Source organism: Bufo gargarizans, chromosome 1, assembly GCF_014858855.1.
Source record: "Bufo gargarizans isolate SCDJY-AF-19 chromosome 1, ASM1485885v1, whole genome shotgun sequence".
NCBI lineage: Eukaryota > Metazoa > Chordata > Amphibia > Anura > Bufonidae > Bufo > Bufo gargarizans.
The window spans coordinates 364,649,826-364,938,183 of NC_058080.1; the positions used below are offsets into that span (position 1 = coordinate 364,649,826).

Sequence of the window (288,358 nt, forward strand, 5' to 3'; positions counted from 1 at the left end):
GCAATGAGAGACTCATCAACAGCGACCTCCCTTCCAGGTACATAGGCCTCCAAAAATTTGGCCCCGAAGTGATCGATGACCGGCCTGATTTTGTACAGGCGGTCATAGGCACGAGCATAATGCAGGCATTTCCGAATGGCCTCAAAACGGGAACGTGTCATGGCCATACAGTAGAGTGGGGTCTGGTAGAGGACGTCCCCACTCCAGTACTGCCTGTTTTTTTTTTACTAGGCCCATGTGCAGCACGAGGCCCCAAAACGTCCTCATCTCAGCTGCACTGACCGGAGACCAGCCACCAGACCTAGCCAAAAAGGAGCCCGGGTGTTGAGCAATGAACTGTTGAGCGAACAAGTTTGTTTGCTCCACCATCAGATTCACAAAGTGGTCACTGAAAAACAAACAAAAAAAAGTCATATTCAGTGAAGCCTACTGTGGGAATCTGGATTCCTGGTTGTCAGGAATCACAGGCTCAAAATCCTCTGGGGTACACCAGACAAGTTCACCGGCAGGGGGCTCAGGTGGACTTATCTGTTGGGCCGGAAAACTAGTACGAGCCCCAGGGCGGTTCATACTAGTGTGGCATGTATGTGGGTCCCCTTGCTCTGCCTGGCGGCATCTCCGCCGCCTTGGGGCTCATCATCATCACTAGATGATGAGAAGGACGCGGACGACAAGAGGAGAGAGGGGTCATCCTCACTGGGGCTCTCGGAATCGGAGGCAAGTAGGGCGTATGCCTCCTCAGCCGAGAACGTCTGGTGTGCCATAGGGGAGTGTGTGTGTGCATGTAATACTTTATTTAGTGTGCGTGTGTGTGGGGGGACGGGTGTTCACGTTCACTACCCTAACAGAAAAAAAAAAAACACTAAATGAAAAAAAAATTCAAGCCTCAAAAATTTGAACCCCCCCCAACAAAAAAGATTCAAACTAGCTTAGCAGCAGTCCGAAGCTGACCAGCGGTGGGGTGGGCGATGCGCTAACAGTGGACGGGCGCTAAGAGTGAGCGCACGCACAAAAAAAAAAAAAAGCGCCACCAAAAAATGTGTGTGGGGTCTGGGGGGTCTAGGGTCGCACAGCTGAGTGTGCTGTGGACCCCAGACACCCAATCAGGGTGAAGCCGAAAAAATAAAACATTTTTTTCCTTAAAGTCTCCCTGCCTAATCTAATGTTTCCCTAAAACCTGTCCCTGAGAATTTTGGTGGCTCACGTGCGGGTGATGGGGGTGCTGGGCTCACTAATGGACGACGGGCTCCTCTCTCCTCTCTTCATGGAAGCAGTGTGGAGGAGGAGAGCAGAGATGTTAACTCCCTCCCGCCCGTCCAGCCAATAGGAAGCGATCCTGAGAGGTGATGTCACCGCCACCTCTCAGGATCTAAGGATGGTGATTGGTGGTGTATTATCACACCACTGATCACGATCCTATTCTGGAGACCCGAATGACCCGGAAACGCAGCAAACCACAGGTCTGCCGAGGGGGGTCACAGGACCCCCTTCGGCATTGTCACAGAGTGTCTGCTGAATGATTTCAGCAGGCACTCTGTTCCGATCACCGCCGCGCATCAGGACTCGAAAATCAGGGCGCACAGGTAAGCCCTGTGTCTGTAAGAGGTTTAAAGACACTAAAAATGGGAAAGCTTACCAAGGAGAGATCCAAAGTAATCTCGACAGATTTGTTAACCTGGAACCTGAACCTGGACAAGATGACGCCATGCTCAGAAACTACCCAACCTCCTGAAGCCACAGACTCAGATAAGGAAGCGGGAAGTGAAGCCGCAGTGCCAGCCTCTCAAGAACAACAACCTGTTTCAAGACAAGAGTATTTATGTGCTAGCTACTAGCTAAAGCGCTGGACCCCTTAATGCAAGAGATTAAAGATTTTAAACAAGACCTAAAGCATCTGGGAGAGGGCTCGATGGAAGCCTCCCAGACAGCTATAGTGGCGTTTGAGACGGCGGTCACACACAATAAGGACCATACGTAGGCACACTTGAATTATCTGTACAATCAGCTGGAGGATCTAGATAACCGAGGTAGGCGGAATAACCTAAGGCTAAAAGGCTTTCCAGAATCTATACAAGCAGACGCCATTATCCACGTGCTACAGGAATTCTTTACTGAGCTATTAGACGTGGATATGGCAGATGAAATAAAGCTGGAAAGAGCTCATCGCACCTTACGACCACCGAGGGACATTATATGTAAGCTTATCAGCTTCCAAACTAAAGAAAAGATACTAAAAGCTGCCAGAACATCAGCGCCGATAAAATACGCAAATACAGTAATCTCAATTTATCTCGCCGATGATGTTAAAGAAACGTAGGTCGCTTAAACCTTTACTGGACACGCTACAAGGCCGCAAGATAATGTACAGGTGGTTATACCCATTTGGCCTACTCGCTAACACTCCAGAGAGAAAAATGGTGGTGAGAGCAGATGCTGACCTCAAAAGGCTGTATGATTGCCTTGATATTGCCGATCTTCAAATTACAGATTGGAACCAGGTTCAAGAACTGACAGCACTACCCTCCCCATGATCCCATCCTGGATCCAAGTGGGAACAGGGAGACTCTACAGGCAAAACAAAAAGATAGGGATTCTAACGCCATGGAATGTTCTTCCTGAAAAGGAATGAGACTCTCTCTTTACTACTAAAATATACCTACCTCCAGAGTCACTGGGAAGGGTGAGCTGTTAATTACTTGCTGGTAGTCCAGTTCTAATCAGTAATCACTTTACCTTCTACTCACTCTCTGGTATTTCATAACAATTTTTTTTCTTCTAAGTATTTCCCTCTAAATCTCTTCTTTTCTTTACTCTTCTTGTTTCCTCTTATTTTCCTAATGAGGTTTGCCCATGTAACAGTAGCTGCCCGTTCCTCCGATAAGATCCTCTAGGTGGCAGTCTGCGCCCATAACCCTTGCCACATGTATGTGGTCTGATTACAACTCTGAATTGGAGATGTATTAAGTTTAGTAATTGTTTACTATATGGTTTATGCTGCGACATGTGCTAGGCAGCTCCATGCGAATGTTGATACCAATCACTCGCTACATAACAGCGGCGCCGGTCGACAATTTTTTATTGTTTTATGATGCAGTTGTGGGAGGAGTTGGATTTAAATGATGTGAGGAACTGTATGCAGGCTACCCAAATGACGATGATTCAAATATGCTAGTTCAATGCCCGAAGCATGACTGCGCCAGCAAAAAGGAGTCAGATCTGTAACATGTTCAATAAGCAAAATGTGGAGGTCCTGCTCTTACAGGAAACCCACTTTCGGACAAATCATATCCTAAGGCTGGGACACCTTATATACAGCCACTGGTACCAAAGCACATCACCTAACTCTGCATCTAAAGGAGTCAGTATTGCTTTTCATAAACGGCTCCCCTGGTCGGTGCACTCTACACTTGCACATAGCGAGGGCAGATACATGCTTGTCAAAGGGCCCCTTGGTTCCCAATTATACACATTCGGATGTATGTATGCACCTAACATATCTCAGGCACCCTGACTGAAAACAATACTAGAAGTGTTTCCTAAGTTTTCAGAGGGACTGAGTACTGGCAGGGGACCTTAATGTCGCACTTTCACCTGATATTGACACATCTAATGGTACTTCCTCCCAGTGGGATTGGTAGATGGTTGGAGATTTCACATATTATTCGCCAGCTCATGCTACATACCAAAGGCTAGACTATGTTCTGGTGTCAACTTCACTCCTACCATACTGCGAAAATGCCTCAATTGGCTCGATTGTGTTATCTGACCATGCCCCTGTTTTCCTGCAGTTTTCTCTAACACCCCAAGAAGGGAAATAATATGGAGATTGAAAAAAATGTTTTTGAATAACCCTGACAATGTGAAGCATGTGGCGGGGAAAATTGAGGAGTATTTCCAATTGAATGAGTCTCCAAACGTCTCCCCAAGTGTGATCTGGGAAGCCCATAATGCAGTGGTGAGGGGACATTTTTTTTCCCCCTGGGCACATATATCAAAAAGAAAACGGAGACAAAGCTTCTAAATTTATGCTCTCCCAACTGAAAAAGAGGAAAGTACAGTCCTATATATATAGGATCAACTCAACAGCAGCTCAGACACTTCAACAAACAGACCAGATAGCCAAAAGGTTCACAAAATACTACTCCCAATTGTATAATATTAGGTCACAAGTAACTGAGAGTGAGGAAGAAGCAAGCATTTGGGAAATGACAGATTGGCTCAACTCCCTTAACCTACCTAAGCTCAACAAAGAGCAATCAGACTTGTTAGGTAGACCATTTACACTACAAGAGCTTAAGAAGGCACTTAAATCCTCCCCATTACACAAAAGCCCAGACGGCCTATCCATGAAATATTACGAATCCTTTTGGGACCTCCTACTTCACAGGCTGCTTCTCGTGTGTAATTCAACCTGGGAGGGATAACCGCTACACCCTCACATGCTGGCAGCCCAAATTACTATTATCCCAAAAGAGGGTAAGGACCCGGCTTCTTGCTCAAGCTATCAACCAATTTCACTACTTAACAATGACTTAAAGCTGCTGGCAAAGATGTTAGCCCTGAGGCTCCAATCTCTCCTTCCTGGGCTGATTCATGTGGAACAGGTGGGGTTTATCAGCGGTCGGGAAGGTAGGATGAACACAACTCGGATCATCAACTTAAAGGGAACCTCTCACCGGGATTTTGTGTATAGAGCTGAGAACATGGGTTGCTAGATGGCCGCTAGCACATCCGCAATACCCAGTCCCCATAGCTCTGTGTGCTTTTATTGTGGGAAAAAAAACGATTTGATACATATGCAAATTAACCTGAGATGAGTCCTGTATCTGAGATGACTCGGGGACAGGACTGATCTCAGGTTAATTTTCATATGTATCAAATCTTTTTTTTTCCCACAATAAAAGCACACAGAGCTATGGGGACTGGGTATTACAGATGTGCTAGCGGCCATCTAGCAACCCATGTCCTCAGCTCTATACACAAAATCCCGGTAACAGGTTCCCTTTAATCCATTACGCACATCACACCTCTACGCCCATGGTCTTTCTCGGCAATGATGCCGAAAAGGCTTTTGATAGGGTCGACTGGGCATATATGGAGAAAGCCATGCTTAACTTTTAAATACCTGAAAGTTTCATAAAGGTAGTAATGGCAATGTATGAAGGCCCCAGTTAATAACACGTTGTCACCACTTTTTAAAATAGGCAACGGAACTAGACAGAGGTGCCCGTTGTCCCCGCTCCTGTTCGTTCTCTCTATGGAACCACTTCTCCAGGCCTTTCGGTTAGATCGCAGAATACAGGGAATAGAGATACAGGGGGAGACCCATACACAGGCTGCATTCGCAGATGATCTTCTACTGCTTGTTTCTAATCCAATTGAGGCATTTCCTGCAATTCATGCAATGTTGGAGCAATTTGGTATTTATTGTAACTCTAAAGTGAATCTCTCAAAACCGCAAGTTTTAAATATCACATTAGACTCACTAACCCAGGCAACGTTGGAAAGGTGTTTACCATTTAAATGGGCAACGCAAGTCTATCCCTTCATTCCCATTTTTCTGTCTTGTCCCCCCTTTTCCTTTTATCACTTATTTTTTGATTGTTTTATTGATCTCTATTTGTATGAAAATATTGTATATGAGAAACACAAACCTCTTATGTTTCACTGCATTTCCTGCATATTTGGGGTTTCAATAAAACTATAAAAAACCTTCCTCAGATTGTTGGCAACATCATAAAATCATGGGATATTTCATTCGTCATTTGTTTTGGGCGCAGATCGTTACTTAAATCAATCATTCTCCTGAAAATCTTATATTATTTGCAGGTCTTACCAATACCTCTCCCGAAGGTCTTCACACAACTGACAACACTTACCCACTTCCTCTGGAATGGGCATAGACCTAGACTTTCCCACTCCCAAATAACTAAATTAATCAGAGAAGGTGGTATGGGTGTACCAGATTTATTCTAGTACTATAGGGCCATACAGGGTCTACGAGTTTTAGAATAGCAGTGTAACACTCCGGGGGGGCTAGCTATATCCCTTAAACAAGCTATGTCAAAGATACCCCTTCGCTCCCTAACTTTAGCCACAACCTACAAACATGAAACTCTCAAAACTGTTTCAAACCCATTGACACGAAATACGGTTAAACTATGGCACGCCGGGTTGGCAGACTGCCTGCTTATAAACCCGTTAACACCTTTACTTCAAGTTAGAGATGTCCTATGAGACTTCACTTCAGAATTTAGGTCCACAATAACAGCGGCCTGCAAAAACAACACTGGTACAATTTGGGACGTGCTAAAAGACAACACTTACACGGTTGATTCTAACATGGAAGACTTCTCAACCCCAAATCTCACTAGCTTTCAAAAGAAAGATCTCCCTCTTGCACTCAGAAATATGCAGACACTTACTGATAAGGAACCTATGAGCTTTGAACAGATGGTTTTGGGGAATAGAGAACCTCTTAAGAAAATATGTAAAATATATGGATCCCTCCTCCCCAAAGACACTTAAAAAAGGCCCCTATTTATCTCTAGCTGGGAGAGGGACTTAAAAAAAAACTTTACCGAAGATGAAATAAGGGCAAACAACCCCAAACATTTCTAGGTGTGTGCGTCTTCAGAATTATTATAAAATCCTTACAAGGTGGTATTACACTCCAGAAAAACTACACAAGCTGTTTTCATTAACACCATCTGTCTGTTGGAGATGCTTCCAAGATACTTTTATGCACATCTGGTGGACATGCTCTCTGATAGCCCTCTTTTGGTCCAGTGTCTGTGAGACGTTGGTCAAAATATGCCGATAAGTCAAACACCACAGCTATGCCTTCTAGGGATACTCCCTCTTACTACATTCTCCAAACAGGAGGAACGCCTGTGCCAACACCCGCTGGCGACAGCACAAATACTAATTGCAACAAACTGGAAAGACACTTCTTCTCCAGCAATTACACATTGGCCTAATAGATGTGATCAGGTTTATAGATTGGAGCAATTAGCTCATTGGTAGTCCAATGCGTCCTACCGGTTTGAACGCATTTGGGGTATTTGCAAGAAATTCAGGAATCTCATCTAACTACTTAGCATACGATTGTTTATAGACCCACTGGACCCCCCATTTACCCAGCTGCAACTGTTCACTTTATTGTAATGTTATGTTATATGCAATGAAGAAATTATTCATGTTCAAGGAATGGTTGAAAATAAATGTCTTTATTAAAGGTGTACAACACACTGACAAAGCTGTGCAACTACCATATGACACAAATATGCATTGTAAGATATCATCTTTTCAAGATTGTACAGTTTTCATGGTTTTATGTACTTCTGTGATGCCAACATATACAGTGTTTTTATTTTTGCTTCGCTAATAAATTTTTTTTAAAACAAAGCAATCTGACTAAGCTTGAGCTATTTTGCGAAGAATGGGCAAACATTTTAGTCTCTAGATGTGCATAGCTATTAGAGGCATACCCCAAAAGACTTGCAAAAGGTGGTCTTACATAGTATTGACTCAGGGGGGCTGAATACAAATGCACATCACGCTTTCCAGATTTTTATTTATTAATAAAAACATGTACCATTTTCTTTTCACTTCACATATACTTGCTACTTTGTGTTGGTCTATACATAAAATCCCAATAAAATACATTTCAGTTTTTGGTTGTGGTGTGTAAAAATTTGGAAAAGTTCAAGGGGTATGAATATTTTTTCAATGCACTATGTTTTTGATTATCTAAATTCGGAAAAAGAGAATCCCGAGAATAAAGCTAGAAATACTACACAGGCCTGAAGCACAAGGAGGGGTAACTGCGCCAAACCCGTGGATCTACTACTTAGCTGCGTAGATGCAACTTTTGAGGGTTTGGGGAGAAAGAAAGGCTACTTTCACACTTGTGTTCGGAGCGGATCCGTCTGGTATCTGTACAGACGGATCCGCTCCTATAATGCAAACATTCAGAACGGAACCGTTTGCATTATATTTCAGAAAAAAGTCTAAGTGTAATTTGTATTCAGACGGATCCGTCCAGACTTTACATGTCAATGGGGGGCAGATCCGTTTGAAAATTGCACCATATTGTGTCTCCTTCAAACGGATCAGTCCCCATTGGCTTCCATTGTAACTCTGGATGGATCCGCTTGCCTCCGCACGGCCTGCTGAGAGGAGCGGAAGCCAAGCGGAGCCATACTGATGCATTCTGAGCGGATCCGCATCCACTCAGAATGCATTAGGGCAGTACGGATGCATTCGGGCCGCTTGTGAGAGCCTTCAAACGGAACTCACAAGCGGAGCCCCAAAAGCTAGTGTGTAAGTAGCCTAAGGCTAAGTTCACACGGGCGAGATTTCCGCGCGGGTGCAATGCAGTAGGTGAACGCATTGCACCTGCACTGAATCCTGACCCATTCATTTCAATGGGGCTGTGTACATGAGCGTTTTTTTTCATGCATCACTTCTGCAATGCTTTAAAATCGCAGCATGTTCTATATTCTGCGTTTTTCACGCAGCCCTGGCCCCATAGAAGTGAATGGGGCTGCGTTAATAACGCATTGCATCTGCAAGCAAGTGCGGATGCAATGCGTTTTTCACTGATGGTTGCTAGGAGATGTTGTTTGTAAACCTTCAGTTTTTTATCACGCGCGTGAAAAACGCATCAAAATGCATTGCACCCGCGCGGAAAAAACTGAACAACTAAACGCAATTGCAGACAAAACTGACTGAACTTGCTTGCAAAATGGTGCGAGTTTAACTGAACGCACCCTGAACGCATCCGGACCAAATCTGTCACGCTCGTGTGAACTCAGCCTAAGGCCCCATGCACACGGCCGTTGTTCACAGCCGTGTGCGGGCCGTGGAACCGCGGCCTGGATCCCTCCTGAGAGCAGGAGCGCACGGCGTCACTGGTTGCTATGACGCCGTGCGCTCCCTGCTGCCGGCACAGTACAGTAATACACTGGTACGATCTATACCAGTGTATTACTGTACTGTGCCGGCAGCAGGGGGCGCACGGCGTCATAGGAACCAGTGACGCCGTGCGCTCCTTCTCTCAGGAGGGATCCAGGCCGCGGTTCCACGGCCCGCACACGGCTGTGAACAACGGCCGTGTGCATGGGGCCTAAGTTGTCTACATCAGGGAGAATTGTGCAACACCTTGTCCACAATACCTGTCTTGTGTCAGCTCTGGAGGATGGGACCTTTCAAGCTATGGATAGAACATACCCTCTGCTCCAGACAATACATGAGATATGGTGGAAAGTTAGGAATCTTGCTGGTATTACTAGATATACTGACTTATCCCAATTTGGCCAAATCTTATATACCTTGAGTTGCAGAAACTTTCTAAGTTCCTGGTTCTGGGAGTTTCATGGTATTACCCACATCAAACATCTGTATACTGAAGGTATTCTTAAATCCTTTGTGCAATTGCAGCAAGAATTTAACCCCTTAAAGGGATTCTGTCACCAAGTTTTGGGCTATAGAGATGCGGACATGCACGGCTAGATCGCCGCTAGCATGTCTGCAATATACCTGTCCTGTAGGGCTGTGTGTTTTTATTTTCTTTAAAAAAGGATTTTAGAGTGTTCCTTCCCTGTGCTGGCATCAGCCTCAGGGAAAGAACTGCGCATTGCGAGATTACGGCAATCTATCGGTGATGAAAGGAGGAGATTCGGAGGACATAGGCGGTGCTGGGCTCCTTCACAGGCGGGCGTGGCTGGGCACCAGGAAGGTTCGTATAGCCCCTTGGGCACCTACAAGACTAATTTACATATCTCGAAAATCATTTTTTAAAGAAAATAAAAGCACACAGCCTTATAGGACAGGTATATTGCGGACGTTCTAGCGGCGATCTAGTCGTGCATGTCCGCATCTCTATAGCCCAAAACTTGGTGACAGAATCCCTTTAAGGACCAGGCCATTTTTTTATTTTGCGTTTTTGTTTTTCACTCCACGCTTTCCTATAGTCCTAACTTTTTTATTTTTTTCGTTCACATAGCCTTATGCTGGCTTATTTTTTGCAGGACAAGTTGTACTAATGGCGCTATTTATGGTTGCATACCATGTAGTGGAAAGCGGAAAAATATTTCAAATGGGGTAGAATTGGGAAAAAAAGAAATTCTGATAAAAGTTTTATTTTATTTTATTTATTACACTATACACTAAAATTTCCCTGTTAAATTAATTCTCCAGGTCAGTATGGTTCCAACGATACCACACTTGTATAATTTTTGTTTTAATACTGAAAAAAAAACTAAAACCTTTGAGGAACCATATTCTGACCCCTATAACTTTTATGTAGTTATGTGTACAGGGCTGTGTGAAGGCTCATTTTTTGCAGGACGATCTGTTCTTTTTCAGTGATACCAATTTGAAGTGTGTGTGACTTTTTATAAAAAATTATTGGGTAGTTAAAGTGACAAAAAATGGTAAATTGGCTGTTTTTACTTTTTTCCCGTTACGCCATTATTATTATATTATTTTAATAGTATGGGCATTTTCGCACTCGGCGATACCCATGATGTTTTTATTGGTTAAGTATTTTTATTTTAAGAAAAGAGGGGTGAGTTGAACTTTTATGTTATTTTTTCATATTTGTAATAACTTTTGGTTCCTTTTTTTTTTAAGTCACCTTGGGTGACAATAACTGGCAATCATTAGATTGCCCATTGTAATCACTGATGGCGGAATAGCCATCATAGAAGACTTCATTTAGAATATCACAATACAATGCTGCCACCTAAATGGCATATAGGCTAGATGACCTGTGTCCTAGATGTGGATCTTAAAGGGAGTCTGTCAGCTACTTTGAACGTTGTAGACCGCTCCTATCACATTATAGCACAGTTGCCCAACATAAGAACGGTAACTTTTATTGTGTCTTTCCCACGTCCTTGTACAGCTCCATACCCCATGATAGGGGGTGTGGAGTTGTGGCCTCGTTCCTTAGTCAACGTGGCACCCATTGCTGGCAGCATAACGAATTTATTCTTGAACTAATGAAATTTATCCTTGAGCACAACTGTTTTATCTTTGATCATCGCATGTACCACCAGCTCAGGGGAGTGGCGATGGGGAGCCCCTGTGCCCCGACCTTCGCCAATCTCTACCTGGGCTGGTGGGAACGTGAAGTTGTGTTCGCGGATAATCAGAGATGGGCTGACCACATTAATTTGTGGTTACGCTTCATCGATGATGTATTGATTTTATGGTCTGGGAGTGTTGAGGACTTCAATCGGTTTGTTTCAGACCTGAACATAAACACTATGGGATTATTTTTTACATCAGAGATCCAGGAATCTCAAATCAACTTTCTGGATTTAACCATCTTCAGGGACAGGATGGGCAATATTGGCACACGGCTGTTCCGCAAGGAGACTGCAACAAACAGCCTCCTTAGTTGGGACAGTTGCCACCCCCTGCCCCTGAAGAGGGGAATTCCAAAAGGGCAATACCTTCGGGTAAGGCGTAACTGCTCCAGTATGTCGGATTTCAGAACGGCATCCAGTGATCTACGAACCAGATTTAGGAGTAGGGGGTACCCACAACATGTACTAACTAAAGCGTACCAGCATTCACTGGCACAAAACCGGGATGCCCTCCTTACCCCTAGGTCGGGATCGGCTGGAATGGACCAGTTGCGCATCATAGCCACATATGATGAAGCACACAACACAGTGCGTGACTTGCTGACGACCTACTGGGGTATTCTTAAATCAGACCCAGATATTGGGGATATGATAGGCGATGTACCTCTAATCACGTACAGACGTGGACGTAGTTTGAGAGATCGCCTGGTGCACAGCTTTTTTCAGGGCCCGACTACATCCACATGGCTGAGTACCAACCTCAAAGGGACCTTCCGCTGTGGCAGCTGCGTGGCTTGCCCTGCAATCCAGACTGGCGCTACATTTATCTGTAGCGTCACTGAACAGAGATTTACTATCAGATCATTTGTCAATTGCAAAACAAGAGGCCTGGTATATTTGGCCACTTGTGTTTGCGGAAAGCAATATGTGGGTAAAACCACAAGAGAATTCCGTAGAAGAATAGCAGAACATCTAAATGACATCCGCAAAGGGGCGGATACCCCGATTGCTAGACACATATCGACCATGCACAACGGTGATGTGGATGTCATCAAATTTCAGGCTGTGGAGGTGGTCAGAAGAGCGCCAAGAGGAGGCGACTTTGATAGGCGGTTATTGCAAAAAGAGACACAGTGGATTTACCGCCTATGTGCGCTCCAGCCCCAGGGACTAAATGAGTATAATTCCTTTGTGTGTTTTCTCTAGATCCCTGGAGCTGAGGTGCAACGGGGGAACATTAGGGGTGATGACATACTGCCCACGATCCGTGTGTCTCAGCGGCATGGACTACTAATGACTCTATGTCATTAGATCACCTAGGCAATTGAGGGGGCTAGGAGATACCAGGGGTGTGATAGTGTAATTATTGGTTGTGGATTACTTATACCACATTATACCATACACTGCCCCTTTAAATCAGCCTGATCACAGTATTGCCGTCTAGTAAAAATGCTGCTGGGTCCTTCCTGACCCTCCTGTATTGTCTCCACCACCACCGATTGATGTCCTCAATTAATTAAATAAAAAAAAAAAAAAAAAAAAAAAAAAATAAATACAATGTAGTTCATACCACTTCATGATCCCTGTCCCGATCGGAGCTATACAAACGTTGCCAGGGTAGTAAGTCGTATATATTTACTCTAACTTTAATGTAGAATGTTATTACATTCATCTGGGCCGGTCTCATCGAGGGGGCGGCACAATGGGGGCGGGATGGATGATGCGGCGATGCCGTGCCTCCTGCGTCCTCATTGGCCGTTCTGCAGGCGGGGCTCAGTTGAGGGGAGGAGGACTCTCCTCATATTCTGTGCACCTGAGCGGCCGCGTTCGGCCACCTCGTACTTACAGCTGCAGCCTCTGTAATGGAGGCTCAGCAGCTTTGAATATTTATCCTGCGAACCACAGATACACGCTCCTGACGAGCCTTATGGCGAAACGCGTTGAGTGTGGTGTGGGGATGAATCAATGTTCATTTGTATCTGCTTTGCGCTCACACTGCAGTTGAGGTCTGCGGTTCTCAGCCCTCTGCAGTTAGATGAGCAACAGCAATCCAGATCTGCCTGTTTCACCCAGCTTAGCTTAGATCCAGTGATTCGTGTCTGCAGGGCCGATTCTTAGACATCCGTTTCACATGAACGGATGGATTCAATTGAGATCGGCTTCTGCAGGCAGATGTTTATCACTGGATTAGTCTATCCATAACTTTAGTCGAGGGATCCATGAGCTGGTAGTGATTCAGAGCACACTGACCGCACCTTAGTGCTTACTTCTGTGGAATCAATTAGCATGGCCCCATGGCCCTCTGCTTTCACTTGCAGTATAGCACTAGCCTGCGGCATTTCTAGTGACCCCATCCGCAGCTGCAATTACCGTGTATGCGGCTTATAGGTCCTCATATCGACCCTATACTGAATGGATGGTGTCCTAGAATTTTAATATAGGTTAGTCCCCCTTCCCTTTTGTTTTTCTGATTAATAAAGTAACAGTTTTAACAGAAATGTAGCGTTCCAAACGACAGTGATTTGATTTTGATAGGTGGAACGTATACCATATATCAGTTATACCAGTGAAACTTTCCCACGTCCTCCAGCTGAAAAAAACGGGCTTAGTTCCCCTGCAAGTGCCACCGCCACTGCTCATGTGCGCTGTTAAGATAAGCGTCTCTGCCCATAGTGGGCAGAGCAGTACGCATGTGCGGACCCAGCAGTGACCGGTGCTCGTACGAGATCTAAACCAGAGAAGGAGGATGAATTAGGAGAGGAGGGAGGGGCAGAGGACTCCAAGGGGACCGATTATTCTGGCACGTCAGAGAGGGGCCTGGGCACTTGCGGTACCTAATATGCATATCTGTTTTTTTTAGCTTGTAGATGTGGGAGACACAATAAAAAGGTACTGTTCTTATGTTGGGCAACTGTGCTATAACGTGATCTGAGCGGTCTACAAAGCTCAAAGTAACTGACAGACTCCCTTTAATCCTTTGCTTTCTATACTAGGATATGTAGCTGAGCTCTGTGATGGGGAAGGGGATGTCATTGGCTGTCTATTCTACATCTTCTCTATCAGAACAGAATAGTGTTATTAGTTTCACATGCAAATTTATAATAACTGCACCTAATAACTACATTTTCAGTTTATGATTGTAGTCACATTGTTACAGAAAAACACTTCATATAAGAGCATGTGAAAAGATGAATAACCACAACGGCAGATAATAAAATGGATTTTGGTCTGTGGAAACAGCAATAGAGAGTTCTGTAGAGTTTGCCTTCCAACCTAAGCCAGCCCTTTGGGCAAAGCAGGACGTCTGTGAGGTACAACTTCAGCCAATAGCTGAAAAGCATCGAGTGAAGTTAGAGAAAGGGATCTCATTTTGGTAACTTCTGCACAGGCCCATAGCATGCTGCATTTTTGTATTTGTCTACGAGATTAAGGTCTGAGCAACTTGAAAACCTGCATTTGAGGCATCAGTGAAAACAATAGCATCCCTGGCTGGTCCATCTTATGAAAACCTATGGATTTCTTTAAGGTGCCAGAATATAAAAAATATATTCAGGGCATGTGTGTATATATATTTAATATATTTTTTTTTCTGTTGTTGTGATATAACTTCAGCCATGGAGATACTGCGGCAGATTTATTAAAGTATTTATAAAAAATTATGGTGCACATCATATTTTAGGCATAATTTGTATATTTTTAAGATCAGCTTTGAGATCACTGATTGATAGCATTCTCAGTATACATAGATAGCTGTCAGTCACTGATAGTTGTACACAGAGGCCTTGTTATCAGTGATAACATTCTCTGTCAGTGTGTATACATACATAGCTGTCAGTCACTGATAGTTGTACACGGAGGCCTTGTTATCAGTGATAACATTCTCTGTCAGTGTGCATACATAGATAGCTGTCAGTCACTGATAGTTGTACACAGAGGCCTTGTTATCAGTGATAACATTCTCTGTCAGTGTGTATACATACATAGCTGTCAGTCACTGATAGTTGTACACGGAGGCCTTGTTATCAGTGATAACATTCTCTGTCAGTGTGCATACATAGATAGCTGTCAGTCACTGATAGTTGTACACGGAGGCCTTGTTATCAGTGATAACATTCTCTGTCAGTGTGCATACATACATAGCTGTCAGTCACTGATAGTTGTACACAGGGGGGGCGTTATCAGTGATAACATTCTCTGTCAGTGTGTATACATAGATAGCTGTCAGTCACTGATAGTTGTACACGGAGGCCTTGTTATCAGTGATAACATTCTCTGTCAGTGTGCATACATACATAGCTGTCAGTCACTGATAGTTGTACACGGAGGCCTTGTTATCAGTGATAACATTCTCTGTCAGTGTGCATACATACATAGCTGTCAGTCACTGATAGTTGTACACGGAGGCCTTGTTATCAGTGATAACATTCTCTGTCAGTGTGCATACATACATAGCTGTCAGTCACTGATAGTTGTACACAGAGGCCTTGTTATCAGTGATAACATTCTCTGTCAGTGTGTATACATAGATAGCTGTCAGTCACTGATAGTTGTACACGGAGGCCTTGTTATCAGTGATAACATTCTCTGTCAGTGTGCATACATAGATAGCTGTCAGTCACTGATAGTTGTACACGGAGGCCTTGTTATCAGTGATAACATTCTCTGTCAGTGTGTATACATACATAGCTGTCAGTCACTGATAGTTGTACACGGAGGCCTTGTTATCAGTGATAACATTCTCTGTCAGTGTGCATACATAGATAGCTGTCAGTCACTGATAGTTGTACACGGAGGCCTTGTTATCAGTGATAACATTCTCTGTCAGTGTGCATACATACATAGCTGTCAGTCACTGATAGTTGTACACAGGGGGGGCGTTATCAGTGATAACATTCTCTGTCAGTGTGTATACATAGATAGCTGTCAGTCACTGATAGTTGTACACGGAGGCCTTGTTATCAGTGATAACATTCTCTGTCAGTGTGCATACATACATAGCTGTCAGTCACTGATAGTTGTACACAGGGGGGGCGTTATCAGTGATAACATTCTCTGTCAGTGTGTATACATAGATAGCTGTCAGTCACTGATAGTTGTACACGGAGGCCTTGTTATCAGTGATAACATTCTCTGTCAGTGTGCATACATACATAGCTGTCATTTACTGATAGTTGTACACGGAGGCCTTGTTATTAGTGATAACATTCTCTGTCAGTGTGTATACATAGATAGCTGTCAGTCACTGATAGTTGTACACGGAGGCCTTGTTATCAGTGATAACATTCTCTGTCAGTGTGCATACATGCATAGCTGTCAGTCACTGATAGTTGTACACGGAGGCCTTGTTATCAGTGATAACATTCTCTGTCAGTGTGCATACATACATAGCTGTCAGTCACTGATAGTTGTACACGGAGGCCTTGTTATCAGTGATAACATTCTCTGTCAGTGTGCATACATACATAGCTGTCAGTCACTGATAGTTGTACACGGGGGAGGTGTTATCAGTGATTGATAACATTCTCTGTGTAAGTGTGTATACATAGATAGCTGTCAGTCACTGATAGTTGTACACGGAGGCCTTGTTATCAGTGATAACATTCTCTGTCAGTGTGTATACATACATAGCTGTCAGTCACTGATAGTTGTACACGGAGGCCTTGTTATCAGTGATAACATTCTCTGTCAGTGTGCATACATGCATAGCTGTCAGTCACTGAGGGAGGTGATATCAGTGATTGATAACATTCTCTGTCAGTGTGTATACATAGATAGCTGTCAGTCACTGATAGTTGTACACGGAGGCCTTGTTATCAGTGATAACATTCTCTGTCAGTGTGCATACATGCATAGCTGTCAGTCACTGATAGTTGTACACGGAGGCCTTGTTATCAGTGATAACATTCTCTGTCAGTGTGCATACATACATAGCTGTCAGTCACTGATAGTTGTACACGGAGGCCTTGTTATCAGTGATAACATTCTCTGTCAGTGTGCATACATACATAGCTGTCAGTCACTGATAGTTGTACACGGGGGAGGTGTTATCAGTGATTGATAACATTCTCTGTGTAAGTGTGTATACATAGATAGCTGTCAGTCACTGATAGTTGTACACGGAGGCCTTGTTATCAGTGATAACATTCTCTGTCAGTGTGTATACATACATAGCTGTCAGTCACTGATAGTTGTACACGGAGGCCTTGTTATCAGTGATAACATTCTCTGTCAGTGTGCATACATGCATAGCTGTCAGTCACTGAGGGAGGTGATATCAGTGATTGATAACATTCTCTGTCAGTGTGTATACATACATAGCTGTCAGTCACTGATAGTTGTACACGGAGGCCTTGTTATCAGTGATAACATTCTCTGTCAGTGTGCATACATGCATAGCTGTCAGTCACTGATAGTTGTACACGGAGGCCTTGTTATCAGTGATAACATTCTCTGTCAGTGTGTATACATACATAGCTGTCAGTCACTGAGGGAGGTGATATCAGTGATTGATAACATTCTCTGTCAGTGTGTATACATACATAGCTGTCAGTCACTGATAGTTGTACACGGAGGCCTTGTTATCAGTGATAACATTCTCTGTCAGTGTGCATACATGCATAGCTGTCAGTCACTGATAGTTGTACACGGAGGCCTTGTTATCAGTGATAACATTCTCTGTCAGTGTGTATACATACATAGCTGTCAGTCACTGAGGGAGGTGATATCAGTGATTGATAACATTCTCTGTCAGTGTGTATACATACATAGCTGTCAGTCACTGATAGTTGTACACGGAGGCCTTGTTATCAGTGATAACATTCTCTGTCAGTGTGTATACATGCATAGCTGTCAGTCACTGATAGTTGTACACGGAGGCCTTGTTATCAGTGATAACATTCTCTGTCAGTGTGCATACATGCATAGCTGTCAGTCACTGATAGTTGTACACGGAGGCCTTGTTATCAGTGATAACATTCTCTGTCAGTGTGCATACATACATAGCTGTCAGTCACTGATAGTTGTACACGGAGGCCTTGTTATCAGTGATAACATTCTCTGTCAGTGTGCATACATGCATAGCTGTCAGTCACTGATAGTTGTACACAGAGGCCTTGTTATCAGTGATAACATTCTCTGTCAGTGTGTATACATACATAGCTGTCAGTCACTGATAGTTGTACACGGAGGCCTTGTTATCAGTGATAACATTCTCTGTCAGTGTGTATACATGCATAGCTGTCAGTCACTGAGGGAGGTGATATCAGTGATTGATAACATTCTCTGTCAGTGTGTATACATACATAGCTGTCAGTCACTGATAGTTGTACACGGAGGCCTTGTTATCAGTGATAACATTCTCTGTCAGTGTGCATACATGCATAGCTGTCAGTCACTGATAGTTGTACACGGAGGCCTTGTTATCAGTGATAACATTCTCTGTCAGTGTGTATACATACATAGCTGTCAGTCACTGATAGTTGTACACGGAGGCCTTGTTATCAGTGATAACATTCTCTGTCAGTGTGCATACATGCATAGCTGTCAGTCACTGATAGTTGTACACGGAGGCCTTGTTATCAGTGATAACATTCTCTGTCAGTGTGCATACATGCATAGCTGTCAGTCACTGATAGTTGTACACGGAGGCCTTGTTATCAGTGATAACATTCTCTGTCAGTGTGCATACATGCATAGCTGTCAGTCACTGATAGTTGTACACGGAGGCCTTGTTATCAGTGATAACATTCTCTGTCAGTGTGTATACATACATAGCTGTCAGTCACTGATAGTTGTACACAGAGGCCTTGTTATCAGTGATAACATTCTCTGTCAGTGTGCATACATACATAGCTGTCAGTCACTGATAGTTGTACACGGAGGCCTTGTTATCAGTGATAACATTCTCTGTCAGTGTGTATACATACATAGCTGTCAGTCACTGATAGTTGTACACGGAGGCCTTGTTATCAGTGATAACATTCTCTGTCAGTGTGCATACATACATAGCTGTCAGTCACTGATAGTTGTACACGGAGGCCTTGTTATCAGTGATAACATTCTCTGTCAGTGTGCATACATGCATAGCTGTCAGTCACTGAGGGAGGTGATATCAGTGATTGATAACATTCTCTGTCAGTGTGTATACATGCATAGCTGTCAGTCACTGATAGTTGTACACGGAGGCCTTGTTATCAGTGATAACATTCTCTGTCAGTGTGTATACATGCATAGCTGTCAGTCACTGATAGTTGTACACGGAGGCCTTGTTATCAGTGATAACATTCTCTGTCAGTGTGTATACATGCATAGCTGTCAGTCACTGATAGTTGTACACGGAGGCCTTGTTATCAGTGATAACATTCTCTGTCAGTGTGTATACATGCATAGCTGTCAGTCACTGAGGGAGGTGATATCAGTGATTGATAGCATTCTCTGTGTAAGTGTGTATACATACATAGCTGTCAGTCACTGATAGCTGTAGGCAGGGGAGGTGATATCAGTGATTGATAGTATTCTCTGTGTAAGTACGTATACATAGATAGCTGTCAGTCACTGATAGTTGTACACGGAGGCCTTGTTATCAGTGATAGCTATCTATGTATACACACTGACAGAGAATGTTATCACTGATAACAAGGCCTCCGTGTACAACTATCAGTGACTGACAACATTCTCTGTCAGTGTGTATACATAGATAGCTGTCAGTCACTGATAGTTGTACACGGAGGCCTTGTTATCAGTGATAACATTCTCTGTCAGTGTGTATACATAGATAGCTGTCAGTCACTGGGGGAGGTGTTATCAGTGATTGATAGCATTCTCTGTGTAAGTGTGTATACATAGATAGCTGTCAGTCACTGATAGTTGTACACAGGGGAGGTGATATCAGTGATTGATAGCATTCTCTGTGTAAGTGTGTATACATAGATAGCTGTCAGTCACTGATAGTTGTACACGGAGGCCTTGTTATCAGTGATAACATTCTCTGTCAGTGTGTATACGTAGATAGCTGTCAGTCACTGGGGGAGGTGTTATCAGTGATTGATAGCATTCTCTGTGTAAGTGTGTATACATACATAGCTGTCAGTCACTGATAGTTGTACACGGAGGCCTTGTTATCAGTGATAACATTCTCTCTTTCAGTGTGCATACATACATAGCTGTCAGTCACTGATAGTTGTACACAGGGGAGGTGATATCAGTGATTGATAGCATTCTCTGTGTAAGTGTGTATACATAGATAGCTGTCAGTCACTGATAGTTGTACACGGAGGCCTTGTTATCAGTGATAACATTCTCTGTCAGTGTGCATACATGCATAGCTGTCAGTCACTGATAGTTGTACACGGAGGCCTTGTTATCAGTGATAACATTCTCTGTCAGTGTGTATACATAGATAGCTGTCAGTCACTGATAGTTGTACACGGAGGCCTTGTTATCAGTGATAACATTCTGTCAGTGTGTATACATGCATAGCTGTCAGTCACTGGGGGAGGTGTTATCAGTGATTGATAGCATTCTCTGTGTAAGGCCTATTGCACACGAACGTAGGTGTCCCGTTGCCGTATTGCGGATTAGTTGGCTATGGACGCTGGTGCATGCACAATCTGTTAGCCTAGCTTGTAGGCACAGTAAAATTTTCAGTTCAGCTATTATATAACTCACCCAGTGGCTAACAGATGCTTTAGGTTTTAAATGGACAGTTTATGTATTTATTATGTACAAATTAATGTCTTTTTCCCCCAAAATTTTAAGGGATTCTGTCACCAGCATTTCACTTACTGAGCTGTTCATATGACCACATCAGTCTCCATGATTTATATTACAATATACAGACGTGGACAAAATTGTTGGTACCCTTTGGTCAATGAAAGAAAAAGTCACAATGGTCACAGAAATAACTTTAATCTGACAAAAGTAATAATAAATTAAAATTCTATAAATGTTAACCAATGAAAGTCAGACATTGTTTTTCAACCATGCTTCAACAGAATTATGTAAAAAAATAAACTCATGAAACAGGCATGGACAAAAATGATGGTACCCCTAACTTAATATTTTGTTGCGCAACCTTTTGAGGCAATCACTGCAATCAAACGCTTCCTGTAACTGTCAATGAGACATCTGCACCTCTCAGCAGGTATTTTGGCCCACTCCTCATGAGCAAACTGCTCCAGTTGTGTCCGGTTTGAAGGGTGCCTTTTCCAGACTGCATGTTTCAGCTCCTTCCAAAGATGCTCAATAGGATTGAGGTCAGGGCTCATAGAAGGCCACTTTAGAATAGTCCAATTTTTTCCTCTTAGCCATTCTTGGGTGTTTTTAGCGGTGTGTTTTGGGTCATTGTCCTGTTGCAAGACCCATGACCTGCGACTGAGACCAAGCTTTCTGACACTGGCTAGTACATTTCTCTCTAGAATTCCTTGATAGTCTTGAGATTTCATTGTACCCTGCACAGATTCAAGACACCCTGTGCCAGACGCAGCAAAGCAGCCCCAGAACATAACAGAGCCTCCTCCATGTTTCACAGTAGGGACAGTGTTCTTTTCTTGATATGCTTCATTTTTTCGTCTGTGAACATACAGCTGATGTGCCTTGGCAAAAACTTCGATTTTTGTCTCATCTGTCCACAGGACATTCTCCCAGAAGCTTTGTGGCTTGTCAACATGTAGTTTGGCATATTCCAGTCTTGCTTTTTTATGATTCGTTTTCAACAATGGTGTCCTCCTTGGTCGTCTCCCATGTAGTCCACTTTGGCTCAAACAACGACGGATGGTGCGATCTGACACTGATGTTCCTTGAGCATGAAGTTCACCTTGAATCTCTTTAGAAGTCTTTCTAGGCTCTTTTGTTACCATTCGGATTATCCGTCTCTTAGATTTGTCATCAATTTTCCTCCTGCGGCCACGTCCAGGGAGGTTGGCTACAGTCCCATGGATCTTAAACTTATGAATAATATGTGCAACTGTACTCACAGGAACATCTAGTTGCTTGGAGATGGTCTTATAGCCTTTACCTTTAACATGCTTGTCTATAATTTTCTTTCTGATCTCTTGAGACAGCTCTTTCCTTTGCTTCCTCTGGTCCATGTCGAGTGTGGTACACACCATATCACCAAACAACACAGTGATTACCTGGAGCCATATATATAGGCCCAATGGCTGATTACAAGGTTGTAGACACCTGTGATGCTAATTAGTGGACACACCTTGAATTAACATGTCCCTTTGGTCACATTATGTTCTGTGTTTTCTAGGGGTACCATCATTTTTGTCCATGCCTGTTTCATGAGTTTATTTTTTTACATAATTCTGTTGAAGCATGGTTGAAAAACAATGTCTGACTTTCATTGGTTAACATTTATAGAATTTTAATTTATTATTACTTTTGTCAGATTAAAGTTATTTCTGTGACCATTGTGACTTTTTCTTTCATTGACCAAAGGGTACCAACAATTTTGTCCACGTCTGTACTAGTATTACTGCCCTGTGTCTTGTAATTTGTCTATAAAATCGCTTTTTATTAATATGCAAATTGCCTAAATAAGGAGCCCAAGGGGCTGTCCCTCTGGCCGTTGAAGCCTCGCCACACCCCTTCTCCTTGAGCCCAGCACCGCCCCACTGCTAATTTATTCACTCATCGCCGACCTCATATGCCTGGTGCACTGTAATCTCGCGCATGCGCCGTGAAAAGACCAGTCAGCGCATGCGCAATGTGTTTTGGGAGGCCGACGTCAGAACACCGTGCGGGCGCTGACAGGTCTATACACAACGCATGCGCGAGATTACAGCGCACCAGGCATATGAGGTCGGCGATGAGGAGTGAATAAATTAGCCGTGGGGCGGTGCTGGGCTCAAGGAGAAGGGGTGCGGCGAGGCTTTAACGGCCAGAGGGACAGCCCCTTGGGCTCCTTATTTAGGTAATTTGCATATTAATAAAAGCGATTTTATAGACAAATTACAAGACACAGGGCAGTAATACTAGTGTATTGTAATATAAATCATGGAGACTGATGTGGTCATATGAACAGCTCAGTAAGTGAAATCCTGGTGACAGAATCCCTTTAAAGAAAAAAATTTGTGAAAATACTGGTCCCACCTTTTATGCCCTATCGTTTAAGCAGCTAAGGGTAAGTTCACATATGCATTCTGAAATCTGGTAGCCTCATCCAGGCGCCTCCAGCATTAGCCAGATACTGCCGTGCCCCATTGACTATAATGGGATCCAGCGATGATCTGACTGCTCTCTACCATAAATACCGCTCCATGTTTTTTGTCCTGCCGACAGCTGGCATTTATGCTGAAACAGGCTGCTGCCTGATGCTAGTGTGAACCTACCGTAATTGACAATCACATTATTGCTTTATTCTGCAGTTAGCACATATGTATTATGCAAGCATTACAGATTCACAGAGGCAAGGACTATACAAGTCATTCGAAATCACAGTGTTGCCAGTCTTTGCACTAGATGTTGCTTTTGGACAGAGGTGAGCAGCAGCCGGCAGAATAAAGATAGCACATTTACAGTTGTTTCATATTTCTATTTGACATTGTTTTCTGTTAAAGCCCCGAAAACGGCTTCAGCTCTATTGTCCAGATGGGAAGGAGCATTGCACAGGTTAGCTAGACAAGTAGTCTACAATCATTCTACACCTTCCTGGCAATGGACGTGGTGGGGTTTTTCCAGGTGAGTAATACGGCTGTGCACGAGGCCCAAAATTGAAAGCAAGATACCCCTTAGATTGAAAGAACAAAAAATATTCTTCTAAAAAAGGCCAATTGAAAAAATCATTTTAGGCCAAAATGTGTAAAATGCAATCATAACAAAAATTGCCCCCAAAGGTGCTCTTCTCCTGGGAATGATTTAAAATAGCTGCCAGCAACCTGTTCTAGAATGTGAGCAGAACTAGTTGCCTCTACTCACAGTGCTGGTGAGGAGCTTGGGAGTCAGGGCCTCACTGCACTGATCTAAAATAGATGGTAATGATATGATCCTGCCTACGATATGCCATCATGGCTGAGAAGTCTGACAGGTAAACTCACCAATATGCAGTATATGCAAGTGCTGGAGTATAATTGAGTGCCCCCTCACACGCAGAGGCGTATCTATCACGAGGCAAACAAGGCATTTGCCTAGGGCGGCACTTGCCGATGGGGCGGCAAAATGCCTTATTTGCTTAGTGATAGTTACCCTGGCAGAGCCCCAAAAGCTCTTCTTTCTCCATTAGTATACATCCAGCCATGGAGCCTTCTCCCTGGTACAGGACAGCAGCCATGTGTGCCCGGCAGCCGCCCCGGGGAGGGGTGAGCACGGGTTGTCATGGAGAGTGGGAGGGGAGACATGACTGTCAGGGAGGGAAGAGGAAGTGTGCGGCACAAACACCCCCTCCCCCGCCTGTCCCAGCACTGACACCGGGGCTGCCCGCACGTGATGGCTCCTCTCTAGCTCCAGCCGCCTCTACAAGGAGACACCAGAGACGGGTGACAGGATGAGCTGACCATGGACGCCTCATCCACCGGTGAGTGGGGCCGCCAGGGGACCTGTCACATGTGATTTCCTCACCCCAGGGTGATGCGTGTTGACAAACAGCCCTGCAGCTCATCATGGCCGCACGTGGGTCCCCAGTGTAAGCCCTGGAGATGACATTGTGTAGGCAGCCTGTGCCCTGTCCATGGTGGCCTGCCCAGGACTGTGGGGTTACTTTGCTGCTGCTGCCTCCTCTTCCATCTGCAGCCTAAACTATGGAGCCTCTGAAGGTCACACACAGGGGGGCACATGAGGGGAGATGCCCCCAGGAAGAGCCCTAACCTTCTACCCTGGCATGTAGATGCTGGGCTGCATGGTAGAGTCTGATGCTAGAAAGTCTGGTTGTGCCCACCTGCAGTAATATAGGAGAGCAATGAAATCAGTGCCCATCCCCGGGCACCTCAGGAAGTGCCCAGCGCCCATCACTTTACACAAAGCTCCTGGTCTGGCCTCTGGTCCGGCTAGGAGACACCATTGCTGAGTCCTCATTGCTTTCTTCTGATGGGACGTGGTCATTGGGCATGGTAAATGTAGAACTGGATGGCTTTTTAGGTATCTTGGAAAGTAGGGCGATCAGTCTTTTTAGCGAAGGAACACAATTATCCTCAAAATGCTTATTGAGGAACGGAAGTGACAATCGTGTGTCGTCTGGTTATTAGGACCAGGTAAGTGTAGACTTGGGGGGGGAGGGGGGGGGCAGTATTACACAATCTTTATATATTTTTTTTATACATATACAGATTGTGTAATACCGCCCCTCACCCCCATCCAACCAACACAGAAATTAGCACCAATGTATTAAATAAAATTGCTGCCTGTATCATTATTCTAAAAATTAAAAAAAAGCTCAACTTCTGACACACATACTTAGTATTTTACAATTTTTATGGCCTTGACAGAAAGGGGTGGGTCCAATTTATATTAGGGGGGTGCCCGAGTTTAGTCTTGCCTAGGGCAGCATAAAACCAAGATACACCACTGCTCACACGCCTAGGCAGCTCTGCAAGTGGAGACAACCAGTCCTGCTCATATTCTAGGACAGGTTTGCTGGTGGATATTTTAAAGGTGTTTTCCTGCCATATATACTGATGACCTATCGTTAGGATAGAAAAAGGGGGTCAGTCAGCACATCCCAGTGCGTAGGTGCACGCTGCAATGGCTAGAAACACAAAGAAAAAAACACAATGCAACAGTACTCTGCAAACACAAATTACATACAATAATGCCATAGGTTACACGTGGATGCTGGGTACACACTGCACACAAAAAATGGTAAAATGCAGAGTGGACCCAGCATGCATATGGAACCGAACCTGTATTACCTGAACTTTATGGCGGCCAGTGTGGCATATAACAGGTAGTATTTAGTGTTAGGTTCCCGTCTTACAGAGATCGACTTGACACCGGCAGGCGGGCCCAAATAATTTTGTAGAAAATGTATTTGCCAAGAATCTCAAATTGACAAAATAAGTTTGGCATTAACACCAGAATATTTTCTATAACTATGGCATTATTATACATAATTTGTGTTTGCAGAGTGCTGTGGAATTGTGTGTTTTTTCTATCCTCAGGATAGGTCATTAATATCTGATTGGCGGGGGTCCGACACCCCCGCAGATCAGCTGTTCAAAGAGGAGGCGGCGCTCCATGTGAGCGCTGCTTCCTCTTCATTACACTGCACCTTGTATCGAAGTGCAACGTAATGACAAGTACTAGCTCCATTCACTTGAATGGAGTGAGTACTTGTCAATATACTACGCCACCGCTACAGGGGAGATGATGTGTAGTATACTGATCAGGAATCAGCGCTCGCATAGAGCGCCAGCTCCTCTTCAAACCGGTGATCAGCGGGGTTGCCGGGTGTTGGATCCCCGTTGATCAGATATTAATGACCTATCCTGACGATAGGTCACCAATATATATGGCAGAACAACCCCTTTAAATATTTCTTGGAGAACACCTTTAAATAGAAGTTAATGGCAAAACCATCTTTTTCTGTGACTAGTTTTTTAATGGCCCAAGGACTGGGGCTGTTACCATGAAAGAGCACTCATACAAATGCTCGTTCCGAAGAATTACCTCGTGTAAATTTTCTGCTGATCATCAACATACAAGCAGGTTGCGTCACCAATCACCTGACGAACAAGCTCATTAGTCGGCTGAACACATTTTTATGCAGCCTATGAAGTGACTGCTTGCCAGAAGCAGATCAGTGTGTGAAAAGGAATGTGCTGCTGGCAATGACTCTGAATTCTATTCACAGAGATGATCCACCATTGCGGCATGGAAATACAGTTCTCTTCTAGGGTTACCATTAAAGTTTTGTTCCCAATAATTGCCTGCTCATCGGTCCATGTAAAAGGTCCTTAACAGTAAAAGCCAATTCAGATCGCCGTAATGTCGGCACATTTTAGAGTCTGCATTACGCCGCAATTACCGACCTTACCATGGGTTTATTGAAATGAACCTACAGCATGATATATGCCTATGATGCCGTAAGTTCAGGTCATAAGACCGGCAGTCAGGCTGGAAATAGCGGCAATAATACCAATAAGAAAATAAATACATTACGGCTGTCTGACTTGTAGCAAAGCCTTTCCTTACTCTTTAAAAGTACATGGTTTAGAAAAGCTCCAGTAGTATAAAAACGACCCTCCAGATGTCATGTCTGGTGAAGCTGAGCTCTACTGTTCCTTAACTGTGTGATTCTTTCAGATAACTTTTTTATGGTGTGCCTCTGTCTCTGAATCTGTCGTTGCAAGGTCCTCACTTTCTTTTTAAGTTTCACAGCATCAGGGTTGAAATGAGGGACGACTACTTCATTGTGCACGGCTGAATACGTGTGATCACAAGGTCTGTGTGTTTCTGTTTCTTGGAATCCATCTACCATGGACCTACAGTGTTCCAAGTTTTGGTGTGTCGCCGTTATCGGTTTTCTTCTCCTTTTCCTTGCTTTGAAGACAGAAGGCACAGCACTTGAGCGCAGTCGAGGTAGCAGTGTCCCTGGTTGAAAAATGTAATCTTTCTCTTTGAAATGGTCACTGCAGATTCTGCTGGATGCTGACTGTTTCCAGTCAGAACACTGAAGAGCTTTAACCCATTTGGAAAGACGCTCAGGACTTTTCACAGGAAATCTGTAAAATAGGAAAGGATGGTTATTAAGGTCATTATTTCCATTAAACACACACCAAATACACCTCTATCAACGTTTAGAGTTACCCAACATTCTAGGAGGTTATTATGTGGACACTAAAATCCCGATTGGCAGTGAGCGAGAATGATTTTTGCTGGCCAGATATGCGAGGCTATCCTGGCAGTGAGGGCAAGGTGTCAGCTTTAGGACATACCTGGCATCCGCATGAAATGGTGAAGGCCCAGCTCCTAATCCCATGCCATCACCCCAACGTACTATTGTGGAACTGAGAGTTAACTCATTGCACTCAATCACGTAATGACACATAATTGACTGGGAAGGGTAAGTTTGGACAATTTGCACCTCTGGCATTTAGGACAATTTCTGCAGTTTTGACATGTACAAATGAAATCTAAAATTATGAAAAGAAAAAAAATAAAAGAAAAAATAATCATACTAACCCCCCCCCCCATACCCATGTACCGTATTTCCTGAAAGTAGACACCGACACATTGCCAAATGTCAGTCAGCCCTTTATACACACAGACATCTTAATGCAAGTAAAAATGTAATTTTTCAGAAAAATTACATTAAAAGTTAATATTAGTGGGTAAAAGTGTGACTAAGGCCCCATTGACACGACAGTAGTGCCACCATGGCCGTGTAACTTTTTTTTCAAAGTTCCAGCTTAAAACCAGATTTTGCATATGTAAATTTAGGCAGAAGTAGTATGCATGAACTCTGCACATGTTGAACTTTTATTTTAAAGAGGTGTGGTTCATATAGCTTTTAGCTTAACCCCTTAAGGACTCAGCCCTATTTCACCTTAAAGGGATTCTGTCACCAGTTTTTGACCCCCACATTCAAAAATATGGTTATGTGCATGGTGCCCTTGTGATTCCTTATGTGGTCTTATAAGCTAAATCTGTAGGCTCATTTAGTGTAAAAAACGTTTTATCTAACCTGTCATTCATCAGATTAAGGTGCCCAGGAGGACGCTCATGTCTCCAAGATGCCACCGGCCGCCGCCGCCGTTCGTGCCCAGCTCCTCCTTTGCTTTCTGAAGCGATGTGCCCAGCTCCTCCTTTGCAGTCCTGCTCCAACGGTCTTCAATCTGTCCAAGGGGCGGCGTTTCACCTCTCTTGCGCCCAGCCAGCCTCCCCCAACTGCCGCTTTAAAGCGCCGCCCAGCTCATGAATATTCAGTTTGCTGGGCGGCTTCTGCGGTCCCCGCTCTGAAGCGCTGAACAGTGCCCTGCGCATGCGCCGGATCTTGTGAAGTCGGGGACAGTAAGCGCCGCCCAGCGAAGTGAATATTGATGAGCTGGGCGGCGCTTACTGTACCGGACTTCACAAGATCCGGCGCATGCGCCGGGCACTGTTAAGCGCAGCGCTTCAGAGCGGGGACCGCAGAAGCCGCCCAGCAAACTGAATATTCATGAGCTGGGCGGCGCTTCAAAGCGGCAGTTGGGGGAGGCTGGCTGGGCGCAAGAGAGGTGAAACGCCGCCCCTTGGGCAGATTGAAGACCGTTGGAGCAGGACTGCAAAGGAGGAGCTGGGCACATCGCTTCAGAAAGCAAAGGAGGAGCTGGGCACATCACTTCAGAAAGCAAAGGAGGAGCTGGGCACGAACGGCGGCGGCAGGCGGCCGGTGGCATCTTGGAGACATGAGCGTCCTCCTGGGCACCTTAATCTGATGAATGACAGGTTAGATAAAACGTTTTTTACACTAAATGAGCCTACAGATTTAGCTTATAAGACCACATTAGGAATCACAAGGGCACCATGCACATAACCATATTTTTGAATGTGGGGGTCAAAAACTGGTGACAGAATCCCTTTAAGGACTTGGCCATTTTTTGCAAATCTGACCAGTGTCACTTTAAGTGCTGATGACTTTAAAACACTTTGACTTCCAGGCCATTCCGAGATAGTTTTTTCGTCACATATTGTACTTCATGACACTGGTAAAATGAAGTCAAAAAAATAAAAAAATTTGCATAATAAAATACCTAATTTACCAAAAATTTGGAAAAAATTTGCAGATTTCAAAGTTTCAGTTTCTCTACTTCTGTAATACATAGTAATACCTCCAAAAATTGTGATGACTTAACATTCCCCATATGTCTACTTCATGTTTGAATTATTTTGGGAATGATATTTTATTTTTTGGGGATGTTACAAGGCTTAGGCTACTTTCACACTAGCGTTCGTCGGTCCGCTCGTGAGCTCCGTTTGAAGGAGCTCACGAGCGGACCCGAACGCAGCCGTCCAGCCCTGATGCAGTCTGAATGGAGCGGATCCGCTCAGACTGCATCAGTCTGGCGGCGTTCAGCCTCCGCTCCGCTCGCCTCCGCACGGACAGGCGGACAGCTGAACGCTGCTTGCAGCGTTCGGGTGTCCGCCTGGCCGTGCGGAGGCGTGCGGATCCGTCCAGACTTACAATGTAAGTCAATGGGGACGGATCCGTTTGAAGATGCCACAATATGGCTCAATCTTCAGGCGGATCCGTCCCCCATTGACTTTACATTGAAAGTCTGGACGGATCCGTACGAGGCTATTTTCACACTTAGCTGTTATATGCTAAAAATAATGCAGACGGATCCGTTCTGAACGGAGCCTCCGTCTGCATTATTATGATCGGATCCGTTCAGAACGGATCCGATCGAACGCTAGTGTGAAAGTAGCCTTAGAAGTAAATCTTGAAATTTTTCTGAAATTTACATATAACCCAATTTTTAGGGACCACTACAGGTCTGAAGTCACTTTGCGAGGCTTACATAATAGAAACCGCCCAAAAATGACCCCGATCTATAAACTACACCCCTCAAGGTATTCAAAACAGATTTTACAAACTTTGTTAACCCTTTAGGTGTTGCACAAGAGTTATTGGCAAATGGGGATGAATTTGAGAATTTCATTTTTTTGCCTAATTTTCCATTTTAACCCATTTTTTCCACTAACAAAGCAAGGGTTAACAGCCAAACAAGACTGTATCTTTATTGCCCTGACTCTGCCGTTTACAGAAACACCCCATATGTGGCCGTAAACTACTGTACAGCGGGGCGTAGAGTGAAAGGTGCGCCGTATGGTTTTTGGAAGCCAGATTTTGCTGGACTGTTTTTTTGACACCATGTCCCATTTGAAGCCCCCTGATGCACCCCTAGAGTAGAAACTCCATGAAAGTGACCCCATCTAAGAAACTACACCCCTCAAGGTATTCAAAACTGATTTTATAAACTTTGTTAACCCTTTAGGTGTTGCACAATATTTAATGGAAAATAGAGATACAATTTCAAAATTTCACATTTTTGGCAGATTTTCCATTTTAATATTTTTTTTCCAGTTACAAAGCAAGGGTTAACAGCCAAGCAAAACTCATTATTTATGGCCCTGATTCTGTAGTTTACAGAAACACCCCATATGTGGTCGTAAACTGCTGTACGGGCACACGGCAGGGCGCAGAAGGAAAGGAATGCCATACGGTTTTTGGAAGGCAGATTTTGCTGGACTGGTTTTTTGACACCATGTCCCATTTGAAGCCCCCCTGTTGCACCCCTAGAGTAAAAACTCCCAAAAAGTGACCCCATTTTAGAAAGTACGGAATAGGGTGGCAGCTTTGTTGGTACTAGTTTAGGGTACATATGATTTTCGGTTGCTCTATATTACACTTTTTGTGCGGCAAGGTAACAAGAAAGAGCTTTTTTGGCACTTTTTTGTTGTTGTTATTTACAACATTCATCTGACAGGTTAGATCATGTGATAATTTTATAGAGCAGGTTGTCACGGACGCAGCGATACCTAATATGTATACAATTTTTTTTATTTATGTAAGTTTTATACAATAACTTCATTTTTAAAACCAAAAAAATGTTTTAGTGTCTCCATAGTCTAAGAGCCATAGTTTTTTCAGTTTTTGGGCGATTATCTTGAGTAGGGTCTCATTTTTTGCGGGATGAGATGACGGTTTGATTGGCACTATTTTGGGGTGCATATGACTTTTTGATCGCTTGCTATTACACTTTTTGTGACGTAAGATGACAAAAAATGGCTTTTTTTTACACGGTTTTTATTTTTTATTTTTTACGGTGGTCACCTGAGGGGTTAGGTCATGTGATATTTTTATAGAGCCGGTCGATACGGACGCGGCGATACCCAATATGTATACTTTATTTTTATTTATGTAAGTTTTACACAATGATTTCATTTTTGAAACAAAAAAAAAATCATGTTTTAGTGTTTCCATAGTCTAAGAGCCATAGTTTTTTTCAGTTTTTGGGCGATTATCTTAGGTAGGGTCTCATTTTTTGCGGGAGGAGATGACGGTTTGATTGGTACTATTTTGGCGTACATGCGACTTTTTTGATCACTTTTATTACCTTTTTTGGGAAGTAAGGTGGGCAAAATTTCAATTTTCTCATAGTTTTTATTTTTTTATTTTTATGGCGTTCACCGTGCGGGGAAAGTAACATGACTGTTTTATAGATCAGGTGGTTACGGACGTGGCGATACCTAATATGTGTAGTGTATTTTATTTTTTTTATTTTTATTCAGTGATAAATGATTTTTTTTTATCTTAACTTTTTTCACTTTTTTTTACATTTTTTTTTGACCCAGACCCACTTGGTTCTTGAAGATTCAGTGGGTCTGATGTCTGTATAATACAGTACAATACAATATATATTGTACTGTATTTTACTTACACTGAACAGATCTATGCTTTTAGCATAGATCTGTTCAGCACCATGGACAGCAGGACGCCTGAGCAGGCGTCCTGTTGCCATGGGAACCTTCCCCGTCTGCCACAACTTCGCAGACAGGGAAGGGTAAGCACAGGGCTGAGGGGGGCTGTCGGGGGGCTCTCTCCCTCTCCATCGGGGGGCTGCAAAGGCACAGCAGCCCCCCGATCCGATGACAGTTAACCTTTTCCATACAGCGGTCCGTACGGACCGCGGTATAGAAAGTGTTAAACGGCTGACATCTGCGCAGATGTCAGCCGTTTATACCAGGGTGTCAGCAATGTGCTGGCACCCTGGTATAACCCACTAGAAGCCAAACGAATTTTCAAGGGGGATGCCACACATCCCGCAACGCCCCCACCGCCTGCGACACCCCCCCCCTGCACCACCCGCCGGCATAAAATCGTGCAGGGGGGGAATCTCTATTTTAGGCACTCAAAAGTTTCTGATCAGAAAGAGCGCAGAAAACCGCAGGTCTGAATTGACCTGCGGTTTGCTGAGATCGCCGACACGGGGGGGGGGGGGGCATCCTGTTCAGATTAACCCCTGGGGCGCCGGAATCCCGATTTAAAGTTAGGACGTACTGGTACGCCCTGCGTCCTTAAGGGGTTGAAGGGAACCGGTCATGTGGATATTTGATTATAATCTAACTAATTATATACAATCATTAACTACTAAAAAGTGCCTTAGATGTATTCACTTACTGGTGTGACAGATGGTTACCTCATAATATACACACAAAGATGCCACATGATAATGAGCTGATTTGATTCCAGTGTGATGTCAGTGAGTCAAGCGGTTTTTAATTCAGAGCTATAGCCACTCCCCTGCCCACCTGCTGCTGATTCATATTGAAAATAACTGTCAATCAGCAGCAGGTAGGCGGGGAGAGTCAGGAGCTCATGAATATTCAGGAGTCATCATTATGAGCTGGAGCTTTTCAATACAAGATGTTGGCAGATTGACTGGGTCAATTAAAGGAAGTGACCCAGCATTTTTCTAAGAGAATCAGTCACTTATTTATGTTGCCTTTAGTTAGGACACCATAAAACTGGTGACAGGTTCCCTTTAAGGTCCCATTCACTTGACCTTGCTGGTTTTGTTGGACCACAAACCATAGGCGCTGGCCGTGTGAACTCCGCATTGTGGTGTGAACCCACTGATTTTAATGTGTCTGCAATCTTCAAGATGCGGCAAAAGACAGGACATGTTCTATCCTTTCGCTGTGCGCAGGTATGGACCCAGAATCCCACGGAAACCCTTCCATGAGCTTCCGGTTTCGTGCCTCCGCTCCACAAAAGATAGAATATGTTCTATCTTTCTCCACATCTTGGGGACTGTGGACCAATTGAAGTCAATGGGTCTGCACCATGATGCGGAGTTCACACGGGCGGCACCGGTGTTTTGCGCAATCAGCAAAGTCAGGTGAATGGGGCCTTGAGCTGAAAGTTATATGGACCACACCTCTTAAAAATAAAAGTTCTACATGTGCACAGTTAATGCAAACTAATTAGGCTTAAATTTACATACACAAAATCTGGTTTTAAGCTGGAAATGTTAAAAAAAATTTAACAACCTATAATACAAGGATTACAGCCCATGAAAAAGTGCATCCCCAAAACCTATACATTTCTTGAAAGCAGATAAATTGATTGCAGTTGCCTTGATGGACTGCTGACAACCGTATCCAGCTTCATGAAACTTTGTGACAAACAGTATTTAAAAAAATAGATAAAAAATAGTAGCATCAAAACAGAGGGAAAGAGAGAGAGAGACCAGGACAGAGCCTTCACCGCTTCATGGTCCTCCGGTACTAATGAGCGCTTCCATAATGGAAGCGCTCATTGGTATTCGCCCCATAAGACACAGGGGCATTGTTCCCCCAGTTTTGGGGGGAGGGGGGAAGTGCATCTTATGGGGCAAAAAATATGGTATATCTTAGTACCCGAAAAAAAATAATAATAATCTGTACAGTAAACTGAGCAGATCGATCCGAAAAATTTATATTTCTGATCAGCACTCAGCAGGTGCAGGACGCACGCATGTACACATATTATGTGTGTGCAAAAATCTACACTAACACTACCTAAAATTGATTTCTATTTAACACTAAATGTATTTTTTACCCCAAGACAAAAAAAAGAAAAAAAAAAAAGAAGAAAACCGAGCACAAAAGCTGACGTTTGGTGCGTCCGTGCAAGCACTGCAGTATAAAAATTTACTGCAGATACAAAAAAAAAAACTGTATCTAAAAATCCACATATATAAATATACATACACTCACCTAAAGAATTATTAGGAACACCATTATTAGGACCCCCTTTTGCCTTCAGAACTGCCTTAACTCTACGTGGCATTGATTAAACAAGGTGCTGATAGCATTCTTTAGAAATGTTGGCCCATATTGATAGGATAGCATCTTGCAGTTGATGGAGATTTGAGGGATGCACATCCAGGGCACGAAGATCCTGTTCCACCACATCCCAAAGATGCTCTATTGGGTTGAGATCTGGTGACTGTGGGGGCCATTTTAGTACAGTGAACTCATTGTCATGTTCAAGAAACCAATTTGAAATGATTCGAGCTTTGTGACATGGTGCATTATCCTGCTGGAAGTAGCCATCAGAGGATGGGTACATGGTGGTCATGAAGGGATGGACATGGTCAGAAAAAATGCTCAGGTAGCCTATGGCATTTAAACGATGGCCAATTGGCACTAAGGGACCTAAAGTGTGCCCAGAAAACATCCCCCACACCATTACACCACCACCACCACCAGCCTGCACAGTGGTAACAAGGCATGATGGATACATGTTCTCATTCTGTTTACGCCAAATTCGGACTCTACCATTTGAATGTCTCAACAGAAATCGAGACTCATCAGACCAGGCAACATTTTTCCAGTCTTCAACAGTCCAATTTTGGTGAGCTCGTGCAAATTGTAGCCTCTTTTTCCTATTTGTAGTGGAGATGAGTGGTACCCGGTGGGGTCTTCTGCTGTTGTAGCCCATCCACCTCAAGGTTGTGGCTTCACAAATGCTTTGCTGCATACCTCGGTTGTAACGAGTGGTTATTTCAGTCAACGTTGCTCTTCTATCAGCTTGAATCAGTCGGCCCATTCTCCTCTGACCTCTAGCATCAACAAGGCATTTTCACCCACAGGACTGCCGCATACTGGATGTTTTTCCCTTTTCACACCATTCTTTGTAAACCCTAGAAATGGTTGTGCGTGAAAATCCCAGTAACTGAGCAGATTGTGAAATACTCAGACCGGCCCGTCTGGCACCAACAACCATGCCACACTCAAAATTGCTTAAATCACCTTTCTTTCCCATTCTGACATTCAGTTTGGAGTTCAGGAGATTGTCTTGACCAGGACCACAACCCTACATGCATTGAAGAAACTGCCATGTGATTGGTTGACTAGATAATCGCATTAATGAGAAATAGAACAGGTGTTCCTAATAATTAAAAAAATAAATAATAAAATATCTGCACCAAAAAAAGAGCCCGGGTGCTTAACAGTGGTTTACAGACTGATTAGCGATCGGCGGTCACAGCTCGCACGCAGAAAAAGTGATGGAAAATTTAAAAAAAAATAAATAAAAAATGCGCACGGACCAAATGGTGTCCGGAAAAAGGAAGGAACAGGGATGGAGGGAGGGTGGTTTAGGGATCTAGAACAGCTACAAATGAAAAAAATTATAAATCAGAGCAGCAATTCTAGATGATGTTCTTCTTTCAGCAGGAAAAGCTCAAATTGCAGTGGTGGTGCACAACAAGCCCCAGCAAGCCAATAAGCAGCACAGAACCTCAGTGCATGTAGTTACCAGCTAGAATGGCTGCCTGAAGAGAGGTTCAGCCCTTTTCTGTGCTGCAATACTGCTGCCATTGGCTGGAGTGTTGTTCCAGCCAATTGCAGCGCTGGCAGGGGATGTCAAAAACTGGAGTCCCCTGCCTGAACTCGGAGGAGACCGGTGCTGACTAGTTCAGCTCTGGTCACCTCCCTATGACCCCCCCAACTTCCTTCTGCGATTCTGCTTCTGGCGCTGCGTCTTCATTGTCCGGCCAATTGCAGCTCTTGGAGCTGCAGGGTGGCTAAAAGACACCATGCTGCCCTTACCTGGCATGGATACCTGCCGGTAAGAGCAGCCATGGTGTCCCGATTCCCACATGACCCTGCCCCAGCACCCGGGGGACCTTGTGCTGGTCATTAAGTCACATCCAGCTGAGCCGTACATGTATGCCGCGGGTCCTTAAGGGGTTAAAACTGTACTAACAATGGTATGTAATCAAAATGAATAACTATAAAACCAATTGTATATTTATAAAAATAAACTGTATGGAGGACGACCGTTTGAGATTACATAGATCTGTGTGTGTACACGTACTGAGATGGAAGCCATAGCATATGGATGCAATACATTTGGAGTTACATGTGGATATAGTGTGAGCACGTACTTAAATGAGAGCCATAGCAGTACAACTATTTGGAATTACACGTGGATCCAGTGTGAACACGTACTTAGATGAGAGCCATAACATTTGGACAGATCATAACTGATTTAGGGGCATGTATGTAAAAAAGCCCAGTAAAGCTCTCCTAAGTTGAACACATGCCGTGAAGACACACACTAATCGTGTATCAAGCAAAATATCTTATAGCGCTATATAGAAATAAGGTGCATACAAGATGATATTAAAGGATAACTGTCACACTTAGACCCTAATTTCAATTTTCATATATGTAGTTACTAATAACATGATATTTCAGAATCAGTTACTTTTATACTGACTTACCCCATATTTAATAAGATTCAGCCCTTAGCAACCAGTCTGCATAAAACTGCAATTTCACTATTCAGTTAAGATGGCCACACTGCCCTCCCCCTGAGGCTAATCCCGCCTGCCCTCACTAGCCAGTAACAATAGCCCCCCAAAAGTGTCAGTAACCAGAACCCTCCACCTAAAGGGTTAATCTCCTGCAGCACAAAGGGGTCCTCTTACCACATGTTGCTTTCATTTATACACTGAGCAGATGGCAGATCTCCCTTCCCTGGTCTGCGCTGCTCCAACTCTGCATTCTCCAGCTCTGCTGAGTGAGGGAACGTCTGCCAAGTGCAGGGACAGGGAAAAGTGCACACAGCCCAGGCACTGTTATCAGCTGCTGGGGAGGACCTGGCTTTAATCATTTACTTACAGTAATGTGAGCCTGCACGCTGCGTGCTCCATCTATTAACAGATAGACAGACCATGCCTAGCACAGGTAAAAATAGGCAGTACAGGGAACAAGAATGTGGAATTAAAGAGGACCTTTCACCAATTATTACAATGTGAACTAAGTATACAGACATGGAGAGCGGCGCCTGGGGATCTCACTGCACTTACTATTATCCCCGAGCACCGCTCTGTTCTCCCGCTATGCCCTCCGGTATCTCCGGCCACTAAGTTATAGTAGGCAGAGATTTCAGTCACTAAGTTATGGTAGGCGGAGTCTGCCCTTGTTCTGCTCTAGCGCTGGCCAATCGCAGTGCAGAGCTCACAGCCTGGTAGGTTATTTTCTCCCAGGCTGTGAGCTCTGTAATGCGATTGGCCAGCGCTACAGAAGAACAAGGGCAGATTCCGCCTACCATAACTTTGTGAGCGGAGATACCGGAGGGCATAGCAGGAGAACGGAGCGGCGCCCAGGAATAATAGTAAGTGCAGTGAGATCCCCGGGTGCCACTCTACATGTCTGTATTCTTAGTTCACAGTGTAATAATCGGTGAAAGGTCCTCTTTAAGGGGTAATTGAGTACACAGTGAAAAGTTGAAATAGTGCCACCAAGGTGATATTAATCACCACAATCCAAAAAAATACTACAGTTATCCTTTAAAACCCATATTTATAATAATATGTATACAAAACCAATTGATGTAGAACCAATTGTCTTTTTATAGACAGGAGAATAAGTTCCAATGTACCCCCAAAAAAATTTGTACCAGAAAAATCTATACTAATTCCTAATGTGAATACCAGCCAAAGTAGACCATATTAGTGTAGGGTACTTCAGATCTCATGAGATAGGGACAAGGAGAAAAATACAGTATTTTTCGACATATAAGATGCACCTAGGTTTTTGGAGGAGGAAAATAAGAAAAAAAATATTTTTAACCAAAAGGTGTGCTTTTGGTGGGTGTTGGGGTCTGTGGATGGCGCTGTTATGGGGGGGGGGGGGAATCTGTGGATGGCGCTGTTATGGGGGGGGGTCTGTGGATGGCGCTGTTATGGGGGGGGGATCTGTGGATGGCGCTGGTATGGGGGGGGGGATCTGTGGATGGCGCTGGTATGGGGGGGGGATCTGTGGATGGCGCTGGTATGGGGGGGGGGATCTGTGGATGGCGCTGTTATGGAGGGGGGGATCTGTGGATGGCGCTGTTATGGGGGGGGATCTGTGGATGGCGCTGTTATGGGGGGGGATCTGTGGATGGCGCTGTTATGGGGGAGGGATCTGTGGATGGCGCTGTTATGGGGGAGGGATCTGTGGATGGCGCTGTTATGGGGGGGGGGGATCTGTGGATGGCGCTGTTATGGGGGATCTGTGGATGGCGCTGTTATGGGGGATCTGTGGATGGCGCTGTTATGGGGGATCTGTGGATGGCGCTGTTATGGGGGATCTGTGGATGGCGCTGTTATGGGGGATCTGTGGATGGCGCTGTTATGGGGGATCTGTGGATGGCGCTATTATGGGGAATCTGTGGATGGCGCTGTTATGGGGGATCTGTGGATGGCGCTGTTATGGGGGATCTGTGGATGGCGCTTACGAACAAGCTTCCATAGCAGGCAGAGCAGACGGCAGCAGTAACGTCACTAACTGACGTCGCGCGCCTGCTCCGCCTGCTTCATTCATAAAGTGGGCGGAGCAGGCGCTCAACATCAGTGAGTGACGTTACTGCTGCCGTCCGCTCTGCCTGCTATTGAAGCTTGTTCGTAAGTGCTGTGGGGATACAGGTGAACATGGGAGAGCGGAGCGTTAGTTAAACTTAATAACAGGATAAGGATTCATGTTTATAATACTTCGGTGAGCGGCGGGGCCCGGTGTAAGAGTACAGTGACTGCACCGGGCCCTGCCCCTAGTTCCGGACTCCAGACCCTCCTCTCTCCCGACTCATACATCGCAGTCCGCAGTCCAGCTGTTGTAAAACTACAACCCCCAGCATGCATACTTGCTTTGCCCTTCTAAGAAATATCATACCAATGAATGGAGTTTCACAACAGCTGGAGTGCAGAAGGTTGCTGACCCCTGCACTAGGGTCACGTTGTGAACTGTGCAATGCTGTAGAGCAGGCATGCCTAACCTGCGGCCCTCCAGCTGTTGCAAAACTTCAACTCCCAGGATGCCTGAGTAGCCTACAACTATTAAGGCATGCTGGGAGTTGTAGTTTTGCAACAGCTGGAGGGCCGCAGGTTGAGCATCCCTGCCATAGAGTATGTAGAGTTCACAGCTGATACAGATCAAGCATAGGAGGTAGGGCCGGCTGCTGTCCATGCCGTAGAGCATCGGTGTGTGTTGTGCATGAGAGACACTACACATATGCTATTACAAATGGCAGGCCCCAGTGGCACAAACAACTATTATGCCTTTTATGTAGATCAGGCATGCGCAACCTGTGGCCCTCCAGCTGTTGCAAAACTACAACTCCTATCATTCCCTGACAGCCTACAGCTATCATCGTGGGAGTTGTAGTTTTACAACATCTGGAGGGCCGCAGGTTGAGCATCCCTGATGTAGACTAATGGGCTGAATATACAAAGCATACATTCTTTCCCAGGAGAATGAGATTTCTTATTGTAAATGACATAATGCCCTCTATACAAGGCCCTATTTGTGCTTACAAGAAAGCTAAAAAGTAATCACATTGGGTACCTGAAAAATCTTTTCCCACATCCTTTCACAAAGACACTATTGCAACCATGTACCACACATTTCACTGCATGGCTCCTCTCCAAAGATCCATGTTTTACCTAGAAGACAATGAATATTATGGTATATATATATATATATAAATGTATGCCATATTATGAAGGTGATTTGTGGGAAAATGTGCACTCTCTACCGCTACATAAAGAACGGATATGATGTCCCCTTGACCATTCTCACTACTAGCACTTTGCCCTTGTCCTCCTAGCAGGAAATGGAATTTGTTTCTACCGTAGCCGCTTGCTCACTGGAAACAAAAGAGAGGTCACGATAACCCCTTTTCAAATGTCCTATTAAAGGTGTTGTTCAGCTGCTTGAAATGTAAAAAAAAATCCCCACTCAGAACAGTGTAATGGTGTAAAATAATAATAGACGTAATAACTTACAAATGCCCTGCCGCTCTTCAGGTCCCCGGACTGTATACTACTTAGGCTACTTTCACACTAGCGTTCGATCGGATCCGTTCTGAACGGATCCGATCATATTAATGCAGACGGAGGCTCCGTTCAGTACGGATCCGTCTGCATTAATAACTTAGAAATATTTCTAAGTGTGAAAGTAGCCTGAGCGGATCCGTTCAGACTTTCAATGTAAAGTCAATGGGGGACGGATCCGCTTGAAGATTGAGCCATATGGTGACATCTTCAAGCGGATCCGTTCCCATTGACTTACATTGTAAGTCTGGGAGGATCCGCTCGCCTCCGCACGGCCAGGCGGACAGCTGAACGCCGCCAGACTGATGCAGTCTGAGCGGATCCGCATCCATTCAGACTGCATAAGGGCTGGACGGAGGCGTTCGGGTCCACTCGTGAGCTCCTTCAAACGGAGCTCACGAGCGGACCGACGAACGCTAGTGTGAAAGGAGCCTTAGTCCCTCTTGATATGGACATATAACCTGGGCCCAGGAGGTATAGAAACCAGCAAGGAACAATTCCCTAAAGGTTTTTTTCCTGAGATTTTTGAACTGATGACCTATCCTCCAGATAGGTCATCAGTATATGATCAGTGGGGGTTTCACACCCAGAACCACCATTGATCAGCTGTTTGAGAAGGCACTGGGGCTCACAGTAGCGCCGCGGCCTTCTCTCAGCTCACCAAACACAGCGATGTACACTGTATAACGGCTGTACTTGGTATCGCAACTCAGCCCCATTCACTTCAATGTGACCAAATGGCCTAGGGATAACTGTGGTGCAACTGCGAGTGCGTTCTCAAACAGTTGATCGGTCCCAGATGTCAGATCCCCACTGATCAGATACTGATGAGCTATCCGGAGGATAGTTTAATCGGTTCAAAAATTTCGGAAAACCCATTTAGGATATTCAAATTAGTAGGGGAGGAAAACCATATAGGACCCTTCTAAAAGCTACAGCTAACATGCATAAAGGGTGGCCTTTTCCATTGGGGGACCTGAATGGGCACAGTGTAATACTTTTATGTTACTTACAGCAGGAGAAATAGAGGCTCAACGGCCCCTCCTCGCAGCAATAACACCAATTTTTAATTGAAAGGGGTTGTCCAAACCAGACAACCTCTAGAAGGCATTTCTGTTTTACAGAATGGTCAAAAGTAAAGTTTCTCTCATTTACCAAAACAGTATATTAAGAAGGTTTCAGTAAAACGTAACTTGGTAAACATGAGCATGCTTCCAGTGCATACAAGCTACACAAGTAGTGCAAAACCACTAAATTAGGGTACTTTCACACTAGCGTTATTCTTCTCTGGCATTGAGTTCAGTCCTAGGGGCTCAATGCCAGAAAAGAACCGATTAGTTTTATCCTAATGCATTCTGAATGGAGAGCTATCCGTTCAGGATGTCTTCAGTTCAGTCTTTTTGACTTTTCAGGACAGAGATAATACCGCAGCATGCTGCAGTTTTATCTCCGTCCAAAATTCCAGAACACTTGCCGGCATTTTTTCCTATTGACATGCATTAATGCCGATCGAGTGTTCTGGCAAAACTGATCCGGATCCATTTTTCCGGATGATACCGGAGAGACGGAACCAGCATTTCAATGCATTTGTCATACGGATCAGGATCCTGATCCGTCTGACAAATGCCATGAGTTTGCATGCGTTTTGACAGATCCGGCAAGCAGTTCCGGTAACAGGTAATTTGTGTTTGTTTTCCAGAACCCATGACAGCATTACAGCTGGACAGGAAGGTTTAGAGCAGGCATGTCCAAACTGCAGCCCTCCAGCTGTTGCCAAACTACAACTCCCAGCATGCCTGGATAGCTTACAGCTATTAGGGCATGCTGGGAGTTGTAGTTTTGCAACAGCTGGAGGGCCGCAGTTTGGACATGCCTGGCTTAGAGCAATTTAAAAAATAGGGAACACTCAGTTTCTTTTTCAGTGTTGAAGCCTCCTTTGCTGGCTTGATTCATTTTTCCATCAGATTATACACTGCTCATTTCCATGGTTACGACCACTTTGAAATCCAGCAGCGGTGGCCGTGCTTGCACACTATAGAAAAAAATTGCTGGACTATAAGCACTCCCATGGTTCCAGCTACAAGCAAGGCCTGCACTTTTTCCTTGTGCAAGCACATCCGATGCTGCTGGATTACAGGGTGGTCGTAACCATGGAAACAAGCAATGTATAATGTGATGGAAAAATGAATCTAGCCAGAAAAGGAAGCAATATAGACAATCACGGGGGGGGGCGTGGCTAACTGCCGACATGAGCGGTCGCATCTGATCTGAGCTCCGGCTCCCGCTAAGCATCCTGACTAATCCTGAGCATTGACACAGTCTGCATACTCACAGAATTGTTGGGTGACACGACGAGACCCCACAGAGACCCTGCAAAACTTCATTATGGGTCCCAGCAAAGCTCAAGCGGCGGCTGACCGCCTGAAAGAATATGCGCGCCAAGACTCCCAGCATGGCACGCCCCGCACTCAACACACTCGCGGCCAGGCGGCACAGCAGGCGATTGATGAGGAGCATGATACCCCAGAGCTCTCGCCGAAGGAGGCACATGAACAGCTTTTGACAGCGATTCTGGCCTGTCAGACCTCCCTCACCACCAAGATTGACGAGGTGCGTGTGGATGTGGGCCTTCTTAGACAAGATGTCCAGCAGCTCAGGGAGCGTGTGAAGGGAGCGGAGGAGAGGATCTCTGACTTGGAGGATCTCACCCGCCCCATGCCAGCCAAGATTCATGCCCTGGAAGACTCGGTCTCCTTGTGGAGGCAAAGGTGTGATGACCTGGAGAACCGGGCCAGGAGAAATAATGTGCGCATCTTGGGCCTGCCGGAGCGCTCGGAAGGGCCTGATCCTGCCACTTTCCTAGAAGCCTGGTTTAAATCTACCTTCCCGGAGGCTGCCTTCTCCATGGCGTACGCAGTAGAGAGGGCCCACAGGGTTCCGGCTCGCCCGCCGCCACCTGGAGCTCCACCTAGACCGCTATTGGCACGTATGCTGAATTGGAAGGATCGCGACCTTATCCTTACGCAAGCGAGGAAGAAGCAGACCATCATGTATGAGAACACCAAAGTGTCCTTGTTTCCAGATTTCTCCGCGGAGCTTCAGAAAAGGCGTGCGACCTTTGTCTCTGTCAAGAGAAGGCTTCGGGACATGAACTTACCTTACTCCATGGCGTACCCAGCCAGGCTGAGAGTGGTGGATGGGGAGAAATCGTTTTTCTTTACTGACCCTAGAGAAGCGGATGATTGGGTCGCAAGGAAATCGCACAGAGTGGCGCCATCTTGAGGTGCAGTATGGCTCTGACACCTCTACTCTCTGTTTCCCGCTTTTTCCCTGTTCCGGGACTTTATCAGCGGATCCTGTTGCTCTCTGAGGGTGGTGTGTGGATACTTACGTTTGTGGACATGTTCTAGTCCTGGACTTTGCAGCGCTCGTGACACCCATCCCGGAGTGAGTTTTGCTTTTGCCTGATTTTGTCACTTGTCATGTGTCATTATGCTATACAATATTAGGGGGGCTGGTCAGATACCTGCATGGTTTTACTACCATCTTGTACTATGCGGGTCCCTGACTTTGCTGCCACGGGGACAACAAGTTCCCATTCTGGGCGAAATGTATGTTACTGCACTATTTGTTCTTGGCATGTCTTGTTTTGCCTTATGTTTGTATACTTAGTTTGGGCATTAAGTGGTACACCATTTAGTACAATTAGTAGAGGAGGTGCGATTGGTGAAGTGGTGGGTGGAGACTATTCGACTTTGCAGCGGGAGGGTGGATCCGTGTTGATATGTGATGTGCGGATGCTATGGCCGCCCTGACCTTAATGTCCTGGAACGTGCGAGGGCTTGGGGATGCGGGTAAGAGGTTGTCTGTTTTTACACATGTCCGTCGATATGCTCCTCACATACTTAGTCTTCAGGAGACCCACTTGACACCTGATACTGACGCTAGGCTGCGGAAACCGTGGGTTCAATGTGCTTATCATTCATATGGTTCCTCTCACTCCAGGGGCGTGTCTTTATTAATCAACCGTTCTGTTAGATGGGAGCTACACACAACTGTGAGCGACACGGAGGGTAGATATGTGTTTGCTTATGCGCATGTGAATGGCGCTCCGTTTGTGATCCTGAGCGTTTACTGTCCCCCTCCAGCTGACCTAACCATTCTACAGACTGCACTCCTGTTTGCAGCTCAATTTCCGCATGCCAGGCTTTTGTGTGTGGGGGACATTAATATGGTCATGGATTCACGGAAGGACCGCTTCCATGCTTCCCCGGCCTCGCCGGCTCGTAGCCCCCCTACTTTGCTGGCGGCTTGGGCTGGAGAGGTGGGCTGGCTGGACTTATGGAGGGAGAAGCATCCAGACCTGATAGAATACTCCTGTTTTACTCCTTCCCAGGGAGCCTTGTCCAGAATAGACTACATGTTCGGTTCCCCTGATGCTTACTTGGAGTTATCTGACGTTTTTTATGGCCCTCAAAATGTGTCTGACCATGCGCCCCTGATTGCGCAGTTTAATGCTGCACAGGGAACGATCTCCCGTTTGAAAATGAGAATTCACCCATTTTGGTTGACCCTATTGAAGGAACAGGATAGGATACCGGACCAATTGCAGGTCTTCCTGGGAGTGCATGATGCTGAGACGAATGCTCTCCTTCTTTGGGAAACAATGAAGGCATATTTGAGGGGATGTCTTAAATCTTCGATTTCATTTATCAAGAGGGATACTAGGAAACAAGAGGACTCCCTCAATGCTTGCGTTAGGGAAGCTGAAGCTAGGTTCCTGTCAGACCCTTCGGAGACACATAGGCAGGATTGGCTGTTGAAAGGCAGGATGTACTTAGTCCATCTGCATGAAAAGAGTAGTCGCAGGCTATTCTTTTATAGGCAGCAGGCCTTTGAGGTAGGAAATAAGGCGGGAAGACTTCTGGCTCAAATAGTGCATAGAAACACCTCTGCACCACCGGTTTTGCGTATTCAGGCTCTGGATGGAGTGATTAAAGACTCTGTGTCAGACATAGTGGCGTGTTTTGCTGACTTCTATCGTGAGTTATATCAATCACGAGTGTCCTACTCTGAGACTGAACTTGAGCATTACCTGGATGAGATTTCTTGTCCGTCACTCTCAATGGAAGACAGCAACCTATTGGAGGAGGACATAACTCTGGAGGAGATTCAAGCCGCAATTGCTGGTTTGGCAAATGGGAAGTCTCCTGGTCCTGACGGGCTGCCTCTGGAGGTATACTCCAGGTATGTTGACATCCTTGGTCCTCAACTGAGAGAGATGTTAAAGGAAGCGTGGCGTCTTGGTACACTTCCAGACTCCCTATATGAAGCATCCATAGTAGTGATTCTCAAACCAGATAAGGAGCCGACGGACTGCGCTTCCTATCGGCCGATATCTTTGCTGAATCTGGATTACAAAATTCTGACAAAGATCTTGGCCAATAGGTTGAACAAAGTGGTATCTAGCATAATACACTGCGATCAGACTGGGTTCATACCCGGGAGGTCCACTTCTAGTAACATCCGCAGAGCGCAAATCATAGCCCAACTTGGAGCCTGCCAGGGGAGACAATGGGCGATGGCCTCGCTAGATACAGCCAAGGCCTTCGATTCGCTGGAGTGGCCGTACCTGCTGAGGGTGTTGGGGAGATTTGGCTTCGGTCCTAAGTTCTTACAATGGATTCGGATACTATACAATAATCCGAGAGCTAGTATTTTGGTCAATGGCACGGCCTCCCCTTGCTTCCCATTGCAGAGGGGTACGAGGCAGGGTTGTCCTCTTTCTCCCCTCTTATTTGCAATTGCCATTGAACACCTGGCCTTACGTATCCGCCTTGACTCATCATTCAAGGGGGTTGGTTTGGGGGGGAGAGAGGACAGAGTGGGTCTGTATGCAGACGACCTCATACTATACATGAGTGACATGGATACCTCCTTACCTCGAGCTATCACGATTATAGAGCAATTCAGCCATTTCTCTGGGTTGCACATTAATTGGGCTAAGTCGGCCCTGATGCCTTTATGGCGTTCCGATTGGCCTGCAGTTCACCATAACCTGAGGGTGGTGGACCACTTTAAATATCTGGGGATTATCATTACCAGAGTACCAGGTGACTCTTACTCCAGGAATGTTGCCCCACTGGAGGCCATATTCACTGAGAAGTTCAAGGTGTGGAAAACCCTCCCGCTGTCTGTTATGGGCAGGATCAATCTGATCAAAATGGTCTTGTTGCCTAAAGGGCTGTACATTCTGGGACACGCGTGCACCCCTATACCACGGAATCTATTGGACCGGCTCCACTCCTCAATGACTCAGTTCCTATGGGGCAGAGCCAGGCACAAACTTGCCTTGAACACATTACAGCGGCCCAGGACACAGGGGGGGGGGCGTCGCTGCCGAACTTCCATTTGTATTTTTTGGCAGGACAGCTAAAGTTTTTGGCTGGGTGGGTCAATGGGAAGCCCTTGCAAAATATGGATTATTATCTGCAGCAGCACTTGGACATATCTAACTTGTGGCCAGTGCTGGAGAAGGCTAGCCCCTTGTTGAGACGGTTACTACCGGTACACAGGTTGGCACAACAAGTCTGGAGGGATGCTAAATTGAGGCAGTATCAAGACTGGGCCGACACCATACCTCTGTGGGATAACTCCTTATTCCCCCATTTGCAAGGGATTGCAGGTACGCATGCTTGGGCAGAAGCTGGTGTTGTAGCTTTGCGGGATTTGTACAGTGGAGGCGTCCTACGCTCATTCTCTCAAATCCAGGAGCAATATGGTTTGGCACGCACCCACTTCTTTAAATATCTGCAGATTAGGCATGCTCTGCAGGAGCAATTTAGAGATAGAAACAGGGCCATATCTTCTTACCCCCTCATAGGAGTTATTAAATCTCAGGGACCCCGGGGCGTAGTATCTGTGCTCTACACCCATCTCCTAGAGAATCACATGTCCGCGCAACCTATACTTGCTGAGGCACGGTGGAAAGGGAATATCCCGCTTCTTTCGGCGGAGGATTGGTCGGAGGCGTTAGAGGCGGTAACTAGGGTATCTCCCTCAATCAATAATAGGTTGATCCAGTTATTTATGCTACACCGCAGCTATTTGACCCCCACTAGATTGCATAGGATGGGGAGACTTCCCCACTCCAACTGTTTGAGGTGCTCTCACAATAACGCGGATTTTTGGCATATGATGTGGGAATGCATTCACATTAAGTCATATTGGCAGGCAGTACTGGGTGTGCTCTCATCTTTGGGCCTAGGTCCTGTCCCGCTATGCCCTAAGGTGTGTCTGTTGGGTATCCTAGACAATGATGGCTGGACTCATTATAACAAGATATTCCTGAGTGAATCTCTGTTCTTGGCCCGTAAGGTTATTGCCCTCAAATGGATGGCGGATGATTTCCCGACTTTGGGGATATGGAAAAGGTTGGTTAATCAGGTGATCCCCTTTGAGAAAGTGATATTTGTCAATAGAAAGTGTCCAGATAAGTTCCAGAAAGTGTGGGGACTGTGGTGTGACTCGCACTTAACAACCTCAATGGGGTCTGCGGTCTCAGTTGGTCCTGGACAGGATCGGTTTTGAAAAAATTTTCCTTTTTTTTTTTTTCTGTTCTGCCCTATTCGATCTATGGTATCTCTGCTGTGTAAGCCCTGAAATGATGTACCCTCTCTGCGTTTGATTAATTGTGGATGTATAATCACTGTCTTTACATGTGACCAGACCTGTACTATGTTTTGGTATCCTCTATGCAATTGTACCACTGATGTGCCTTGTTACTCTTGTTTCAATAAAACGAGTTTAAAAAAAAAATATAGACAATCACAATACATTAGAAAGTGCCTTGTAATAACTTTCTCTACATTAGAAATGCCATTTACTGAAGTGAGACAACCCCTTTAACTGCAAGTGAGGAAATTAGAGGGGTGCTGTCATGGGTTCTGGAAAATCAATTTACCGTTAACTATTATCATAATTTTTCCCTTCACACATGACAGCACCATGATGGAAAAATGAATCAAGCCAGCAAATGAGGCTCCAACACTGAAAGAGGAACTGAGTGTTCCCTTTTTGCTCTAAGGAGTGTTCCCTTTTTGCTCTAAGGATTCCTGCCCTGCTGTGGGGGCGGATTCATCTCTCTATGGTGCTGTCATGGGTGAAGAGAAAATAATATTCTTTAATCCTTATAACCACTACAGAAAAATAAGTAATAAGAAATGCTTGACAGAACATTTTGACATTATAATCATTTAGGGGGTTTCCTTTTTAAGGTTAATAATGCTTAAAGAGGACCTTTCACTCGTATACAAACTAAAAACTAACTCTATCTGTGGGCAGAGCGGCGCCCAGGGGTCCCCCTGCACTTACTAGTATGCCTGGGCGCCGCTCCGTTCGCCCGGTATAGGCTCCGGTGTCTCAGCTCCGTCTGTTGTGTTGGACTGATTTTTTTGTAGGAGGCGTGTCCCTTGCTGCAGTGCTGGCCAATCGCAGCACACAGCTCATAGACTGGCTATGAGCTGTGCGCTGCGATTGGCCAGTGCTGCAGCAAGGGACACGCCTCCTACAAAAAATCAGTCCAGTACAACAGACGGAGCTAAGACACCGGAGCCTATACCGGGCGAACGGAGCGGCGCCCAGGCATACTAGTAAGTGCAGGGGGACCCCTGGGGGCCGCTCTGCCCACAGATAGAGTTAGTTTTTAGTTTGTATACGAGTGAAAGGTCCTCTTTAAAGGGGTTTATCCATCTTAGACACTTATGGCGTATTCACAGGATATGCTATAGGGGGTGACCTGTCCTGCCTGATGAAGTGGTGAAAAATGAATGGAGTGGTGGCAGTATGTGTGTGCGGCTCTGCCTAGTCACTTCCATAAGTTCACACTACGTTTTTTCACCACAAAATTTTGGTGCGGACAGCCTCTCCGAAATTCCGCTGAAAACCTGCCGGTGGCCACGTCCTCTCTACCTCCCGTAAATCTTATATCTGCCCACCAATTATGTTTTTCATCTTACTCGTATTGCATTTTGAATCACTCAATTAGTGATTGGCACAAGGTATATTTCGGGCCGTGGTGGTGGAACCAATCAAGTACAGGTTCATCTTTCTGGTTGGTTTAAACGTTATGCAGTCTCTCTACTTACCATTTGGACATTACTTGATGCACTGAATTTTCCAACTTAGTACATGTTTCATCGCGTGTATGCTTTATGGCTACATCACAACAATTATGTTACTACCATCAGGCCATATACTACTGTGATTATATTTCCTGTTCCCTGTCCACCACCATCAATTAGGAGTTGTTTTTAACAGTATTTTATCATGAATTGTGTTTTGCCTCTGATATTGTTTTCTATGCTTAATAAAATGAATTACAGTATAAATCATATTTATTTTTGGTCTATACGCAGTATTATTGGGGTTTTATGTAATTTGGCCAATACCATTAGACACTTTGGGGATCATTTACAAAAGAAATATATGCCAATTTTTGGCAAATTTTAGAGCCAGTATTTGTCACAAAGGGGTTTTGCAGCAAAATCTGTGCCTTTTCCCTGCTCATGCCACTTTTCTGAGGTGGTGGAAAAAGGGGGGGGTGGCGTGGGCAGGGAAAAGGGTGGGCCCGTCTCATTTACTTTATGGCGTGGAAAATGGTCTTAAACTATGCCAGCAAGATGTCGCACGGCCGGCGGAACCAAGCGCCAAAGTCATTTAGAGGCTTGTGCCAGCACAGGGGTATTAAGACTGCTGTATAAATCGACTTTATAAATGACCCCCTTTGTACTTATTTTTTGGGACATTTTTGCTTTGGTGTCTTCGCTCCAAATTAGACCCAATTTAAAAAAACTTGAATTTTAACCTATTTGGTACTAAGCACCCAAACTTGTATTCCATGTATAACTGTGCGCCTGGAGTGGTGAGCAGATCACTACTGGTTCCTTTTGTCTGCCGTACAATACCTGCTGCTTTTGCTCCGATAAACTCTCCTTGTTACTGACTACATGTAGGTTAGTTTTGATGATTTTAGATGGCATTAGTATTTGATCTTTCGCTGGTTCTGATGGGACGCCATTCTTGTTTGGGTCTGCCTACAATAAAAATAAACATAATTAGCCAAGAAATTATAACACAATGTATTGAGTACAGTAAGAAACAAATGTATTAAAAGATTTTAATTCTAGCTACCGTATATACTAGCCTTCAATTATATAAATATACCACTATTATACAGATGAAGAAAACAAAGCGGCCTTTCTATCATCTTCAGGAAGTATCCTGCGTGCACTGATTTTAAAGGAAACCTGTCATGTTAAAAATGCAGTCTGATCTGCCAGCAGCAGGTCACAGAGCAGGAGGCACTGAGCAGACTGATGTATTGAATCTTTCTCCATATAACTATACAATTTATTTTTTATTCATTTATATCCCTGCTCCTTTCTGTCTACTCATAAGTGGGATTACCCATATGACCACTAAAGCACAGATGGAGCAGGGGTGCATATGAATAAATCCCCCCCCCATAACTAAATATCAGCCTGCTCAGCTCCTCCTGCTCTATAACATACTGCCTCCATATTGCACTGCAGTAATGCAGGACGATTACGGCAATACCAAATTAGTACAGTTTTTCTTGCGTTTTAATACTTTGAAAAAAAAAATGCATTTTCTTTTCATCGTCATATTCTGACCCTTATGATTTTTTTTTTTTTGTTATGTCTATATTCGGGGAATCACAATAGCATATATTTTATGGAGTTCTGTGTTTGAGATCCTGGATAATGTACACAGACCACCACAACATACGTTTAAGAGTTGTCTCCGGTTCCATGCATCTAGGACATTGGCCATCAGATCTAATCCCCATCTTAAAAAGTAGTTAAGGAGTTTTATATAAACAATTGTGAGCGATGCTGCGCAGCGCTATTAGATAGATGACGAATGTCACAATTGCAAATAGGCGTAAGAAAACTGATCTTTGCAACCAAAACTGTCTGTAATTGGTAATTGCTGAAAACATTTAAACACAGCATTAACATATAACCTTCCAACTTATATATTTCCCATATATTTTTTGGATGAGGTGAAAAGTAGGTAAGCTAGGAGAATATAGTTTAAATGCATGCGTCTCAATGCCAAGAGTGTGCAAAACAGTAATCAAAGCAAAAGGTGGCTACTTTGAAGAACCTAGAATATGACATATTTTCAGTTGTTTCACACTTTTTTGTTATGTATATAATTCCACATGTGTTAATTCATAGTTTTGATGCTTTCAGTGTGAATGTACAAATTTCATAGTCATGAAAATAAAGAAAAAACTCTTTGAATGAGAAGGTGTGTCCAAACCTTTGGTCTGTACTGTGTATATATATATATATATATATATATATATATATATATATATATATATATATATATATATATATATATATATATAATGTGTGTGTGTGTAAAGAGGCCAATCGCCATTTTTTTGTCATCTTGTCCCCCCCCAAAGAAATTTTATAACAGTGATCAAAAAAATCGTGCATACCACAAAAATGGTACAAATAATAAAAAAATAAAAAACACAGTTCGTTACACAAACAAATAAGCCCTCATACAGCTCTGTAGACCGAAATATCAAAAAAAAAAAAGTTATAGCTTTCAGAATATGGCAATGCAAAAAATTTCATTTTTAAGTAATTAAACAAAATAAAAACTATACAAGTTTGGTATCGCTGCAATTGTATTGAGCCGCAGAATAAGGATGTCATGTAATTTTTAGCTCGCAAAAACCTTGGTGGAATTGTGTTTTTTTTTTCCAATTTTACCCCAAAAAGATTTTTTTTCCTGGTTTCCATTAAAAAAACACAGTAAATTAAATGGTGGCATTAAAAAAAATGCATCTTGTCCTGAAAAAAAAATAAGCCCTCACATGTGAACAGAAAAATAAAAAAAAGTTATGGCTATTGGAACGTGGGAAGGAAAAATAAAAAAATTTCAGTAGGCTCGGTCTTTAAGCGGTTTAGATAATTTTAATCAAGTTGGATCTGCGCACCACTGACAACGGCATCTTATGTTTCATTCTGTCCAGTAACGGAATTAAGTTGAGCCCTATGTAAACCAAATCATCCGCAGTGATCCACAATTCACATCCAATAATCTTAATAGAGTGTCTATAATCTGTGGAAAGTCTGCTATTTTAGGCGAATTCCGCAAGAGTGGCTAATGGTTCTACAGCCACGGCAAATAACGGGGGGATAACGGACACCCCTGTCTAGCTTTCAGTTGGAATGAGGCACTATTCAACATTCCATTGTTGACTCTTCTTCTGGCCCTTGTAGTAACATAATGAAATTGGATCCAAGCAAGATATTCCGGAGCAAAACCCATTTTCTTCAGGCCCACAGGTACCCCCACTCTACACTATCAAATGCCTTAGCAGCATCTAGCGAAAGAACCGCTTTATGAGCGGAGCCACCAGGACAGTAAGGAACAGTCTACAGAGATTTGCTACTGTAGACTTTGTAGGTATAAAGCCTGATCGATCGGGATGTATTACAGAAGTAATTACCGTGGCCAAGCTTATCGCAATTCCTACCCCCAGGCCACCTTAATGTACAACATACAATAATTCTCTCATCTCTGAAGAGAGGTGGGGCTGCAAAAAGGCACCAGCACGAGAGTAGCGATTGCATAAACAGAAGCGAATCGGCCATTTAGATTTTTTTTTCTGTTTTGCTGTTTGCTGCATGGGATAAATATTTTTTATTAGTACTTAGGTTTAGTTTATTTTGATTTGGGGGAACGGGGGTGATTTAATTTTTTTTTTACACTTTTTAAAAGTTCCCTTAGGGAACTTGCACATGCAATCATTAGATTGCTTTTGTCATAGACTCCACAGGCAGGGTACCCATATAGGAACAAACCTGCAGAAGCCTCGGATCATTCAGGAGGACTGAGGAAGCAGCACACAGTATCTGGCTCCCCCTACTGCTGCTAGGGAAAGCCACTGCAGGCCCAGGAGCACGCACTCCCGGGTTTTTTAGCTCCCAGATGACGTGGTCACATCTGACCAAGGCATCTGAGGGGGCAAAATGTCTGCAATCAACGTTATACTTTAAAACAGTAGGCACCGGGCGGCCATAGCGCCTGATGCGCTCACTAGCGGGTGCCATCTTTAAAGACCCGGAGAGTGCCGTACATGCCTCCAGCTTTAGGCTTCATGAACACGACCGTATTTTTCATCCATGTGGCATCTTCACATTGATCCATTCATTTCTATGGGATCATAAACACATCTGTGTTTTTTGCAGACCCGTTTATAGGTTTCACAAATTAGAGAATATATCCTATTCTTGTCCATACTATGGATGAGTAAGTGAAAAATATACGGAATTCACAAGGAAGTTATCTGTATTTTGCAGACTGAAATATGGACGCAGCTGTCAGCTCTCCACTAAAGAATGTATCATAATTGGTGGCACGTCATTGTGCTATGTTGTTACCTGTTGTGTATCGTGAGATTTCACCTGTGTAGGTAATTCAATGAAACGAGAAGGCACGGCATCTGGTCCTAGCTTAGGAACTAATGCTCCTGGATAAAAGATGTAGTCTTTTTCAGTAAAATGATCACTACAAACACCACTGGATGCTGAAGCTTTTTCACGGTGCATTGCCTCAAGCCACTTTGACAACAGTTCAGGATCATTAGATGGAAACCTGTAGACAGTTTATAATATATCACATTTTATTACCACGGAATAACATGTAAACCAGGGGAAATGCAATTAGATAATGGAGTCTGCAAACTTTCAATCCATATGACAAGCTCAGATGATACCAGCAAACAAAGGAAAATAAAATATACAGTGCCTTGCAAAAGTATTCACCCACCTTGACTTTTTTCGTATTTTGTTACACTACAGCCTTAAGTTCAATGTTTTTTTAATCTGAAGTTTATGTGATGGATCAGAACACAATAGTCTAAATTGGTGAAGTGAAATAAGAAAAATATATAAATAAAACTATTGTTTAGAAATAGAAAACTGGCATGCGTATGTATTCACTCCCTTTGTTAGGAAGCCCATAAACTCTGGTGCAACCAATTACCTTCAGAAGTCACATAATTAGTGAAATGATGTCCACCTGTGTGCAATCTAAGTGTCACATGATCTGTCATTACATATACACACCTTTTTTGAAAGGCCCCAAAGGCTGCAACACCTAAGCAAAAGGCATCACTAACCAAACACTGCCATGAAGACAAAGGAACTCTCCAAACAAGTAAAGGACAATGTTGTTGAGAAGTCAGGGTTAGGTTATAAAAAAAAAAAATCCAAATTTTTGATGATGCCCAGGAGCACCATCAAATCTATCATAACCAAATGGAAAGAACATGGCACAACAGCAAACCTGCCAAGAGACTGCCGCCCACCAAAACTAATGGACCGGGCAAGGAGGGCATTAATCAGAGAGGCAGCACAAAGACTTAAGGTAACCCTGGAGGAGCTGCAGAGTTCCACAGCAGAGACTGGAGTATCTGTACATAGGATGACAATAAGCCGTACGCTGCATAGAGTTGGGCTTTATGGCAGAGTGGCCAGAAGAAAGTCATTACTATCAGCTAAAAACAAAAAAAACACATTGTGAGTTTCCGAAAAGACAGGTGGGAGACTCCCAAAATGTATGGAGGAAGGCGTGCTCTGGTCTGATGAGACTAATTGAACTTTTCAGCCAAAGAAAACGCTATGTCTGGCGCAAACCCAACACATCACATCACCCAAAGAACACCATCCCCACAGTGAAACCTGGTGGTGGCAGCATCATGCTGTGGGGATGTTTTTCAGCAGTCGGGACTGGGAAACTGGTCAGAGTTGAGGGAAAGATGGATGGTGCTAAATACAGGGATATTCTTGAGCAAAACCTGTACCACTCAGTGAGTGATTTGAGTCTAGGACGGAGGTTCACCTTCCAGCAGGACAATGCCCCCAAACACACTGCAACACTTGAGTTGTTTAAGGGGAAACATGTAAATATGTTGGAATGGCCTAGTCCAAGCCCAGATCTCAATCCAATAGAAAATCTGTGGTCAGACTTAAAGATTGCTGTTCACAAGCGCAAACCATCCAACTTGAAGGAGCTGGAGCAGTTTTGCAAGGAGGAATGGGCACATATCTCAGTGGTAAGATGTGGCAACTGCTCATAGAGACTTATCCAAAGGGACTTGGAGCTGTGATTGCTGCAAAAGGTGGCTCTACAAAGTATTGACTTTAGGGGGGGTGAATAGTTATGCACATTGACCTTTTCTGTTATTTTGTCCTATTTGTTGTTTGCTTCACAATAAAAAAAAAAAAAAAACTTCTTCAAAGTTGTGGGCATGTTATGTAAATTAAATGATGCAAATCCTTAAACAATCCATATTAATTCCAGGTTGTGAGGCACCAAAATACGAAAAAAGTCAACGGGGTGAATACTTTTGCAAGGCACTGTACATATCAGGGGTCAAAACAAATGCTGTTTTCTGGGGTACTGCTAAATCATTTCACCACTAATATTGAAGGTATAATGTTAACATCAATAGTCTGACATTAAAGGGAATCTGTCACCAGGATCTTAGCCTATTAATTGCAGTAATACATGAGTAGTACTGCAGATATAGTGCAGATCACTATTTTATATTTTACGACTAACCCCATTCCTCCACTGTCAGTGCTCAGCTGTGTTAAAATACAGTCAGGACTGCTGTGCACGAGTCCTCATCATTATGTTAGTACAGCAGTCCTGACTGTGTATTTCAGTGCAGCTTTGAGAGCCGACAGCAGGGGAACAGGGGGCAGTAGTAAAAAAAAAAAAAAAAAAAAAAAAAAAAAGCCGATGTGAAGTCCCTAACTCGTGTATTACTGCTGATAATGGTCCAAAAATCTTGGCGACAGATTCCCTTTAAGGGGGTTTCTGTAAATATAGTTTAATACTTACCATAACTGAACATTTGTTACATTTATATATAGCTTAGACCAGGCATCCTCAAACTGCGGCCCTCCAGCTGTTGCAAAACTACAACTCCCAGCATGCCCGAACAGTGTACAGCAGGGCATTGTGGGAGCTGTAGTTTTACAACAACTGGAGGGCCGCAGTTTGAGGATGCCTGGCTTAGACAGTCATGCAGCTATTGGAAGAGCAGAGATAACAGCTGCATCCAGGCCCTGGTGCCTGAGGGGGCCCAAAGGCCCCTCTGCCACATAAGAAGACAGCAATATTACAATCAGCACATGCTGCAGATTTTGAATCGGGCCTAGGAGCTTCCAGTTATGTATCTGTTAATGCATTTTTTGGGTGATCTGGATACCAACTAAATACAATGCTGAAGATCAGATGTTAACCAAGATAGTTAATATTAGTATTTACCTAAAGAATAGCTGCTGGCATCCTTCACAACAGGTATTATGGCACCCATAGACTGCACAAATCTTTACCTTGTCCAGCTCATTCTAGAAAGAAGGTATTAAGAGGGTAGAGTAGGACTGTGATTCTCACTGATAATTTCAAGCAGCCACTGATGGGAGCCCCCCTGACCGCTTACTTTCATCACCTTTTGCTCTTGGCATACTTCGGCCTCTTCTTTCGCTTCTGGTGGTGAGAATATTAGTCTTTCTGAATTTTGACATGTATCCTTTGGTTCTTCAGAGTCAAATGATACCTACAATACACACACGTACATATACAAAGGTTAACACAGCACAAGGCTAGGAGTCTGCAGAGGAGGGAACACTGTAAGAACTAAATAAGACATTTATACCTTTGTAGAAGTAAAGTAGTACTATGAAGTTTTGGCTTTGTGCCTGTTTAGTTTTGCTTCTTCCTGGCACGAGCACTGACCAAAGTACATCCCAATTATTAGCAGATGTAAAAAGATGACAGCTAGAACTGGACTGGCTGCTTTGGACCACTGTTTCCTATATTTGTTGGCTAAATGCCTTATAGATGGGAGCCTTACCTATGGTATTCTATCCCAGCGGGAGAACAGGGGCCTGCCGTTGCCACTACACGTGTGAACAGCTCTTCCCAGCCTCTCACCTGCTGACTTGTGGGCATCCCTGTTGTTGTAATGTCTGCCTTTAATACATGGTGAGTAAAAAAAAGTCTCAGGACACCCTTTTATTTTGATTGCCACAAAACTTGATCCACTATAGCAGCTTTCAAGATGGCGGCCATGTTCCAGATATAGCCTAAAAGATAGGCTCCCTAACCTATTACTTGCCGGGGTAGTCAGATATTTCATTTTCCCTTTCTTTTCTTTTTACTCACCCTGTACTTATGGCTGGAATACCCTTTAATATCTTTATTTCCATAGCTTATATAACCATAACACCTTCAAAGACATTTATTAGAATTATCTTACAGACATCTAGCTGCCATGATAACAAGGACTATATATCCGTTACCTGAACATCGACTTCAGTTGCAAGCTCATTATCAATTACAATAATTTCTTCAGCTATGTCCTCTTTCTGTGTTTTTTTCCTTTCAAGTCGCTCTTTTAAGTGGCTTGGGAACCCATCAAAAATCGAAGGCACTGCATCTAGTCGTAGTCTAGGGACCAATACATTTGGACGTAGCATGTAGTCATTTTTGGCAAAATGATCACTGCAGATCCTGCTTGATGCAGAAGGCTTCCAGTTTTTACGTCGTATAGCTATAACCCATTTGGATAAACGTTCAGGATCCTTCAGTGGAAACCTATGGGAGATTGTTACTTTTACATTAAAAAAAATAACATATTTAAGTTACAATTAATGGCAAATTTGACATCTACAGTGTTCCTCCAATTCACACTGACCCACACGGTTACCATACGACGCCTGGAATAAGCGGTATACACAGATCTCATAGGGCCAACCTGCACCCACCCCTTCAACCCAAGTTTCGTCAAAGAATCCCAGACAACGAGAAACATAATGTGTGACTCCCAAGATTTCAGATGAATTTTCTTAAGTGAAAGATATATATATATATTTTTTTTTTGTTTTTGTTTTAATGTTTTTAATAATAAAATAAAGTCTTACATACAAGACTATGCATTGTGTTTTCTTATTTTTTCAAACATCAATCTAATCTTGCATGACCCTTATAGTCCCGTTAAAAGGGAGACTCAAGGAAAAAGGAAAAAAACATTACAATATAATGAACTTGGTCAAACTAAATAACAAAGGGAAAAAAGTATATATAAATAAAAAGGTGACAAGCAGTAGTATGCTCGACATTACATCACAAAGGTAATGAAACTTTGTTGTATTGAGAGTGAAGTCAGTTATGCCATTTAGTCCTTGACTAATTTATCGGAGACTAAGGCGTTAATCATCTCATAGAGACAATTGTCGTTAACAGAGTTCACTATTTCCGTTAACGGAGGTGGGTTTGGGTTTTTCCAGTAGTGGGCAATCTTCACTCTAGTTGCTATGATCATATGAATTAAGACTGTTCGGAAAGAATCTGGAAAGGAATCCAAATTGATAGAAAGTAAGCTTTGTGCCATTGATAGGTATATGAGGGATTTGCATATTTGAGTTAGAATTATATTACCGTAATTAAGTTCACAACGGGTTTGATTTCCCTACATTCCCACCATATGTGCTCCATATCCACTTCTGCTAATGAACATTTCCAGCAGACATGGGAAGATGAAGGGTACATTTTAGATAATCTGTGAGGAGTAGAATACCATCTGTAGAGAATTTCCTGGAATTTTCCAGATGGTTAACGCATTTGGAGGAGGCACACATGATGGAGAACGCAGATTCCCATTGCTCTGAGGATACACTAAAGTTTAAAGAGGACCTTTAATGTTTTTTTTATTAATTTAAATACCTTTACTTGGGGGTACCCTCCGCTGATGCTGCCACCCTGCCTGATTTTTTTTAAAATATCACTCCTACGCCCCGCTGTGCCCCCTGTAGCTTTCCCGCTTAGTATGGTACTACTGAGCATCAGTACAGGGAGGAGGAGACGCCAGGGTTTCTCAGTGGGCGTCTCCTTCTCCCTGGCTGTGCCATGATCCAATCACAGTGGAGAGCGCCACAGCCAGGGAGAAGGAGAGGTTTTTTTTCTCCCTGGCTGTGACGCTCTCCGCTGTGATTGGATCATGGCACAGCCAGGGAAAAGGAGACGCCCATTTAGAAACCCTGGCGTCTCCTCCTTCCTGTACTGATGCTCAGTATTAGCATACTGAGTGGGAAAGCTACAGGGGGGGGGGGGGGGGCGTATGAGTAATATTTATGGTTCAATCTTTGTTTTATTAAGGCAAAAAAGTATAAAAGATTCAACGAAGCATATCAAGAACAAAGACATATGTAAGGTCCAATTATTGGCTACAGATAGGACTTAAACGTACTAAAATACACAGTAACCATATAGAGTATGACACTACAGGAAATAGACTGTTGGAACCAGTCAAGGGGGTATAGATAGGGCACGTACCCTCCATTAATTGGCCAAACAATTACACTGACAGGGGGGATAGGACAATGCGATACAGAGACAAGTAAGACACAACATGTACATGAGGTAAGGGAAGGGGAGGATTAAGGAATGGACTTAATATATCAGAATCAGTACATTAAGAGCAACTAACGGGAATGGTGCCAGTGGTCAACCAACCTGAGAAGGAGGTAGAGGTGCGGAATTGGTTCCATGGGTCCCAGGTCCCCCAGAATGCCGAAGTAGCATCTCGCTCAGAGGCACCCAATTCCTCCATATGAACTAGAACGTCCATAGAATTGAACCAGGTTACTCTTAAAAGACTCTCTGTTGATCACGATTGACGGGGAATTATCTGCCTCATGGCTAACATAAATAACCGTAAGGCCCCTTTCTTAACCTGAGAGATCCGACCTAGGAATATGGATAGGAGAGCTAGAGAAGGATCTGGAGTAATAGCAGTTTTGTATAAATGGTTGTATAAAGCAAAAACATCCCGCCACAGGGGAGCCACTCCCGGGCAATCCCACCAGATATGTGTCATTGTACCCGTTGCTGCGAGACACCTCCAGCAGACATCCGTTACCGAGGGGTAGAACTGATGTAATGGAACTGGGGTCCTATACCATCTGGTGAGGATTTTTATAGTTGAGCTCCTGTAAATTACAGGACACAGACAATTTGTGTGTAAAGATAGTAGAAGCAATATTTTAAAAAAATAAAATAATCAGGCAGGGTGGCAGCAACACCGGGGGGGGGGGGGGGGAGGGGGGGGGGGGGTACCCCGCAAGTAAAAAAGGTATTTATCTTAATTAATAAAAAACAATGAAAGGTCCTCTTTAATGTTAATAAAGGTCAATTTAGTTGACAGTAAGGTCCAGATTTCAAATGTAGCTTGGATTGAAGGAGGAGCCTCAAGAACACAGGTGTTCTTCTGTAAGGACTTGTGAGTAGAAAAATACCTGAGGGTCTGTCACATACATTAGGTAGTTCTCAATAGAGATCCAGTGTTTGTTGGGACTGTTTAAACACAGAAATCTCAATGTCCAAAAATACAAGTCCTATAGTATCTAATGATGGATGGGCAACCCAAGCCCCCATTTGAAATCGGCAAATAGAGTGTTTCTGCTTCGGACTCTCAGTCTTTTATCCTGCCATATGTATTAAGTAATCTTTGGATTTCTTTCAAATGTGCTATGGGGAAGGTAATTGGCAAGTTGCGGAATAAATAAAGGATTTGTGGGATAATAAAAAATTTTAGGGCCGAGATCCTCCCCATCTACGAGATTTCATGCTTTTTCATTTTATTCAGGTCATTTTTAAATTTGTTTCTTTAGAGTTTTTAGGTTTGCTGATAGGAGATTGGCAGTTGTTGGTGTTAGTTGGAATCCTAGTTATGTAATATATTCAGAGTTCTATTCAAAGGGGAAATTGGCCTTCAATGAAGTGAGGTCTGAATCTATCAGGCCAAGATTAAGGACTTGGCATTTGACTACATTAAGTTACTTAAAAATTTGCATCACAATGGATAGGGACACTGTTGGATTACTAAGTGCCAGTATAATATTTTTTCTATTGGCTGCTTGATCGAAGGAGACGCATGCGCATTGGAGATTCCGGGACGCCGAACGAAATTCGTCTTGGAGACGATTCGGAATGGAGGTGGACCCTAAGGACATTCCCTGTAGGAAAGGTAATAGATCTTAAGATTGATTTCACAAGATGTCACTAATTAATGACTACGTATATGCACCAATGTGATTAATGGCTGTACCTGGGGGAGGGCCCAGATAATTGATTAGGCACTATATAAGACACATGTTATTGTAACCACTTTATTGCTTGAGAAAGACCGGGAGCGGTCGAAACGTCGCACTTCCTTGCTGCTGTATGGAATAAATCAATTTTATTCACCATCACCTGAAGAGTGCTGCGGATTTCTTTATATATTGCTATTTGACTGTGGATCATCGGCCAGGATCCCGATCTGCTGGCACCAACATTACCGTGATATAAGGTATAATATATGGACTTTCCAAATTGGCCTTTTCTTTGGACATAGTAGTGCTGCCGGACCCATCTTTGTTGTTGCTATGGCCTTTTTCCGAGCGTGCACACTTTGACATGGATCTTTTCTTCACATCTTAAAAGAAGATAAAAGTATTTTGCTAAAAATGGCGACAGCAAGGAGTTCAGTCTACACGGAGGAGGAGGTGACCAGGATTCTGGGGGAGAGTTCTGGAGAGGAATCCTTTTTGAACAAACCAACAACAGATGTTATCAAACGTAAATTGGAACAAGAGAAAAAAATACGGATCTCACATGAACTTCATCAATCGACGTTAAAAGAATATTACAGAGCAGGGAGGATCCCAAGAGGTCTTCGGTCTCATCTGAGACCAATCTTACTTCCAAACAACAAGGAATTTTGCGCAAAATTTGAATTAATATCAAACCGTTATTCTATGGACATTATGCTTCTCAATATAGAATACTTGCAATTGGAATTGGACTTAAACCAGATACGTATTGACACATTGGAAAACCAATTAAGTACTCTATTATCAATAACTGAGATAACAACGATTAAAAACAAACTGGACGTGGATTTAGATCGATATCGAAATAATATTGAAATCACCAAGAGAAAAAAATGGCATCGAGATCTTGAAGACTACACCCGGGGTGAAGTATATCGTAAACAGATAACGGGACAACAAAAGAATTTGAATAAACAGTTTAAAGGGAAACCACGACGCAGAACCTATGATGGAAGAAAAGAGAGAGATATGACCACTACCCCTGAATCGTCCGAGGACTGTAGCGATGATCCTCTTTTTTTAGGCCAGGGACTGGACCAAAGAAAACGAGACCACAGAGGAGGGGAGGAGCGAGACATAGACGATGGAAGAAACATTGTAATAACCAGGTCCAAAAAACCACCAATGGACCAGAACCAGAAGGGACAGACGGACAAAATGAAAAATCTAACTATGAACAGACTGAAATAGGCAATTTAGTGGTAAATATCTCATCATCTTCTTTCACAGAACAAGAACTGACATTGCTAAACAAGGGTTTATCCTATTGCCCCACTATGTTTATCGACTGGTTCGAGTATGAGGTAGATCTGTACCGTTTTTTTAGACGCTTAAGGTTGAAAGGCTTCTTTTCAGGGAAGGAAAGTGACACCATGAGAAGTGAAGGGGAAAATATGATGACCCTAAAAAAATATAATCTTTCCCTGAAAAGTAAGTTTCAGCCACCGCCCAATATCAATGTGATTGAGGCGTATATATCGCTTGTCCAAAGAGACATACAGCAGTTGAGAGAACGGTTACAGACTAAATTTAGATCTAACCTAACAAAAATGGAAAGGGATATTTTAACAAAGTTGAGTAATAGAGATGAAATCACCATCAAGCCGGCTGACAAGGGCGGAGCAATTGTCATCATGGATACTGAGAAATACGAATGTGAGATAAAAAGACAACTCGATGATACCTCAGTTTACCGTATGATTGACTATGATCCAAGGTTTGAAATATCTAGAAAGATCAAACTTCTGGTAGACGACGCGTACGCTGAGGATATCATCGATAGTCCACTGCATGACTATTTGGTTGTGACACATCCAGTCACCCCGGTTCTGTACACCCTACCCAAGATTCATAAGAGCAGAGATGATCCGCCCGGACGCCCGATTGTGTCCGGCATCAACTCTGTTCTATCACGGCCAGCTATATTCTTGGATGGGGTGTTACAACCTTATGTAATGAGAGCATCGTCTTATGTTAAGGACACCACCCACTTTCTATGTAGGCTGAAAGAATTGGAAATAAAATCTGGAGATAGACTGGTCTCATTTGATGTGGTCAGTCTATATACCAGTATTGAACATAATAAAGGTTTGGAGGCAGTCAGATATGCCCTAAGTGATTCGGAATATACAGTAGAGATGACAAATTTTATATTGGCACTGCTTGAAATTATATTAACCTGTAATTATTTTAGGTTTAAAGATCAATTTTTTGTACAAACGAGGGACGGCGATGGGGTCCAACGCCGCACCTGTATATGCTAATATCTACATGTCATATGTAGAGGAGATGTTCGTGTATCCATCCAGCTCCTTCAGATTCGTGAGGGGCTGGATGAGATACATCGACGATATCTTCTGCATATGGACGGGTACCGAACTGGAACTAGACACATTTAATGAATATCTCAACAACATTCACCCCGCTTTAAAATTTACGAGGGTTAGCTCCATGACCGAGCTACAATTCCTGGACACACTGGTGTATGTCCAGGATGGAAAACTGGGCACGGATATACATATAAAAAACACGGACAAAAATAATATCCTGCAATATGATAGCTCACATCCCCGAGATATGGTAAAATCACTGCCATACAGTCAGTTTCTACGGGTCCGCAGGATAGTTAGTAATGAAAAAGTAGTGGGAAAGAGGTTAGAAGAGATGAATAAAAAATTTACGAGCAGAGGATACCCTAAACAGTTGACGGATAAACATCAAAATAGGGCATTAAAAATAAAAAGGGAGGAATTACTTGAAAAAAATGTGGATAGGTTAAATACTCAAAATAGGATCCCCTTTGTTTCCAGATACACGATGATTAGCAGACAGGTGGCGGGTGTAATTAGAAAGAACTGGACGCTACTTACACAAGCGTTTCCAGATACCCCAGAATTTGCAAATCCTCCGCTGTTCTCATATAGGAGAGGACCCAATGTGAGGGATAAGTTAGTGCATGCAGATAAACCTTCTAAAAAACCAGTGCATAAACAAACAGGATGCTACCCCTGTTTGGGGTGTTGTCACTGTAATAGTATGACAAAAGGGAGGACATTTGTACATCCGTATACTGGTAAGAAATATAAAATCAAACAGTTTTATACGTGCAATTCTACTTTTGTTATATATACTCTCCAATGCCCGTGTGGACTCCTATATGTAGGAGAGACCACACAGGAAATAAAAAAGAGGATCACACAGCACAAATCTAAGATTCGAAAAAAAGTATTAGATCTTCCGGTTCCAGACCATTTTGAAAAAATGGGACATAATTTGTCACAACTCCGATTTCAGATCATAGATGGAGTTTCACCATTACGGAGAGGGGGGGATCGAGAGACCCTCCTTAAACAATTGGAGTTGAAATGGATTTACGAATTAGATACACGTGAACCAAGGGGACTCAATAGGGATTTCAATTTGGGAGTCTTCCTCTAGGAATTTCTGTGCATCACCTCTAAAATGTAGACTGGACTCATATTTATTATTTTATGTAACCTAAGATTGTGCCCAACTTAGTTGTGATGATTTTTTATGTTCACTAACACGAAAATTCTATATTCTTTCTTTTATCTCTCTCTGCAGGATGGTCTAATATTGGGGTCCGCTTCCATCCCGTTCTCCCTAAGGCTGATGTCCCATAGATCATGCAGCAGTTCGTCCAATGTATATAGCCAAAGGACATGACCAATATATGGGGGGTGAGTCCTTCCTATGCTCTGTTACCTCTGTTTGTCAATAGAAAAATATGACTGATGAATGTATGTGTTCGTGGTACTAGGGGAGTCGTTGTCATTGAACTTGACTGGCATCCCAAATACCTACGAGATTTTAATAAAAATATATTCCTGGTGGAGGGCATCTGCCCCGTTAAGTGGCGCTGATGGGACAGTATGGCCTCTATAGAGGAATGTGAGTTTGGGATATGATGACCTCAGAAGGGTATATTGCTGAGGAGATGCGGCAATTGCTCTGGAGGAATCATGTCGAGAAAAATGGGAATGTGGAGAATTTTTGAATTATATGGAGTGGAGAAATCCCCATAGATTGAATGGTGGAGGTATTTTGGAGCGGTGGGACGAACCCTTACCTATAAGAGACATGTCCGGAGACTCATGAAATAGTGACGGGGGAGGAGTCGAGTGACGCGGGTTTCAGGTAAACTAATCGCGTCTCCATGACGACACCTATGTCATTACCAAGGGACGGAAAGGACGCTTTTCAATGACGTGGAGCAAAGGTTGCCTCCGCATCATTGACAACTAGTGACGTCGGTTGAGGATATTTTTTCTATTGGCTGCTTGATCGAAGGAGACGCATGCGCATTGGAGATTCCGGGACGCCGAACGAAATTCGTCTTGGAGACGATTCGGAATGGAGGTGGACCCCAAGGACATTCCCTGTAGGAAAGGTAATAGATCTTAAGATTGATTTCACAAGATGTCACTAATTAATGACTACGTATATGCACCAATGTGATTAATGGCTGTACCTGGGGGAGGGCCCAGATAATTGATTAGGCACTATATAAGACACATGTTATTGTAACCACTTTATTGCTTGAGAAAGACTGGGAGCGGTCGAAACGTCGCACTTCCTTGCTGCTGTATGGAATAAATCCATTTTATTCACCATCACCTGAAGAGTGCTGCGGATTTCTTTATATATTGCTATTTGACTGTGGATCATCGGCCAGGATCCCGATCTGCTGGCACCAACATTACCGTGATATAAGGTATAATATATGGACTTTCCAAATTGGCCTTTTCTTTGGACATAGTAGTGCTGCCGGACCCATCTTTGTTAGTATAATATCGTTGGCATATAGTCCTATCTTATGATTTGTATCTCCAATTTTTACACCCGTAACCTGTGGATGAGCCCTTATACATTCCGCTAAAGGTTCAACTATTAGTGCAAAAATAATAGGAGAGAGGGGGCATCCTTGTCTTGTTCCGTTATTAATTGGGAACCGGTTGGAAAACATTCCATTAATAAAGACTTTAGCTGAGGGTTTCGAGTAGAGTGCACATATAGCTTGGGCAAATCGTCCCAGTATTCCAAACTTTGAATATCCCCAATGTACTTGATCGAACGCCTTCTCCGCATCCAGAGATGGGAGGAGAGAAGGCGCTCGTCTTGCCCCTTTGCAGTGGGAAGCTTTTTAAAAAACGGCAGGCTCTGGAGCTAGCATGTCTTGCGTCCGCTCAGCTCCTAAAATGTCACAGAGTTTTTTTTACCCTCCCCCCAGCCACTAACTTTAACAAACATTTATGGAAAAAGTAGAATAGGTGCTTCACAAATATGGCGCTGATTCTGCACACTATATTTCCAAATGTATTACACAAGACCGATATGAGCACTGATGAATCTCCCGATTCCCTTCATATAGTGTATTATAAAACTGCCTGCCTGCAGCCACCACTAGGGGGAGCTCAGTGCATAGGAATTTATGTAATGACTACTAAATGCTATAAACAAGCTATATGTATAATCTTGCACTGTGCTTCTGCTAGTAACAGCTGTTGCAAAATTTTGTGAATCTATGTTGGGAACAGGAGACACTGTTCATCTCTTGCCCTATAGCAGTTGCGTGGTGTGCATCCATGGTTTATATGCAACAACCTGGAACATATTGTGCAGGGGTCCAATTCTTACAAATAGGGCCCATGCATGATACACTCCGGGCATAGTAAAGCTCGCTGACATAGTGTGCGCTAGCCTGTCTTCACGCCTGATGTCAGAACGGACAGGACAATGGAACTGGAGTGACACTTTCAAGAACACCTGGGATTCATGGATTTTCTGCCAGCTTAATAATAATGGCTCTTTATGTTTGTGATGACCACAAAGCAGGAGGGATTTGTCACAGCTAAGGATATTATATATCATGCAATACCAAGTAGAACTATTGTTGTAGTTCTTTACATATAGGCTGAGAAGACTCTTCTTTCTGTGTCTACTAACTCTACAGTGACCAAATTAAAGGGGTATTTCATCTTGGTCTTTTATGGCATGTCCATACCATCCAGGTGTGGCTGCACCTCCGGGACCCTCCGGGTTCTTGTCCATGTCCACACAGGTACAGGACTGATTACAGTTACAATACAATTATCAGAGTGGTGTTTGTAATAAGCAGTGATCATCATAAGTCCAGGCCAGATTTTTCTGCCTAGGAAGTAAAGTAAGCTCCTATTGAATGAAACCAAGCAGAGACCGATCCTAAACAACCATGGACATTTGATACAGAAAGTATAATTAAATATTTTATAACTTTTCAATAGACCAAAAATAATTAGCTGAAACCTGAATACCCCTATTGAGGTGATAACTCTGGTGAAGCTGTAGGGCTCAATACCGCTCCCACAACTTGTCATTACTGTTCAGCTACCTGTCCTTGAGAAGAAACAAGTGGGCTTTAACTCCAGGTGCCCCTGCACTGGGTCCTGACATTGACCAGTGTCATGATGTAGTAGAGCAGCAATGCACATAGTGTCCTAATACTGAACAGTGTCAGAGCCCAGTATGGCAACACTTGGAGCTAAAGAGGGGCAAGGAAGGTAAGTATACGCAGGATTCTAGTCTGGGGTTGGATTATTTTTGTCTGGGATTTAATTATTTAAAGGGGTTGTGATAATCCAGGCCAGAATCCCCATCTAAATAAACAGGTCACAGGATGAACGACAGAAAAGTTGGAGTTGGATCTAGGAATGGGGTGAAGATGAATAATGTCCTCCACCCATCCAGCACGGGTGAAATACTAACCATGTCCAGCTGCTAAGGTTCTTAGAGGCTGGTAATTAAGAACAAGAGAGGGGTTTGTGATAGTAATCCAGGCCAGAAAGTGTTCCTAATGTACCAGGAAATGGTTATTCGAGTGCATCCCATCTGTAACAGAGAGTTTATTTGGGTACATTCTGTCTCGCAAAAGGATGGATTAGGCCCAAAAATGCCAGTCTATGCTGGTATTTAGCAGTGGAAGCTCGAGCAGTAGATTAGCCGAATTAGGATCCATTCACATGTCCGTATGTGATTTGCAGATTCGCAAAACACGGACACCGGCAATGTGCGTTCCGTATTTTGGCACTCTAATAGAAAATGCCTTTTCTTATCCGCAATTGTGGACAAGAATAGGACATGTTTTTTTTTTTTTTGCAGAACGGAATTGCGGATCGGCAAATGCCCCATTGAAAATGAATGGGTCCGCACCTGTTCCACAAAATTGCTGAACGAATGCGGACCCATTTTGCGGACGTGTCAATGGACCCTAAAGGAGTAATTTCCAATTTGTCCACATAGTTAATTTATTCACGGGTCTGTAAAATATGTGCATACAGTATTAACTATTTCATAGTGATTGCCAAGGATTTGCCACAATATGTGTATAATGATGATTGGCTGCTTTTTGTATAAAGTTTTCATAAACTAAATGGGTCACAAGCTGTTTGGTAGAGAAGCTTACTGTGCGCAGACCCCATCATACCTGTGTTGCGTCTGCTTCCCTCCATGCAGTGATCACTGCATACTTTTATGAATCTGAAACACCGAACGAAAGCAGGACTGTAGTCTCTACAGATTTAAAGTGGAACAGTGTCTAGTATGAATTAATTCAGAGGTCTGGTGTCTAATCAATATAGGGGGCCTGGTGTTCTGAAGTTATTTAGGGTTTTCATCTACTGTCTAATATGGGGTATCAATCAATTTGGGGGTCTGTGGTTTGATTAAATTGAGTGGCCTGGTCAAGGGTCTGAATTAGTGTTGCTGTTTAAGGTGGGGTTGAGCTGCAGGGTCAAAAATATCTGGGCAGCAAACTCTGCAGTTTACAGGAGAAGTTGTCATGGTGGTCTGGGACAGACGGGGGAAGAAAATGAGTCATTGGATGAAATTTTTATACATTCTGCTTATGAATCTGCATCTAAATTGGTATCACATCATTTTATAGTAGTGTATTACAGTATTATTGAGTATAATTTGCATGTGAATGCGTCTTTACCTGATGGTTGGGGAGGAGATATGTTTGTCCCGTCAGAGAAATTCCATGGAAAATACTCCAATATACAAGAATATAAATAACAGTGGTTACCTGAAGAACTGTTTCCCACATCCTTTGACAAAATAGTTATGGCAACCGTATGCCACACAGGTCATCGGCATACTGATCTTAACTGCGAACCTAGAAAGGATTAAAGAAAATAATTCCATGTAACACAGTAAGGAATCAAAAATATGGCATTATTTTCATATGTACCTCCAGGCTCCAGCCATGAAAACATGGCCTTATGTGCATTCTGGGACAGAACATAGCAAACAGCGTCTTATGTCAGTCCTATAAGAGTCTATTCAGACACTGCAATCATACTGGGGTAGATTTATCAAATCTGGTGTAAAGAAAAACTGACTTAGCTGCTCATAGCCGCTCAACCAATCAGATTCAACTTTTCATTTTCCAAAGGAGCTCTGAAAAATAAAAGGTGAAATCTGCTAGCATTATGTCAGTGTAGTTCAGTAGATTCCAGGGTCACACAGCCGTATAAATCAGTATAATGCTGGGCGATCCTATAAGAGGAGGGGAGGTCAGAACGGGACCTCTCACTGACACACGCTGCCAGTTTCTCGCATTGAACTCACTTGTAGGTGTCTGGCCTTGGCTCTGGTGTTGCTGCTTTTTCTGTCTCTATGGTTACAGACTACCAACACTATGTAGTCAGATTCTGCAGTCACGTTTTACTCCCCTCCATATGCCTATAGGCTAGCAAGGTGCAGAAACATTGCCTTACACGTTCAGGGTAGGTTCACACAGAGTTTTTTGCAGGACGTTTAGAGAGATTTTCCTGCAGGATTTTCAGCCAAATCCAGAAGAGAAGGACAGAAAAATAGAAGTCCTTCCTTTATATTTCTAATTCCTTTCAAATCCACTTCTGGCTTTGGCTGAAAAACCTGCAGAAAAATCTCTCACAAAAACGTACCCTCACAGTGAACCGACGCAGCAGTTTTCTGTGTGGGTGCCCCTTCATGTCTGGAAGGTAGTATTTATCACCTACACACAGTACAGGTGATAAGTATGAGAATGTGGGGGTCTGATCGCTGCGATCCCCAGCATTCCTGAGAACGAGGGGTCTCTAGGATCCCTCTCAATGGAGCAGTAGTGCTCATGTTGGTCCTTTACTTCTATGGGGCTAACAGATAGACACTGGAGCAGGCACCTGTCCTGTCACTGAGATATTTCACTATTGGTGAGCACTAGGGCTGCAGCTATCGATTATTTTTGTAATTAATCCGGACGCAAACGGATGCATTTGTGAGACGGATCCGTCTGACAAATGCATGGCAATACCAGATCCGTCTTTCCGGTTGTCATCCGGTATTTATTTTATTCTCATTTTTAAAGGTCCGTTTTGCTGGAACACTTAGGGCCGGATCCGGCATTAATACATTTCAATGGCATTCTGGCAAGTGTTCAGGATTTTTGGCCAGAGAAAAAACTGCAGCATGCTGCAGTATTTTCTCCAGCCAAAAAACGTAAGCGTGACTGAACTGATGTATCCTGAACGGATTGCTCTCCATTCAGAATGCATTAGAATAAAACTGATCAGTTCTTTTCCGGTATAGAGCCCCTAGGATGGAACTCAATACCGGAAAACAAAAACGTTAGTGTGAAAGTACCCTTCGGCCTCTTGCACACGGCCGTAGTTATGGTCCGCATCAGAGCTGCAGTTTTTGCGGCTCGGATGCGGACCCATTCATTTCAATGGGGCCGCAAAAGATGCAGACTGCACTCCATGTGCTGTCCGCATCTGTTGCTCCGTTCCGAGGCCCCGCAAAAAAAATATAGCATGTCCTATTCTTGGCCGTTTTGTGGACAAGAATAGGCATGTCTACAATGGGCCGCCCGTTCCGTAAATTACGGAAGGCACGCAGACGGCTTCCGTTTTTTGGCGGATCCGCGGTTTGCGGACCGCAAAAAACGGCATGGTCGGGTGCATGAGGCCTAATTCTACTGATTTTTTTATTCAATCGGAGTACTCTAATAAGTAAAAACTACAGTAATTAAAAGTAAATTTTCTATAAAAACTCATCAGCCCTCTGCCATCAGTCCCCCCAGTGCCATCAGCTCCCCCTCCCTTGCCATCTGCTCCCCACCAGTGTCATCAGTTGCCCCCCAGTTCCCCCTCCAATACAATTAGTTCCTCCAGCAGTGCCACCAGTTCCCCCTCTAATGCCACCAGCTCCTCCCCAATTCCCCAGCTCCACCCCCAATGCCACCAGCTCCTCTACTCCCCCTCCTAGCCATCAGTGCCCAGCCACAGCGCCAGTGAACTAAAATACTGCCGACATTCCAGAGATGTTCTATCTTCCTCTTTGTGCATTGCACTGTCCTCCTGACGTCATACAGGATCAGGTCATAGTGCATGTAAGCGCGCACTATGTCCTGACGATGTGTCAGGATCCAGTGCAGCGCTGTGCAGGCCAGCAGGTGACCACGGAGCGTGAGTTATAGCAAGCTCTTCACTCAGACTCAGTGGTCACATGGCACAAACGAATCATCGATGCAAAAAATTTGCATCGAGGATTTTTTTGTGTAGAGTTAATCGATTAATTTGAGCAATCGTTTCAGCCCTAGTGAGCACTATTAACCCCTTCAGGACCCTGGGATTTTCCATTTTTGCGTTTTTGTTTTTCACTCCCCGCCTTCCCATAGTGCTAACTTTTTTATTTTCCCATTCACATAGCCTTAGGAGGGCTTATTTGTTGCAGGACAGGTTGTACTTTCTAAAGGCACCATTTACGGTTGCATACCATGTGGTAGGGAGCGGGAAAAAAATTCCAAATGGGGTAGAATTGCGAAAAATACGCAATTCTGATAAAGGTTTTTTATATATTTTTTTTTACACTGTACACGATGCAGTAAAATTGACTTGTTATCGTCATTCTCCAGGTCAGTATGGTTCCAACGATACCACACTTGAATAATTTTTGTTGTGTTTTAATACTGGAAATTTTTTAGAATTTTTTTTCCATAAACATTTTCTGACCCCTATAACTTTTTTTGTAGTTATGTGTACAGAGCTGTGTGGGGGCTCACTTTTTGCGGGATAATCTGTTCTTTTCAGTGATACCAATTTTAAGTGTGTTTTTTTGATCACTTTTTATAAAAAAATTATTGGGTAGTTGAAGTGGCAAAAAAATGACAAATTGGCTGTTTTTATTTTTTCCCGCTATGCCATTTGCCATTAATATTGTTACATTTTAATAGTATGGGCATTTTCGCACGCGGCGATGCCCATGATGTGTATTTTTTTTCATTGGTTAAGCATTTTTATTTTAAGGAAAGGTGGGTGCGATTTGAACTTTTAGGTTTTTTTTATTAAAAAAGTTCTAGGGGTTATTGGAAAAAAGAAAAAAAAAGGTTTTACAAATATAAAAAAAATTTGTAAAAACTTTTTTTTTTTTCTTTTTTCCAGTCACCTTGGGTGACAACCACTGACAATCATTCAATTGCCTATAGTATTCAGCGATGGCTAAATAGCAATCATTGAAGACTTCAATTGCACTATATCAATACAAGGCTGCCACCTAGTGGCCTGTATTGATAAATACAGTTGCAAGAAAAAGTATGTGAACCCTTTGGAATGATATGGATTTCTGCACAAATTGGTCATAAAATGTGATCTGATCTTCATCTAAGTCACAACAATAGACAATCACAGTCTGCTTAAACTAATAACACACAAATAATTAAATGTTACCATGTTTTTATTGAACACACCATTCACAGTGCAGGTGGAAAAAGTATGTGAACCCTTGGATTTAACCACTACAGGACCGCCGCATGCAGGGATGCGTCCCGGCGGCGGCCCTGTTATTCCTCCTGGACGCGCCATCTCGCGTGTCGCGAGATTGCGGGCCCGGCAAAAGTTAAAGTATTTCGTCACCAGCCTGCCAGCCAATGATCAGCGCTGGCAGGCTGGTGATTTTCAAAAAAACGAATCAGAAGCCATTTAACACCTTATATTTAATGGCTTCTGTGCTCCTCTGCTGGTCCTTTTCGTCGGTTGGTCCCAGCAGAGGAGCACAGTTCACAGTGAGTACACCAAACAGCACACTTAGACCCCCGATCACCCCAATTAACCCCTTGATCGCCCCTGTCAATCACCTAGTTAAAGGGGAAAAAGTGATCAGTGTAAACTGTCTTTTTTTTTTTTCACTAGTATTGACGGTTAGGTTTAGGATAGTGTAGGCCCCTTTGTTAGGCAGTTAGCGTCGGTTAGAGCCCAGCCCCCCGCACTCACTGATTAGCTGATTAGCGTATCGCTAATCAGCATTTGTACCGATACATTAGTATCTGTAAGTGATCAGAACTGATCACAGTCAGATCTATAATAGTATTAGTGTCACCTTAGCTCACCCTCCACCCAAAACGCAGTGTTTGCTGGATCAGGCCTGATCGGTCGCCCACACGTGCGTTCACCCACGCCCCAGTGACAAAAAAAATTATTATTTTTTTGATCACTGCACAATCACTTTACAAGCGCTGCGGCGATAAAAAATAAATAAATCAGTTTTGATATTTTTTATCAATCGCAGCGGCCTCCGGTACTTCGCTAGCCTCCCATTTGTAAGACAGGCTTGCTTTTTTCCTTGGGTAGTCTCAGGGAATAGCCCCTAAATTAAGTTGTCCAAATGGCAAATAAGGGGTATTCTTCTGAAGAGGCCTACAGGCTTCTGACCCAGTCGGATGAGGAATGGGAACCCTAATCTGACGAATCCAGCAGGTCAAAATACGAACCTGTAGAAAGCAGTGGCAGTCTGACCCAAAGTTCGGACAAGGAGGTTGAGGTCCCTGATACCACCAGGCGTACCCGGCCCCGTGTTGCTAGACCACAGGTTGCGCAGGATCCGCTTCAAGGGCAGCAGAGTGGGGCTGGCGCTGTCGGATTACGTGGTGAGGCATCCACCAGCAGCGCAGCCCATCCTGGACCTAGTACCAGCACTGCCGTACAACATGGTGAAGTGGCGAGCACCAGAAGGGCAGTTGAAGCTGGTACGGTGGCACGTGCATTAGTTCCCCCGTCGCAGCCACCGCACAGACAGGTCCGTAGAGCCCCTAGAGTCCCTGAGGTGCCGGCAAACCTCGATTGGCAGCCCCCAACTTCAGCCGCACCAGTAGTTCCCCCTTTCACCGCCCAGTCTGGAGTTCGGGTTGAGACAGCTCAGATCGGATCGGCACAGTTTTTTTTTTAGCTGTTCTTGACTGCAGAGCTGTTGGACTTAGTCGTGGCAGAAACAAATCGATATGCCACTCAATTTATAGCCGCCAACCCGGGAAGCTTTTATGCCCAGTCTTTCCGGTGGAAACCCATCCAAGTTTCCGAAATTAAAACTTTTTTGGGCCTTCTCCTCAACAAGGGCCTAACAAAAAAAGCATGAATTGCGGTCATATTGGTCCACGAACCCAATTCATCACATGCCCATGTTCTCTGCTGCCATGTCCACGATTTGAGACCATCCTGCGTTTCCTGCACTTTAGTGACAACAGCACCTCTCGTCCCAGAGGCCACCCAGCTTTTGACCGGCTCCACAAAATTCGGCCCCTCATAGACCACTTTAACACCAAATTTGCAGATTTGTATACCCCTGAGCAAAACATCTGCGTAGAAGAGTCCCTTATACATTTTACCGGGCGCCTTGGCTTCAAACAATACATCCCAAGCAAGCGCGCCCGGTATGGGGTCAAATTGTATAAGCTCTGTGAAAGGGCCACAGGCTATATGCACAAATTTCGTGTCTATGAGGGTAAAGATCAGACCCTGGAGCCGGTCGGTTGCCCTGACTACCTGGGGAGCAGTGGGAAGACAGTCTGGAAATTGGTGTCACCCTTATTTGGCAAGGGGTACCATCTTTATGTGGACAATTTTTACACAAGTGTGCCCCTCTTCAGGCATTTGTTTTTAGAACAGATTGGCTGCTGTGGCACCGCGCGACCTAGTCGCCGGGGCTTTCCCCAATGGCTCGTTACCACCCGTCTTGCAAGGAAGGAGAGGGCTGCCTTGTGTAACGAAGAACTGCTTGCGGTGAAATGGAGAGACAAGCGTGACGTTTACATGCTCTCCTCCATTCACGCAGACACGACAATCCAAATTGAACGAGCAACCAGTGTCATTGAAAAGCCCCTCTGTGTCCACGACTATAATTCGCTCATGGGAAGGGTGGACTTCAATGACCAGATGTTGGCTCCCTATTTACTTTCCCGCAGAACCAGACGCTGGTATAAGAAGGTGTCTGTATATTTGATTCAATTGGCTGTATATAATAGTTTTGTTCTCTACAGTAAGGCTGGGAGAACAGGATCCTTCCTCAAATTTCAAGAAGAGATCATCGAGAACCTCCTATATCCAGGAGGTTCCGTGGCCCCATCCACCAGTGTAGTGAGCCGTCTACACGATCGACATTTCCCCAATGTCGTTTCTGGTACCTCAACCCAAGCGTCACCCCGAAAAAGATGTTGTGTCTGTAGCAGGAGTGGAATAAGGCGTGACACCCGCTATTTCTGTCCTGACTGCCCTGACCACCCTGCCCTATGCTTAGGGGAGTGTTTCCGGAAGTACCACACACAGGTACACTTAGCATAGGGATTGCATCTCACAGGACAGGCACACAGGGCTATTAGGGCCCATTCACACAAAGCTGCTGCAAACCTCTCCTTTCACCAGGGACAAAGTGCATAATGTACTTCACCACATATCTGGGCGATTTGCGCTTAGCACATTGTCCCATGGGGAAGGAGAGGTTTGTCTTAGGCTACTTTCACACTTGCGCTTGATCGGATCCGTTCTGAACGGATCCGATCATATTAATGCAGACGGAGGCTCCGTTCAGTACGGATCCGTCTGCATTAATAACTTTAAAAAAATTTGCAAGTGCGCAAGTAGCCTGCGCGGATCCGTTCAGACTTTCAACGTAAAGTCAATGGGGGACGGATCCGCTTGAAGATTGAGCCATATGGTGACATCTTCAAGCGGATCCGTTCCCATTGACTTACATTGTAAGTCTGAACGGATCCGCACGCCTCCGCACGGCCAGGCGGACAGCTGAACGCTGCAAGCAGCGTTCAGCTGTCCGCCTGTCCGTGCGGAGGCGAGCGGAGCGGAGGCTGAACGCCGCCAGACTGATGCAGTCTGAGCGGATCCGCATCCATTCAGACTGCATCAGGGCTGGACGGAGGCGTTCGGGTCCGCTCGTGAGCTCCTTCAAACGGAGCTCACGAACGGACCTATGAACGCTAGTGTGAAAGTAGCCTTATAAAAAGGGGAAAAAAAAGCAAAAATAAATCACCGGTAAGCAAAAAAGTTAATGTTCTGTTTCCAAAGTTCATAAAAGTTTATGTTCTGTTCAAATGTTATTATAAAGTTCGTGTTAATAAATAAATTTATTGCGGCCTGGTTTTTTCTTTTTTGTTTAGTTTTTTTTACCTTCTAGGTGGACCAACCGATCGACTAGCTGCAGCACTGATGTGCATTCTGACAGAAGCATTGCGCTGCTGTCAGATTACACAAAAGTCGGTGTATGCGGCGCTGCAAAAGATATGTTTGCCGAGGCTTATGAGCTGAGGGGCGGTGTTCATATGCTTTGGCAAACACTTTGTATATAAAAATGGAGAAATCGGGTTTGCCAGGGCATACGAGCTAAGTGGGTGTGGATGTTGGGCGGAGCTCCTATGTCCTGGCAGACATCTTTCCCCTCCTTTTTTTTTTTTTTTTTTTTTTTGGCACAGATTTTTTTCATCCACATTGATCGATGCAAATGAAGAAATCTGTGCCGTTCATTTTTTCTTTCAGCCCAGAGGCTCAACGAAAAAAAAATAATAATCTCATTACCTGTATGCTCAATATAAGGAGCAGGGCTGTGGAGTCGGTAGATAAATGCTCCGACTCCTCAGTTTTTTGTACTTCCGACTCCCCGACTCCGATGTATTTAATATGCAAATGTATTTTATACATTCCTTGAAGGAAAGAAAGAAGTTCTTCTAAGCTCGTCTAGCACAGAGAGGTAGTTGGGCAGAAGCTGCTGCCTTCTCCTTTGTGTGCTGATCTTCTGCTGAAGATAGGATCCAGGAAGGGACATTTATTTTAAAACATGTTTTTCCTAGAAGAATCCCATAGTCATGTTTGAAGTTTAAGATAACATTCTGAGTTTACACGTTTTATAGCCTTAGCTGAATGACGGCAGTTTTTCCAATGGTTTCCAGCTTCAGTCTTGAACTATTGACCCTCCATTCCCTTCACTTATACAAGTGTCTCTAGTCCTGCAAAACACATATTTACTTAATCCCTTATCAGTGAGAGGCTAGGTAAACCATGGGCATTGTGTTCCCTGTAACATCAGAACACAATACAATGGAAAGTATATGTATTGCCACTCCTAATTGTGCATTGCGTGCCATATAGTGAAGCATATGAAAAGCATGCTTCTTCACATCACTGAACGCGTTTGTTTTGCGGTTACGTGAGGCACTGCATGCATTGGCCTTTATTCTTACAGTAGAGAAGTCATTAATTATAACTGTTTATGAATTCGGACATTTAAACTTGCTTTTATTTATTTTTTATTCCAATTTAAATTTAGTAGGAGTCGGAGTCGGTTCATTTTTTACCGACTCCGACTCCAGGTACCCAAAATTGACTCCGACTCCTCGACTCCGACTCCACAGCCCTGATAAGGAGAATAGCAGAAACTCCTAATGCTGGCCATACATGTAATGATTGCGGAGACCCTCAAATGCCATGGCAGTACAAACACCCCAAGGTATTCGATGATGGGCATAGTGAGTTCATAGAAGTTTTTATTTTTTGTCACAAGGTAGCAGAAAATAAAGATTTTTTATTTTTTTCTTACAAAGTCTTGTCATATTCCACTAACTTGTGACAAAAAAATAAAAACTTCCATGAACTCACTATGCCCATCACGAAATACCTTAGGGTGTCTTCTTTCCAAAATGGGGTCACTTGTGGGGTATTTATACTGCCCTGGCATTTTAGGTGCCCTAATGCGTGTGAAGTAGTTTGAAATCCAAATGTGCAAAAAATGCCCTGTGAAATCCTAAAGGTGCTCTTTAGAATTTGGGCCCCTTTGCCCACCTAGGCTGCAAAAAAATTTCACACATGTGGTATCGCCGTACTAAGGAGAAGTTGGGCAATGTGTTTTGGGGTGTCTTTTTACATATACCCATGCTGGGTGAGAGAAATATCTCTCTAAAATGACAACTTTGTATTAAAAAAAATGGGAAAAGTTGACTTTAGAGAGATATTTCTCTCACCCAGCATGGGTATATGTAAAAATACACCCCAAAACACATTGTCCTACTTCTCCTGAGTACGGCGATACCACATGTGTGACACTTTTTTGCAGCCTAGGTGGGCAGAGGGGCCCAAATTCTAAAGAGCACCTTTCGGATTTCACAGGGCATTTTTTACACATTTGGATTTCAAACTACTTCTCACGCATTAGGGCACCTAAAATGCCAGGGCAGTATAAATACCCCACAAGTGACCCCATTTTGGAAAGAAGACACCCTAAGGTATTGCGTGATGGGCATAGTGAGTTCATAGAAGTTTTTATTTTTTGTCACAAGGTAGCAGAAAATAAAGATTTTTTATTTTTTTCTTACAAAGTCTTGTCATATTCCACTAACTTGTGACAAAAAAATAAAAACTTCCATGAACTCACTATGCCCATCACGAAATACCTTAGGGTGTCTTCTTTCCAAAATGGGGTCACTTGTGGGGTATTTATACTGCCCTGGCATTTTAGGTGCCCTAATGCGTGTGAAGTAGTTTGAAATCCAAATGTGCAAAAAATGCCCTGTGAAATCCTAAAGGTGCTCTTTAGAATTTGGGCCCCTTTGCCCACCTAGGCTGCAAAAAAATTTCACACATGTGGTATCGCCGTACTAAGGAGAAGTTGGGCAATGTGTTTTGGGGTGTCTTTTTACATATACCCATGCTGGGTGAGAGAAATATCTCTCTAAAATGACAACTTTGTATTAAAAAAAATGGGAAAAGTTGACTTTAGAGAGATATTTCTCTCACCCAGCATGGGTATATGTAAAAATACACCCCAAAACACATTGTCCTACTTCTCCTGAGTACGGCGATACCACATGTGTGACACTTTTTTGCAGCCTAGGTGGGCAGAGGGGCCCAAATTCTAAAGAGCACCTTTCGGATTTCACAGGGCATTTTTTACACATTTGGATTTCAAACTACTTCTCACGCATTAGGGCACCTAAAATGCCAGGGCAGTATAAATACCCCACAAGTGACCCCATTTTGGAAAGAAGACACCCTAAGGTATTGCGTGATGGGCATAGTGAGTTCATGGAAGTTTTTATTTTTTTGTCACAAGTTAGTGGAATATGAGACTTTGTAAGAAAAAAAATAAAAATAAAAGAAAATCATCATTTTCCGCTAACTTGTGACAAAAAATAAAAACTTCTATGAACTCATTATGCCCATCAGCGAATACGTCACTTTTATGGAGTTTCTACTCTAGGGGTGCATCGGGGGGCTTCAAATGGAACATGGTGTAAAAAAAGAAAAAAACAGTCCAGCAAAATCTGCCTTCCAAAAACTGTATGGCATTCCTTTCCTTCAGCGCCCTGCGTGTGCCCGTACAGCAGTTTACGACCACATATGGGGTGTTTCTGTAAACTACAAAATCAGGGCCACAAATATTGAGTTTGGTTTGGCTGTTAACCCTTGCTTTGTAACTGGAAAAAAATTATTAAAATGGAAAATCTGCCAAAAAAGGGAAATTTAGAAATTGTATCTCTATTTTCCATTAATTATTGTGGAACACCTAAAGGGTAACAAAGTTTGTAAAATCAGTTTGAGGGGTGTAGTTTCTAGAATAGGGTCATTTTTGGGTGGTTATTATGTAAGCCTCGCAAAGGGACGTCAGACCTGAACTGGTCCCTAAAAATTGGGTTTTTAAAAATTTCTGAAACATTTCAAGATTTGCTTCTAAACTTCTAAGCCTTGTAACATCCCCAAAAAATAAAATATCATTCCAAAATGATCCAAACATGAAGTAGACATATGGGGAATGTAAAGTAATAACTATTTTTGGAGGTATTACTATGTATTATAGAAGTAGAGAAATTGAAACCTGAAAATTTGCAATTTTTTTACACATTTTTGGTAAATTTGGTATTTTTTTTATAAATAAAAATTATTTTTTTAACTTCATTTTACCAGTGTCATGAAGTACAATATGTGACGAAAGAAAACAATCTCAGAATGGCCTGGATAAGTCAAAGCGTTTTAAAGTCATCAGCACTTAAAGTGACACTGGTCAGATTTGCAAAAAATGGCCAAGTCCGTAAGGTGAAATAGGGCCGAGTCCTTAAGGGGTTAAGAGTTTAATAAATAGATGTTACTTAGAGCAGTGTTTCCCAACCAGTGTGCCTCCAGTTGTTGCAAAACTACAACTCCCAGCCAAAGGCTGTCCGGGCATGCTGGGAGTTGTAGTTTTACAACAGCTGGAGGCACACTGGTTGGGAAACACTGACTTAGAGAACATACTTGGTGACTGGTTGCTGATTTATGGTGGAACCAACTTAAATTGAACCGGCAACTCCCCAACCACGCCAACATTTTTACCTAATCCCTTCCCTCCAGCCAGAGGTGTAACTTAAAGGGAACCTGTCACCCAAAAATCGCCTATTAAGCTGTTTACAGTACCTTATAGTGCTGTATAGTCGTTTCCTGATGCACTTTTTGTTAGTTTTGCAGCATGTATGCTCAGTCAGAAATCGATGTTATATTCAGCTGCTGCCCCGTGCTTCAAGTCAGGCTTGAAGTCACGGGGGCAGCGGCCTCGGCGTCTTACATGGCCCTCTCCCCGCCCCCTGCCTCTGTGACTGACAGCCGAAATCCGATTCCGGGACCGCGCTCAACGGCCGCATGCGCAGTAAAGGGCGGCAGGAGCGCGGTCCCGGCTGCCGCGCGTACTACGCGCCGTCTTACTTTCGCCGCACTGCGCATGCGCCCGACATCCTGTATCAAACGCGCCCGCGCCCAGATGCCGGGCGCGGGCGCGTTTGATACAGGATGTCGGGCGCATGCGCAGTGCGGCGAAAGTAAGACGGCGCGTAGTACGCGCGGCAGCCGGGACCGCGCTCCTGCCGCCCTTTACTGCGCATGCGGCCGTTGAGCGCGGTCCCGGAATCGGATTTCGGCTGTCAGTCACAGAGGCAGGGGGCGGGGAGAGGGCCATGTAAGACGCCAAGGCCGCTGCCCCCGTGACTTCAAGCCTGACTTGAAGCACGGGGCAGCAGCTGAATATAACATCGATTTCTGACTGAGCATACATGCTGCAAAACTAACAAAAAGTGCATCAGGAAACGACTATACAGCACTATAAGGTACTGTAAACAGCTTAATAGGCGATTTTTGGGTGACAGGTTCCCTTTAACCAGCATGTACTTTCTATAATACCGGTGTCTTCTTATGCACCACAAGGGCCCCCTCAGGATCCTGGGCCGGTAGCGACTGCTACCTCAACGCCCCTGTCTAATCATTTCAGTGCAAGTGTCAAGACATTGGGGCACATTTCTCAAGCTCGCCTGTTTTTAGGCTATTAATTATACAGGCGGATTTCCCTCCCCGTCTGTCTTTTGCTGATTATTTATCAAGCGCTTCAAAAATTAGACTAGGCGTATTGGCATTAGTCTGACCTCTAGTGGATCTTTATCAGAACAACAGGAGACTGGTGTAAATCGTACGCGCATGAAAATGTGGCGTAAGCGAGCTGAAATTAGGCGCACATCTTCATGAAAGTAGGCAAATTGTGGCCACCACTTAAACCAGAGGCAAGTAAGTTCACCAGCCCTGGAGTGGATTGGAAATTAGACTAATTTTTACGACTAATGGTACGGCTACACAACGACAATAAGTCACATGACAAAAGGGGCTCAACTACACTGCGACATGTGTTGCGTGACATTTATTGCAATGATAGTCTACGTATGGTGTCGCACTGTGAAATGCAACCTAACACAACAGGCGCACATCCAACTTGGACAGATTCTTGCGCGACTGTCATGTCGCAGTGCGACACCATAGACTATCATTACAAAAAAATGTAGTCATTTAGTCCTAGCCCTAAATCAGGCGCAAAATCATGGGCACTTACATAAATAGGCCACAAAATAGGCGCAAAAGTTAGACAAATAGGCGAAGGAGGCACAAGTGGGCGTTTTCAGTAGTAAGTGCTACTAACAAAATTAGTCTAAAACAGAATTTTTACGCCTAAAAAGTCAGAGGCAGGCGCTATAGTAAACGTGCCCCATTGTTTGTGGGCAGTGTCAGTAAACTCCAGTCATGGAGCAGCCGCAGGTGAGCCGCATGCGTTTATACAACACGGACGTGCCTACCAGGAAGATGGCAGACGAGCACCATTACTGGCGACATGTTCTAGAAAGTCAGTGGCAGCCATACTCACCCCAGTCACAAGTGTAATGTGACGAGAGGAGCCAGCTATGCTGGGACCCCTTCCTATTGGAGGTCGGCTCGTCTGTAGTAGAAGCGCATCCTACACAGGCAATGGCTGGGGCAGCTATCCTCCCCGTATGGGGCCTTCCCGGCAGACAGGCAGTAAGGCGGACACCTAAGGACAGGAAAGGCCTCGTGCTGTGAGAGGAGACGAGGCTATTGGCGCTGGCGCTCGTGTCCGGTTGCAGCCATGGATGATGATGAGGAGACTTACCGGCTGTGGAAGATTCGGAAGACCATTATGCAGGTGAAGGAGCAGGTGGTGACACTCAGCATGGCCCCTGCCATGGCCGGCCAGTGTGTGTGGGGAGATGCACTCACACACGTGTCTATGGACGAGTATGTCCCAGTAGTCCCACTATGAGTGGCATGGCTGATAGCAGGAAACAATAGACTGTGCTGTGGATGTGACATTTTCCTGGGGTACGGCATACATATTAGGACATCGTCAGACATCATCCACAACTCCATCCTCCGTCAGGCAAAACTCCATCAGCCCTCAGACATCAGACAAAACTCCGTCCTCCGTCAGGCAAAACTCCATCAGACATCAGACAAAACTCCGTCCTCCGTCACCCAAAACTCCATCAGACCTCAGACATCAGACAAAACTCCGTCCTCCGTCACCCAAAACTCCATCAGACCTCAGACATCAGACAAAACTCCGTCCTCCGTCACCCAAAACTCCATCAGACCTCAGACATCAGACAAAACTCCGTCCTCCGTCACCCAAAACTCCATCAGACCTCAGACATCAGACAAAACTCCGTCCTCCATCAGGCAAAACTCCATCAGACCTCAGACATCAGCCAAAACTCCGTCCTCCGTCAGGCAAAACTCCATCAGACCTCAGACATCAGACAATACTCCGTCCTCCATCAGGCAAAACTCCATCAGACCTCAGACATCAGACAATACTCCGTCCTCCGTCACCCAAAACCCCATCAGACCTCAGACATCAGACAAAACTCCGTCCTCTGTCAGGCAAAACTCCATCAGACATCAGACAAAACTCCGTCCTCCATCAGGCAAAACTCCATCAGACCTCAGACATCAGACAAAACTCTGTCCTCCCTCAGACATCAGCCAAAACTCCGTCCTCCCTAACTCAAAATACGCCCTACTACACACACTCTTCACCTGACGGAGCTGCTAGCTGCTGGAGAGGCAAAGGACCTGTGATGATGTCATGACCATGTGACGAGTCACGTGTGTGGGAGGGGCCAGATGTGCACAGCAGCTGGAAGAGTGTACAGAACAGTAGCCATCAAATAGAGCTCTATACTAGAGATGTGTGTGTAACCTCCATGTAGCAGAGCTGTGTACTGTTACAGAGATGTATGTGTAACCTGCAGGTAGCAGATCTGTATGTGTAACCTGCATGTAGCAGAGCTGTGTACTGTGTTACAGAGATGTATGTGTAACCTGCATGTAGCAGAGCTGTGTACTGTGTTACAGAGATGTATGTGTAACCTGCAGGTAGCAGATCTGTATGTGTAACCTGCAGGTAGCAGAGCTGTGTACTGTGTAGCAGATCTGTATGTGTAACCTGCAGGTAGCAGAGCTGTGTACTGTGTTACAGAGATGTATGTGTAACCTGCATGTAGCAGAGCTGTGTACTGTGTTACAGAGATGTATGTGTAACCTGCAGGTAGCAGATCTGTATGTGTAACCTGCAGGTAGCAGAGCTGTGTACTGTGTAGCAGATCTGTATGTGTAACCTGCATGTAGCAGAGCTGTGTACTGTGTAGCAGAGCTGTATGTGTAACCTGCATGTAGCAGAGCTGTGTACTGTGTAGCAGAGCTGTATGTGTAACCTGCATGTAGCAGTGCTGTGTACTGTGTAGCAGAGCTGTATGTGTAACCTGCATGTAGCAGTGCTGTGTACTGTGTAGCAGAGCTGTATGTGTAACCTGCATGTAGCAGAGCTTTGTACTGTGTTACAGAGATGTATGTGTAACCTGCAGGTAGCAGAGCTGTATGTGTAACCTGCATGTAGCAGAGCTGTGTACTGTGTTACAGAGATGTATGTGTAACCTGCATGTAGCAAAGCTGTGTACTGTGTTACAGAGATGTATGTGTAACCTGCAGGTAGCAGAATCGTATGTGTAACCTGCAGGTAGCAGAGCTGTGTACTGTGTAGCAGATCTGTATGTGTAACCTGCAGGTAGCAGAGCTGTGTACTGTGTTACAGAGATGTATGTGTAACCTGCAGGTAGCAGATCTGTATGTATAACCTGCAGGTAGCAGAGCTGTGTACTGTGTAGCAGATCTGTATGTGTAACCTGCATGTAGCAGAGCTGTGTACTGTGTAGCAGAGCTGTATGTGTAACCTGCATGTAGCAGAGCTGTGTACTGTGTAGCAGAGCTGTATGTGTAACCTGCATGTAGCAGTGCTGTGTACTGTGTAGCAGAGCTGTATGTGTAACCTGCATGTAGCAGTGCTGTGTACTGTGTAGCAGAGCTGTATGTGTAACCTGCATGTAGCAGAGCTTTGTACTGTGTTACAGAGATGTATGTGTAACCTGCAGGTAGCAGAGCTGTGTACTGTGTAGCAGATCTGTATGTGTAACCTGCATGTAGCAGAGCTGTGTACTGTGTTACAGAGATGTATGTGTAACCTGCATGTAGCAGAGCTGTGTACTGTGTTACAGAGATGTATGTGTAACCTGCAGGTAGCAGAGCTGTGTACTGTGTAGTAGATCTGTATGTGTAACCTGCATGTAGCAGAGCTGTGTACTGTGTTACAGAGATGTATGTGTAACCTGCAGGTAGCAGAGCTGTGTACTGTGTAGCAGATCTGTATGTGTAACCTGCAGGTAGCAGAGCTGTGTACTGTGTAGCAGATCTGTATGTGTAACCTGCAGGTAGCAGAGCTGTGTACTGTGTAGCAGATCTGTATGTGTAACCTGCATGTAGCAGAGCTGTGTACTGTGTAGCAGTGCTGTATGTGTAACCTGCATGTAGCAGAGCTGTGTACTGTGTAGCAGTGCTGTATGTGTAACCTGCATGTAGCAGTGCTGTGTACTGTGTAGCAGAGCTGTATGTGTAACCTGCATGTAGCAGTGCTGTGTACTGTGTAGCAGAGCTGTATGTGTAACCTGCATGTAGCAGAGCTGTGTACTGTGTAGCAGAGCTGTATGTGTAACCTGCATGTAGCAGAGCTGTGTACTGTGTTACAGAGATGTATGTGTAACCTGCATGTAGCAGAGCTGTGTACTGTGTTACAGAGATGTATGTGTAACCTGCAGGTAGCAGATCTGTATGTGTAACCTGCAGGTAGCAGAGCTGTGTACTGTGTAGCAGATCTGTATGTGTAACCTGCATGTAGCAGAGCTTTGTACTGTGTTACAGAGATGTATGTGTAACCTGCAGGTAGCAGAGCTGTGTACTGTGTAGCAGATCTGTATGTGTAACCTGCATGTAGCAGAGCTGTGTACTGTGTTACAGAGATGTATGTGTAACCTGCATGTAGCAGAGCTGTGTACTGTGTTACAGAGATGTATGTGTAACCTGCAGGTAGCAGATCTGTATGTGTAACCTGCAGGTAGCAGAGCTGTGTACTGTGTAGCAGATCTGTATGTGTAACCTGCAGGTAGCAGAGCTGTGTACTGTGTAGTAGATCTGTATGTGTAACCTGCATGTAGCAGAGCTGTGTACTGTGTTACAGAGATGTATGTGTAACCTGCAGGTAGCAGAGCTGTGTACTGTGTAGCAGATCTGTATGTGTAACCTGCAGGTAGCAGAGCTGTGTACTGTGTAGCAGACCTGTATGTGTAACCTGCAGGTAGCAGAGCTGTGTACTGTGTAGCAGTGCTGTATGTGTAACCTGCATGTAGCAGAGCTGTGTACTGTGTAGCAGTGCTGTATGTGTAACCTGCATGTAGCAGTGCTGTGTACTGTGTAGCAGAGCTGTATGTGTAACCTGCAGGTAGCAGTGCTGTGTACTGTGTAGCAGAGCTGTATGTGTAACCTGCATGTAGCAGAGCTGTGTACTGTGTTACAGAGATGTACGTGTAACCTGCAGGTAGCAGAGCTGTGTACTGTGTAGCAGAGATGTATGTGTAACCTGCATGTAGCAGAGCTGTGTACTGTGTTACAGAGATGTATGTGTAACCTGCATGTAGCAGAGCTGTGTACTGTGTTACAGAGATGTATGTGTAACCTGCAGGTAGCAGATCTGTATGTGTAACCTGCAGGTAGCAGAGCTGTTTACTGTGTAGCAGATCTGTATGTGTAACCTGCATGTAGCAGAGCTGTGTACTGTGTTACAGGGATGTATGTGCAACCTGCAGGTAGCAGAGCTGTGTACTGTGTATATAGAGCAGTTTGTCTAACCGCATGTAGCAGAGCTGTGTACTGTGTTACAGAGATGTGTGTGTAACCTGGGAACTATAAAAAAGTGTAAAAAAAACCCATAAATATTCAGATCACCCCCCTGTTCCCAAAATTAAAATAAAAGACACATCATGGGTTTCGCAATGTGTAAAAACGCCCATTGTATAAAAATATATTCCCCATACGGCAAACAGCAAAACAGAAAAAAAAGAGTCCAAATGTCCGATTCGCCGTTTTTGGTCACTTCATTTGCTACAAAAATGTAAATAAAAAGTGATCAAAAAGTCTTAAACACCCCAGAATGGTATCAGTAAAAAGTTTAGATTGCCCCGCAAAAAATGAGCCCCCACCCAGCTCCGTACACATAATTACAAAAAAGTTATGGGGCTCAAAATATGGCGACAAAAAAAATAGGATATTTTTATTTTTTTATCACTATTAAAACGCAAGAAAAACTATACATATAAGGTATTGCTGGATTCGATCTGACCTGTAGAATAAAAGTAACCAGTCAGTTTTATCGCACATCGAATGTCGTAAATAAAAATCACGTAAAACTGTGGTGGAATTGCTTTTTTTTTTCAACAGGAAGAATGGGCAGTTTTACCATCTGAGAAAATAAAGACCCTCCTCCATAACTACCACAAAAGACTTCAAGCTGTCATTGATGCTAAAGGGGGCAATACATGGTATTAATAACTGGGGTGTGTAAGCTTCTGATCAGGGTCATTTGGGGAGTTTGTGTTGTGATTATGATTTATAAAGAGTAAACACAGTTGTTTGACATAAATGGCTACAGCCGACCACTAACCATGAGCGAGAGAGAAGTGTCTGTGGTATCAATCATATTCTCTGCACAATGGTTAAAGGGGTATTCTCATCCTAATGATCACTGGTAAATCTGTTAATGATTTGACAGTGATAATTTTTCTAAATACATTTTATTACCCAATTCCCATCCTTTTTTAGAAAATAAGTCACCTCTTACCTGATGTTGTCTTTGGTCTCCCCTGGTCACGGCCACCTCTCCTGTCGAATCCAGCCGGGCCACGCTTGCGCAGAAGACGGAAAATTCTCTCCCGGCTGGGCCGTGCAATGTCCTGAACGCGCATGCCGCCGCGCATGCGCCATGATGACTTCTTCCTGGCCAGTATAGTACAGAGCCGCGAATGCGCACGCCGACTCTGTACTATACAGGCCAGGAATAAGTCACCATGGCACATGCGCGGCGCTGTGCGCGTTCAGGACATTGCGCGGCCCGGCCGGGAGACCTGTGTGAAGTTGGCACCCCATGTTCTTAAATTTCAAAAAGAAATACGCCATTCGTTTGTGCTGCGTTTGTGCTGGTTTGTGCCGCAAAAATTAACGTTTGTGCCGGTTCGGTTCCTGAGATATTGCGCGTTAGATTTTTATGAAGCCCCGCCCATTTTCCACCCCACGTTCTTAAATTTCTAAAATAAATACACCATTCGTTTGTGCTGCGTTTGTGCTGGTTTGTGCTGCAAAAATGAATGTTTGCGCCGCTTTGGTTTCCGAGATATTGCGCACTTGATTTTCTGAAACCCCGCCCATTTTCCACCCCATGTTCTTAAATTTCAAAAATAAATACATCATTCATTTGTGCTGCGTTTGTGCTGGTTTGTGCTGCAAAAATGAACGTTTGCGCCGCTTTGGTTTCCGAGATATTGCGCGTTTGATTTGCTGAAACCCGCCCACTTTCCACCCCATGTTTTTAAATTTCAAAAAGAAATACACCATTCGTTTGTGCTGCGTTTGTGCTGCAAAAATGAACGTTTGCGCCGCTTTGGTTTCCGAGATATTGCGCGTTTGATTTGCTGAAACCCGCCCACTTTCCACCCCATGTTTTTAAATTTCAAAAAGAAATACACCATTCGTTTGTGCTGCGTTTGTGCTGGTTTGTGCCGCAAAAATGAACGTTTGTGCCGGTTCGGTTCCTGAGATATTGCGCGTTAGATTTTTATGAAGCCCCGTCCATTTTCCACCCCATGTTCTTAAATTTCAAAAAGAAATACACCATTCGTTTGTGCTGCGTTTGTGCTGGTTTGTGCTGCAAAAATGAACGTTTGCGCCGCTTTGGTTTCCGAGATATTGCGTGCTTGATTTGATGAAACCCCTCCCACTTTCCACCCCATGTTTTTAACCCTGACTCTAGACCCCCCAGGTGTCCTGCAGCTTGCCCCCCTCCTGCCCCCTTTCACAACTTTTTTTGGGGCACAAGCATATTATATATTTTTTTCTGCGTACGCTGACTGTGGCCGGGACTCTTAGCGTCACTGTTAGCGCATCGCACGCCCCACCGCTGATCAACTTCGGACGGTTGATCAGCGAGTTTGAATTTAAAAAAAAAATCACATTTTTGGGCCTTTTTTTAATTTTTTTGTCTGTAAGGTTTAGGGTAAGTTCCCGAACACCCGTCCCCCCACACACACGCACACCAAATAAAGTTTATCACACACACTCCCCTATGGCCTGCCGGATGTTCTAGGCGGCATATGCCCAGCTTGCCTCCGAGTCCGAGAGCCCCAGTGAGGACGAGGATAACCCCTCTTTCCTTTTGTCATCCGCATCCTCCTCATCATCTAGCAATGATGATGAGACCCCAAGGCGGCGGAGACGCCGCCAAGTGGAGCAAGGAGACGCCATGCTAGGGACCCTGTGGCCCACACTAGTACGAGAAGCTCTGGGGCTCGTACTAGTTTTCCGGCCCACCAGTTAAGACCACCGGAGCCCCCTACCGGTGAACTTGTCTGGTATACCCCAGAGCGTTTTGAGCCCGTGATTCCTGATTTTGTAGGCCAACCAGGAATCCAGATTTCCACAGTGGGCTTCACTGAATGCGACTACTTTAGTCTTTTTTTGTGAATCTGATGTTGGAGCAGACGAACCTTTACGCCCCACAGTTCATTGCTCAACATCCGGGCTCCTTTTTGGCTAGGCCCGGTGGCTGGACTCCGGTCTGTGCAGCCAAGATGAGGACGTTTTGGGGCCTCGTGCTGCATATGGGCCTAGTCAAGAAACCTAGTGTCAGGCATTACTGGAGTGGGGACGTCCTCTACCAGACCCCACTTTACAATTATGCAGATAATGCAGCATGTCCCCTCCCCAAGGTGATCCTGCCTATGACCGCCTGTACAAAATCAGGCCGGTCATCGATCACTTTGGGGCCAAATTTGTGCAGGTCTATGTACCTGGAAGGGAAGTCGCGGTTGATGAGTCTCTCATTGCTTTCAAGGGGAGACTCATTATCCGCCAGTATGTTCCCTCTAAGCGGGCGAGGTATGGCGTGAAGCTGTACAAACTTTGTGAGAATACCTCAGGGTGCACTTACAAGTTTTGTGTGTACGAGGGGCGAGATTCCCGTATTTAAACCCCAGAAGGTTCCCACACTCTGGGTGTTAGCGGGAAACTTGTGTGGGACCTTATGCACCCACTGCTAGATAAGGGATACCACCTGCACGTGGATAACTTTTATACTAGTATCCCCATAGTTTTATATCCGATTGTCAGTGGCTAAAATGGGGAAGGGGAACATAAATTTAGTACTCCATGGAAGTGTGGTACTCCTTGAAGCAACCAATAATGCAGAGGCCCAGATGATCGGGTCACGTGTCAGATTGAGTAGTGGTGTCCTTCCGTATCCCCCTCTTGTGACACACTCTGCACCTTTTTTGGGTCCGCCCTTCCTTCCAGTATGGAGGACCACACCTGGAAAGTGTTGGCCAGGGACGATCTGGGCGCCTCCAGTTCCCGAGGTACTCTGGCCTGCTCTTTCCCGGTCAGAAAAGATCAGGTCCTTGAGGACTGCCTCATAGAACTGAAGGAATGTCCCTGTGTTGTCAGCGCTCCGGGACAGCACAAAAGAGTTGTACAAGGCAACCTGCACCAAGCAGACCGCAACTTTTTTATACCATGCCCGGGTTTTGCGCATGGCGTTATATGGCTTGAGGACTTGATCAGGGAGATCAACTCCTCCCATATATCGATTGTAGTCGACGATGCAATCAGGCTTGAGGACCGTTGCCGCGGTACCTCGCACAGGGACAGGGGTGATGCCGTTACCGTGAATTGTGGACAGTACAAGGACATCCCTCTTGTCCTTATGCCTGACCAGCAACAGGTTTCCACTGGTAAGTGCACGGGTCGCCCCCCTAGGGATAGGTACCTGGAGGGGGTGGGCAGGGAGGCCGCGTTGATTTTTCCGCAGTCCCACAAGCGAACGTGGATCTGGCGGCGAGAGACTGGAACAAGGGGATACTAGTATAAAAGTTATCCACACAAAGGTGGTAACCCTTATCTAGCAGTGGGTGCATAAGGTCCCACACAAGTTTCCCGCTAACACCCAGAGTGGGGGAACCTTCTGGGGGTTAAATACGGGAATCTCGCCCCTCGTACACACAAAACTTGTAAGTGCACCCTGAGGTACTCTCACAAAGTTTGTACAGCTTCACGCCATACCTCGCCCGCTTAGAGGGAACATACTGGCGGATAATGAGTCTCCCCTTGAAAGCAATGAGAGACTCATCAACCGCGACTTCCCTTCCAGGTACATAAACCTGCACAAATTTGGCCCCAAAGTGATCGATGACCGACCTGATTTGGTACAGGCGGTCATAGGCAGGATCACCTTGGGGAGGGGACATGCTGCATTATCTGCATAATTGTAAAGTGGGGTCTGGTAGAGGACGTCCCCACTCCAGTAATGCCTGACACTAGGTTTCTTGACTAGGCCCATATGCAGCACGAGGCCCCAAAACGTCCTCATCTTGGCTACACAGACCGGAGTCCAGCCACCGGGCCTAGCCAAAAAGGAGCCCGGATGTTGAGCAATGAACTGTGGGGCGTACAGGTTCGTCTGCTCCAACATCAGATTCACAAAAAAAGACTAAAGTAGTCGCATTCAGTGAAGCCCACTGTGGAAATCTGGATTCCTGGTTGGCCTACAAAATCAGGAATCACGGGCTCAAAACGCTCTGGGGTATACCAGACAAGTTCACCGGTAGGGGGCTCCGGTGGTCTTAACTGGTGGGCCGGAAAACTAGTACGAGCCCCAGAGCTTCTCGTACTAGTGTGGGCCACAGGGTCCCTAGCATGGCGTCTCCTTGCTCCACCTGGCGGCGTCTCCGCCGCCTTGGGGTCTCATCATCATTGCTAGATGATGAGGAGGATGCGGATGACAAAAGGAAAGAGGGGTTATCCTCGTCCTCACTGGGGCTCTCGGAGGCAAGCTGGGCATATGCCGCCTAGAACATCCGGCGGGCCATAGGGGAGTGTGTGTGATAAACTTTATTTGGTGTGCGTGTGTGTGGGGGGACGGGTGTTCGGGAACTTACCCTAAACCTTACAGACAAAAAAATTAAAAAAAGGCCCAAAAATGTGATTTTTTTTTTAAAATTCAAACTCGCTGATCAACCGTCCGAAGTTGATCAGCGGTGGGGCGTGCGATGCGCTAACAGTGACGCTAAGAGTCCCGGCCACAGTCAGCGTACGCAGAAAAAAATATATAATATGCTTGTGCCCCAAAAAAAGTTGTGAAAGGGGGCGGGAGGGGGGCAAGCTGCAGGACACCTGGGGGGTCTAGAGTCAGGGTTAAAAACATGGGGTGGAAAGTGGGAGGGGTTTCATCAAATCAAGCACGCAATATCTCGGAAACCAAAGCGGCGCAAACGTTCATTTTTGCAGCACAAACCAGCACAAACGCAGCACAAACGAATGGTGTATTTCTTTTTGAAATTTAAAAACATGGGGTGGAAAGTGGGCGGGTTTCAGCAAATCAAACGCTCAATATCTCGGAAACCAAAGCGGCGCAAACGTTCATTTTTGCAGCACAAACGCAGCACAAACGAATGGTGTATTTCTTTTTGAAATTTAAAAACATGGGGTGGAAAGTGGGCGGGTTTCAGAAAATCAAGTGCGCAATATCTCAGAAACCAAAGCGGCGCAAACATTCATTTTTGCAGCACAAACCAGCACAAACGCAGCACAAATGAATGATGTATTTATTTTTGAAATTTAAGAACATGGGGTGGAAAATGGGCGGGGTTTCAGAAAATCAAGTGCGCAATATCTCGGAAACCAAAGCGGCGCAAACATTCATTTTTGCAGCACAAACCAGCACAAACGCAGCACAAACGAATGGTGTATTTATTTTAGAAATTTAAGAACGTGGGGTGGAAAATGGGCGGGGCTTCATAAAAATCTAACGCGCAATATCTCAGGAACCGAACCGGCACAAACGTTAATTTTTGCGGCACAAACCAGCACAAACGCAGCACAAACGAATGGCGTATTTCTTTTTGAAATTTAAAAACATGGGGTGCCAACTTCACACAGGTCTCCCGGCCGGGCCGCGCAATGTCCTGAACGCGCACAGCGCCGCGCATGTGCCATGGTGACTTATTCCTGGCCTGTATAGTACAGAGTCGGCGTGCACATTCGCGGCTCTGTACTATACTGGCCAGGAAGAAGTCATCATGGCGCATGCGCGGCGGCATGCGCGTTCAGGACATTGCACGGCCCAGCCGGGAGAGAATTTTCCGTCTTCTGCGCAAGCGTGGCCCGGCTGGATTCGACAGGAGAGGTGGCCGTGACCAGGGGAGACCAAAGACAACATCAGGTAAGAGGTGACTTATTTTCTAAAAAAGGATGGGAATTGGGTAATAAAATGTATTTAGAAAAATTATCACTGTCAAATCATTAACAGATTTACCAGTGATCATTAGGATGAGAATACCCCTTTAACCATTGTGCAGAGAATATGATTGATACCACAGACACTTCTCTCTCGCTCATGGTTAGTGGTCGGCTGTAGCCATTTATGTCAAACAACGGTGTTTACTCTTTATAAATCATAATCACAACACAAACTCCCCAAATGACCCTGATCAGAAGCTTACACACCCCAGTTATTAATACCATGTATTGCCCCCTTTAGCATCAATGACAGCTTGAAGTCTTTTGTGGTAGTTATGGAGGAGGGTCTTTATTTTCTCAGATGGTAAAACTGCCCATTCTTCCTGTTGAAAAAAAAAAGCAATTCCACCACAGTTTTACGTGATTTTTATTTACGACATTCGATGTGCGATAAAACTGACTGGTTACTTTTATTCTACAGGTCAGATCGAATCCGGCAATACCTTATATGTATAGTTTTTCTTGCGTTTTAATAGTGATAAAAAAATAAAAATATCCTATTTTTTTTTGTCGCCATATTTTGAGCCCCATAACTTTTTTGTAATTATGTGTACGGAGCTGGGTGGGGGCTCATTTTTTGCGGGGCAATCTAAACTTTTTACTGATACCATTCTGGGGTGTTTAAGACTTTTTGATCACTTTTTATTTACATTTTTGTAGCAAATGAAGTGACCAAAAACGGCGAATCGGACATTTGGACTCTTTTTTTTCTGTTTTGCTGTTTGCCGTATGGGGAATATATTTTTATACAATGGGCGTTTTTACACATTGCGAAACCCATGATGTGTCTTTTATTTTAATTTTGGGAACAGGGGGGTGATCTGAATATTTATGGGGTTTTTTTACACTTTTTTATAGTTCCCAGGTTACACACACATCTCTGTAACACAGTACACAGCTCTTCTACATGCGGTTAGACAAACTGCTCTATATACACAGTACACAGCTCTGCTACCTGCAGGTTGCACATACATCCCTGTAACACAGTACACAGCTCTGCTACATGCAGGTTACACACACAGCTCTTTAACACAGTAAACAGCTCTGCTACATGCTGTTACACACACTGCTCTATATACACAGTACACAGCTCTGCTACATGCAGGTTACACACACATCTCTGTAACACAGTACACATCTCTGCTACACAGTACACAGCACTGCTACCTGCAGGTTGCACATACATCCCTGTAACACAGTACACAGCTCTGCTACATGCAGGTTACACATACAGATCTGCTACACAGTACACAGCTCTGCTACCTGCAGGTTACACATACAGATCTGCTACCTGCAGGTTACACATACATCTCTGTAACACAGTACACAGCTCTGCTACATGCAGGTTACACATACATCTCTGTAACACAGTACACAGCTCTGCTACATGCAGGTTACACATACAGCTCTGCTACACAGTACACAGCTCTGCTACCTGCAGGTTACACGTACATCTCTGTAACACAGTACACAGCTCTGCTACCTGCAGGTTACACGTACATCTCTGTAACACAGTACACAGCTCTGCTACATGCAGGTTACACATACATCACTGTAACAGTACACAGCTCTGCTACATGCAGGTTACACATACAGCTCTGCTACACAGTACACAGCACTGCTACATGCAGGTTACACATACAGCTCTGCTACACAGTACACAGCACTGCTACATGCAGGTTACACATACGGATCTGCTACACAGTACACAGCTCTGCTACCTGCAGGTTACACATACATACATACATCTCTGTAACACAGTACACAGCTCTGCTACATGCAGGTTACACATACAGATCTACTACACAGTACACAGCTCTGCTACCTGCAGGTTACACATACAGATCTGCTACACAGTACACAGCTCTGCTACCTGCAGGTTACACATACAGATCTGCTACCTGCAGGTTACACATACAGCTCTGCTACACAGTACACAGCACTGCTACATGCAGGTTACACATACAGCACTGCTACACAGTACACAGCTCTGCTACCTGCAGGTTACACATACAGATCTGCTACACAGTACACAGCTCTGCTACCTGCAGGTTACACATACAGATCTGCTACCTGCAGGTTACACATACATCTCTGTAACACAGTACACAGCTCTGCTACATGCAGGTTACACATACATCTCTGTAACACAGTACACAGCTCTGCTACATGCAGGTTACACACACATCTCTTTAACACAGTACACAGCTCTGCTACATGCTGTTACACACACTGCTCTATATACACAGTACACAGCTCTGCTACATGCAGGTTACACACACATCTCTGTAACACAGTACACATCTCTGCTACACAGTACACAGCACTGCTACCTGCAGGTTGCACATACATCCCTGTAACACAGTACACAGCTCTGCTACATGCAGGTTACACACACATCTCTTTAACACAGTACACAGCTCTGCTACATGCTGTTACACACACTGCTCTATATACACAGTACACAGCTCTGCTACATGCAGGTTACACACACATCTCTGTAACACAGTACACATCTCTGCTACACAGTACACAGCACTGCTACCTGCAGGTTGCACATACATCCCTGTAACACAGTACACAGCTCTGCTACATGCAGGTTACACATACAGCTCTGCTACACAGTACACAGCTCTGCTACCTGCAGGTTACACATACAGATCTGCTACCTGCAGGTTACACATACATCTCTGTAACACAGTACACAGCTCTGCTACATGCAGGTTACACATACATCTCTGTAACACAGTACACAGCTCTGCTACATGCAGGTTACACATACAGCTCTGCTACACAGTACACAGCTCTGCTACCTGCAGGTTACACGTACATCTCTGTAACACAGTACACAGCTCTGCTACATGCAGGTTACACATACATCACTGTAACAGTACACAGCTCTGCTACATGCAGGTTACACATACAGCTCTGCTACACAGTACACAGCACTGCTACATGCAGGTTACACATACAGCTCTGCTACACAGTACACAGCACTGCTACATGCAGGTTACACATACGGATCTGCTACACAGTACACAGCTCTGCTACCTGCAGGTTACACATACATCTCTGTAACACAGTACACAGCTCTGCTACATGCAGGTTACACATACAGAACTACTACACAGTACACAGCTCTGCTACCTGCAGGTTACACATACAGATCTGCTACACAGTACACAGCTCTGCTACCTGCAGGTTACACATACAGATCTGCTACCTGCAGGTTACACATACAGCTCTGCTACACAGTACACAGCACTGCTACATGCAGGTTACACATACAGCACTGCTACACAGTACACAGCTCTGCTACATGCAGGTTACACATACAGCTCTGCTACACAGTACACAGCTCTGCTACATGCAGGTTACACATACAGATCTGCTACAGAGTACACAGCTCTGCTACCTGCAGGTTACACATACAGATCTGCTACACAGTACACAGCTCTGCTACCTGCAGGTTACACATACATCTCTGTAACACAGTACACAGCTCTGCTACATGCAGGTTACACATACAGATCTACTACACAGTACACAGCTCTGCTACCTGCAGGTTACACATACAGATCTGCTACCTGCAGGTTACACATACATCTCTGTAACACAGTACACAGCTCTGCTACATGCAGGTTACACATACATCTCTGTAACACAGTACACAGCTCTGCTACCTGCAGGTTACACATACAGATCTGCTACACAGTACACAGCTCTGCTACCTGCAGGTTACACATACAGATCTGCTACCTGCAGGTTACACATACATCTCTGTAACACAGTACACAGCTCTGCTACATGCAGGTTACACATACATCTCTGTAACACAGTACACAGCTCTGCTACATGCAGGTTACACACACATCTCTAGTATAGAGCTCTATTTGATGGCTACTGTTCTGTACACTCTACCAGCTGCTGTGCACATCTGGACCCTCCCACACACGTGACTCGTCACATGGTCATGACGTCATCACAGGTCCTTTGCCTCTCCAGCAGCTAGCAGCTCCGTCAGGTGAAGAGTGTGTGTAGTAGGGCGTATTTTGAGTTAGGGAGGACGGAGTTTTGGCTGATGTCTGAGGGAGGACGGAGTTTTGTCTGAGGTCTGATGGAGTTTTGCCTGATGGAGGACGGAGTATTGTCTGATGTCTGAGGTCTGATGGAGTTTTGCCTGACGGAGGACGGAGTTTTGTCTGATGTCTGAGGTCTGATGGAGTTTTGGGTGACGGAGGACGGAGTTTTGTCTGATGTCTGAGGTCTGATGGAGTTTTGGGTGACGGAGGACGGAGTTTTGTCTGATGTCTGAGGTCTGATGGAGTTTTGGGTGACGGAGGACGGAGTTTTGTCTGATGTCTGAGGTCTGATGGAGTTTTGGGTGACGGAGGACGGAGTTTTGTCTGATGTCTGAGGTCTGATGGAGTTTTGGGTGACGGAGGACGGAGTTTTGTCTGATGTCTGAGGTCTGATGGAGTTTTGTCTGACGGAGGACGGAGGACGGAGTTTTGTCAGATGTCTGATGGAGTTTTGCCTGACGGAGGACGGAGTTTTGTCTGATGTCTGAGGGCTGATGGAGTTTTGCCTGACGGAGGATGGAGTTGTGGATGATGTCTGACGATGTCCTAATATGTATGCCGTACTGGGGGACCCTGCACCCCGTGTATGATGACATACGTCAGGCATCCTCAAACTGCGGCCCTCCAGCTGTTGCAAAACTACAACTCCCAGCATGCCCGAACAGCCTACAGCAGGGCAATGTGGGAGTTGTAGTTTTACAACAGCTGGAGAGCCGCAGTTTGAGGATGCCTGACTTATTACATGATGGCGTGTGTGATTGACAGCCAGCCGCAGAGATGGGCGATCCATATGGGCTGTCCAGTGTTGCGTTCAGTCATGTCTGATGAGCACAGTCACTGTGGAAAGCCCTAACCATCATCCATAGGTCTCCATTACCCCAGCGGAGACCAAAAGGAGCCCTTGTTGTCCCCATCAGGCTGATATACACTGGTCTGGTACAGGGATCAGCGGCCTCCGGTACCGCCGCTGTTCTGGAACTACAACTACATGCTCCGATGCTCTCCTTTGCCCTGCGCTAAATTGCGCAAGGCAAAGGCATTTTCAGGAGTTCCGGTGACGTATGGGGCTGCCAGGAAGCCCTGTGATGTCACCGTCACTGATGGGCAGGCATAAGCGCTGCCCTAGCCAGTAAACCGGCTAGGGCGGTGCTAAAGCACGCTCATCAGAGCCGGCTACGTCACCGAACACATTGCCGGGCGGAAGCTTCTGCCTGGCAATGTGTTATTGTAAACAAAAGAGCCCCTGCCCTGTGCAATCTAGCGCAGGGCAAGGGAGCGCATCGGAGCATAAGATGCTCCGATGCTAATATCAGGGGGGCTGTCTGGGTGAAAATAACGGACAACTTAAGCATCTGATCACTAGGGGTCAGATCTGTGTCCCTTTTATGAATATAATTATGCACTGCCAAAAGATAGCAGAGTAAAAAATGTTGAGTGCTGAATGCTCAATCGCCACTCGTTTGAATAGGACACAGACCCCCATTACTGTAATCAGTGGGGATCCCAGTAGTCAGACCACCATCAGACATACATTTATTACCTAAGGACTCTGCTTCGCTCAGGTATATTTAGGGCTCTTTCACACCTGCGTTATTCTCTTCCAGCATACAGTTCCGTCGTCGGGGCTCTATGCCGGAAGAATCCTGATCAGGATTATCCCCATGCATTCTGAATGGAGAGAAATCCGTTCAGGATGCATCAGGATGTCTTCAGTTCAGGACCGGAACGTTTTTTGGCCGGAGAAAATACCGCAGCATGCTGCGCTTTTTGCTCCGGCCCAAAAAACTGAAGACTTGCCACAAGGCCGGATCCGAAATGAATGCCCATTGAAAGGCATTGATCCAGATCCGGCCTTAAGCTAAACGTCGTTTCGCCGCATTGCCGGATACAACGTTTAGCTTTTTTAGAGTGGTTACCATGGCTCCCGGGACGCTAAAGTCCTGGCAGCCATGCTAAAGTGTAGTGGGGAGCAGCATACTTACCATCCGTGCGGCTCCCGGGGGCGCTCCAGAGTGACGTCAGGGCGCCCCAGGCGCATGGATGACGTGATCGCATGGCACATCATCCATGCGCATGGGGCGCTCTGACGTCATTCTGGAGCGCCCCGGGAGCCGCACGGACTGTAAGTATACCGCTCCCCGCTCCTACTATGGCAACCAGGACTTTAATAGCGTCCTGGCTGCCATAGTAACACTGAAAGCATTTTGAAAACGGATCCGTCTTCAAATGCTTTCAGTTCACTTGCGTTGTCCGGATCCGGCGTGAACTCCACTTCCCGGGAATTACACGCCGGATCCGGACAACGCAAGTGTGAAAGAGGGCTTAATCTATTTAATTTATTCTTTGTGTGTGTCGTTAAAAGACATCGACAGTATCCCCCCATAAGTCGCCTACAGCACCCTGCCCCTTAACAGTGAACTCCACAGCCTCTCACCCCTTAACACTGACCCCCACTCACCCCCCACAGAGCCCTGTCTCCTTAAAATGGGACCTCCACAGCATCCCACCCCCTTTACTTTGACCTTTAAAGCAGCCTGCCCCTTTAACAGTGAGTTCCACAGCACCCGCCCCTTAACACTGACCATAGGTTACAGTCCTCTTAGCTGACCCCCACCATTCACAGCCCCTTAACAGAGACCTCCGCAGCACCTGCCCCTTTAAAAGGGACTGCCACAGTATCCCATTCCCTTAACCGTGACCTCTGCTGTAAAGTGTTTTTAACAATAAAAAAAATTTAAGTTTCAATAAAAAAGCCCCTTTCCCATAAAGAGACATATAAAATTGTAAAAAATAAAAAACTGACATATTGGGTATCACCGCGTGTGTAACAACCTGCTCTCTAAAAAATATCACATGTTCCACCCAGTCTGGTCAACACCGTAAATAAAAACTGTGCTAATAAAAGGCATTTTTCCAGGATGTCCCTCCATAACTGCACCCACTGGAAGATGTCCTATTGGTCTCTGTAGGGACAGGAAGCGAGAGAGATTAAAAGGCCCCTCCCCACCCCCACTCTCCAGTGTCCTTCTTGTCCCTACGGGGATAGGAGCAGAGAGGAGTCCCTGCTAAGGGAGGAAGAAAGAAGATATGTTAGGAAAAGGCTGAGGCTGGGTCGGGGGGGTTTATGCCTCTCCTCTCAGCCTCTGGTAGTCTAAGCTAGCACCCCTCCGGGAAGGGGTCCCCTAGGTACTCCGCCATACCTGGTGTCTGGGACCATTCCTGGACACCGTCTTCAACCCCGACTGGGCATGTAAGCCTCAAATAAATCGCCGTAGTATCGTGGACGCCGATGCCGCTTCTCCTGTGTGGGAGCTCTGGGCTCGTCTGCGCCTCCTACGCTCCTCTAGGCGCACAGTGGTGGAGGATTGCTGAGCCGGACCACGTGATCGGAAGTGCGCGTTCCGGCGCACATCGCATTCTGGATGCCTTGATAATGCAAGACCTTGCATGGGGGTTGACTCTTCATTGGAATGAGCGGAGGGGACGCACCAAAATAGGGTAAGTCCATTTAAGTGATGATGGCTGAGTGTTCAGTTGTGCATCATGGAGGTCCAGATGTCTGGAAAGCAGGAGGCTGGTACAGACTCCCCCGTCCAGGGTCATGTAAGTAAGTTACACTCCCTGCCCTGTTTTTGTCCAGTGTTATAGAGAGTTCTATATGAATGAATCTCTCCCTCTCCCCTCGTGCACACGACCGTTCCGTTTTTAGCGGATCCACAAAACTCTAAAGCCTTCCGTAATTTAAGGAACAGGCGGCCCATTGTAGAAATGCCTATTCTTGTCCGCAAAACGGACAAGAATAGGACATGTTATATATATATATATATATATATATATTTTTTTTTTTTTTTTTGCGGGGCTACGGAACGGAGCAAGGATGCGGACTGCACACGGAGTGCTGTTTGCATCTTTTGCGGCCCCATTGAAGTGAATGGTCCGCACCCGAGCTGCAAAAACTGCGGCTTGGATGCGTACCAGAACAAGGGTTGTGTGCATGAGGCCTTAGGCTGAGAAAGAGACAGGACACAAGTCTCATTGGGATTCAAAAACGAAAGCTAAAAAATGTGCAACATGTCCCAAAAAACCATTGGAGTCGTATTTGAAACCTCTATGTCCAGACTGCTTATCTAAAATTCTTAAAGAGGAACAACCTTCCTTTATGTCAGAATTAAGAGCTATAATAAGGGAAAAAGTCCAGGCTGCATGATTAAACAAACTCCTTACTCCAGTCCCCTCTCCACCACCCTTTAAACGACTCAGGGTTCAGATGGACTCTGATTCTGAGGATGATGGCTTATACTATTCAGGAGAGATGGAAGAAGAACATCCCCCTTCCTCTCTCTTGGATGAACCAGGAAGATACTTCTTTTCTGGAGAAGACTTAAATTTCCTCCTAACAGCAATAAGACAGACGATGGCAATCAAGGAGTAGGAGCAGGCCCGAACCATTCAAGATGAAATGTTTGGGGGCCTGAGAGCAAAAAAGAAGCATCTTTTTCCAGTAAACTCAAATCTAAAGGAATTAATAAAAGACGAATGGAAGGAAGCAGAAAAGAAACTATGTTCCACGGGAATTCAAAAACAGACTGCTATTTGACCCGGAAGAGACAAAATTATGGGAAGAAATCCCTAAAGTCGATATTCAAGTGGCAAAGAAAACCACAATTCCGTTTGAAGATTCATCCCAGTTGAAGGATCCGATGGATCGAAAAGTAGACAGCTTATCAAAAAAAAAAGCATGGGAATCTTCTGCTGTGTCCATTAACACAAATATTGCGGCCACATCTGTGGCCAGGGCGATGTTTCTGTGGCTCGAACAACTGGAAAATCATCTCAAGCTAAAAACATCCAGGGAATTTTTGGAGTCACTACCATTTTTAAAGATGGCTACTTCTTTCATGGCAGATGCCTCAGCAGAATCCATCCGGTTTTCTGCAAGGAATGGGTCACTAACAAATACGCAAGAAGGGCACTCTGGCTTAAATCATGGTCAGGGGATATTGCTACCAAGAATAGATTATGTGCAATCCCCTTCACTGGCTCCTTCCTATTTGGACCAGTCCTGGATTCTATTCTGGAGAGCACGTCACATGTGAAAAAAGGCTTTCCAGAGGAGAAATCAAAGAAACCGCAGTCCTTTCGTAAGCCCTCTGAGTCTAGACAATTCCAAAACACAACGGCTATAGGGAAGGGTAAGACGGGTAGATGAAGCTACCCTAAGGGAGGAAGGGGATTTCTCTGCAATACAAATACAGGAAAACAATGATTTAGAATAGAGTTCCGTTGTCCTCCTCCCCAGATTTTTCAGATCAGAGTTTCAGACAGATTCTCTGCAGAGTCAACTTCAAGGCAGACGTACAAAAACTGCTAAGTCTGGGACTGATAATTCAGGTGCCTCACTCAAAATAAATCAAAGGACACTTCTCAACGTTATTCTTCATAAAGAAACTAGAGGGGTCAATCAGGACCAGGACATGCAGTTTCGGGCGCCGGGCAGGTAGTTTGTTCAGTAGCTTAGCCCTGCTGTGGGCATGTAGCAGGGCTGAGATGGCTTTGTTTACCGGAGCAGTGGATCAGTGACTAGCTGGGGGCGTGGAGCAGCGGTGACCGAGCAGTGGGCGTAGAGCAGTGACGCAGCCGTGGTGACAGAGCCTCTCCGGTTCGGGGGGAGGAGCAGTGACAGGGCCAGGGGCATTGATAGAACTCAACTCTGCCAGCATCCCTCAGAGGACCCCGTTTATGCAGGTGTTGTCAAACTGGGAAGGTGAGGGGGGGGGGGGGGTCCTTTCCATGCCACATCAGCAGCTAATTTGCCTAAACCACCTAGAGGTACGGGTAGTAATGTGCTAAGAGCAAGAGTGTGCAGTAAACTAATTGCTGTGATCACATTAGGGTCTCGTTCACACCAGGCAGTGCGTTCCGGCCTGATTCTGTCCAGAATGCACTGCACCGCATTGCGGCCGGCTAACTATATTTTGGGGCAGGAGGGGGCGTAGTGGTCTGTTGAAGTGATTGGCACCATAACCTTGCCCAACGGCTGCAATGCGATCGGCTGCACAGAATCGCAAGGCAAATTATGCCTGCGGTCCAGTCCAAACAAAATGGACCTTGCCTGTCCCATGCCTGCTGCTTTTACCCTCCATCATGTCTCATGGTATGCTTTAACTCTCTATCTGTTACCCACAGATGAGCTCCTTGATATTCTTTACAATAAGGCTTGGTGTGTGTTGTCTCACTTATGTGAGGGCTCGATATATTTTTTTAAAGACTCTTTCTGCTCACTGTTCATACCCTTTTCTTGCTATCTCTAATATTTTAGTAATCATATGTTTATTATAATGAAATAAAAGTATATATTTTTTTGAATACACTGGGCATTCTTTTGTTTGTTCAACAACATTATAGGTTTAGATGGTTATTCATTCCTTGCCCTAACTTACGGTTTTACATTGAGGCTTTCTTGTTTGGCTCCATAATTGTGCTAGGGTTGCGGGTATCGAAATTTCGATACCCAATTGATACTTTTATCCTGGTATCGATACGATACCGGGATTTCCATTTTTTTTTTTCGATACTGGGCTGCTCTGCTGCGCAGTCTAGTATCGCAGAACATGAGCGCGCTGCTGTCAGCGCACTCATGTTCCCTCAGCAGCACAGGGGAGAAGGAAGCAGTCTCTCCCCCCCTGTGCCGCTGCCACCAATGAGGAGAGAGGGGCGGGCACACTGCGCCACCAATGGTAGAAGGACCTTTTTTATGTGTTCGGACTTAGTTAGCAGGACATGTAGAACGGCGCCCAGGGATCTCCCTGCACCTATTATTATTCCTGGGCGCCGCTCCGTTCGCCCGCTGTGCCCCAGTTACAGTCTCTTGCTCCGTATGCTAATTACTACTATCAGAGCGATGGGGAGGATCAGCTTCTCTAATGGGCCTTCCTTCTCCCTGGCTGTAGCGCGGTCTAATCGCAGCTAAGGGAGAAGGAACGCCCACTAGAGAACCTGAACGCGCAACTCTACATGTCTAGCTAACTTCACTAAGTCCGAACCCGCGAAAGGTAGTCTTTAACTTTTAATACAGGAGACAGGTGCCGGCAGCAGAATCGCATTGCCGACACCCTGCCTCTGACAGGGAGCTGCGATCAGTGGCAGTTAATCCCTCAGGTGCGCCACAGGCTCCCCTCACCTCCTCTCATTGATGGTGCATTGGCAGCTTCTGATCGCATCCTCGGCTGTGTAATCCTGGGGCTCCATAGTCTGCTCCCTGCTACTGTGTGCACTATGCACAGGGCAGCAGGGACAGTGTGAGGTCCTATTCACCCTGATAGAGCTCTATCAGGGTGAATAGGACAAGGGATGATAGTTATTAAATAAATTACATATAAAATATATAAACAATAAATAAACATATCGCAACGTCTGAAAACTCCAAACTATTAAAATAGAAAAAATCTATGCGGTAAACGCTAGAACAGAGAAAGATAAATAAAAACTGCGCGATTTGCCAATTTTTTAAAATGCGGAAAGCACGTGGCTTTTTTTTTTTTTTTTCGCGTGGTACCGAGTATCACTATACTTTTTTATGGTATCGAAATCAAATCAAAAATTTGGTATCGCGACAACTCTAAATTGTGCATCCGATCGCCTGCGGCGATTTCACACCACAAAGACTGGAACGCAAGCCAGCCACCTCCCTGCATAAGAAAGTGTGGCGGTGCATTGAAATATGGTTTTGATTTAAAATAATTTTTTGTATCAGGACAAGTAGATTGTCATGAGGGACAAGTAGATCGAGCCCCCGCTTTATTCCTTTGACAAGTAGTTATTTTTATTTTTTTTCCACATCCCTGCTTAAAGGATGCTTACTACCAGATCTCTATACATCAGCAGCACCAACAATATCTAAGATTTGCAATCAAATACAAGGAAAGAATTTTCTATTACCAGTTTCAATGCCTGTCATTCGGGATATCCTCAGCCCCGCGCATATTCACAAAAGTGATCACAGAAATTATGGCCAATTTACGGCAAAACCGGATATTGATAGTACCTTACCTAGACTTTTTTTTTTTTTTTTACTCACAGCACAATTAAAACTGTGTCTGGAGGATCACATTCAACATGCTCTATCTCTACTAAAAGAGTTGGGATGGATTATAAATTACAAGAAATCGGACCTGCATCTGGACACCAGGAAAAATTTCCTGGGAACTCTTCTAGATTTAGTTAAACAGCATTTCTATCTCCCGGATATAAAACAAGAAAGGATAAGAAAAAGAATAGTATCCTTCAAAATAAAATAAAATCATACCTTAAGAGAGTGTATGCAGTCCCTGGGCCTAATGACCTCTTGCATCTTAATTATACCTTGGGCACGGTACCACTCAAGAACATTACAAGATGCAGTGCTCCAGAGACCACTGCTCCCTCAACTCCAGGACAATCCTCTCAGAGAAGGTAAAATACTCCCTATCCTTGTTGGTGGGTGAACCCGGAAAATCTAAAGAAAGGAGTTCCCTGGAACACGTCTCCAGCAATAGTGATTACCCAGGACACGAGTCAGAGAGGCTGGGGCGCCAATGTGAGAGATTGCTTCTTTCAGGGAAAGTGGTCCTTACAGGACAGTCGGAGGTCATCAAATTTGGTGGTACTGGAGACGCGAACAGCAGCAGAGCATCTACTTCAAGGACAAAATATTAAAATACTTTGACAATATGACCACAGTCTATCTGAAGCGTCAGGGAGGAACAAGAAACCTTCTCCTTCAGAATCTGACAAACCAAATATTTACATGGGCAGAAAGGAGAATCCTTTCCATCTCAGCTATTCACCTAAAGGGAGCATTCAACTCCACAGCTGATTTCCTGAGCCGACACAAATTCAACCCAGGAGAATGGATGCTCAACAGGGAAGTATTCCAATCGATTTGTCACAAGTGGAGCTGTCCACAAATAGACCTTTTTGTGTTATATTCCCTGTTGTAGTATCTGGGCCTGAGACAGAGACTTCCATTTGTCCATCTGGGGAGGAATGGGTTGTCTCTGGTCCTATACGTATTCCAGGGACTTATAGGGAAATCAGGGCCTAGGTATCCTGCTTATAAATATTCCTACCTTCAAAGTCTATTCATATTGATAGGTAGTCAGGGCCCGGAGTATGGTTGTCTAGGAGGTGACCTGTTTCTTCCCCAGTTTCCACGCCCGGTTACTGTTCCCCTTCTCTCCTGTGTTCAGTGTGGAGTCAAACCCCCACTGATCGTGACATTAAAGCTTCCTTCATTTTGTACCTCCCCGAAAAATGTACAGGAGGAATGATTCCATTGTCTGGATGTTAGAAGAACAAATCTGGCTTGCCTTCAAAGGGCAAAATCCGGGAGTAGATCGACTAATCTTTTCGTCCAGTTCGGTGGAAGAAACAAAGGCAACAAGGCTTCAAAACAGACCTTAGCAAGATGGATAAGAGACTAGCAGAGTATCCTACAGACTTCAGAATATACTCTGCCCTTTAACTATGAAAGCCCACTGAACCAGAGCCATGGAAGCAACGTGGGCAGAGAAAGCCGAGGCCTTGGTTGATCAGATTTGCAAGGCCGCAACATGGTCTAGTTTCCTGATTTTTGCTAAACACCATAGGCTACATGCTCTAGCCAACCAAGACCTGGCATTTGGATGGAAAGTCCTTCAGGCGGTGTAGTATGTTGGAAAACACTGGAGAGTGGGGGTGGGGAGGGGCCTTTTTAATCTCTCTCGCTTCCTGTCCCTATAAAGACCAATAGGACATCATCCAGTGGGTGCTGTCATGTCAGACTCCTGGAAAACCATTTACCGGTAAAACTAAATCTTAGTTTTGTCACCTTACATCACAAAAAGTGTAATACCAAGCGATCAAAAAGTTATACGCACCCCAAAATTATACCAGTCATCTCGTCCTGCAAAAAATGAGACCCCACCTAAGACAATCGCCTAAACAAAACTATGGCTCTCAAAATATGGAGATACTAAAACACATTTTTTTAAAAAAAATTAAAACTGTGTCCAAAAAGCCTTTTTTTTTTTTTTTTTTTTTTTTTTTTTTTAACCTTACATCACAAAAAGTGTAATACCAAGCAATCAAAAAGTCATATGCACCCCAAGATAGTGCCAATAAAACCGTCCTTTCATCCTGCAAAAAAATTTCTAGTACCTAAGACAATCGGCTAAAAATAAACTGACTCAGACTATGGAGAAACTAAACTGTTATCCTTTTTAAAAAAAAAAAAAAAAAATTATAGTGTAAAACCTAAATAAATTTAAAAAAGTAGACCTATTTCGGTATTGCCGCGTCCGTAAGAATCTGCTCTATAAAAATCTCATACCGAACAAAATGAGCCCCTACATAAGACGGTCTCCCAAAAAATAAAAAATATATGGCTTTCAGAATATGGAGACACTAAAAAATATTTTTTTTTTTTCAAAAATGCTTTATTATGTAAAACTGAAACAAACAACCCAAAAAAGATTGATATAGTTTTAGGGGGAATTATTCAGTATAACCTCTCCATTTAATTCTCTGTTACTAGCAGGGATTTCCATGAATGAAATACAGGGTTTACCGAATTGTGTTTCCATAAAACGATATCAATCTGCTCAGCTTCTCCTGCTCTTTAACATGCTGCCTGCCGATCGCACTGCATTTCGTGTTCACAGGTTCCCTTTATAGTTGAGACATGAAGGTATACATAAATGAATGATACAAAGCTGGAGTCAGTCACACACTTTTTGATGTACAAACCCATGATACTTCAATTGGGTGCAGAACCAGATATTATGAAGGGTTTTTATAGCTGGTGGTGGAACAGGGTTAAACTTATATAGAGCATTGAGTCAGCCATTTACACACTGCCTCATGGTTTATTGTAGTGTTAGGAATCGGTTTTGGACAGTTTCAGTTTAACCAATGTTTCTTTCATTTGTTCCTTCAGCTATGCCATGACAGAGGATACCTTGTGACCCAAGATGAATTGGACCAGACATTGGATGAATTCAAGGCACAGTTTGGTGACAAGCCAAGCGAGGGCCGACCTCGGCGAACTGATCTTACAGTGTTGGTGGCTCACAATGATGATCCCACAGATCAGATGTTTGTGTTTTTCCCTGGTAGGTGCTAGTGTCTTGGCGTTGTGTGTGATAAGATGATAAATTGAGGTTATTTTTGTGACTCACTTTCCTGCCAATTTTCAGAGGAACCAAAGGTTGGAATAAAGACCATCAAAATGTACTGTCAGCGGATGCAGGAAGAAAACATCACCAGGGCCATCATTGTGGTGCAGCAAGGAATGACACCATCTGCCAAGCAGGTATTTACGGCTATTTCTTGGTTTAGGAGGTTTGACGTTAAGAATTATAAAAACAGTCCACACTGGTGTCCATTGGTGTTCCACTTATGTTGACTTTTTAATTTTCTGTTCATTTAGTCACTGGTAGATATGGCTCCCAAATATATTCTCGAGCAGTTTCTGCAGCAGGAGCTTCTGATAAACATCACAGAACATGAGGTAAGTCAGACAGCTGTCGAGAAGATTGATATCAGAGATATGTATGACCTCATAGTAATGGTTCACCCATAATGAGGTACTGTTGTTACTCAGCCCCAGTTTCATACTATATATACAGTGGTCCCTCAAGTTACAATATTAATTGGTTCCAGGACGACCATTGTATGTTGAAACCATTCTAAGTTGAGTAATTGATTCTAAAGCCCCAAAATGTCATCCAAGATAAGAGAAAATGAAGATTTAAGAAAAATAGGCAGATAATTAAAGGGGTTGTCAGTTATTTTTTTTGTTCTTTGTATGTTTATAACTAGTCAAATGAAAGGACTTTACAATTGACTTACTTTATCTCTAGTTGCTGGTTTATCAGATTTCACTGAGGGTCACATGACCTGTGATGTCAGCTTCTCTCCCTGCTCTGATGATGATTCGTGCGCAAAGCCTAAGCGATCAGATATGAGTCTGTACACGGAGATCACTGGGCTGGCCACGCCCCTTGCTCTGCTGCTGCTCTCTGCCCTGTGTCTCCCTCCTATTGGATACTTCAGGAAAGATTAACCCCTTCAGCTGCACAGACTCAGGGCTGAAGGCTTTACTGAGTAGCTGCAGGCAGTGAGAAGACAAATGCTGGGCACAGGAGCTCACAGACTAGAGGAGTTCTACACAAGAACAGGTAGGGAGAAGATCCTGTGTGTATTGGCAGTGTCATTGTACATCTGGGACTTGTAGTCCTACACATACAACATGCTGCTGAGTATCCCAGTAGGCAGACATGTCACTCAGGGCAGCACTTTTATTCACTCCCTTAGCAAAGCAGAAGGAGGGGCAGAGATTGTTGTTATTGTAGGTTAACAAAGGGCCAGAAGAGAACCAGGGAAATTAGGAAATATAATAGTTTTTACCTAAAACTTGCTTAGCTCTGTTATATATTGCTGTCTATCGGATTTACAGTGCTAAATATTATTTTATTTTTTTTCATATTTCATAACTCTGACAACCCCTTTAACCACCTCAGCTCTCCTAGCTTAAACACCCTTAATGACCAGACCACTTTTTACAATTCTGCACTACACTACTTTCACGGTTTATTGCTCGGTCATGCAACTTACTACCCAAATTAATTTTTACCTCCTTTTCTTCTCACTTTTTGTGGTATTTTATTGCTGCTGACCTTTTAACTTTTTTTGTTATTAATCAAAATTTAGCAAAATTTTTAAAAAAAATGACATTTTTCACTTTCAGTTGTAAATAAAAAAAAAAAAAAATACATTTCTATATAAATTTTTCTCTAAATGTATTGTTCTACATGTCTTTTGATAAAAAAAAAGTTTGGGTGAAAGTTATAGCGTTTACAAACTATGGTACAAAAATGTGAATTTCCGCTTTTTGAAGCAGCTCTAACTTTCTGAGCACCTGTCATGTTTCCTGAGGTTCTACAATGTCCAGACAGTAGAAAAACCCCACAAATGACCCCCTTTCGGAAAGTAGACACCCTAAGGTATTCGCTGATGGGCATAGTGAGTTCATAGAACTTTTTTATTTTTTGTCACAAGTTAGTAGAAAATGATATATTTTTTTTAATTATATTTTTCTTTTTCCTTACAAAGTCTCATATTCCACTAATTTGTGACAAAAAATAAAAACTTCCATGAACTTACTATGCCCATCACGAAATACCTTGGGGTGTCTTCTTTGCAAAATGGGGTCACTTGTGGGGTAGTTATACTGCCCTGGCATTTTAGGGGCCCTAATGCGTGAGAAGTAGTTTGAAATCAAAATGTGTAAAAAATGCCCTGTGAAATCCTAAAGGTGCTCTTTAGAATGTGGGCCCCTTTGCCCACCTAGGCTGCAAAAAAGTGTCACATATGTGGTATCGCTGTACTCAGGAGAAGTTGGGCAATGTGTTTTAGGGTGTCTTTTTACACATGCCCATGCTGGGTGAGATAAATATCTCTGTCAAATGACAACTTTGTATAAAAAAATTGGAAAAGTTGTCTTTTGACGAGATATTTCTCTCACCCAGCATGGGTATATGTAAAAAAAACACCCCAAAACACATTGCCCAACTTCTCCTTAGTACGGCGATACCACATGTGTGACACTTTTTTGCAGCCTAGGTGGGCAACAGGGCCCACATTCCAAAGAGCACCTTTCGGATTTCACAGGGCATTTTTTGCACATTTTGATTTCAAACTACTTCTCACGCATTAGGGCCCCTAAAATGCCAGGGCAGTATAACTACCCCACAAGTGACCCCATTTTGGAAAGAAGACACCCCAAGGTATTTCGTGATTGGCATAGTGAGTTTGTGGAAGTTTTTCTTTTTTGTCACAAGTTAGTGGAATATGAGACTTTGTAAGAAAAAAAAATAATCATCATTTTCCGCTAACTTGTGACAAAAGATTCTATGAACTCGCCATGCCCCTCACAGAATACCTTGGGGTGTCTTCTTTCCAAAATGGGGTCACTTGTGGGGTCGTTATACTGCCCTGGCATTTTAGGGGGCCTAATGCGTGAGAAGTAGTTTGAAATCCAAATGTGTTAAAAATGCCCTGTGAAATCCTAAAGGTGCTCTTTAGAATGTGGGCCCCTTTGCCCACCTAGGCTGCAAAAAAGTGTCACACATGTGGTATCGCCGTACTAAGGAGAAGTAGGGCAATGTGTTTTGGGGTGTATTTTTACATATACCCATGCTGGGTGAGAGAAATATCTATCTAAAAGTCAACTTTTCCCTTTTTTTATACAAAGTTGTCATTATAGAGAGCTATTTCTCTCACCCAGCATGGGTATATGTAAAAAGACACCCCAAAACACATTGCCCTACTTCTCCTGAGTACGGCGATACCACATGTGTGACTTTTTTTGCAGCCTAGTTGCGCAAAGGGGCCCAAATTCCTTTTAGGAGGGGATTTTTAGACATTTGGATCCCAGACTTCTCACGCTTTAGGGCCTCTAAAATGCCAGGGCAGTATAAATACCCCACATGTGACCCTATTTTGGAAAGGAGACGCCCCAAGGTATTCCGTGAGGGGCATGGCGAGTTCATAGAAGGTTTTTTTTGGCACAAGTTAGCGGAAATTTTTTATTTATTTTTTTGTTCAAACTTTCATGGACTTCTTTCTGAAATGGGGTCACATGTGGGGTATTTATACTGCCCTGGCATTTTAGGGGCCCTAAAGCGTGAAAAGAAGTCTGGAATATAAATGTCTAAAAAATACCCCTCACGCATTTGGATTCCGTGAGGGGTATGGTGAGTTCATGTGAGATTTTATTTTTTGTCACAAGTTAGTGGAATATGAGACTTTGTAAGAAAAAAAAAAATAAAATTCTCGCCCATTTTCCTTGGGGGACACAGACCTTGGGTATAGCTCAGCTCCCTAGGAGGCGTGACACTAAGTAAAACTGTTAAGCCCCTCCTCCATCAGCTATACCCTCAGCCTGGAGATAGAGGCTACCAGTTTTAGCTTAGTGTCCAAGGAGGCAAGACACTCCCTGCTACTGCAGGGCTGTTTTCTCCTTGTTATTTTTACTTTTTCTTCTAATTTTGTTATTTTATTTTTTCCTAGGGATACCAGAGACGCATTTGACCTCTCTGCTCTCCCGGGGTTGAGCTGCGCCAGTGCCAACTTATCTGCACTGCTGCCTCCCCCACAGAAGCAATAGGAGGATCTGGGCAGCAATGGCTCCCCTACATCCCGCCAGCTAGGGGGTCGCCCGCACGCCAAGCCCCTCTTCCAGCTTCCTGCCACTGCGGTGCCAGTGGCTGAAGGGGCGACCCTGCTGGAAAGGACTGAGGGTGAAGACGTCGCACGGTGAGATGGCTATTCCAGCCCATACCCCGTCCCTATCTGCAGCATCTACCCCTCTGGGTAAGAGGGGCACCCGTGGTCGCTCATTCTGAGCGCTCATCTGCAGGACAATGCAGCACAGCAGCATCCTCAGCACCCCCACGCTTTTCCCCCCCACGCTGCTATCTTTCTCCCCCCCCCCCCCCCCTCCCCCTCATTCGGGGCTGACTCCATTTTTCTCTTCTCTCTCTCTCCCCCTTCCCGCCGAGAACGGGGGGCGGGGCTTAGCGGTCCCGGCAGGGGGCGGGGCTTCCGCGCGTCATTTTGGGGGCGGAGCTACGTTCTCCTTCACAGGAGACATTTCAAGCGCTGGAGGGGGCGGAGCTTGTTCCCCGCGCTTTCTGCTGAGGTTTCCCGCGCTTCCTCACTCCTGACAGGAAGCTGGGACACGGTGGGGGACTCTAACCTCCTGTGTACATCGCTCGGCTTCTGTGGGCGCTCTCTGCTGCTCTCTGCTGCTCACTGCTGTTCACTGCTTCTCTGCTGCTGCTGATCTGGGCCATCTCCTGACGTTCTTCTGAGGCACTGGTAGGACAGTTAACCCTCTCCTAACCCTCCTGGTCATAGCTGCTATAACCCTTTGTGGTCTCTATATTAGAGTACAACCACACTTCAGCATGTCAGATCCCACAGGTGCCCCCAAACCCTGGTACCATGCCTGTACCGCCTGTAAGGAACTTTTTCCGCGTGGGCAATCTGAGCCGCATTGCCTTGCATGTCAGGCCCCGGTGCAGGGCCCGCTTCCCGCTGCGCCCCCCGGTGCCTCTGAACCCCCTGACTGGGCTAGGTCTCTGTCTCAGGCGGTGGAAAGCCTTACACACGTAGTGGGCCGTCTCGTGGATAGACCGCCTCTCCCGCAGGCTGCCACAATCCCTGTCGCACCCGCTGGGACTACCGTTTCTGCCGCCCCCACTGGTTCCCTGCCTCCCAGCGAATCTTCCAGGGCCCGGCATACTCAGAAACGTTCAAGGGTTGAGCGCACATCTTCTCCAGATGCTTCGCTCTCTCCGCCATGCGTTTGAGCTCAGTCAAGTCTATCCTCTCAAAGGGATACGCTTTCTGAGGGAGAACTGGCGGATTCGGACGTGGACATGGACTCAGAGCTTCCGTCCAAATTGGCGTCCGCGGTGGGGCATCTTGTCACTAGCATCCGTGATACCTTTCAGCTACACGATGACCCCCCCCAGCTCTGAACAGGCCGGCGTGTCCTTTCTCCGCCCCAAACAGGCCTCCAAGGTTTTTCCCATACACGCTGATTTTTCTTCTGTGGTATCCAAGGCTTGGACTCGGCCTAACGTCCGCTTTATTACACCCAAAAAGCTGGACATTTGTTATCCCTTTCCAGCGGATTCTGTGACCACGTGGACATCCCCGCCTAAGGTTGATCCTCCCGTGGCTCGCCTGTCCAAAAGCACTACTATTCCTGTACAGGACGGATCTTCCCTCCAGTCTGTTGAGGACCGTCGTACGGAATCCCTCTCCAAGGCCATATTTACTGCCTCTGGTTCGGCCCTTAGACCGGTCTTTGCCTCCGCCTGGGTTGGCAAAGCGGTCTCTGAATGGGGTTTGCAACTGGAACGGGAGTTAGGGTCGGACGTCCCTGTTCAGGACCTCCGTTCCTTAGCCCAACTAATTGTTCAGGCCGGAAAATTCGTCTGTGAGGCCTCCCTTGATGCGGGTGCCCTCATTGCCCGTTCCTCTGCCCTGGCAGTTTCTGTCAGGAGGGAACTCTGGCTGAAGGTTTGGGCGGCGGACGCCGCTTCCAAACGCTCTTTGGCCGGCCTACCATTCACGGGTTCCCGCCTGTTCGGAACCCGTCTGGACGAACTTATATCAGAGGCCACGGGTGGGAAGAGTACTCACCTCCCCCAGTCCAGGCCAATGGGCGCCCCCCGTGGTCGCGCTGGTTCGTCCCGTTTTCGGTCCTTTCGCAAGCCCACCGGGTCTAGACCCGCGGCCAGTTCTTCTTCCTCTGGCCCAGCCCAGGATAGACGCAAGAAGCCGTTTTTTCGGACGCAACCTACCTGGCGCAAGTCCCAGCCTGCACGGGCTCCCACAGGCCAGCAGCCCTCTGCCTGAAGGTGCGCCCCCACCCACCCGGGTGGGGGGCCGCCTTCTCCTATTCAGGAACGTATGGCGGGCCCACATCTCAGACGCATGGGCGCTCGAGATTGTATCTTGCGGATACAAAATCGAATTTGCGTCCATTCCGCCAGACCGTTTCTTCCGATCCCGTCCTCCGCGAGATCCCGTACGAGTGGCCGCCTTCTTCGCGGCCATTCACTCTCTAATGGACAAGGGTGTCGTCGCCCCCGTGCCTCCGACGGAAAGGTTCAGGGGGTTCTACTCGAACCTCTTTGTGGTTCCCAAGAAGGAAGGCTCAGTGCGTCCGATCTTGGACCTAAAACGCCTGAACCGTTTTCTCCGACTGCAGAGATTCCGGATGGAGTCTCTCAGGTCCGCAGTGTCCTCCCTGGAAAGAGGGGATTTCATGGCCTCAATCGACATTCAGGATGCATACCTCCACGTTCCGGTTGCTCCATGTCATCACCGCTTCCTGCGCTTTGCGGTGGGGGACGATCACTTCCAATTCGTCGCCCTTCCCTTTGGTCTGGCGACTGCTCCTCGAGTGTTCACCAAGGTCCTGGCCCCTGTCTGGGCCCTTCTACGTTCAAGAAGTGTTTTTCTTCTCCCATACTTGGACGACATCCTGGTCAAGGCACCCTCCTTCTCTCAGACATCCCGCAGTGTGGAACTCACTCTGGAGACCCTGACGCGGTTCGGTTGGATTATCAACCACCCCAAATCTTCCCTTACCCCCTCCAGACGGCTGATCTTCCTGGGGATGCTCCTGGATACAGAGTTGGCGGAGGTCCGCCTTCCGTCGGACAAGCGTCTGGCCCTTCGCGGGTCGGTTCGCAGTCTCCTCCGTCATCACCGCCCTTCCCTCAGATCCAGCATGCGGTTGTTGGGAAAGATGGTTGCCTGTTTCGAAGCGGTGCCGTTCGCACAATTCCGATCCCGCACCTTTCAGAGGGCAATTCTGTCGGCCTGGGACAAATCACTGAGGAGTCTGGACAGGACCTTTCTTCTGCCTCCCCTGGCTCGAGCTTCCCTCGGCTGGTGGTTGCATATCCCTCTAAGGGGGAAGTCCTTCCTTCCACTGAACTGGCTGGTGATTACCACAGATGCCAGCTTACGGGGGTGGGGGGGGGTTTTCCCTCCCCGGTCCGTCCAGGGCGTTTGGTCTCTATCGGAGTCCAGACTTCCAATCAATATTCTGGAACTGAGGGCGATTCTTCTGTCCCTCAGACACTGGACCCATCTGCTGAGGGGCCACCCTGTTCGGATCCAATCGGACAATGCCACGGCTGTGGCATACATAAACCATCAGGGAGGCACTCGCAGCGCTGCAGCGATGCAAGAGGTGACCCTCATTCTCCTCTGGGCGGAGACGCACGTGCCGGCCTTATCTGCGATTTACATCCCGGGGGTGGACAACTGGGCGGCGGATTTCCTCAGCCGGTCCACCATCGACCCGGGAGAATGGTCCCTGCACCCAGAGGTGTTCGAAGCCCTTTGTCTTCGCTGGGGTCGCCCCGACGTGGACCTCATGGCCTCCAAATTCAACCACAAGGTCCCCCTATACCTGGCCAGGGCACGGGACCCGAAGGCATACGGCGCCGACGCGCTCGTCCTTCCGTGGCGCGAATTCTCCCTTCTGTACGTCTTTCCTCCTTTTCCCCTCCTGCCACGGGTTCTTCGGAGGATCGCGGCAGAGGGCGTCCCCGCGATTCTAATCGCCCCGGATTGGCCCCGCCGGTCTTGGTACGCCGACCTAATGTTGCTGTTGGCAGACGCACCGTGGCCACTGCCCTCCAGGGAAGACCTTCTCTCTCAGGGACCGATCTTCCACGAGCATTTAGGCTCGCTACGTTTGACGGCGTGGCTATTGAGACCGCCGTCTTAACGCGACGGGGTTTCTCCGCGGACGTAGTCCGCACCATGATCCGGGCTCGTAAGCCCGTATCCTCTAGGATCTACTATCGGGTTTGGAGGTCCTATCTGGGGTTCTGTGAGTCCCGGAGCATCCCACCTCTCCGGTTTTCTCTTCCCACAATCCTGTCCTTCCTCCAGTCGGGTCTGGACCTGGGGCTGTGCCTCAGTTCTCTGAAGGGTCAGATTTCGGCGCTGTCTATTCTTCTCCAGCGTCCCCTGGCCCCTCTAGGGCCAATTAAGACCTTTTTACAAGGGGTGGCTCACTCTGTTCCGCCGTACCGCCCTCCAGTTCCTTCCTGGGACCTGAATGTGGTGCTCTCGGCGCTCCAATCAGCCCCCTTCGAGCCTTTACGGGAGGTCTCCCTTCGCCTTCTGTCCTGCAAGGTCATCTTTCTTGTGGCCGTCACGTCTCTCCGACGGGTGTCGGAGTTAGCGGCTCTTTCTTGCTCCGAACCTTTCCTGATCTTCCACCAGGATAAGGTTGTGCTTCGGCCTGTCCCGACTTTCCTGCCAAAGGTGGTCTCCGCCTTTCACATCAATGAGGACATCGTCCTTCCGTCGCTCTGTCCCTCTCCTTCCCACCCCAGAGAACGGGAACTGCACCGTCTGGATGTGGTCAGGGCGTTGAGGATTTACTTGGAGGTCACCGGGTCCTTTCGGCGCACGGACTCCCTGTTTGTGGTTCCGGAGGGTTCGCGCAAAGGGTTGGCGGTCTCCAAGGTGGCTATTGCCCGTTTCATTAAACTGGCGGTGTCTGAGGCTTATCGAGCCAAGGGCAGACCTCCGCCTTTTGGCGTCACTGCTCATTCCACCAGAGCAGTCGGAGCTTCCTGGGCGCAGAGGCATCGGGCCTCGGCTGAACAGTTGTGCAAAGCAGCCACTTGGTCCTCTCTGCACACTTTCACAAAGTTCTATAGGGTGCATACGCATGCATCAGCGGATGCTGCGTTGGGCCGCCTGGTTTTGCAGGCAGCGGTTTCCTGATGCTCTGGTGGTGTTCCGCCTTGGGTTTGTGGTCCCTCCCTTCTTGGACTGCTCTTGAACGTCCCAAGGTCTGTGTCCCCCAAGGAAAATGGGCGAGAAAAGGAGATTTTTGTATAACTTACCAGTTAAATCTCTTTCTCGCTCTTCCTTGGGGGACACAGCACCCACCCTTCTGTGTTTGGTTACAGGGTTATGGTCTGGCGCCCCGTTGGGTTGCTGGCTGGTTGTTTCCGTTATTGGTTGTTATCCTTTCACTACTTTGACACGCAACTGGTAGCCTCTATCTCCAGGCTGAGGGTATAGCTGATGGAGGAGGGGCTTAACAGTTTTACTTAGTGTCACGCCTCCTAGGGAGCTGAGCTATACCCAAGGTCTGTGTCCCCCAAGGAAGAGCGAGAAAGAGATTTAACTGGTAAGTTATACAAAAATCTCCTTTTCCGCTAACTTGTGCCAAAAAAATGTCTGAATGGAGCCTTACAGGGGGGTGATCAGGGAGTCTATATTGGGTGATCACCACCCTGTCATTGATCACCCCCCTGTAAGGCTTCATTCCGACGTCCGTATGTTTTTTTGCGGATCCGCAAAACACATACGGACGTCTGAATGGAGCCATACAGGGGGGTGATCGCCCAATATAGACTCCCTGATCACCCCCCTGTAAGGCTCCATTCAGAGGTCCGTATGTGTTTTGCAGATCCGATCCGTGGATCCGTAAAACGCATACGGACGTCTGAATGGAGCCTTACAGGGGGGTGATCAATGAAGGGGGGCGGGGTGGGGGTGATCAGGGGTTAATGAGGGGTTAATAAGTGACGGGGGGGGGGTGTAAGTGTAGTGTGGTGCTTGGTGCTACTTATTAAAATCACATCTACAGCCTGCCAGCGAATAATCGCCGCTGGCAGGCTGTAGATCCACTCGCTTACCTGCAGTTCCTGTGTGCACGCGTTCACAGGAAATCTTGCGTTTCGTGAGATGACGCGCCAATGCATGAGTGAGCCGCCTCCGGAACGCGATCCTGCGTTAGGCGGTTAAGACAGATAAAACAAGTCCTTACATATAACAGTCAGGGATAGCTGCTAACTAGTAACTAATACAGCATTTTTACCAGAGAAGTGTCCCTGATTGGTTGGATCTGAGTGTGAGGCATTGCATGTTGAGTCTAGCTTCAACTTACGATATATCACAAAAGACCATTGTATGTAATATCTTATCCTGAGATCATTGTATCTTGAGGGATCACTGTAAAGTGACATTTACAGTCCCCTTATTACCCATTGCTTTCAGGGCCATTGAGCACAACAGTTCTGCCGTGTTTCATTTCACCATCATTTATGCTGTACCTTTCTTCTTTTCAGTTGGTTCCTGAACATGTGGTCATGACAAAGGATGAAGTCACAGAGCTGCTAGCAAGATAGTATCCTTTCTCGATGGGATTGCATTCAGTGACATTTAGTTAAAACCATATATATTAGAAGGTTTTGCCGCTAGTGATTAAAGGGGTTGTCACGTTTTTGTATTTTTTTTTTTTTAAGAAAGACAACAGAGAACCTATTGGGATACTAGAAAAACATTTTTTTTTCTTGCCATCCCAAGCTTCCTCTTTTGCGTTGGGCTCTTTGTCATGAGTACAGCGGTGACGTGCATGGTACCATACTTGACCTGTGCAGCCAGTCAGTGGTCTTGTTCTGTATGCTGCTTAGGCCACTGATTGGCTGTAGTGGTCACATACAGTATACTCGCTTGTTATGGCTGCTGCAGCTGGGATGATGGTGGTGGCAGCACAGGAGCGAAGGGGGTTTGGGGCGGTGAGTATAATTTTATAGAGTCCCCTGCAGTTAAAAAATAAAAAAAATAAAAATAAAAAATAAAATAGGACATTTCATTTAAGAACCAAATATGTTCAACAAAATTTAGAGGCACATTTATCAAACTATTTATTTGTGCCCTAATTTGCAACATTTTGAGCTTTTTACAGCTTAAAAAAAGTGGCTAGAAAAGGGGCAGGACTTAGTGGAAAGGGATGGAGCCTTTTGTGGCCTCTGGTTTTACTATAACTTGCTCCAGAAACTGGCGTAACTTTTAGCTCAAGTGTAGGCATCTGCCTTTTGAAAAATAGGCGCATCTTGCACACAGGGGATCAGGAGTGCTGTATTGGAACGCCAACGTCTTGATAAATCTTCCCCTTAGGGTTTGTTTTTTGTTTCAGAACAAGCCTTAACCATTTATTCAGTAAACTCAGAGAATCACAGCTTCCTCGTATACAAGCTGGAGATCCAGTTGCAAGATATTTTGGGCTAAAAAGGGGTCAGGTGAGAAAAAAATTGCAGTTTATATATCTTTCCATAATGTACACTTAGAAATTTCTTGTGTATTAGAATATACTACTGTATGGTGTCTTCACTTGGTTGGAAGCCCTTTCACTATGCAAAACAGCATTTGTGATAATTCAGCATCAAAGTCCACGTGTTACGTAAAATTCAGCTGGATTTGCAGTTGGTGTTTTCTGCGGTAGCTGGGGCATGTTACCTGGGTTCCATTGCAATTTTTTTTTATTCTGTATGTAAAAAGGGATTTGCCAAATTATTGGAAAAAAATTATTATTATTTTTTCAATGTCACATGGAAGATAGACAGACAGAGTATATACCTCCTTTTACCTGTCACCAGTAGGAATAATATTAGCAGGAAAAAAAATAAAGATTTGACACATGATGGCCTGTGTAGTAAACTGTATCACACATGATGGGTTTAGGCTACTTTCACATTAGTGTTTTTTGTGGATCAGTCATGAATCTGCAAAAATGCTTCCGTTACCATAATACAACCGCATGCATCCGCCATGAACGGATCCGGTTGTATTATGTCTTCTATAGCCAGGACGGATCTGTCATGAACACCATTAAAAGTCAAGGGGGGACGGATCCGTTTTTCTATTGTGGCAGAGAAAACCGAACTGTCCCCATTGACTTACATTGTGTGTTAGGACAGATCCGTCTTGCTCCGCACCACATCGTGGACAGAAAAACTCTGCTTGCAGCGTTACTTTGTCTGCGAAGGGAGCGCAACGGAATGGAATGCATTATGGTACGTTTCGTTCAGTTCAGCGTTGTCCCAGTTGACAAAGAATGGGGACAAAACTAAAGCGTTTTCTTCTGCTATTGAGAACCAATGACTGATCTCAATAGCGGAATTGAAAACGCAGATGTGAAAGTAGCCTTAGATACACACTTCGGCAGACAGTATCAAAGAAGATGAGTATGGAACACAGCTCAGAAGGTAGTATTGCACATGATAGTATTACATATGTGCTTGCTGATTCAAGCTGTTTAGTGCAGTATGGAAAAGGTGGGGGAAGTTCCTATGACTTTGGTGATGTGATCCAGCAGTCTAATAAGAAATGGACCATCAGGATTCATGGATGGGTGTACGAACATGGCCAGAGGAGGTGTAGGGGGCATGGCTACTGTAGACTGAACAGTGTGGCAGACTCATCATGCTGCAAAGCTTGATTGGTTTGGTTAGGAAAAAAAGAGCAGGAAACTGAGGAAAGGGAAGTGCTGGATATAAACACTCCTGCAAAGATGCCGTGATGGCCAGAGAACGTGAAGCACATACAGGAAAAACAGGTATTGGGGCATAAATATGCAGTGTTTGGTGTGTTAGGAGCAGGTAACAAAAGGGATGTGAACCGTGGAACCCTTGTCTTTAAAGGGGTATTCCCATCTCAGACAATAGGGGCATATTGTTAGGATATGCCCCTGTTGTCTGATATGTGTGGGTCCCAGAGGTTGGACTCACACCTATCTCTAAAACAAAGCCTAACACGAGGCCGGCAAAGTGGTGGCCAGCGTTGTCAGGTCTGGCCACCCCCAAGCTTTCCTATTGGCCTGCCGAAAATAGCTGAGCAGCACGATCGGCTATTTTCATTATCCCCATAGGAATTAATGGGAGCGCAATGTGCCCTTTTGTGACTTTGCCGGCTCAGTTTACCAGAAGTGGGACCCGCACCTATCAGACAATGGGGGTATATCCTAGCGATATGTCCCAATTATCTGAGATGACACAACCCTTTTAAACGTTATTTATGTAGCAACTAATCATAGGATTTTCTATGTAAGTTGTTCCAGGAACAGGTATGCTGTTTAAAGCAAAATTTTATATACTCGTTTATTTTTTCTCTAAATATCTAGCATCACCCCTTTTAAAGTGAAGTAAAATTAGCATATACTTGTTTGCTTCTTAGTTAATAAGAGAAAACTCTTACTATCTTGCAGGTGGTAAAGATCATTCGTCCTAGTGAGACTGCTGGCCGCTACATCACGTATCGCCTGGTGCAGTGACGTGTCCTCAAGACAATTCAACATATTTTTTTATTTTTTATTATTAAAAGCTACATGTGTTAAGATTCGGAGTATATTTTGTTATGGGTTCCTTGTACATGCATTTCTTTATGTGGCACGGGTGCAGTATATTTAGCTTTTATAAAGTGATTTTGTTTCGCCCAGTACCTTAAGTAAATAAATGCATTTTGACAAAACTGTTTTAGTTTATTTCTTTAAGGAAAAAAGTGACGACTTCTCAGCAATTACACACGTTAATAGATTTATAATCTTCACACACAAATGCACAATCCCTTTCAGTCTCTGCCCAGCTGCTGTTAGAAAGCAGTCCGTTCGCTTGTACCATTGCTATTCAGGATGCATAGCCTGATGCCTATTTCCAGTACACACAAAGCTGAAAGCTCCTGCTTTTATTAAGAATCACTTTGATCTCTACCACTTTATGAATATTCGCTTTGCAAGGCACTTTGAATGGAAAATTCCAAAGGAGGTTGTAGTCGCTTATACAAACCGTGGGCAACGGTCAGTAGAAGTGCTCAATGCAATTCTTCCTTGCAGCACACGGACCACAGGAAGAGGACGATAGCATTGCAGAGGGGTCCTCAGAAATTGAGCGGTTGATAGTACATTGTTAGACTGATTTGTGTTATTTTCAGCTAGATTTCCTTGACTTGGAGCGTTATCTTCCTCAGACTCAGATTGTGCATCTACTCCAATGTAAGGGATGTCATCGGTGCTGGCCTCAATAGGCTGTTTCGAAAATGGAACACGCGGGTCTATGGTTTCCCATGTGCTAGGGAGGTCTTCTCCACCATCTGACTCAGATTCGGAATCAACAGATGATCCAACTGATGCTGAAAATAATGAAAAAGCGGTTAATAACTGAAAAAGAACCCAGTATATGACCTCTCTTGGATATGCAGATAGCATCTCAAGTAAAGTAGATACAGATCATTAGCAATAGTAGATCTGTGAAGCCTGAGCTCTACTTCCTGACAGTGTAGAACATAACGGTTACTATGGAGGAACATACAGGATTCCATCTCTGGAATAGGCTCCCTGAATTGAAGGACAGCAGAAGCCTGGCCACTCCCCCGTTCTGGAAGTCCTAGTCCTATAGCGGTGAACGTAGAGGTGGCATCACATGCGGCACGCTCACTCAGCCGTTTTTGGAATTCCCATAGCAGTGAATGGAGAGCAAGTCGCACATGTGAGGTGTGCTCTCCACTTCAGGGGCCCACCTCTGGGATGTACACCTATATGACATTGATGGCATATGCTAGCAGTGTCTGAGATGGGCCAACCCTTTAAGTTGTATGTATCAGTAATGTGGGGACTGTCCCCAGTGTAGAATGGACAGCCCACAGACTAAATACTGATATAGTCCAGCGGAAATTGCAGCATGTGCTACGTGTTCTGCGCAAGCCCTGCAACACATGGGCTCAATCTGTGTTTAGCACCTGGAACATCAACAAGCTTTACATCTCTTGTTTGAATAAGCCTGTTATACTTAATCCTGGGCCCCTCCACCACTCCAAGGCGTAATATGCTCAAGCTTTGTTCTTGATTGAGTTTTTCAATCTTAACCCTTAGGTTCTAATGCCACCATTTAATATGGCATACAATGTAGTGGGAAGCAGGATAAAATTCCAAATGGGGTGGAATAAAAAACAAAACACAATTCCTCCACAGTTTTATGGGTTTTGTCCCTACGGCGTTCTCTATGCTTCAAAACTGCCCTGTGCCCTTCATTCTCTTGGTATGTACGATTACAAAGATATAACATATGTATAGGTTTTATGTGTTTTAATACTGAAACAATAAATTAAAACTTAAAAAAAAAAATACATTTATTGTGTTTTTTTAACTTCACCATATTCTGACCCCCCAAACTTTTTTTTTTAGTACTATCTACTGAGCTGTGTGAGGGCTTACTTTTTGTGGGATGATCTGTAGTTTTTGTCTTTTTGATCACATTTGATTAAAAAAAAATTGGGGTAAGAGAAGCGACGAATAAATAGTGAATTGGTCATTTCGATACTTTTTTTTTTTGTTACGCCATTCGCCAAAAATATTTTTATATTTTAATAGCACAGGCATTTTCAGACGCGGTAATGCCCATGATGTTTATATTTTAATAATTTTTGTATTCTAAGCGAAGAGGGGGAATTAAAATTTGTATATATTAGGAGGCTACAATCTCCACTAGCCTGTTTAATATTGTTAATATACTCCCATAGGAGTATAGTAAAATCTCTAATTGCTCATGTCCTATGTTGGCCTGCAACTGCAGCTCTAATACGCTGGGTCTCTCCAGAGAGACTCAGTGTATTTATAATTAAGGAACGGCATCCCTGATCGTTGGTCTTAACCCATAAGCACGCGCTTCCAGGTTTTTCGTTATTTAGATGCCGTGATCACACTTGAACACGGCATCTAAAGGCTAGAATGACCGCAATCGACATTATTGCCGGTCGCGGACATTAGCCACGGACCTCTGCTGTTTAAACAGCAGAGACCTGCCGGCTGTGGTGCCTGTTGCACGCGTAAGCAGGTGCCATGTTTAAAGACCCTACCAGTGCCGTTAAGGTGGATTTAGACTTGCCGAGCTAAAGTCAATTGTCAGGAAAGAAGGGTTCCTTTCCAACAGTCGGCTGCTCGTTAAGTGGAGGTGAAGTTCTGCATTTACATGCAGTGATCACCTCCACAGTATGGGGACGAGCCTCATACAGCTGAATTATTTTCTGGGCAGCAGACTGCTGTTTAGAAAGCATCATCTGCTGCCCAGAAACTATAATTTAGGTGCCTGCACTAACGATTATTGCACCTTTTAGATGGGCAGATTGTCGGGAACAAGCTTTTAGTCCCTGCTTGTCTTACACAGGCCGATTGAGAAAGCGATTGCTAGCTAGTGGAGGAGACCGCTGCTATGCAGTGATCTTCTCCCCAGTATGGGGATCAGCAATCGTTATGCCATTGCTGGTCCCCATGCAGTTTAGTGGTAGATCGTAATTAGACAGCACAATCTGCCTCTGGCAACCAATGATTTTTAAGTGTGCTTAAAAATCACAATTGCCCAATGAACGAGATTGTTTGCTCGTTCATCAGGTAATCAGCAGCAGTATTACACTGCAATATGATCACTAACGAGCGTTCATACTATCGCTCGTCAGCGATCATCTTCTGAAAAATCGGCAGGTGTAATATAGCCTTAGGCCTCATGCACACGAACGTATTTTCTTTCCGTTTATTTCAATGGGTCCGCAAAAAAAACTGAAGTTACTCCGTGTGCATTCCATTTCCGTACCGCAAAAAAATAGAACATGCCCTATCATTGTCTGCATTATGGACAAGTATAGAACTGTTCTATTAGAGGCCAGCTGTTCCATTCCACAAAATACGGAATGCACACGGACGCTATCCATATTTGAGGACCGGAAAATACATAAGTCGTGTGCATGAGGCCTTAAGGGTGAGTTCACACGTCAAGTATTTCACAAAGGTCTTCTGCAACTTCCAAGTTTGACTACACTGAGCCAATACATTTTAATGCTGTACAGAAAGAGAATTTAAAAACTATGGGGCACGTTTATTAAGACTTGTGTTTTAGACGTCGGTCTTGATAAACCCCTAAGCTGACAGTGGTTTCTTCATAACTTCAGCGGACCCCTCCCACTTTTTTAGACCTGGCATGAGCGGGGAGAAGTAGCAGATTTTGGCACAACTAGCTGTTGTGCCGCAATCTGCGTCTGAACTACACGTAATATAGCAGTATTTCAGCTTAATAGGTGACCCCCTAAGTTTTTGAACGAATTGACTTCGGATCTATGATCCGAAGCTCTATTTGCTCAAGCCTACATAGATCCAGTAAAACAGATTAATCTGTTTTGATACAATACATTTTTAGCACAGACTGAGTCCATAAAAAAATCTTATTTATATGAAATTACAAATACACTGTGTCCCTTCAAAGAGCAAGGGTACAATAATGAAATTCCTGTAGCTGCTACTAGGGAAAGTGTACTAGATACGTGTCTAAGGAAGCTGTCAACAGCTTTACCCATGCTAAACTGCCGACAACACTAGATAGGAGGTTGGAGAGAGGAGTACAAACATACCTTTTGTGGACCTTTTTATCAGGAGTAGTGAGAATATGAACTTTTACTCTGCCATATTCTGCTCCTTAAAGGGGTTCTACTGGAATTAATAGAATTATTGAAAATACTTAAATATTACTTTATTACACATTCCCAAATACCTCTTATTAGCTATAATGTTTTGTCTGCAGAGCAATCATCAGGGGAAATAAAATGGCTGCCGTCCTATTAGTACACACAAAACCTGTCCTAATCGCACAGCAGGACAAGTTACACTGAGCTAAAGAGCTGCCTCATCCTCCTTTCTGCTCTACATGTCAGGGCTCCTGAATACAGTTTAATATGAACTTTAGCTGAATCTCTGTGGGAATGGAGTTCATGAGATATGAAGTACAGAGTGGAGGTGGGGGTGTGGATAATGAGCAGCATTTGTATGCATTCTCCATTACCACAGTCTGTCCTCTCTGTGCTTTATGTCTCTTCATGAACTCCATTTCCACAGTGCTTTAGCTAAAGTTCTTCTCAGCTGTCTTCAGGATCATAATACCTGACAAGCAGGAGAGGAAGATGATCCAGCTCTTTAGCTCAGTATTGTGAAGTAACTTGTCCGCCTGTGTTTTGTGTGAACTAATAGGACGGTGGCCATTTTATTTCTCCTACTGATTGCTCCCCAGACAAAACACGCCATTCTAACTAATAAAAGGTATTTGGGAATATATTTATAATAAAGCAATATTTAAGAATTTTAAGTTTCTTAATTCCGAGAGAACCACTTTAAGTGCAATGGAGGCAGAACTTCACCCTTAGGCCTCCTGCACACAAATGTGGGCATACCTAAATAATATTATTTACAGAAGATCCACTGGACCCAGGAAATCAATATTTTATTATCCAATGGTCAAATGACCAGTAATACCTGTTTTAGGTCAAATTTTAAAATATAACTTTTAATATTATTTATTTAGAATAATTTTCCCCACATGTAATACAATACAAAACAAAACAAAACAAGAAACAACTCTATTGAGAGTCTTTTAAAATGTATCTGTCAGGGATAGTCTCCTCAGGGTATTTGTGGTATTGTGTCAATACCTATTTACCGCATAAATATCCTTCCGAGAATGATAGGTATCTCAAATGGATGCACTTCAAAGGGTTAACTTCACCCTTGATAGTGCCCTGGTGTTATGTACCACCAGGTTTCTCTATCATTCGGCGATGTGAGCGGTCTGCTGTTACTAACACTCAGTGTTTATTAAAGCCATATGTCTGCTTGTTTCTACTTTGTATTTATTTTCAGCACGACTCGCTACATCTATACCCTCAGGTCATAACCCAGAGCATACTGCGTCTGCAGACCGCAGTGCTGTGGATAAACTACCCTAACATGTAGTTAAAATTTATCACGACGAAGCTCCCCCAACATGTTTCACCGCTCGCGCGGCTTCTTCAGGGGGATGGAGCTACATGCAACACGAGCGCTTGTAATCCGTAATACTTTATAGTCCCAAGGCGGGTCATCATAAAGGAAGGCCAATCAGAGCCTTCCTGCTCGTGTTGTAGGCGTCTATAGACGCCTACAACACGAGCAGGAAGGCTCTGATTGGCCTTCCTTTATGATGACCCGCCTTGGGACTATAAAGTATTACGGATTACAAGCGCTCGTGTTGCATGTAGCTCCATCCCCCTGAAGAAGCCGCGCGAGCGGTGAAACATGTTGGGGGAGCTTCGTCGTGATAAATTTTAACTACATGTTAGGGTAGTTTATCCACAGCACTGCGGTCTGCAGACGCAGTATGCTCTGGGTTATGACCTGAGGGTATAGATGTAGCGAGTCGTGCTGAAAATAAATACAAAGTAGAAACAAGCAGACATATGGCTTTAATAAACACTGAGTGTTAGTAACAGCAGACCGCTCACATCGCCGAATGATAGAGAAACCTGGTGGTACATAACACCAGGGCACTATCAAGGGTGAAGTTAACCCTTTGAAGTGCATCCATTTGAGATACCTATCATTCTCGGAAGGATATTTATGCGGTAAATAGGTATTGACACAATACCACAAATACCCTGAGGAGACTATCCCTGACAGATACATTTTAAAAGACTCTCAATAGAGTTGTTTCTTGTTTTGTTTTGTTTTGTATTGTATTACATGTGGGGAAAATTATTCTAAATAAATAATATTAAAAGTTATATTTTAAAATTTGACCTAAAACAGGCATACCTAAATAAGATCCACATGCATTCAGTACAGATTTATGTGCATTTCTGCATCATATCCACACCAGAAACTGCAATTTCTAATTGTGGATTTTGGTGCGGATTTAATGTGGTTTTGCCAGCATCCCCCTTTAAATGTTCTCTGAATTGAGCGGTTTCACAGCCCCTCCCCTCTGCTTTGAGTGACAGCTGTAGCATGCAACCAGGGGCCCACTACAGCTGTCACTCAGAGGGGAGGGGCTGTGAAGCTCCACCTCTAGTGCATTTAAAGAAAGTCATATCACTGCTGTGCAACCAGCTCATCTGACTTCAGTTGTGCCATTCTTATAGTGATCTGTGTCTTCCTTGCAGATAAAATGCTAATTTTGCATTTAGTGCAATGATGGCGGTGCAGATGCTCTCATTACACAGAAGCTCAGCTCCATTCTCTGCACAGCCCTTCCCTTGGACCATTGATTGACAGGACTAAGCAGTAGGTATATCTACATAGTTGCCAACTGCTTTGATCTTGCAGGGACTGTCCCTCATTTTCAGACAGTCCTGGCATATTCAGGCTGTTCTGAGCTGAAAATGAGTGAGGTTGATATAAACCCTGCCTCTAAGTGGGCGTCCCCATCTTGTTTGGGCCTTCCTAGGGTGGGGCTTACATGTATGTACATTTATTTGTACTGCTCTCCCCAGTTCCTATCCAGTGCTGTAAGCAGTTTAGCATGCTCAAAATTACAGAAATATGTCCTTTAAAGGGAACCTGTCACCGGGATTCTGTGTATAGAGCTGAGGACATGGGTTGCTAGATGGCCGCTAGCACATCCACAATACCCAGTCCCCATAGCTCTGTGTGCTTTTATTGTGTAAAAAAAAAAAACTATTTGATACATATGCAAATTAACCTGAGATGAGTTTTTTTTTAGCATCTGTCACCATAGGGTTCCATTAAAAAAAAAAAAAGGATCTGTGTAACCTATAGATTTTCTACTGGACTCTGCAGGGTGGAAAAGCGTATTATGCTTTAGCATCCTTTCCCCCCCCCAACATATACGGTATGTCTTTTGACTTGTAAATAACTAAAGTATGTTAACACCCTTTATTGCCATGTTATTGCCATGTTAACAACCTTTATTGCCATGAGAAGGCAGCTGTTACAACTTATTGCATGCTATTTGGGAACACAACTTTTTAACCTCTGCAATTTCTGACAAAATAAGGTGTAAACCGAGCAATACATTTTGGTCTCTTTAAATGGGTTTTCCAAGACGTTTATACTGATGACCTATGCAATGATCAGTGGGGGTCCAACACCCAGGACCCCCATCTAACAGCTGTTTCAGAAGGCACCGGCGCTCCTGCAAACACCATAACTTTCTCAACCAATTACAGCGCCATAGATAAGCCATAGTGGCTGTGACTTCACATGGCCTAGGCTAAGATGCGAGAAGGCCACGGTGCCTTCTCAAACAGCTGATCGGTGGTGGTCCCAAGTGGGAGGATACAGTAGGTTATCAGTATAAAAGTATTTGAAAACCCCTTTAATTTTTAGTACGTACTGATTTTGTATTCACTAGGGCTAGCTTTTCAACTTGCAGTCATCACAGATGTGGCTACCAAAGACACATAATAAATGTGGAAAATCATTGGAAATGATTGTGAAATGGGACTCTTTTCCTAATTACCTCTGACTGGACCTGATCCTGGGCAGAGGTGTTCAGCATGTGGCGGATGCTGTGATGTAATTACACCGGCACAGACTGGTACAGCATTGATGTAACTCACCTCTAAACACTGTAGACTGGAATTCAGTTACAACTTCAGGTACCTCTTCTTCCACAGTGACTTGAAGTTTGGGAACACTTCCTTGTGAAGAGTCATCCTGCACAGAGCACATGCAAAGACCCACATCAGTATCAAAACATATAGTTTACCCTTGTAGAGATGTGTTCACATTTGTATTGAGGTATCTGTCCTGATTCGTCAGAAAAACGATATCTATGAACACATGGTCTATGGCGACATCCACCACCTTGTGGAATGTAAAGAATCGATTAGATCTTACCGTCTCTTGTTGGTATTTATTCGGTACTCCCCGGTCTATGGCGACTGGCTCGTTTGTAATGTCTAATGGTTAAAGCGATATGTGCAGACCCTAATATGCCTTGTTGGGGGGACTGCGTTAACCCCTTCCTGACACAGTGATTTTCAGTTTTTGCGTTTCTATTGTCTACTCCCTGCCTTTTATTTTTCCGTTCACATAGCCATATGAGGGCTTGTCTTTTGCGGAACAAATTGTACTTTCTAATGATACCATTTAATGTTGCACAGAATGTAGTGGGAAGCTGGAAAAAAATTCCAAATAGGGTGGAATTGGAAAAAAAACTAAAAACATAATTCCACAGTTTTATGGTTTTCATTTTATGGCGTTCCCTATGCAGTAAAACTGACTGGTGCTCTTCATTCTCCATGTCAGTACGATTACAGTGACACCAGATATGTGCTTTTTAATACTTAATTTTTTTTTTTTTAACTTCCTTGAAAAAAATGACATTTTCTTTTCATAACCATATTATGACCACCATAACTTTTTTTTATTGTCTATGGAGATGAGTGAGGGTTAATTTTTTTTTGGGAATAATATTTGTTATTTTTGTTAATACTATTTTTGCATGTGTATGACTTTTTAATCACTTTTTTATTCCATTTTTTTGGAGGTAATATGATGAAAAAACTGTGAATCGTCCATAATTTATTTTTTCCCGTTTCGGTATTCACCGTATGGGATACGTTTTTATTTTATTTTAATAGTAAGGGTGTTGTCGCATGGGGCGATGCCCATGATGTTCATTTTTTTATTGTTTAAGTAGTTTTATTTTGGGGAAGTTTCTAAACCTTTTTTTTTTTTACTTTTTTTTAGGTCCCCAAGTGGACCACAACATGCAATCATCAGATTGTAATTTGTATAGAATAATGGAATTTTCTCCATTATCCTATACAGATAGTATATTACAATTTAGTGCTGTCACTTGCTGGCCTGAATTGTAATATACAAGCAATGAGCCTGGAACCCTAGTACAGGCTCAGGCTCATTACTTACAAGGAACCCTCTCCTCCTCCTCCGCCCGGAGGAGGTGTTCCTGCCCGTGAAGCGTGCGCTTCCAGGTTTCCGGCCTTTCAGATGCTGTGGTTACATGTGAGGGGTTAAATGTCCGTGATTGGCATTACCGACGATTGCGGACATTCGCCGTATGTGTACGGCAGATGTCCAGAGGGGGTTAAATTGAATGGATCTAAATCACAGAGTCACCATTCTGATAAGGCCACCCCAGGCTGCTAACCAGCCCTAGGCTGAACCTATACTTGGGTCCCAACATGCCAAGTTTCTGTCTTCAGGCTACTACAACTAGCAAAGATGGAGGCTACATATGGCAGACCCTGTATCTTTTGGATATTACAACCAAGCCAGTCGTTATTGACCTGAGGACATCAAACCAACACCAACAGGAGACAGTAAAATCAAAATGTTTTTGTTTGTTTTTTACATTCTGCAAGATGGAGGATATCACTGTACACTATGGCCCTGATTTATCATGCCTTTACTTCAGAATTCTGTCTTTAAAAAGTTGCAAAAATTGGGCTTTTGTGACCTTTTGGGTTAATTTGCGCCCAAATTTTGCAACTTTTAGCATTTTTACAACACTCACTCCAGTTTGAAGAATGGGTGGGAAAGTGGGAGTGGTTAGCTGTGTTAATAGAGTTTCATTCCAGATTTATCAATGCAATGCGACTTTAAATTTTTTATTTTTTTTAAATACACAAAAGAAGTTGCAATCTCGCTCTGGTAGGAGGGAGAAGTAGGAAAACTGCAGTAGCTTTTGTAGGTAAAAGTGTTAGGTTTAAAGGGGTTTTCCGAGACTTTTTTTTTTATTAAGGTCATCAGTATCTGATCGGTGCGGGTCCAACACCCGGGACCCCCACCAATCAGCTGTTTCAGAAGGCAGCGGTGCTCCTGTCAGTGCCACAGCCTTCTCTGCTTTTCATAGGCTAAGTGATGTCACGTTCATCAATCACGTGGTCTAGGAGCAGCTCAGCCCCATTTAAGTGAATGGGGCTAGCTGAGCTGCAATACCTTCTCAAACAGCTGATCGATGAGGGTCCAGGGTGTCGGACCCCCACCGATCAGATACTGAAGACCGATTGGTCATTAGTAAAAAAAAATCTTGGAAAACCCTTTTAAGGATAAGACAAATAAGACAAGACAAACAACATTTGATGAATGTGGCTTAAAGGAAATCTGTCACCAGTTTTATGCTGCTAGTCCCCATATTGATATCCTCATGCCTCTGATTGACAGTTTTTTTCTCCATATGAATTAGCAGCAGATTAGCAGCAGGTGGATGGATAAAGCAGGAGCTCATGAATATGGGGATGCGTTTGGGATGCTCTGGAGCTGTTTAGCATAAGATTTTAGTGAAACGGCTGGGTCAATTAAACTGTTACCAAGCATTTTGCTAAGGGGATCTGTAACTAGTTTATGTTGCCCTTTAGTGTTGAGGTAATCGAGCTTCGGATCCTAGATTCGACGTCGATTCGCTCCAAACTTAGTTTTACTGCTGTATGGAGATGGGTCTTCGTACAGCATTCAAATGTATTGCCTCTGAAATTCGTTATTCCCAAAGTCTGGCGGTACTTCGGTGAATAATTTCGGCCATCGATTTTTAAACTTTAAAACTATTTTAAAACGACGATACTAAATGATTGGTATCTCTGTACCGAGGCCGACTTCGGATCCATGTTTTCATATGGTTTTAAAGTTAAAAAATCTAATCCCAAAGTTATTCACCGAAGTACCGCCAGACTTTGGGAATAACGAATTTCCCTCACTGGAGCCCATACATTTGAAGGAGGCGGGTCTCCGTACAGCATTCAAACAAAGTTTTGAACGAACCGACTTTGGATGTAGGATCCAAAGCTCGATTCGCTCAACACTATTGCCCTTAGTTAGGACTCCATAAAACTGTTGACGGATTCTCTTTAAAGTACCCCAACAAAGACTCACCGCTATGTGTTTGTCTTATTTGCTTGTATCACCCCCCCCCCACCCCCACCGTACTATGGTAGTGGTGAGGGTAGGTCATCAATACAGGAAACGGGACACACCCCTTAAAGAGAGCTCTGTATAAACAAATGCCCACAATTGTCAATAAACTGAAGCAATGTCGTACAGAATTCCTGAACGATATGAGAGGCTGATAAAGATGTACAGAGAATGATAACTTTAAGCTATTGCTACTAAAGGTAGTTGTACAAGCTATTGATTCATGGGGTGTACCTAGTTTATTACACGTGGCTTTTTTATTTTGGCTTCATTGGTATCATATGTGGCTTTTCATTTTGGCTTTATTGGGATCACATGTGGCTTTTCATTTTGGCTTCATTGGGATCTGGTATGTTGCTGTTCATCTGAGGTTACATTTACCTAATATTAAGACCTTCTAAGGACCTTTTGTTTTTTATGTCCTGATACATAAAACCATAGAATTCAAAGAATTCATCAAGAATGGAGCAACATTTTAAGGCAATAAATCTGACAGTTTTATGTATATGTATTATGCTTACATCATTAGTCCTCAATAGCTTATCCATGGATAAAGGAGACTCCTGGAAGATCTTGTCAAAGAAGACAATAAGTGCTTCCACAATTCGTGCTTGGTGAGGATAATCCACAAGAGATGACAGAGAAACGGTAGCATCTGTAGGACGTGGTCGCATCAGTGCAGGCCCAAAAACGATGCCTAGGTTGCTAGGGCTCATTTTATTGATTTGTTCTTGTTCTGAAACTCTGCAGGAAAAACAGAATCAACATGCCCATCATAACTGCACATCATCATCTCCTGTATTACATAAAATCAGCCACAACACATCCTTTTTAGGTTACCTGCGCACGTTGCAGATTACACCAGAATCCGCATGTGTTATGTACTTTTTTTAGTACGGAAATGCAGAAAAAGGCCTCATGCAGACGACAGTATTTTTTGGCGGTCCGCAAAAAGGGGTTCCGTTGTTCTGTGATCCGTGTCCGTTTTTGTTTCCGTGTGTCTTCCTTTATTTTTGGAGGATCTCCAAACATGAAGGAAAGTAAAAAAAAATTCTAAGTTTAGTTTGCCATGCAAATGATAGGAAGAAAATGGACGCGGATGACAATCTTGTGTGCATCCGTGTTTTTTCACGGACCCATTGACTTGAATGGGTTCGCGAACCGTTGTCCGTGAAAAAAATAGGACCTGTCCTATTTTTTTCACAGACTGGAAACACGGATCACGGACGACAAACGGTGTATCAGCCGAGTTTTCCACGGACCCATTGAAAGTCAATGGGTCCGCAGAAAATCACTGAAAACGGAACAACGGACACGGGACACAACAATGGTCGTGTGCATGAGGCCAAATCCACATGAAAATCAGCGCAGAATTTGTTTTTTTAAACCCGCATCTGTGTGCAGGTACCCTAAAGGAGTATTCTCATCTCAGGCATTTATAGCATATCCACAGGATCTTCCAGAATATCTGATAGATGCAGGTCCCACCTCTGAGACTCACTGCTATCTCTCGAATGGGATCCTGCTGGTTTACAGAAACATTCGAGAGCGCCATGCTACACTGTTTCTGTAACTCCTGTTAACGTCTATGGGTGTTAGAGACACAGTGTGGCACAGTGAGCTCGGCTGTTTCCATAAACCCAGCCATGTCTCTCAGCCTGGATGTGATGGCCAGCAGGACTGGGTTAAGGGACTCCCATTCTAGAGACAGGTGAGAGTTGCAGAGGTGGGATCTGCATCTATAAGTTATGAGATGAGAATACCACATAGTTTTTTAGTGGCACTTTCTTTGTCTGATATAAAAAAAAAAAAACACAATGAAATGCATGCGTTTTTTTACAAGCATTTTTGGGTGCTTTGTTCCATACATTTTTTTCATGCATTTTTTAAATAAACACATAAAAAAAACTCCACAGACCTAAAAAAAGCCACCAAAAGAACACTGTTTGTAGTGCATTTTATATTTATATTGACTTACAGCTAACATCTGGCCACAGCTTAAAGGAAAAAAGGCCACAAAAACCTTCATTTTTAACAAAAAACACAATATCTCAAACCACCCTGCGGCCACCTTTGCATGGTCAGTATTTAGTCAGCGTTTAAATCAGGGATGTCAAACTCATGGCCCTCCAGCTGTTGCAAAACTACAACTCCCATCATGCCTGGGCATACTACAGCTATCAGGGAATGATGGGAGTTGTAGTTTTGCAACATCTGGAGGGCCATGAGTTTGACATCCATGGTTTAAATGAACAAGAAAACCAAAAAAGTTGGACAACTTCTTTAAAGGGAACCTGTCAACATCATTATGCTGCAGAGTAGAGTAGGGACAGGTGAGTTGATTTCAGCGGTCTGTCATTTATAAGCTAAAAGTAAGTGGTTGCCGATAACCAACATCACAATCATTGCAGACTGGGCCTGGAAAAGAGTCCCGGTCACCTGAGAAGAGTCATGGTTATTCATGAATTCCTGCTCTCCCCGGGGGTGATTGGCTGACAGTCTTCTACCTAGTTTTCTCCCTTTCTCTCTAGAAGAGAACTGCCAACCATCAGCAGATGGGCAGGAGAGCAGGAGATTAGGAATAACCAGGACTCTTCTCAGATAGATCTGACTCTTCTCAAGGCCTGGGCTGCAATGGTTAAGATGCTGGTTCTCAGCAACCACTTACTTTTAGCTGATGAGTGACACATCGCTGAAATCAGCATTTCTGCCACTACTTTATACTGCCCTCAGTACGGTCAGCATAAAGTTAATGACAGGTTCCCTTTAAAGGGGTTGTCTCACTTCAGCAAATGGCATTTATTATGTGGAGAAAGTTAATACAAGACACTTACTAATGTATTATGATTATCCATATTGCTTCCTCTGCTGGCTGTTTCATTTTTTCATCACATTATACACTGCTCGTTTCCATGGCTATGACCGCCCTGTAATCCAGCAGCTGTGGCTGTGCTTGTATACTATAGGAAAAAGCGTCAGCCAATGTGAGCTCCCACGGTCCCGGCCACCAGAAATGCCAGCACTTTTTTCTATAGTGTGCAAACACGACCACCACTGATGGATTACAGGGTGATTGTAACCATGGAAACAAGCAGTGTATAATGTGATGGAAAAATGAATCAAACTAGTAAAGGAGACAATATAACAATCACAATACATTAGTAAGTGCTTTGTATTAACTTTCTCTACATGATAAATGGCATTTGCAGAAGTGAGACAACCCCTTTAAGTCATATGCTGCTTAGCCTTCACGTCTTTAAGCTTTTGATCTTGTGAACTTGTTGTTTGATGAAACTGTTTTTAAAAAATGTGAAGAGAAAATTGTCTAACAATTCCCCCAATCATAAAGAGACAAATTAGGCTAAGTTCACTCTTCAGTTATAACTTGGGGTCCATTCACACGTCTGCAATTTCATTCCGCATTTTGCGGAACGGAATTGCGGACCCATTCGTTTCTATGGGGCAGCAATTTGCTGTTGGCAGAATTTGCTTCTGCAAACCTATGAATTACACTGAAAAGAAGGTAATGTAAAAGGCATGTGCTGAAAAAGCACTTCTTGTTAAGTAAACGAGCCCAGTAGTTTGTTAATGGGCTCCGAGCTGATGATGACTCCAGCACTGAAAAGTAGCAATGCTGCTCAGGACACAGCTATTAGGTCTGGCAATATAAGACACCATATTACTGTATGTGTAACCCCAACAAGATGTCTTGAAAACTTTGATAACATCTCGTTAGGCCATCAACATACATATCTACAAATGCAGTCTTACCTTGGCTAGCTTCTTTACAGTAGTAAGTGCTAAAGGCTCATTCACACGTCTGTGTCCACGGCATGTCCGTGATGGCACAATCCACATTTCATCCATGACACTGTCCGTGATCCATTCATATTTGATTTGTGGTTCCGTGATTTTCAGTCTGTGTCATCCATGTTTCATGTTCTCTGCTAGGCTGAAAATTATTTTCCAGAGCATCTTCTAGCAATAATCTGTGAAAACCACGGACCAAACATGGATGGAAGCTGTATCTATGGGTTTCCCAGACCCATAGACTATAATCATCATGGATGAAATAAGGCATGCTTCCGTGGTGTCCCCACAGTCCATGGAAAACCAATGATGTGTGAATTCACACATTAAAATCAATGGATACATCAGAAGTCTCTGGAGACCATGGACAGCACACATACATGAAACAATGACGTGTGAAAGAGACCTAACAAATCCCCAAATGTAATCTGGAGGTAATCCAGATGCTTATGGTATATGGTTGAAATGGTGATCCTATCAATTATGGCTTCACTAGTACAAATCACGCCCTAGGGATTTGCAGAATTGTCGTTAGACTACTTCAAAGGAAACTCCACCCAAAACCTAAACCCGGCAGGTTTTTGTTAGTTTAGCCTTGTTTTACCTGTGCAACAGTTTTACTTACTTGTACAAATTGTATCATGGCATGAGCTAATTCATCCATTATATGTCACAACCGGGGGGGGGTGGGGGGGGGGGGGAACGGAAGGACAGCAGAGGGCTACTAAACAAGAATAGTATATTGGTCCCTTTGTCTCCAATAGCTGAGCATAATCCTCTGTCCTTATTTTTCTATAACATTCCATCAGTAATTGTGAGCTATGAAATCCATTAGCTCAATCCTTTACAGTGTATACAGTGAGGAACAGAAGTATTTGAACACCCTGCAATTTCTCCCACTTAGAAATCATGGAGGGATCTGAAATTCACATTGTAGGGGCATTCCCACTCTGAGAGACAGAATTAAAAAAACAAATTCAGGAAATCACATTGTATGATTTCTAAAGAATGTATTTGTCTTGCACTGCTGAACATAAGTATTTGAACACCTGAGAAAATCAGTGTTAATATTTGGTAAAGAAGCCTTTGTTTGCAAATACATTTCCTGTAGTTCTTGACCAGGTTTGCACACACTGCAACAGGGATTTTGGCCCACTTCTCCACACAGATCTCCTCTAGATCCATCAGGTTTTGGGGCTGTCGCTGAGCAACACAGAGTTTCAGCTCCCTCCAAAGATGTTCTATTGGATTTAGGTCACTAAATCCAACTGGCTAGACCTCTCCAGAACCTTGATATGCTTCTTACGGAGCCACTCCTTTGTTATCCTGGCTGTGTGCTTCGGGTCGTTGTCATGTTGGAAGACCCAGCCACGACCCGTCTTCAATGCTCTGACTGAGAGAAGGAGGTTGTTGTTCAAAATCTCACAATAAATAGCCCATTCATCCTCTCCTTAATACAGTACAGTCGTCTTGTCCCCTTCGCAGAAAAGCACCCCCAAAGCATGATGTTACCACCCCCATTCTTCACAGTAGGGATGGTGTTCTTGGGATGCAACTCATCCTTCTTTTTCCTTCAAACACGAAGTTTAGGCCAAAAAGTTCTACTTTGGTCTCATCTGACCACATGACTTTCTCCCATGTCTCCTCTGCATCATCCAGATGGTCATTGGAAAACTTCAGACGGGCCTGGACATGTGATGAATTGAGCAGGGGAACCTTCCGTGTGATGCATGATTTGAAACCATGACGGAGTAGTGTTCTACCGACAGTGACCTTTAAAACTGTGGTCCCAGCTCCAACAGTTGATCTATTTTCACCAAGTTGCTTGGCAATTGCCCCGTAGCCCTTTCCAGCCTTGTGGAGGTCCACAATTTTGTCTCTGGTGTCTTTTGACAGCTCTTTGGTCTTGCCCATGGTAGTAGTTGGCATCTGACTGACTGTGGGTTGGACAGTGGTCTTTAAAGAGGTCAGACAGGTGCTACTAAGTTAGATTAATGAGTGGAGTAGAGGTGGACTTTTTAAAGGCACAGTAACAGGTATTTGAGAGCCAGAATTCTTGCTGTTTCTCAGGTGTTAAAATACAAACCGGATTCCCAAAAAGTTGGGACACTATACAAATTGTGAATAAAAACTGAATGCAATGATGTGGAGATGGCAAATGTCAATATTTTATTTGTAATAGAACGTAGATGACAGATCAAACGTTTAATCCAAGTAAATGTATCATTTTAAAGGAAAAATAAGTTGATTCAAAATTTCACAATGTGTCAACAAATCCCCAAAAAGTTGGGACAAGTAGCAATAAGAGGCTGAAAAAAGTAAATTTGAGCTTAACGAAGAGCTGGAAGACCAATTAACACTAATTAGGTCAATTGGCAACATGATTGGGTATAAAAAGAGCTTCTCAGAGTGGCAGTGTCTCTCAGAAGCCAAGATGGGTAGAGGATCACCAATTCCCACAATGTTGCGCAGAAAGATAGTGGAGCAATATCAGAAAGGTGTTACCCAGCGAAAAATTGCAAAGACTTTGCATCTATCATCATCAACTGTGCATAACATCATCCGAAGATTCAGAGAATCTGGAACAATCTCTGTGCGTAAGGGCCAAGGCCGTAAAACCATACTGGATGCCCGTGATCTCCGGGCCCTTAAACGACACAGCACCACAAACAGGAATGCTACTGTAAAGGAAATCACAGAATGGGCTCAGGAATACTTCCAGAAACCATTGTCAGTGAACACAATCCACCATGCCATCCGCCGTTGCCAGCTGAAACTCTACCGTGCAAAGAAGAAACCATTTCTAAGCAAGATCCACAAGCTCAGGCGTTTTCACTGGGCCAGGCATCATTTAAAATGGAGTGTGGCAAAATGAAAGACTGTTCTGTGGTCAGACGAGTCACGATTCGAAGTTCTTTTTGGAAATCTGGGACGCCATGTCATCCAGACCAAAGAGGACAAGGACAACCCAAGTTGTTATCAACGTTCAGTTCAGAAGCCTGCATCTCTGATGGTATGGGGTTGCATGAGTGCGTGTGGCATGGGCAGCTTGCATGTCTGGAAAGGCACCATCAATGCAGAAAAATATATTCAGGTTCTAGAACAACATATGCTCCCATCCAGACGTCATCTCTTTCAGGGAAGACACTGCATTTTTCAACAAGATAATGCCAGACCACATTCTGCATCAATCACAACATCATGGCTGCGTAGGAGAAGGATCCGGGTACTGAAATGGCCAGTCTGCAGTCCAGATCTTTCACCTATAGAGAACATTTGGCGCATCATAAAGAGGAAGGTGCAACAAAGAAGGCCCAAGACTATTGAACAGTTAGAGGCCTGTATTAGACAAGAATGGGAGAGCATTCCTATTTCTAAACTTGAGAAACGGGTCTCCTCGGTCCCCAGACGTCTGTTGAGTGTTGTAAGAAGAATGGGAGATGCCACACAGTGGTGAAAATGGCCTTGTCCCAACTTTTTGGGGATTTGTTGACACCATGAAATTCTGATTCAACATATTTTTCCCTTAAAATGGTACATTTTCTGAGTTTAAACTTTTGTTCTGTGATTTATGTTCTATTCTGAATAAAATATTAGAAGTTGGCACCTCCACATCATTGCATTCAGTTTTTATTCACGATTTGTATAGTGTCCCAACTTTTTTGGAATCCGGTTTGTACTTATTCTTTAAAAATCATGTGATTTCCTGAATTTATTTTTTTGTATTCTGTCTCTCAGAGTGGGAATGCACCTACAATGTGAATTTCAGACCCCTCTATGATTTCTAAGTGGGAGAACTTGCAAAATCGCAGGGTATTCAAATACTTCTGTTCCTCACTGTATGCAACCTAATAGACAGTACACTGACCGCATATTTGATGTCTACTCATGGTTACAACCCCTGGGAGACCCATCTCTATTACTTCAGAGAACAGTAAACATTTTCAGAACATCAGATTAAGGCCTCTTTCACACGCACCGGCCGTGTGCATTCCGCATCACTTGAATGGGTCCGCAAAACTGGAGATGCGGAACGGAACCCTACGGAAGCGCTACGGAGTTCTATCTTTTTGCAGAACTGAGGGATTGCGGAACCTATTCAAGCTAATGGGGTCCCGATCCGCATGCGGCTGGCCCACGGTCGGTGCCCATGCATTGTGGACCACAAACGGCGGGTTCGCAATGCACGGGGCACCGGCCGTGTGTATTCCGCATCACAGATGTGGACCCATTCACTTGAATGGGTCCACAAATAAGGAGATGCATGGCGGAACAGAAGCATGGAACCCTACGGAAGCACTACAGAGTTCTATCTTTTTGCGGAATGGAGGGATCGCAGAACCCATTCAAGTGAAGCGGGTCACAGTCCGCATGAGGATGGCCCACGGTGGGTGCCCATGTGGCCACAGGGGACACTAGTTCGTGTGAAAGAGGCCTAAAAGTATTGCTTGAGTGTTTAATACTAATGACCTATCCTCAGGATAAGTCATCAGTACCTGATTGGAGGAGGTCCGAGTCCTGACACCCCTGCCAATAAGCTGTTTGAAAGGCTGCAACACTATAGTGAGTGCCGCGGCCTCTTCGCAGCTTACCAACACAGCGCCATCCACTGGAAAGCCACTGTGCTTGGTATTGCAGCCCCATTCACTTAAATGGGACTTAGCTGCACCTAGTCTCAAATCTCAACATGCCCATTCCTTTTGTTTTTAGGAGAGATAAGCAGCCATCAGAGATATGTCTGGCAGTACTGTAGATTACTCCCACTCTTCCCATTCAAAACATGTGTACATGCAAGTCAGGAGGATTAGCTGACAGCTATCTAATGTGTATGGCCAGCGTTACTCATCCAATAATTATTTCTGTTCAGTAAACATACCTGCACAAATGCTTTACCAAATACTGCAATGTGACCCTGTTTTCAAAGGGCAGGTCCTGTAGCAGTTCTTTCAGTCTCTCCACCATAGCCAGTACCTCTGGTTCCGTTTCCGCACCTTTGTCCTCTAGTCTGGATGCTTTGCCGGTTTCACCATCACGAAGACTTTCTTTTGCAAGACCCATCAAACCATTATAGAGCCGGAAGGGCATTAGAGGCTCAGGGAGCTGAAGAAGTAAATGTACTGGGGTTATTCATGGTTAGTGAATGTATTAGTCATGAACATTGTCTTGCATTAGAGCAATTTAGCTGTAGAACTAGGGGCTATCCCATGATGAATGTAACAAATGAGATAGCATATAGCACATGACAATTCTAAGAAATCTACAACCAGCCCTGGATCCAGAGATACCCCCATTCATTGCTGCAATTGTCCTGCTAGATTTATATCAAGCTGGAAGCTTAGTAGGCATGTCCTTTTTTGCTGCAGCTCTTTCCCTATTATAGCTCAGGAAGCAGTTAAAGGATGTCACTGAGCATGTGTGTCCACTTTAGTGAGGTGGACATAGAAATAAGAAAAACAACAAACAGCAGGTGGCGCTAAACAGATACATTTTATTAAATAACTGAGTGGCAATACAACATTTTTAGTTACATGCAATTACAAAAGTATTCAGTTCCAGATGCTGGTTTGAAAGCTGTTTAATATTTTCCGTCGGACAACCCCTTTAATAATAATGAAATTAAAGTGAGATAGCTGCCAACCCACAGTTATTTTGTGAAACTAGGACCTAATTATTTTCTGCTTATTTTTCTTGAAGGCTCTGTTGGAAGTTTAATTCAACACACTGTGTAAATGTATTTTACCTGGCGAAGATAGAGCTTCAGGACATTGCTCAGATCATGTGGTGAGGCTTGAGAAAGTTCAACTAACTCCTTCCCATTTTCAAATGCCTGGCACAACTTCTCCACACGAGTCTTTACCCCATTCACACGATATATACCCTAGAAGACAATCAAATATGAACATCACCAAACAGTAAAGCTATGAGCAACATAGGAAGACGCAGTCGAGAATGGATGTACTAGTGCTGTCTTAGAATGTTTAAGGGAAACGGTTAATCCCGATTAACTATGTTTAGATAAAAATGATAAAAAGCCAGCATCTGTATTTTCATTAATTCATCACCTTCATGGTTAGCGCACGTGCTTCTATCTCTGAAACACACTTGCCAATAAGGAAAGGCACGTGATCTGGAGATCTCAACGCTGCGTCTGAGAAGTTCCTGCCAAACAAAAGTAATCGACCTTGCAATTTCTTGTGACCACACTGTATTGCCAGAGTTTCCAAACATTTCTTGTGACAAGCAAGGGAACACTGAGAAGAATAAAGAAATAGGCGTCGAAAAATTAAGAATCAATGAAAACAGTGAAACACAGTCTCTACACTTAAAACATGGAAAAGTTCTAGCAACTTTTAGATAGTATGTCCAACCTTTAGAAGAATCCTCTACTGATGCAAGAATAAGGAGGCTTCCACTGAGGACAACCCCTTTTCTACTGAGCAGGTTCTCTGCCAACTAGAGGGGGGCCAGCCATGATCAGCAGTTATCACTGGGGTAGCTGCTTGGCATTCACTTAAACCATAGACAGCAATGTTCCTCCAGAGTAAGAAAAATCTTTTGTACTGTCCCTCAGCTTTGGCCAACAGAGGGAGATTCTGATCAAGGGACCACCTCTTTAATGTTTTCATCCCATGTTCACACCTCTTACCTCCTCACATTCAGCTCCTTGAAAATACACATAACTGTTACACTCCCGACATTTGCTTGGTGTCCGCAATTTCCGTAGCCTGTGAGTACGAGCTGCCCGGGATAAGCCAACATTACGGAATGGACCACTGGAGTGAGGTACCTCCAAGGAAGAAGGCAGCCCATTAATGTCTAAGGAAGAAAAAAATAAGTAGCAAAAATATTTTATTTCTTGCTAAGGCTGATATCTTGTTGACTGATTAGATTTGTGTGTTTTCCAATTTCTATTGAGATTTTATATTAGTGATGAGCGGCAAGGACAATATTCGAATTTGCAATATTTCGCGAATATTTGGTCAAATATTCACCATATATTCGAGAATTCGCAAATTCGTGATCTCCCGGCATTATTTTCTTGATTCGCATAAACTGGTATTAAAAAACTGAATATTCGCGATTACGAATATACTTTGCGATATTCTAAATATTCGCAAATTCTCAAAGTGCTGATATTCGTGATTAAAATTCGCAATTCGAATATTCATGATCAACGCTATTTTACATGTTGAAGTTAAGTTCTGAATTCTTCTGGTTTCCATTAAGCAACATTTACTTTTTCTGGCAGATTGCTAGGATGGTCAATTTATTCATAAACTTGTAAAGGATTGTGATGATAAAATGGGTTTTCTGAGCAGGGGGAGAGACATGTATAAAATAATAAAAAAAAGCAATACTTGCAGTTTGTGTTGTCACAAAAAAGGCTGCAGCAGTAAAACAAAATAATGGCAATATCTCTGTAAGTAAGGCTACATGCACACGACCGTTGTGTGTTTTGTGGTCCGCAAATTGCCGATCCGCAAAACACGTATGGCGTTCATGTGCGTTCCGCAATTTGCGGAACTGCACGGACAGCCATTGATATAACTGCCTATTCTTGTCTGAAAAACGGAACTGAGCACCGGATGCGGACAGCACACGAAGTGCTGTCTGCATCTTTTGCAGCCCCATTGAAGTGAATGGGTCCGCATCCGAGCCACAACTGCTGCTCGGATGCGGACCAAAACAACAGTCGTGTGCATGAGGCCTAAAACAAACATTTACTAAACTTCTGGCTACTGCTCTAACTTCTGATTTACTAAAATATACCCAGTTTTACATTTTGGACAGAAATCGTATTCACTGAAAACTGTATGCAATTATTTGTGAGAAATAATGAAGGAATCGAAGTTCAAGTTCATAGTTGACAACCTTGCTCTAGTGAAGCCAGTCTTTTGTTTTCACCATCTCCTGTGGGTGAAATAGGCTGTATCAGATTTTCCTGGAAACCTGTAAAATAAAACCAAAAGATTTATTGTATATTATGTCTTACCTGAAAAGGATGTTTTGTGGATGAACTGATAGCATTAAATAATTGTATGTACATAGAACTTGTGGATATTACTGCTGCTTTACCATGTTTAGTACCTGCTGATTCCTTGCTTCCAGTCAGATCTCTATCAGTCAGAGCACTAGGCCATGACTTATGCACTTGATGGCCTTTTCCTCCTAATAAATGATTAAAGGTTAAATCAATTCACTTAGATCCATATAATATCATACATACACTTACCGTATACTCCTGAATGTACAAAACTAAGTGTAAGTGTGACTTGTGGACAAAGGCAAATTATCTGTCATATACAAACCGGATTCCAAAAAAGTTGGGACACTAAACAAATTGTGAATAAAAACTGAATGCAATGATGTGGAGATGGCAAATGTCAATATTTTATTTGTAATAGAACGTAGATGACAGATCAAATGTTTAATACGAGTAAATGTATCATTTTAAAGGAAACATACGTTGATTCAAATTTTCACGGTGTCAACAAATCCCCCAAAAAGTTGGGACAAGTAGCAATAAGAGGCTGGAAAAAGTAAATTTGAGCATAACGAAGAGCTGGAAGACCAATTAACACTAATTAGGTCAATTGGCAACATGATTGGGTATAAAAAGAGCTTCTCAGAGTGGCAGTGTCTCTCAGAAGCCAAGATGGGTAGAGGATCACCAATTCCCACAATGTTGCGCAGAAAGATAGTGGAGCAATATCAGAAAGGTGTTACCCAGCGAAAAATAGCAAAGACTTTGCATCTATCATCATCAACTGTGCATAACATCATGCGAAGATTCAGAGAATCTGGAACAATCTCTGTGCGTAAGGGTCAAGGCCGTAAAGCCATACTGGATGCCCGTGATCTCCGGGCCCTTAAACGACACTGAACCACAAACAGGAATGCTACTGTAAAGGAAATCACAGAATGGGCTCAGGAATACTTCCAGAAACCATTGTCAGTGAACACAATCCACCGTGCCATCTGCCGTTGCCAGCTGAAACTCTACAGTGCAAAGAAGAAGCCATTTCTAAGCAAGATCCACAAGCTCAGGCGTTTTCACTGGGCCAGGGATCATTTAAAATTGAGTGTGGCAAAATGGAAGACTGTGGTCAGACAAGTCACGATTCAAAGTTCTTTTTGGAAATCTGGGACGCCATGTCATCCGGACCAAAGAGGACAAGGACAACCCAAGTTGTTATCAACGCTGAGTTCAGAAGCCTGCATCTCTGATGGTATGGGGTTGCATGAGTGCGTGTGGCATGGGCAGCTCCCATCCAGACGTCATCTCTTTCAGGGAAGACCCTGCATTTTTCAACAAGATAATGCCAGACCACATTCTGCATCAATCACAACATCATGGCTGCGTAGGAGAAGGATCCGGGTACTGAAATGGCCAGTCTGCAGTCCAGATCTTTCACCCATAGAGAACATTTGGCGCATCATAAAGAGGAAGGTGCAACAGAGAAGGCCCAAGACGATTGAACAGTTAGAGGCCTGTATTAGACAAGAATGGGAGAGCATTCCTATTTCTAAACTTGAGAAACTGGTCTCCTCGGTCCCCAGACGTCTGTTGAGTGTTGTAAGAAGAAGGGGAGATGCCACACAGTGGTTAAAATGGTCTTGTCCCAACTTTTTGGGGATTTGTTGACACCATGAAATTCTGATTCAACATATTTTTCCCTTAAAATGGTACATTTTCTCAGTTTAAACTTTTGTTCCTTGATTTATGTTATATTCTGAATAAAATATTAGAAGTTGGCACCTCCACATCATTACATTCAGTTTTTATTCACGATTTGTATAGTGTCCCAACTTTTTTGGAATCCGGTTTGTAAAAACATCACCTTCAAGGTTTTTTAGTTTTGTTTTATTAAAACACTGTTGACCTATTCTTAGGCTAGGTTATCTACAGTACAGACCAAAAGTTTGGACACACCTTCTCATTCAAAGAGTTTTCTTTATTTTCATGACTATGAAAATTGTAGATTCACACTGAAGGCGTAAAAACTATGAATTAACACATGTGGAATTATATACATAACAAAAAAGTGTGAAACAACTGAAAATATGTCATATTCTAGGCTCTTCAAAGTAGCCACCTTTTGCTTTGATTACTGCTTTGCACACTCTTGGCATTCTCTTGATGAGCTTCAAGAGGTAGTCACCTGAAATGGTCTTCCAACAGTCTTGAAGGAGTTCCCAGAGATGCTTAGCACTTGTTGGTCCTTTTGCCTTCACTCTGCGGTCCAGCTCACCCCAAACCATCTCTATTGGGTTCAGGTCCGGTGACTGTGGAGGCCAGGTCAACTGGTGCAGCACCCCATCACTCTCCTTCATGGTCAAATAGCCCTTACACAGCCTGGAGGTGTGTTTGGGGTCATTGTCCTGTTGAAAAATAAATGATGGTCCAACTAAACGCAAACCGGATGGAATAGCATGTCGCTGCAAGATGCTGTGGTAGCCATGCTGGTTCAGTATGCCTTCAATTTTGAATAAATCCCCAACAGTGTCACCAGCAAAGCACCCCCACACCATCACACCTCCTCCTCCATGCTTCACGGTGGGAACCAGGCATGTAGAGTTCATCCGTTCATTCTTTCTGCGTCACACAAAGACACGGTGGTTGGAACCAAAGATCTGAAATTTGGACTCATCAGACCAAAGCACAGATTTCCACTGGTCTAATGTCCATTCCTTGTGTTCTTTAGCCCAAACAAGTCTCTTCTGCTTGTTGCCTGTCCTTAGCAGTGGTTTCCTAGCAGATATTCTACCATGAAGGCCTGATTCACACAGTCTCCTCTTAACAGTTGTTCTAGAGATGTGTCTGCTGCTAGAACTCTGTGTGGCATTGACCTGGTCTCTAATCTGAGCTGCTGTTAACCTGCGATTTCTGAGGCTGGTGACTCGGATGAACTTATCCTCCGCAGCAGAGGTGACTCTTGGTCTTCCTTTCCTGGGGCGGTCCGCATGTGAGCCAGTTTCTTTGTAGTGCTTGATTATTTTTGTGACTGCACTTGGGGACACTTTCAAAGTTTTCCCAATTTTTCGGACTGACTGACCTTCATTTCTTAAAGCAATGATGGCCACTCGTTTTTCTTTACTTAGCTGCTTTTTTCTTGCCATAATACAAATTCTAACAGTCTATTCAGTAGGACTATCAGCTGTGTATCCACCTGACTTCTCCACAACGCAACTGATGGTCCCAACCCCATTTATAAGGCAAGAAATCCCACTTATTAAACCTGACAGGGCACACCTGTGAAGTGAAAACCATTTCAGGTGACTACCTCTTGAAGCTCATCAAGAGAATGCCAAGAGTGTGCAAAGCAGTAATCAAAGCAAAAGGTGGCTACTTTGAAGAACCTAGAATATGACATATTTTCAGTTGTTTCACACTTTTTTGTTATGTATATAATTCCACATGTGTTAATTCATAGTTTTGATTCCTTCAGTGTGAATCTACAATTTTCATAGTCATGAAAATAAAGAAAACTCTTTGAATGAGAAGGTGTGTCCAAACTTTTGGTCTGTACTGTATGTTTAAAGGGGTTGTCTCACTTCAGCAAGTGCCATTATTTATCATGTACAGAAAGTTAAAGGGATTCGGTCATCAGAAATGAGCCCTATAAGCTAAACATATGGCGATGTCCCTTGTAAAACACAGAATCCTAAAGTGAGTTTATCTAATACCCCTGTGACTCTATATTCATAAAAAAGACGTTTATATCACCTGCCAATTACTTCAAAATGTGTCCAAGGGGACGTCTCATGCTGAAAGGGGCCCAGCTGCAGCCATGTCGTTTATGTGCCCAGCGCCGCCTCCTCAAGTGAAATCGCCGCCCTCCCTTTTATTATATCCGCCTACTTCAGTTTGTGGCCGCCTCTGTAACCTCCGCTCGCTTCATCCAAATCCTGCGCGTGTGCACTAGGTATAGCCTGATGCGCCCGTCCAGACTACTGGCAGCGGCCTCGTATAGCGAAGTGCGCATGCGCCGGCCGACGCACTTCGCTCGAACCTCCACTGACTGCCCTATTACAGCCCATCCCAGCCATCCAACCTAGTGTGCACGCGTGGGATCTGGATGAAGCGAGCGGTGGTTAGAGAAGCAGTGATGACCTGAGGTAGGCGGATCGCATGAAACGGAGGGCGGCGATTTCACTACAGAAGGCGGCGCTGGGCACCTAAATGACATGGCTGCACCTTTCACCAGGAGACGTCCCCTTGGACACATTTTGAAGTGATTGGCAGGTTATATAAACGTCTTTTTTATGAATATAGAGCCACAGGGGCATTAGATAAACTCACTTTAGGATTCTGTGTTTTACAAGGGACATCGCCATATGTTTAGCTTATAGGGCTCATTTCTGATGACAGAATCCCTTTAATACAAGGCAGTTACTAATGTACTGTGATTATCCATATTGCCTCCTATGCTGGCTGGATTCATTTTTCCATCACATTATACACTGCTCGTTTCCATGGTTATGACCGCCCTGCAATCCAGCAGCGATGGTCATGCTTGCACACTATAGTAAAAAGTGCCGGCCTCTCTGGTGGCCAGGACCATGGGAGCTCACACAGACTGGTGCTTTTCTTCTATAGTGTGCAAGCACGACCACCACTGATGGATTGCAGGGTGGTCGTAACCATGGAAACAAGCAGTGTATAATGTGATGGAAAAATTAATGAAGCCAGCAAAAGAGACATTATGGATAATGACAATACATTAGTAAGTGCCTTTTATTAAATTTCCTACATAATAAATGCTATTTGCTGAAGTGAGACAACCCCTTTAAATCTCAAATAGGCCACCAATACATATTCTGAGAAAATCTCTTTATAAGTAATATATCCCAATATGCTTACATATAGACTTGGTGGGGGAAATGTATATATTTTTTTTTTTAAAGACTGGGGGAAATGTATTTTGATTGCCATTTCCTACCCCAGTCTTATTAGTGTGCTAGAGTAAGAAGCACTACATTTATTAAGAGAAGCTAAAGAGAATACATTTAGCGAATCATCTGGAAGTCTGTGCCCCAGAAAAGCACATCTATGCCGGAAGCTTATGTAGGTTTTTTGCAATAATTTACAACAGTTTCTGGCATAAATGATAGTAAATCTGTTGAGCAGTGCTAGGCCACACACCTTCCTGCTAAGTCTCGTGCACTTTTTTAAAAGTAGGGAGAAAAACGTAAAATTGAAAATTGGCAATTGTGCAAGAAATTGCGACCTTTGAACACCAGAAAATTGCTGTACAGTTTCTAATAAATCCCCCCTAATAACTATGTGCCAACTATGGGGCACATTTATTAAGACTGGCGTTTTAGACGTTGATCTTAATATAGGCCCATAGCTGGAGGCGGATCCAGCGCCAGTCCTAAATGTAAGACAGCTTCCGACCATCTGCACCTAAAATATGCCTAGTTTATGCGTAGTTCAGTATAATAAATGACCCCCTATATCTCAATCTGCTCAGCACTGTATTTTGCGGTGACAGGTCCTCTTTGATTTAAATCCGTAAATGTATAAAACCCCTTTTAAAGAAATGGTTCTAAAGATGCCATACACATACTGAACTCACTGAGAATGGCAGGTTCAGCTGACACACTAATGTGTGTGGGGAGCTTCGGACTCCCCCCCCGACAGTTCTCAGGTGAGACATGGATCTGGTGAAATACATATTTTCGCCCAATCCTTTTGCTCTCCGGGGAGATAAGCCACTGTCAGAACTTTCAGGCAGGAGCTTTCTCCATTCTCCTCATAGCATACAGAGACACGCTCGGTATGTGTATGGGGAACACGGAAGAGATGGCTGTTGGCCGAACGATCATTTACAGTTGCCTAACTGTTGCAACATTTATTATACCCTCTACCTTTAAAAACGTTCGGACGGACATGGGACAGCCCATCTGATTATCTCGTTTGTTTAGCTTTGATGACTGTAGATCACTATGCAGGGATCTGTTTCTGGCTTTTTGGTTTACCCTTTGTAATTCTACTGTAAATGACTGTTTTTACAAATGAAAATACAAAACTTCAAATCAGGTAGTGACAGCAATTTTTTTAGCTATCAAAACGCTTGTAAAAAAACTCTATGGAGTTATCTGTTTTCTCACCTCTCCTCTCCACGGTACGGTCTTCTCCTGTAATGTCTTTATTTTCTGTAGATGGACAATCCTTTGAGCTCCAACTTGACTTTCTGTTTCGGATGCATGGTGTCCTAAACATACAAAAACAATTTTAAAACATTTCTAAAACCCAAATGGTGACAGGATGTACAATAATAGAGCAAACTATAGAATAATCTCATACGCTGATATTTGTGGTGTATATGGCTGGAAGTCATAAGAAATTTCAGGTTCTGCTCCAGCTCCAAGTTGTCTAACATACGATGCATACTGTTGTCCCAGGTCGTACAATTTACTGCTCTCACATAATGTCTGGAACCCAACTGGTAACGGTGCTGTTTCCATGTGCATGCTCTGATAATAAGAGATGGTGGCCTGGAGAGACACAGCACGCTTGTAATGATATTACTATAGTAGAAAGTACATAGAGTTCTAAAAAAAATAAGTATAGTTGAAAATTATTTGTGTACCGAGCGCAAGATTTGGTCAGTCTGTTTGATGATCTCTTGCAGTTGCTGGAGAACATTGACTTTCACATCCTCCAGTTCCTGTTTCTGTGTCTTGGCATCTGCAATGCATGTTCGATAAGTTGCCATTGCTTCTTCAGCCTGTAAGGAAAAAAAATGTAAACATATATTCAAAGTTGAAGAGTCTAAGGCTACATGCAAGTGATGTACATTTTTTTTAACGGCCATCACAAATCTGTTTTAAGACCAATGGTAGTCTATGGGGTTAGTCACACGGCAGTTTTTTTGACTGTCAGTGAAAAACGGACGTAAAAAAATAGAACATGTTCTATCTTGTCCGTTTTTCACTGACAGACTGCCCAAATACAATTGAATGGGTCCATTTTTGACGTCCGTTTCTCAGAAAGGCATCAGTGAAGTTTTTAACTGACTTTTTTTCACTGTCGTGTGCATGTAGCCTAAGACACCTTTCACACGAGCAAGAATTCCACGCGGGTGCAATGTGTGACACGAACGCATTGTGCCCGCACGGAATCTGGACCCATTTATTTCAATGGGGCTGTGTACATGAGCGGTGGTTTTCACGCATCACTTTTGTGTTGCGTGAAAATCACAGCATGTTCTATATTCTGCGATTTTCACTCAACGCTGGCCCCATAGAAGTGATGCTATTTTCACGGATGGTTGCCACGGATGTTGTTTGTAAACATTCCGTTTTTTATCACGCGCGTGCAAAACACAGTAAATGGCATTGCACCCGCGCGATAAAAACTGAATGTGATCGCAAACAAAACTGAATGGCTTTGTTTGCAAAATCGCACAGTTTTTACTGAACGCATCCGGACATAATCCGGACACGCTCGTCTGCAAGGGGCCTAAGAGATATAAATAAATGTATCCTGTAAAAAAGATTCACTGTTTTATTGAATAATTTGTCACCATGCTATGTGTAAAGGCTGATATCACAGGACTCAAACTGGTGTAAAGTAGAACTGGCTTAGTTGCCCATCGCAATCAGATTCCACCTTTCATTTTTAACAGCTCCTTTGGAAAATATGATTGGTTGCCATGGGCAACTAAGCCAGTTCCACTTTACACCAGTTTGAGAAATGACCCCCTTTGACTCCTTTTGTTCTCATTATACCATACTTACCCTGTTCTTTGCTTCTTCCTCTGTCCGCCTTTTCTTGTCAATGGATTTTGTTCCACTGTGACTCTGCTCTTCTTCAGCACGTGCTGCGATGTATTGTGCCTTCTCATGCTCTTCACTGCGTTGCATGTATGTCTGTTTTGCTTTCCGCAGGTTCGTTTCTGCCTCCAACTGAGGAGTTTCCAAAAAAAATGCTAAAAGTTGTAAAGTGTTTGCAACAGATAGTAAACACTAAAGGATAAGTTATGTAAAGTATAGTTTAAGCTGCAGCAAAATGGTCCTACCAGTTTGCGTTGGGCTCTCTGCCACTGCTCTTTCAGTTCCTTTCTACGTTTCTCATGTTCCAAACGCCGCATGTTCACTGGCTTTTGAGAGTACAATATTTTAAAGGTGAACTATATAATTCATATTGGTGCTCATCATGATTAATGGCATTGACATTAATTTATACAAAATACTTGTATCATATACCTGCAGAAACGTTTGCTGTTGCAGCGTCAGTGATGTGTGCAGGACACCATGTGCGTGGTCCTGATCCTGCTCCAAAGCTACAGAATAGATGGACTGGAAAGGCATGCATTGCTGAGAAAGAAAACAAACATAGGAACTATGGAAAGAGGAACACTGATTTTTTTTATACATATTACATGATAGCCATAAGGCTTGAATCAGACGGCTCTTCCTATTTCCATCCACAAAACACAAACATACGTAAATTCATCCGAGTGCATCCGTTTTTTCTTTCTGCACCTATTCATTTGAATGATTCTCAGATGCAAAACGGACAAGAATGGTGCAAGCTGGTCCGTGCGTCGACGCGTGAATAGCAGAATTTACTTTGATGGTTCCAGTTCGTATAGCACGTGGATAGAAAATACTTTAGTGCAAGTCAAGCCTAAGGCAAAAACTTTTCAAATTCTATTAGGTCTATTATGTTGTCATGAGCTCACAAAAGTACTGGCGAGGTAAGTCTTTTCAATAAAGCTTACCAAGTCAGTGTTTGTAAGGGATCAACTGACTCACTTTTCTTCCTCAAAAATATTGTATGATTTCAGAGCCTCTCTATGTAGATGATAGTTACATAGATAATACGGTTGAAAAAGTTCAACCAAGGGATAGGTGGGGATACAAAGGGTCTTACAGGAGACAATGAAAACACGAGAAGGCAGAAGTAGAGAGGAGCAAATTATTCCATCCAATTTGCCAACCTGAAGTCTCATAAAAGACTACTATCCTTAGGAAGCTATTACATGTGCCAGACCACGTGAAATAGTGCCTTTAAACCTACGTAATGAATTAACCCATCCCATAGCTGGTGAAATACAGAATCTTAAATCGGGCAATTTGCTAATTTCTAAAAAATGTGTGTGAAATGTACCATTAGACAAGTTATGGCACACTGGTCTAGCCTTTACCAAGTGATGGCCTATCCTCAGGATCTATGGGTATAGATCCCTCACTAGCTGATCGGTGGGGATCAGACACCAGCTGTTTGAGTGTAGCTTCTTAGCCAGAAGTTGGTGCCAGTACTACACAATTCCCGTAACTGTGTAGTGTGGGGTACGGGGTGTCAAACCCTCTTTTTTTTGTTAATTAGGTGCCATTTTATGTCTTTATTCAAAAATACAGCATGCTGTAGTTCTTGGTGTTTTTTCAACTTTTTCCACATCACTTTCCCTATAGATTAAAAAATGCTAGTTTGCAAACACTTTTTGCAAAAAAGAAATCATCCAAAAAAAGGTAAGCGGTATGGTAATATAGAAAACCTGTTGAGGTCCTTGGGGTGAAAATTTCTCACCAAAATGTACTTCTGACATGTGATCTGACAAGGCAATGTTCGTATAGTTGCTGTGACACTGTAGTACTATACCTCTTGAGTCAGGGCATTTTTTGATGTGTTCACCAGTTTCTGAAGCCCCTTGGCATATTCCATCTCTGTGGCAAAGAGGAAACATATAAAGTTGGAGATGTAAAAGAAGACAAAAATTCTGGATGACAAGCCTGGTACAGAAATTAGGAACTATAGAGTCAACCTGAGGAAATGCCAGGGTCTAAACAAGGGAAGAATTAGCATCGCACCGAGATTTGAGAGCGGAGATTGCATGGAAAGGAGACATTTAAGGTGACCTGTCAAGCAGTGCTGAATATACATTCTTTGAGCAGGTTACCCCTTGGTGCCATTAAATATTTGTTTCCCGTGTTTGTTTATTTTCTCCCCGTCTTCCAAAAGTCATGACTTTTTCACATTTCCAGGACAAGCTATATTTTTTAATGGCATTGTATGATTTATTATATCATGTACTAAAAACTAATTCTTTGTAGAGTGCGACTGCACTGCAACATGCGACATGCTGCGACTGCAACAGTTGTAAAAAATCCATCCTAGATGAATATTTCTGCATCTGTCACATGTCGCAGTGCGACACCATAGACTATGATTATAAAAATTGTCGCGCAACATTAATGTCGCGCGACACATGTAGCAGTGTAGTTGTGCCCTATGTGTTGCGCGACAATACAGTAAGTCGACACACATCATTGTGTAGCCCTAGCCTAAGAGGATTGTGCACTCTTCCCTCACAAGGTCTCAAGCTGCTATAACAACCAATCGGTACAGCACAATTCCACTGTGGGGAGGAGAAGGCAATTGGAGGACAGAGTTAACCCCTTCACTTTAATGGCTGTCTATCGGCTGTAGCATCTGAATAGTTAAATAATTGGGATCTGAGTTATCTACAATCCTGATCCCTGCAGGCGAGCTCAGCTCCTGAGCTAATGTCCTACTCCCTTCCCACCTCATGCACACGACCGTTGTTCTGGTCCACATCGGGTGCGGACCTATTCACTTCAATGGGGCCGCAAAAGATGCAGACAGCACTCCGTGTGCTGCCCGCATCCGTTGCTCCGTTTTGTGGCCCCGCAAAAAAAAATATTACATGTTCTATTCTTGTCCGTTTTGCTGACAAGAATAGGCATTTCTACAATGGGCCGCCTGTTCCGCTCTGAGTGGCTTCCGTGTTTTGCGGATCTGCAAAAAATTGAACGGTCGTGTGCATGAGGCCTAGTGCTGCAAATATATTCAGTTAACATACATAGTTTTACACAGAACATTTTGTAAACTCTCCTGTAAAATGTTTTGATACATTTTAGAATTAATTGTTCCCTCAATGACTGCAATGGGTCCAGACCCCAAATCAGCAACGCAGCCCCTACCCATGAAGCTCCCTTCACCATGCTTCACAGTTTGGATTAGGTTTTGGGGTGCTCTTTACCTCCAAACATAGCTTTGTGCATTAAAGTGCTAAAAAGCTAGACTTTTGTCTAGTGTCTATAGAACAATTTCCCAGAAGCACTGTGAAATATCCAGATGGTCTCTGGCAAACTTCAGACGGGCAGAAATGTTTACATTTTTTTGGACATCAGCGGTGTCCTTCCAAGAACAACATTCTCGTTCAATCTAATAGTTAGCCCCTATGCTGTGGTTCACTTAGGCTAGATTCACACTAGTGCTAAGTCTATTTTTCCCTGAACTTCCGATCTCACGATAATACAGGGAGCTGGCAGAGTGTGTTTCCCTGGGGTGATGGGTGCTACTGGTAATAGCAACAAGAGTTACTAAGATAAAACTAATATGACAGCAGACTCAATTTGCATGGTGGTGCCATCCAGCAGAAGTAGTGCATTATACATGTTGGCATACAGAGATTTGTATATATTATTTTGTGCGACAGACTAATTCTTCCTACCAGTCTGAGCATAGAATCCTAAATGTTTAGATTTATCCACCCCACATACTCTCCACATGGTAACTGGATCCAAATATTATGTTAAGTATATACCAATGATCTGACATTTTCAGGTAGACCATATAGTGAGGTTACTTAGCTTGGCCTGTTGGTATGTTTTACTTAAGAAAGACCCATGCAAATTGGGAAGAAGTCATGTACCTTTCTCATTTGGTAGACAAAAAAACACTATGAGGTTTTATGGCAAAACATATTTACATTAAACAGTAAGAAATATTCCTTATTCCCTTATTAAAACTTACCCAGAATTGTCCTTTTCTCTATATAGCTCGTCAAATCCTTCATGTACTTTGCTAAGTTTTTTGCATAAAGCAAAGCAGCTCGGACACCTCCTTCACTCCTCTGTAGGAGTACGTCCACATCGTCAAAAGGGCTTCCTGAATTAACATAAATGTTGCAAGTGGTCAGATTACACAGTGGATGCAAAGATGTTCCTATGATGACAAGTGTTTGTCTTTTCTTAAACACAAATGCTCATTAAAGGGAACCTGTCACCAGTTTTATGGTGTCCTAACTAAGGGCAACATAAATAAGTGACTGATTCTCTTAGCAAAATGCTGGGTCACTTTCTTTAATTGACCCAGTCAATCTGCCAACATTTTTATTGAAAAGCTCAAGCTGATAATGATGAGTCCTGAATATTCATGAGCTCCTGACTCTCCCCGCCCACCTGCTGCTGAGTGACAGTTTGTTTCCATATGAATCAGCAGCAGTTGGGCAGGGGAGTGGCTATAGCTCTGAATTAAATATACGCTGGACTCAATGACATCACGCTGGACTCAAATCAGCTCATGAGCATGTGGCATCTTTGTGTGTATGTTATGAGGTAACCATCTGTCACACCAGTAAGTGAATACATCTAAGGCACTTTTTAGTAGTTAATGATTGTATATAATTAGTTAGATTATAATCAAATATCCACATGACAGGTTCCCTTTAAGTAACGGTCACAACATGAAAAGAATTTTTTTTTCCCATGGGAAATTGTTCCTCTCATGAGAAACACTGTGCATTTGCATTGCTCCACATGTACTTTCCGGGATGCTGATAAAATACGTGATAGCAATTTTTGGAAGGATATTGCAATCAATTAATTATAATTATTGCAATTTCTGTTTTAATAAACATGAATAAATAAAAAAAATCAATATGTACTGTATCAGTGGACGGGATAAGGAAGCACAGTGTTTAGATTAGTCCAATCAGGATGTCACAGTTGGTCCCACAGATTTTTAACAAAGCGAATGTCTATGACCATCTATGACTCGCACCTTCTATATAAAAAATATTTCCAATGGTAATTTCTCTTACCAGTGTCCACATACTCCGCACTGGAGAGTGCATTATCACTACCAGACAGACCACCATACAAGCTTTCCATAGACTGTTGGAAAAAAGGATTTGGAATTAAATGGTTATCATATCTCTGAATAAAATGTAGGCGGTGCATGGTAATAAAATGCATCTAGCTATGGGCACACAAATAAATTAAGATGATAAAGAACATTTGATGTTACTTAGAGACTAGGACAACCTTTCGGGTCAAAATGTATTTTATTACTTTGCATGTATTTTGGATTAAAAATAATTTTTGTGAGGGGGGTCAGATTCCTGGCACTCTCGCTGATCACCGTTTTGAAGCTTTTGAAGTTTACCTGCTCACCGCATGAACTGCAGTGGTGAGCAGGTGTAATTACAAGTATGGTGTCCCCATTCACTTCTATGGGATGGCTCTAACTGATCAAATTAATACTATAGAACCGTCCCATAGAAGTGAATGGGGAGACCATACTTGTAATTACACCTTCTCACCACTGCAATTGCTGCAGCAAGCAGGTAAGGGTACTTTCACACTTGCGTTTTTCTTTTCCGGCATAGAGTTCCGTCACAGGGGCTCTATACCGGAAAAGAACTGATCAGGCATGTCCCCATGCATTCTGAATGGAGAGCAATCTGTTCGGGATACATCAGGATATGTTCAGTTCAGTCGTTTTGACTGATCAGGCAAAAGATAAAACCGTAGCATGCTACGGTTTTATCTCCGGCGAAAAAAACTGAAGACTTGCCTGAATGCCGGATCCGGCATTTTTTCCCATAGGAATGTATTAGTGCCGGATCCAACATTCAAAATACCGGAATGCCGGATCCGTCCTTCCGGCCTGCGCATGCGCAGACCTTTAAGAATGTGAAAAAAGATACAAGACGGATCTGTCTGTCCACATGACAAGCGGAGAGACAGATCCATCCTTGCAATGCTTTCAGTCAGCAGCAGATTGGCGGATCCGGCGGCCAGTTCCGACGACAGAACTGCCCACCGGATCACACTGCCGCAAGTGTGAAAGTAGCCTAAACAGAGCAGAGAAGGCAGCGCTGGTGTAAGTACTGCCTTCTTTTCAAACAGCTGATCAGCGGGGGTCCTGGGAGTCAGACCTCTACCTATCTGATATTGATAGGTCATCAACAGTAAAAAGCGGACAACCCCATTAACTGTGCTGTCTGGTGGCTCAACCTTCAGCGGTCTCCTAAATACTGATCTAAAGAGTTTGCAGATTTTTTTAAAAAAAGGACTAGTATTGATTGGCACTGTACAGAGGCAGGAGATCGTCAGCTCGGCTTCTAAATGTTGTTCTTTTCCTGGTATACACTAAAGACCATGCGTTTCGGATGCAGAAAGCCTCCGGACTGCCTCTGTACAGCGACGATCAATAGAAGTCTTTTTTTTTTTTTTCCAGCAAAACTAGAGTGAATGCATACTGGGTGAGGACTTGGCAGTAGGATAGCAAGGAGACCTATCCAAGGGTCACATATAATAAGCTTGAAAAGTTGTTGTGACTTTTCCCAACAAAGTCAACTGAGCGCCCGTACAGAATGTTTAATATGTGATATCTAGTGGGAATATACAAAAGGCGCTGCCTCTGTTCTTTCTTTTTCTGTTTTATCTGAATACTGATCTAAGCTCAATTATGAGGAAATCAAAGTTGATAAAACATGTTACGCATCATGAACTTTACAGAGGAACCAAAGTGAATAGCTATACAGTAGAGTATCTACTAAGCCACAATGTCTCACCTGGCTTTGGTCTCCTGGTGGTAGCGATAACAATGTGCTGATGTCCACTTCCCCCATAAGGAATTCTGAGATTCTGGAAATAGCACAGATACATTTACACCATACGTTGCAATTCAACAGCCAATTTATTGAGCCCAAAGGAACCCATTTCCAAGACTATTCAATCCTTGTTGTTACTCACGTGCTGCTGAAGCATACAGCCATGCTCTCCAGAGCCTTCTCAAAATCTCGCTTCTCATTTTCAATACTTGCTTCATAGTGGAAACCTAATGGGTAGAAAAAAAGGCAACATTTTCATGAAGCAAAATGTACAAAGAACACAAATAAAATATATAGGAGCTGATTTAACAACGTGTTTTTGGCAACAGTTTAAAAGGGTTGTCCGGATTCAGAGCTGAACCTGGACATACCCTTATTTTCACCCCGGCAGCATCCCTGAGGCTAGCATTGGAGCATCTCAGTGTGTTTGGTGACGTCACCGGCTCTGATGGGCGGGCTTTAGTGCTGGTGATGTCACCGGGCTTCCTGGCAGTCCCATGGAGAGCCCCGGTACGTCACCGGATCTCCAAAAAAGGCCTTTGCCCTACGTGATTTAGCACAGGGCAAAGGAGAGCATCGGAGCACAAACTGCTCCGATGCTCAAGTCAGGGGGGGCTACCTGGGTGAAAATGGAGGTATGTCCAGGTTCAGCTCTGAACCCGGACAACCCCTTTAAGTAGTCTTGCTGTTTTGTAGACACGTCATGCATATTAGTTGGTTTTAAGCCTTATTTATCAACTGCAAACTTTTGAAAAGTTGCAAAAATGATGTACAAGCTGACCACTCCTGACCTGCTGTGGAAGAGAGGAATATATGGTAGTTCTCCCCTGTTGATAAAGCAGCTCTTTATTTCTACTGAGCAGTAGCCATTAACGTGGACCATTACTAACCTTTAACCTTGGAGATGAGAGTCCCAGCTGCAGTCAAAGTTTCCACAGTATTGAGCAAGGGATATTTGTTAATCACCTGGCGGAGGAGTCTTAGTGCCTCTCCAAGGCATTCATGCGCCAGTGGCCGCCGGGTCTCTTTCACCTCTGTGGATAACAAGATAGCGAAAACATGATCATATATACAGCTCCCCCACAGTGAGCTAATCGAGGTCTTCAGTCTATCTAAGGCCTCTTGCACACGACCGTATGGTTTTGCGGTCCCTTTTAAAAGGATCAGTTTTTCAGTTTTTTTTGTTTTGCTTCAGTAGTGTTTCTGTTTCTATTCTATTTTGCCGTTCTGTTTTTCCATTTGGTTTCCGTTTGTGATCCATTTTTTGAGGATCGCAAACCGAAACGGAAGCATACAATAATGTTTAAACAGTAAGTACAGTACATAAAAAAATTGGGCTGGGCATAACATTTTCAAAAGATGGTTCCACTAAAATGGAACAGATACGGAAGACATACGGATGCATTCCGTTTTTTTTTGCGGAACCATTGACTTAGGGTCCATTCACACGTCCGCAAAATGGATCCGCATCCGTTCCGCAATTTTGCGGAATGGGTGCAGACCCATTCATTTTCAATGGGGCCGGAATGTGCTGTCCGCATCCACATTTGCGGATCCGCACTTACACATCCGTTCTTCCGTTTCCGCAAAAAAATAGAACATGTCCTATTCTTGTCCGCAATTGCGGACAAGAACAGGCATATTCTATTAGTGCCGGCAATGTGCGGTCCGCAAAATGCGGAACGCACATTGCCGCTTTCCGTGTTTTGCGGATCCGTGGCTCCGTGTATCCGCAAAACACATTGCGGACGTGTGAATGGAGCCTTAAATGGAACCACGGATCGTTATTTTCGGGCAATAATAGGACAAGTTCTATCTTTCAGCGGAACGGAAATACGGAAACGGAATGCATACGGAGTACATTCAGTTTTTTTGCGGAACCATTGAAATGAATGGTTCCTAATACGGACCATAAACGGATTTCGCAAAAACGGAACGGAAAACAAAGGTGTGCAAGAGGCCTAAGTCAATGTGTCACCTATATTTATTTCTGCCAGTTAAAACTTTTTTTAATCTGTTTTCATTTTCTGTAATTTTTTTATTCCGCTTCCTGAACATCATTATGGGGGCCGCCATCATTGTACAAGAAAGCTGCGACAATCAACTATTGTGAATGGTGGATCCTGTGCTATCTATTCACAGGTGAAATCTGTCATTGTCATCCCGTCTGCAGTGATAATAAGTTGACTACTGAAAAGTGATCTGTACAGAGAAAGAAGTAGTGCTAATATAGGTTTAGTGGCCAGTGTAAAAACTGCAGGGTTTTAGAATTTTCTTTTGAACATAGCTAGTGAAGAGCAAAATTTTAAATAGCATAAGCATACATTTTTAAAAAATATGTTGAACATAAAAATGTGATTTAAACAATAGGTCATTTTCTGATGACACATTCCCTTTAATGCTGATGTGCCTACATCTCGTCTGCAAGATAAGTGTAGTACCACTAGGTACCACTAGGTAACCTCTATGCAGCAGCTCTCCAATGTGACTAAAAAGGGGGGTTTCCCAAGTGCAAATGCAATGTAGGGCAGTGGTATCATACTGTATGCTGCCATTTAAATCTCATATTTTCACACAGATTTATTAGTATAAAACTATTAATGAACTGGAAAAAATAGTAGGGCTAAGGCTACTTTCACATCTACGCTTTTCCTTTCCGCTATTGAGATCCGTCATAGGATCTCAATAGTGGGGGTAAACGCTTCGGTTTTGTCCCCATTCATTGTCAATGGGGACAAAATTGAACTGAAAGGAACGGTGTTCCGTTCCCTTTCATTGCGTTCCTATGACGCACACAAAAGCGTTGCAATTAGCGTTTTTGAGTGTGTCATGTCTCACAATGTAAGCCATGGGTGACGGATCAGTTTTCTCTGACACAATCTGACACAAAAGAAAACGGATCCGTCCCCCTTTGACTTACAATGGTTTTAGAGACGGATCCGTCATGGCTATTTTAGAGATAATACAACCAGATCTGTTCATAACAGATGCAGATTTCTGTATTATCATGACGGAAGCTATTTGCTGATCCATGATGGATCTAGGAAAAAAGCAGTGTGCCATAAAGGGCAAGTCCATTTACCATTGCAGTATAGATTGTGCAGCATTATCGTGACTCACACTGCATTTATTGTACTAAAAGGGGTTGTGCCATGAACAATATTCTACATTTTGAATACTTGAATACTTTTGAAATGGCATTTAACTAAAAATATCATATAACCACTGTGCAGTTCAATAAATGTTAGCTGTATAGTGCCACCTGCCGTTTGTTCTTTTCCTTAGTTGTCCATCCGCCTCACGCGTTCAGTTTAAATCTTCAAATGCTAAAAACCATATCTTCTGTGAGAAGTTGTGTCAGTTATAGGGAAAAATCTACTTCAGAAAGGACACACACCCTGAGCTGTGATAGGTAAAGAGATGCAGCAGAAAGGACACACACCCTGAGCTGTGATAGGTAAAGAGATGCAGCAGAAAGGACACACACCCTGAGCTGTGATAGGTAAAGAGATGCAGCAGAAAGGACACACACCCTGAGCTGTGATAGGTAAAGCGATGCAGCAGAAAGGACACATCCCCTGTGAAAGGACACTCAAGGCTGAGATCAGATTACCAATCTTATGCAGCATCCAGGGTTGCATAAGACAAGTGGGCTGTGCTACACTGTTTACATAGCTCTTATGCTAGGACTACACGACAACATTTGTCGCAGTAATGTCGCGCGACAATTTTTATAATGATAGTCTATGGTGTCGCGCTGCAACTGCGACTGTCACATCGCAGTCACAGCATGTCGCAGTGCGACACCATGTTGCAGTGTAGTTGTGCCCTATGTTGTCGCGCGACACATGTGGTCGTGTAGCCCTAGCCTTATACAAGTGAATGGAAGATGCAGAAAGAGAACTGTACATCGATCTCCACAGTTTCCACAGCTCCCATTCATTTCTGCGGGAGTTCCATATACAACACATCCTACTTGGCTGTTCATACAACTGGTCAGCTCGGCTGCTGCATATGACAGCGGTTCCAATCTCAGATGGGAATACCCTTTTAAGACTTGGCACTTCTTCACGTTTGCCAACCAATTCGGGAATGTGTTGTAAAAACAGAGGACGGTAAGACTCAGCAGTTCCTTCCTGTCACCACCAGCATCCCAGCAATCACGTGATCACCAGCACCAAAGTAGGCAGCAGAAGTGCCCTTCCTGTATTCTATAAAAGTGCCCACAAAATGCCGTATATAGTAAATGAAAGAAGACAGCATCGGCAATAAACCACTTCTGCCTTTTCTCCTGGATGCCAGCAGTCTGCGACAGATGGGCATAGGAAGGCTCACTGCTTGACCATTCTTGTATTAACCCTGTGCCATCCATTGACTGTGACACAACATATGTGAATATTGCAGGTTAATTATGTTTCTCATGGTATTCCTGCAGTTCCTCTCTTCTAGTATGTCCATGATAACACTTCCTGTCCTGTCTGAGCCTTTTTATAGAAGCACTGGTGCAGATCTAACAATAGTCCAGAGGATACTTCTCATATTACACATTTAATACTACTGGAAGTTCTTTTTTTTCCAAAAGTTACCCATTTTCATATACTTCTTTATACTACTGAACATTTATATACGGAAAAAAATAAAAAAAATCCCTGTGGGAAATCTAGAGGTATGTTAGCTTACATGCCCTGAAAATAAACTATTTTTCTAGGTGGGTTTGAAAACTGACCCACTTCATTTTACGGCAAATCTCCATTGGAATGTCAAGGAGACCGTCTCCTAAACAATACATTAACATCTGCTAAGCAGACCTGAAGTGTAGGATTCAATTACTGCAATGGCATAATGTAGGGTGCTTCCAGTGGAAGTCGGGACATTTAGCATTTCTCTAAGTAAAAAAATGAATAAATCACCAGTAAATACAGGTCAATTACAGCACAAATCGGAAAGCATGGGAGATGCTCTTAATAGCCATCACGGCAGTAGATAGTGGTGGTAAGGCTCAACGGTTTTATTTATTTGTTTTAACGTTCATATAGTTTTCGGGTACTTTCACCCTTGCGGCAGAGGATTCCGGCAGGCAGTTCCATCGCCAGAACTGCCTGCCGGATCCGTCAATACATATGCAAACTGATGGCATTCGTCAGACGGATCAGGATCCTGATCCTAATCCGTATGACAAATGCATTGAAATGCCGGATCCGTCTCTCTGGTGTCATCCGGAAAAACGGATCCGGCATTTATTTATTTTTCACTTTTTTGCGGTCTGAGCATGCGCAGACCACAAAAATGGAACCGTTTTGCCGGAACACTTGGCATTAATGCATTTTAATGGAAAAGTGTTACGGAATTATGGAAGGAGATAAAACCGTAGCATGCTGCGGTATTATCTCCGTCCTGAAAAGGCAAAAAGACTGAACTGAACACATCCTGATGCATCCTGAACGGATTTCTCTCCATTCAGAATGCATTCGAATAAAACTGATCAGTTATTTTCCGGTATTGAGCCCCTAGGACGGAACTCAGTGCCGGAAAAGAATGACGCTGGTGTGAAAGTACCCTTAGCTTTTTAGATGGGTGTTGGACCCTTACCTATCCTCAGTGAAGGTCCAAAACCCGTCACCCCCACTGATCATCTCTTTGTGGCAGCCAATCATAACAGTGAACAGAGCCGGAAGCAGAAGGTTCAGTCCATTGTGTATTGGCTGTGCTGGTATATTGCAGCTTAGTTCTCCTTCGACAGCCCTCCACCAATCTGAGATTGATTACCTATCCTATTATTGTTTTAGAAAACTTCTGACAACTCGTAATGACATCTGAGAAGTTTTGATCTTTCTGGGTGATGAGACCCCCAATGGCTAAAATGAAGGGTTAGAAGCGCTCAACTGAGTATGTGTTCTTTTGGATTTGACTGGCTTTGCTCAACTCCCTTCAAGATGCTGAGAGTAGGGCTGCAGCTATAGACTATTTTTCGAGTATTCTACCGATTAATCCAATGATTAATCGAGTACGTTAATAACAAAAAACTAATTAAAAGAATGTTTTTCTTGATAAAAACTCATCAGCCCCCCGTGCCATCAGCTTCCCCCCCCCCATGCCATCAGGCTCCCCCTAGTGCCATCTGCTGGCCCCTCAGTGCCATCAGCTGCCCCTCAGTGCCACCAGCTGCCCCATCAGTGCCACCAGCTGCCCCCCCCCCAGTTCCATGAGCTGCCCCCCAATGCCATCAGGCTCCCCCCCTAGTGCCATAATGCTCCTCCCCAGTGCCATCACGCTCCCCCCTAGTGGCACCAGGTTCCCCCCCAGTTCCACCATCTCCCCTCCTAGCCACGTCCCCAGTGCCAGTGAAATAAAATACTTAACTCTCCTATAGGGGTGCCGCTCCACAGCTCCTTCATCTTCTTCTCCACACGCTGCACTGTCATTCTGGCGTCACACAGAGTCAGGTCATAGTGCATGTAAACGTATAAGGAGAAAAGCAAAGCGCCGTGCAGGCCGGCGGGTGACCACGGAGCGGTGAGTAATAGCAAGCACTTCACCTGCTCCGTGGTCAGACGAATGTGGAGCTGCTTTCGCAATTTTACAGCCTCCAGAGCTGAAACCTCTGGGCATTCTCTGCAGACTGCAGAAAGAGATTTGTCTTTACAACAAGCACTGACCAGTAATGTGAAGTACGGAAACCTAAAGGTGGCCTTAAATAGCTGTTAGCTGAACACTAGACTATTCTTCTCGCCCCACCACCCATACATGCACATGCTTGTATCCTCAATAGGGACAGTGGAATAGGCTGCTGCCAGACACCTCTAGTGGTGGCTTATCTCCCTTGAGAACATAAGGATCATGTATCTTGAAATCCAAAATGCCAGATACCTTCTTCCCTAGACATCTACCATGGGGCAGACTCAAGACATCCCCATACACATTACATTTTCAGCAAAAATTATCCGGCTTGATGTTCATCTAATGTGTATGGTCACTTTAATTAACACTTCCACTTCATTATAAAATACTTACAACACTGGAGCTGGCAAAATTCGGGCATGTAAGCACCTCCTGAGGAATGCCCATAAACCCTTCTGTGTGCTTCCAGGCCTGTGCCTCAACGCCACAAAAGATAGGACATATCCTATCTTGCGGATCACAGACCCATTGAAGTCAATGGGTCTGTACCGCGATACTAGATGTACACGGCCAGTGCCCGTGTTTCGGGGATCACAATCTGCAGATCTGCAAAACCAGCGCATCGTCCGTGTGCACGATCGTGTGAAGGTGCCCTAACTATGATCCTGTACAAAATAATGCAATATTTATAAAGTTACTAATTTTTTTGGTAAAAATATTACATCTTTTTGCAGCTAGTACCATTAAAGGATATTTTACAAATGCATAGCCATGCAGATTAAGTTCATGTATTTGGCTATACAGCTTGGATTATACAGATTACAGATCTGCTGTTTCCCTGATAGCAGGTGGGTTTCAATGTGCTATGCCACCTATGTAGCCTGAAGGTATTCTGCATAGCAGCCTTATTCTCCAAGGGGACAATGACGGGATTTTTAACAAGCTTCATCTGGTCTGTGGTCCACTAATGGACTCTGGCAGAAAAAACAAACATCACCTCCTATACAAGCTCATGATCCAAAAACAAAACCAGAATTCTTGCTGGCTGAAAATAAACAAAGTAAAGGACGTGTGCAAACCAGGCACTTTAGATAGACGCCCCATTGTTCTCTAAGGTATACATATCTTTCCACAGTGTATGGCATAGTATTATAAGTTTTACTGGATATATGGTGCATTAGACATACATTGTGGCAGCGTAATTACCAATATATCTCCTATTTTTCAATTCTGGTGCAGTTCGGTGTTTCCAAACTTTCTGCGGACAAGTCCACAGTGTGTCCAACTGACACCATGCCCTGGGAGGGGATCACCTGGCCAACAGGTCTATGACTGAGTCTGTATGTGTGCTCCTGTCCCTCTGACTCTATTGCACATGCTCCATGATTGGGGGATGTGGGGTAGAGAGAGACCTACCTGGTCCACTTTCTCCCCATCCATTGTGCATCTAGGACGATATATCATTACATGCGCTGTATTGGATTTGTTCTATGTGGCCTACTGCACATGTGCCAATATATTTACCTGGATGGTATAAGAGCTTCAGATCTCATGGTGAATTAACTGTCACGCATAACAATAAATAAATAATGAAACTATAAATAATCCACACTAAAGATGAGCAAATCGATTTGTCTGATCAAGCAAAGCTATGCCCCTGTGACAGGGCTCCTTCGAAGCTTGATAATCTTGCGCTTGGGCCGCTGCTACGAGTACCAGTGCAAGCGCAGAGGCTCTGCTTCCATTACTGACTCAGCGACTCCGCATGGGCCGCTACACATCCTGGTAGCGCTGCAGTCGCTGCACCAGAAGCAAAGCTATGCCCCTGTGACAGGGCTCCTTCGAAGCTTGATAATCTTGCGCTTGGGCCGCTGCTCCGAGTACCAGTGCAAGCGCAGAGGCTCTGCTTCCATTACTGACTCAGCCACTCCGCATGGGCCGCTACACATCCTGGTAGCGCTGCAGTCGCTGCACCAGAAGCAAAGCTATGCCCCTGTGACAGGGCTCCTTCGAAGCTTGATAATCTTGCGCTTGGGCCGCTGCTCCGAGTACCAGTGCAAGCGCAGAGGCTCTGCTTCCATTACTGACTCAGCCACTCCGCATGGGCCGCTACACATCCTGGTAGCGCTGCATGAACAGTCGCTGCACCAGAAGCAAAGCCTCTCTGCCTGCATCACTACTTGGACTCAGATTATACATTTAGACATTATAGGTCAATTAAGTCTATGCCAGGGCCTAGTGGAAGCCACAATGCTAATGCGAACAGAGCCTAAGCAGTTATGCTAAACTTAATTATGATCCCATGGCTATTTTTGAGATTTAGAGATTTGCTTTTCCCCACTAAGCCCCTATGTTCTCTTTGTTCTGCATACTTATGGCAGAAACATGAACTGGTATCTGTGATTTCTCTTTGTCTGGCTAAAACAGTACCTCCTCCCAACCCCACCTCCCCCATACATGCATGGTCAGCTCGGCCAAGTGTGCATATGTAACCAATAGGGAGGGGTGGATAAGGGCACTTATTACTGGGAGGGGGGCTGAAAAAACGCTCACTCCAGATCATTGTCCTGTATAAACATGCCATCCTTTCACGTGGCACGAAAAAAAAATGATGTAATAATGATCATTCATCCCCCTTTCAGTTTACATTGGGCCAAGTGAAAGTGAAAGGCCCGTTAAACAAGCTGGTTGTGTTGTATATTGTAAATTGTGCTATGTAAAAGGATCCAAAGCCACTGTCAACAACTTACCTCTGGTAAGAACAAAGGATCAGTTGTGGACAATGCCAAAGGAGTTGTGGACAATGCCAAATCAGGGGTATGATGTCTGTATCAGACAATCCACATTTAGGGCAGCAGGAAGATGCCATCTGCTCCACTTGAAACTCTAATATAGACAGTGATTTAACATATTACATACAACTCCTCTATGTGACAATTGACACCGTGATTCCATACCCAGATCAGTATCATCTAAGTAGCACACCTTCATTCACCTTTAAAGGATAAAGTAACCCCGGCACCCAGCTTGTTTAACTGGTTAGATTGGCATTATGTGTGGCGTTTATGAAGTAGTAGAGCGCAAAACTCTTTTACTTTTAAGGTAACCAAAGCATGAAACTCTTTCTTTTCCAAAAATGTAACCATCAGACTTCTGGTCAAGTGCTGCCCACTAGATAAAGTCTTCTCATAACTTCAACAACCATGCCGCTCTGTTATACTACTTGATGTGGAGAATTGTTGTGGTGTGCACCCAATGTGGAGAGAAATAATCTCCAGTGCATGTACGGGACTTTGCTTCACAAAGAAAGACATTTATCATCTAATGTATGTGGTTATATATCTTTTTTTATTATGGTGAGTTTCAAGCTGCCAGCAGTTTTGCATAAAAATGCCACTAAACGGCCACCTGTATGATATAGGGCTGGTATACAGCTGTTTCCCAATGTGCTACAAACAGGAGTTTAGGATAAATTATGATATTTTATATAAATACTGTCAGGGACGGACTGGGCACTTAAAGGGAGTCTGTCAGCAGATTTACCCCTTTTTAACAGTTGCCATACCGCTGTAGCCGCAACACAGATGATTAACATGGTACCTTTATATGCTTTGGTGGACTTTTAAATATGCCAAAAACGAACTTTGATGAGGGCTCGCAAGTGCCCAGGGCGGAGTCCACCGTGTTGGAGCCCAGGCAGCTCTGCCTCTTCGGCTCTTATCCCCGCCCAGCCTCCTCTGCTCGCCTATCTGTTGTCTCTCCCCCTCAGCGAGATCCCGCGCCGACGCGATGACTTGCTTGGTCGGGGCATGCGCACTGCCATGCCCATTGCTGACACGGCATCGCAGTAGCTTATGCGCATGCCCCGACCAAGGAAGTCATCGCGTCGGCGCGGGATCTCGCTGAGGGGGAGAGACAACAGATAGGCGAGCAGAGGAGGAGGCTGGGCGGGGATAAGAGCCGAAGAGGCAGAGCTGCCTCGGCTCCAACACGGTGGACTCCGCCCTGGGCACTTGCGAGCCCTCATCAAAGTTCGTTTTTGGCATATTTAAAAGTCCACCAAAGCATATAAAGGTACCGTGTTAATCATCTGTTTTGCGGCTACAGCGGTATGGCAACTGTTAAAAAGGGGTAAATTTGCTGACAGACTCCCTTTAAAGTGGCCCTGGAAAGTAAATACGTTTTATAGTCGGGTCCAAATTGATGGAAGGCAGGGTCCACACAAGAAGGTGGGGTCAGCAATACCATATTGTGGCACATTATACCACCCCAACAGAGCCAAACATCACAAAATACTGCCGCCAGCAGCACAAAATACCTTCCAAAAGCTTCCACTGGCCGTAAGGAAGGCTCAGGTGGAGCCCTGGTCATTGTCCCACCAGGAAATTTCCCTGTAAAGTCTATGGCCAATCCGCACCAGACTACTGTACACTTTTCTCCGTTCTACAGTGACATGTATACAACTTGGCAAGTCCAGAAAGTCTGATAAAATCTAAGATTTATATAATTTTCAATGACCATAGAATAATGCAGACAATTTACTAAGCCAGCACCTATATCAGGTACCATTGGTGCCTGAACCATGGAGAACCTTTGATATTTTTGTAAACGATAAAACAAAGCCTAAATGTAAAATTTACTTTAAATTTCAGATCTCACAAAGTAAAGGCACGTACTGTAGGCTGAGCACAACTACAATGAATGGCAACTACATAATCCCACTGTTTAATGGCCACTCTGCTTTAGGCCTCTTTCACGCTACCGTTTTTTTTTTCCGTTTTGCGGTCCGTTTTTTGCGTTCCGTATACGGTCCGTATACGGAACCATTCATTTCAATGGTTCCGCAAAAAAAACGGAATGTGTTCCGTATGCATTCCGTTTCCGTATTTCCGTTTTTCCGTTCCGTTGAAAGATAGAACATGTCCTATATTTGGCCGCAAATCACGGTCCGTGGCTCCATTCAAGTCAATGGGTCCGCTAAAAAAACGGAACACATACGGAAATGCATCCGTATGTCTTCCGTATCCGTTCCGTTTTTTGCGGAACCATCTATTGAAAATGTTATGCCCAGCCCAATTTTTTCTATGTAATTACTGTATACTGTATATGCCATACGGAAAAACGGAACGGAACAACAGAACGGAAACACAACGGGAGCAAAAAACGGAACAACGGATCCGTGAAAAACTGACCGCAAAACACTGAAATGGACATACTGTAGTGTGAAAGAGGCCTTACACTTTACACTGACAGGACCTATCGTAGGTGTGAGAAAGGTGATAGAAATATGAAAGGAGCATTAGACTAGATAAAATTCTCCAACGTGTATGAACAACAGAAATAACCAAAAATAGCCATTAGTAAAGCCAAAATGTCAGATGCACCAATGCTGCCTCAAAATTTTGGCACTAAGTTAAGCAGTAAATTGTTGGTGTAAATTTAAACAAAGTGTCTCGCGTATACCAAATGTATCATTCAGCCCGAGCCACGGTCTCATTTTCAGACTGCTTAACTTACCTTGCTTACATTTTAGACAGGATTAGTAAATCTGCCGTACAGTCTCAATGCCATTATGAGCAGTTTTTGTCAAACTCGTTTCATTTCCCATTGTGTGTACCTGATCAGACTTAATTGTAAGTCAGTGTCAGGGCTAGCAGAACCTGATTGCAGGTAATTAATGTTGATTACCAAACCTCTCCCTTAGATCACAGGACCCCTGCAGCTAAGGTTCCTTTCATTAGCTTCCAACACCATAAACCAGTATTGGTCAATCAACAACATCATTAACCAGTACTGATCAATCAGAGCAGAGTTTCTCAAATTTCCATGTGGTAAGAGCAGGCTCCTACAGTAGCTCTTGCAAACAATGTATTCATGGAAAATACACTTTAGGAATCTTTAAGTAAAATAAAACATATTGTTGACATTATTGTATGACATTATTACAGATATGCCCTAGAACATGGTAGTTACAAGATAGATAGATTTGTAGTTATTCTATTTATTAGCCAGATTTACATATTATTGCTTAGAAGGGCTACTTATTTCTCAAGTTCCCTGACCAAGACTGCAAACTTACCTTCGAAAGGAGGCAATATCTGAAGATCCTCACTGTTGGGCTCTTCAAGAATAGACTGGATTTTAGAACACAAGCACATTTTAGTATAAGGCAAGAAGGTAGCTTCAAACAGACCATAACTCCTGGGCAACTCCTGCCCCAATCTCAGATGAAGATGTAGAAAGTGTATTCCAGTATAATCTGAGCTCTTCACTCGAGAGAGATCAGAGCTGTCTAGTGATCCCACAAAAATATGTGACCAGACTTTTTTCTCCTTGTACTACCACTGTCTCACACTTTACCTCCCCTTCCAACCTCTTTTGCACATTGTTTCTCACCCTTCTTTCTCCTTTCATACACTTCCCCCTCAGCCTGGGGGCTGTAGACTGATTTGGGAATGGGGGAGGTGGAGATGCCTCAGTCCATCTATTCAAAGCACACGGGCAAGCTGTATAAATACTACATACAACCCACTGAGGGGAAAATATGCAGGGGTCTTTGGTGAAAGAAAGGTTCTGAACATGACTGCAAAATTAAAGCAAGAAGCCGCCCACTAGACACAGGATGACAAAAGTGACAGGACCCAAGCCAGCTTTGCCTTCTTGTCTGAACCTTTACCTAATCTGCAGTTACAGATCAATGTACACCGAGGTATAAAACATAGGATGAAGTACATGTAATTATGAATAGCCTTCATAAACTTATTTATCTACATTTTCAATGTTTAAAAAAAACTTTAAAAAAAAATGCTACAAACAAGGTGAAAAATGTGTTCTGTGGGCAAAGTATAACTAATAGTGATGGCACCATCACTATTAACAGTTGGCCAACTACTTCAACATCATCAATGGCATCAATTTGACTTGAGGCTACTCCCTAAGGTGTTCTCAAAGTGGTTCCAGGGTATTCAAATTTTCAACCCCGTACAGGGATCTGGACTTTGCCGCAAAGCCACTAGTTCTCCATGCAGAGGCTGCTGATCAAGACAGGGCAAGAGACACAGGTGCATAGCAAAGTCATTGAAATGAATGGGGCTGAGCTTTGATATCAAGCACAGCCGCTGTATATGGCGGTTTGCTTGGTAAGAGCTCCTGCGAGTTCTCAAACAGCTGATCGGGCATCAGACCCCCACAATCAGATACTGATGACCTATCCAGAGGATAGGTCATCAGTTAAAAAATGTCAGAAAACCCATTTAAGAATGTGAAAAGCATGTGTGCCCTATGGGGGCGTGCACCAGCACAGCAGGATGGAGGAGGCTGGTAAGACTGTGAGCGGGCTTCAATGTGGCGCAGCAGCAGAAGTAAGTACTCTGGCAGACATTTACTGAACATATTGCAGTATCCCCCTTATCCCTCCTCTTTTTTGGTTTAGACTATAGATGAAATCTTCTGATTTGAGTAGGCACATTACTGTTCTCAGGCTTCCAAGATCTTTTCCTAATCCTGTCTAAACCACTAAATGGAAACTTTTTCTCCCAATCTTCTTGACATCAAGTATGCTCTTCACCTCAAACTCATCTTTAGTACCAAACGGAGTGGGAGCAGAGACTGGAGTAGAGGTTGAGCACCACTAGTATGAGATGCAAAATGTGGAAGAGATTGGTTATACTGAGAGAATTGGAAGGCATAACCTATAACAGACAGGTTTGATCTGTTTCAAAACATCAAAAAGGCCCAAGAATTGAGGGGTGAACTCGTAGCAGGAAACTGGTGGGCTTGGATTTTGAAGTGTCTAATACAGTTATTAAGTAAGCTTCAGCAGGCATTGGGGTCTCTCTCATTAAGCAGTAGCAATGGCAGGTATAATCCGGTACCACTGGAAGAAGAGGTAGACTGTGGCTGAGGTGCAGGAGCTGTAGCTTGAAGAGGCAAAGCTGGAACAGAGGCAGCCATGGTGTATTGAAACATTAAAGCAACTGTTCCTGGCAACTCTGATGAATAGTCAGCTTTTTGAACTGATCCTGTATCCCACACTTAGGGGTGCAAGCGGGGACTATTATCTGAGCAAACTGTAACACAGCAGGTGTGGACCTTCTGTTCCACTGAACCACTGAACAGATTTGACTTGAGGCTACTCATGAGGGTGTTGTCAAGCTAGTATTCACCCTTTTACCTCGTGAAGAGATTTGGACTAGGGACCACCAGGCAACTACCTCTAAGAGTAATCTCTATTCAGAGGCTGCTAACACAGGCAAGTCAAGATACACCAGTGCATAACACCAAAGGGACAGGCAGAACGGTGTTCAGAGTGCAGGTCAAGGTCAGGACAAGCAGAGTTTGCGCTGAATGGTAAACCGGCAATAGGTTAGGGCAGGAGACATGGTTGAACAGCACTCCTCTTTCGAGATAGGCGGTGCTCAGTGGTAAAAGGTATCAACAATAATAGTAGAGACCACGGCACTCGCTAGAGATTTTTTAGTAATTTCTTATTTAATTTCATCATTTAGACATTTTTATTATTTAGATCTATCCGCATGGTACATTACTGGCCAACGTTTCGGACCAACACGGACCTTGTTCACGGCCTGTTGTAAATATAGACAAAGTAAATACATTGTGAACAATCTGATGTATGATTGTAAGAAAGCAGTTCATGATTTGGTAAATTATAAATGATAGCGACTGTAATAGACAATGATTAAATTGTACTACATTGCATCTTATGGAAAAGGGAGTACATAAAGTCGCACATAGAGTATTTGGGATTATAAATCTGGTTACACATAAAATATATGGCATATAGACCCCATAGACAAATTATATGGGAGTACTGAAAGTAGATTGGTCCAGTTGCTTCTAGCGGTGGTGGTTGTAAGGTCTGTGAATAGCAAATGCAGCACTGGCTAGAATATCGAATTGAAGTAATGGCTAATAGCTCTCATACCTGGTTTTATTGAGGCGCGCATTCTCGGCACGCAGACGCCGGATACGTCTCGGAGCGTGCCGAGAATGCGCGCCTCTATAAAACCATACACCCTGATGGCGCCTGTACACCATCGGCCACCCATGACGACTACAACACTAAGGTATGATAGCTTTTAGCCATTACTTAAATTCGATATTCTAGCCAGTGCTGCATTTGCTATTTTGCGATAGCCCAAGTATAGTGCAAGTAGGACTTCATCAGTTGCATACTAGTTAACCCTATTACTCTGGCTACAACATAATGATAAATGCCACTATACCCTATCTATATACTAACTACTTACTAGATTAAGACCTTGTCTAACTATTGTATCTATAAGGCTCCTCCTCGTTTTTTTCACTTTACTAAGGTTCTCCTCTTTTTGGACTTCACAGACCTTACAACCACCACTGCTAGAAGCAACTGGACCAATCTACTTTCAGTACTCCCATATAATTTGTCTATGGGGTCTATATGCCATATATTTTATGTATAACCGGATTTATAATCCCAAATACTCTAAGTGCGACTTTATGTACTCCCTTTTCCATAAGCTGCAATGCAATGTAGTACAATTAAATCATTGTCTATTACAGTCGCTATCATTTATAATTTACCAAATCATGAACTGCTTTCTTACAATCATACATCAGATTGTTCACAATGTATTTACTTTGTCTATATTTACAACAGGCCGCGAACAAGGTCTGTGTTGGACCGAAACGTTGGCCAGTAATATACCATGCGGATGTATCTAAATAATGAAATTATCTAAATGATTAAATGAAATAAATAATAGAATCTCTAGCGAGTGTCGAGGCCTCTACTATTATTGTTAATACGATGATCAGGCTGAGGTCAGAACAGGCAGGCACAGGGTCAATAAGGAGAGTGGAGATGCCGGCTGACACAGAGCACCACCATTACAATACTATAGGACGTTTAACATATAAGTGATTATCACTGGGATGCAGTACATCCCCTTGTTTAAACAGGCATCTACCCATAATTTGAAATGGAAGCAGCATGAGAGGAGAAAAAACAAGCAATCACATGAACAATGGCAGTTACAAAAACAAACGATTAGGCTTCATGCACATAACCGTATCTATTTGGCTGCCAACAAAACTTGGATCTGCAAAATACGGATGTCATACATTTTTTTTTGCGGACCCACTGACTACAATAGGTCACCGAATGACATTCATTGGCCAAGTATAGGACATGTTCTATCTTTTGCAGAATGGCCATTACTTGGATGATTTTAAGAAAATACATCCACATGTTGCAAAAGAAATCTGTAGCATAGACTGGCCTATACTCAGGATAGCGTATCAATATGAGATCGGTGGGGGCCCGTCTCTCGGCAACCCTACCGATGAGATTTTTGAGGAGGCCATGTTGCTCACTGGAGCTATGGTGAGCAATGAGGCCTCCTCACAGCTTACCGAACATTGCATACCAACTGTATCGCAGAGGATAGCCCATTAATATCAAAATTCCTGGAGATCCCCTTTAAATACAAAGCATGTCAATTTATGCAGTGCATAAGGTGAAATCATCAGCAAATCAACACCAAAACCTAAGGTTCGTTTCATAGCAGTGCTTGTACATCCGGCAGGCCGGATCTCTCAGTATTTTAGTATTGCTGGAAGCTACAGTGTTGCCATCTGCCACATTAACTATAATGAGGACAGGCGGAAATCAGGTGCTACCCTGCAAATATGCAGAGAATTGGCTGGACGAAAACCGTTGCGTGCAAATTTTGTTGTGTGGACATACCCATTTATGGACTCGTAGACACTCCTTTTATTTATATATAATGCCTTTCTGACGTACCATATTCTCTTTTATATGCAATGCTTTTAGGGGTGAACACCTACACACAATAGCATGCATCAGAGCATGCCACATTTTTTTTCTAATGGATTCCATATAAGACTCCAAAAAAAATACTTTGTGTATAAAACTGGAGACAAAGGGAAATACAGAATGTGCCCAAAGGAGGCTGTAGCTGCTGAATTACAGATCTTGAAGTCTATGGGTTGGTGAAACCCATTGACAGACCATAGATGCCATCTATGTTCAGTCAGTGGTTTTCGCTGACCATTGGTAGGCGATGCTCTGGAAATCGTTTTTTTCCCCAGCCTAGCAGTGAATGTAGAATACAGACATGGGCGGATGGGCTATAAACCCTAGAGGGAAATTTCCCGGTGGGCTGATGCCCAGGGGGCCACCTGAGCCCTCCTCATAGTTTCTGGTCAGGTACACAAAGATCCGATGATCCCAGCATTATGTAACGCTAAGAGCATCAGGTACCTATGCACCTGGCTAGCTGCACTGCTAGCTATACTGCCGCTTGCACTATGCTATTGCTGGCCCCACCTACTTCTGTTGTCACTGCCTACTTGTGTTGGCCTACCTTCTGTCAATGTGGACTTGCCTAAAACATGGGGCCACTAGAAAAAAAATCCAGGCCTACTTTAAATTCCCAGGCCGCCCCTGAATACAGAGGACACAGAGTAAAAAAATGGCACATGGACCAAACAAAAGACCATTCACAGACATCTTTATAGATCAAACACTGACTGTCTTGTCAATGATGTTGGGGTTCCATTAATGGAGAAGAGACACATATTGTGACCACAAAAGAATTATTAATGCTTATTAATGCAGACTAGTTAGGAAAATAATGGATACAGCGAGACCAAATATTCTTATGTGCATGGGGGAAAGGGGCACATGAGAATCTTTAGGTAATTAGGAAAAAGGAATGGTGTATGCTGAAGAATTAGGCATGTTGAAACACTCCTATATTTTTTTTTTGCCAGGAGGTAAGTCCATGTCAGTATCACCTTTCATCAGTTATTGTCCACTTCCTTTGACCAATCCTTGGATGCATGTTTAAGCCACTACTTCTGTGAATTCTGTAATATGGCACTCTGCATGAAGCAAATAAATATAGTACAAAAATTTCTGAAAGAACATTAATGATCGAAATACAGTTTTATTTTCTGTATGTTGGTGGACCATCAGGCATCAAAGTGCAGAATTATGACAGTGAGACTCCATAGTCTAACGTGCAAAGACCATACATAATGAAAATTCCACAGTCATTATGGAATTCTCACGTAGCTTCAAACTCTAACTTGTCTTGTTTTCTCCAGCCCCATGAATGCCCCCAATGTGTCAACATGCCCTGAGGGTATGAAAAAGTCCAACCCACACAGGTCACTTCATCCACATCCATAACTCTCATCTCCAAGACAAAAAGAGATTTGCTGGCGTTTGCCTCATTTTAAAGAAACATAATCAATTTGCTGACAAGTTTTGTCCTGTAACTGAAGCATCTGCATAGAATCAATGCACCCTGGTTAGCTTATATTCACCAGTGAAAGTCACCCAATCAAGAACATCTCTGCGAGAGAACGTGAAGGAGCAGCCAGATGGTAAACCACAGATTATTTAAATAAGCAACATCTACATTATCTTAACAAAGCACATTGTAAAAGAGATTGGAGCTTCCAAGTAGGTAAAAATTCCATTCACATTTTTTCCCCCTCTTTTTATGGGACATGTGGGCATTTGCCCGAAAAAGTCACTGGAAATCTGCACAGTGTCTGAATTGTAAATCAAACATGATATGCTGCAGACATGAAAAGAAAATATGGGCGCACCAATTGTGGCAGCTAATTGACAAGGGTTTTAGAGTCCAGCTTTATGATACCACTGTTTCCTGATCTGACATTCTGTGCTAAGCTGATGTCTTAACTCTGTGACAAAAGTCTCTCTGGCCTTTCCGCATATATCATTATATCATTTATTTGAATGTGAAGTATTTTCCGTGTAGACGTTTTCTGCATTCTGCAGTGTGTGAAAATAACCTTACGGTTCCAAAATAGAAGTATTATATTTTATGTACTAAGCCTTGGCTATACTCAGCAGTAGGAGGTTAGTTGTCTGGAAAGAGTAGCAGCAGAATGGAAATTACAACTACTCCGTGCACATTTCTAGTTGGCCAATTTAGGTGTCACTTTGTAAGCACACACAGTTACTGTGCCTCATCAGGAACAACCCCTTGAGAATGTTACTTCTCTTGGCACACTGGCTAACAGCAATTTTGCTCGGGGTAGCTCCAGCCAGACAGGCATTTTCTCTGCAGCAGATCTGCGTTCTGGTTAATCGATGGGGCTCCTAAGCGAGGGACCACCCTCTGTGATGCCTAAGTGCCCTAATAGGTCACATGGACAAGAGTTGTCTTCGTAAGACACACCTACCTATACATTTTACAGCAGAAGATGCAAAATACAGGTGGAGGATAATCTTACCTTGAGATCAGCTGTAGTAACACTACTATATGACTTGTCACCCCAACCTATTCCCAAAGCATTTTCTGAGGGACCTTATAAGGACTGAAATAAATATTCACATCAATGTCTGCAGGCAAACATCTGCCATAAGTCAAACCAATAAGTATGCAGACACTGATTTGTATTTGGATTGATATATTATGTGAAATATTCTTGAAGCTTCTCAGATACTTTTACTGCATTTCCTCTTACTATAATCTATAAAGTTCATCCATATTAGACCTGGCTTTGCTGACTACTTATATATATATATATACACACATTATACACAATGGTTACATGCAATAATTTGGAAAATAAAAACCTGAACTACTATTGTCTTTTTATGGTTTTATATAGAGACAGGTATGTCATACTACCACTTTACAAAGCTTTGGTGTGGCCTCATCTGGAATATACAATTTAATTCTGGGCACCAGTCCGTAGAAAGGATGGTCTGCAGCTAGGGTGGCCAGACGTCTGGCTGTATACCAGACAGTCCGGTTTTCTGTCTCCATGTCCTCCGTCCGGCACAGGGCTTGGACGGACGCAGGGATGTCCTCCCTTTCAGCAGCTCATGTTTAGACAGCAGCATTGTGCTGTCTGACTGAGGCTTCTCTCACCTCCAGTCACTCCCTAGAGCCCATGGCTCTCTTTGGCTGACTGAGGGGGGAGAGAAGCAGTCCCGACCCCAGTGCAGCTCACCTCACCTTCTTCCAGGTCTGTTTCTCACCCCCCCCCCTTCCCAGCAACTGGGGGTATGGCTTGTGGACTTGGTAGTGTGGCTTGGTGGACTCATGGGGGTGGCTACAGTGTCCGGCTTTTGAGGGTAAAGCAAATGGCCACCCTATCTGGAGCTAGAGAGAGTACAAAGGAGAGCGACTAAACTGATAAGGGGCATGGAGGGTCTTAGTTATGAAGAAAGATTAAAATAATTACATTTATTTAGTCTTGAGAAGAGACGTCTAAGGGGGGACATGATTACCTATACAAATATATGAAAGGGCCATACAAAATATATGCTGAAAAGCTGTTCCATGTAAAATCCCCTGAAAAGACAAGGGGGCACTGCCTCCAACTGGAGAAGAAAAAGTACAGTCTCCAGAAGCGTCAAAGCTTCTTTACTGTAAGAACGGTGAATCTGTGGAATAGACTTCCTCAGGACGTGGTCACAGCAGGAACAGTGGAAAGTATTAAAAAGGGTTTAGATGAATTCTTAAAAGTAAACATTAATGCGCATGAAAAAGTCTAGAAATCTGGGTCTCACTTCTTTCTGGGATTCACATCCCCACCTATCCCTTGGTTGGACTTGTGTCTTTTTTCAACAGTATTAACTATGTAACTATGTTACAATCACTACATGTAATTTCATTTTTAAACTCCGAGCCCAATGATAACTCTCCAAATGAAGTCAATGCAATAGGTTTTCCTGAATCCCTACTATGACATGAAATGTGTACATTGGAAATATTCAGGAAGTAAATTTACTTTTCATGTTCGTGAACCCTTAAAGGTGAATTTCCAGACTTTCCCATTATCCCATTAGCGACTGCATAGAAGTAATTTAGGCAGATTTCTATTTGTGATCCATTCAGATTCTTTGTAAATCAGCATCAATTATAATGCAAAAGAATGGCAGATTATTGTCAACTATGCATAAATTCCTCTTCAGTATCACTAGTCATTATACCAGGCACCACAGGAGGTGGAAGTGTGGAACAGGGGGAAGGAAAAGGGTTTGGTAGATAGTATCTCCCAAGCTGCAGGGGTTGCTAAAGTATAACCATGCAATGGTCCCGCAAGTTAATGAGGTACAGTTTCTGCGAGAGATTTGAGTGGAGTATTTTTTTATGGCAAAGAGCAAACAAATTTTATACGGTTGATTAATAATGTATAGGCCTGTCAAAAACACAGAATAAACAAGTATTCACTGAATTTGAAATGAATGACCTACGTGAACAGACCAAGCATGGACATATCCAAAAACGCATGTGATGGAAGCTGGAGGACAAATAAGCATTCAATCAACTGCTGAGTATCCTTAAAGGGGTTGTCCTGGCTCAATATATAATGGGGTATTGCATAAAATAATGAAAGAGCCTATACTTACCTGTAAGTACACAACCATGCAGATCCTGTAAATAACTCCTTTAGTTACAAGGAGCTATCAGAAATTAATTAAAAAATAAATGAATGTGGACTCTAACTGGTTACTATCAGGAACCCTGACACTTTCAGTTTTTATGCATGAGGCACTTTGTTTTTAGGCCGTTGATAAACTGGAGGGTGGCACAAGTTTGCAAGGCAACTGAAGGTTACTAGTGAAACTCTTTTATGGCTTTTTTGTTGATATCGATACTATTCTCAAAATGTTATATTGGTTCCAACCCTCTAAGTGTGCCATTTTAAGCAGAGTAGTACCACATTTCTTTGTTCTATACTGCAAAACCACTTTTTCCAATTTTCAGGGAAGCATACAAGACTTACCAATCCTGGTCTATAAGATGTGCCATTATGTCTGATAAGTGGGGCTAAGCATCCACAAACGTGGATGTGGCCATGTTCCAGTCTGCCCAAACTGTAAGGCACTTATGGCAGGTACTTATGGGTGATACTGTGACACAGTGGTATTAAGGGGTCACTTGGAGCACTTTATTGAGGGCTGATTATTTATGTTGGTACATGATGTGCTAGAAAAGCTCCTAGAATTCCTCTTTATCTTTTACAGCAGCATATCATAGAACAGATCATTTCTGTACAATACAGGGCAACTTCTGCAAGTTAAATGTGAAATATACAGTGCCTTGAAAAAAAAGAGGAAAATGTAAGAGCATGAGAGCGTCTGGCGTGTGACGCTAGGGCTCCGCCCCCCCCCCCCCCCCTGCACGCTGGCCGCCCGAACTACCGCACGTAACACACCGGCACGCCGACCTGGCTGTGAGCCGCCTTGTGGAGCGACGGTGTCCTGGACTGGACTGCAGTGCCTGCTACCGATGTGAACGTCCGGACTCTGATCCTAGTTTGCCTGCCGCTGCTGGGAGCCGCCGGGTGGTGAGTTGATGCGGTGGCTGGAGGAGCGATGAGGACTGCCAGCAGAGTTGTCGGGGTGCTGTGAACTGGAGGACACGCCGTTTGGGGCTGTGCATATGGACAGTGGGAGATAAGACGGAGGACTCTATGGGCCGTAAGGAGGTGGCTCCCCCTCTCTCTCGGTGGATCGGGTTCAACGTTCCTGCCGCTTAGTCTGTTAAGCCTGCCCCCTGCTGGTCAGAAAATAATAAATAATATCTCAGGCAATTTTAGGAGGGGTGAAGATTGGAAAAGAAAAAGAAAATAGGAGTGAATATTGTGGTTTGAGGGTCCTGTTGGAAAAAATAATAAGCAATAAGTGAGGGAAGAGGAGAGGTTAAAAGAGAAGAAAAAAGGGGAGTAAAGCAGGGGGGAGTGAAGACAGTTGGTTGACGGTGTACTATCGGGTACTGCAGCGGCTTTACTAACATTGCTACTGACACCCCCTGCCTGACTATTATAACCCTTGGACTAATCCTCTAACCCTCTGAAGAAACCTTTTTTCCACAGGACTAAACCCTTCTAACACCTAACACCCTACTCTTAGACTTTGGGTCTCTGACTCTGGGCCTAACGGCGGACAAATGGCTAATATTTAATTTGTGCAGCTTTTTGTTTCCTTGGCCCTATTTTTCAAAGGAAGCAGGGACAACTGATCTGTGGATTTTGTGCCGTTGTTCCTTTTGTGTGTCCTGTTGTAGCCCGGATCTACGCCATCTTGTTTTCTTTTTGGAAAAGTGGACATAATTTCGTCTGTATCTGTATTTGTCAGATTTTTTTTTTTTTTTCAACAATAGGAAGCAGTGATAACTTGTGTATGTGCTTTGTGCTGTTGGTTCCTCCCTTCCTTTAAGAGGTGTTTTTTCTTTTTTTTTTTGCTTTGTATATGTGATATTGGTTTATTTTTCTATTTCTTTTAGGGGATACTGGGAAGGAAGGAATTAGTGAGAGAAAGGGAGTACAAAATGCCACCGAAGAAACAATCCGCCCCTGTGGGCGGTTGTAGTAGGAGATCAATAACAGGCCCGGAAAGCGGGTCTAAACAACAGGGTTTAAATAAATTTTTAGCTCCGTGCTCACCAAGTTGTAAAACTCCACAAAAACAAAATACTATAGATCCGGGTACCCAAGTTTTGACCCATGAGAATGAATTGACGGAGGGAGGAGGAGAGAGGCCGGCATTAGCGTCTTCCACACCCTCAGATGCGAGGATGATGAAGGACATACTCTGCACTGTCTCACGGATGGAGAATGCAATGGGTAGTATAGCAACCCAGATTGGGGCAGTGCAGACGGACGTCAGTATAATAAGGGATGAGATGGAGAAAATTAGACAACGTTTATATGAGATGGAAAAAAGGGTCCCTGGTTTAGAACAGTCGTTCCAGAATTTAGAGAAGGAGGTCCTCTCTTTAAAAGAAAGGAATACTAAGATGGAACAAAAACTAATAAGCCAAGAAGATAGATCAAGAAGATCCAATATAAGATGTGTGGGGATCCCAGAGCGGGTAGAATGAGACAATTGTACTGACTATATCGAGAGATGGATAAGGGAAAATTGTAAGGTGGATACTCTCTCCCCCCTTTTTGGTGTAGAAAGTGCACATAGGGTCCCCATGAAAAAAAGGATTCCTGGGGAGCACCCCAGACAGATATTGGTTAAATGCCTACTGTCCAGGGACCGTGATGCAAATCTGACGCCAGAAATTCTGAAAAATATCAAATAGATGGTAAAAAGATAAAACTGTTTCCAGATTACTCTGCGCACACTAATGCTCATAGGAAAGAATACATCACAGTTAAAAAAAGATTGAGGGAAGCAGGATTAAAATATAGTCTACTTTTCCCGGCAAAATTAAGGGTAGAGTACAAAGGCAGGACTGTTTTTTTCCAGGCACCGGAGGAGGTTAGCGAGTGGGCGGACGAGGAGGGCCTTTGAGGCTGGGGGGGGAGGGGTAAAAGAGTCCATATGCTGAGATATGGAGTCGCCCCGACTGCTGTATAGTCGAAGAGGGGGCTATTTAGGGAGGGGAGGTATTCTAGGGGGCAGGGGAGAGGGGGACGTGTTTTTTTATTTTATTTTTATTTTTCTTTCCTTCTGCTCCACCTCTGCTAGATGCTTAGGATTCTTTCGTTGAATGTGAGGGGTTTACGGGAGAGAGTGAAGAGATACGCTATCCTTGAGTGGTTGAAGAGGTTCCTGCCAGCCATCATCTGCCTCCAAGAGACACACTTGGATAAAGAATCCCTAGGATGGTTGCAGAAGAGATGGATAATGGAGGGGTATCATTCAGTGTATACTACTTACTCTAGAGGGGTCTCAATTTTGATACATAATAAGATCAGATTAGAGTTTTTGGCAGTGGAGGTGGATGACTATGGCAGGTACCTCTTTTTATATTGTAATGTAGAAGGCGTTAGAATGGTAATTGCAAATATATATATCCCACCGCCATATAAAGCAGATGTCTTGTATGAATTGCATAGATTTATGCTGAATACAAAAGAAGCTAAGATGATTGCGATAGGCGATTATAATGCGGTGATGGACCCACTCAGGGATAGAACGTCTGGCAGAGGTGGAGGAGCAATAAAGGTGGATTTTTTTAAACTAGCCCAAGAATTTAACTGGGTGGATGTCTGGCGTCTTCAAAACCCGGACGGAACCATGTACTCCTGCTACTCTAAAACACACCCAACTTGGTGTCATGGTTTGGGGAAATAAAAATTTAATATCCCAAAATGGGATTAAGATAAAGTATTTGCCTATGGCCCTATCAGACCACAGTGCAGTAGTAATCGAATAAAATTTGATAAAAAAAAGATATCTTGCCACCATTTAAGTTTAACTCCCAGTGGTTAACAATGATTACAGATAAAGGGAATATAATGGAAGAACTAAAAAATTTTTTTTTTAGACAATAACGGCACTGCCAGTAGACTAATTGTATGGGATACTGCTAAGGCATATTTGAGAGGATTGCTCTTTAGAAAGGTGAATCATTGGAAAAAGAGTACTAGAGAATTGAGTAATGCACTAGAAAAAAAAAGTAGAAGTAGCAAGAATGACTTGTATAGCACACCCTACAGATTACAATAGGAAAATATGGGAGGAACAACAAGAAAAGTTAAAGGTATATCAAATGGAGAGAAGTAGGAAAGAATTACTTTTTCAAGGGATCAGCCTAGCTTCAGAGGGAGAAAAGGTGGGCAAAATTCTGGCAAGTATAGTAAGAAATCAAAGAGGGAAATCATGGATAGGGGCAATTAAAGATAAAATGGGTGAAATAATCACTACACCGGAAGGAATTAAAGAAGTATTTCTGGGTTATTTCCAGGAACTCTATAAATCTAGGGCACACTATTCAAAACAAGATCTGGACCTATACTTAGATAGGATACCTCTTAAACAGATATCTCAGCCCCAAAAATAATATTTAGAAAAAGAAATATTGATGGCCGAAAGAAAAGAAGTCCTGAGTAAGGTAAAGCCGAATAAGGCATCGGGGGGTGATGGGCTCCCTTTTGAAATATATTAAACGTTCTCCCAGGTGTTATTACCAGAGTTAAAAACAACATTGAATGAGGCCAAAAGAATTGGGGACTTACCAGAATCCATGAAAGAGGCAATTATAACTTTAATTCCAAAGAAGGACAAAGAACAACTTGATCCGGGATCTTATAGGCCAATATCTCTCCTAAACACGGACGTTAAAATTTTGGCAAAGATTTTGGCCGAGAGGTTGTCGAAAGTGATTGGGGGAGTTATAAATCTGGATCAGACAGGCTTTATACCTGGGAGAACGATTTATTCAAATATAAGAAGGTTGTTCTTAAATATCGAAGCTAATAGATTACAGTCTGGGGAAAAAGCGGTGCTCTCATTGGATGCCCAAAAAGCATTCAATTGTATAGAATGGGAGTACCTATGGGCTGTATTAAAAAGGGTTGGTATAGGGGAGGAATTTATAAGCTGGATTCAGTTAATATACCACAATCCTAGGGCTAGGGTGATGGTGGATGAGAGCTTGTCCCTGCCTCTTGCCCTTTATCGGGGCACGAGGCAGGGATGCCCTCTCTCACCACTATTATTTGCCATTGCAATTGAGCCGTTGGCATGTATAATAAGAAACGATAGAGAGAGTAAAGGTTTTCAATATGAGGGTGGAGAAGAAAAACTTTTGATGTATGCGGATGATATTCTATTGTTTATGCATAACACTGGGGATCAGTTTAATAGGGCGATTGATATAATAGATAAGTTTTTTTTTTTCTGGTTTGAATATTAACTGGGGGAAGTCACATATGTTGAGGTTAGGCGACGCACAATTACAGAGGGATTTAAGGGTTCATGTGTTAGAGAAACATGACAACTTTAAATATTTAGGTATACAAATTTCTGGAAATATAGCTGAATACGAAAGATTAAATATACTCCCCTTACTAAAAGAACTTAGGACTAAAGTACACATCTGGCGCCGTTTACCAATGTCAATACAGGGCCAGGTAAACTTGATAAAAATGATTTTTCTCCCTAAAATACTTTATGTTCTCCAAAATGCCCCGCTGAGGTTACCGCAGAGTATTTTTAAGGTATTTGATAGTTTAATGGGGGACTTTCTCTGGAAAGGTGCTATCCCTAGGATAAAAAAAGAAGTGTTGCAGCTCCCAGTAAGCGAGGGCGGTTTAGCTGTTCCAAATTGGTCTTTTTATTATTTGATAGCACAATATGGTCACATAAAAGGTACTTGAAATGGTTTGGTGGGTAGACAAGTTATAAACAGATTAGGGTGGAAAGAAGAGTGGAACTACTTGGAGGTGTTGGAATCCGGTATGTTGGGTAAAAAGAGCACAAGTAATAGAATACTGAATTTATTAAATTATATATGGGTGGAGATTAAAAAAAAAATTGAGATTAAAGGGTTTCTGCACTACACACCCATTTGGAAAAACATAAATCTTTAGGAATTAGAAACGATTAAGAGCTATATAGACTGGGAAAAAAAAAGGGATAAAATACTTCAGTCAGATATTGGATCAGGGTAAATTAAAAGACTTTAATACAATGGTTGGTGAGTTTGGGATCCCCCAAAAAGATATGTATAAATATTTTCAGCTTTGGAATGCCCTGCGGATAGCCCTTCAGGAGGACAAATATAAAATAGAAAAATCGGATATAATACACAAATTCACTAAAGAGGGGGAAAGGGGTGGTATAACTGCAAGAAGATATAAGATACTGATGGAGATTAAAAAGAAACGGATTCTAATACCTGCTAGAAAAAAATGGGAGGACGAACTTCAATCCCTTACTGAAGATAAATGGGAAGATGCCCTCAGAAGTTACTCAATGGTTTCCAATAGGGGCTCACATAAGATCTCACAGTTTTTTGTAGTGCATAGGTTGCATCGATCCCCACGGTTATTGAAGATAATGGGTGTTAGAATTTCGGATGCATGTTCAAAATGTGGGGGAGAAAATGCTGACTTAATACATTGTTTATGGAGATGCCCAAGGTTGATTAGATATTGGAGGGAAATTTTGGAGACAGTACACTTAATTCTGAAGGTTTATATACCTGAAGACCCGGTGATTTGCATTTTAGGGGCAATTAAACATTTGAATCTAAATAGAGATATACAAGTGGTTCTCTGTAAAGTGCTATTTCAAGCTAGACTTTTTATACTTAAGAAATGGGTGGGGGTAGATCCTCCGACGGTTAGACAATGGAGGAAAGTAGTGGATAATTTGATTAAGGAAGAACGACTGATGGAGGGCCACAGAAAAAAAAGTATTGAGGATCTTTGGAAAAAATGGATACTTTAGGGCAGGATGTATGAAATTTTATTTATTTTTTTATACACGTCCCCCCCCCCCCCCCATAAGGGTGGGGGAGGGTAAAGGGAAAGGAAAGGGAAAAGAATGGGGGTAATGGGGGAGAGGGAGAAAAATAGTATAAAATAATCGCTCATGGAAAAATGGAAATGTACTTCTGAAGATGTGCCTTGAAGATATTTAAATATTTGATATGATTGGAATGTGTACGTTTCTTTTTGTATAATGAAAATAAAGATATATTTAACACCAAAAAAAAAAGTTTTTATGCATGAGGCACTTTGTTTTTAGGCCGTTGATAAACTGGAGGGTGGCACAAGTTTGCAAGGCAACTGAAGGTTACTAGTGAAACTCTTTTATGGCTTTTTTGTTGATATCGATACCATTCTCAAAATGTTATATTGGTTCCAACCCTCTAAGTGTGCCATTTTAAGCAGAGTAGTACCACATTTCTTTGTTCTATACTGCAAAACCACTTTTTCCAATTTTCAGGGAAGCATACAAGACTTACCAATCCTGGTCTATAAGATGTGCCATTATGTCTGATAAGTGGGGCTAAGCATCCACAAACGTGGATGTGGCCATGTTCCAGTCTGCCCAAACTGTAAGGCACTTATGGCAGGTACTTATGGGTGATACTGTGACACGGTGGTATTAAGGGGTCACTTGGTACATGATGTTGGTACATGATGTGCTACAAAAGCTCCTAGAATTCCTCTTTATCTTTTACAGCAGCATATCATAGAACAGATCATTTCTGTACAATACAGGGCAACTTCTGCAAGTAAAATGTGAAATATACAGTGCCTTGAAAAATTATTCATACCCCTTTATGTAATAGACCAACACAAAGTAACAAGCACTGTATGTTTGAAGTGAAAAGAAAATGATAAATGGTTTTCAAAATTTGATACATGCATTTGTATTCAGCCCCCTGTACTCGGATACCCCAAAATAAAATCCAGTGTGACCAATTGCCTTCAGAAGTCTCCTAATTAGTAAATAGAGTCCAATACATGCACATGAATGTATTTTTTTCCACGTCCGTTCCAAGTCTTTTGCGGCCTGTATGTGGAACCATTCATTTTAATGGGGCAGCAAAAAAATAAAAATTACTCTGTGTGATTTCCCTGTCCATCAAGTCCACATGGTTGATCCATAAAAAAATAGAACATGTTCTATTGTTATCTGCATTATGGAGAAGAATAAGAACTGTTCTATTAGTGGCCGACCCTTCCGTTCTGCAAAATGCACACAGCTGGTATTCGTGTTGGTCTTGTGCATGAGCACTTAGTTATCAAACAGCATCATGAAAACCAAGGAACACACCAGACAGGTCAGGGATAAAGTTGTGGAGAAGAACAAAGCTAGGTTAAGTTATAAAAAATATGCCAAGCTCTGAACATCTCACGGAGCACTGTTCAATCCATCATCTGAAAATGGAAGGAGTATGGCACAAATGCAAACTTAGCAAGACATGGCTGTTCACCTAAACTGACAGCCCAGGCAAGGAAAGCACTAATTAGAGAAGCAGCCAAGAAGCCCACGGCCAATATGGAGGAGCTGCAAAGATCCACAGCTAAGATGTGGGAATCTGTCCACAGGACAGATTATTAGTCGTATACTCCACATATCTGACCTTTATAGAAGAGTGACAAGAAAAAAGCCATTCTTGAAAGCAAGCCATAAGAAGTCCTGTTGGCAGTTTGCCACAAACCATGTAGGGGACACAGAAAACATGTGGAAGAAGGTGCTCTGGCCTAATGAAACCAAATTTGAAAGTTTTGGTCTAAAAGCACAACATTATGTGTAGCAGAAATCTAAAGCTGCACATCACCCTGAATACACCGTCCCCACTGTGAAACATGGTGGTGGCAGCATTATGCTGTGGGGATCCTTTTCGAGGGAAGCTGGTCAGAGTTGATTGGAAGATGGATGGAGCAAAATGCGGGGCAATCCTGGAGAAAAACCTGGTAGAGGCTATGAGAGACTTGAGACTGGGACAGAGGTTCACCTTCCAGCAGGACAACAACTCTAAACATTCAGCCAGAGCTACAATGGATTGGTTTGGATCAAAGCATATTCATGTGTTAGAATGGCCCAGGTAAAGTCCAGACCTAAGTCCTAGTGTGAATCTTCGGCAAGACTTGAAAATTGCTGTTCACAGACACTCTCTATCCAATCTGACTGAGCTTGTGCTAATTTGCAGAGGAGAATGGGCAACAATGTCAGCCTCTAGTGGGGCACTAAGCTGGTAGAGACATACTCCAACAGATCTGTAGCTATAACTTCAGCAAGAGGTGGTCCTAAAAAGTATTGACTCAGGGGGACTGAATATAAATGCCGGCTACGCCATGTTTCCAATGTATTATTTCAATTTTTCCAACAATTTGTTTCAAACTAAACCATCAAAAAGACAATAAGGAGATCAGTATCTGATTGGTGGTGGTCTGACACCCGGGTCCCCAACCAATCAACTATTTCAGAAGGAGCCCCGCAGCATTCTCGCAGCTTACCCTAAGCCAGTGACGTCACTTTCATCGGTCATGTGGCATAGGCGCAGCTCTGTCCCATTCAAGTGAATATGGATGAGCTGCGATAGCAAACACAGATGCTATACAATGTACATCAATGTGCTTGGTAAGCTTTGAGGATACAGTGGCTTGAAGGCCACTGAAGAAGGAGCACATAGCTCCGAAACGCATTTGGTGAAAGTGTCAGCAATGAAATAGCAGTAACTACAACAGATCAGAACTTCCATATTTGGCAAGACAGACAACCTCCTACTAATTATTCTGCTGTACGGGAACCAATCGACACCCTAACACCTATTACTCACAAACCAGCCTTCCACGACTGAACAGAGCTACAACTCTCGTCCACGTGGGACGCCACGTGGTAAGTCAGCCCACAAAGCAGCAAATACACAGCCAGTCTAGCAACAAAGTTGCAGATTGGAGATAGAAGCAGTCCTCCACAGGATTGGTAACGTACTGTCGATTGTTTTTAAAGCTACAATTGATAAGAGATCTTCTATTAAGGCAAGATATTAATACATTGATCTGAGTATCAATGAGATACACAAAGAGGATCCTCACTAATGTTCACTGTCCAACAGACATTGTTGTCCCTTTTAATATAACTAAAAAAGGCAACTATAGATGGTCACTAGCATTCAGTCAATACAACGTATTACCAATATAGAACTATATAATAATATGATTTGACATTCTAAATAGTCACTGTACCAGTCCTCTATCCATTACAATCTGTTATGCTAGCGAATCCAATATATATAGGAATACTGCACTGAACAATTAGGAAATTACAACGGAGCTATGTTATATTTTTAACAGTATTTACATCGTATTTATATATTTTTAATATTTCCTTTTTTTTTTTTGCAAGATTTCTTGGCAAGATTTTTCATAAATTTTACCAATACATCTTAGTTGATCAACTATATTACAATGGATTGAGATTCATGTACATTCCACCCAATGATATATGATTAATGTCGGTTTGATTCAGCCGACCACTAGGGTGACCAGCTGGACTTCTATATCTTGTATATTGTTACTTGCAGTTATAGTGTTTTTTTTAATAAATCCTATATTCTTTGTATCTACTGATCATGTATTATTCCTTGCAGTGCTAAATAGCTGAGTGCCCCCCAATTATCTTCTTTTTTTTTCCTTACCGACATTGGATGTGTCGTGGGGAGTGCACCGAACAATTATTTCTCAGATCAGTAGAGCCACTGTCTACTTAGTTACAGTTGCAAGAATAAGTAGGTGAACCCTTTGGAATGATACAGATTTCTGCACAAATTGGTCATAAAATGTCATCTGATCTTCATCTAAGTCACAACAATAGACAATCACAGTCTGCTTAAACTAATAACACACAAAGAATTAAATGTTACCATGTTTTTATTGAACACACCATGTAAATATTCACAGTGCAGGTGGAACAAGTATGTGAACCCTTGGATTTAATAACTGGTTGAATCTTCTTTGGCGGCAATAACTTCAACCAAACGTTTCCTGTAGTTGCAGATCAGACGTGCACAACGGTCAGGAGTAATTCTTTCCTCTTTACAGAACTGTTTCAGTTGAGCAATATTCTTGGGATGTCTGGTGTGAATGGCTTTCTTGAGGTCATGCCACAGCATCTCAATCAGGTTGAGGTCAGGACTCTGACTGGGCCACTCCAGAAGGCGTATTTTCTTGTCTTTAAGCCATTCTGTTGTTGATTTACTTCTATGCTTTGGGTCGTTGTCCTGTTGCAACATCCATCTTCTGTTAAGCTTCAGCTGGTGGACAGATGGCTTTAAAGAGGACCTTTCACTACAATAAAAAATCTAAACTAAGCCGGCAGGCTCCTCCCAGTTGAGCCGAAAATCAGAAGATACCGGAGCCTATACCGGGAGAACGGAGCGGCCCCCAGGGATAATAGTAAGTGCAGGGAGATCCCTGGGCACCGCTCTCCATGTCTGTATGCTTAGTTTAGATTTTTTATTGTAGTGAAAGGTCCTCTTTAAAGCCATCTGTCCACCAGCTTAAGCTTAACAGAAGATGGATGTTGCAACAGGACAACGACCCAAAGCATAGAAGTAAATTAACAACAGAATGGCTTAAAGACAAGAAAATACGCCTTCTGGAGTGGCCCAGTCAGAGTCCTGACCTCAACCTGATTGAGATGCTGTGGCATGACCTCAAGAAAGCGATTCACACCAGACATCCCAAGAATATTGCTGAACTGAAACAGTTCTGTAAAGAGGAATGGTCAAGAATTACTCCTGACCGTTGTGCACGTCTGATCTGCAACTACAGGACACGTTTGGGTGAAGTTATTGCTGCCAAAGGAGGTTCAACCAGTTATTAAATCCAAGGGTTCACATACTTTTTCCACCTGCACTGTGAATATTTACATGGTGTGTTCAATAAAAACATGGTAACATTTAATTCTTTGTGTGTTATTAGTTTAAGCAGACTGTGATTGTCTATTGTTGTGACTTAGATGAAGATCAGATCACATTTTATGACCAATTTGTGCAGAAATCCATATAATTCCAAAGGGTTCACATACCTTTCTTGCAACTGTATATCCTGAGGATATGTCATCAATATAAAAAAGTCAGAAAACCCCTTTAAGTAAGCTGTCTTGGGAAAGAAATATGTTAAAAGCTGTCATGGATAAAAGCAAAGGTAACATGACAGCACAGGCCATGAAACCTAAGGAAAATGGCACAGGTAACCAGAGGCTCAGACAACACAGTGATCCAACACATCAGACAACACTGTCCCGTTTGTTCACATTATTACAGAGAACAAGCAATGTTACAAAAAAAAAAAAAAATGTGAAAAGGGAAGTAGGGGAAGGAAGGAGGAGAGTCCATAAGTCCAAGGCTGCTGTTTCCATAAATGGCGCTTTCTAATTTCTAATGTGACTGAAATCGGAGAGTCACCCTGTATTTCACAATCCAGGTACCAAGTAGTTTTTTTGAAGTGATCTTTGTCTTTATTCTGAACTAGCAGAAGGACCCGGCTGCACAAGGGTATATTTCATCTATTTCATTTAAGGATTCTGTGTGTCGTTAAAAGATAGACAGTATCCCCTAAAACAGTGACATCTACAGTACCCCGCCCCCTTAAAAGTGACCTTCACAGCCCCTCACCATTTAAAACATACCCCCCCACAGTGCCCCACCTCCTTAAAATGGGACCTCTACATTAGCCAACCCCCTTAACTTTGACCTTCACAGCAGCCTGCCCCATTAACAGTGAGTTCCACAGCACCCTACCCCCTTGACAGTGACCTCCACAGGGTCCGCTCCCTTAACAATGACCTCTACAGCACCTGCCCCTTAACACTAACCATAGGTTACAGTCTCCTTAACTGTGACCTCCACCATTCCCGGGCCCCTTAACAGAGACCTCCACAGCGACTTCCCCTTTACCAGTGACTGCCACAGTACCCCGCTCCCATAACAATGACCTCCACTGTACCCCACTCCCTTATGAATGACCTCACAGTACCCTGCTGCCTTAACAGTGACCTCACAGTACCCTGTTGCCCCTTTAATAGTGGCCTCCACAGCAGCGTTCCCACTTAACAGTAACATCCACAGCGCTCTCCCCTTTAACAGTGACCTCCACGGCTGCCACCCCTTTATTAGTGACCTCAACAGTACCCCATCTCCTTAACAGGGATTTCCACAAAACCTCACCCCCTTAACAGTGGCCTCTATAGCAATCTGCCCCTTAACACTGACCTCCATAGTGGACCATCCCCTCAACTGTGACCTCTACAGCAGCCTGCCCCCTTAACTGCGACCTCCACAGCACTCTGCTCCCTTAATAGTGTCATCCACAGCGCCCTGCCCCTTTAAAGCTGACTGTCACGGTGGGGAGTGGGGGAAACCCCACCGTACAATGAGGTGTAAATATAAGGTAGCAGCAAGGCCTGGAAACAGGCAAAAGGGAGCTGGTAACAACTAAGCATCCCTAAATCCTATCCCTGACCTCCTGACTGTTTGAGCCACCCTGGATGGTAGGGGGGCTCATACTCTTGAACCTGGGCCCTACTGACCCCAACGGTCCCTGCAATATGGCGTCAGAAGGTGGAGACAACCAATTCCTCCACAACACGGAGGAACTGGAGTCTCCAACATGTCTAGTAACAAAGGGGAAGAAAGCAGCCAGCAGTGGACGACACGAGAGGTAAGTGTCCAGAGGCAGAAAACACCACTGTCAACAGAACTATGGACACCTACCTGACACAGCTGTAACAGAAACTCGAGACGTCCACACCACTACCACTGCATACTGGAAATGCGCATAGGCCCAAACACACACACCAGGCAGGACCCAGCACAAACACCAAACACAGAATCCAGTAGAAACAACTTGGACGACCATGAGGCATGAACCATGGCGGCACCAGGCGGAGCTTCTTGTAGTCCCCCCTCTGGGGAACTCCAGGGACCCCCTTCCGGAGGAGAGGACATACAAAGGATATGTCTGGCATCCATGCTGACCTGAAACACCAAACAGGCAAGACATAAAACACCAAACCAGACCCACACCAAACATACAAGTGAGGTAGGGTAACTTCAACTGACACAAAGGGGTAACATCAGGTGACATTGATGTCCCATAAGGTGGCCCTCAAGGACTGGGCACATGGAAAAGCACCAGCTCCTTAAGACACTGAAGACAATCTGACCTCAGGCTCACAGCTCAGCGCAATAAGAGCCAAGAGGCCAGACTCAGCTCCACCTTGCACACACCTTAACCCCATACACACCAGAAATGGGAAGGGAAACAGCCTTAAAGAGGAAGTGCATACGCATGCATAACAAACAACACGTTGCCACCGGCAACCATCATGTGCGACGAAAGTGTCATGGCAGACTACCACCAAGCCGTGACACTAACCTACAACAGTGAAGAAAAATGGCTAGGTTGTTATGGAAACCTCGTGTAAAAGTGTGTGTATGTGGAGACTAAGGGTCTGCAAGCTATTATTGGCTGATAAGGGTCATGTGACCGTGTGTAAGGCAGTTGGGATATGAGGAGAAAGACCTGCAGGCTTCTATTGGCAGATGTAGGTCATGTGACGGTGCTATATTTGCATTTTTTTTTTTATATCTCAGGAATGGTACATACAGTCCTGATCAAAAGTTTAAGACCACTTGAAAAATGGTTCCAAGTAGAGCTTCACCATGCAACAAGAAGAAATGTGAGTGAGACAAAACATTTTTTGAGCATTCAAATTAATGGAAACAACGAATAAACTGAAACAGGCTGTTTTTCAGCCGATCAAAAGTTTAGGACCACACCTCAAAAAAAAACTAAACCCACCCAAAACAGAAATCCAACCTCCAAACATGAACTCAGTAATGAGTAGCTCCGCCGTTATTGTTTATGACTTCAAAAATTTGTTTCGGCATGCTTGATGCAAGCGTTTCCATGAGGTGAGTGGGAACATTTCTCCAAGTGGTTAAGACGGCCGCACGAAGGCCATCTACTGTCTGGAACTGTTGTCCATTTTTGTAAACTTCCCTTGCCATCCATCCCCAAAGGTTCTCAATTGGATTTAGATCAGGGGAACACGCAGGATGGGCCAAAAGAGTGATGTTATTCTCCTGGAAGAAGTCCCTTGTCCTGTGGGCATTGTGTACTGTAGCGTTGTCCTGTTAAAAAACCCAGTCGTTACCACAAAGATGAGGGCCCTCAGTCATGAGGAATGCTCTCTGCAACATCTGGACATAGCCAGCGGCCATTTGACGCCCCTGCACTTCTTGAAGCTCCATTGTTCCACTGAAGGAAAAAGCACCCCAGACCATTATGGCGCCCCCTCCACTGTGGCACATAGAAAACATCTCAGGTGGGATTTGCTTGTCATGCTAGTAACGTTGGAAACCATCAGGACCATCAAGGTTACATTTTTTCTCATCAGAGAATAAAACTTTCTTCCACCTTTGAATGTCCCATGTTTGGTGCTCTCTTACAAAGTCCAAACGAGCAGTTCTGTGGCGTTCAAGGAGACGAGGTCTTTGAAGAAGTTTTTTGTTTTTGAAGCCATTCAGTCTCAGATGCCGTCTGATGGTTATGGGGCTTCAGTCAGCACCAGTAAGGGCCTTAATTTGGGTGGAGGATCGTCCAGGGTCTTGACGGACAGCCAATTGGATCCTCCGGCTCAGTGCTGATGACATTTTTTGGGGTCTTCAACTTGACATTTTTGTTCCATAACCCTCAGGATCATTTAAAGAGGACCTTTCATCAGAATTTAACTTCTAAAGTAACTATACCGGCATGTAGAGCGGCGCCCAGGGACCCCCCTGCACTTACTGGTATACCTGGGCGCTACTCCGTTCTTCGGTAATTGCCTCCGGTATCTTTACAGTTAGGCTCCACCCAGGGGAACCTGCCGGCGCCTCCTTCTCCCATGCTGCAGCGCTGGCCAATCACAGCGCTCAGCTCTCTCTCAAGCTATGAGCTGAGCGCTGTGATTGGCCAGCGCTGCAGCATTGGAGAATGAGCCGATGGCAGGTTCCCCTGGGTGGAGCCTAACTGTAAAGATACCGGAGGCAATTACCAGAGAACGGAGCGGAACCCAGGTATACCAGTAAGTGCAGGGGGGTCCCTGGGCGCCGCTCTACACTCCTGTATAGTTACTTTAGAAGTTTAATTCTGATGAAAGGTCCTCTTTAAGAATTTAAGAAATTCCAAATGACTGTCTTACTGCATCCCACCTCAGCAGCGATGGCGCGGTGTGAGAGACCCTGCTTATGCAGTTCAACAACCCGACCACGTTCAAAAAAGGGAGAGTTTTTTTGCCATCACAACGTGTGACTACCTGACAGAAAATGACAATGAATGCACATCTTTGCACAGATTTGGCCTTTTAAAGGCATGTGGTCCTAAACTTTTGATCAGCTGAAAAACATCCTGCTTCAGTTTATTCGTTGTTTTCATTAAATTGAATGCTCAAAAAATGTTTTGTCTCACTCCCATTTCTTCTTGTTGCATGTTGAAGCTCTACTTGGAACCTTGTTAAGATCCAGCCATGCTAAATATGATTTTTTGCCATTTTTCAAGTGGTCTTAAACTTTTGATCAGGACTGTACTAGAGAGCTGAGACCCGGACTAAAACCTTTCCGGACACCTGATGTACATGTGTGCCAAATTTTGTGCTTGTAAATGCGACGGTGTGGATTCCTTTAGCGGACATGCATACACTCAGCTTTATATAATAGATGTGGTCAGGAAGAATGGCTATGAAACTTTTCCATATTTGAAAAAACTTTTTGATATTAAGTAGGTTGCCATAATCTTGAATAAATGCTTATAATGCTGATTTAAGAGTGCGATTGGGCGGCAGGACTGGTATAGAATCAAATCTCTCCAGGCTTAAATGAGTTGGCAACCTTTGAAGGGCAGACCTGTAAAGGGAAGTATACTTACCTGCTCCCCGGAACTGGGTCCTGTTTTTTTTGGGCACCCTAGCCTTGACTGCTTTACTTGGGGCCCCTGCTGTCACCATCTGGTTTGATACTGCTGCAGCCAATTGCTGGCCGCCGCTGTGAGCTGTGACCTCCTCCCCTTAGTCATGTCAATTAGTTACGTGATGCAAGAGGAGCAAGTAACTGCTGCAACCAGAAATTGGCTGTAGCTGTGTCAAAGTGGATGTTGACAGTGGGGAATCTGACTGAGTCAGAAAAGCCCACGGGGCAGATAAGTATGCCTACTTTTACAGGTCTGCCCAGGAGGACAGGGTTTGACAAAACCCACCAAAGGTGGCCAATCTCTTTAAGGAGTAGTATTGCATAAACACCTGCAAAATCCGGCAGCATTGTTAAATCCTTATATGCCAGGAAGGGATCAGTTCAACACCGAAACATGTTGCATTTTTAACCAATAATGCCTACATCTAAGCCCGGGTCATCATCTATAGCAGAGCCACCACCAGATCCTATCTTTCTTCTGTTCAAGCTATCCAAGTAATACTCATTAGAAAACCCACTGGAGCCTGGGGTCTTGTTATTCGGGGAAGACCTAATAGCTTGTCTAACCTTTTCTGTTGTACCTTGTTCCAAGGTCTCACGCTGTTCATGTGCTAGGCCAGACATGGAAAGTGATCCTGGGAGAATATGAACGGCATTCATATCCATCGATGGGGCATATTATATTGACTCAAAATATTTACAGAGAGCATCAGCCATATTCTTCTCAGTCATGAGTACAGTGTTGGTGTCAGGGTCCTGTAACTTTCGCATGGTGTGTTGTGACCAAGTAGGAGAGTAAGTCGAGCAACGTAAGTACAGAGCCAACACTGTTCCAACACTAATAGTACCTGTTCTGTGTGCCTGGCCCTGCAAGAACATTTTGAGTAAGGAGCATGCAACACCAAAGTCTTTTGCACTTTTAAGTAACAATATAGCAAAAACCTGAAAACATCCTGCAGTTTCTCATATTATAATACTGGGTCATGGAAAGGCATGTGATTTATTATGAGCACTCACATGCAACCATTAACCCTTCAAAAACTGGTAAACCACACAAAAAAACCTCAATAATGTCTTATCCACTGCAACAAACCTAAAGAATTGCTCTCTTCCCCAGTCAGTTGAAAACTGAGTAAACAGGAAACGAGTCAGATGAGAATCTGTCTTCCTCAGGAAGCTGCCCCCCTTCTACCATGTGTAACAAACCTGCCCATCTCAGAGTATGTCTTCACCTTCCAGACTCATGCTGCTGCCTACTTCCAGCGCACTCTGTGTGTGGTCCTATTAGATAGACCATCCAGTAGTCAACAGACACAGCATGCAGTACCACATGTATGTTGTAGACTTATACTTACACAATTTGAAACATTTAATTAAAGGAACGCTTACTAAAAGAGCTGGCAATGTCAGTCACACATAAGGTAGCAATCATAGGAGCAGACATTTTTGTGGACTTTCAGACCTGAGTGACGTTTCTTTGGCCCCAAATAAAGTTATGTCTGAGAGCCCCTGTTGCACCATGTGGGGACTCAATCTGGTAGACAGGATTAGCGGATGCAGTATAGAGGCAACAACAAGTTTTTTGGATCAAACAGTTCAGTGTTTTATTCACACTTTAGGCAAGTGACAAAACAAGCAGTCATATTCAAACAAAAAGTCACCTTGCGGTGTTGGTGATAATTCACACCATGGGGCAATTCTGCCTAAGAGAGTCCTTGCTCATAGCAGCACCAACCTGTTTTCACGCCAAACAGGTAGCAAGCCTTCATCCAGACACAATGCTCCCAGATCCCAACACAGAGACATGGCTTCTGAGCCCAGCTGCCTATTTAAGGACAGCCAGGTGCTGCCAAAACCCAGACCGGCATTTAAAATCCGGTCCGGTATTTGACCTCACATGGCTGTAAATCAGCCCAGCAGCACATACAGGGAGAAAAATACCTGTTTTCCCAGGCCAAACCTCTCACTGTGTCACATACCACCCCCCCCCCCCTCCCTTTGTTCAACCCTGAGGGGGTGAACACACGCCAGACAGTGTACCCAGGACAGGGCATTCGCTTTTCCCTGTAACCGGTCTGCCCTGTGTTCCACCGAAAACTTAAAGTTTTGTAGGGAGAGAAGCCATCGGGTGACCCAGGCAGTCACCAGGCGGAATTTTCTCCCTAATAAATAATAGCAGAGAGATTCTAGTGCCCACTTGATAGCCAGGCACTCACTCCCCACTATACTATACCGGGTTTCGGCTGGGGTGAGCCTACGGCTGAGGAAGACAACGGGATGCTTCTCCCCGCTGACTTCCTGAGACAGTACAGCACCGAGGCCTACTTTGGAGGCATCGGTCTGTATTATAAACTCCCTTTTGAAGTCGGCCGTCACCAATATCGGGGACCCACACAGGGCCGACTTCCGCCCGATCATCCCGGCAAACCATCATGGACTTGGGAACAAACCTCATGTAATAGCCCACCATTCCCAGAAATGACTTTTTTTTGCCTAGTGGTGACATGTCGGGGCCAATTCTGTATCGCCTCTATTTTGTTCACTTAGGGTTTGATGACCCCGCACCCAATGACATACCCCAGGTACTTAGTCTCTTCTAACTCTATCGTCCATTTTTTGGGGTCAGTGGTTAGGCCAGCTTTCCGAAGGGAGTCCACTACAGCCTGCACTTTGGGTAGGTGACTTTCCCAGTCGGTACTGTGGATGACAATATCATCCAGGTAAACCGAAGCGTACTGACGATGTGGAAGCACTTTGTCCATTAGTCGCTGAAAAGTGACGGGGGCACCATGCAGACCAAAGGGTAAGACCTTATATTTATACAGCCCCTCAGGCATGATAAAGGCAGTTTTCTCTTTGGCAGCCTCCGTTAAGGGCACCTGCTAGCACCCTTTCGTGAGGTCCAAAACAGAAAAATACAGGGCTTGTCCTAACCTCTCGATGAGCTCATCCACCCGGGGCATGGGATACGCATCGAATTTGGAAACCTTGTTAAGTTTTCGAAAGTCGTTACAAAACATCAACGTCCCGCCTGTCTTGGATATTAATACTATAGGACTGGCCCACTCACTTTTTGACTCCTCAATGACGTCTAGCTGAAACATTAGCTGCACCTCCTCCAATATGGCTTGTCGCCGAGCCTCGGGTACCCGGTATGGTTTTAATCAGACTTTTGCCTGAGGCTCAGTGACAATGTCATGTTGAATTATGGAAGCGTGTCCAGGGAGGTCCAAGAAAACATCCGTGTTCCAACTAACGATCTCCCTGGCCTCTTGAGTCTGTTTAGAGGAGAGGCTGTCAGCAATTTTTACTGTGGCAGCCGCTTCTCTTGCATCAGACAGAGGGGCCAGTACCTCTTTTCCTAGAAAACCTGTCCACCGGCTGTCTTCTGTACAGGTTTCCCTATCTTTCCATGGTTTGAGTAAATTCACATGGTAAACCTGCTCCGGCTTTCGCCGTCCTGGCTGGCCTAACGAGAGGCAACACTGTCTCTATCCGATCTTGCATCTAAGTAACGTACTCAATGACACTTTTATGTGGAGTCGGTTGTTGTTCCCACTCCTCTTTGGCCACGTCCAAGAGACCGCGAGGGTTCGAAGGGCGAGAACCCAGTAGAGGCATGGGGTACCTCTCCTACTGCGAACATGAGATAGGGCAGAAGGAGGTCCCAGTCCTTCCCATCTTTAGACACTACCTTTTTCAACATATTTTTTAATGTTTGGTTGAACCATTTTACCATCTGCAAACGGACGGTCTGGTAGACGGACGTCCATAGTTGTTTTATGTGCAGCAACTTACAGAGTTCCCTCATCACCTTGGACATAAAAGGGGTCCCTTGGTTGGTCAAAACCTCTTTAGGTAGTCCTTCTTGGGAAAACAGCTCCATTAATTCGTTAGCTATGAGTTTGGCCGAGGTATGTCGCAGTGGCACCTCCTCCGGGTACCGAGTGGCGTAGTCTAGAATGACTAAGATGTGTTGCTGCCCTCTGGCGGATTTCGGTACTGAGCCTATGAGGTCCATAGCTATTCTGTCAAATGGTACTTCGATAAACGGGAGAGGTATTAGGGGACTACGGAAATGTGGCTGGGGGCTAGTTATCTGGCAGTTTGAAGAATAATCCCAGCAGACGTGTTGATTTTTCAATCCATGATATTCTTTTTATTCCATATAGTAAAGTCAGTTTACAGGACGCGTTTCGGCCCGTCTAGCCTTCCTCAACTTCATGCCCGTGGAAGGCTGGACGTGTCCTGTAAACTGACTTTACTATATGGAATATAAAAATATATGGAATAAAAAAAATATCATGGATTGAGAAATCAACACGTCTGCTGGGATTATTCTTATTTGATGGGGGTTGCCCCTTTCCGTGCAGCGTAATTGGAGGATCGTGAGCTGTCCGATTTGTGCTTTGAGTTATCTGGCAGGTCGGGCAAGACATACAAAACTCTTTCACTTTTTTGAATTTGCTGGGCCAGTAAAACCGCTGTAGAATACGATCCTGAGTTTTCTGCAGCCCCAGATGACCCCCGAGAACATGTTGGTGGGCTAGATCTAACACAAGCTTGCTATAAGCCTTGGGGACCACCAACTGTTCAATAGGCTAACCCCATAGTTGGTTTACCCGATACAACATATCCTGATGAACCACAAAACGGGGAAAAACTGACTCTGCCCCAGGTTGTTGTGGTTCACCACTATTAACACATTTTACCAGGTGCGGGATAGGGTTGGGTCTCGACGTTGGGCAGTACGAAAATTATCCCTGGAGACATTGAGGTCTGCCAATTCAGGACCCGGCAGCAAGTCCTCCAAGTCTCACACCATCACATTTAGCGGGGTTGTCTCCCCCTCTGCCACCGAAGTGGCGGTCACCCCTACTGCTGGCCCTTCGGTCTCAGGTTCCCAAGGTTCTTGTCTCCCCCTGAGTCGGGCCACTCTGCTAGGGTTACCCCTATCTCATGGGTATCAGTCACTCTCATAGCAGGCCACAGTGCCGGGAAGCCTCCCCCTATTATAAGCTCATAATGTAGATTTGTGGCGACAGCCACCTCGTGGGTCCATGTACCGGCAACCATGATTAGAGACACCAGTGCGGTGGGATAGTCTTTTAAGTCTCCATGGATGCACATCACCTCGACTTTCCGGACAGTATACTCAGTGGACCACACCAGGGTAGCCCTTACTAAGGTCACCAGACTCCCGGAGTCTAGCAGAGCCTCCGCTGGAGTGTCTCCCACTTCCACCTGGCACAAGTGATCTAGAGACTCTGGGGTACCTGTTGCACACAGCCTCCTGGCATATAGCGACTGACGGTAGCCATGGTTAGTGTCCATGGGCTCAACCCAATGGGGACAGTCAGCACTTACATGGCCAGGCTCCTAACACCGCCAGCAGACAACTGAAGCTAGGTCCGCCGTGGGTATATCCCGGGCGGGTTTTATCGGCTCAAATCTCCGGGCCTGGGGTGGAGATTTCTGGGGTTTGCTGACCCCCCTCCTGACAGAACCCTCCTTTAGATTCCTGGTAGCTTCATAGCGTTCCACCAGGTCCACCACCTTAAGGGCATTGCCAGGAGACACCTGACTGATCTAGTGCTGGAGAAGGTATGGCAAAGCCCTCCAGAACATATCGGCTAATAGTCTATCCAGCATAGCCGGGGACTCAGCACATCAGGCTGTAGCCACTTTTGCAAGAGGTGGAGTAAGTCATAATACTGGGTCCTAGTAGGCTCAGCCAGCTTAAACCCCCACTGATGTACCCGCTGGGCCCAGACATTCACCCCAGTCTTGCCAGAATCTCGCCCTTTACTTTTTGGCAGTCGGCCGCTTGATCGTCCGCCAAGTCGAAATACATCCGCTGGGAATCGGATGCCAGGAATGGAGCGACAACCTCAGCCCACTGGTCACGGGGTAGCTTTTCCCTGATGGCCACTTTCTCGTACATTGCTAGGTAGTTTTTGATGTCATCTGCGGGGGTCATGTTAGGAATTGCGGCACAGACTGCTTTTCGGGCATGGACGCTCAGGGTTGCTCCCGCTGTCTGCAAAGCAAACACGTGTTGTAGCAGCAACTGAATAGTCTCCTGCTGCTGCTTATTAGCCTCGCGTTGCTGCAGTTTTGCCTCCATGAGGGCCTTCACAACAGCCTCTATATTGTCGTGGGGCACTGGTTGTAATACAGCTGGTTTAATGTACGACATACAACCGTGCCTGAAAAATGCAGAAACCAAAAATATCGGTGTTTACGCCAGCCTCACTGCTCTTGCCCGCATCCTCCACCAGAGGTGGAGACTCACTCTAGTAGATAGGATTAGCAGACGCAGTATAGAGGCAACAACAAGTTCTTTGGATCAAACAGTTCAGTGTTTTATTCACACTTTAGGCAAGTGACAAAACAAGCAGTCATATTCAAACAAAAATTCACCTTGCGGTGTTGGTGATAATTCACACCATGCAGGAATTCTGCTTTAGAGTCCTTGCAAACCTGGTTTCACGCAAAACAGGTAGCAAGCCTTCATCCAGACACAAGGCTCCCAGATCCCAACACAGAGACATGGCTTCTGAGCCCAGCTGCCTATTTAAGGACAGCCAGGTGCTGCCAAAACACGGACCGACATTTAAAATCCGGTGGCTGTAAATCAGCCCAGCAGCATATGCTGGGAGGAAAATACCTGTTTCCCAGACCAAACCTCTCACTGTGTCACAACCATTAAGCTCTGCCCCCATGAAACTGCTATGGTTCCATCTGGTCAACACACTAAGCTCCACCCCTTGTGCTTGTGCATGGGCGCTTCTGCTACTTCTCTACAGATGGGAAGGCCCCTCTTACCCCTAGACCAGTTACACAGGTGGCCTCTTGTCCCTCCAGTCATTTTTTTTTCCAGCCAACCGCTTGTGGCCAGCAGGAGGTCCGCTAATCTCTGGGGCCTCAAGTATTAGCTTGGTTTGCTTGGTGGTAAAGTCCGCTGTGATGAAGACTGTAACAGTCTGCCTCTCTCTAGTCTGTTACTGCTAGTTATTTTTAATAAATAACTTGAAAGATGACTGTCACCTCCCCAGTAATGTCTGTTTTAGTAAATACTTGCTGCCCCATAACATAACCATTCTGCAGCATATTTCCTTATACTCTGTGCTCTACCATTCCTCTGTTACTTCTTCTCATTATTTATGAATACACTTGACAAATGCAACTGTCAGCACTCGGTGGATAATGTCAGTGAGTGGGAACACAATTGGTAACACCTAGTTGTCAATTTATAAGTATAATATAGAAACCGTGTAAAGTAAAACCAGCTTAGTTGCCCATGGCAACCAATCAGATTCCACCTTTCAATATGGACAGCTCCTTTGGAAAATGGAAGGAGGAATCTGATTGGTTGCTATGGGCAACTAAGCCAGTTCTACTTTACACCAGTTTGATAAATGACCCCCATAGTTCTAATAAAAGATGCTTCACAATTGTTACTTCATGGGGAATAAAAGTAATTACTAATACAAACATGTCAGGAGAGATAACAATTCCTCTTTAACGCTGCGTTCACACACTGCAGACAAAATGTGAAAAGGAAGCTGTGAGAATCTGCTGTAAATCTATATGTATTGTGGATTTTAAAACTAGTTGTATGGGAATTAATATGCATTTAATATACATTGCACTCTATTTTTATTAAAGATTTCATCAACGGATAAGTCACGCGTGTCCATGATCTACAGACCTTTAATATAAATATATACATATTATAGACACTTTCACAGGGTTTTCCAAGATTGAGATACTGATGACCTATCAATACCCCCGCTGATCACCTGCTTGCGGAGGCTGTGTTACTCCCGTGAGCACCACGGCTAACAAAGCACAGCGCCATCCATTGGATAGTGGCTGTGCTTGGTACTGCAGATCAGTCTCATTCACTTGTGCTGGGTCTAGGACCAATAAACGTGACGCCATTGGCCTAGGAAGAGGTTGCGCCTCTCGATGGACCCCGGCCAATCTGATATTAAAGTCCTATCCAGAGGATAGGTCATCATCATATCTGAATCTCGGGAAACCCCTTTCATCACTGAATTCAAGTGTTTAATTCATTCCCATTGCCACAAGTGTATAAAACCAAGTGCTTAGCCATCCAAAGAATAAGGGATAAATATTCCTACCATTGGCATTCCCCACCAATCATGAGAAGGGTTCACCCACATACTGAAATTAAATCAACGGCAGGTCGGGTAGGCTCCATTTATCACCATTTATCTCTATGGGACCTGTCGGAAATGGCCAAGATCCATTCTCAGCTGTCTCCGGCATCTTTAGGCGAGCGTGACAGATTTGGTCCGGATGCGTTCAGTTAAACTCGCACCATTTTGCATGCAAGTTCAGTCAGTTTTGGCTGCAATTGCGTTTAGTTGTTCAGTTTTTTCCGCGCGGGTGCAATGCGTTTTGATGCTTTTTTCACGCGCGTGATAAAAAACTGAAGGTTTACAAACAACATCTCTTAGCAACCATCAGTGTAAAACGCATCGCACCCGCACTTGCTTGCAGATGCAATGCGTTATTAACGCAGCCCCATTCACTTCTATGGGGCCAGGGCTGCGTGAAAAACGCAGAATATAGAACATGCTGCGATTTTAAAGCATTGCAGAAGTGATGCATGAAAAAAAATGCTCATGTACACAGCCCCATTGAAATGAATGGGTCAGGATTCAGTGCAGGTGCAATGCGTTCACCTACTGCATTGCACCCGCGCAGAAATCTCGCCCGTGTGAACTCAGCCTTAGACTGTCTATCCCATAGAGATAAATGGAGCGTATGCCTAATCTGCTGCTCCGTTCATTTCGGTGGGGCCCTGCGGGGAAAGAGGCCCCTGGTGTTGTGATCTGTGGGGTTCCTAGGGATAAGACACCCGCCAATCAAATAGTTAACCAGAGGATAGGGAATAATGTAAAATAACTGAAAAACCCTTTAAAAGGGAGTCTGTCAGCAAGACGTGCCAAGGGGAATATGGTGCATCCACTTTCTTCAATGAACCAGTATAAATGCTCTACACCTGAACGAACGTGTCCCTCATTCTGGTAGTCCCTGCCATGGGCAAACATGCTGAAAGGTGCCTTTATTTACATAGAGCATGAACTTAAACCTATAAAATCAGACAATCATTCAGTCTCTGTCAGGACGGATGGACATAAACCACTGTGAAATAATGAGCAGCTTCCCTGTTAGTCTTTTCATTAGACACAGTCTGTTGAGCAGGCACTAGACAAGCAGGTTTTGCACCCAAGGTGCCATGGTGTCCCTTATAATGTAAGCCACAATTACCTCACGTTCTAGCCACATATCCTAATGTCCCACCAGTGCTTCCATAACAGTGAAGGAACCTTAGCATATGTCCACAAAAAAAAGCTTGCCATAGTGACCCCATAACAGTGCCAATAGCAAAGCTGAAATAGCTGTGCTATGCCAACGTGTTCTCATGATAGGAGCACGCCAACACCATGCCAGTAAGTGCAGCTCTTTGTGCTCCTCCATGAAAAGCAGTCACGGTATGTCCATTGGTACCAAGTCCAGTCTAGTGAGTATCACCCACAGTGCCCCAATTACTGCAAGCCACCATGCCCCCTTCAGTGGCAGCAAAAATGCTCCAATCAGTGCAAGCAACAGTATTCTTAAAGGGATGTTCTGGTTGTGATTTCCTAGTCTGTGGATAGAGGTATATCTATTAGATTGGTGGGGTTTCTACTGCTGGGACCCCACCGATCACGAGAACGGGTACCCCGTACCCCATGGAGCCACCTGATGTTAAAGGAGCAGCATAAACATTGCCACTCCATTCCATCTCTATGGGAGTTCTGGATATAGCCACGTACCCCTTTAAGGAACAGAGCTGCCATGAATTGATTCCATTCCATTCCATTCTCTGCTTCACAGTTATGTCTTTGAATAGACAGTCAGATATTAAAATATGATCGACACTAGCAATGCATGAGCTCTACTATCATGTCTGCCCATCCTGCCAACCCCTTGTCCTAACCCTGCATTTAAAACCTAAATAATGTGAGGTCACTGCTGTCTTTTGTAGATCTGTTCATACCAGGCAGAATGTGCCCAAACTCTTGCACTGCCACAAGATTAAGACTAAGTGACAACCGCACATCTTTGCCACATTATGTGTTCTGCTGTTGTCACTGAATCTCCTTCTGGGTGCTTCCTGTAGATGGCAGGCTCTGCCCTTGCCTGCCGTGGGCTGAAGCTTGGATTACAGTCTTTGCATAGGGAATGGCCAACGGACTCTTCTGTGCGACCTATATCTGCAGCAACCATTCGTGAGTTATCATCTGGCCACATCTCCCTACATGCGGCGTAGGCAAGGAATTCTGGGATATGTAGTTACCAGCGCTACTGCCTGGATTATTCATATGTAAAAAGCATGTTTTCATAGATGTCACATTATTATCAAATGTTGGCACATTATTATGATGTAGGCTAGGTTAGGGGTGAGTCTGGAAGAGTAAGTAAAGGGAGATTGCTATGCACGGTGACCCTCACTTAACCTCCCTACCATTCACTAATAACCTATAATGATCAACCTCAGAAAAACAATCTCATAGGTGTACTTTTTCCCCAAGACTCTTTTCTTTCTATTTTACCCTTGTCAAAAGTGATGCTTATACAGTCACCCACAACTTACCGTCTGTCAGTACCACATCCCGTAGCTTTTCAAGCCTCTCAGCAAACCTTGCTACATCTCCAAGAAGCTGTGAGATATCCTCTACTTCAATGAAGAATCCTTCTCCACTTTCAGGAGGGCTTGGGGCTCCTGCTGGTTTACAGGCTTTGCCTCTTGGAGAAGAAAAGGGGATTCCTGCAGCACTAGCATGACGACTTAAACTTGTGGGCCTCTTTAGGGTTCCAGTTGGGAGAGGGCTGCTGAGTGGAGGGTTACTGGCTCCTTCAATAGAGGAATCAATTACATCTTTTCGTGGAGCCTCCTAGATGGACGAGAAGGCAGAATAAAGCAATGCTGCTTAAGGTGCCTTCACACTTTTGTTGCAGAATGTTCCTCGACTGAAAATGAGCTCCATTCACCTGAAGGGGGCTTGCAGAAATCCATGCGCTTACTACCCAATTAAGGCTACTTTCACACTAGCGTTTTTGCTGGATCCGGCAGGGTTCAGCAAAAACGCTTCCGTTACTGATAATACAACTATCTGCATCTGTTCAGAACGGATCCGGTTGTATTATGTCTTCTATAGCCAGGACGGATCTGTCATGAACTCCACTGAAAGTCAATGGGGGACGCATCCGTTTTCTATTGTGTCAGATTGTGTCAGAGAAAGCGGATCCTGAGCTGCATTGTGGGTCATGAGAAATCCGTTTTGCTCCGCATCCCAGGACGGAAAGCAAACCGCAGTTTGCTCCGGTTTGCTCTACGGTAGGAGAACGGAACGGAATGCATTTTGTAGCATTCCTTTTTGTTCAGTTACGTTTTGTCCCTATTGACAATGAATGGGGACAAAACAGAAGCTTTTTTCCCGGTATTGAGACCCTATGACGGATCTTAATACCGGAAAATATTAACGCTAGTGTGAAAGTAGCCTTAAAGAGGACCTTTCACCGATTATGACACTGTGAACTAAGTATACAGACATGGAGAGCAGCGCCCGGGGATCTCACTGCACTTACTATTATCCCTGGGCGCCGCTCCGTTCTCCTGCTATGCCCTCCGGTATCTCCGGCCACTAAGTTATAGTAGGCGGAGATTTCAGTCACTAAGTTATGGTAGGCGGAGTCTGCCCTTGTTCTGCTCTAGCGCTGGCCAATCGCAGGTTATTTTCGGTAGGTTATTTTCTCCCAGACTGTGAGCTCTGCAATGCGATTGGCCAGCGCTACAGCAGAACAAGGGCAGACTCCGCCTACCATAACTTTGTGAGCGGAGATACCGGAGGGCATAGCAGGAGAACAGAGAGGCGCCCAGGAATAATAGTAAGTGCAGTGAGATCCCCGGGCACCGCTCTCCATGTCTGTATAGTTAGTTCACATTGTCATAATTGGTGAAAGGTCCTCTTTAAATGAATGGAACTGGTTTTCAGTCGCGTAAAATTCTGCAACAAAATCTGCAGCATGTGAAGGCACCCTTATATTCAATCAGAAAATGCATGACATTAAAGGGTTCTCTGGGAGTGATTTAAAATGGCTGCCAGAAACCTGTCCTAGTATGTGAGCAGGACTGGTTGCAACTACTTGCAGAGCCGTCTGCTCTACAATAGATGGTAATGATGTGATTCTGCCTACGATATACTATCATGGCTGAACAGCCTGACAGGAAAACTCACCAACATGTACTGTATCCCAGTGCCAGTGTGTAGTGCAGTGTGTCCATATTCTAGATAGGACATATTGGTGGCGGCCATTTTAAATCATTCACAGAGAACCCCTTTTAGGCCGACAGTCTAATGAGTGTGGGGAGCTCCTGACACACCCCAGACAGAGGATGAAAGGGGTGAGTCAGGAGCTCCACACTCATTAGAGAAGCATTGGGTGAACGCTGCAGCCAATCACCCAATGAACAAGTGAAACGCTCATTTATCAGGTAAAATAATCCTTCATGCAGACACCTAAATCATTGTTCACACAGCATGATCTGCTGCCCAGAAACAGTGCAGCTGTATGAGGACGTGTGATAGCAGCAGCCATCGCTGGTCCTCATACTGTGGAGGTGATCAAACACTATCCATTCGTAACATTTTCAGTGGTTAAAGCTGGCCAAACAAACCATCAAACCATCCACACGACAATCTAAACAGGCAGATCAGGAGCACAGAGATAGATTAACTAATCCTGTAGATGGCATAAGCTTAGGCTAGTTTGAGACTAGCACTAGAGATCCAGCAGGGTGTTCCTTCCTAGCCTTAGGGCTCTTTAACATGAGTGGATGCTGTGCAGGTAATCCACTGCGTGAAAGAGAGCCAAGCCCTGTTCTGGACAGCAGAGACATAGAGCAGTAACATGATTGGTAATGCTCTGTGCCTCTCTGTGATCTTTTTACTACAAAATCACGGTGACAACTTTATCTCTCTATGATTTTGTAGTAAAGAGATCACAGAGAGGCACGGAGCATTATCAATCATGTTAATGATCCGTGTCTCTGCTGTCCGGAACGGGGCTTGGCTGTCATTCACGCAGCGGATTACCCGCATGGCATCCGCTCATGTGAAAGAGCCCTTAGACAGGCTGTCTAAACACAAACTAGATATATCACAGTGGCTAAGGATGGATGATAAATCTGGCGCATGGCTCGACATTTTTGCCAACTTTATGGCTTTGTTTGAGACAGCAATTTATGCCAGAATTGTGGAGCAGATTTGGTGCTGAATGTTCCAAATCAGGCAACTTTGCCTTTCCCAAAAAGTCCCACTTCCCTGTCAGCCAAGGCACAGACAATTTCTCCAGCTGAATTGTACCATGTATTGGCACTATGGACACCACAATTTACAGCACAATCTTGGTGCACTCACTTTAGTAAATGTGGACCATAGTTGTGGGAAAAAGAATGCGCTTGCACGAATTGGCAAATGATTGGCTGTGATTGAATGATTGTGCCCATTTACTCAGCCGATAGCTGGGTGAAAAAATAACAATGTGACCAATCCCTTTTTGAGCAGACAATATTCACTAGACAGAGCATTTGGGAAAAAAGGAAGTTGATGACTGGGCGAAATGGTTGAAATCTGCCATTTCAGCTAACTTATACTGCATGTGTATGGCCAGCTTAGGGCTTGTTCACATCTGCGTTGGAGGCTCTGTTCAGACCCTGCGTCACAGAAAAAAAACAGGATTGTAGTTAATGGAGTCTGTTCAGCTCCATTCGTGTCAGTTATTTGCCAAATCTGGCATTTCCTAACACAGAACAATGGAAATATACACCGGTGGTGTGAACCTAAAAGGGAATGTGTTTTTGGGTATGTTTTTTTTAAATTATTATTCCAAGTCACTATTTATATTAAAAAATATATATATATATAATCCTGTTGTTTTCACACTGGCGACTAGGCTTAATTTTTCGATATTTTTTTATTTTTTATTATTCCGAGTCACTATCTATATTTAAAAAATGTATATAATCCTGCAGTTTTCACACTGACAACTAGGTTTAATAGTTCATGATTTCCTGTTCTGTACAGGTAACTTTTCAGTAGCTATTATCATTATCACCACAGACAGAATTACAATGACAAGTAACACCTCTATATAGATAAGACAGAATCCACCATTCACAATAGGTGATATCACATCTTGTGATATGATAGTAATATCATAGGCATCCTGATCTCTAAACAAGTCACAGAGCATGCCTAGAAAACTCTCTCCCTCTTGTCCATTGTGTTATGTCCTATGTAGCTGCTCCGAAAAGACAGGCAGTCTTAAAGGGGTTTTCCAAGACTTTTATATTGATGACCTATCCAATGGATAGATCATCTGTACCTGATCGACATAGGTCCAACACCCATTACCCCGGCCATTGAACTGTTGGAAAGGCACTGGTGCTCGCGGTAGCACTGCAGCCTTCTCCCAGCTTAACCTAGGCGATATGACTATATGTTAATCAGTCACATGGCCTAAACGCTGCTCAGCCCCATTGAAGTAAATGGGACAGAGTGCAATACCAAGCACAGCCACTACACAATGTACGGCGCTGTGCTTGGTGAGCTGCAAGAAGGCTGCAGTGCCATTGCGAGCACTGATGCATTCTCAAACAGCTGATCAGCGGGGGTTGCGGACCCCCACTAATCAGATACCGAAGTCTTAGAAAACCCCTTTAACATATTTTTGGCCTAGTGACCAGTGTGAAAACTGCAGGATTGCATACATTTCAAAATATAGCTAATCATGTAAAAAATAAAAAAAATAAAAAAATAAACTCACCCAAAAAAAAAAAATTATAAATACATTTAACATAACAGTGTGATTAAAAAACAATAGGTCCTTTTCTGCTGACACAGTAATAGCAACTGACTAATTTCAGCAACTATTTCCAGGATCCTATGTATTTTAGAAATGTTTATCTACACATAATAATGAAATGTATACCGGCATGTGACAAGACAGGATGTTAATGATAGTTATACGTAATTGCAGACATTGAACTGAAATGCATTGTCCTGTCCAGAAACAGTCACTGAAATGAAGCAAGTGTGATCAAGCACGTACGGTACAGTGTATAGCCAAGCAGTAGTATGTGCAAAGGGACATTCTGGCTGTTAGAAAATGATAGTTTCTTTGCACAGAAATAAAAACGTAGACTATGAGGTATATAGAAAATATAGCCTTGGCCGGTATGGTAGGTATAATGAAACAAGCTGTTAGTTAGCAGCCAGTATGGAGAGTGTAGGGTGCGGGGAGACTCACGCTTTGTGGTGCTGGGCTTCCTGCTCTGCTTTTCTTTGATAAGGACGGAGTTTTCATCAGCTCCCGCTTCTTCCTTGAAAACATCCTGAGTATAGGTCGCCTCGGCCCTTGAGTAAATGGTGATGCTACCACTGTTAGGCACCTTTGCCGTTCTGATGTTACTTTCGCCCCCGCGACCCCACCTGGGGGGTGGCAGATTCTAGGGGTACTCAGAAAGCTGGTGCTGTGTGCCCAACACAACTACTGTCATGTGCCATGTGATGGTGAGGCGTTTCCTGATTGGACGATTGTAGTCCCAAAACTGACAGACAGGAAGAGGTAAAGGGCGTTAACCCTGTAAGTGCTGGAACCACAGCAGCATCCTGTCCCCTCCCAAAGCTTTGTATGTATGTCACGTGTCTCTATGTAAAGACTCTGTGACACTGGAACAATAGAGGAAGTTATAGGGAGAGGTTATGTGGAGTTACAGAACATCAGAAAAAAAAAAAACAACACAAACCAAAGAGGGAAGCATGACCAGATGGGTAGTTGTAGTTAGCAGGAAGGACAAACATTATAGGTACACACTTATATTTTTTTTTTGCTTCTATAATACCAGTTCATCATGGATTGTCTCCATGTATCAATCTTATTCGAAAGCAAGAGCTCTCCAGGATAATCATTGGCCCAGTGCCTGAGAGGCCTCAACAGCTACTGTGCAAAGCCACACCTAGCAAGGCCTACTTGACGATATCAATGAGTAGACACCAAAACAATGACCCACTGCGTCAGATGTACAGATGTTAGTACCTAAAGAGGTTGTCTAACTTCAGCAAATGGCATTTATCAGGTAGAGAAAGTTAATACAAGACACTTTCTAATGTATTGTCATTGTCCATATTGCCTCCTTTGCTGGTTACATTCATATTTCCATCAGATTATACACTGCTTATTTCCAGGGGAGTAGCTAAAGGCTCATGGGCCCTGGTGCAAGACTTCAGCTTGGGCCCCCTTTCGCTCAAACCTTCGTGCTGCATAAGGCAAAAATTAAAACTGAACCCCCCCCTCCTCCATACCAAATTCTTAACCTAACCCCTTCTGTCCAGCCAGAGGTGTAACTTGCATACACTTTCTATAATACCAGTGTCTTCTGCTTATTTCTATGGTCACGACCATCCTGGAATCCAGCAGTGGTGTCCGTGCTTGCACACTATGGGAAAAGGCGATCCTTCCCATGCCAAGGAGAGGGTCACCACATGTAAATGAAGTTTTCTTCTTCACCGACAAACAGCCAATTGTTGGGAAGGAACGCTTCCTTCCCAACAATCATCTGTTCCATGTAGCAATGTAAAGCCGCCTTAAAGGGGATGTACAGACGTGGACAAAATTGTTGGTACCCTTTGGTCAATGAAAGAAAAAGTCACAATGGTCACAGAAATAACTTTAATCTGACAAAAGTAATAATAAATTAAAATTCTATAAATGTTAACCAATGAAAGTCAGACATTGTTTTTCAACCATGCTTCAACAGAATTATGTAAAAAAATAAACTCATGAAACAGGCATGGACAAAAATGATGGTACCCCTAACTTAATATTTTGTTGCGCAACCTTTTGAGGCAATCACTGCAATCAAACGCTTCCTGTAACTGTCAATGAGACATCTGCACCTCTCAGCAGGTATTTTGGCCCACTCCTCATGAGCAAACTGCTCCAGTTGTGTCCGGTTTGAAGGGTGCCTTTTCCAGACTGCATGTTTCAGCTCCTTCCAAAGATGCTCAATAGGATTGAGGTCAGGGCTCATAGAAGGCCACTTTAGAATAGTCCAATTTTTTCCTCTTAGCCATTCTTGGGTGTTTTTAGCGGTGTGTTTTGGGTCATTGTCCTGTTGCAAGACCCATGACCTGCGACTGAGACCAAGCTTTCTGACACTGGCTAGTACATTTCTCTCTAGAATTCCTTGATAGTCTTGAGATTTCATTGTACCCTGCACAGATTCAAGACACCCTGTGCCAGACGCAGCAAAGCAGCCCCAGAACATAACAGAGCCTCCTCCATGTTTCACAGTAGGGACAGTGTTCTTTTCTTGATATGCTTCATTTTTTCGTCTGTGAACATACAGCTGATGTGCCTTGGCAAAAACTTCGATTTTTGTCTCATCTGTCCACAGGACATTCTCCCAGAAGCTTTGTGGCTTGTCAACATGTAGTTTGGCATATTCCAGTCTTGCTTTTTTATGATTCGTTTTCAACAATGGTGTCCTCCTTGGTCGTCTCCCATGTAGTCCACTTTGGCTCAAACAACGACGGATGGTGCGATCTGACACTGATGTTCCTTGAGCATGAAGTTCACCTTGAATCTCTTTAGAAGTCTTTCTAGGCTCTTTTGTTACCATTCGGATTATCCGTCTCTTAGATTTGTCATCAATTTTCCTCCTGCGGCCACGTCCAGGGAGGTTGGCTACAGTCCCATGGATCTTAAACTTATGAATAATATGTGCAACTGTACTCACAGGAACATCTAGTTGCTTGGAGATGGTCTTATAGCCTTTACCTTTAACATGCTTGTCTATAATTTTCTTTCTGATCTCTTGAGACAGCTCTTTCCTTTGCTTCCTCTGGTCCATGTCGAGTGTGGTACACACCATATCACCAAACAACACAGTGATTACCTGGAGCCATATATATAGGCCCAATGGCTGATTACAAGGTTGTAGACACCTGTGATGCTAATTAGTGGACACACCTTGAATTAACATGTCCCTTTGGTCACATTATGTTCTGTGTTTTCTAGGGGTACCATCATTTTTGTCCATGCCTGTTTCATGAGTTTATTTTTTTACATAATTCTGTTGAAGCATGGTTGAAAAACAATGTCTGACTTTCATTGGTTAACATTTATAGAATTTTAATTTATTATTACTTTTGTCAGATTAAAGTTATTTCTGTGACCATTGTGACTTTTTCTTTCATTGACCAAAGGGTACCAACAATTTTGTCCACGTCTGTACAAGAATGTTGTTGTTTTTTTGGCAGCCCTCCCTTAACCCACCTGTTAAGGAAAGACGACTTGCTGGTTTCCCAGTGACAGCTCTCCACTTCTTCTCCTCTAGGTCTCTAATGCTTTGCTGGGCTCACTCGATGTCAACATCCGGTTTCTCCGCAGCCAATCACTGGCCACCGGATCCCCTTGTGGGATGTGACCATTTGTCTCCAGCGCTCCTATAGAAATGAATGTAGCAGTGGTGTGCTTTTCCATCCAGCCACTCCGTCTATTTCAGGGGGCTCCACTGGGTACGGTTCTAGTAATTGCTGGGCGCTATAGAACTCAGAGCATCAGTCAGAAGGTCATGAGCTGCAGCAGAAGAACTTCTACGAGTAGGAAAACATTGCAGTGTAAAAATCTTGGTGCAGAGTACAGAAGACACAAAGGATGTAACAGGGCTTGCACTCAATTACGCTGAGGCGATGATCCAGAGATGGTACCCAACCATGAGGTGACCTCAGTGGGAGAGGTGAAGAAATGCACTTGATTAGTCCACACTACTCTGAGGCAAGCTGGGAAGGCCATGCAGTAGTAGATATTTCTGCCTCTCAGAGACAGGAGATATTTCTGCTTGATGGCAGTAAAGGTGACTGTGCTTTCGATAGGATCGTTCTGTCTGACAAGCGTGAAGATCCTGTCACAGTCTCGACAGTTTAATATGCACAATAATCACTTTTGAGACACAAATCATTTGTGTTCAAATGACAATGAGATACCACCATGTCTGAAATTAATCTGAAATATATTTAAAAGGCTCTTCATTTTGTCTAGTTTAGACATCTGTGAACTTGGCTAGGTTTCATTGGATCAGATGAGGAAGCTGTTGGCAGACCCATTCCACCCATATCTGAGCATGCCCCACAGCGCACATCTGTAACAACATTTCAAGTACCATACCCATATTTTTCACTTTATAAGATGCACTTTTTTGGGGGGGGGAATTTCAGTGAGTACTTCCATTATGGAAGAGCTCATTAGTATGCAGGGGGTGCAAGGAGTGCAGCGCTGCTGCCTGCACTCACCGCTCCCTGGTCTTCTCCGGGCAGGAGAAGAGCAGAAAGCTTGACTACATGACAGACTGCTGGACCTGCAGAGTAGCGACGGAGAAGATGTAAGTTAATTTATTTTAGCTCTGATGGAGGTCTGATCTGAGGAGCTGGTATGGGGGTTTGACATTGAGGTCTGATCTGAGGGTCTGCTCTGAGGATCTTATATGGGGGGTCTGATCTGAGGTTCTGATCTCAGGTATAATATGGGGGTCTGATCTGAGGTTTGACATTGGGGTCTGACATCGAGGTCTGATCTGAGCATCTAATATGGGGTTCTGATCTGAGGTTTGATATAGGAGTCTGATCTGAGGTCTGATATTGGGGTCTGATCTGAGGCCTGATGAAAAATACTTTTTTCTAATTTTCCTCCTCTAAAACCTAGGTGCATCTTATGATCAGGTGTGTCTTATCAAGCGAAAAAATACAGTAATTTGTTCCAGGATTATTACTGTATGTTGAAACCATTCTAACTTGAGTCCATAACTCTATGGAAAACTGGTAACTGGTTCCAAAGTGGCATTCCAAGATAAAGGGGAATTAAGATTTTTTTTTTTAAAATAAGCAGATAACTAAGACAGATAAAACAAGTCCTTCCAGATAACAGTCAGGTATATAAGATGAAAGCTGTAAATAGCTATGATCTATGATTAAGAAAGGAAATCTTTTAGGGTACTTTACAGTACATGGCGTGCCAGAAGAATAATGTGGAGCTGTCCTCACCTGACATCCAAAGGAGCAGCTCATCCTCGTACAGACAGAGGGCGGTACAGGACATGTAGTTCCATGTTAATTGGTTGGATCTGAAGCATTAAATGTTGAGTCTAGTTTTAACTTATGATGGCACAGTAAAGACCATTGTAAGTAGAAAATATTGTATCCTGAGGCCTTTGTATCTTGAGGGACTACTGTATACCAACAACTGTATCTCATGGAGACAGATAAAAAATAATAATAATCAAACAAAGCAGATGGTCTATCACTCACTTTCATTGTACAAAATGCTGATGACTGTCAGAAGAAAATGGTCTAAGGGTCCATTCAGATGTGCATAATGCATTGCGGATCCACAATACACCCAGCCGGCACCCCCATAGAAATGCCTATTCTTGTCCGCAATTGCGGAAAAGAATAGGGCATGCTCTATTTTCTTGCGGAGCTGCGGACCGGAAGATCAGGTCCGCGCTCCGGAAATGCGGATGCGGAGAGCACATAGTGTGCTCTCTGCATCCATTCCATCCCCATAGAGAATGATTAAGTCCGCACCCGTTCCGGATAATTGCGGAACTGATGCAAACCCCTTCTACGGATGTCTGAATGGAGCCTAAATAGGCCTTTAGAGCTGCTAAAATCTCTTGTGTAAATTCCTTTAAAGGGGTTCTGCAGTTCTTTTTAAATGATGATCGATCCCCTGGATAAATCATAGAGCATCTGATCGGCAAGGGTCCGACACCCAGGACCCCCGCCGATCAGCTGTTTGAGTAGGCAGAGGCGCTGGCAGTAGCGCCGCGGCCTTCTCGCTGTTTACCGCTGGCCCAGTGACGTCACGACTAGTATCATTGGCTTGGGCGCAGCTAACCTCCATTCAAGTGAACAGAGCTTAGCCCCTTCTCAAACAGCTGATTGGCAGGGTTTCGGACCCTCGCCGATCAGATTTCGGACCCTCGCCGATCAGATGCTGATGATCTATCCAGAGGATAGATCATCAGTTTAAAAAAACTGCAGAACCCCTTTAACCATCAAGCGGCCAATCTTGGTCATGCAAACCATCTGACCATCAACATGCCACTAAGTACGGTATTTAGGGTTCACAGTATCTCAGCACTGTATTTTTTTAATCATATATAGTAGACGTAAATCAACATACAGTGCACTACACAAAAAGTAAGGGATATTTGGCTCTACTGGACCCCACTCTACGTTTTGAGGCCATCCGGAAATGCCTGCATTATACAGATAATGCAGCATGTCCCCCCGAGATGATTCTGCCTATAACCGCCTGTACAAAATCAGGCCGGTCATCGATCCCTTCAGGGCCAAATTTTTGGAGGCCTATGTACCTGGAAGGGAGGTCGCTGTTGATGAGTCTCTCATTGCTTTCAAGGGGAGACTCATTTTCCTCCAGTATGTTCCCTCTAAGCGGGCAAGGTATGGCGTGAAGCTGTACAAACTTTGTGAGAGTACCTCAGGGAAGTTTCGTGTGTACGAGGGGCGAGATTCCCGTATTGAACCCCCAGAATGTCCTCCTACTCTGGGTGTTAGCGGGAAACTCGTGTGGGACCTTATGCACCCACTGCTAAATAAGGCTTACCACCTGTACGTGGATAACTTTTATACTAGTATCCCCTTGTTCCAGTCCCTTGCCGCCAGATCCATGTCCGCTTGTGGGACCGTGCGGAAAAATCTACGCGGCCCCCCTACCCACCTCCTCCAGGTACCTATCTCCAGGGGTGAGACCCGTGCCCTTACCAGTGGAAACCTGTTGCTGGTCAGATATAAGGACAAGAAGGATGTCCTTGTACTGTCCACAATTCACGGTAACGGCATCACCCCTGTCCCTGTGCGAGGTACCGCGGCAACGGTCCTCAAGCCCCATTGTATCATCGACTACAATCGGTATATGGGAGGAGTTGATCTCTCTGATCAAGTCCTCAAGCCATATAATGCCATGCGCAAAACCTGGGCATGGTACAAAAAAGTTGCGGTCTACTTGGTACAGGTTGCCTTGTAAAACTCTTTTGTGCTGTCCAGGAGTGGTGGCAACACAGGGAAATTCCTCCAGTTCTATAAGGCAGTCCTCAAGGCCCTGATCTTTTCTGACTGAGAAAGAGTAGGCCGGAGTACCTCGGGAACTGGAGGTGCCTGGATCCCCAAAAAAGTGCAGTGTGTCACAGGAGGGGGATACAGAAGGACACCACCATTCAGTGTGACACGTGCCCTGATCATCCGGGCCTCTGCATTGACGTTTGCTTCAGGGAGTACCGCTTCAGGAAGTACCACACTTCCATGGAGTACTAAATTTATAATTCCTTTCCCCAATTTGAATTCTATTTAGCCACTGACAATCGCCCAGAAAATAAAAATAAAAACTATGGCTCTCATAACCTAACCCCTCAGATGAACACAGTCCAGAAAATAAAATAAAATAAAAACGGTGTAAAAAAATAATTATTTTATTTTATTTTTTTGACTGTGTTTATCTCAGGGGTTAGGTCATGTGTGATTTTTATAGAGCAGATTCTTACGGACGCTGCATTACCTCATATGTCTACTTTTTTAAATTTATTGAGGTTTTACACTATAATATTCTTTTTTTACACAGTTTTTATTTTATTTTTTTTGACTGTGTTTATCTCAGGGGTTAGGTCATGTGTGATTTTTATAGAGCAGATTCTTAAGGACGCGGCATTACCTCATATGTCTACTTTTTTTTTATTTATTTAGGTTTTACACTATAATATCCTTTTTTAAACAAACCCCCCCAACATTTTAGTATCTCCATAGTCTGAGAGTCATTTTTTTTAATTTTTTTTTGTTGATTGTAGGGGCTTATTTTTTGCGGGATGACAGGACCGTTTTATTGGCACTATTTTGGGGTGCATATCAAATTTCATCTCCATTTGCCAATAACTCTTGTGGAACACCTAAAGGTTTAACAAAGTTAGTAAAATCAGTTTCCAAAATGGGGTCATTTTTGGGAGGTTTCTATTATGTAAGCCTCACAAAGTGACTTCAGACCTGAACTGGTCCTTAAAAAGTAGGTTTTGGAACATTTCTGAAAAATTTCAAGATTTTCTTCTAAACTTCTAAGCCTTGTAACGTCCCCAAAAAATAATATGGCATTCCCAAAATGATCCAAACATGAAGTAGAGATATGGGGAATGTAAATTAATAACTATTTTTTTGAAGTATTACTATGTATTATAGAAGTAGAGAAATTGAAACTTGGAAATTTGCAAATTTTTAAAAAAATTTGGTACATTTTTTATTTATTTTTTATAAATAAAAATGAATTTTTTTTACTCCATTTTACCAGTGTCATGAAGTACAACACGTGACGAAAAAACAATCTCAGAATAGCCTGGATAAGTAAAAGCGTTTTAAAGTTATTCACACATAAAGTGACACTGGTCAGATTTGCAAAAAATGGCCTGGTCCTTAAGGTGAAAACGAGCCTGGTCCATAAGGGGTTAAATGTGACTGGAGTTGTGTGGAATTCATTATCCGGTTCCGCAGGGCGTTGTTCACGATGCAGAGGTCATCAGTGTGGGATGTGGCCAAAGGACGTCCACTTCTATGCCTTTCTGTGACTCTTCCAGTCTCTCTGTATCTCTGTTGCAATCTGCTGATGACACTCTGTGACACCCTAAGCTCAGTGGCCACTTCTGTCTGAGAACATCCTGCTTGAAGCCTTGCAATGGCGAGGTACTGTTGATCAATTGTTAGGTGTCACCTTGGTCTCATGATGTCAAAATATGAATAGCATGATGAGGATATCAACTCTCATTGAACCAGGAAATTTATTGGGCGATTCATGGATCAAACACCTGTTGTGAATTTTGCCGTTAAGCTCCTTGTTAGAGAACAGCAAGTTGTGCAAAAAGTACTGAAACATTGAACAGTTGGACATGTGCATTCAAAAGTTTAGAGACGGTCACATTAAGTTCCCCTATAAAGTGCATTTTAGGTTGATTCTGAAATTTCTGCCACAAGCCAAATATCCCTAACTTTTTGCGAGTAGTGTATAATTGCATTCATGTACCTGTTATAAATATATCTATGTAAATCTATATGTAAATATATCTGGCCTTTCCAGGAACCCATGTGGACCACATATTTACCCTAAGCACATATTAAAAGGGTGGTGCAGGCATACTCGCTAGCCTAATCGGACATCACGTGTGGAGACATGCAATTGCACGCTGGTTGAATTGCCAAGGTAATAGCGTGATGCCTACCTAATAAGGTATCATACATGGGTTCTATTCTAGCTTCATGCGGAAGTATATTTTCATCAAGTACTTTAGGCCCTTGAATATATTTTTTTCAATTTTTTTTCAAATTTACCTCATCTGCAGTTTTCTCTTATCCCACATCCTTGAATCCCACTTCCTAGTTTATCATGTGACTGCTGTCCCATCATGCCTTGGGAAGGAAAGGAAAGCGCTGGAAGGAAAGGGGAAAAAACATTGTGAGCTTTTGTGTCCTGTATTACAAGTCTCCACTACAGGACATAACCAACATCAACTGAAAACTGAGACAGATTTGGCACAGGGTGCTATAGTAATAGAAGTTTTGATAAATGGTGGTAATTGGGGAATATAATATAACAGTGATACCTGTTGGGCAGGATACATTTATATTAGTGGCACAACCCCTTTAATGGTAACCATGCACAATACCTGCTGGGTATCCAACAATTGCCTAAGTAACTCATATTTTTGTTTCAGCAACTATCCGGCCCAGTATACAGATGTCAGATCAGGTGCACAAACTCAAAAGGGAGGACTTGGTTTTTTTAGGCAAGTGAGGTGACCAAAAATTGGCGATCCAGACATTAATTTTTTTTCCCATTACAGCTTTTACCATGCAAGGTACGGTAAATACTTTATATGTGATACCAGTTATGTTCATTTTAATTTATTTTTATAGAGTTGAAGTCATAAGTTTACATACACCTTAGGCCACATTCACATCATCACTAGTTATTTCCGTTGTTTGCTCCATTAGAGACGCACAACAATGCACATAACAGAAGTGCCGGATTCGGCATATAACTGTAACCAATAAAGCCAAACAGAGCACGTTGACTATAATGGGGTCCGTTTAGGTGCCTGCTTTTTTTTTTGCAGAAAAAGGTCCTGCATGCAGGACATTTTTGTCTGCTTTTTATGGCAGAATCTGTGACAGAGGCCCCAAATAGAGTCTCCAATGCAGATGTGAACATGCCCTTAACACGCACAGCGCTGTAGACTGTATAGTGCATGTGCCTGGTATTGCAGCCCAGGTCTATTGACTTGAATGGGACTGAGCTGCGCCGAGGCCATGTGACTAATAAATGTGATGTCACTGGCACAGAAAGAGGCCCCAGAGCTCACTGGAGCACTGTGGCCTCTTCAAACGGGTCATCGTGGGGGTACCAGGAGACAGACCCCCACAGTTCAGATATTGATGACCTGTCCTGAGGGCAGGCCACCAATATTGAACTCCCAAAAAAAAACTTTAAAGAGGACCTTCCACCACTCCTGACAGGCCTGTTTTAATAGCTTCATGCATTCCCCATGTGATAACAAATCTGGAGCATCTATTCTCATGACTCTATGATGTGCCATTCCTTTATTATTTCTACCAGAATTTTTTTTCATCGAGGATTCGTTTGTGCCATGTGACTACAGAGTGTGAGTGAAGAGCTTGCTATAACTCAGGCTCCGTGGTCACCCGCCGGTCCGCACAGCACTGCACTGGATCCTGATATACACACATCGTCAGGACATAGTGCATGTAAGTGCGCACTATGACCTGATGCTTTATGACGTCAGGAGGACAGTGCAACGCACAAAGAGGAAGATAGAACATCTCTGGAATGTCGGCAGCGCCCCTACAGGAAAGGTAAATATTTCACTGGGACTGATGGCTAGAAGCGGAGATGGTGGCACTGGGGGAGCTGAAAGCATGGAGGACTGATGGCATGGGGAGAGCTGATGGCACAGAGGACTGATGAAATGGGAGGAGCTGATGGCATGGGGAGAGCTGATGGCACAGAGGACTGATGGAATGGGAGGAGCTGATGGCACAGAGGACTGATGAAATGGGAGGAGCTGATGGCATGGGGAGAGCTGATGGCACAGAGGACTGATGGAATGGGAGGAGCTGATGGCACAGAGGACTGATGGAATGGGAGGAGCTGATGGCACAGAGGACTGATGGAATGGGAGGAGCTGATGGCACAGAGGACTGATGGAATGGGAGGAGCTGATGGCACAGAGGACTGATGGAATGGGAGGACCTGATGGCACTGAGGGAAGCTGATGGTACCGGGGGAGATAATGGCATAGAGGACTGATGGCACTGGGGGGAACTAATGGCATGGGGGGAGCTGATTGCATGGGAGAAAATTATGGCACTGGGGGGAGCTGATGGCATCGGGGGGAACTGATGGCATGGAGGAGACTGATGGCACGGGGGTGGCTGATGAGTTTTGTGCTTATTAGAGTACTCGATTAATCGGATTAATTGATAGAATACTTGATTACTAAAATAATCAATAGCTGCAGCCCTACACACAACTTTTCATCAAATTGCCAAAACTGGGACAGTAATCAGATGTTAGATTTTTATATGCCAGGCAATACTAATATAGTGAGGCCATGACTAGTCTTTCCTCTGCAAAAGGGAGCCCCCATTTCTAGCAAGCCTCATTCAATAGACCTAGGTAGATTTGGTATCAACACTTATTATATACAGTGGTCCCTCAAGTTACAATGGCCTCAGGTTACAATATTTTTGACATACAATTGTCTTTCTTGTGCTACTGCATTCAGCACAAAATGCCTCCATCATTGCCAATCTGCGGCACACGTAATCGGCTGGAAGATACAACCAATCTGGAGTTTTACTGATAAAACACCTGCATTAATGAAGTACATGCACTCATTGACTAGTAGCTCCTCTGTGGAAAACCTTAAGTATGATTTAAAATGTATTGAGCTACATATCTGCTCACTCTGGGCTTAGGAGTCCAGTGGGCGGTCTTACTGAAAAACCCGTACTTGTCTCTCAATAAACCCGTACTTGTCAAAATCGGTTGTGATTTGCGCCTTACGTCCACCAGCTTGCCAGACCACATAGGTCGTGACAGGCACTGTCAGTATTTCTAGTATTCAACGAAGTGGCGACTTGGCCCTCGCTCTTTGGTTCCTTTGGACGCGGCAGCTCCAACCTGACATCTAGCTAATCCAGCGGACCTTCATCACGGTTGCACCCAATCGGTGCAACCTAAACAGGTGAGCAGCACATACTCATCTTAAATTGAAGAACGCTGCTTCATCTTTACCTATTTACCCTATGAGCGCCTTTCTCATCCTGTGGCCACATATTTACTGAAAAACGGACAGCCTTCACTTACATAGAGAGATAGGGATCTGTGTCGATGTAGAAGCATCCCTTTCACCTTTCCCATAAATCAGTCTGCTTCTCCTGCTCTACACCGTGCTGATTGCTGATAGGACTGCATGTACATAGTGACGGATTCCTTTTAAGGCTAGTTTCACACTATGCGGCAGGAGTTCCGGGAGAGAACAACCACCGGAGATCTCTGGATTCGGCATTACTGGACGTTACTGTCAGAACTCCTGCAGCAACTCCTACAGGCCTTATTTTTTTATTTATTCTTATTTTTGCTGACATTTTGAAGACTTCAGAATCATTACTCTTCCATAGAGTTCAGGTGTTAAATTACAATCTGACATACTAGAATCTTCCTGGAACTACCATAATAATGTGCGACCAGTAATACACAAAATACAAACTTCAGTAGTGCAGCCAACTTTGAATGTGGCAATCCAGATGGGTCACTTGCTGGTCACGTGTCTGAAGGACTTCAGTTTTTTTTGTAATTTTTTTTCTTGTTAAAGATGTTTTCTGGGAGTTGATTATTGATTAACTATGATCAGGATAGCTAATCAATATCTGATTGGAGGGGCTCCGGTGTCCCCTCCAGTGAACGCGCTGCCTCCTCACAGCTTACCAAGCACAGCACCGTACATTGTATAGTGGTTGTGTTTGGTATTGCAGTCCAGACCCATTCACTTCCCCGCCGGATCCCCATTGACTGCAATGACACCTGGCGGTGATCCGTTCACTTTCTGCCATAAATGGCGCACAAAAATTGTTCCTTACAACTGTTTTAGTCCTGCCAACATTTGTGCCGGATCAGGCTGCCAGATCTCCAAATCAGAGATGTGAAAGCAGCCATAGCTGCACATAGGCCATGTGATCGATGAACTTGTCTAGGAAGGGACCATAGCGCTCACTGAAGTGCCATTGCTTCTTCAAATAGCTGATCGCGGGTGTGCCTAGAGTTAGCCCCACTGGTCAGCTATTGAAGACCTCTCTTAAGAATAGGTCTTCAATATTACACTCCCGGAAAACCCATTTACTAAATAGAAATTGTCTGTCAACTCTGCTTACACTTCTGCTTCCATATATTATTGTATTCCTCATAATAATACAATTCTGGAGCGTCTTCTCTTAGAACTTTGCATTGTGCTGTACCTCTGTTATTCCTCCTGGAAATTTAAGAATAAACTGACAACTGGGTGTCACTAGTTCGGGGAGTGTTCCAGCACTGTCTAACTCCAGAGTGACAATGGCAGACACACCACTTTAAGAAGGGGAGTAATATCCAGTTGTCATGCAATTCATACATTACATGCCCAGCACAAAGAGAAAAGGTGCTTTCCTGGAGAATAGAAGTATTTTTAGTAATACCTGTTTGTGCACCTGTTTGTGAGTAGACTGATACCTGTGTGTGCATATGTAACATAGGGTGTGTATCTAGTTATATACTCCCTTCGGTTTTAGTAGAAGATAATGCAGTTTAGGGAACAGAGCCAGTTTTTTATGTTTTTCTCCTGCATTCTCTCTCTAGCAGAAGCCGTTATTTGTGGGTAACCACAAAACTCTATTTTCTTCGGTCACTGGAGACATTTTTCTGCAGCCCTTTGTTTTGTCATAAAGAACTGAGCATACAGTCCTGAATGGCACAAAGAGGAGTGTGTCAGATGTAATTCCTATGTGTCTACATGGAGACAGTCACTGTCATAGCACCCCTTTCATGTGCAGTAGCTGTGCTAGAGCTCTGTTTGCAAAACCTGGTGTGCAGAAACCGGAACTGAATGCTACAAGACAGGAAAAACCCTGCACATATGCCGCGGAGCCTGCAATAAGGAAACGAGGCCCCAGGTATCTATGGTGCACTATCAACATGATTATAAGGTACATCACCTCCAATATGGATAACTTGGCTGCACACAATAGGGGTTATAGACTGATAGAAAGAAACAGCTACAGGAAACTATTCAGGGGTGTAACTAGAAACGGATGGGCCGTAGAGCAAATATCTGAACGCCCCCCTTTCAGAGCAACTTAAACCCCCTCATCCTACAGCTAGTCAAAACCACCCACGCTTATCATGCAACCCCCCCCCCCCCCACCCACTCACTCATGCCAAAAATATGAAAATAAAGGGGACATTTACTAAGACTGGCAATTTAGACCCTGGTCTTAGTCCATGTCCTCTAGCGCTTGATGCGCCTACGTTATGTAGAGGTGCCGGCCTGTACATAACTTAGGCGCTGGCGTTACGACTAGCTTAAATCTATGCCTGCTCCCGAGGAAAAAGTGCAGATGCGGCGCCGGAACCTGCGGCGACCGTGCCAGAGAATCCAGATCCCCTACCTGAACCTGCTGCAATTGCGACAAATGCCAGCAGCGACGCAGCGCCTGAGAGACTGGAAGACCAGATACATGGATCCGCATGTCAGGCCCAGTACCGGGATGTACCCAGTACCGGCTCTAGCCAGGCTATGAGCTGTGCACTGCGATTGGCCAGCAGTGCAGCAAGGGACACGCCTCCTACAAGAAATCAGTCAGAGGGAGCGCAGACACCGGAGCCTATACCGGGCGAACGGAGCGGCGCCCAGGCATACTAGTAAGTGCAGGGGGACCCCTGGGCGCCGCTCTGCCCACTGATCTAGTTAGTTTTTAGTTTGTAGAGTAGTGAAAGGTCCTCTTTAAGGTGTGGGCTGCTAAGAAGGCATTTAGAGAATGCCCTTTGATAAGAGACTCCTCTATTTGGAGCCATCTTTGAGGATTAGACGGACGCCACCACTCCCTAGTCTGGTCTATCAGGCTAGCTACATAATATTTGCGAAGGTCCCAACTCTCCTTTTTTTACAGAGGCAAACTTGGCCCTTTTGGAGATTCGCGGTGCGGAGGAGCCCCAAATAAACCGTAACATGCTGTTTTGGAGGTGGGTGAGTATACAGGGAGTGCAGAATTATTAGGCAAATGAGTATTTTGACCACATCATCCTCTTTATGCATGTTGTCTTACTCCAGGCTGTATAGGCTCGAAAGCCTACTACCTATTAAGCATATTAGGTGATGTGCATCTCTGTAATGAGAAGGGGTGTGGTCTAATGACATCAACACCCTATATCAGGCGCAAAATAACTGCCCATGAACTGAGAAAAGTCAAGCGTGCAGCTGCCAAGATGCCACTTGCCACCAGTTTGGCCATATTTCAGAGCTGCAACATCACTGGAGTGCCCAAAAGCACAAGGTGTGCAATACTCAGAGACATAGCCAAGGTAAGAAAGGCTGAAAGACGACCATCACTGAACAAGACACACAAGCTGAAACGTCAAGACTGGGCCAAGAAATATCTCAAGACTGATTTTTCTAAGGTTTTATGCACTGATGAAATGAGAGTGAGTCTTGATGGGCCAGATGGATGGGCCCGTGGCTGGATTGGTAAAGGGCAGAGAGCTCCAGTCCGACTCAGACGCCAGCAAGGTGGAGGTGGAGTACTGGTTTGGGCTGGTATCATCAAAGATGAGCTTGTGGGGCCTTTTCGGGTTGAGGATGGAGTCAAGCTCAACTCCCAGTCCTACTGCCAGTTTCTGAAAGACACCTTCTTCAAGCAGTGGTACAGGAAGAAGTCTGCATCCTTCAAGAAAAACCTGATTTTCATGAAGGACAATGCTCCATCACACGCGTCCTAGTACTCCACAGCGTGGCTGGCAAGAAAGGGTATAAAAGAAGAAAATCTAATGACATGGCCTCCTTGTTCACCTGATCTGAACCCCATTGAGAACCTGTGGTCCATCATCAAATGTGAGATTTACAAGGAGGGAAAACAGTACACCTCTCTGAACAGTGTCTGGGAGGCTGTGGTTGCTGCTGCACGCAATGTTGATGGTGAACAGATCAAAACACTGACAGAATCCATGGATGGCAGGCTTTTGAGTGTCCTTGCAAAGAAAGGTGGCTATATTGGTCACTGATTTGTTTTTGTTTTGTTTTTGAATGTCAGAAATGTATATTTGTGAATGTTGAGATGTTATATTGGTTTCACTGGTATAAATAAATAATTGAAATGGGTATATATTAGTTTTTTGTTAAGTTGCCTAATAATTATGCACAGTAATAGTCACCTGCACACACAGATATCCCCCTAAAATAGCTAAAACTAAAAACAAACTAAAAACTACTTCCAAAAATATTCAGCTTTGATATTAATGAGTTTTTTGGGTTCATTGAGAACATGGTTGTTGTTCAATAATAAAATTAATCCTCAAAAATACAACTTGCCTAATAATTCTGCACTCCCTATATGGTTAGGCACACGTAAAGGGATACAACGGAATCTATACAAACTTCTTGGGAGAATCACCATTTTTACAGTATTAATCCTTGCAATCCAGGACAAGCAAAGTTTCGAGTACCTCTGATATTCACTCGCCAGTTCCCTCTACAGGGCTTGGTAATTAAGTGACACCTGTCTCCCTACCGAGTTGGGGATAAGAATGCCCAGATATGACATATGGTCATCTGCCCATTGAAAGCGATAGTCACGGTGGATATGGCCTCTGGTTTCCTCCCGGATCTGGACAGGTAGAATAGAATATTTATTAACATTCAGTTTATATTATGACACAGCTGAAAAACGTTCTAGAATAGTATATGCAGCTGCAAGAGATTCAGTGGGATTGGTAAGGCACAAGACCACATCATCAGCGTAGAGTCCAATGGTGTGGATCGAGGATCCCACACAAACTCCCTCCACCAGTGGTCTGGTACGGAGGAGCTCTGCCAATGGTTCCATAGCTAACACAAACACCAAAGGTGACAAAGGGCACCCCTGGTGAGTGCCATTAGTAATTTGGAAGGGCTCAGAGAGAAAACCAGAGGCCAGTACCCTCGCCTCCGGGGAAGAGTATAGACCCATAGCCAGCAGCATATGTCCCTGGATTCCAAATTTGCTCAGAACTTGCTCCAGGAACCCCCAATGAACTCTATCAAAAGCTTTTTCAGCATCAAGTGATAGAAAAATAGTCGGCGTCTGGAAAGCTCCGCAATCTGAACTAAGTTAATAAGACATCTCTTTCCATCTCTACATTGACGCTTGGGGACAAAGCCCACCTGGTCTTCTGCAACCAATTTAGGCAAGACTGTGTATAATCTAGTTGCTAGTAGTTTAGAAGAGTTCCAGATCCACATTTAACAGCGAGATGGGTCTAAAATTAGCCGGTTGGTTCAGAATCTTTCCTAGTTTAGGTAGCGTGACTCTAGTGGCCGATAACATGTCTCTAGGGAGGTTCCCTGTTGTAAGGAAACTATTTAATAGTTTGGTCAGGTAAGGTATGAGCACAGAAGTGAAGATCTTCTCCAAAATATCCATTTGGGCCAGGGGCTTTATTGGGCTTGAAGGATTTGAGGGCAGATTAAACTTGTGACTTAGAGATGGGGATATTGATCACAGCTAAGGCTACTTTCCCACTGGCGTTTTAGCTTTCCGTTTGTGAGATCCTTTCAGGGCTCTCACAAGTGGTCCAAAATGGATCAATTTTGCCCTAATGCATTCTGAATGGAAAAGGATCCGCTCAGAATGCATCAGTTTGCCTCCATTCTGCCTTGAAGGCGGACACCAAAACGCAGCGTTTTGGTGTCCGTCTGACGAAACTGAGCCAAATGGATCTGTTCTGACACACAATGTAAGTCAATTAGGACGGATCCGTTTTCTATGACACAATCTGGCACAATAGAAAACGGATCCATCCTCCATTGACTTTCAATAGTGTTCAAGACGTCTTGGCTATGTTAAAGATAATACAAATGGATCCGTTCTGAATGGATGCCGACGGTTGCATTATCTGAACGGATCCGTCTGTGCAGATCCATGAAGGATCCGCACCAAACACGAGTGTGAAAGTAGCCTCAGTCCAACGCAGACAAGGAAGGTAGGACGATAGAGTCCATAAATGACTGGATCTCAGTTGGGGGGTGGCTGAATCTTCTCAGAGCTTATATAGAGAGGAATAAAACTTAGCAAATGCATCAGCAATCTGCTGGGGATGTTATTACTGAGCCGTCTGGGAACTGGAACGACTCTATTCTGCTAGACGCCACTCTGCGGTGCAAGCGTTTGGCTAGCAAAGCACCCTGGTAAAATCTTGCCTTCATGCGGAGAACTGAGTGTTCATATTTGTACAGTAGTAGGGAACGTAGTTTAAAGCGTAGAGCTGTGAGTTGCTGTTGGGGGGCTACAGTGGGTGTGACTTTGTGTTGTGTTTGTACATAGGGATGAGCGAACTCGAACTGTATAGTTCGGGTTCGTACCGAATTTTGGGGTGTCCGTGACACGGACCCGAACCCGGACATTTTCGTAAAAGTCCGGGTTCGGGTTCGGTGTTCGTCGCTTTCTTCGCGCTTTTGTGACGCTTTCTTGGCGCTTTTTGAAAGGCTGCAAAGCAGCCAATCAACAAGCGTCATACTACTTGCCCCAAGAGGCCATCACAGCCATGCCTACTATTGGCATGGCTGTGATTGGCCAGAGCACCATGTGACCCAGCCTCTATTTAAGCTGGAGTCACATAGCGCCGCCCGTCACTCTGCTCTGATTAGCGTAGGGAGAGGTTGCGGCTGCGACAGTAGGGCGAGATTAGGCAGATTAACTCCTCCAAAGGACTTGATTAACTGATCGATCTGCAGCTGTGGATCATTGAGCTGCTGATCCTCAATTGCTCACTGTTTTTAGGCTGCACAGACCGTTTGTCAGTCACATTTTTCTGGGGTGATCGGCGGCCATTTTGTGTCTTGTGGTGCGCCAGCACAAGCTGCGACCAAGTGCATTTAACCCTCAATGGTGTGGTTGTTTTTTGGCTAAAGCCTACATCAGGGTGAAGCTGTCACACCAAGTGCATTTAACCAGCAATAGTCTGTTCATTTTTTGGCCATATACAAAATCAGGGGCAAGCTGCGCCTGTCACCAAGTGCATTTAACCCTCAATGGTGTGGTTGTTTTTTGGCTAAAGCCTACATCAGGGTGAAGCTGTCACACCAAGTGCATTTAACCAGCAATAGTCTGTTCATTTTTTGGCCATATACTAAATCAGGGGCAAGCTGCGCCTGTCACCAAGTGCATTTAACCCTCAATGGTGTGGTTGTTTTTTGGCTAAAGCCTACATCAGGGTGAAGCTGTCACACCAAGTGCATTTAACCAGCAATAGTCTGTTTATTTTTTGGCCATATCCCAGTCTAATTCTGTCACTAAATCCATACCGGTCACCCAGCGCCTAAATACTAGGCCTCAAATTTATATCCAGCTAAATCTGTCCCTAGTGCTGTAGCTGGGCGAGTTATTTAGTGTCCGTTCAAGCACATTTCTTGTTCTGGGTTGAAATACAATTCCCAATTTAGCAATTTCATAATTTAGTGGTTTCTGCTATATCAGAGCTATTTGAAATCTATCCCTAAAAGGGTATATAATATTCAAGGTGCACATTGGGTCATTCAGAATAACTTCACACACACCCGCTACTGTGTATTTCCAAGTCTAATTCTGTCACTAAACCCATACCTGTCACGCAGCGCCTAAATACTAGGCCTCAAATTTATATCCAGCTAAATCTGTCCCTAGTGCTGTAGCTGGGCGAGTTATTTAGTGTCCGTTCAAGCACATTTCTTGTTCTGGGTTGAAATACAATTCCCAATTTAGCAATTTCATAATTTAGTGGTTTCTGCTATATCAGAGCTATTTGAAATCTATCCCTAAAAGGGTATATAATATTCAAGGTGCACATTGGGTCATTCAGAATAACTTCACACACACCCGCTACTGTGTATTTCCAAGTCTAATTCTGGCACTAAACCCATACCTGTCACCCAGCGCCTAAATACTAGGCCTCAAATTTATATCCCGCTAACTCTGTCCTTAGTGCTGTAGCTGGGCGAGTTATTTAGTGTCCGTTCAAGCACATTTCTTGTTCTGGGTTGAAATACAATTCCCAATTTAGCAATTTCATAATTTAGTGGTTTCTGCTATATCAGAGCTATTTGAAATCTATCCCTAAAAGGGTATATAATATTCAAGGTGCACATTGGGTCATTCAGAATAACTTCACACACACCCGCTACTGTGTATTTCCAAGTCTAATTCTGGCACTAAACCCATACCTGTCACCCAGCGCCTAAATACTAGGCCTCAAATTTATATCCCGCTAAATCTGTCCTTAGTGCTGTAGCTGGGCGAGTTATTTAGTGTCCGTTCAAGCACATTTCTTGTTCTGGGTTGAAATACAATTCCCAATTTAGCAATTTCATAATTTAGTGGTTTCTGCTATATCAGAGCTATTTGAAATCTATCCCTAAAAGGGTATATAATATTCAAGGTGCACATTGGGTCATTCAGAATAACTTCACACACACCCGCTACTGTGTATTTCCAAGTCTAATTCTGGCACTAAACCCATACCTGTCACCCAGCGCCTAAATACTAGGCCTCAAATTTATATCCCGCTAAATCTGTCCTTAGTGCTGTAGCTGGGCGAGTTATTTAGTGTCCGTTCAAGCACATTTCTTGTTCTGGGTTGAAATACAATTCCCAATTTAGCAATTTCATAATTTAGTGGTTTCTGCTATATCAGAGCTATTTGAAATCTATCCCTAAAAGGGTATATAATATTCAAGGTGCACATTGGGTCATTCAGAATAACTTCACACACACCCGCTACTGTGTATTTCCAAGTCTAATTCTGGCACTAAACCCATACCTGTCACCCAGCGCCTAAATACTAGGCCTCAAATTTATATCCCGCTAAATCTGTCCTTAGTGCTGTAGCTGGGCGAGTTATTTAGTGTCCGTTCAAGCACATTTCTTGTTCTGGGTTGAAATACAATTCCCAATTTAGCAATTTCATAATTTAGTGGTTTCTGCTATATCAGAGCTATTTGAAATCTATCCCTAAAAGGGTATATAATATTCAAGGTGCACATTGGGTCATTCAGAATAACTTCACACACACCCGCTACTGTGTATTTCCAAGTCTAATTCTGGCACTAAACCCATACCTGTCACCCAGCGCCTAAATACTAGGTCTCAAATTTATATCCCGCTAAATCTGTCCTTAGTGCTGTAGCTGGGCGAGTTATTTAGTGTCCGTTCAAGCACATTTCTTGTTCTGGGTTGAAATACAATTCCCAATTTAGCAATTTCATAATTTAGTGGTTTCTGCTATATCAGAGCTATTTGAAATCTATCCCTAAAAGGGTATATAATATTCAAGGTGCACATTGGGTCATTCAGAATAACTTCACACACACCCGCTACTGTGTATTTCCAAGTCTAATTCTGGCACTAAACCCATACCTGTCACCCAGCGCCTAAATACTAGGCCTCAAATTTATATCCCGCTAAATCTGTCCTTAGTGCTGTAGCTGGGCGAGTTATTTAGTGTCCGTTCAAGCACATTTCTTGTTCTGGGTTGAAATACAATTCCCAATTTAGCAATTTCATAATTTAGTGGTTTCTGCTATATCAGAGCTATTTGAAATCTATCCCTAAAAGGGTATATAATATTCAAGGTGCACATAGGGTCATTCAGAATAACTTCACACACACGCTTCTGTGCATTTCCAAGTCTAATTCTGTCACTAAATCCATACCGGTCACCCAGCGCCTAAATACTAGGCCTCAAATTTATATCCAGCTAAATCTGTCCCTAGTGCTGTAGCTGGGCGAGTTATTTAGTGTCCGTTCAAGCACATTTCTTGTTCTGGGTTGAAATACAATTCCCAATTTAGCAATTTCATAATTTAGTGGTTTCTGCTATATCAGAGCTATTTGAAATCTATCCCTAAAAGGGTATATAATATTCAAGGTGCACATAGGGTCATTCAGAATAACTTCACACACCCGCTACTGTGCATTTCCAAATCTAATTCTGTCACTAAACCCATACCTGTCACCCAGCGCCTAAATACTAGGCCTCAAATTTATATCCCGCTAAATCTCTCGTTACCGCTGTCCTGTTGTGGCTGGGAAAGTTATTTAGTGTCCGTCAAAGCACATTTTTTGTTCTGGGTTGAAATACAATTCCCAATTTAGCAATTTCATAATTTAGTCGTTTCTGCTATATCAGAGCTATTTGAAATCTATCCCTAAAAGGGTAGATCATATTGAAGGTGCACATAGGGTCATTCAGAATAACTTCACACACACGCTTCTGTGCATTTCCAAGTCTAATTCTGTCACTAAATCCATACCGGTCACCCAGCGCCTAAATACTAGGCCTCAAATTTATATCCCGCTGAATTTGAATACAATACATTGGGCCAAATAATATATTTGTTGTTGTGGTGAACCATAACAATGAGAAAAACATCTAGTAAGGGACGCGGACGTGGACATGGTCGTGGTGGTGTTAGTGGACCCTCTGGTGCTGGGAGAGGACGTGGCCGTTCTGCCACATCCACACATCCTAGTGTACCAACTACCTCAGGTCCCAGTAGCCGCCAGAATTTACAGCGATATATGGTGGGGCCCAATGCCGTTCTAAGGATGGTAAGGCCTGAGCAGGTACAGGCATTAGTCAATTGGGTGGCCGACAGTGGATCCAGCACGTTCACATTATCTCCCACCCAGTCTTCTGCAGAAAGCGCACAGATGGCGCCTGAAAACCAACCCCATCAGTCTGTCACATCACCCCCATGCATACCAGGGAAACTGTCTCAGCCTCAAGTTATGCAGCAGTCTCTTATGCTGTTTGAAGACTCCGCTGGCAGGGTTTCCCAAGGGCATCCACCTAGCCCTTCCCCAGCGGTGAAAGACATAGAATGCACTGACGCACAACCACTTATGTTTCCTGATGATGAGGACATGGGAATACCACCTCAGCATGTCTCTGATGATGACGAAACACAGGTGCCAACTGCTGCGTCTTTCTGCAGTGTGCAGACTGAACAGGAGGTCAGGGATCAAGACTGGGTGGAAGACGATGCAGGGGACGATGAGGTCCTAGACCCCACATGGAATGAAGGTCGTGCCACTGACTTTCACAGTTCGGAGGAAGAGGCAGTGGTGAGACCGAGCCAACAGCGTAGCAAAAGAGGGAGCAGTGGGCAAAAGCAGAACACCCGCCGCCAAGAGACTCCGCCTGCTACTGACCGCCGCCATCTGGGACCGAGCACCCCAAAGGCAGCTTCAAGGAGTTCCCTGGCATGGCACTTCTTCAAACAATGTGCTGACGACAAGACCCGAGTGGTTTGCACGCTGTGCCATCAGAGCCTGAAGCGAGGCATTAACGTTCTGAACCTGAGCACAACCTGCATGACCAGGCACCTGCATGCAAAGCATGAACTGCAGTGGAGTAAACACCTTAAAACCAAGGAAGTCACTCAGGCTCCCCCTGCTACCTCTTCTGCTGCTGCCGCCTCGGCCTATTCTGCTGCTGCCGCCTCGGCCTCTTCCTCCGCCTCTGGAGGAACGTTGGCACCTGCCGCCCAGCAAACAGGGGATGTACCACCAACACCACCACCACCACCTCCGTCACCAAGCGTCTCAACCATGTCACACGCCAGCGTTCAGCTCTCCATCTCACAAACATTTGATAGAAAGCGTAAATTCCCACCTAGCCACCCTCGATCCCTGGCCCTGAATGCCAGCATTTCTAAACTACTGGCCTATGAAATGCTGTCATTTAGGCTGGTGGACACAGACAGCTTCAAACAGCTCATGTCGCTTGCTGTCCCACAGTATGTTGTTCCCAGCCGGCACTACTTCTCCAAGAGAGCCGTGCCTTCCCTGCACAACCAAGTATCCGATAAAATCAAGTGTGCACTGCGCAACGCCATCTGTGGCAAGGTCCACCTAACCACAGATACGTGGACCAGTAAGCACGGCCAGGGACGCTATATCTCCCTAACTGCACACTGGGTAAATGTAGTGGCAGCTGGGCCCCAGGCGGAGAGCTGTTTGGCGCACGTCCTTCCGCCGCCAAGGATCGCAGGGCAACATTCTTTGCCTCCTGTTGCCACCTCCTCCTTCTCGGCTTCCTCCTCCTCTTCTTCCACCTGCTCATCCAGTCAGCCACACACCTTCACCACCAACTTCAGCACAGCCCGGGGTAAACGTCAGCAGGCCATTCTGAAACTCATATGTTTGGGGGACAGGCCCCACACCGCACAGGAGTTGTGGCGGGGTATAGAACAACAGACCGACGAGTGGTTGCTGCCGGTGAGCCTCAAGCCCGGCCTGGTGGTGTGTGATAATGGGCGAAATCTCGTTGCAGCTCTGGGACTAGCCAATTTGACGCACATCCCTTGCTTGGCGCATGTGCTGAATTTGGTGGTGCAGAAGTTCATTCACAACTACCCCGACATGTCAGAGCTGCTGCATAAAGTGCGGGCCGTCTGTTCGCGCTTCCGGCGTTCACATCCTGCTGCTGCTCGCCTGTCTGCGCTACAGCGTAACTTCGGCCTTCCCGCTCACCGCCTCATATGCGACGTGCCCACCAGGTGGAACTCCACCTTGCACATGCTGGACAGACTGTGCGAGCAGCAGCAGGCCATAGTGGAGTTTCAGCTGCAGCACGCACGGGTCAGTCGCACTACAGAACAGCACCACTTCACCACCAATGACTGGGCCTCCATGCGAGACCTGTGTGCCCTGTTGCGCTGTTTCGAGTACTCCACCAACATGGCCAGTGGCGATGACACCGTTATCAGCGTTACAATACCACTTCTATGTCTCCTTGAGAAAACACTTAGGGCGATGATGGAAGAGGAGGTGGCCCAGGAGGAGGAGGAGGAGGAGGAGGAAGAGGGGTCATTTTTAGCACTTTCAGGCCAGTCTCTTCGAAGTGACTCAGAGGGAGGTTTTTGGCAACAGCAGAGGCCAGGTACAAATGTGGCCAGCCAGGGCCCACTACTGGAGGACGAGGAGGACGAGGATGAGGAGGAGGTGGAGGAGGATGAGGATGAAGCATGGTCACAGCGGGGTGGCACCCAACGCAGCTCGGGTCCATCACTGGTGCGTGGCTGGGGGGAAAGGCAGGACGATGACGATACGCCTCCCACAGAGGACAGCTTGTCCTTATCCCTGGGCAGCCTGGCACACATGAGCGACTACATGCTGCAGTGCCTGCGCAACGACAGCAGAGTTGCCCACATTTTAACCTGTGCGGACTACTGGGTTGCCACCCTGCTGGATCCACGCTACAAAGACAATGTGCCCACCTTACTTCCTGCACTGGAGCGTGATAGGAAGATGCGCGAGTACAAGCGCACGTTGGTAGACGCGCTACTGAGAGCATTCCCAAATGTCACAGGGGAACAAGTGGAAGCCCAAGGCCAAGGCAGAGGAGGAGCAAGAGGTCGCCAAGGCAGCTGTGTCACGGCCAGCTCCTCTGAGGGCAGGGTTAGCATGGCAGAGATGTGGAAAACTTTTGTCAACACGCCACAGCTAACTGCACCACCACCTGATACGCAACGTGTTAGCAGGAGGCAACATTTCACTAACATGGTGGAACAGTACGTGTGCACACCCCTCCACGTACTGACTGATGGTTCGGCCCCATTCAACTTCTGGGTCTCTAAATTGTCCACGTGGCCAGAGCTAGCCTTTTATGCCTTGGAGGTGCTGGCCTGCCCGGCAGCCAGCGTTTTGTCTGAACGTGTATTCAGCACGGCAGGGGGCGTCATTACAGACAAACGCAGCCGCCTGTCTACAGCCAATGTGGACAAGCTGACGTTCATAAAAATGAACCAGGCATGGATCCCACAGGACCTGTCCGTCCCTTGTCCAGATTAGACATTAACTACCTCCCCATAACCATATATTATTGGACTCCAGGGCACTTCCTCATTCAATCCTATTTTTATTTTCATTTTACCATTATATTGCGATGCTACCCAAAGTTGAATGAACCTCTCCTCTGCCTGTGTGCTAGGCCTAAATATATGCCAATGGACTGTTGCAGTGGTGGCTGACATGAAGCCTGATTCTCTGCTATGACATGCAGACTAATTCTCTGCTGACATGAAGCCAGATTGTCTGTTACGGGACCTCTCTCCTCTGCCTGGGTGCTGGGCCTAAATTTATGACAATGGACTGTTGCAGTGGTGGCTGACGTGAAGCCTCATTCTCTGCTATGACATGCAGACTGATTCTCTGCTGACATGAAGCCAGATTGTCTGTTACGGGACCTCTCTCCTCTGCCTGTGTGCTAGGCCTAAATATATGCCAATGGACTGTTGCAGTGGTGGCTGACGTGAAGCCTGATTCTCTGCTATGACATGCAGACTGATTCTCTGCTGACATGAAGCCAGATCCTCTGTTACGGGACCTCTCTCCTCTGCCTGTGTGTGTGCTGGGCCTAAATATATGCCAATGGACTGTTGCAGTGGTGGCTGACGTGAAGCCTCATTCTCTGCTATGACATGCAGACTAATTCTCTGCTGACATGAAGCCAGATTGTCTGTTACGGGACCTCTCTCCTCTGCCTGGGTGCTGGGCCTAAATTTATGACAATGGACTGTTGCAGTGGTGGCTGACGTGAAGCCTCATTCTCTGCTATGACATGCAGACTGATTCTCTGCTGACATGAAGCCAGATTGTCTGTTACGGGACCTCTCTCCTCTGCCTGTGTGCTAGGCCTAAATATATGCCAATGGACTGTTGCAGTGGTGGCTGACGTGAAGCCTGATTCTCTGCTATGACATGCAGACTGATTCTCTGCTGACATGAAGCCAGATCCTCTGTTACGGGACCTCTCTCCTCTGCCTGTGTGTGTGCTGGGCCTAAATATATGCCAATGGACTGTTGCAGTGGTGGCTGACGTGAAGCCTCATTCTCTGCTATGACATGCAGACTAATTCTCTGCTGACATGAAGACAGATTCTCTGTTACGGGACCTCCCTCCTCTGCCTGGGTGCTGGGCCTAAATATATGCCAATGGACTGTTGCAGTGGTGGGTGACGTGAAGCCTCATTCTCTGCTATGACATGCAGACTAATTCTCTGCTGACATGAAGCCAGATTGTCTGTTACGGGACCTCTCTCCTCTGCCTGTGTGTGTGCTGGGCCTAAATATATGCCAATGGACTGTTGCAGTGGTGGCTGACGTGAAGCCTCATTCTCTGCTATGACATGCAGACTAATTCTCTGCTGACATGAAGCCAGATTCTCTGTTACGGGACCTCTCTCCTCTGCCTGTGTGTGTGCTGGGCCTAAATATATGCCAATGGACTGTTGCAGTGGTGGCTGACGTGAAGCCTCATTCTCTGCTATGACATGCAGACTAATTCTCTGCTGACATGAAGACAGATTCTCTGTTACGGGACCTCTCTCCTCTGCCTGTGTGTGTGCTGGGCCTAAATATATGCCAATGGACTGTTGCAGTGGTGGCTGACGTGAAGCCTCATTCTCTGCTATGACATGCAGACTAATTCTCTGCTGACATGAAGACAGATTCTCTGTTACGGGACCTCCCTCCTCTGCCTGGGTGCTGGGCCTAAATATATGCCAATGGACTGTTGCAGTGGTGGGTGACGTGAAGCCTGATTCTCTGCTATGACATGCAGACTAATTCTCTGCTGACATGAAGACAGATTCTCTGTTACGGGACCTCTCTCCTCTGCCTGTGTGTGTGCTGGGCCTAAATATATGCCAATGGACTGTTGCAGTGGTGGCTGACGTGAAGCCTCATTCTCTGCTATGACATGCAGACTAATTCTCTGCTGACATGAAGACAGATTCTCTGTTACGGGACCTCCCTCCTCTGCCTGGGTGCTGGGCCTAAATATATGCCAATGGACTGTTGCAGTGGTGGCTGACGTGAAGCCTCATTCTCTGCTATGACATGCAGACTGATTCTCTGCTGACATGAAGCCAGATCGTCTGTTACGGGACCTCTCTGCTCTGCCTGTGTGCTAGGCCTAAATATATGCCAATGGACTGTTGCAGTGGTGGGTGACGTGAAGCCTCATTCTCTGCTATGACATGCAGACTGATTCTCTGCTGTCATGAAGCCAGATTGTCTGTTACGGGACCTCTCTGCTCTGCCTGTGTGCTAGGCCTAAATATATGCCAATGGACTGTTGCAGTGGTGGGTGACGTGAAGCCTCATTCTCTGCTATGACATGCAGACTAATTCTCTGCTGACATGAAGACAGATTCTCTGTTACGGGACCTCCCTCCTCTGCCTGGGTGCTGGGCCTAAATATATGCCAATGGACTGTTGCAGTGGTGGGTGACGTGAAGCCTCATTCTCTGCTATGACATGCAGACTAATTCTCTGCTGACATGAAGACAGATTCTCTGTTACGGGACCTCTCTCCTCTGCCTGTGTGTGTGCTGGGCCTAAATATATGCCAATGGACTGTTGCAGTGGTGGCTGACGTGAAGCCTCATTCTCTGCTATGACATGCAGACTAATTCTCTGCTGACATGAAGACAGATTCTCTGTTACGGGACCTCTCTCCTCTGCCTGGGTGCCGGGGCCTAAATATCTGAGAATGGACTGTTCCAGTGGTGGGTGACGGGAAGCCAGATTCTCTGCTATGGAACCTCTCTCCAATTGATTTTGGTTAATTTTTATTTATTTAATTTTTAATTTAATTCATTTCCCTATCCACATTTGTTTGCAGGGGATTTACCTACATGTTGCTGCCTTTTGCAGCCCTCTAGCTCTTTCCTGGGCTGTTTTACAGCCTTTTTAGTGCCGAAAAGTTCGGGTCCCCATTGACTTCAATGGGGTTCGGGTTCGGGACGAAGTTCGGATCGGGTTCGGATCCCGAACCCGAACATTTCCGGGATGTTCGGCCGAACTTCTCGAACCCGAACATCCAGGTGTTCGCTCAACTCTATTTGTACAGTGTGTAGGGCCTGAATCGTGCTTTGGACATCTCTCTCTAGTGCTTTTTTAAGTCTGGAAGCGGTTTTGATAAATAGACCCCTCATATATGCCTTTTGAGCTCCCCACAGTGAGGTAATAGATATACCTTCTACATCATTCAGGTTGAAATATTATTTCAAGGAAGATAGAAAGTCTTCCATTCTGGCCTGGCATTTTCAGTAGGTATGGATTGAGCCGCCATTGTGGAGGGGTTGGACTCGTGACATTATTGTCAACTACCACAGTGTTAGGAGCATGATCTGACCATGTGGCACATCCAATATGAGAGGAAGTGACTTGGTGTATCAGGTCAGCTGACACTAGAAAATAATCCAGTCAGGATCTGGATACATGGGCCTGGGAAATTAAAGTATAATCCCTCTCTCTGTATCACTGATTTGTTATCCTACTAAAACGTAACTTTTATCAGATAATTTATAAAAAATATGCCCCACGTTTGTAGTAATAGATGACTGCATATGAAAAATATCTGGCTAGGCATATATATATATATAAGCAATACAATACACTGGGTATAGATGAGAATATTGTTTGACCACTTATTTTAATCACCACTCACGGTTTGTTGTTTTAGGCTCCTTTCACACTAGCGTTCGTCGGTCCGCTCGTGAGCTCCGTTTGAAGGAGCTCACGAGCGGACCCGAACGCCTCCGTCCAGCCCTGATGCAGTCTGAATGGAGCGGATCCGCTCAGACTGCATCAGTCTGGCGGCGTTCAGCCTCCGCTCCGCTCGCCTCCGCACGGCCAGGCGGACAGCTGAACGCTGCTTGCAGCGTTCAGCTGTCCGCCTGGCCGTGCGGAGGCGAGCGGATCTGTTCAGACTTACAATGTAAGTCAATGGGAACGGATCCGCTTGAAGATGACACCATATGGCTCAATCTTCAAGCGGATCCGTCCCCCATTGACTTTACATTGAAAGTCTGAACGGATCCGCTCAGGCATCTTGCGCACTTAGAAATTTTTCTAAGTTATTAATGCAGACGGATCCGTACTGAACGGAGCCTCCGTCTGCATTAATATGATCGGATCCGTTCAGAAAGGATCCGATCAAGCGCTAGTGTGAAAGTAGCCTAAGAGATGTGTGATATTTTCGTATCCAGGCAGCCAGGTGGTCCAGTTGGATCCGCAGTTTTTCAGTCTGCTGAAAAAATGGATCCAATGATGTTTTAGTTGCTGATTCTCTTGGGTGGTAGGTCAGGCAGGTGGGAGAGTGTCCCTAATGAACTGGTTTTTCCCTGCCTGAAAGCGGAGAGGTCTCCCGCCTAATTGCGGGAGAATCACCCCCTAAGGAGCGACCCCACTTCTCGGTGGCTGGCCCTATTATTCTCACCCTATAGGTTGACTCCAGGTGCTGACCTAGTCAGATACTTTTTCAATAGTCGTTCCCAACGCGTTTCCTCTGACAGGCAATGCTGTCAGATTCATCAGGGGTTATAAAGATGATGAAAATACGGTATAATAACCGTTAGCTGAATCGCTATTTGTGGTGTCCCAGCTGAATAGATGCAGTCCAGACACATGTCTGGAACTGCCCCCTTCTATATACCAGTTAGATTATCTAAATTCTGATACGGTGTGTCACTTACAGCGGATCCCGGCGTGCGTTCCATTTCCTCAGTCTCGGATCCGGAAGTATGTCACCCTGCGCATGCGCAGTAGTTTCCAGAGTCCGCTGTGGAACACATCACGTAAGAGGTGTGCGTCCAGGCCCGCCCTAGAGTTTAGGGTACTGCATACTTGTGTGAAACACATGGACGCCATATTGAGACCTAAGTTACCATATGATTCTGTGGAACGCATGGACGTCATATAGGTGCGTCTCAGAAGTCCGATATAGACGCAATAATCCAGCTAATAATAGGCGGATCAGACCTATATACAGGTCGTATAGCCATATGCGCAAAAGTGTAGACTCAAAATGGTGGCTCACCTCAGGCAGGGTTCTGGATTAGGTGCTACTAGCCCAGTAAAGAGGAACACCCCTCCTCTGGTAGTGGAAAATGGCTAAAATCAAAATCAGGGCGAGCACTCAGCACTTGGTCCCAATTGGTTGTGGATAAAATATTTATTAAATCACAATAATAACGCGTATATTAGAAATATAAACTAAAAACTACCAATAAAATACATAACAATTCACATATATAAGAATGGATAGAAACTGTTACTAAAATCCGAAATCACTGGTGCAAATGTGATCAATCTCGGCAGTTAATAACAAAATTGCATTTCAATTTCCCATGTGCACTTTGAAATAGTTCATAAATATCGCTCCAGTATTAGTGATGAGCGAATAAATCAAGCCGTGCAAATGTAGCCAATCTGGATAGTTGGTAACAAAAAGTGCGCTTCAATTTTCCATGCGCAACTCAGAACAGTTCACGGATATCACTCCAATGTTAGTAATAAGCAGGCGGATCAGGCCGTTCCTGTATAAACACGTACTTTGGTATCTTAGGTAGCGGTGGTATAATCAAGTACCATGTAGATTTTGCAAGATACAAATGTGATGTTCCTACCTTCCACTCCGATCTCAAGAACGCCTCTATGAGCGTGTTGGGTAGTTCAGCGGCAGAAAGCAGCTCCGGCGTCTAGCTTGTAGCTGTTATGATGCGCTGTTCTCGGATCTCGCGGGATTTCGCGGAGTTTCGGAGGAGGTATACGTCCTGAATGATACACAGGATTCTGTGCTCGGCGTCTTAATAATTCAAATTCTTCTGCTTATATTAATACTTGCATGGCCATGCATAGGTTGCGGAGATTTCTTTCACAGGTGTGTGCCCAGACGCGTTTCGGGAACTCTATCCCTTCGTCAGTGGTACAGCAACACCTGTGTTTCTCCGCTTTTTATGTCCAAAGATTGCACCAAATCCTGGATAACTGGAATAACTTTCAACTTGGAAAAAGACGCATGCGTTTCTTTATATGTGTTTTTGATGCGGTTTTTTTCGCACACATGCGTTTTTCATATTATTGATTCCTTTTAACATTTTCTGTATTTTGCAAAAAACCAATTTGAAATTACAAGTTGCATACACAAGTTATTCTCATTTTTCTGGATAAGTAACATATAATAATGCAATAATGATATTTATGCTAAGACTTCAGCAATAAAAATACTATAAATAAATTCTGTTTCTTCATTTTTTCTTAGTACATATATTAATCTAAACCCATCATTCATTTAAATATCCAATTTTATATAACAATTTAAAATAATGAATAAATGGAAATAATGGTAAAGGCATTAATATGCTATACTATATATGTAAATAACACAAATAAAATTATAGAAATAAAATTATAAAATTCATAAAATGTAGAATACACTTTAAAAAAATATATAAAAAAATATATATAAAAGACTTTTGAGCGAGAATATCAAAAATATTAAAATATTTTATATTAAGATAAAAATGCACATTCCATTCAGACTATACAGGTATTGAATGTAGATCTCGACTGATAGGGTGTACGACTAGGGGCCCACAGCCGAGTCCACGACTCAGTGTCGATAAACGGCCTGACTGAGTCGCAAGAGTCGGACTGGGGGCACCCAGTCTATAGGAATCCAAAAATCTCTAATTCAGCATTCAAGCCCATTGGTAACAGAGATCCAAATTGATAGATGTGTTTGGATTCTGTCCTAGACATCTGTTTGATGTAGTTTCCACCACGCCAGTGTCTGTCTACCCTTTCCAGTGCCATGAATACCAGGCCTGTGGGATCTTTATTATGTATATCTTTATAATGTTTCGATAGACAATGCTTGTCATATCCCTTTCTAATATTAGCTATATGTTCAGCTAGCCTGGTCTTCAAGGGATGTTTAGTTCTCCCTATATACTGTCTCCTACAAGGGCACTGAATAAGGTAGACGACTCCTGTTGTGTTGCAGGTTAGGCAATCTTTGATCTCCCATGTATATTTATTTTGTGTTGAGGAGATAGTGGTAGTTTTTCTACACATGGGATTAACCTTGCATGCCATGCACTTCCCGCATTTAAAAAAGCCTTTTAAATTCATCCAAGTGCCTAAAATTGTGTTCTCCTTTTTCATTATTTTGTGGTTTTTAATTGATGGGGCTATTTTTAGACCTTAATTAGGCACTTTGGTGAATATTAGTGCCGGGTTAGTTGGTAGTAGGTGGCCTATCTTTTTGTCACTTAAAATGTGATGCCAATGGGTTTTAATGATTTTCTGTAGCCGTTTATGGCTATTATTAAATGGAAAAATGATTTTGTTATTAATAACCTCACTATCTTGTGTTACCTCAGTCTTACTTGTTTTATTCGTGAAAAAGGTACTTCTGTCTAATTTCCTAGTTTTTTCCAGAGCTAGATTGATTACTTTTTCGGGGTATTGTCTTTCCATAAATTGATCTTTCATCTTAACCGCTTCCTCCTCAAAATCTTCATCTTGTGTACAGTTTCTTTTTATCCTACGGAACTGGCCATAGGGCACATTGATTAGCCAGGTCGGCAAATGGCAACTGGAAAACTGTATGAAACTATTTTTTGCGGTGGGCTTCGAGAATGTATTGCAAATGTACCTTTGTTCTATTGATCTAATTTTAAGATCCAAAAATTCTGTTTCATTTGCAATACTTGCAGTAAATCTCAGGTTTAGCTGGTATGATTAATTTCTTCTAGGAAAGAATCTAATTCTTCTCTACTTTTATTCCAAATAAAGATGACATCATCTATAAATCTCCGCCATAGGACCAGATCCACCCCCAGCCGGGGCTTGATGATATTATATTCCCATTCTGCCAAGAACAGATTGGCATAGCTGGGGGCGAATCTGGTTCCCATGGCGGTTCCGCACTTTTGTAGGTAAAAATTACCTTCAAAATAAAAATAGTTATGGGTCAAGATATAATTGATACCCTCTAAAATGAATTCAATACAAGCTTCGTCCATTGTTCCATCTCTTCTTAGTTGTTCCCCTACTGCTGATGTACCTTGTTGATGGTCAATCACAGTGTATAGTGACTGGACATCAAGAGTGCCCATAAGGGAAATTGAAATGCAATTTTGTTATTAACTGCCGAGATTGATCACATTTGCACCAGTGATTTCGGATTTTAGTAACAGTTTCTATCCATTCTTATATATGTGAATTGTTATGTATTTTATTGGTAGTTTTTAGTTTATATTTCTAATATACGCGTTATTATTGTGATTTAATAAATATTTTATCCACAACCAATTGGGACCAAGTGCTGAGTGCTCGCCCTGATTTTGATTTTAGCCATTTTCCACTACCAGAGGAGGGGTGTTCCTCTTTACTGGGCTAGTAGCACCTAATCCAGAACCCTGCCTGAGGTGAGCCACCATTTTGAGTCTACAGATTTATATTTACCAAATCACCCTTGTGTGAGCTCCCTCGGACAGGATTATGGACATTTGGCACCATTTGGAAACACAGAGGCTGAGAGCTGAGACTTTTAAATTTAATGATGTTAAAAATGCACATCCAGAAGATAGAGATATGTCGGATATTTTTCGTGAATTAGAAGGACTTTTACAAAAACAGCTTAAACAACATTGGGAAATCAGGTCCCTCCAACAATATTTAGAGAATGGGGATATACCAAAAGGTCTCCTATGTAATAAAATCCCTGCACAAGATTTAATTAGCGACAAATTTGAAGAGGAATGGAATGCCTTATTGACTTCACATTCAATGTCGCTTATTAAATTAATTATTAAAAGAAGAATGGAAATATTGGGTGATCTCAATATTAAAATCACAACCCTTAAAGAACAGGTTGAGAAATTGCCAAAAAATTAGGAATTTGAGAATTGGCAAGAAAGATTATGTAGGGGTTTGGACAGGATAGAAAATGAAATAATAAATAGAAAAGGAAGGAAACATCAAAATTCCCAGAAGAATTCCCAGAAGAATCACCAAATAGAAAAAAGTAGGGACCACCCAAATGTATTTGAGGAGAACCCCTTTAATAATAAAGAAATAGAGGAAGATAACATACAAAACAGATATGCGGTAACGGTTAATAACAGATATGACCAACTATCCAATGAACATTTTTTAGACCATACCCCAGCACACCACAAGACACGAATAAGACACAGAGAACACACTCCCCCAACTCACATTCAGGAATCACCGACACACAGATACAACCTGAGACACAAGAATCATTATTCTACACAGAATGTAGAGAATCACCAACATCACAATCCCCAAGGCAGAGTTTACAACACATATCCCTTAAGGAACCAAAGGGACTCCCGGAAAAATTATCACCAAGATCACACGGAGGCAAGAAAAAAAACAGAAGAAGTTCAAGAAAGAACAAGATATCACAGGAGACATTGATAAATAAAAACACTACAATAATTAATTTAAGTTCAATTAATCTTAGTAACTCACAAATAAAACTATTGGAAAAAGGTCTGAAATTTGCGCCAACTGAAAAACTGGATAAATTTTCCGCATACATAGGGATCCAAAAATATATAAGAAACATATGTTTAAAAAAGCATTTTTTTAAAAATCCAATAATGAAGAATACATCGACACAACCAGATAGATCCATATTAAAAAATAAATCCACTTTTTTCCCAGACATGAAATCAGTGCTGAAATGGCTACGTTTCAAAGAAATGTGGAAGAGGATATACGTAAATTGAAAGTAGGATTTACATGCCAGGATAATCTAACAAGACAGGAACATCATGCTATTAGACAATTACAAAAAAATGAAGCCATCACAATACGACCCGCAGACAAAGGGGGGGCAGTGGTCGTTTTGAATACTGTAGATTATAATGAAGAATGCCTACGCCAACTAACTGATAGCGAAACATATATTCAGTTGAAAAATGATCCACTAGATGGCTTTGAGCAAGACCTGAAACTATTGTGTTTGAAAGGTCTTGAACGTACAGTAATTTCTAAACAAGAACATGATTTTATTTTGGGGACACAAGGGAGACTACCAGTCTTCTATTGTCTCCCCAAAGTACACAAAAGTCTGGACAAACCACCAGGTCGACCGATAGTTTCGGTTATTGGCTCAATATCGTCTAATTTATCTAAATATATAGATGTACAGATGCAACCGGTAGTGAAGAAAACATCCTCCTACATTAAAGATACAACCCACATAATTAAAATATTGGAAGAAATGCAAATTGAAACAGGGTGGATTATGGGCACTCTTGATGTCCAGTCACTATACACTGTGATTGACCATCAACAAGGTACATCAGCAGTAGGGGAACAACTAAGAAGAGATGGAACAATGGACGAAGCTTGTATTGAATTCATTTTAGAGGGTATCAATTATATCTTGACCCATAACTATTTTTATTTTGAAGGTAATTTTTACCTACAAAAGTGCGGAACCGCCATGGGAACCAGATTCGCCCCCAGCTATGCCAATCTGTTCTTGGCAGAATGGGAATATAATATCATCAAGCCCCGGCTGGGGGTGGATCTGGTCCTATGGCGGAGATTTATAGATGATGTCATCTTTATTTGGAATAAAAGTAGAGAAGAATTAGATTCTTTCCTAGAAGAAATTAATCATAACCAGCTAAACCTGAGATTTACTGCAAGTATTGCAAATGAAACAGAATTTTTGGATCTTAAAATTAGATCAATAGAACAAAGGTACATTTGCAATACATTCTCGAAGCCCACCGCAAAAAATAGTTTCATACAGTTTTCCAGTTGCCATTTGCCGACCTGGCTAATCAATGTGCCCTATGGCCAGTTCCGTAGGATAAAAAGAAACTGTACACAAGATGAAGATTTTGAGGAGGAAGCGGTTAAGATGAAAGATCAATTTATGGAAAGACAATACCCCGAAAAAGTAATCAATCTAGCTCTGGAAAAAACTAGGAAATTAGACAGAAGTACCTTTTTCACGAATAAAACAAGTAAGACTGAGGTAACACAAGATAGTGAGGTTATTAATAACAAAATCATTTTTCCATTTAATAATAGCCATAAACGGCTACAGAAAATCATTAAAACCCATTGGCATCACATTTTAAGTGACAAAAAGATAGGCCACCTACTACCAACTAACCCGGCACTAATATTCACCAAAGTGCCTAATTTAGGTCTAAAAATAGCCCCATCAATTAAAAACCACAAAATAATGAAAAAGGAGAACACAATTTTAGGCACTTGGATGAATTTAAAAGGCTTTTTTAAATGCGGGAAGTGCATGGCATGCAAGGTTAATCCCATGTGTAGAAAAACTACCACTATCTCCTCAACACAAAATAAATATACATGGGAGATCAAAGATTGCCTAACCTGCAACACAACAGGAGTCGTCTACCTTATTCAGTGCCCTTGTAGGAGACAGTATATAGGGAGAACTAAACGTCCCTTGAAGACCAGGCTAGCTGAACATATAGCTAATATTAGAAAGGGATATGACAAGCATTGTCTATCGAAACATTATAAAGATATACATAATAAAGATCCCACAGGCCTGGTATTCATGGCACTGGAAAGGGTAGACAGACACTGGCGTGGTGGAAACTACATCAAACAGATGTCTAGGACAGAATCCAAACACATCTATCAATTTGGATCTCTGTTACCAATGGGCTTGAATGCTGAATTAGAGATTTTTGGATTCCTATAGACTGGGTGCCCCCAGTCCGACTCTTGCGACTCAGTCAGGCCGTTTATCGACACTGAGTCGTGGACTCGGCTGTGGGCCCCTAGTCGTACACCCTATCAGTCGAGATCTACATTCAATACCTGTATAGTCTGAATGGAATGTGCATTTTTATCTTAATATAAAATATTTTAATATTTTTGATATTCTCGCTCAAAAGTCTTTTATATATATTTTTTTATATATTTTTTTAAAGTGTATTCTACATTTTATGAATTTTATAATTTTATTTCTATAATTTTATTTGTGTTATTTACATATATAGTATAGCATATTAATGCCTTTACCATTATTTCCATTTATTCATTATTTTAAATTGTTATATAAAATTGGATATTTAAATGAATGATGGGTTTAGATTAATATATGTACTAAGAAAAAATGAAGAAACAGAATTTATTTATAGTATTTTTATTGCTGAAGTCTTAGCATAAATATCATTATTGCATTATTATATGTTACTTATCCAGAAAAATGAGAATAACTTGTGTATGCAACTTGTAATTTCAAATTGGTTTTTTGCAAAATACAGAAAATGTTAAAAGGAATCTATAATATGAAAAACGCATGTGTGCGAAAAAAACCGCATCAAAAACACATATAAAGAAACGCATGCGTCTTTTTCCAAGTTGAAAGTTATTCCAGTTATCCAGGATTTGGTGCAATCTTTGGACATAAAAAGCGGAGAAACACAGGTGTTGCTGTACCACTGACGAAGGGATAGAGTTCCCGAAACGCGTCTGGGCACACACCTGTGAAAGAAATCTCCGCAACCTATGCATGGCCATGCAAGTATTAATATAAGCAGAAGAATTTGAATTATTAAGACGCCGAGCACAGAATCCTGTGTATCATTCAGGACGTATACCTCCTCCGAAACTCCGCGAAATCCCGCGAGATCCGAGAACAGCGCATCATAACAGCTACAAGCTAGACGCCGGAGCTGCTTTCTGCCGCTGAACTACCCAACACGCTCATAGAGGCGTTCTTGAGATCGGAGTGGAAGGTAGGAACATCACATTTGTATCTTGCAAAATCTACATGGTACTTGATTATACCACCGCTACCTAAGATACCAAAGTACGTGTTTATACAGGAACGGCCTGATCCGCCTGCTTATTACTAACATTGGAGTGATATCCGTGAACTGTTCTGAGTTGCGCATGGAAAAATTGAAGCGCACTTTTTGTTACCAACTATCCAGATTGGCTACATTTGCACGGCTTGATTTATTCGCTCATCACTAATACTGGAGCGATATTTATGAACTATTTCAAAGTGCACATGGGAAATTGAAATGCAATTTTGTTATTAACTGCCGAGATTGATCACATTTGCACCAGTGATTTCGGATTTTAGTAACAGTTTCTATCCATTCTTATATATGTGAATTGTTATGTATTTTATTGGTAGTTTTTAGTTTATATTTCTAATATACGCGTTATTATTGTGATTTAATAAATATTTTATCCACAACCAATTGGGACCAAGTGCTGAGTGCTCGCCCTGATTTTGATTTTAGCCATATGCGCAAAAGTGTATATAGAACACATTCTTTTGTTTATATATAGGATCTACACGTCATAATTAGTCCAGATGCTCACAATTTAACCTATTATGAGCTAGTTATATGACATGGATATCATGCATTCTAGTCCACAGGTTGCCCTTGGTGTTATTAACATTGGGCCAAGATATATATAGTATTTTGGGGGCTACAGTGGTTCAAAAGTAGGGGACTTTTTGAGTGAGAGGAGGCTAGTCAGGGGTCATGTGTATTATATAAGAAAATTACTGGTGTACCCTAGACCGATATTTAAACCCCCCACTTTCACGGTAGATGTATTATTTTCCCTATCTCGTCCATTTTTTTCTTTTATATACTTGTCAGTTGGTTTGGAGTATTTAAGTACACCGGGTCTAAATAAAACATCCAAAGGACAATATTTTGTTGAGGCCCATTGGGCTCACTGTTTTCAATCTATGTGTCCTTTCCGCCTCTTTCTGCTATAATCCCTCTCTTCCGCATGTTGATATCGCCAGATGTCATGTAGGAGGTAATCCCTGAGAGTTTGTTTAAGTTCCCCCTGGCAGAGGTGGATACTCTGTCACAGTCCAGCTTAATGTCCATTGGATTGAACCACTAGCTACGGTCATCACCTTATTAAGAAACCGCTTCAAGAATCTGAGCTCATGTGCATTGGGAGCATATATTGCTGCTAGGGTAAAGGGAACATTTTCAATCAGACAAAATCACATATCTTCCGAGAGGGTCTGAATCACACTTCTGTACTGAGAAGGACGTCATATTCCTAATAGCTATAAACACACCACCTTGGCGGTTTTTAAGAGTGTGAGAGTGATACATATGCAGGAATAAACGGTGTGAGCACCTATGTGCATCTGCAGATAACAAATGTGTCTTTTGCATAAAAAGAACATCACAATGGGACTGAATGGCATCCCACCATAACTGTGCTAGTTTAAAGAGGGAGTTTATTCCCTTAACATTCAGAGAGAGAACCTTCAGTCCCATTGTGTGAAGGAGGTAGATCTACTGAGGTAGCAGCATTCCAGATAAGAATGTACATAGTGCACCTAATATTCTGGGCCACATGTCTAAGTAACAGAGGATGGTCATACCATATAAAAGAACATATATAACAGGTCAGAAAAGTAACAAAAAAGAAAACATGGACAAAGAGGATACTCAGCCTATAGTGTGGCAGAGCTAGAAGTCCTAAGAGACTTGAGTCATGAGTCACACCTAGAAAGGGGTAAAAGTGGAACCAAACGGCGGGTCCATAACACATCCCTGGAGGTAGCAAAGAAAATGGGGAGCGCCCCTTATAACAAATATCTTGCAGTGTCCTCAAACCGTGTCCCATTCAGGAGAGACCTTGTCAGGCTTGTCTTGTTGGACATCAAGGTTTCGGGTTGACGGAGATAGGAGGCCCCATTCCTGTATCTTCTGAGAAGCTAGCTGAGCAGTAGGGAAACCCCACCGGTATCTGACCTGGTGGTCTTGGAGAATCTTGGTGGTTGCAGATAAATCAGGGAAAACTAAAATTCAGCGGAAAATATCCTCCGGCATATGGTTTTGGCGTAATGCACGCAAAAAGGCCTCTTTAATCTGAAAAAAAGTGCACTCGGGCCAATACATCCCTGGGTGTTGTTGGGCCTAGTCCCGATGGTTTGGGGATTCTGGGGATGTGGTCGATGGTGACATTCATATCTGAGGCTGTGGGGAGTGCGGACTTTAGCATGTCTTTCAATAGAGGCTCCAAAATCGGCGGGCCCTACCGTCTCCTGAACACCACAGAGGCGCAAATTATTGCGGCTGTGTCTGTCCTCTATATCACATATCTTGGCAGACAATCTACTGATCTAATCCTCCAATGCTTCGTGTTTGTCAATGAGGGAAGCATGTTGTCTTTGAGGGAAGCCCTTAGGGAGTCTAGGAGTGAGCATAGCGTACCCTCCATGAGAGGATGAGGGGACAAGCCCGGGCGATCGTCTGCCCCAGACCCTGAACGCAGGCTTGACGAGAACGCAGATTAGGCCTGAAGCACAGGTGGTGAGTACGGGGCCGCCGCTTTACCAAAGAATTCAGTGAATTTATCCGGGGCTGGCCTCCTTTTTATCTTCCCCATGGTGTGTGTCAAATATGTGGCTCGTAAGGGTTGCTCCACAAACCGCTGGCTTAGCCGCTTTGGGGTGGTTATGGAGTTTCTAAGTCCGGAGCTACAGCATCTGGCAGCCGGCGCCATCAGTGTGTAGGCCCCCCCCCCCCCTCGATTGAAGTCATTTTCTAAGCAAAAAACAGGCATTGAAAATGATAAATGAGATGGGCCAGCTGGCCAGCCCCCCTTCCCTGACCACACTATACCCCCTTTTTCCACTACCTCGGTAAAGTGGTGTGTCGTGTGTGCGGGGAAAAGTCTCTGATTCACCTGCAAATCCCCTTTGCGACCGAATCTGTGACAAAAGTACACCAAAAAGTGGCAGACTTCACATCATAAATGACCCCAAAAATGCTTACTAGTGCTGAGCAGGCAGGGAGTCAAATTCACTTTACAGTATGCTGCCCAGGCCCTGTATACCCCCTTAGTGCACTACACAGTTGTTATTTACCCTTAGTGCCCCCTTCACAGTAGGGGTTGTTTTAGGAGTAAAAAAAAAGGTTTACTCAAGTGCACAACATGTCGACGACACCATACATCTAAGGATCCTTCATAGAAAAACTGGTGTTACATATTGAGACCAGTTTTTTAATTTACATAATGCACATTCCGAATGAAGGCAACTATTTCTTACCAACAACATCACATGTACAAAAAACAATAGAAAGTAAGCCCTTAAAGAGGACCTTTCATCAATTTAAATTTAATGAAATAACACTCCTACCTAATAGTACGGCATCCACTGATGTTCCCCCTTTTTTTTTTTTTTTTAAATCGACCCCGCTGAGTGCCCAGCCAATCGCAGCGCTCGTCTCTCAGCCAGGGAGAATAGCATTCACGGCCACAGCAAAATCTTTAGCAACGCCCCATACAAAAGTCAGTCTCAATTACATATGAGGCGGCAGAAGAAACGGGGCTATTATTAATGAATTCGGGGGTCGATAAAAAAAAAAAGGGGGAACATCAGTGGATGCCGCACTATTAGGTAGGAGTGTTATTTCATTAAATTTAAATTGATGAAAGGTCCTCTTTAACAATAACAACAGTTGTCGCTTCAATGGCGTTCATCATCACAGTGCCAAAATCAGTCATAGCTTTAAGATGGGTATACATTCCTTCCAGACAATTTTCTACTTGCCAGCGAAGGACAAAGTGTGGGGAGGAGTGATCGCTAGTGCCATCTCTCATCCCCATACAGCATCATTATTTGCCAACAGCATAGGGTCTTTAGATGGCACGATCTGCCGCCGGCAATTGATGATTTAGATGACTGCACAAACGATCTTATTACCCGATGAATGAGCTTTTCGCCCGTCCATTGGGTAATTGCTGCGACCTTTCATTGGCAGATTACCACTAATGAGCATTCGTACAAACTCCTTTTACCTATTATCTGCCGATGTAAATGGGCCTTTAGACTAGGCTTGTGCTGTATAATAAATTGGGTGCACCTTGCTAGATATGTTTTAGACACTTTTATCTAATTTTACACCACCTGTCAGTCTTATGTTGCACTACAATTTTGATACAATATTGGCATATTGTTACATTTTAAGCCATGACCCCTTCTCACTAATCACTACTCCCTTTTCCTTTAGGCCCTCTCATCTAGTGAGGTGCAAAAAGTGCCTGAAATACATAGTAAATGAGGTGCAAGGCTTGTACTCCAGCTTTTTATGCACATTCTGGTACCTTTAGTTAATCTCCTCCACGGTGTATGCACCTTGCATTTATTTGTGTTCTAAAATTAGAGATTTGAGTTTTTTCACTCGAATATTGTAAAACGCGCAGAACTTAAATGGGGTGGTTGGTGGACATTGAAGATGCTCCCGCAATGCAGCCAAAAACAGCACAGCTCTGCGAACAGCAGCTGTTTTCTATTTTTTATTAAAATTCTGGGAATCACAGGAGAAATAAACTTTGCTACTGATACCTTGCATTTGGTACGGGTTAAGTGCTGATATATAGTTATATATAGAGGTGAAACAAGAAAAATTTGAATATTGTGCAAAAGTCCATTTATTTCAACCTTTTCACAATATTTTAGTTTTCTGAAATTGTGACTTTGGGGTTTCATAAACTGTAAGCCATAATCATCCAAATTATAACAAATAAAGGCTTGAAATATCTCGCTTTGCATGTAATGAGTCTGTCTCATATACAGTATTAGTTTCACCTTTTAAGTTGCATTACTGAAATAAATGAACTTTGCACGATATTCAAATTTTTCGAGTTTCACCTGTATATAGCTGTCTACATATGTCTGACCGTTTTGTGGAATCTGCAAAAATATAGATGTCCTATTCTTGTCCCCATTATGGACAAGGATAGGACTGTTCTACTATGGGCCGGATGTTCCGTTCTGCAAAATGCAGAAGGCACATGGCTGGTATCTGCAGATCCGTGACTTGTGGACCACAAAACAGGCTACGGTTGTGTGCATGAGCCTTACAGCAAGTCTGTCTCCTCCAAAACTGGTTTCAAAGGCAGCCTATCACCATGTAGGGTAGGTGCCCCAAAATATAACCATAGTTTTTTTTTGTTGAAAATCTGGTTCTCTAATGTTATGAAATGCCTTTTTTTATTTTTATTCAAATAAAGTTTTCAGTGCACCATCGCTCCGCCAAAACGCCACCCAGCGCCTCCTGCTCTTGTTTGCTTGACAGTCCCTGAAATTTTAGAGCTAGTAGCAAAGCCAGGTGCACAGAATGGAGCAGGCTCACCCACAGCACAAAACCTTATCCGCATAGATATAAAAAGCAGACTATCTCAGGGTTAGGGCTTGTTCACACGAACATGCCATATTTTGTGGTCCGCAGATTGCGAATCCGCAAAACACGGATGCCGTCCATGTGCCTTCCGCAATTTGCTGAACGGAACAGACGGCCCTTTATAGAAATGCCTATTCTTGTCCGCAAAACGGACAAGAATAGGACATGACTCATAATTTTTGCAGGGCCATGGAACGGAGCAACGGATGCGGACATTGAAGTGAATGGGTCCGCACCTGAGCCGCAAAAAATGCGGCTCGGATGCGGAACCATACCATGGTCGTATGAATGAGCCCTTAGGCCTCTTGCACACAAACAGATTTTCTTTCCGTGTCCGTTCCATTTTTTTTGCAGACCGTATACGGAACCATTCATTTCAACGGGTCCTCAAAAAAAATGGAAGGTACTCCGTGTGCATTCCGTTTCCGTATTTCCGTTCCGCAAAAAAATTACAGACAAGGATAGTACTGTTCTATTAGGGGCCAGCTGTTTTATTCCGCAAAATACGGAATGCACACTGATGTCATCCGTATTTTTTGCGAATCAGTTTTTTGCGGACTGCTAAATACATATGGTTGGGTGCAAGGGCATTAGGGAGCCTTCACACACTGCAGATTTTGTTGCAGAATTTTCCATTACTGAAAATCAGTTCCATTCACTTGAATGGGGCTTTCAGAAATCCATGTGCTTGCTGCCCCATTGAAATGAATGGAACCGATTTTCCGCAGCGTGTGAAGGCACTCTTGGGCTGGGTTCACACGGGCGTTGCGGGTAACGTGCGGGAAAAGAAGCGGGTGCGTTGCGGGAAAATGCACGATTTTTGCCTGCGAGTGCAAAGCATTTTAATGCGTTTTGCACGCGCGTGAGAAAAATCGGCATATTTGGTACCCAGACCCGAACCTCGACTTCTTCACAGAAGTTCGGGTTTGGGTTAGGTGTTCTGTAGATTTTATTATTTTCCCTTATAACATGGTTATAAGGGAAAATAATAGCATTCTTCCTACAGAATGCTAAGTAAATGAGGGATGGAGGGGTTAAAAATAATAAACAAATTTAACTCACCCCATCCACTTGGTCGCGTAGTGGATCTCCTCTTCTTTCTTCAGGACCTGGATAAAGGACCTTTGATGACGTCACTGCGCTCACCACATGGTCCATCACATGATCCATTACAATGGTGATGGATCATGTGATGGACCATGTGATGTGCGCAGTGATGTCACCAAAGGTCCTTTTCCCTCAGGTCATCAAAGAAGAAGAAAGAAGAGAAGCCGGGCAGCGCGAACAAGTGAATAAGGTGAGTTTAATTATTTTTTTAGTTTTTTTAACCCCTATATCACTATTTTACTATGCATTCTGAATTAAGAATGCTATTATTTTCCCTTATAACCATGTTATAAGGGAAAATAATAATGATCGGGTCCCCATCCCGATTGTCTCCTAGCAACCATGCGTGAAAATCGCACCGCATCCACACTTGCTTGCGGATGCTTTCGATTTTAATGCAGCCCCATTCACTTCTATGGGGCCTGCGTTGCGTGAAAAACGCACAAAATCGAGCATGCTGCGATTTTCACGCAACGCACAAGTGATGCGTGAAAATCACTGCTCATGTGCACAGCCCCATAGAAATGAATAGGTCTAGATTCAGTGCGGGTGCAATGCGTTTACCTCACGCATTGCACCCGCGCAGAAATCTCTCCTGTGTGAAAGAGGCCTTAGATGGTGCCTTAGAAAGGTAGCAGCAAAGAAAAAGGGGGTCAGTCAGCACATCCCAATGCGCAGGTGCGAGCTGCCATGGCTAGAAACATTAAAAAAATAACACAATGCAACAGCACTCTGCAAACCAAATAAAGTACAATAATGCCAAAGTAATAGAAAATATTCTGGGGCTAATGCTACGCCTCCATTAAATTCAGGGAATGCAGGTACCAACACGTATGCTGAGCCCACTCTATACTTCTCCTGGTGCCAGACGGCTTCCAGTGAGTGCAGGGAGAGTCCACTCTATACCTCTCCTGGTGCCAGACGGCTTCCAGTGAGTGCAGGGAGAGTCCACTCTATACCTCTCCTGGTGCCAGACCGCTTCCAGTGAGTGCAGGGAGAGTCCACTCTATACCTCTCCTGGTGCCAGACGGCTTCCAGTGAGTGCAGGGAGAGTCCACTCTATACCTCTCCTGGTGCCAGACGGCTTCCAGTGAGTGCAGGGAGAGTCCACTCTATACTTCTCCTGGTGCCAGACGGCTTCCAGTGAGTGCAGGGAGAGTCCACTCTATACCTCTCCTGGTGCCAGACGGCTTCCAGTGAGTGCAGGGAGAGTCCACTCTATACCTCTCCTGGTGCCAGACGGCTTCCAGTGAGTGCAGGGAGAGTCCACTCTATACCTCTCCTGGTGCCAGACGGCTTCCAGTGAGTGCAGGGAGAGTCCACTCTATACCTCTCCTGGTGCCAGACGGCTTCCAGTGAGTGCAGGGAGAGTCCACTCTATACTTCTCCTGGTGCCAGACGGCTTCCAGTGAGTGCAGGGAGAGTCCACTCTATACCTCTCCTGGTGCCAGACGGCTTCCAGTGAGTGCAGGGAGAGTCCACTCTATACCTCTCCTGGTGCCAGACCGCTTCCAGTGAGTGCAGGGAGAGTCCACTCTATACCTCTCCTGGTGCCAGACGGCTTCCAGTGAGTGCAGGGAGAGTCCACTCTATACCTCTCCTGGTGCCAGACGGCTTCCAGTGAGTGCAGGGAGAGTCCACTCTATACTTCTCCTGGTGCCAGACGGCTTCCAGTGAGTGCAGGGAGAGTCCACTCTATACCTCTCCTGGTGCCAGACGGCTTCCAGTGAGTGCAGGGAGAGTCCACTCTATACCTCTCCTGGTGCCAGACCGCTTCCAGTGAGTGCAGGGAGAGTCCACTCTATACCTCTCCTGGTGCCAGACCGCTTCCAGTGAGTGCAGGGAGAGTCCACTCTATACCTCTCCTGGTGCCAGACCGCTTCCAGTGAGTGCAGGGAGAGTCCACTCTATACCTCTCCTGGTGCCAGACGGCTTCCAGTGAGTGCAGGGAGAGTCCACTCTATACCTCTCCTGGTGCCAGACCGCTTCCAGTGAGTGCAGGGAGAGTCCACTCTATACCTCTCCTGGTGCCAGACCGCTTCCAGTGAGTGCAGGGACAGTCCACTCTATACCTCTCCTGGTGCCAGACGGCTTCCAGTGAGTGCAGGGAGAGTCCACTCTATACCTCTCCTGGTGTCAGACCGCTTCCAATAAATGCAATGAGAGTCCACTCTATACCTCTCCTGGTCCCAGACCGCTTCCAATAAATGCAAAGAGAGTCCACTCTATACCTCTCCTGGTGCCAGACGGCTTCCAGTGAGTGCAGGGAGAGTCCACTCTATACCTCTCCTGGTGCCAGACCGCTTCCAATAAATGCAATGAGAGTCCACTCTATACCTCTCCTGGTCCCAGACCGCTTCCAATAAATGCAATGAGAGTCCACTCTATACCTCTCCTGGTGCCAGACCGCTTCCAATAAATGCAATGAGAGTCCACTCTCCTTAACGTGTGGCAGACGGGCCCAAATAATTTTGTACAAAATGTATGTGCCAAGAATCTCAAATTTACAAAATAGGCATAGAATTATCACCAGAGTATTTTCTATTACTATGGCATTATTGTACTTTATTTTATTTGGTTTGCAGAGTGCTGCTGCATTGTTTTTTTCCCCTTAGAACGATAGCAGCCACTAACCATAAATAAGCCATGCGGTTTTCACCTGAATTGTGTACTCGCCAGCCACCACATCTGGCCCTCATTGAGCCACTTTCATGCTCTGGATTGGTTAATAATTGGTCTAATCTGTGATACACAAAAGGTTGCAAAACATTAAAAATAACAGACATGATTAATGTCCAATCGCTCATGTTTTTGTTATACAAATTCTGCCTGGGGTATGTAAACCTATGAGCAAGTCTGTATGTGGATATAGAAAATTCTTTCCCTTAAAGCAACACTCCAGCCATCTCTACGCGGTATAATAAGCAATGAAATCCCTCATTCCTCCCCTAGCAAGGCAGATGCTTGCACCTACTGGATGAGTGATTAACCCGTGTCTCTCCAGCTGCTGCAAAACTAAATATCCCACAATGTCCAGATAGCCATAGCCTGTCGGCGCAGGATGGGAGTTATGGTCTTGCAACAGCTGGAGAGCCACATTCTGGGGAACATTACACTAGACCAGGGATGGCCAACCTGAGGCTCTCCAGCTGTTGTAAAACAACAACTCCCAGGATGCCCAGACTGCCTACAGCTATCAGCCTACAGCAGGGCATGGTGGGAGTTTTACAACAGCTGGAGAGCCGCAGGTTGTCCATCCCCGCACTAGACTGTGCTGTTGTCTATTACAAGGGTGAGCACCATGTTAGGCTGCAGCTTCCTTCCATATTGCCACCAGAGGGATACAGTAGTCTGAATGTCACAGCAGCATATCTGAAGTGACCATCTCTAAACAAAAAAAACAAAAAAACCAATAGATTTTGAGAGCCCTGTACTTCTTAAAAGATTTCCTAATAATGGCGAAACAGTCAAGAGATATGCCATCATTCCCAAACCCATGCTAGACTCAGGCCTGGAGTTACTTTTATGTTGATAATTGAGCCACGCTGAGCATAACGTTTTGCCCACTTTTTCCAAATGATTTCCATATGTTGAAAAAAAGACTAGGGGCTGCTTAAGTATAGCAGCTAACCCAAATGCCATATTTTTACAATATGGGGTCTTCCATATTGATGATGTACCCTCAGGATCTGATTGGTGGGGGTCAGACTACCAGCATACCATGATCAGCTGTTTGAAGAGGATGTGGTGCTCACGACCTTTCACTCGTATACAAACTAAAAACTAACTCTGTGGGCAGAGCGGCGCCCAGGGGTCCCCCTGCACTTACTAGTATGCCTGGGCGCCGCTCCGTTCGCCCGGTATAGGCTCCGGTGTCTCAGCTCCGTCTGTTGTATTGGACTGATTTTTTGTAGGAGGCGTGTCCCTTGCTGCAGCGCTGGCCAATCGCAGCGCACAGCTCATAGCCATAGCCGCTCTGCCCACAGGTATTGTTAGTTTTTAGTTTGTACACTAGTGAAAGGTCCTCTTTAAGGCCAGTGAAGTCACATTTATCAGTCACGTGGCCTAGTTCAGGGATGGCCAACCTGAGGCTCTCCAGTTGTTGCAAAACTACAACTCCCAGCATGCTCAGACTGCCTACAGCTATCAGCCTAGGGCATGGTGGGAGTTGTAGTTTTACAACAGCTGGAAAGCCGCAGGTTGGCCATCCCTGGCCTAGTTTCATTCATGTGAATGGGGTAGAGCTGCAATACCAAGCACAGCCACTATACCATGTGCTTGATATGTTGCAAGTAGGCTTGAGCGAATCGAGCTTGGAATCATAGATCCGAGGTTGATTTGTTACAAAACTTTGTTTATAATGCTGCTTCCGTACAGCATGAAAATGTATAGGCCCCATGTAGCAAAACTTGGCTGAAGTTGCACGAGACTTCGGTAAATGACTTCGGTATTCCTATCTGTGTATTTAAAAACATTTGAAAATAGGAATCTGAAGTGGGTTTTGGTACTGGCTGGATTCCTATTTTAAAATGTTTTTAAATACGCAGATAGGAATACCGAAGTCATTTACTGAAGTCTCGTGCACCTTCGCTCCAACCTAGTTGTGAGGAAGGCTACTTTCACACTGGCGTTTCGTCTTTCCGTTTCTGAGATCCGTTCAGGGCTCTCTCAAGAGGTCCAAAACGGATCAGATTGGCCCTAATGCATACTGAATGGAAAAGGATCTGCTCAGAATGCATCAGTTTGCCTCCATTCTGTCTCCATTCTGCTTTGGAGAGGGACACCAAAACGCTGCTCGCAGCTTTTTGCTATCCACTTGACGAAGAGGAGCCAAACGGATCCGTTCTGGCACACAATGTAGGTCAATAGGGACGGATCCGTTTTCTCTGGCACAATAGAAAACGGATCCGTCCTACATTAACTTTCATGACGGATCCGTCTTGGCTATGTTACAGATAATACAAACGGTTCCGTTCATGATGGATGCATGCGGTTGTATTATTGTAACAGATCCATTTTTGCAGATCCATGACAGATCCGCCCAAAACGCGAGTGTGAAAGTAGTCGAAGCCGCAACACTCACAAGAGCACCACTGCCTCTTCAAACAGCTGATCGGCGGTGGTGCTGATAGTCACATGCTGATGACCTATACTGAGGACTGGTCATCACTATACAGTACCCGGAACACCCCTTTAAGTCAAAACCCTGGGATAAATGAATTGATAAATCTATGTGAGTAACAAAAAAATAAACTAGATTAGAGAATAAAAAAAATATCATAGCATTTTTTTTTAAAGCACATGCATAAAATTGCTAAAAAAGTGTTCAGGGCTAAAACATTTTGAAAACTCTTACATTTATGGATATTTTACGAAAGGAAAAATTAATATGGCATGAAAACTGTTCCTGCAACACTGTCTATAACTCTGCTCACGTGGTGTAGATCCAGGCTGCCTGTGGTACTGCAAGCCCCAACCATGAAGCTGTACTTTTGGTATGTGCGCTCTATGACAGCATCCTCCGACTAAAGTGGTAGCACGCAGTGACATTTTGATGACGATGCCTAGTACTAGTCTGATTATCAATGATAACAAAACATGAAGCATATAGGGTTAAATAATTGCGCTTACCTTTTTATTATTCTATTATCCAGGGCCATAGTTTTCCCCGCTGTACGTCATTTGTGAGCAAGCTTTAGATGTGGTCTCTGTAGAAGCACCATTCTGCTGCAGTCTAGCAAGGATCCCAGTCTACAAACTCAGAGGTCTACAAAAATGAGAGCAAATAAAGAAGTCATGTTTGAAAAGCCTTATTCCCCCCAACACATGCAATAAATGAGAATATTTCTAAAAGTATGGAAAACTTGTATCTCATAAGGCACCCTAAGTCTCTGTGCCGGTCTTGGTCCAATGTGTGCTGGAGTAAGATGTGACAAGTTTATTGGCAGGCACAGGCAATAGATCTTCCGCATCTTTGACTGTCTAATCCCACCCAGATATGCTGTGAGCTGGCATGGATTTGCGCTATAGTTCAGTACAGTAAATGCTGCAGGATCTCCCCCCTGGATTTCACTACTTTCAGTGTAGCAGACAGGAAATCTGCGGTGAATCCATCGCAAAATCCAGGTATAATACAGGGGCGGACTGGGAGCTTAAAGTGGTCCTAGAAAAAAAAAAAAAGTGGCCCCATGTTGTAGGAGGGTCCAAACTGACAGAAGGAAGGGTCAACAGAAGTGCAGCACAAAGTACCGCCCCAACAAACCAAATACCACAGTGCAGCATAAAATACTGTTGCCCCAGCTGCAGTATACAACTATATTGCCATTCTGAGGGTGACGATACAGTTGAATGCAGGATGGCACTTTCTGCCGCCAGCCAGGTGCACCTGATGTGCCTAGCATTAATTAATGCTGAGAGCATCAGAGGAGTGCTTGGGTGGCCCCTTTGGCAGCAGCCCACCAGTCCGCCCTTGAACACATGGTGATTTACATACTGTACTTATCCTAAGGCCAGTTTTCACAAGTGTGTTCAGTCTGAGAAACTGTGTGAGGCAGTAAGGCGACATAACTATTGTGTGAGGACACAGCTATTGTGTGGGGCAGTAAGGGAACATAACTATTGTGTGAGGCAGTAAGGCGACATAACTATTGTGTGAGGACACAGCTATTGTGTGGGGCAGTAAGGGAACATAACTATTGTGTGAGGCAGTAAGGCGACATAACTATTGTGTGGGGCAGTAAGGCGACATAACTATTGTGTGAGGACACAGCTATTGTGTGGGGCAGTAAGGGAACATAACTATTGTGTGAGGCAGTAAGGCGACATAACTATTGTGTGGGGCAGTAAGGCGACATAACTATTGTGTGAGGACACAGCTATTGTGTGGGGCAGTAAGGGAACATAACTATTGTGTGGGGCAGTAAGGGAACATAACTATTGTGTGAGGCAGTAAGGCGACATAACTATTGTGTGGGGCAGTAAGGCGACATAACTATTGTGTGAGGACACAACTATTGTGTGGGGCAGTAAGGGAACATAACTATTGTGTGGGGCAGTAAGGGAACATAACTATTGTGTGGGGCAGTAAGGGAACATAACTATTGTGTGAGGCAGTAAGGCGACATAACTATTGTGTGAGGCAGTAAGGGAACATAACAATTGTGTGAGGCAGTAAGGCGACATAACTATTGTGTGAGAACACAGCTCTTGTGTGGGGCAGTAAGGGAACATAACTATTGTGTGGGGCAGTAAAGGAACATAACTATTGTGTGAGGCAGTAAGGCGACATAAATATTGTGTGAGGACACAACTATTGTGTGGGGCAGTAAGGGAACATAACTATTGTGTGAGGCAGTAAGGCGACATAACTATTGTGTGAGGCAGTAAGGGAACATAAATATTGTGTGAGGCAGTAAGGCGACATAACTATTGTGTGAGGACACAGCTATTGTGTGAGGCAGTAAGGGAACATAACAATTGTGTGAGGCAGTAAGGCGACATAACTATTGTGTGAGAACACAGCTCTTGTGTGGGGCAGTAAGGGAACATAACTATTGTGTGGGGCAGTAAGGGAACATAACTATTGTGTGAGGCAGTAAGGCGACATAACTATTGTGTGAGGACACAACTATTGTGTGGGGCAGTAAGGGAACATAACTATTGTGTGAGGCAGTAAGGCGACATAACTATTGTGTGAGGCAGTAAGGCGACATAACTATTGTGTGAGGACACAACTATTGTGTGGGGCAGTAAGGGAACATAACTATTGTGTGGGGCAGTAAGGGAACATAACTATTGTGTGAGGCAGTAAGGCGACATAACTATTGTGTGAGGCAGTAAGGCGACATAACTATTGTGTGAGGCAGTAAGGGAACATAACAATTGTGTGAGGCAGTAAGGCGACATAACTATTGTGTGAGAACACAGCTCTTGTGTGGGGCAGTAAGGGAACATAACTATTGTGTGGGGCAGTAAGGGAACATAACTATTGTGTGAGGCAGTAAGGCGACATAAATATTGTGTGAGGACACAACTATTGTGTGGGGCAGTAAGGGAACATAACTATTGTGTGAGGCAGTAAGGCGACATAACTATTGTGTGAGGCAGTAAGGGAACATAACTATTGTGTGAGGCAGTAAGGCGACATAACTATTGTGTGAGGCAGTAAGGCGACATAACTATTGTGTGAGGACACAGCTATTGTGTGGGGCAGTAAGGGAACATAACTATTGTGTGAGGCAGTAAGGCGACATAACTATTGTGTGAGGACACAGCTATTGTGTGGGGAAGTAAGGGAACATAACTATTGTGTGAGGCAGTAAGGCGACATAACTATTGTGTGAGGCAGTAAGGCGACATAACTATTGTGTGAGGACACAACTATTGTGTGGGGCAGTAAGGGAACATAACTATTGTGTGAGGACACAACTATTGTGTGGGGCAGTAAGGGAACATAACTATTGTGTGAGGACACAACTATTGTGTGGGGCAGTAAGGGAACATAACTATTGTGTGAGGACACAGCTATTGTGTGGGGCAGTAAGGGAACATAACTATTGTGTGAGGCAGTAAGGCGACATAACTATTGTGTGAGGCAGTAAGGGAACATAACTATTGTGTGAGGCAGTAAGGCGACATAACTATTGTGTGAGGCAGTAAGGTGACATAACTATTGTGTGAGGCAGTAAGGCGACATAACTATTGTGTGAGGCAGTAAAGGAACATAACTATTGTGTGAGGCAGTAAGGCGACATAACTATTGTGTGAGAACACAGCTCTTGTGTGGGGCAGTAAGGGAACATAACTATTGTGTGGGGCAGTAAGGGAACATAACTATTGTGTGAGGCAGTAAGGCGACATAAATATTGTGTGAGGACACAACTATTGTGTGGGGCAGTAAGGGAACATAACTATTGTGTGAGGCAGTAAGGCGACATAACTATTGTGTGAGGCAGTAAGGGAACATAAATATTGTGTGAGGCAGTAAGGCGACATAACTATTGTGTGAGGACACAGCTATTGTGTGGGGCAGTAAGGGAACATAACTATTGTGTGAGGCAGTAAGGCGACATAACTATTGTGTGAGGACACAACTATTGTGTGGGGCAGTAAGGGAACATAACTATTGTATGAGGCAGTAAGGCGACATAACTATTGTGTGAGGCAGTAAGGCGACATAACTATTGTGTGAGGCAGTAAGGCGACATAACTATTGTGTGAGGACACAACTATTGTGTGGGGCAGTAAGGGAACATAACTATTGTGTGGGGCAGTAAGGGAACATAACTATTGTGTGAGGCAGTAAGGCGACATAACTATTGTGTGAGGCAGTAAGGCGACATAACTATTGTGTGAGGCAGTAAGGGGACATAACAATTGTGTGAGGCAGTAAGGCGACATAACTATTGTGTGAGAACACAGCTCTTGTGTGGGGCAGTAAGGGAACATAACTATTGTGTGGGGCAGTAAGGGAACATAACTATTGTGTGAGGCAGTAAGGCGACATAAATATTGTGTGAGGACACAACTATTGTGTGGGGCAGTAAGGGAACATAACTATTGTGTGAGGCAGTAAGGCGACATAACTATTGTGTGAGGCAGTAAGGGAACATAACTATTGTGTGAGGCAGTAAGGCGACATAACTATTGTGTGAGGCAGTAAGGCGACATAACTATTGTGTGAGGACACAGCTATTGTGTGGGGCAGTAAGGGAACATAACTATTGTGTGAGGCAGTAAGGCGACATAACTATTGTGTGAGGACACAGCTATTGTGTGGGGCAGTAAGGGAACATAACTATTGTGTGAGGCAGTAAGGCGACATAACTATTGTGTGAGGCAGTAAGGCGACATAACTATTGTGTGAGGACACAACTATTGTGTGGGGCAGTAAGGGAACATAACTATTGTGTGAGGACACAACTATTGTGTGGGGCAGTAAGGGAACATAACTATTGTGTGAGGACACAACTATTGTGTGGGGCAGTAAGGGAACATAACTATTGTGTGAGGACACAGCTATTGTGTGGGGCAGTAAGGGAACATAACTATTGTGTGAGGCAGTAAGGCGACATAACTATTGTGTGAGGCAGTAAGGGAACATAACTATTGTGTGAGGCAGTAAGGCGACATAACTATTGTGTGAGGCAGTAAGGTGACATAACTATTGTGTGAGGCAGTAAGGCGACATAACTATTGTGTGAGGCAGTAAGGGAACATAACTATTGTGTGAGGCAGTAAGGCGACATAACTATTGTGTGAGAACACAGCTCTTGTGTGGGGCAGTAAGGGAACATAACTATTGTGTGGGGCAGTAAGGGAACATAACTATTGTGTGAGGCAGTAAGGCGACATAAATATTGTGTGAGGACACAACTATTGTGTGGGGCAGTAAGGGAACATAACTATTGTGTGAGGCAGTGAGGCGACATAACTATTGTGTGAGGCAGTAAGGGAACATAAATATTGTGTGAGGCAGTAAGGCGACATAACTATTGTGTGAGGACACAGCTATTGTGTGGGGCAGTAAGGGAACATAACTATTGTGTGAGGCAGTAAGGCGACATAACTATTGTGTGAGGACACAACTATTGTGTGGGGCAGTAAGGGAACATAACTATTGTGTGAGGCAGTAAGGCGACATAACTATTGTGTGAGGCAGTAAGGCGACATAACTATTGTGTGAGGCAGTAAGGCGACATAACTATTGTGTGAGGACACAACTATTGTGTGGGGCAGTAAGGGAACATAACTATTGTGTGGGGCAGTAAGGGAACATAACTATTGTGTGAGGCAGTAAGGCGACATAACTATTGTGTGAGGCAGTAAGGCGACATAACTATTGTGTGAGAACACAGCTCTTGTGTGGGGCAGTAAGGGAACATAACTATTGTGTGGGGCAGAAAGGGAACATAACTATTGTGTGAGGCAGTAAGGCGACATAAATATTGTGTGAGGACACAACTATTGTGTGGGGCAGTAAGGGAACATAACTATTGTGTGAGGCAGTAAGGCGACATAACTATTGTGTGAGGCAGTAAGGCGACATAACTATTGTGTGAGGACACAGCTATTGTGTGGGGCAGTAAGGGAACATAACTATTGTGTGAGGCAGTAAGGCGACATAACTATTGTGTGAGGACACAGCTATTGTGTGGGGCAGTAAGGGAACATAACTATTGTGTGAGGCAGTAAGGCGACATAACTATTGTGTGAGGCAGTAAGGCGACATAACTATTGTGTGAGGCAGTAAGGCGACATAACTATTGTGTGAGGACACAACTATTGTGTGGGGCAGTAAGGGAACATAACTATTGTGTGAGGACACAACTATTGTGTGGGGCAGTAAGGGAACATAACTATTGTGTGAGGACACAACTATTGTGTGGGGCAGTAAGGGAACATAACTATTGTGTGAGGACACAGCTATTATGTGGGGCAGTAAGGGAACATAACTATTGTGTGGGGCAGTAAGGGAACATAACTATTGTGTGAGGCAGTAAGGCGACATAACTATTGTGTGAGGCAGTAAGGGAACATAAATATTGTGTGAGGCAGTAAGGCAACATAACTATTGTGTGAGGACACAGCTATTGTGTGGGGCAGTAAGGGAACATAACTATTGTGTGAGGCAGTAAGGCGACATAACTATTGTGTGAGGACACAGCTATTGTGTGGGGCAGTAAGGGAACATAACTATTGTGTGAGGCAGTAAGGCGACATAACTATTGTGTGGGGCAGTAAGGCGACATAACTATTGTGTGAGGACACAGCTATTGTGTGGGGCAGTAAGGGAACATAACTATTGTGTGAGGCAGTAAGGCGACATAACTATTGTGTGAGGACACAGCTATTGTGTGGGGCAGTAAGGGAACATAACTATTGTGTGAGGCAGTAAGGCGACATAACTATTGTGTGGGGCAGTAAGGCGACATAACTATTGTGTGAGGACACAGCTATTGTGTGGGGCAGTAAGGGAACATAACTATTGTGTGAGGCAGTAAGGCGACATAACTATTGTGTGAGGACACAGCTATTGTGTGGGGCAGTAAGGGAACATAACTATTGTGTGAGGCAGTAAGGCGACATAACTATTGTGTGGGGCAGTAAGGCGACATAACTATTGTGTGAGGACACAGCTATTGTGTGGGGCAGTAAGGGAACATAACTATTGTGTGGGGCAGTAAGGGAACATAACTATTGTGTGAGGCAGTAAGGCGACATAACTATTGTGTGGGGCAGTAAGGCGACATAACTATTGTGTGAGGACACAACTATTGTGTGGGGCAGTAAGGGAACATAACTATTGTGTGGGGCAGTAAGGGAACATAACTATTGTGTGGGGCAGTAAGGGAACATAACTATTGTGTGGGGCAGTAAGGGAACATAACTATTGTGTGAGGCAGTAAGGGAACATAACAATTGTGTGAGGCAGTAAGGCGACATAACTATTGTGTGAGAACACAGCTCTTGTGTGGGGCAGTAAGGGAACATAACTATTGTGTGGGGCAGTAAGGGAACATAACTATTGTGTGAGGCAGTAAGGCGACATAAATATTGTGTGAGGACACAACTATTGTGTGGGGCAGTAAGGGAACATAACTATTGTGTGAGGCAGTAAGGCGACATAACTATTGTGTGAGGCAGTAAGGGAACATAAATATTGTGTGAGGCAGTAAGGCGACATAACTATTGTGTGAGGACACAGCTATTGTGTGGGGCAGTAAGGGAACATAACTATTGTGTGAGGCAGTAAGGCGACATAACTATTGTGTGAGGACACAACTATTGTGTGGGGCAGTAAGGGAACATAACTATTGTGTGAGGCAGTAAGGCGACATAACTATTGTGTGAGGCAGTAAGGCGACATAACTATTGTGTGAGGACACAACTATTGTGTGGGGCAGTAAGGGAACATAACTATTGTGTGGGGCAGTAAGGGAACATAACTATTGTGTGAGGCAGTAAGGCGACATAACTATTGTGTGAGGCAGTAAGGCGACATAACTATTGTGTGAGGCAGTAAGGGAACATAACAATTGTGTGAGGCAGTAAGGCGACATAACTATTGTGTGAGAACACAGCTCTTGTGTGGGGCAGTAAGGGAACATAACTATTGTGTGGGGCAGTAAGGGAACATAACTATTGTGTGAGGCAGTAAGGCGACATAAATATTGTGTGAGGACACAACTATTGTGTGGGGCAGTAAGGGAACATAACTATTGTGTGAGGCAGTAAGGCGACATAACTATTGTGTGAGGCAGTAAGGGAACATAACTATTGTGTGAGGCAGTAAGGCGACATAACTATTGTGTGAGGCAGTAAGGCGACATAACTATTGTGTGAGGACACAGCTATTGTGTGGGGCAGTAAGGGAACATAACTATTGTGTGAGGCAGTAAGGCGACATAACTATTGTGTGAGGACACAGCTATTGTGTGGGGCAGTAAGGGAATATAACTATTGTGTGAGGCAGTAAGGCGACATAACTATTGTGTGAGGCAGTAAGGCGACATAACTATTGTGTGAGGACACAACTATTGTGTGGGGCAGTAAGGGAACATAACTATTGTGTGAGGACACAACTATTGTGTGGGGCAGTAAGGGAACATAACTATTGTGTGAGGACACAACTATTGTGTGGGGCAGTAAGGGAACATAACTATTGTGTGAGGACACAGCTATTGTGTGGGGCAGTAAGGGAACATAACTATTGTGTGAGGCAGTAAGGCGACATAACTATTGTGTGAGGCAGTAAGGGAACATAACTATTGTGTGAGGCAGTAAGGCGACATAACTATTGTGTGAGGCAGTAAGGTGACATAACTATTGTGTGAGGCAGTAAGGCGACATAACTATTGTGTGAGGCAGTAAGGGAACATAACTATTGTGTGAGGCAGTAAGGCGACATAACTATTGTGTGAGAACACAGCTCTTGTGTGGGGCAGTAAGGGAACATAACTATTGTGTGGGGCAGTAAGGGAACATAACTATTGTGTGAGGCAGTAAGGCGACATAAATATTGTGTGAGGACACAACTATTGTGTGGGGCAGTAAGGGAACATAACTATTGTGTGAGGCAGTAAGGCGACATAACTATTGTGTGAGGCAGTAAGGGAACATAAATATTGTGTGAGGCAGTAAGGCGACATAACTATTGTGTGAGGACACAGCTATTGTGTGGGGCAGTAAGGGAACATAACTATTGTGTGAGGCAGTAAGGCGACATAACTATTGTGTGAGGACACAACTATTGTGTGGGGCAGTAAGGGAACATAACTATTGTATGAGGCAGTAAGGCTACATAACTATTGTGTGAGGCAGTAAGGCGACATAACTATTGTGTGAGGCAGTAAGGCGACATAACTATTGTGTGAGGACACAACTATTGTGTGGGGGCAGTAAGGGAACATAACTATTGTGTGGGGCAGTAAGGGAACATAACTATTGTGTGAGGCAGTAAGGCGACATAACTATTGTGTGAGGCAGTAAGGCGACATAACTATTGTGTGAGGCAGTAAGGGAACATAACAATTGTGTGAGGCAGTAAGGCGACATAACTATTGTGTGAGAACACAGCTCTTGTGTGGGGCAGTAAGGGAACATAACTATTGTGTGGGGCAGTAAGGGAACATAACTATTGTGTGAGGCAGTAAGGCGACATAAATATTGTGTGAGGACACAACTATTGTGTGGGGCAGTAAGGGAACATAACTATTGTGTGAGGCAGTAAGGCGACATAACTATTGTGTGAGGCAGTAAGGGAACATAACTATTGTGTGAGGCAGTAAGGCGACATAACTATTGTGTGAGGCAGTAAGGCGACATAACTATTGTGTGAGGACACAGCTATTGTGTGGGGCAGTAAGGGAACATAACTATTGTGTGAGGCAGTAAGGCGACATAACTATTGTGTGAGGACACAGCTATTGTGTGGGGCAGTAAGGGAACATAACTATTGTGTGAGGCAGTAAGGCGACATAACTATTGTGTGAGGCAGTAAGGCGACATAACTATTGTGTGAGGACACAACTATTGTGTGGGGCAGTAAGGGAACATAACTATTGTGTGAGGACACAACTATTGTGTGGGGCAGTAAGGGAACATAACTATTGTGTGAGGACACAACTATTGTGTGGGGCAGTAAGGGAACATAACTATTGTGTGAGGACACAGCTATTGTGTGGGGCAGTAAGGGAACATAACTATTGTGTGAGGCAGTAAGGCGACATAACTATTGTGTGAGGCAGTAAGGGAACATAACTATTGTGTGAGGCAGTAAGGCGACATAACTATTGTGTGAGGCAGTAAGGTGACATAACTATTGTGTGAGGCAGTAAGGCGACATAACTATTGTGTGAGGCAGTAAGGGAACATAACTATTGTGTGAGGCAGTAAGGCGACATAACTATTGTGTGAGAACACAGCTCTTGTGTGGGGCAGTAAGGGAACATAACTATTGTGTGGGGCAGTAAGGGAACATAACTATTGTGTGAGGCAGTAAGGCGACATAAATATTGTGTGAGGACACAACTATTGTGTGGGGCAGTAAGGGAACATAACTATTGTGTGAGGCAGTAAGGCGACATAACTATTGTGTGAGGCAGTAAGGGAACATAAATATTGTGTGAGGCAGTAAGGCGACATAACTATTGTGTGAGGACACAGCTATTGTGTGGGGCAGTAAGGGAACATAACTATTGTGTGAGGCAGTAAGGCGACATAACTATTGTGTGAGGACACAACTATTGTGTGGGGCAGTAAGGGAACATAACTATTGTGTGAGGCAGTAAGGCGACATAACTATTGTGTGAGGCAGTAAGGCGACATAACTATTGTGTGAGGCAGTAAGGCGACATAACTATTGTGTGAGGACACAACTATTGTGTGGGGCAGTAAGGGAACATAACTATTGTGTGGGGCAGTAAGGGAACATAACTATTGTGTGAGGCAGTAAGGCGACATAACTATTGTGTGAGGCAGTAAGGCGACATAACTATTGTGTGAGAACACAGCTCTTGTGTGGGGCAGTAAGGGAACATAACTATTGTGTGGGGCAGTAAGGGAACATAACTATTGTGTTAGGCAGTAAGGCGACATAAATATTGTGTGAGGACACAACTATTGTGTGGGGCAGTAAGGGAACATAACTATTGTGTGAGGCAGTAAGGCGACATAACTATTGTGTGAGGCAGTAAGGCGACATAACTATTGTGTGAGGACACAGCTATTGTGTGGGGCAGTAAGGGAACATAACTATTGTGTGAGGCAGTAAGGCGACATAACTATTGTGTGAGGACACAGCTATTGTGTGGGGCAGTAAGGGAACATAACTATTGTGTGAGGCAGTAAGGCGACATAACTATTGTGTGAGGCAGTAAGGCGACATAACTATTGTGTGAGGCAGTAAGGCGACATAACTATTGTGTGAGGCAGTAAGGCGACATAACTATTGTGTGAGGACACAACTATTGTGTGGGGCAGTAAGGGAACATAACTATTGTGTGAGGACACAACTATTGTGTGGGGCAGTAAGGGAACATAACTATTGTGTGAGGACACAACTATTGTGTGGGGCAGTAAGGGAACATAACTATTGTGTGAGGACACAGCTATTATGTGGGGCAGTAAGGGAACATAACTATTGTGTGGGGCAGTAAGGGAACATAACTATTGTGTGAGGCAGTAAGGCGACATAACTATTGTGTGAGGCAGTAAGGGAACATAAATATTGTGTGAGGCAGTAAGGCAACATAACTATTGTGTGAGGACACAGCTATTGTGTGGGGCAGTAAGGGAACATAACTATTGTGTGAGGCAGTAAGGCGACATAACTATTGTGTGAGGCAGTAAGGGAACATAACAATTGTGTGAGGCAGTAAGGCGACATAACTATTGTGTGAGAACACAGCTATTGTGTGGGGCAGTAAGGGAACATAACTATTGTGTGGGGCAGTAAGGGAACATAACTATTGTGTGAGGCAGTAAGGCGACATAACTATTGTGTGAGGCAGTAAGGGAACATAAATATTGTGTGAGGCAGTAAGGCGACATAACTATTGTGTGAGGACACAGCTATTGTGTGGGGCAGTAAGGGAACATAACTATTGTGTGAGGCAGTAAGGCGACATAACTATTGTGTGAGGACACAACTATTGTGTGGGGCAGTAAGGGAACATAACTATTGTGTGAGGCAGTAAGGCGACATAACTATTGTGTGAGGCAGTAAGGCGACATAACTATTGTGTGAGGCAGTAAGGCGACATAACTATTGTGTGAGGACACAACTATTGTGTGGGGCAGTAAGGGAACATAACTATTGTGTGAGGACACAACTATTGTGTGGGGCAGTAAGGGAACATAACTATTGTGTGAGGACACAACTATTGTGTGGGGCAGTAAGGGAACATAACTATTGTGTGAGGCAGTAAGGCGACATAACTATTGTGTGAGGCAGTAAGGCGACATAACTATTGTGTGAGGCAGTAAGGTGACATAACTATTGTGTGAGGACACAACTATTGTGTGGGGCAGTAAGGGAACATAACTATTGTGTGGGGCAGTAAGGGAACATAACTATTGTGTGAGGACACAACTATTGTGTGGGGCAGTAAGGGAACATAACTATTGTGTAAGGCAGTAAGGCGACATAACTATTGTGTGAGGCAGTAAGGCGACATAACTATTGTGTGAGGCAGTAAGGCGACATAACTATTGTGTGAGGACACAACTATTGTGTGGGGCAGTAAGGGAACATAACTATTGTGTGAGGCAGTAAGGCGACATAACTATTGTGTGAGGACACAACTATTGTGTGGGGCAGTAAGGGAACATAACTATTGTGTGAGGCAGTAAGGGAACATAACTATTGTGTGAGGCAGTAAGGCGACATAACTATTGTGTGAGGCAGTAAGGGAACATAACTATTGTGTGAGGCAGTAAGGCGACATAACTATTGTGTGAGGCAGTAAGGGAACATAACTATTGTGTGAGGCAGTAAGGCGACATAACTATTGTGTGAGGACACAACTATTGTGTGGGGCAGTAAGGGAACATAACTATTGTGTGGGGCAGTAAGGGAACATAACTATTGTGTGAGGACACAACTATTGTGTGGGGCAGTAAGGGAACATAACTATTGTGTGAGGCAGTAAGGCGACATAACTATTGTGTGAGGCAGTAAGGCGACATAACTATTGTGTGAGGTAGTAAGGCGACATAACTATTGTGTGAGGCAGTAAGGCGACATAACTATTGTGTGGGGCAGTAAGGCGACATAACTATTGTGTGAGGCCAATAAGGGGACATAACTATTGTGGAGACATAACCACATGTGTGGGAACAAAGGGGACATAATTACTGTGTGGTGTGGAGGCAATAAGGGGGCATAACTACTGTGTGGGGTGACAACTATCATTTGGGCAAATAAAGAAGAAAATCCACAGCACTCCTCAGTTCTGGTGAATAAGCTGGTTACTTTATTGGTAACAGCAGCATTGGACAGCATCCAATGCTGCTGTTACCAATAAAGTAACCAGCTTATTCACCAGAACTGAGGAGTGCTGTGGATTTTCTTCTTTATTTGTACACTTATGGGACCCCTAGCCAGGATCCTGATCCGCGAGCACCAACCTATCCAGGTTTCTATTGGCAACTGTCCCTATATTGGGACCTGGAGTGCTGCTTAGCCTTCTTTTTTTAACTATCATTTGGGGGCATAAAGGGGGAATAACTGCCTTTGGGGGCACTAAAGGGGCACAACTACTGTTTGGGGGCAATAAGGAGGCATAACTACTGTGTGGAGACACTAAGAGGAAATAATTACCGTGTGGAGGCACTAAGGGGACTGGTAGGGATTGGGCAGGAATAGATAGGCACTAAGAGGAGTTAGAGGTGTGCCTTAGTGTAAAACAATTTGCAGCAGCTTGCACAGCTGATATTGTCCCTCCTTGGACTTTTTTAAAAGTGGGGAGGTATGGTGTTAGCAGGGGTGTAGCTATAGGGGGTGCAGAGGTAGCAGTCGCTATCTGGCCCAGGAGCCTGAGGGGGCCCAAAGACCCTTGTGCTATATAAGAAGACACCAGTATTATAGAAAGTGCCTGCAGGTCAAGTTACACCTCTGGCTGGAGGGAAGGGGTTAGGTCAGAAATTTGTCATGGGGAAGCCATTTCAATTTTGCCTCAGGCAGCACAATGGCTATGTGCCTCCCTGCCCCTGGCCACAAAGAACTGAGGGAAGAGGGGCCCAAGCTGAACTCTAGGGCCCATGAGTTTTTAGGTACCCCCCTGGGTGTTAAGCCTGGGAAATGTGTTCGTCGCACATGATGAGTGTTTCCTGGACCGAACACTCTGGGGTGAAACTGGCCAAAGGCACATTTGAATTGGAGGATGTTCGTCAAAATGGATGCAATCCATTGTCAAATGGCTGATCAAAAAGCTAAAGACAAGCCCTTGCTATAATGGGATTCAAGAACCCGTTATTCCATTCCATACATGGTGCATATCAGGATCCAGCCCCTTCCTCACATGAATATGCACATAACAATCACTAGGACATGCAGGACAGTGTATACCCTTAGGCTAGGGAGTAGATTTTGATGTGTAGGAGGGGATAATGACCAGGACACTGATATAGTTATAAACATGCAGGTGAAACTCGAAAAATTTGAATATGTGCAATAGTCCATTTATTTCAGTAATGCAAATGAAAAGGATTTGCATTAATGCAGCTTGAAATTAGAGTTTTGTGAAAAGGTTCAATATTCTAGGCTCAAAGTGTCACACTCTAGTCAGCTAATTACTCCATACCCCCTGAGCAAAGGGGACCTCAAAATTGTGACTTTGGGGTTTCATAAGCTGTAAGCCATAATCATCCAAATTATAACAAATAAAGGCTTGAAATATCTCGCTTTGCGTGTAATGAGTCTATCTCATATGTTAGTTTCACCTTTTAAGCTGCATTACTGAAATAAATGAACTTTGCACAGTATTCAAATTTTTTGAGTTTCACCTGTATTACAAATTAAGCTAATAAAAGCATAGCAGTGAAGCATATTAATAAAACACTTACAAAAACACTTTGCAACTTTATTTGTAATAAACATATTTATTGTACACTTGTCAATCAACCGTTCCAGTTTGGCCACACATCCAGGGGGCTCCTGTGACACATCCAAGGTCCAATCTCTGGGTCAATACAATTACAACAATACCACATATGTATAATTTTTCTTGCATGTTCTTGGGGTGTGTATGACTTTTTGATCACTTTTCATTAAAAAAATTTGTGGGAGGTAAAGCAACCAAATAACAGCGAATCAGCCATTTTGACTTTTTTTCAGTTCCACCGTTTGCCATAGGGGATAAATATTCTTAGGTTTTAATAATACGGGTGTTTTTTTTATGTATTTTTATTTTGGGAATGGGGGGCTGATATAAATTTGTATATTTTTTCAAAAGTATTTTTAAAAACTTTAGTTTTTTTTTATAGTTACACTAGGGAACTTGAACAAGCAATCATTAGATTGCTTCTCTCACAGCCTCAGATCATTCAGGAGGACAGGGGCTGCCGCACACCCTGATCCTTACTAGGGGGGGCCAGTGCACGGCCTGGAGTGTGCAGTCCCGGTTTTTAATCTAATGCAGTGGTCACATTTGACCATGGTATTTGAGGGGTTAAATGTGTGCAATCTACGTTATCGCTGATCACATACATTATCCCCGGGTGTCTGCTGTTTAAAACACCAGGCACCTGCTGGCTATGGTGCTATCTTTAAATACCTGACACCATAGGTGTTGCTATAGGAGGGTAAGGGTAGGGGGTAATTGCCCCCCCTAGGTTATTCCTTTCCCCCTGCTGTCGGAAGCAGGGGAAGCAGCTGCTTCGGGGCCCAGGCCTCATGCACACGACCATTTTTCGGGTCCACATCCGAGCTGCAGTTTTTGCGGCTCAGGTGCGGACCCATTCACTTCAATGGGGCCGCAAAAGATGCGGACAGCAATCCGTGTGCTGTTCGCATCCATTGCTCCCTTCTGAGGCCCCGCAAAAAAAATATAGCATGTCCTATCCTTGTCCGTTTTGCGGACAAGAATAGGCATGTCTATAATGGGCCGCCCATTCCGTTCCGCAAATTGCGGAAGGCACACGGGCGGCTTCCGTTTTGCGGATCCGCGGTTTGCGAACCACAGAAAACGGCACGGTCGTGTGCATGTAGCCTTACTGTGAGTACATACTTTTAAATTTTCACATAGGGACCGGCTCACCATGCCCATCCACCCTGCATCACATTCATTAAAAGGGTGCCCGCACCGGCCAGCATCTGCCCACCCCGTACATGATGATGAGTTGAGCTGCCTCTTCTGCCTGCCTGCATAGTGCACTGCCAGCCAGAGAACAAGCTGGCAGCACGCTATGTAAATTAATCTCATCAGGTAGCGCAGTTGCATCCCGCCCACCAAGTGAAGTCCTCCTTAACCACTTCAGCCCCGCTAGGTGAAACCCCCTTCATGACCAGGCCACTTTTTACACTTCGGCACTACACTCCTTTCACCGTTTATCGCTCGGTCATGCAACTTACCACCCAAATGAATTTTACCTCCTTTTCTTCTCACTAATAGAGCTTTCATTTGGTGGTATTTTATTGCTGCTGACATTTTTACTTTTTTTGTTATTAATCAAAATGTAACGATTTTTTTGCAAAAAAATGACATTTTTCACTTTCAGCTGTGAAATTTTGCAACCGACATCCGACATATAAAAAAACCGACATCCATATATAAATTTTTCGCTAAATTTATAGTTCTACATGTCTTTGATAAAAAAAAAATGTTTGGGCAAAAAAAAAAAATGGTTTGGGTAAAAGTTATAGCATTTACAAACTATGGTACAAAAATGTGAATTTCCGCTTTTTGAAACGGCTCTGATTTTCTGAGCACCTGTCATGTTTCCTGAGGTTCTACAATGCCCAGACAGTAGAAAAACCCCACAAATGACCCCATTTCGGAAAGTAGACACCCTAAAGTATTCGCTGATGGGCATAGTGAGTTCATAGAACTTTTTATTTTTTGTCACAAGTTAGCGGAAAATGATGATGATTTTTTTATTTATTTTTTTCTTACAAAGTCTCATATTCCACTAACTTGCGACAAAAAATAAAAAATTCTAGGAACTCCCCATGCCCCTCACAGAATACCTTGGGGTGTCTTCTTTCCAAAATGGGGTCACTTGTGGGGTAGTTATACTGCCCTGGCAATTTAGGGGCCCAAATGTGTGAGAAGAACTTTGCAATCAAAATGTGTAAGAAATGACCGGTGAAATCCGAAAGGTGCACTTTGGAATATGCGCCCCTTTGCCCACCTTGGCTGCAAAAAAGTGTCACACATCTGGTATCGCCGTACTCAGGAGAAGTTGGGGAATGTGTTTTGGGGTGTCATTTTACATATACCCATGCTGGGTGAGAGAAATATCTTGGCAAAAGACAACTTTTCCCATTTTTTTATACAAAGTTGGCATTTGACCAAGATATTTTTCTCACCCAGCATGGGTATATGTAAAATGACACCCCAAAACACATTCCCCAACTTCTCCTGAGTACGGCGATACCAGATGTGTCACACTTTTTTGCTGCCAAGGTGGGCAAAGGGGCACATATTCCAAAGTGCACCTTTCGGATTTTGCAGGCCATTTTTTACACATTTTGATTGCAAGGTACTTCTCACACATTTGGGCCCCTAAATTGCCAGGGCAGTATAACTACGCCACAAGTGACCCCATTTTGGAAAGAAGACACCCTAAGGTATTCCGTGAGGGGCACTGCGAGTTCCTAGAATTTTTTATTTTTTGTCACAAGTTAGCGGAAAATTATGATTATTTTTTTTCTCTCTTTTTTCCTTACAAAGTCTCATATTCCACTAACTTGCGACAAAAAATAAAAAATTCTAGGAACTCGCCATGCCCCTCACGGAATACCTTGGGGTGTCTTCTTTCCAAAATGGGGTCACTTGTGGCGTAGTTATACTGCCCTGGCAATTTAGGGGCCCATATGTGTGAGAAGTACTTTGCAATCAAAATCTGTAAAAAATGACCGGTGAAATCCGAAAGGTGCACTTTGGAATATGTGCCCCTTTGCCCACCTTGGCATCAAAAAAGTGTCACACATCTGGTATCGCCGTACTCAGGAGAAGTTGGGGAATGTGTTTTGGGCTGTCATTTTACATATACCCATGCTGGGTGAGAGAAATATCTTGGGAAAAGACAACTTTTCCCATTTTTTTATACAAAGTTGGCATTTGACCAAGATATTTTTCTCACCCAGCATGGGTATATGTAAAATGACACCCCAAAACACATTGCCCAACTTCTCCTGAGTACAGCGATACCAGATGTGTCACACTTTTTTGCTGCCAAGGTGGGCAAAGGGGCACATATTCCAAAGTGCACCTTTCGGATTTTGCAGGGCATTTTTTACACATTTTGATTGCAAACTACTTCTCACACATTTGGGCCCCTAAATTGCCAGGGCAGTATAACTACCCCACAAGTGACCCCATTTTGGAAAGAAGACACCCCAAGGTATTCCGTGAGGGGCATGGCGAGTTCCTAGAATTTTTTATTTTTTGTCGCAAGTTAGTGGAATATGAGACTTTGTAAGGAAAAAAGAAAAAAAAAGAAAAATCATCATTTTCCGCTAAATTGTGACAAAAAATAAAAAATTCTAGGAACTCGCCGTGCCCCCCACGGAATACCTTGGGGTGTCTTCTTTCCAAAATGGGGTCACTTGTGGCGTAGTTATACTGCCCTGGCAATTTAGGGGCCCAAATGTGTAAGAAGTACCTTGCAATCAAAATGTGTAAAAAATGGCCTGCGAAATCCGAAAGGTGCCCCTTTGCCCACCTTGGCTGCAAAAAAGTGTCACACATCTGGTATCGCCGTACTCAGGAGAAGTTGGGCAATGTGTTTTGGGGGGTCATTTTACATATACCCATGCTGGGTGAGAGAAATATCTTGGCAAAAGACAACTTTTCCCATTTTTTTATACAAAGTTGGCATTTGACCAAGATATTTATCTCACCCAGCATGGGTATATGTAAAATGACACCCCAAAACACATTCCCCAACTTCTCCTGAGAACGGCGATACCACATGTGTGACACTTTTTTGCAGCCTAGATGCGCAAAGGGGCCCAAATTCCTTTTAGGAGGGCATTTTTAGACATTTGGATCCCAGACTTCTTCTCACGCTTTCGGGCCCCTAAAAAGCCAGGGCAGTATAAATACCCCACATGTGACCCCACTTTGGAAAGAAGACACCCCAAGGTATTCAATGAGGGGCATGGCGAGTTCCTAGAATTTTTTTTTTTTTTGCATAAGTTAGCGGATATTGATTTTTTTTTGTTTTTTTTCTCACAAAGTCTCACTTTCCGCTAACTTAGGACAAAAATTTCAATCTTTCATGGACTCAATATGCCCCTCACGGAATACCTTGGGGTGTCTTCTTTCCGAAATGGGGTCACATGTGGGGTATTTATACTGCCCTGGCTTTTTAGGGGCCCTAAAGCGTGAGAAGAAGTCTGGAATATAAATGTCTAAAAATGTTTACGCATTTGGATTCCGTGAGGGGTATGGTGCGTCCATGTGAGATTTTATTTTTTGACACAAGTTAGTGGAATATGAGACTTTGTAAGAAAAAACAAAAACAAAAACAAACAAAAAATGTCCGCTAACTTGTGCCAAAAAAATGGCTGAATGGAGCCTTACCAGGGGGGGAGTGATCAATGACAGGGGGGTGATCAATGACAGGGGGGTGATCACCCATATAGACTCCCTGATCACCCCCCTGTCATTGATCACCCCCCCTGTAAGGCTCCATTCAGACATCCGCATGATTTTTTACGGATCCATGGATACATGGATCGGATCCACAGAACGCATGCGGACGTCTGAATGGAGCCTTACAGGGGGGTGATCAATGACAGGGGGTGATCAGGGTAATCAGGGTGATCACCCCCCTGTCACTGATCACCCCCCCTGTAAGGCTCCATTCAGACATCCGCATGATTTTTTACGGATCCATGGATCGGATCCACAGAACGCATGCGGACGTCTGAATGGAGCCTTACAGGGGGGTTATCAATGACAGGGGGTGATCAGGGTAATCAGGGTGATCACCCCCCTGTCACTGATCACCCCCCCTGTAAGGCTCCATTCAGACATCCGCATGATTTTTTACGGATCCATGGATCCATGGATCGGATCCACAGAACGCATGCGGACGTCTGAATGGAGCCTTACAGGGAGGTTATCAATGACAGGGGGTGATCAGGGTAATCAGGGTGATCACCCCCCTGTCACTGATCACCCCCCCTGTAAGGCTCCATTCAGACATCCGCATGATTTTTTACGGATCCATGGATACATGGATCGGATCCACAAAACGCATGCGGACGTCTGAATGGAGCCTTACAGGGGGGTTATCAATGACAGGGGGTGATCAGGGTGATCACCCCCCTGTCACTGATCACCCCCCCTGTAAGGCTCCATTCAGACGTCCGCATGATTTTTACGGATCCATGGATCGGATCCGTAAAAATCATGCGGACGTCTGAATGGAGCCTGACAGGGGGGTGATCAATGACAGGGGGGTGATCAATGACAGGGGGGTGATCAATGACAGGGGGGTGATCAATGACAGGGGGTGATCAGGGAGTGTATATGGGTGATCACCCGCCTGTCATTGATCACCCCCCTGTAAGGCTCCATTCAGACGTCCGCATGATTTTTACGGATCCATGGATACATGGATCGGATCCGTAAAAATCATACGGACGTCTGAATGGAGCCTGACAGGGGGGTGATCAATGACAGGGGGGTGATCAATGACAGGGGGTGATCAGGGAGTGTATATGGGTGATCACCCGCCTGTCATTGATCACCCCCCTGTAAGGCTCCATTCAGACGTCCGCATGATTTTACGGATCCATGGATACATGGATCGGATCCGTAAAAATCATGCGGACGTCTGAATGGAGCCTGATAGGGGGGTGATCAATGACAGGGGGTGATCAGGGAGTGTATATGGGTGATCACCCGCCTGTCATTGATCACCCCCCTGTAAGGCTCCATTCAGACGTCCGCATGATTTTTACGGATCCATGGATACATGGATCGGATCCGTAAAAATCATGCGGACGTCTGAACGGAGCCTGACAGGGGGGTGATCAATGACAGGGCGGTGATCAATGACAGGGGGGTGATCAGGGAGTTTATATGGGGTGATCAGGGGTTTATAAGGGGTTAATAAGTGACGGGGGGGTGTAGTGTAGTGTAGTGTGGTGTTTGGTGGGACTGTACTGACCTACCTGAGTCCTCTGGTGGTCGATCCTAACAAAAGGGACCACCAGAGGACCAGGTAGGAGGTATATTAGACGCTGTTATGAAAACAGTGTCTAATATACCTGTTAGGGGTTAAAAAATTCGGATCTCCAGCCTGCCAGCGAGCGATCGCCGCTGGCAGGCTGGAGATCCACTCGCTTACCTTCCGTTCCTGTGAGCGCGCGCGCCTGTGCGCGCGCGTTCACAGGAAATCTCGGCTCTCGCGGGAGGACGCGTATATGCGTCCACCCAGAAGAGCAGGACCGCCGGCAGGACGCAATCCTGCGTACGGCGGTCCTGAGGAGGTTAAAGGGCTTCTGTCACCCCACTAAAGTGTTTTTTTTTTTTTGGGCTAGTCAAATTAGTTATATTGCGATATATGACAATATAATTGTGTTACTTACTTTGATCCAGCAGTTTCTGCAAAAAACGAAGTTTTAATATATGTAAATTCGGTCTCTACCAGCAAGTAGGGCGTCTACTTGCTGGTAGCTGCTGCAGAAATCCGCCCCCTCGTCGTGTTGATTGACAGGGCCAGCCGGGATCTCCTCCTCCGGCCAGCCCTGTCGGCATTTCAAAAATCGCGCGCCTGTGTGGATTCGGCGCAGGCGCTCTGAGATGAGGAGGCTCGTCTCCTCAGAACTCCCTCAGTGCGCCTGCGCCGATGACGTCTTCTATTTCGGTGATGTCATCGGCGCAGGCGCACTGAGGGAGTGCTGAGGAGACGAGCCTCCTCATCTCAGAGCGCCTGCGCCGAATCAACACAGGCGCGCGATTTTTGAAATGCCGACAGGGCTGGCCGGAGGAGGAGATCCCGGCTGGCCCTGTCAATCAACACGACGAGGGGGCGGATTTCTGCAGCAGCTACCAGCAAGTAGCCGCCCTACTTGCTGGTAGAGACCGAATTTACATATTATAAAACTTCGTTTTTTGCAGAAACTGCTGGATCAAAGTAAGTAACACAATTATATTGTCATATATCACAATATAACTAATTTCACTAGCCCAAAAAAAAAAAATCACTTTAGTGGGGTGACAGAAGCCC

At 44.1% G+C, this 288,358-nt stretch overlaps 3 protein-coding genes across 7 annotated transcripts; 1 reads left to right on the forward strand and 2 right to left on the reverse strand.

Annotated features, from left to right (window-relative positions):
- Positions 1–23,414: 23,414 nt before the first annotated feature.
- LOC122920184 lies at positions 23,415–83,774 on the reverse strand. Of its 3 annotated transcripts, XM_044269474.1 has the most exons (10): positions 83,671–83,694; positions 70,253–70,342; positions 62,270–62,492; positions 58,318–58,612; positions 57,456–57,572; positions 57,281–57,363; positions 54,382–54,595; positions 50,854–50,982; positions 40,401–40,498; positions 23,415–27,757 (listed from the first exon to the last, which is right to left on the reverse strand). In XM_044269474.1, the coding sequence occupies exons 4-10, from the start codon at positions 58,492–58,494 to the stop codon at positions 27,286–27,288; spliced, it is 1,290 nt and encodes a 429-aa protein (XP_044125409.1). In that variant the 5' UTR covers positions 58,495–58,612; positions 62,270–62,492; positions 70,253–70,342; positions 83,671–83,694; the 3' UTR covers positions 23,415–27,285. The 3 variants fall into 3 exon arrangements, with proteins under 3 accessions (XP_044125409.1, XP_044125392.1, XP_044125401.1); XM_044269457.1 differs by lacking the exon at positions 62,270–62,492 and having other exon boundaries at positions 83,671–83,774; XM_044269466.1 differs by lacking the exon at positions 62,270–62,492 and having other exon boundaries at positions 57,465–57,572; positions 83,671–83,773.
- Positions 83,775–83,801: 27 nt separating this feature from the next.
- On the forward strand, positions 83,802–123,690 carry POLR2E (RNA polymerase II, I and III subunit E). The gene is made up of 7 exons (XM_044269486.1): positions 83,802–83,967; positions 109,806–109,980; positions 110,065–110,180; positions 110,298–110,378; positions 120,562–120,620; positions 121,437–121,515; positions 123,480–123,690. The coding sequence occupies exons 1-7, from the start codon at positions 83,911–83,913 to the stop codon at positions 123,543–123,545; spliced, it is 633 nt and encodes a 210-aa protein (XP_044125421.1). The 5' UTR covers positions 83,802–83,910; the 3' UTR covers positions 123,546–123,690.
- A 41-nt stretch (positions 123,691–123,731) lies between these two features.
- ARHGAP45 (Rho GTPase activating protein 45) lies at positions 123,732–215,938 on the reverse strand. 3 transcript variants are annotated; one of them, XM_044269427.1, is made up of 23 exons: positions 215,671–215,938; positions 210,953–211,253; positions 162,316–162,459; positions 161,568–161,652; positions 161,387–161,459; positions 159,629–159,701; positions 158,560–158,694; positions 156,382–156,446; positions 154,983–155,093; positions 154,796–154,876; positions 154,515–154,682; positions 153,365–153,502; positions 153,079–153,269; positions 152,883–152,986; positions 146,841–146,933; positions 146,637–146,714; positions 145,411–145,580; positions 144,827–145,015; positions 144,505–144,642; positions 143,641–143,864; positions 135,476–135,698; positions 131,639–131,735; positions 123,732–124,399 (listed from the first exon to the last, which is right to left on the reverse strand). In XM_044269427.1, the coding sequence occupies exons 1-23, from the start codon at positions 215,752–215,754 to the stop codon at positions 124,047–124,049; spliced, it is 3,318 nt and encodes a 1,105-aa protein (XP_044125362.1). In that variant the 5' UTR covers positions 215,755–215,938; the 3' UTR covers positions 123,732–124,046. The 3 variants fall into 3 exon arrangements, with proteins under 3 accessions (XP_044125362.1, XP_044125369.1, XP_044125379.1); XM_044269434.1 differs by having other exon boundaries at positions 146,853–146,933; positions 215,671–215,937; XM_044269444.1 differs by lacking the exons at positions 210,953–211,253; positions 215,671–215,938 and adding an exon at positions 174,123–174,331.
- Between the last annotated feature and the right edge of the window lie 72,420 nt (positions 215,939–288,358).

What these genes read in the sequence shown, in the direction of transcription:
- ARHGAP45 (XM_044269427.1), bottom strand. Translation starts at nt 215,754, where the DNA reads ATGTTTTCAAGGAAGAAGCGGGAGCTGATGAAAACTCCGTCCTTATCA. An exon ending in AACAGCAAACGTTTCTGCAG is followed by an intron (nt 154,877 to 154,982) that starts GTATATGATACA and finishes TACTCTCAAAAG; the next exon opens with CCAGTGAACATGCGGCGTTT. An exon ending in TGAAGCTCTATCTTCGCCAG is followed by an intron (nt 143,865 to 144,504) that starts GTAAAATACATT and finishes TTACTTCTTCAG; the next exon opens with CTCCCTGAGCCTCTAATGCC.
- LOC122920184 (XM_044269457.1), bottom strand. Translation starts at nt 70,323, where the DNA reads ATGCCGATGACCTGTGTGGCATACGGTTGCCATAACTATTTTGTCAAA. An exon ending in TATCGGAGCAAAAGCAGCAG is followed by an intron (nt 40,499 to 50,853) that starts GTATTGTACGGC and finishes ATTGTCTTCTAG; the next exon opens with GTAAAACATGGATCTTTGGA. An exon ending in TGTGGGAAAAGATTTTTCAG is followed by an intron (nt 27,758 to 40,400) that starts GTACCCAATGTG and finishes CCTATTTTACAG; the next exon opens with ATTTCCTGTGAAAAGTCCTG.
- POLR2E (XM_044269486.1), top strand. Translation starts at nt 83,911, where the DNA reads ATGGATGATGATGAGGAGACTTACCGGCTGTGGAAGATTCGGAAGACC. An exon ending in TTCGGAAGACCATTATGCAG is followed by an intron (nt 83,968 to 109,805) that starts GTGAAGGAGCAG and finishes TTGTTCCTTCAG; the next exon opens with CTATGCCATGACAGAGGATA. An exon ending in TTGGGCTAAAAAGGGGTCAG is followed by an intron (nt 121,516 to 123,479) that starts GTGAGAAAAAAA and finishes ACTATCTTGCAG; the next exon opens with GTGGTAAAGATCATTCGTCC.